Source organism: Scophthalmus maximus, chromosome 11 (assembly GCF_022379125.1).
Source record: "Scophthalmus maximus strain ysfricsl-2021 chromosome 11, ASM2237912v1, whole genome shotgun sequence".
Classification (NCBI taxonomy): domain Eukaryota; kingdom Metazoa; phylum Chordata; class Actinopteri; order Pleuronectiformes; family Scophthalmidae; genus Scophthalmus; species Scophthalmus maximus.
The window spans coordinates 22,394,300-22,660,000 of record NC_061525.1 but is presented as its reverse complement, the minus strand read 5'-3'; the positions used below and the strand labels follow the sequence as shown (position 1 = coordinate 22,660,000).

General features: G+C 46.6%; 1 protein-coding gene across 1 annotated transcript; it reads right to left on the bottom strand.

The window, feature by feature from the left end:
- Positions 1-22,337: 22,337 nt before the first annotated feature.
- Positions 22,338-167,766, bottom strand: LOC118299765 (kin of IRRE-like protein 3). The gene is made up of 16 exons (XM_047335773.1): positions 167,691-167,766; positions 89,148-89,297; positions 83,494-83,643; positions 69,758-69,915; positions 62,368-62,518; positions 50,671-50,776; positions 43,507-43,655; positions 43,247-43,374; positions 42,670-42,796; positions 33,852-33,952; positions 30,538-30,736; positions 28,458-28,565; positions 27,490-27,573; positions 27,130-27,239; positions 25,306-25,392; positions 22,338-23,035 (listed from the first exon to the last, which is right to left on the bottom strand). Exons 1-16 carry the CDS (start codon positions 167,764-167,766, stop codon positions 22,571-22,573), a joined length of 2,349 nt encoding a protein of 782 aa, XP_047191729.1. The 3' UTR covers positions 22,338-22,570.
- Positions 167,767-265,701: the final 97,935 nt, after the last annotated feature.

Here is a 265,701-nt window from a genome sequence, read left to right as displayed (position 1 = left end):
AAAATAAACTTCTTCTGAATGACAGCAGTAACAATACAAGCAGCACAGTCATTATTTATATACATATATATATATATATATATATAAAAAACTACAGCCAAGGTTTGCCTGGCCTGTTATTTTATCGTTTATTGCCACCAGTAAAGTCCCGCCATCGGACTCGCTTTCCACAACTTCAACAACCGAAAAGCGAAAGCCTGTGCAGGTGTTTACATCTGTTGTCCCTGCCGGGCTTCAGCATTACCCTTTCACCGAAGACCATTACAGTTTAATCTTCAAGGGTATTAGACGGACAAAACAGACATAATCATCTGAATCTAAGCGTGGTAATGTACAGTGTATAATCAGCTTAATGTGCCTGACTATGCCATACAAAACGCAAACATTTCCACAAAAGCAGCTGTAGACGTATATAAACATTGAAAAATTCTCTTTAATGTTGCTAGGCAACTATTTTTTTTTTTCATACACCTGTCCTTATAACCTTTTTTATCATTGTGAAATGAATTCACAGATGCGTGCGTGTTATTTAAATAAACAGGCGAGAGGGCAGAGGTCACTCGCTCTGGCTCTCGTGGAGGATGAGAGGCTGTTTTTCTCAAAATAAATCCACTGGACACACGCCGGGAGAGTGTGAAGACGAGATCTGTGTGGGCACACGGAACGGAACCCTCAGGAAGAGGAGGAGGGAAGGGGATAAAATCACAGGGTAGTAGCTACCAGCTGGTCCGGCAGCTTTCGCCTGGATGGCGATCAGTTGTGTGAGCGCAGCAGCTCTGCCCACGTCTTCTCAACACCAGCTTCCGAGGTTCCAACAGGTTGGCATGGCAGCACCGGGCAAAAACAGAAAACTTCAAATCCCCCCTTGAAAAAAAAGCTACTCATCGTCTTCACATCACATCGGACGAGTGTTGAGAAATTTCTCAGTGGTGGGCCCGAATGCCACGTGTTCAGGGCCGGGAGGAACTTTGGATAAAAGAGTTTCCTCCTCGATGTTTCACTCTAAACGATATAAACACGATATGTGACACTTAAACTTGGTTGACTTTATTCGCTAATACTTGATTTGCCAACACTTTTGTTCAATCAAGCCTTTTTTCCGAAGAACCACGACCATGACTTTGGGGGCGATCTTTATCTCGTTTATTCGCGACATCACTGCAGACGGCTGAGGAGCCCAGAAACTATAAATGTTCCACATTCTGTCAGAATCTGTAACATGAAACATGGTGCCCTTTTCACTCGATGGCAGACGGACCCCGTCGGCCAAAAATGGCCCACGACAGCTACAGTTTCTATAACTCACAGTCACCGTGAAGATTTTTTTTCAGAAAGAAAAAGAAATAATAGAGAACAAACAAGCACATGTAAGAGGAGGCGACTCAAACAGACGCTCCAGCTTGAATTTGGGGGGAAAAGCAAATCTGATTAACCGGGTCTGAACAGATTAAAGGGGACATATTATCCAAAAATCACTTTTTCAGTGTTTGTGCACATAAAAGTGTGTATCTGTGGAGCCGTCCGACCCACAAACTGTGAAAAGAAAAAAGCACCCTGAAGTTTTTTTGTGAGCTGGCGAAACCCTACAGCCTGAATCTCTGAACCACTGGTTCAGATTTCTCTCCCACAGTGATGTCACAGTTGGACTCTTTTGGGGGTAACCTGAGAATCTCCGCCTCTCTGGTGAAGGGGGCGTGACATTTCCTACACATTTTGAAATCGGTTGACCAATCGCAACAGGCTGGGCCCAGTTGGCCAATCAGAGCAGACTGGGGTTTAGCGGGAGGGGGCGGGGCTAAAAGAAATCCAGGCGTTTTAGACGGAGGGTGAAAAGAGGAGCTGCAGGAATGGGCAGTACGAGAACACTGATGCCTTTTCTGAACATCATAGCACGTAAACCTTTTCAAACGGTAACTCAATTTAGAAGTATGAACCTGAATATGAACACAATATGTCACCTTTAAGTCCAAAACTAATGCAACCAACAAAAGTCTTTCCGAATAATTCAAAGTGAATGTCACTTCATGTGTCTCAAACATGAGAATCTCTACATATAAAGCATTTCTGTTATTGTCAAAGCTGCTTCCAACTCTTCAGTGTGGCTTCATCAGTTCACCGCGTGTGGTGCAGAATACGACACGTCGTGATACCAAACGTGCCATGACAAACTATTCGAAGGCTGTTGTTTGTGAAAACAGTGACTCATATGATGTCTTCAAGAACCGTCATCTCTGTTGTTAATGTCAAGTTAAGTGAGGGCAGTGAAAAGTGACGTTTGGAAACCCCAGTGACTGTGAGAAGAAACCCACGATCCTTGTTAAAACGAGGAGAAGTCAAGTCAACTTTGCTGTCAATTCTGCAATATGTGCCAGACATACAGAGGAATCCAAAATACGTTTCTCTCCGACCCACGGTGCAATAAGTACAAATGATAAGTAATAAATGAATTCTTAATAGTGGAAAAGTAAGGCAAAAACCAAACGGTATAGAAAACTAAAGAAATTGAAAATGTGCAATATAAAGGACATACTGTACAATATGTGCAATATACAGGAAACTAAATGAGTTGAACGTGTGCAACTTAATGTGACATTAAGTGCAGACTCAATGTAACAAATGATTAGTCATTCATAGTGCGAACCGTTTGTCAAATGTCAGGCTTTGCAGCTCAAGCAGAGAGAGAAGGAACAAGTGGAGGTTCAGTACATCAGCCGCGTTGCTGCAGCCTTTTTAAGTTGCGTTTGCCCTGCGAGGCCTGACACAACAGACGAGCCCGCCTCAATCGGCGTCCCTGTTGTGTCGAGCTCACAGGAAGTGGCGGAGCAGGGAAGCAATGGGGGCTGAGGAAAGGGCCCTGTGTTGTGCTACCCCCCCCCCCCCCCCCCCCACACACACACACACACACACACACACGCCCCCGGTGTGACGGCATATGTTAATAAAAAGCACCGCGGGACGTCCTCTGCATCCTAATCTGCTGGTGTGAAAATGAATTTGGGATGCGAGCGTGCGCGTGTCTGAGATTCCACATCTCTGTGATGCAGCATCTGCTTGGATATTGCCTCAGCGTCGCGTGTGTGTGTGTGTGTTTGTGTGTGTACGTGTACGTGCCCATTCCTGTGGCAAACGTGTGCGTGCACGGGGGGGCAGTGACAGGCACAGCACCTCGTCTACATGTCACTTCTCCCCTCATTTGAATACACCACTTGTTGGCGGTGATGCTGGTGATAATTAGCTGTTGTGCAGTGAGTAGGGCACCAGCTCCCACCGGGGCCTCGCTCTCTCTCTCTCTCTTTGTCTGCCCCGGGGTCACCGAGCGTGTGCGCACACAGTGCAGCCCCCGGGTATCACACACACACACACACACACACACACACACACACACACACACACACACACCGGCGGACTGGTGCGACACCAGACGAGCGCAGCAGCAGCACCGGTCGGTCCCAGCACCGCACGTTCCCCCCGGGGCAGCGCGCAGGTGCCATCGTGTAGGAAAACGACACGAGCAAAATGTGTTTGTTTTTTTTAAAATCTGGAAAATGTCTCCAGCAAAGCAACTTGACAACGTGTGTTCCGTAGTAAAATATCTTTCCAGAGCACAATCTGTTGTGTCGAGGAAAAGGTTAAAGCAGTGCAGGTGAGGTCACAGAGGGAGCTGCTTTTAAGGGAAAAATATTCTGTTTTTATTTGTCAAAACACTTTCTTGGCGGCACGGAGGAGATTAAAGCCAAGGAAAAGAAAAAAAGTTGTCATGGAAAAGATTTTAAAAAACAAAGAATGCTCGATTCCGCTTTTCATAAATAGACCTTTCCCTCACATCGTCCTAAACCTGCTGATACATTAAAGCTACAGGGTGTAATATTTAGAAGAACGTATTCGCAGGAATTGAATATATTGTCCATAACTATGTGTTCACACATGTACAATCACTTCCAACAGAAGAACCAATGTTTTTTTCGTCCACTCTGAATGAGTTAAGTATAGTTCCATGAGGTGGACCCGACCTCCGTGTGAGTCTCCATGTTTGCTACGTCGTGTTGACTACGGTTGTTGAACTAAATGGTCCAGAATACCTTGCGTTCGCGTTGAAACGGACTCATGGGTGCGCCTCCATGAAGTGTCCCCTGTCGGTTGCTCGGTTGTTCGCGGTTTTGCAACTTTTACCACCTGATGCCGCCAGAAAACACACTGGGGCTTTAAACCATGACACAGGACAAATATGACGCATCTGGCGATCGTTCCCAAAACTCACGACAAAGAGCTCAACCTGCGTCTGCGTGAGCTCACGTGACGGCCTGCCGCCCCTTCGACGGCCCGTCGCGCCACGTGGCTGGACCGCCGGAAAAACGCCAGCGAACGTTCAAAAATGATCCCGCTCATCCTGCTCGACGGCCCTGCATGTTCCCCTGCCCGCCGCCGAACCTCCGCAGAGGTGACACTTCAATTACGCGGCCCTCTCGTCGGAGGCACCCCCCAGGGGCTCTTTTAATTAACCTCGGAGCTCCGCTGTTGAAACACAGCGCCGGTGCCCCGCCGGCGGAAACCTGCAGATAGAGGTGGACATTATCTGCCGGTCTACATGACTCCCTGGCTTTTTAATTACAGGCACCAAAGGGAGTGAGCTCACTTTACCTCCCCCACTCAGTCCGTCCACACATGATAACATCGCTCTCACATGTTTTCAGTCCACTCGGCTAACGCCGCCGCCGCCGCCGCCATCAGAGCCGTTCGATTGCTCCTTTTCTCATGTCATTTTTGAAAACTTGAAATGAGGGGCCAGTCGAGCCCCAGACAGTATATTTTTTTTTCTGTTATCTTCACACAGATGTCTGGCAGCCCTAGAATGAACCGGCAGCGGGGACTTTTCAATTTCGGGTAGCTGTCGTCTGGGTCAGGGGAGGAGGCAAATAGATCAGTTCGCCGTTCTCCTCCACAACTGGGCTGATGCCAAAACCCCCAAAAGCGGTAATGTGTATTTCACTCTGTTCGCAGAGCGATACGTGAGAGAGGGAGCCGCCGCGCATCAACCTCACTTTTGAGTTTTTGCAACACTTCGCGGCCCGACTCTTCGCACCCGCTGGAATTGATTGACGGTTTTCATCCAATTACGCCGCTGATTATCTCTCAGGCTGCAGATGTTGCATCGCTCGTGCTGTCCGGCCTCTTTCGGACCTCTGAGACAAGAACAGGCTGCGGGAATATTTACTGTATATATTTCCAGTTCTATTTGAGTCAGACTTCTACGGAAGAGTATTAGGGCCAGGCATAAGAAGAAAAACAATAAGGGGGTAGATTTGTTTAATTTATTTAACATTTCGAGAATAAGGTCAAAAAATCGAGATTCAAGTTGAAATGTCGAGATTAAAGTTGAAATGTCGAGATTAAAGTTGAAATAGCCCTAAACGTCCGTGTTGTGGTACCAGCTCAGCTGTCACACATCCACGTTAGCTAACGTTAGCAAAGCTACGCTAGCATCGGTAACTGCACGCCTCGCAAAATTCACTAACGGTTGTTTAACGCAGTTGAACGTTATCGTGTCGCTTGCAAACACCCGTTGTCTCCGCAACGTTTCTTCCAGATTCAGCCTGTCAATAATAATATCGCAACTTTACAACTTGGTAAGCAGCTAGCGTTAGCTTAGCAAACTGGCTCGCAAAACGTCAACATCCTCTTGTTTGGTGCTGCTGAAAAGTGCTAATAAGAGTAATAATAAAAGTATAATTTCAACTTTATTCTCGACATTTTTCGACTTTATTCTCGAAATATTAAATCAATTTCAAAAATCTTCCCCCTCATTTTTCTTCTTCTCATGCCTGGCACTGACACTCTTCCGTAGCACTCAACTTTGAGACCCACGATCAAAAAACAGTTGTCCAAAATCCCGCTTCCTGCCAAATTAAGAACCGTGTCTAGAATTAAACATAATCTACTCTCACACGCCCACCCGCAGGAAGTTATGCATGTAACTCCCGTTCCTCTCCGGCATGAATCGAAAGTCCCCCTCCTGCGTCCAACTCGACCTATTGGTTTTAGTGGACGACATCACACGGGTCTCGTTGTACATTTTAACGGAGAAATATGCCAAATATTTCACAGGGAATCTTTTTAACAGGTGCTCTTTTATTCACCCCCCCCCCTTTCATTTCATGTTTGTTTTCTTACTCCACTTTCCACTGTCATTTATGCTTTTCCAATACTTCCAATACGCTTCCACCCCACAACGTATTCTTCACAGTGAGAACGAATTGATTCGCCCGCGCGTCACGGTCATATTTTACAGGTTGCATTCTTGTATAATAAAATAGTTTGACTCACGGTGTACTGATGAGAAATAAGCACGCTTTGGTCTAAACTGAGAAAATATTGCACCGTCTTTTTGCAAACAGCACTTTACGTGTGAAGGAGTCTTGCATCATCAGAGAAAGTGAAAAAGGATCAAGACAAAATTTAGTGTGCACTTTTGCCCAGGAGGAGAGCATCTCAGCTCAAGGCAAAACAATTATAATATCTAAAACTGGAATATAGAAATTAGAGGGGGAAAAAAACCTTGAATTTAGTCACTGGCTATTTCATTTTTTTTGTCTTGGCGATGTGGATTTTTCGCGTTTGGCCGCAAGCATAACATTTGTGCTTATTTGCGTCATCCGCGAGAATATGTGCCGGTGCAATTCCTTCCGCTTTGCGTTCAATTGCGTACCTAGCGTCCAACTTCCTCGATTACTTTCTGCCGCGCCCTCGCCTTCTTCACGCGGTCACGGTGCAAATATCAACCCGGTCGGGCTGCACACACACACGCACACACACACACGCACACACACACGCACATGCACACAGACAAACACACACACACACACACACACACATGGCGACAGTAGTGATCCCCCATTCCTGATGCGATGACAGGACGTCTGATGACAGGACGTCTGACGACAGTGACGGAGGGAGGATCTCAACGCTCATCGGCCGTCGCGGTCATGCGAACATGTCGAGTAGCACTGCGGCAAACACGCCAACTTGGCGCCGCCCGCGTCTTTCCATTGACTTTGTAAGTAATCTTGTCGCGCCACCAATTTGCGTCGCGTCCGGTGTGAACGCACCAGTAGCATTCATTAGAGGACGTCCTTATCATTTGCAAGAGAGAGAGAGAGAGAGCAGGTTCCAGGGCTTTCTTATGAATTTAATTTTCCCCCTGCGTGTCTGCCCTTTGTGTTTAAAAATATTGTACAATGTTGTTGTTGCCGTGCTTCTGTCTTTCAGACGCAGACGCTACTCGTCATCGTCCCGGGAGGTTTCTGGTTGACGAGCTTCCATCGTCCACCTACAGGCGCCGGCGTCTATCCTCGGGGGGGCCTCCCGGAATCCCGCGGCGCTGCAACCTGATCCATACTCAAATGTCATTGTGCCAATCGAGCCAATAAAGAGCTATTTCGAGAAAGACTGCGGCAAAAAAAAGGAGAAGAAAACAAAATCGTGCATACATTACAGCCTCCCCCGAAGCTCTCATGCAAACACGGCCTTTTTTTTTTCCTCCTTTCGCTGAGACGCTTTAAACTTTAGCTGAATCCTTTAGGCTTCGTCCGGGAAAGTGAGACGTCGGTGCGTCCAACCCGAGGACATTCGGAAAAAGAAAAGGAAAAGAAAAAAGAAAAGAAATATGGTTCCTCACTTGAGATGCAAGATGCAAGAAGGTCAGCGTGAAATGACTGATCGCCAAAGTCAAGGCAGGATGGGCCGGGCGCGGAGATATATGTCACGGCAGGAAAGGGAAAGAAAAATCAAATATGCGCTCGCCCATTTGAGGTTCAAGTACCAAGGTTGTATTATCCTGTCTAATATATATAGAATCCCTTCTTCTTTTTCTTTTCCTCAGCAGGAGCAGGCACTTCTTTTTTTGGGGGGGTAGAATTAAAGTTGAGAAGCAGCTAACAAGAGAAGGTAACCTATTGAATCTCTGTGTGTGTGTGTGTGTGTGTGTGTGCGTCTGTGTGTGCGTCTGTGTGTGTGTGTGCGTGTGTGTGTGTGCGCGTGTGCGTGTGTGCGTGTGCGTGTGTGTGTGTGTGTGCGTCTGTGTGTGTGTGTGTGCGTGTGTGTGTGTGTGTGTGTGTGCGTGTGTGTGTGTGCGCGTGTGCGTGTGTGTGTGTGCGTGTGTGTGTGTGTGTGCGTGTGTGTGTGTGTGTGTGTGTGCGTCTGTGTGTGTGTGTGTGTGTGTGCGTCTGTGTGTGTGTGTGTGTGCGTGTGTGTGTGTGCGCGTGTGCGTGTGCGTGTGTGTGTGTGTGTGTGTGTGTGTGCGTCTGTGTGTGTGTGTGTGTGCGTGTGTGTGTGTGTGTGCGTCTGTGTGTGTGTGTGTGTGTGCGTCTGTGTGTGTGTGTGTGTGTGTGCGTGTGTGTGTGTGCGCGTGTGCGTGTGTGTGTGTGCGTGCGTGTGCGTGCGTGTGTGTGTGCGTGTGCGTGTGTGCGTGTGTGTGTGTGTGTGCGTGTGTGTGTGCCACGATATTGCTCACCGTGTCAAAAGCCCCAAATTCAGTCGGGATCTTGGCCCATACAAGAGAAATGTGATCAATGCCGCCACGTTTGATCATCGGCCAATCTGCCGCGGCTGCACTTACCTCACAGCGAATACGGCGGCAATTTTTGAGTTCCGCTGGCTCTTTGCTTCACTTGTTGTTGTTTTTTTATGAAGTTTACTTGTTTGTTTCTTTCCGTGCGGGTCAAAAATAAGGAATGCAGCCCTTTGCTTCCGAGTGATATAACTCCTCCATTCTTTTCCGCCAGGGCCGCGGAACCGCCGGGCGACAAAAGCCATCGCGGCAAAGGCTTCGCACGACTTATAATAAACCCGCCAAAGCACCTCGGGAACTTCAGAAATCTGTAAGAAAGCACTGCACGCCGTTCAACCTCTGGGACCAAACTAAGGGAAATTCACATCTATACGGCGCCATACAAGAGTCGACATTATGTTTTTTAGCACGTTTGTTCTGCATCTGTAATTGTTCACCTTCCAGCAGATCCACCAGCTGTTGTGCTCGTGCGACAATGTGCTAAAGCCGCACGCAAGGCTCCGCGATTATGTAAAGGTGCACAATGGCCCCCGCGAGGATGTTTCTGTACGTTTTCCATTCCGTGTACTGTTAAACAAAACAAACTCTCTCCCAAGTTAGTGCCGGTGAAGTGCAACAGAGGGGGGGGGAGAAAAAACCTGACAAACTTATTGTACAGTTCACACATGGTGGACAAAAGATTGTGGAATTGAAATTGTAAAAACCCGTTTTTGGATTTAAGAAACAAAATGGTGGCTGTCGCCCGGTGTGTTGTCCCGAAATGGGCCGACGGTGGCGGACGGAGTGTGGCCTTCGAGATCCAATACTCACGTGCCTTTACAACATCCAACTTTTCTCTGAGGACCACGTGCCGCCGTGTGATTCGTGTTGCCTGCAGAGAGCAGACCCGGCTTTCACTCTCCGAGCGCTTGCGTGCGACTCGGCCTTCGGCTGACGTCGGCGCCGATCCCCACTCGAGTGCTACTCGCATCCCCGACGGGCAAACTTTTTCTTTGTGTGGCGCTGCTCGCAGGAAAATAATTATTAAATAATTCTCTTTTGAATATGCGCACACGCAGACTCTCACTGTATTCCCGTCTCTCTCTCTCTCGCTCTTCTCAGTCCACGTTCTCTCTCTATCCGAAAGGATTTATCACTCCGTTGCGCCCCGACTGTTCCCCACATGGGATTTATTTATTTATTTATTTATTTAGATAATTAAAAGTTTTAACATTGAGCGTAAATTAATCCCCAGAGAGAGAGAGAGAGAGAGAGACGCTTGTCTTTTTTTTTGTAAAAATAAGCAACTTGCGACGCACGGTGATGTAAACCTGACTGACGCGCGGGATAAATGATGCACTTACGCCTCCAAAGGTTAATTAAATGAGAGGACAATTACATAAGTGGCCTCCTCGAGCAGGGAAATCGCTGCCTGGGGATGAAGTCGCGTGCGGCACCTGAGCGATATTTCACTTCACTTACCTTTTCATTTCATAGACTCTCTAATTATCATCACAGGCGAGGGGGGGGGGGGGGGGGGTTGTTCTTCAATCACCAAACTCTGCGCCCTAATTACACTTGACATTTTACTACTGAGCGCCAACAAAAAAAAAAATTGCTCCATTTGTGTAAATGAGCTCAAAATGTCTTTCATTAGGCAAAATACGCTTTCCTAATATTTCCGGAGCTCATTTTGTGCAATCATGATTTCTTATCAACAGTGTTTGTGACAAGCCTGTACAACACAACTGTTTCTTGTCACATCACTGTTCATGTTATTTCCCTCAGTGCAACGTTTCACTTGCTGCTCAAGTGATGTTCAGGAAAAAAAATCACATCATTATCCCCCCCCCCCAAAAAAAAGAATGAATGCTGTCATGCCTTGTGAGCACAAGGGGGCAGTGTGGACACACAATTTCCTGAGTGACGTGTTCCCATAACTGAGCAGAGATCCTGGCTTTTGCAGAATAGAATATATGGGGAAAGTCCTGCACAACATTTGACGTCTGAGCCCAAATATGTGATATCAAATCTGCCACGATATACTGTACCCAAAAGTGTCTTAGTCGTCCGCGTTTGGCTGCAAACACTGAGGTCATCTTCAGAGGGAGAGAGAAAGAGGAAGAAGAAGATGAAGATGAAGATGAAGATGAAGATGAAAATGAAGAAGAAAAGAGAAAATAAAATAAACTTCCACAGTTTGATCACTCACTGACATTTAGCATTACGAATGTGTGGCTTCTGGGCCCTAATTAGCAACTTTCAGCTCGCATATGTGTCGCCACGGCGATTGTTTTGCAATGCGGGCAGTTTTTATTTTTTACATCTGACTGACCGAGAGACACTCGGAGGGAATGTTCAGCTCATTAGAAGAAATGACTCATTGTTTTCTCTCCTTCCCTTGACTACAGGCCTCGGTCGCGACCCCGCGGGGCCTGACCCCCCCTCCGACCACCCCCCGCGCCCCACCCTCCCTCCCTCCCTCCTTCCACGCTTGTGTGAATAACTCAATAACTCCCATTCCGTGGCACAATTAAGGCATTATTACACCCTCCGCTGGACCTCGCGCTCCGGGGTGAACCGTGGGGGCAAGAAGAAAAGGGGGGTGGGGGGGGGGGGGGGGGGGAACTGGCCTGACCTGCATTTCCATCCCCGGCCTACTGTGAAAACCTTGAGCACTCTCATCCCTGACCCATTTTTTTTTACCCTCCCCATGTGCTCCACTTGGGCACAGACACACAAACGGCCTCTCTGACACACACACACACACACACACACACACACACACACACACTCACACACACACTTTCATCCGGCGAGCAGAAAACATGGCATCGTGAGTCACGTAAGCGTCAGCAGCTGTGCAACGGGCGCCATGCCGGCGCTCGGTCGAACCAAACAGTGCAGTGGGGGGCAGGGTAAGCGTCGTTAGGGGTTGAAGGGTTGTGTGTGTGTGTCTGTGTGTGTGTGTGTGTGCGTGCGTGTGTGTGTGTGTGTGCGTGTGTGTGCGTCTCATCCGTCTCGTTGTCTCACCCGTCTCCTCTCGTGGCTCTGCGTGATGGAAGCCATCTGCCTGGATGCTGCCAGTCATCGAGCGTCGCCGTGTGACACTTTGAGCTTCGTCTGCCACCCGCCCACCTCTTCCCCCCTCGCAACACTGGATGAAACCACGCTGAGATTTCACCGCCGACCATCACCGGCTTCTTTTTTCCCCCCTCTGCCCCGTCAGCTCCAAGTTTTACTTTGTTCTATATAGTCACAACGTTGCAGCAACTTGCGTTGTCCTTGTTAATCTTCATCTTGCCGGATCGCGTTGGTGTTGGTGTGCCGGCATTGATACGTCGACATTTTCGTCGTTGTTGTTGTTGTTGTTGTTGTTTTTTCCGAGCACAAAAGTACGGTGGCCCCGAGAGCTCACGGCACTGCCACTCGAGACAAACACCGGCAAATTAAGAAAACATCTGCATCAATTTGGCGAAAACACGCGCGGCATTTAGAAAAGCGCTGCAAATAGGCCGCAACGAAACGGAGGTGTTTCCGGAGGACACTTAACAGTGACGCGCACGTCTGGACACGCTTGTTTTTCGCCGCGGATTCTGACTCACCGGCGCTGTTGAGGTTCTCCTTCCGTCAGCGGTGTTGGAAAATGAGATCATAAAAGTAAGCAGCAACAAGCGTGTCCAGACGCGTCGCATCGCTTTTAAGTGTCCCCCGGAAACACTTCTGTTTCGTTGCGGCCTATTTGCAGCGCTTTTCTAAATGCCGCGCGTGTTTTCGCCAAATTGATGCAGATGTTTTCTTAATTTGCCGGTGTTTGTCTCGAGTGGCAGCTGCGGTCTGTGTTGCAGCGCGTTTGTCTAAATGCGCTGTGTTGCTGTGTTTTTTCTTCATTCGCTTGTGTTTCGTCTATTTGCAAGTGTTTTCTCAAGTCGCAGTGCTGTGAGCGCTCGGGGCCGCCGTACAAAAGAGAGACGCCAGGAATGATCTGGCTTTGTCTTCCTACAAACAGTTTCAATGGACTCATCAGCCGGATCATCGGCCTCTTCTGTGCTCGTCGCAGACGTATCGAGTGCGAAAAAAGTTGTTTGGCGGTGAACGTTTGTCTGCTCCAAAAGGAAAAAAAAAGAAAAAAGGAACCTACTTTATACACGTAATACACTCGGGGAGTCCAGTCAATATTGGTGCAAACAGTTCCTGTCCTCGAGCTGATCAGCGGCAACAAATGCTCATCCCTCCGCTCTTCATCACTGAGGTGACTCCGGCCCCCACTCCCTCTCAGGATAACATCACTGACCGAAGTCTTGTTCTTTTTTTCTCTGTTTCGTAGAAATACTTTTTCTATTTCGGTGGATTAACCAAAATAAAAGGTTAATAGTGCCCCTTTCCTTCGCGAACCGGCAATACGCGATGTTCCATCATCATGATGTACAGGCACTGAAATTCTGTGTACGACACGCCACGTCTCATTAGCATTCGTGAGCGCTAACATTTTTCTCCGACGCTTCCAAGTCGGAGGGAAGAGTCGACGAGAGGTTCGCACTCCAAATGTCATGTCTGCGGGCTGTTCCATTTGTTTTGAACGCGCTCCAAATGAAAAGCAATTTAAGAGCTCCACGCTATTAGAATAAAATAAAAAACACCTCTCCGCTGAAGTCCACAGAAAAAAAAATAAACCTTAAGCGATGATTGTTTCAGTGCACGCGCTCGATTTTTTAAATTTTTATTTACGAGCGCCTTCCCTGCCCACCCTGCTGACGGGCGGCTTCCTGTACACTTCGGTGTCCCCGTCCCGACATGAAGTTAAAGCAGGTCGGCGTACGAAAAGGACACATCCATCGCTTCGTCACTGACAAGAACATAAACCGGGTTGACGTTTCTCTCTCCCGGGGCAAATTCGGCACAACAAGGGGCCCGATCCGGACGCTTCTCCTCCGTCAACCACACGCAGCGCGTGATGGAGAATACAAGGAAGTCAAAGGTTGTTGTTTTTTTTCTCCTTCCAAATGCGTCTAGAATGACGCACGTTGACTTTGTTTGACATTTATTTGCGCTCAAACGCCGAGGACTGCCTTCAATTATGCCCTTTGGATCGACCATTAATCAAAAAGTAAGAGCTCTCTCGCACACACAAACACACATCAGTGATATGGTGCGCTCACATTGAACGCAACGTGAATTTTTTGCGCAAAAGTGGAAGGAATTGAACGGGCAAATATTCGCGCGAATGACCCGTTTGCTTACGACCCAACTCACGCGAGCAAAGCGACGCAGGAAATTCGCATCGCGCCGGGTGTGAACGCATCATAAAATGTTGCATGTGTGCATGTTGAATTCGCAAACGCCGAGGACGGCTTTTAATTATGTCGCGGAAGGCTCATGCCCCCCCACGACCCACCCACAACCCACCCATGCTTCACCTGTTATAATACTGTGCAAATGCGGCCAGGACAATTAACAGTCCAATATGGAAAGCTAATGTTTGATCAATTCCAAACCGCCCCAACTAGTGTGTGAGTCCAGTCAACAGAGCTGGAACAAGCAGAGAGCAAACCTCAACACGGGGAAAGGTCACGCGATCAATAATTCATTTAAGATGCTCCCCGGGATTGACTCTGCCGTCGCCTTGTAATCAGGGAGGGGGAGATTTATTTTATCCTAACCAACTTTAAATCCACATTCCTACGATAAAAGGGGGGGGGGGGGGACAACATTGTGCCACCTCGGTCGATTTTCACTGCCCTCACAAGGCCATGAGATTTTTTTCTGTTTTTTTATTGTAGCCCCCAGGATCTGGCGAGTCGGGGCGGCTCTTTAATACTAATTCAACTGTGGACGGAGCGTCTACTTAAGAAAGAACGTGGTGGGAGAAAAGAAAAAAGGAAAAAGAAAATCCAAGGGTAAGGACAAAACCCCACGGATGGAATCCAGCCTTGGATGTTCTGTGTTTTTGCACGGAGGAGTCACTCGGCGGTTTGCGTTCACGTTTGCAAGTTTCTGTTGCGGAACCAGAATTCACGTCTGGTTGATCGTTGGATCGATCTGAACGCCATGGGATATGAGGTGATGTGATGTGACGTGCTCCTGTGTGAAGTCAAGAACACCCTTGTCTTGATTTATGTATTTAGTCCTCCGGTAAGAAAGAGACATACTTTTTTCCATGTTTTCAAATATCCATCATTTATTGAGCAGGACATTTCACAGGACTGTGCGTCTAATGCACAGACCTCTCAGACACCTCCCCCCTCTGATTTTAAATAATGCAGCCGCCCCGCTGAGTGAGTGTAAGGCGTCCGGAGGCGATGTCCGCTCTGAACGATACAAACCTCTCCTGGCATGAAAGATTCAGAAAGTCGCCAATCAAAGTCACGTCCAAGCGCGATGAGGGGAACTAGATATTCCAAGTCGTATTACCCTTGAAATAAAGTCGATTTTTTTCGGAGGGGAATGTCTCTCGTTGCAAATTCCATACGGGACATTTTATATTCCTAATTTACAGACGCTCCCTAGAGTCCATGTTTAAAGACAGACTAGCGTCATTGTTGTCCAGCTCTACAGTTTCGCTTCAACGTGTCATTCGACTCACTTACAAAGTCTGACAGTTCAGAGCAAAACACGGCGGCTGGTTTTGGGTCGAAAAGGGATTTTCCGTCACTTCTCATCTCGTTCAGCTTCTCTGCACCTCCGCCCACCCACGTGCTGTTAAATACCTTGCCCTTGGATCATTTTGTAGCGGCGCAAACAAACGCTACCGCATGTCTACACCGTTGCTCTCTGTTGCAATGGATTCCAGATGCAATTATCCGCCAAGGTAATTCACGCCAGAGGAATAAAAAGGACGCGGGGTCATTGAGGAGTCCTTTCTTAGGAGTAGTACCGCGCACGACTCGGGAAGAGGCGGTGCCCGTGGAGAGCCGCGTCAGCTTTCCCGGGGAGGCGGGGAATGAATGATGAGCGCTTTTCCAATTAGTTTCCCGAGGAACGAGCTTAAAAACTATACTGCGAGCAAACGTCTGCGGCCCCCGGATCTGTTTGGTAACGACTCGGATCTCCGTGATTAGTCGAATCCATCACGGATTCGCAAATGGTGTTATTTGTATAATGTTTTGCCAAAGGACATCTTTTCCTTTCTTTTCCAGGGGAAATTATGTTTGTTGGCAAATGGATTCTCAACATCAATATCGAGACGAGACGGGTTATGGCACTCGCTTTGCAGTGAGAGTCCTCCCCCGGTCGGAGCATCTAGTTTGATCTTACTTTTACCCTCTTCTGCAGACGCACGGCGTTCACAAATCAAGAGAATTGTTCCTGTTGTGGGGGCTTCAAAAAAGAAAAAGAAAGTTGATGTTTCCATACAGGCTTGCGAGTGGATTAATCCAGCTAAAGAGTAATTGCCCTTGGATTGTATTGACTGTATGCATGAGGGAATTCAAATCTGTTTTAAGTTTTCTTTAAGTCCTGCAGGATCGGAGCCAGCGCCTCCGAGGACGAGCCGAGGTGTTTATGCGAGTTCATTTAATTTGGAGTAAAGACTGCGACGGTCCTATTAATGGATTAAAGGTTCGGCATGTAAATGTAATGGTGTGAATCTGCTGACTGCCTGAGAAGTGAGTAAACAACAGCGGCTGCTCGCTCCGAACGAATACAGAAAAGAAAAAAGAAAAGTGCACGTGAGCCAGGCACAAAAAAAAAAATAAAAAAGGTCTGGTGGCTGATCTGTGCGCGACGCCGAGGCACTTAAGACACGAGTGGATCGGGCGACGCGACGCGTCTGTGTTGTGACGGCCTCTGTTCTGGTGCCGCTGCACCTGCTGCAGGCTGCGGCTGCAGATAGCAATTGTGTTGTTGATTCTACAGCCCTTCTATTCTCGTCTTCCCTATCATCCCCTTTCAGTGAACGCCTAACCCATGTGTGATGTTATCAGTGCAAATCACAAAAAGCTGTACATGGAGCCGCATTTCTGTTTCGAAGTGAAATTCAAGACTGCAGGGAAACCCCCGTCAACACGAAGCCTCTCGGTGTTGACGGTGAACGGGCCTCATGTCCCTCACAGGACCACAAGTTCTTCCGCTAATTAGATAAATAGAAAGTTCGATTATTAAACTGGTTTAATGAATTGTTGTCGTTGCCGCCATGTTTGGATATGATGAAATTGCATTATTCATTTGGGGTCAGTTCTATGTTCCCTCATTTCTATGAAATCCCCCAATCAAAATTAGGCACTAAGTTCCCTCAAGGATCCAACCATCCATCCATCGTCTACCGCTTTATCCATTTAAGGGTCGCGGGGGGCTGGAGCCAATCCCAGCTGAAATTGGGCGAGAGGCGGGGTTCACCCTGGACAGGTCGCCAGCCTATCACAGGGCCACATACAGAGACAAACAACCATTCACTCTCTCATTCACACCTACGGTCAATTCAGAGTCTCCAATGAACCTGACCCCATTCTACATGTCTCTGGACTGTGGGAGGAAGACGGAGAACCTGGAGAGAACCCACGCACACACGGGGAGAACATGCAAACTCCCTCAAGGATTTCCCCCCAAATTAGGCCCCATGTTTCTTCAGCCCCCTGGTCTTATTTTATGTTTTGGATATTTGATCTTGTATTCATTGGGTTAGGGTTAGGGACATAGGATTTTGATGGGGGGGATTTCATAGAAATGAGGGCACATAGGGTTGAGGGAACATAGGACTGACGGGAACATAGGACTGACGGAACATAGGGTTGAGGGAACATAGGACTGAGGGAACATAGGGTTGAGGGAACATAGGACTGAGGGAACATAGGGTTGAGGGAACATAGGGTTGAGGGAACATAGGACTGAGGGAACATAGGACTGAGGGAACATTGGGTTGAGGGAACATAGGACTGAGGGAACATAGGGTTGAGGGAACATAGGACTGAGGGAACATAGGACTGAGGGAACATAGGGTTGAGGGAACATAGGCCTGAAGGAACACGGGATTGAGGGAACATAAACACGCTCCCATTCATTTTAGATCATCTGCCCTCTCCTTCTTCTTCTTCTTCTCCCCCTTTAGGTGCCGTCTACTTGGGCTATTAATGATTTACCAACCACTGCATATTTTGTTGTGATATATACAAGGATTTTTAGTAAAAAAAAACAACTTAGCAGTGGATTTTGGTACAGGCTAAAACAACCCCCCAAGAGTAAAACCCTCTTGGAGAAACCAACTGACCGATACTGATTGGCTCACAGAAAGTGAACGTGGCCAGAAACATGAGCAAATGTTCATGAAGTTGTAGTAAAGTCTGCAGAAGCTCACTCGTCGGACAAAAAGTGCAAGAACCAACACAAACTCAAACATCATCATTTGTTTAATTCTCCAAATATACAGAGCAAAAGCATCATAGATTCACAGACCAGAACAGTTAAAATACGACCATTTTTTCTTCTTTTTGTTTTTTTTTTGTCTTAGATACAGAGGGCCACCGCCTGGAAAACGGCGGTTCGCCGGTTGAATTTACACGTTGTGTTTTCGTCACTATCACTGTAAGTTTATGGTTCATTATTTATACAAACTCTCCCCGAAATGACCGTGTGAGTTAAGTACTTTTTTTTCCTTTTTTTTTGTTGTTTTTTTAAAGACCTGGGTCTTGTAGTATTTGCAAACCAGTTTGCATCATTCGGAGTGCAGACGGAAATTTCGACCGAGTTACAGAAAAAAACGAGTTGACTTTCAAATTATTTTTGAGCGAAACCAAACCAAACAAGACCGGTTCCCCGGCGCGCGAGCGTGCGCTGCGGACTGAAGCAAACTCTGGGGGATTCTTTTTTTGTTGTTGTTGCAAATACTACGTGGTCCAGCCCTTACATTAGTACGCCGTTAAAAGTACTAACAAGGTTGTGATTGGTAGTTTAAAAAGAAAAAGAAGTGAGAGAAAACAGATCAGAAAGCATTTACACAGTAAAGAAAGAGAGGGGGTTGTTGTTATGCTCGACTCGGCGTCGCTCATCTCTGGCACCTATCGCACAGACAGGGAGACTCTCGTGAACCCCCCCCCCCCCCCCCCCCCCCCCCTTTTGCACACATCGTCGAGATGTTGGCGTTTCTCTTTTGTCTCTCACCGTCGAGAAGTCTTTGAAAAAACGTCCTCGTCTTCAGCGTCTCCGAAATGAGAGACTGAGCCGCCTCCTCTGCTCTGAAGAGCCTCGCTCTGTTTCATCAGGCAAGGGCAGCGACCCCCCCCCGTCCCCCCCTTTGTGTTTATTCATCTGCTGAGCCCTGGCATCTGCACAGCCAGCACCGGCCAGAGGGGGCGTCCACAGGTGAGCATGGCACTCGCCGACTCAAGCCCATTGTAGCTGCTGCCATGGAGGGGGCCGGGGGCCGGGGGCCGGGGGCCGGGGGCTGTTGGCTGGGGTGTCTGGGCAGAAGGCCGGCCTAACAAATATTTATCTGTTTGCTGTGCAGCGTGCAGAGTCTCTGGACTGGGGGCAAAAACGCACAGTGTTTGGCTCGGCGCTCCGCGGGGAGATGAGGACGAACCGGACAGCTTTGGACCGGAAGGCGCCGTTTGCTTCGTGTCTGTTTTTTCCGGGGAGAGACGTGTGGTGGAAAGTCTTCTTTCAAAGTGGGACGCTGTGCATGTAAAACGATGCGTGGCGTATGCAAACAACTGCATTTCAACGAAAAAACATTGTATCTGGTGCCGTGTAAAGTCGCAGTGGGCCGCGCCGCGATCGCCATCGACTCCTGCCGACGTCCAGGCGGCAATTTCGTCGAGCGCCACGGAAAAATAAATTTAACCAGGACAAAAAAAAAAGAAATGGCACAGGCGTGTACTCGACAGTCATCGAGGTGCCAGGAGTAATATATTGCCGGGCATCTGGACATCTCTCAGAAGGGGCTGAAGGTATAATAACCTCTTACTGCTTCTCACTTCAAAGCTGTCCACCGGCTAAGCTTTGGGCTTCTCATCTCATATATAGCCTCCCGAGTGCTCGCTGTGCAGACTCCCCCCCCCCCCCCCCCCCCCCCCGCCCCCCCTCCACCCGTGAGGGACCATATAACTCGCGCGAGCCTCTCGTGTCACTTTAGTGAGAAAACGAGCGAAGGAAACAAACAAGAGGAGAAAGGATTGTCTGCCCGTAACGGTTCCGACGCCGCGTTGGGTTTCGTTTGCCGCTGCGACGTGGTGAAATCTGACTGCGAAGCCAGGAAACGTACACACGGAGAAAGACGGCATTTGGAGATTCATATGCAGTCATTCATACAGCGTACAGTCTGCTGAGTGCCAAGCTGGATTATCAGCATTGAAACAGAGCTTCTTCTTTCTTTTTCTTCTTTTTGTCTTAAGCCGCACAATGGGGCGCCAAATCCATTTGTAAAATTAGAGTCCGAACCGCCGCCACTCAGGCGGAAAAAAACTCAATTCGCCAATTCAGACGCCTCCAACATGATCGTATGTGAAGTGCTTACGACTGCAACGACTTGCATTTTGTTAGAAAAATGCCTCGCTTGGTGTTTTTTCTTCTTTTCTCTTTTCCGCGGGTTGAGAGTCAGATTTCATCGTCTCAGGCTCTCGCCTGCTCCAGGCCCGGCCGCCGCATTCTGGGAAGAACCACCTAATTAGATCATATATAAAAATATATATATCTCATAAGCTTTTTATATTTTGTGTGTTTTGTTTCGATCAGACAAAAGTGACACCGGGCCATTGTGAGCCGCTGTTTTCATAACCGTTTTATAGCCTCCGTTGCTCTTTTTTTTCTTCCAGGAACTTGTCTTTTACCCTTCACAGAGCTGATTAAATAATGCCCCGGCTGATTCTATAAACCACGGGCGGAACCAGACCTTGAGAACTCGCAGACGTGCGGATGTTATTTTTCCGACGGCTGAAAATCAAATGTGATGTTGGTCGCGATGCAATTGTGGCTGTGAAAGAGAGGAATGATGTGTTTTGCGGTAAAGGGGGGGGGGGGGGGGGGGGGGGTTCCCGAATCGATCAGAGTCTGCTTTGAGGCAGCTTAAAGCCACAGTGTGTAATATTTAGAAGAACTTAATCACAGAAATTGAATATATTGTCCATAACTTTGTGTTCATATATGCATAAAACACCTGCAACGAAGAACCAATGTTTGCTCGTCAACTCTGAGTTAAATAATAATAATAATAAGAATAATAAATTTCATTTATATCTCTTCATTGCTAAAAGCAATTTCAAAGTGCTAATATATATATAGAAAATACAGTAACATGAGGTGGACCCGACCTCCATGTTTCTACGTCGTGTTGAATACGGTTGTTGTAACTAAACGGTTCCAGAATACGTCGCGTTCACGTTGAATTTTCAGACGCTGCCCGGAAACCGGAAATGGAATCGGCGGTGCGCCGCCATGAAGTGTCCCCCGTCGGTCGCTCGGTTGGTTTGCGGTTTGCAACTTTACCACCAGATTCCCGCCGGGAGATAACGAAAAATTACACACTGGGGCTTTGAGAAAGAAACCGTTGTCTTCTGATCACAAACTACGTCAGGCGAACATCCGACTCTCTACATCCGAGGTCTGAACGTGGCCTGACACGTGCGGCGCTCTGCCACGAAACGTGCACGATGAACGCCCCCTCTACGCAGAAGTACGCGTGTGTGTCGGCGATTCAACATAATAACAATTTCACACACAGTGCTCGCGGAAAAATAAACGGACGTGGCAAAAACGAAAGGACGTGTTCGGAAGTTCTAGCTTGCCCGTGTCCCGTTGACGACCGGCGCGGCCGCTGGTCGCTGTGCAAGTCGGGAGCTCCGGCGACGGGCACGAGGAGACGCTGAAATGTAATCACATTATTTCATTTATGCCCCCACACAAGTTATGCGGCTGAGGGTCTGGCGGCGTTGGCGGGAGCGACTCGCGCCTTCAGGGCTGGATTTTGGTGCCCGGGACACCATGGTGGGGCCACGGCACCCTCGTCGCCGTCATCATCATCATCATCATCATCAGAGGAGGAGGAGGAGGAGGAGCAGATCACTTAGCCAAAAGTTTGTGTTGACACAGTTCAAACAGAAACCCCCTCGAGGCAAAGAAGATACGGTGAGAGAAGTGTCTCATTTAGAGGCGTCGGCGAGGGGCAATCAGAGGCAGAAATGAGATGCTGGAGACGAAAAAGAAAACTGCAGTCAAATATGTACAATGATATTCTTTCATCGCAAGCGTTGTCAAGAGTAAAAATAATGACTCGGTGATTTGAAAATGAGATCTCGCCCGCCCCCCCCCCCCAACACGCCTCTCTTTATCTACTCGGCTCCGTGGCCCAGATTCAGAGAGTGTCTGTGGGCACGCGGAGAAAAGTTTTTCCCTTCCACCTACACAGGAGACGGGCTTCAACGAGCCGAGCTTAGCGGAGCGAGTGGCCGGTGGGCCGCGAGGGGAGGAGTTATCCACGCGCACGCTCATGTGTCTTGTGCTTCGAGCTCGCCGGGAGAGCGAGCAGGACGCTGGCCGCTTCAACGCTCGCGACGACAATCTCAGGTTTTCTCAAAAGGCAAACAAAATTGTGGGGGGGGGGGGACGACGACACAGACTGATTGTCACACAAAAAGCCTCGTACTCCTGCCCTCCGATCTGATGTCCAATCCCGCTGTCGGTATCCAATAGCGTCGACTGTTCGGATTCTTCCGAGCTCGAGTTGTCTCTCGTGTTGGCAAATAACCTCTCTGTGGCACAAGTATGATTATGTGTTAAATTAAAAAGGAAAAAAAAGGAGGAGGAGGTCGATGAGTTGAGCATGAAAAAAAATAAGGCTTCTTGATCCACTTTTTTTTGGGGGGGGGGGGGGGGGGGGGGGACTTTGCGAAGTCTGAAACAAGTCTCGCGGTGTGTTGTCCGTCTCCGGGCACCCGGAGGACACACACACACACACACACACACACACACACACACACACACGGTAACACAGTTGCTCTCCGAGCCCCGGCGGGAGCTCATTGCGTCACAGTCTTACAATCCCGGCTCCTCGCTGCGACCGCAACCCGCATCCAAGCGCTCCTCCCTGCGCCGCCCTGGTGGTCAGACGTGGGTCTGCATGCGCTTCTGCAGGGGCCGCGTGAGGTCCGAGTTCTGCGAGGACGACTGCGAGTAGTGGGAGGAGGACGAGGCCGACGCCTTGCTGTCCTTGTCGAACTGCACGTAGCCGTCGGGCTTGCTGTAGCTGCTGACGCTGCTGTCGCACTGCGTGTCGATGAAGGAGCTGGAGTCGCTGAGCGAGCCGCGCTGGAACTCGCGCTCGCACAGCTCGATGGAGCTGCTGCCCATGCCCAGCACGAAGCGCTGGCTGTAGTCGTACAGGCGGTTGGGGCCCGCGCCCAGGGTGGAGTAGATGTTGGTGAAGGACATGCCCGTCGGCACCCGCTGCTTGCCCAGCGTGGCCGCGCCGGCGGGGTTCCTCGCCGCCTCGGCCGACTGGTTGCCCGCCGTGGTGGGCGTGTGGTGCTCCTTGAAGGTGTTGACGCTGTAGTAGCCGTTAGTCGGGTCCTGTTTCGAAAAAGACACAAGAAAGACAGATTCATAATCATGTTGAGTTTGTTAAGTTTGGCCCCAACTCATTGATGCCAAATTCACGTCTAGTCGCATCTTTGCACGTAATCTACGCGAATTGCGCGAATAATTTGCATCGCACCATTATTATAAATCCTCGCGTCGCTCTATGAAATGACAAGGTGGAATATTAGTGTCCCCCGTTGTCCTGCTCACCGAGGTCAAGCGGGCAGTAATTACCGCTCAAAACTGATGAGCAGAGAAGGAAACAGGCTGCGGCGCTGAACGAGTGGGAAACGCTCAGTGCTCGGATTTAGTCGGCGCCCACGCGAATCTTAAAAAAAAAAAAATCCTGTTCCCTGCTCATTAAGTGGGCCGCCGTGATTCACACTTTTGGCAATCCGGCATGTCACTGCGAAGTTCACTCACTCACACACGCACACACACAAGCCGGCTTTTAATTGGACCTCGACGGAATCGCGGCGTCTTTAGTTTTTTAACGTGACGCGCCGGGGACGTCTTTCTCGGCGGGGCCGCGAGCGCGCCACTTGTTTGCGGAGGCTGCCTTGGCACCGGGGATGTTGCTAAGGGTGCAGCCAGGGCACGTGTGTGTGTGTGTGTGTGTGTGTGTTTGTGGGGGGGGGGGGGTTTCCCCCCTGCGAATGGATGTGAATGTCAAACCACAGTGAGCACGGTGGCACATCCCCAAAAGAAGAATGCTGATAATGAGGAAATGAGAGCGAGAGAGAAGCTGAGAGCATCCTCGTTACGCTCGTCATTATCAGACGGCGTCTGGCCTTCGTGTGTTTTCGCAGTACCCCCCCACCACCACCACCACCACCCCCGCCCCCCCGTCCTCCTCTGCTCCCGCCTCAAGCACACTGTCATTAGCTGGAATCAAAGAGCCCCGAAGGGGGGATGCAAGGGTGCTGCTGGTAACCAGGCAAACAGGAAAACAGAAAGCAACACTCCGGGGGGGGGGGGGGGGGGGGGGGCACTGCCGACGTCGTGTTTGGGACGAGAGGACGGAAATGAACGGGGCAGAACTTGCGCGTGGGGGGTCAGAATTGTGACACGCGCATTATGGATCAAAATATAGAAATGTGATGTGTGAGAATTAATGGAGAGGGAGATGAGAGCGTTTGAGTTCACCGGTACACGGGGACGGTAAACACTTTCCCGACGTATTTGAATAAGTCGAACAACAACAACCTACATATAAATATTGTTGTTTTTTTTCTTCCTGTTGCGTAAGGACACAATATGGCGATAAATGGAAAACCGTTGTGGTGTGTGTTTTACAAAAAATAGCGTGCAATACATTTTTTTCATCGGGGTGTTTTATCGACGCATCTAAATGGAAAAAAAACCACCTGCAAAATCTTTTAGAGGTAACTTTGCCATTGTGTCAACAGCACAATGAAGCACCCGGTCACTTTACAAACGTAAAGACAAGTTAACCCCAGAGGGAAGTGACACGAGGAAGGTCCCGCAAGCCGGCCGAATCACAGCGATTACACCGAATCCCGCCAAAACCTTTACGGACGTTCCGACGGGTCGGGTGGTCAATGTGATGCGTCCGGTTTTTGGTTTGTTCCGAGTCCATCTTGGGTTTGAACGGAGGAATTCACTTCAAAGTTTGCATTACCTCGAGTATGTAATTAAAAAAAGATTTGAGACGCACACGATTTACAAACAAGAAGAAAGAAAGTCAGTCAGTCTCGTCATCATGGCAATGTGCTGCACAGACTGGATGGAGGTCGGTGAGTTTATTCCAAATCGTCGGGGGCCGGTTGGGAAAAACGAGAGAGCTCGAATCAGCACATCTCATAAATCTCCACCACTTGGCCGCCAGGTTCCTACGCACGCTCTTCAAAATAGTCCAACCCCCCCCCCGTCTGTACGGGCGCGAGCGGCGACTTAAGTAACTCACGGAACGGCTTCGGGGGGGCCGAGCCGCCTCGGATTTTCTTGGACCGCTGTTGATGGGAGACTAATTAATTCGATCAGACCTCTAATCAGGAGTCATTTCGCCCGCGGACTCGTACGTAGACGGGAAAAAAGAAAAGCCCTGTGTGGCAAGGGGGAAAGGGATTAATGTGTTTCAGCTATTTTTGGTCCCAGAGTTGAAGATTAGCCTCTGCCCCCAAAGGCGTTCTTCTTCTTTCCCCCCGCCACCTTTTTGACTCTCGTTCTCTCTCCCCGCGGTTTTCACGCCTCCGCGTCGGCGTCGGCGTCGCGCTCGCGTCCGTTGCCGTGAGTCTCACCTTAATGTGCTGATATTCCTTCTCCTCCTCCTGCAGGACCTCCAGCTGCTTCAGCACCGACTCCTGCTGGAACTCCCCTCGCTCCACCTGCACAGAGACCAGGCGGAGTGTACTGAGGGTCTGCGGCGTTTTCCTCTTGCGCCAACGATTCAAAGATGTCCCTCTCATCACTTGTTCCCCTTCTCCCCGCGTCAGGCAGATACGCCCTCACCTTCGTTCGCAGGGGCCCGGCGGCGGGGGGGGGACATTAACAATGCAATCCGAATCACACATCTTTTATTTATCGTTTACAAAATGTAGATTTGCAAGGTAGCCGCGGCTGCAGCTTGGCCTCCCTGCACGCGCGTCGAGTACGGAGCGCATTGAGTGTTTCTGATCAAACTACAAATAGCCCAGCCCTGGAGCAAACTGCACGGAAAAAACTAAACACCGGTACAGCTCCCCCCCAAAAAAACAGGAAACGGGTCTTTGTGTGTGTCTAAAAAGGCATTTAGATATATAAGTATGTACACCCACTGTCGGATTTGCCCAGCACACAGAATCAGAATCACCATAGTTACGATGCCTTGTGGTCTGTAACCGGCATCGCCTTGATTAATATAGCCCCCGTGTGCTTTGACTGCAGCACATATACAATTCTTTTACCTCCGTTAGTCATGAAATTATGTATACCACAGGCAAACAGCGAAGCGAATAATAAAGTGCATTCATTATATTACTGTCAGCTTTAAGAAGCGAAGGCAAAACATACTACGTCAAACTGGATTTACTGCCTTTTTATGTCGGTTTGTATCGTCTGCGCCAAACTGGTCAACGTGCAGTTTCACGTCCACGTCGGCGCCAAGGCTCGCGTGACACGTGTAGTCACGTGGAAGAACTTTGACAAAAAAGGGTTCAGTCCAATTTTGTCGATGGAGGATAAGTTATGTTACACAAAAAACTGGCTTGACAGGTTTTGGAAGATTTGGAGAAAAAAAGTATAACTTCTTATTGATAGATGGACTGATGTGATTGTTTAGGTGGCAATTTATTTTGTTTTATTTTTATCCTTTATATTTATTTAAAAATAAATATATAAAGGATAAAAATGTTTTAAAAATAATTTTAAAAAAAATATATATATATATGTATGAATATATATATATATATGTATATGAATGACATGTTATGTTATGTTTATTTATTATTGTATAGATAGATAGATAGATTTCTTTGTTGTCATTCAAAACTTTGTACCTGTCTGGTATAAAAAAGAAAATGTTTGTATAACTCTCTCTCTCTCTCTCTCTCTCTCTCTCTCTATATATATATATATATATATATGTAAATGAAGGTTCAATATGTATATGGAAGTACCCATGTGCAATATAAATGTAAATAATCTTTGTATTTCATTGCATTTATATGTAAATAGATGTCATACATTTACATTTATAATTTTATATAGTAACAAATTGAGTTCAATTTGGATGCACAATGTTTCTGTGTTACGTTTGTGGTTTGTATGTGCTATGTTTGACATAAAACAATAAATATGTGTTTGGAAAAAAAATAAAGCAATTTTGCCTTTTCTTTAGCGCATGAATGCTTGAGGTGTCCAAACTTGTTTTTTCGTTCTGTGACGTCATCGGTGACCTTTGACCACCGAAATCTAATCATGTCATCCTTGAAAAATTTCAAATTTGAAAGAAATCCCTTGGTTTCTGAGATTATTGCGTCGGCAAAGAGTGGCATGGACGGACGCAGATGCAACCTGAGGGAGGAGGAGGAGGAGGAGGAGGCAAGATTTGTGGAAAGTAGAATTCAAGGGACACTCACACTCACCATCAGCTGTTTCATGGAGGTGTGCTCTTCGCTCTCGCGCGCCGCGTTGTGGTCCTTGTGGACGATCTCCACCCGGATGTCGTTCTTCGCCGACACCGCTCCTTTCAGATCTGGGCGGAGGGAAACGGGAGAAAAAAACAGACGACACGCACGCACGCGCCTCAATAAGCTGGATAAACACCGCTCTGTATCGGTTGACATTATAATTTCCCCCCGGTGCAGTTTGCAGCAGCGTCACAGAAATTTAGCAAAAGATCCCTGGGATTCTCTCTCTCTCTCCCCGATACCCCCCCCCCCCCCCCCCCCAATACAAAGCATTATTAATCATATGTCTCCTGCCAACACAAGATTATATCTTACTTTCTGTCTTAATTTTGCTTGCAAGTTCTCTCTGGTGAGCACAGATGGAGACGGGCAGTGAGGGCATAACCAGGTGCGCTTCCTCTGTAGTATACAGACAACAGACATGCTGAAGGGAACCAGTAGCACAGTCGTTTGGGCTTCTCGGAGAGAGGCGGGGGACCGCCCCTGACCGGAGTCACTCAGGTACACATGGTGGGTGGAACAGGGTGCACGTGTGTAGGACGTAGCCTCAAAAGCGAATGCGAAGCCAGACTGAGATTGCATGAAATGAAAAGCCCCTTGTCGCAATCTCTGCAGCACAAAAAAGATGTCCATCTCAACAAGAAGGGGTTTTTTTCTTCTTCTTATCTCGTGTTGAGTTTGACATTGTGCTCCAGCAATTTATCTCGGGACGGATATTTGTTGGACCAGCTGTCAGTGTCTATTTTGTCTTTTTTGTATAGATGCCCCACATTGAAAGTATATGGCTTTGATATCGATATCGATATTCCCAATACCAATACATCGGCCGGTATATATATATATATATATTTATGTATTTTATGTATATTCAAATCTGTCAATGATTCCTAAGACGTCGTTATCAAACCTTTATGACAAAGATATGTACTTGAGGCTTGATATTGTAGTTTAACCATGAACTTTATCATAAATAACTATAAATTGAAAAAAAAAATTACAATTACAACCAAATGAATAGAAGTTGAGTTAAGAAAATCAACATTTATTTGACCTAAAATGCACATTTAAAGGCTCATATCTGTCACATGTCGGCTGTAATTTAACCAATTGGAAGTATGCGGAGAACCGAGATTTCCAAATGTGTTTTAACGTGAAAATTAATATCTGCGGAGGACTCGATGGACATGTTTCGGTGTTGCTCCGGGGACCGTACTGTACTTTTGGCACACATGCTTCTTTCCCAGTGGGCCTGTGACAAAGGGGGGGAAGAAGGGAAAACGTACTTCTCTGGGAGCGGGTGCAACAGAACGCGCCGACGGTGCCCATGAGGACGATGAGGGCCACGAACGCTCCCACGGCGATGCCGATGATCACCGCCACGGGGAGGGATTCTGCAGGGGTGGGGGGGGGAGCACAAAGAGACATGTCCTTATTATAGTTAACACGCCACAGGCAACTGGAAACATGAATTGATTTTAATAGAGGGTAAACACAACAGACACACAACCGTCATATTGCAGAGGCCACCTCTTCTCTTTCACTCTCTTCCATCTCTCCGACGAAAATAAAAAGGAAGGGAGAAGCGCTAGACTTTATCCCCGTGAGTTAATTTGACATCGTCCCTTCAGGCACAGGGCCATTGTTGTAAAATACACAGTCATAATGCCACAGGGAAGGAAAAAAAAAGCCCCCACAAATGTTTTGTACTGTATGTCCACATAACCGGAATAACGAGCAAATTCAATTTCACAAAAACTAATTACCAAACCTTTTGCTGTCTGTGCAGGATAAACAGCCACCCCCCCCCCCCCCCATATCATCTCATTATCCTACTGTCTAATAACTTTTAATTTACACTCATTTAGGGCGAAATGGAAGCATTTCACCGAGGGGCTTTTATTATCGTTGAGCGGGAGCGCACGGGCGCGCGCACTCACACGAGCCTAATTATGTTTGTGCGTGTTTGGTTTTTTTTTGGTTTTTTTCCCGGCGATGGATGTTGTGGCGCACTTTGCGAGAAACCAGGAGCAGGTTGAAAAAAGCCTTTTGCGGGGCGCACGTCGAATACTGCACATGCTGCTTCCACGTTGAAAGTCCTCATTAAAAAGCGCGTCGTAACGAGGACCCGAGTTCCACCGGCCCACATTTGTGCCCTTCTGGCATTTCAAACAAACGCTAAAAAAGTGAGCGCTCTTCCCACGCCATTAAAAGTCTATTTAATGTCTCCATTGATCAATGTCACTTTCACATAAGCAGCTTATAATTCATCTTTTGCCATAAGTGGGTAGAAAACAGCCTTGTTTTTTTCCCCCCCCGACAGTAAAAGGGGAAAATGTCAACAGATTAAAAAAGGCTAAATACATGTGTTTGTTAGTTAGTAAGTCAGTAGGCGGCGCGCTGTGTTTCATGTTCACAGACCGTGTGTGTGAGTGGTCAGCAGTTGCGCTGCACTTTACGTTAGCCCCTGGGAAACTAATTTGTAGGGGGAATTTATCGGCGGCGTCATCACTTTTACATGTACATCAAACGCTCTCAGAATTTAGGCCAGGCGGTGGAGCTCTATGTATTAACATGCAGCAGTTTGCAAACTGGTAAATTGCCTTTTTTGGACCAAGTTATTTCTGATAGATGGAAAAAAAAAAAATGGTTCAAATGATGTTCATGTGTTCAAGCGAAAATATATTTTATATTAAAATCAGGGTGGTGTAGTGGTTAGCACTTTCCTCTCACAGCAAGAAGTTCTGGGTTCAAACCAACCAGGGCCTTTCTGTGTGGAGTGCATGTTCTCCCCGTGTATGCGTGGGTTCTCTCCGGGTTCTCCGTCTTCCTCCCACAGTCCAGAGACATGCAGAATGGGGTTAGGTTCATTGGAGACTCTAGATTGACCGTAGGTGTGAATGTGAGAGTTAATGGTTGTTTGTCTCTGTATGTGGCCCTGTGATAGGCTGGAGACCTGTCCAGGGTGAACCCCGCCTCTCGCCCAATGTCAGCTGGGATTGGCTCCAGCCCCCCCGCGACCCTTAAATGGATAAAGCAGTAGATGATTGATGGATGGACTAAAATCTATGTGTTCATTGATTTTACTCGCTTAACATTAAATACATTAAATTTTTTGGTTCATCAATGTTATTTGCGTCACGGACCAATTAGTGATAAATCCCAACCTGCATACTTGACATACGCACAAAGTACCCTCGAATACACAGACCAACGCAGGCACGACTACACGAATGCACGCAACAACCACCACACAGCTGTGTCACTATCCACCACCATCTGTCACTGTCAAGAGAACCACTGTCACGTGATTTTGGAAGAGGAAGAGGAGGAGGAAGGTGGAACCTGCCGAACCTTGGCTCCCACCTTGTTCCTTAAGGCGTATGATCTCGGTGTCCGAGCCGAAGCTGTTCCAGGCCGTGCAGTTGTAGATGGTCTGGAAGTCCGCCGGCACGATGTTGCTCATGGTCAGCGTGGAGATGACGCCTTCCTCCGTCGTGACCGTTTCCACCGTGTAGCGGCCGGACGTCCCGGACTCCAGCACGGTTTCTTTCCACGACCAGGCCTGAGAAGAGACAGAAGGCAATAAAAAGGTGGTATTAATGGTGCTGTTTTTTCTTTTGACCGATACAGGTGCAGCAGAGGGACAATTTGAAAAGTGGGCCCCTGTTTTGTTCTTGTTTCTTATGTTCTACCACAAAGTGCCCAAGACCATGCATGCAAATGCCTGAACACAGAGGAGATTGGTTGTGAGAGGCAGAGTTGATCCTATAAAGAGATTGAACTCATGACAATGTCGGTTTCTTAGTTGGCCCACCAATTTGGTCCAGACTAAAATATAAAAAAAAAATTACTGGATCACTTATCGGGAGATTTGAGTAAAAACAAAAATGGCCCCCAGAAAACAAAGCCTATACTCACTTCGGTTTCTTCTGGTCTAAATTTGTTCAAATTACTTCATGATCAAACTATAATCATAAGCCTCATTAGTTTATGCCGTGAGCATGTTAGCATGTTGACGTTAGCATGTAGCTCAAAGCAATGCTGTGCCTATGAGCTGCATCACAGAGCTGCTAGCATAGCTGTAGATTCTTAGTCATGCACAAGTTTGGTAAGAAACACGGAATAGCCTTGTATTTGTACAATGAAACCTCACTTGCCAAGTTCTTATGCGTGAGTTCTTGTATGTCAGAGGCTAATAAGTTATCCAACAACTGCCACATGTCCTGGCAGTGACTCAACAAGTGGCCTCCATGTATTCAGGTGTTAAAGTTAAAATTAAGCCATCACACACCGGTCCTCTTGCAAGTGTTTAATGCAATGTTGCTAGTATATGATTTCACCCGTATCTCTTCTATATGTCCTCAGATGTTTTGTGCACAATACGAGGCTTCTTCATGCGACATTTGCACATATTCATGGAGATACAAGATGACCTTGAACATACAAAATGGCTATTTTTCATTCTGTTAAGAGGGGATGTGATAAATGCATGGATATTATCTTGTTGTCTGTTGTGGAGTGATTCTGATGTAATCCACAACAGAATCACTCCACAACAGACAAGAGTTCCAAAGTGTTTTAACCAATCCGGTTAAAACGCTTTGGAACTCTTGTGTTATGGATAAAACAGTTTTTTGTTAAACGCCCGTTTCCTGCTGCTGCTGCTGCTGCTTTGTTCAGTAAGCTGCCAGCTGACGGAAATATCTCCAGCATCTGTACACTGAACTAATGCCTGATGGGTAATTGCGAACTGTATGTACTCAGAGCAACCTTCTATACAGCCGTGCCGGCTGTGAACTAAAGATATTAGATATTAATATTACTTTGAATACGCTAAATGAAGAAACAAAACAGATTGCACTTTCATAACAATAAGAAGACTTTTTTTCAGAGGCAGAACTATTTGAAGAAGCCGTTATCTTGCTGTACAACGTGATGACAGTTGCACACATCCCTTGTGCAAAAACTCCCGTCACGCAACGTATCCATTTAATTTATTTCAAATTAATTAACACTTGGTGTCTCTTTGATAGACAGGAGCAAAGAACACAACATCCTGAATGAAAGTCTTCTGAAATAATATTGTAATAAGATGTCCAAAACCCAACGAGGCTTGAAAATTCACACTACAAGGAAAAAGGGGGGGGTTGATGGATGTGATGGAATAAGGCGAAGATGTGTTGAGAGAAACATAGGGTATATACTGTATATATATTTTTGCTTTGTTGGAGTTTATTTATGCAGCGGTATAATTAAAACACGTCATTTAGCGGCTGCTTTTGTTCGAGGTGTCTTAGTGTAGACTGCATTCATATTGGATGACTATGGAAAGATTGTTTTTACAAGAAATAAGGACAAAATTAATCAAACTGGAGACAGATGGAGAAAGTTGAAATGATAACATATCAACATCAACTTCCAGCTTATGCCATAATGAACAGGTGGATAGATAGAGAAGTGAAAATGCAGTGTTGCAGCTTTATAGGTTAAATATCATGCAAACAAACAAAAAAATCACTTTTTCAGTGTTTGTGCTCATGAATGTATTTAGCTGTGAAGCCTGCTGGTCCACAAACTGTGAACAAAGACCACCCTGTCGTTTTTTTGTGAGCTGGCTAAACCCTCCAGCCTGAAGCTCTGAACTTCTGCTTCAGATTTCTCTGCCACTGTAATGTCACAGTTGAACTCTTTTGGGGGTAACCCCGCCTGCTTGACCAATCACTACAGACTGGGCCAGCTGGCCAATCAGAGCAGACCTGGGGGTTTATCGGGAGGAGGTGGGGCTAAAATAAATCAAGGCGTTTTAGACAGAGGGTGAAAAGAGGAGCTGCAGGAAGAGGCAGTGTGAGAACACCGATGCCTTCTCTGATTATTAGAGCATGTAAAGCTTTTCAAGTGGTTCACCCAAATTAAAAGTATGTACCCTGAATATGAGCATAATATGTCACCTTTAAAAATATTTTGTGATATTAGAGTCTTAGGATAGAAGATGTTTAGTGGTTTTTGGATATAGAAGTGAAACTAACTTGACTTGACATAGCCACATGTTATGATTAGTGGTTTCACAAGTCTCCTCCACAGGGCGTACCTCTCGAAACCCCCCACCCCCCGATATTAATTATGATGCTAGTTAATTCCGGACATCGATATAGTAAAAACACACATCAGATGACAAAGTATGGCAATTAACCACATGCATATGCAAACACATACACAACCTCTGCGCACACACACATACACACACACAAATTAGTAATAAGCGCAAAGTGAGCTCAGAGAATAGGTTGTTTATATGAGGTCCATAAATCTTAATGGGATCAGCGCTAACGGAGCATAAGTGCGGATTAAACGAGAAACCGAGGGTTCGTGCCCGAACGTGTTCGTGTGAAAACAAACGATGGGGATGATGCTACAAAAAATTTCACTTCAGCCGCCTTTTGTTTGCACGTGGGCACGTGTAGCGAACATCAAGCGAGTTCAGTCGGGGGAATTATAATTCAGAGACGGGTAGGGAACAGAGCAGTCGTTACACTGTATCATTTTTAATGTTCAGGTGCCAGAAAGACGTAAAAAAATACCTATTCATGATGGTAGTTTCGAGCGGAATCTTCCAGGAGAATCAGGCTCGAGTTCAGACGAAGATGAGGAAATAAATTGAGTCGTTCGGATGCACTTACGATGCGGTCCGGAGGAGGTGTGCTCCGGATGAAGCATTTGATTTGTCCCTTTTCTCCGTGCAGAGCCTGTTGAGTCTGTGTGCTGGAGATGGTGGGAGGCCCTGGAAAAGAAAAAAGAAGGAAAGAAGTCATCAGAAAAATCATAGAAACAGAAGCATGAATAATGACTTCATCTTTCAGTCTCAAGTCCTTATGAGCCATTCCGCTCGATGGAGATCTCGCGGCGCGTTACGTTTTTCGACCGCTCGTCCCGGGCAGTAACACCTGATGATGTGCTCAGGAATTTGGGTCTGGGTCTCCTGGGGCAAATTGTATTGGTTGTGAACGTGCCTCGTCCCATCGGCACGGTCTAGCCAAGGACACGCCAGGACTGGATGAAGGGCGCCCGAGACCTCATTCTGGGATCAGGCAATTGTTCATTTATGGCCGGTTTGATTTCTCCCACGGAGATAAACGTCGGCGGCGAGCGCCGCGGCAGTTCTTTGCGGTGTAATCAGCGCTACACAGATGGAAAGAGAAAAAAAAAAATGCCATTGTGGTGGAGATAACACCTTTGTTGTAGCGTTTCACCTCAATCAATTGGCTCGCGGCAGTTTTGACCCCTGAACCGAAAAGAACTGAAAAAAAATAACCCCCAACAGAACCCAAAAAGGAACATCAGTACCTTTCATTCCATATCATACAGTTTCTTGTTCATTGTTCATATTGTAAGTATGAATAAACCTTTTACGGCACCTCCCTGAGGACGGTCCTGATTAATGTCTTTATCAGCGTTGACCAACTGTGTGATCAGGGGCCGGTTCAAATTAACAAGCAGTTGCAGGTATGGACGTTTAAAACCTCAGTGAGGCAACAAGATCTCATCTGACAAGGGCAGCTCGGCCTAAGCGACTGGTCCGCTCGCCATCTGGTCCGGGGGCCTGTTCGCACCAGGTGACAGCACTAATATGAAGACAAGATGTCACACGCGTTGACCCAATTCTGTCTTTTGAAGTGCAATTTTTTTCCCCTCTCGGTCCCGGAGAATTCACCGGGAGGGAAAATTACATAAAAATATGCGACGTGTACAGAGGATTTTATATTTCAACAGGCTGCCAGAGTTACAAGAATATAAACACTATGACCCAAGCATTTTTTTTGTATAATTCTATATGCTGTCAGTAATTTACCAAGCACAGCAAAGGCAGCAGGTAATCTTGGTGATAATTTAAAACAAAATGAGACTCCACGCGAGCAGCATTTTATAACTTTTCTGTTTCATTCACTATGCATTTAGTGATTATGCATTTTATGCCTGGCTGCAGACTAACTAGCTTCTACTTTTTTTTTTTTTTACACAACATTTCTCTCTTGCTTTCGATCGACTGCTCCCACCATCACGCTGAGATTTCAGATTTGGACGTGTTCACAAGACGCGGGCCCTCAAACCAAATCAATCATGTCTACAAAAATAAAGAAAAGCCTGTGGATTTCAATCAGCAGCATTGAGTCTGTTCACAATACAGGAGCACCGCAATGATTTTGTTAATCTTTGGGGAAATTTTTCTTTTGAGCCCTTTAGACATATTTTGATATAATACAGAAAACGGTCTCCAGTTTGACTAATTGATGGAGTTGGTCGATATGCTCTTGTCTGACCAAATTCTCATAGGTTGGACAATCACCAGTGTTACATTCATAAGGAAAAATGCGTTTCATCACGAGCGTTCCAGGACAAATCCACTATCTTCAGAGACAGGAAATGAGAAACCACAACTTCCAGCGTGTCCAATATCACTGGAGAGTGCTGGGTGGGACCTGTTTACTGAACATTCCCTGAACGTTAGCGCCCAACTAATTGTCAAAATAAGTTGTCCACAACTTCAACATTTTAAGGATTTGAGAGTGAACATATGTGAGAATTAGCATGTTTAGCATATACGTTTTTTTGAAATGTCTTTTCAATGTTCATTTGGGCTAACAAGGCTACTGGGTAGAGTGCCCTTAGTGCACTGTGGTCGATTTAGCTAATCGAGCATTGACCAATCAATGTTGAAGAGTATGTACAACATCGGCCGACCAATATTTTCCCCGGTTGGCTAAAGCCCTACTAAACACGGACATAATCTCTACACGCTCCACTCTCCAACCCGCCTTAATTTACTCAAATTCGAAAGCCGGGTTTGCGCGCTCACACAGAAACAGCGGCCAAGGTTTTGCCATCTTATCTTTTATTTACTCGGGAAAAAAAAGGCCTTTTGAAAAAAAAGCTGTTGAAATCAAACGTGGGGCGCGTCTCTTGTGATGGTTAAGGTTAAGAGCGCGGATTCGGAGGGGGCGTCGAGCGGAGCGGCGTCTTGATTAGTGCAGACAACTCGCATCCCTGCCAACTTCCCTCAAACTCCCGCTCTCTGCCATCTCTCTCTGACGATACATAATTGCAGTTTATTACCTGTCTCTTATTAAAATGAATTAGCATTTTAATGAGGCTTTTGCCAGATGGTCTTCTCGGTGTGCTACTGGAGGAGAATGCTGCTGCTGCAGAACGAATGCAGCGGCAGACGATTTCGGACATAAAACGATTGACAGCCGCTCTCCTTGTTTCGCTGGGTTTGCCAACATGGAGTTAACAGTATCAGTGCGGCGTGTACAGTGTGTATTGTGTGTGCTAGAGTTCTCATGAGGACACATGTATGATGCGGACGTGTTTAATCATGTGATCAGGAGATGAGATGTAAGTATGTGGTTTACACGACCTCCCACTGTCGTCGTACAACATGATCACTTGCGCGCAGGCGGCTAAAAGGCTGGCGATAGTGGCTGGGGAGGATCTATTTTATGGATCACGGCTGCAAATGAGGAATATAATTAAATAGCTTTATCTCACTGGTGCAGCCTGGGTTGAAAGTGTGTGTGTGTGTGTGTGTGTGTGTGTGTGTGTGGTGGGGGGGGGGGGGGCAGGGGAGGTGGGCGGCGTTACAACATCGATGTTAGCAGCAGGGGAGGTAATCAAAATGTTGGGGTGCAATGTTTTGCTCATTCATTTTGAGGAGGTGGTACCTCTGGAGTGGACATTGCAGGCTGATTACACAATATCAGTGTGGGTGTCGAAAAGGCCAGGGCTTTACGTTCCCCACTCTAAACCGAGGCATCCGCTTTGAACTGAAGCTCGACATCACCTCGACTATACCAAAAACAAGCTACAGGGCAACTGGAACAGAAGAAACATGTCGAGTATTGTCACGGGCGGCCACATGTTCCTCCGTGAGGAATCCGTGGTGCCGGGGCCCTGTCGATATACTCCACTGACTTAGTGGTGAAATGTTTGGAATGGAAAATTGATGCAGTTGAATCAGGAAGACGGAGAGACCGTGGGTGTCTTAAAGCTACAGTGTGTAATATTTAGAATAAACTTATTCACAGAAGTTGAACACATTGTCCATAACTATGTGTTCACATAGGTATAATCACCTGCGACAAAGAACCAGTGTTTTTTTCGTCAACTCTGAATGAGAATTATAGTTACATGAGGTGGACCAGACCTCAGTGTGAGTCGCCATGTGTGCTACGTCGTGTCGAATACCTTTTTATGCACAAAACGATCCAGAATACATGAATTTTCAGAGCTGCCGGAAACCGGAAATGCAATCAGCGGTGCGCCACCATGAAGTGTCCCATGTCGGTTGCTCAGTTGGTTGCGTTTTTACCACCAGATGCCGTCAGAAAATAATAAAAAAATTCCACACTGGGGCTTTGTAAGCGTTAGTATTTATTACAGGGGCCCAATGTATTGAGGAGATTTCTGTTTCGTTACACAGATCAACATGTGGTCAGTGCATGGTGTCCCCAAATAACCCGCCTACCTCCGCTCCCTGTGGTTATTTTAGCTCTCTCAGAATAATGTCGTCAAAAAAAACAGAGAACGAGAGTGGCCGTCTCCATAGAAACGCTCTGTCTTTTGTCTCATTACATTAAGGACAAAGGGCAACCAACTTCGCATCTAGACTAAACATTCTAAGTGTAACGACAATGTTGACAATTTTGTTAACTTATATATAAACCAAATTAAGTTGTTGATATTTGTTTGGATGTAAATACTTTGCCACATACTAGTTTAAATGTCTAAAATGGAAAAATAACACCGTAAACAAACACGATCTACATAACAGTATTGCTTCCATGGACATTTTGGATAGTAAATTTTTATATCGCAGTGTTAATGTGCTTACACATAAGAGAAACGAGTAATTTGACACAATTTAGTTAATGCTTCTTGTTTCTCAGTACATTGCTAGTCTATATACTGTGTTACTGCGAGACCGGTGGAAGAATCATTATGGCTTGTGTTGGGCTAATCTTACTGCCGTTTTATTTCAGATACTATATCACCTTTAACAGTGATAGTGTGGACGAGGGGCTGCTCTCGCGAATCATTTTATCCTCATCCCTAACTGGCCAACGGAGGTACGGCCATTATGTTTTAACTCCCGTAGAAACACACACTTTTACTACCCTGGAAACCTCACCTCATTTGTCTGCCTGGGTTCAATCCAGATTTCTCTCAACCTTGTTTTTTTTTTTCTCCTCCATGGAGCGTGATCCATACAGTTTTCACATTTTACAGTTATAATAACACAGCTAGAGGCGGCACGCCAGAAACACAAATCATCTCGTTCTTTATAGTCACACTTTGGAGCTTCATCCAAATGTGTAACTTTTGGATGAAAACATGATTTCAATTGGGATTCCACATTTCATGATATATTAAGAACTTACTCGTGGTTTTCAGTGTTTAGCGGCCAATATGGGGTCATCCCTTTGTTCCCTCATCCCTATGTTCCCTCATCCTATGTTCCCTCATCCCTATGTTCCCTCAACCTTATGTTCCCTCAACCCTATGTTCCCTCAACCCTATGTTCTCTCAACCCTATGTTCCCTCAACCCTATGTTCCCTCAGCCCTATGTTCCCTCAACCCTATGTTCCCTCAACCTTATGTTCCCTCAACCCTATGTTCTCTCATCCCTATGTTCCCTCAACCTTATGTTCCCTCAACCCTATGTTCCCTCAACCCTATGTTCCCTCAACCCTATGTTCTCTCATCCCTATGTTCCCTCAACCCTATGTTCCCTCAACCTTATGTTCCCTCAACCTTATGTTCCCTCAACCCTATGTTCCCTCAACCCTATGTTCCCTCAACCCTATGTTCCCTCAACCTTATGTTCCCTCAACCCTATGTTCCCTCAACCCTATGTTCCCTCATCCCTATGTTCCCTCATTTCTATCAAATTTCCCCCGCATCACAATGATGCCCTATGTTAGGGTCAGGGTGTGGGAACATATGGTTGAGGGAACATAGACACGCTCCCACCAATTCATGAGGCAAGACACAAATTTAAGGTTCAAGTTCACAGGTCGATTCTGGCTTTAACATATCAGTGCTGTGGGTTTTTAATTATTTTTAAATTCAAAAAGATCCAAATTGGCATGAAAACCAGTGAATGTGTTCGATTGGAAACTGGCTTCTTTTGTGCTGGCTATTTTTCTCTAGACAGCATTTCACTGATCAATCATCCCCTTCATGGTCATGGTAGCTGTTGCTCTAAAAGCTTCAACTTAAACTTCTTAATGAACCATTCTGGTTGAAAAAACTTCACTGCACATCTAGTGTTTTTGAAAATAGTGAGGAGATATATTATATATATTAAAGGTGTTTTTTTTTGTTTTTTTACACAAACTTGGCACTAGAGAGATAGTGCCAAGTTCCCACATAATGGGAAAAAGCCAGAGAGTCTTTGCAAATCACATCTTACGATCTTTTTTACTGGTCGGATGAAAATGTGCTGCACCTTAAAAGCAGTTTTCTCCCTCATTAATTTGCACTTTTCGTTCTTTGTACAATGTCTTTGCCGGCTTAAAGACGGCTTGGATACTAATTACCTACTTACATAAAGGCTGCCTCAAAAGAAAAAGAAATAAATAAATAAAATTAAAAAATCCACAACATCCCAGTCGCACATTCTCTCGTCCCAGGCTGCTCAAGTACTGAATGTGTCATAATACACAAAGCCACACACTCTAAAGACACACACTCACACACACTCACAAGCATATATGGATGTACAGATCCACTCACACACATGGATATATAATAATTAATATGCATTGCATGAATGTATGGTCCTTGAGCGTATACAAGCTAAATCCTTTCGAGCATGTCAGATAACTTCTCTCAATTCCAACTCCTGCCGGACTGTGGGGAAGAAGAAAAAAAAACCGCATACATTCCGTATGCTATATAAATAATCACACGCATGGACGTGCAGCCACTTGAAGGATATGACGCGTACCGTACGAAATGCTGAAGAGCTTTGCATTCTGGAAATGTTTGACTAAAGCACTCGCAGAGCAATATGTATCCATTAGTGACTTAAACACAAACCGTCTCCCCCTGCTAGCTGTTTGATTATAATTAAATTAACCCCCCCCCCCCCGGGGGAAAAGCGAGAATTCTCGTGTGGGAGACGCTGGGAGTCAGTGACACACAACGGCGGAGAGGGGAGAGACAAGAGGAATGACAAATTATAAACACGTGTAATTTTAAATGATGGCGCTGAGGAGTCGGGGGGGAATAACTGCAGGGGAAGACAAACAGCGAGGAAACATTTGAATGTGGGGCAGACACCATCGCATCACGAATACTATACTACATATAAGTGTAGTAGTCAGGACCACCTAAACCGAGACCAAGACCGGAGTGTACCGAGACCGAGTCAAGACCAAGACTTTCAGAGTTCCAGACCAAGACTTTCAGAGATCTAGACCGAGTCAAGACCAAGACTTTCAGAGATCTAGACCGAGTCAAGACCAAGACTTTCAGAGATCTAGACCGAGTCAAGACCAAGACTTTCAGAGATCTAGACCGAGTCAAGACCAAGACTTTCAGAGATCTAGACCGAGTCAAGACCAAGACTTTCAGAGATCTAGACCGAGTCAAGACCAAGACTTTCAGAGATCTAGACCGAGTCAAGACCAAGACGTTGAGAAGTTGAGACCGAGTCAAGACCAAGACTTTGAGAAGTTGAGACCGAGTCAAGACCAAGACCTTTAAAAAGTGGTCTCGAGACTGGACTGGTACTACAACACTATCAAATATGCACAGCATTGCCTGAAATGTCACTGTATCGTGGTCGTCCTCCCGAAAAAAAGCACACTCATCCGTGATGCTACAGTCAGTCATTTCTAGAATCAGTTGAGCCCTGCTGACGTTGGTCTGTGGGCCGGTGAAGAGAGCTTTACATTCATCTGCAGACGAGACAGTGGCGTAGGACAGTGCACGGAGCTCGGGAGAGAGCCGCCGCCGCCGCCGCCGCCGCCGCCGCCGACACTTCAACCGCAGTGTTTGCACTTTCACAAGTCTGCCAATCTGATTCGCCTCAAAGCCCCGAGTATACGAAATGACTCAGGACCCGTGTGGTTTGGGGAACATAAAGGAGATGAATTTCAATTATTCAGAGGGGTAAAGAAGAAAAAAAGAAAGGAGGCTCTTGAATGTCAAGTAAAAATTCTGGCAGGGAAGCGCTGAGAGGAAGAATACAAACAAATAAATACACTACAAGTCATCCGGAACCTTGCCTTTGGAGTGAAGTCCGCGGAGACTAAATAAACATGCCATTTCAGCCTTTGTTGTATGTTTCCCCGACGCTATAATCTTTATTAAAACAATCCGTCTTCATTCTCCCGTGACACCGTTTCTCGACAACAACACAATCTCCATAGTAACGCGGGGCAGACAACGAGACGCATCAGAGTAAACTGGTATTATGTATTCCGTTTGCACATTAAGGGCCGCAAGAGACGGGACGCCGGTGTAGTTTGCTCCACGCAGGACGGGAGGAGGGCGGAATTAGCCGCGATTTTCGCCTTGGCCCTTCTTTAAAACGGAACATTCTGAGCTGAGATGGAGGCGGCTGATTGCGGTTGTCTGATCTTGTGCCGGAAGGAAACGCCGGCGTCCCATTCTCTCCGACATTCAAAGCTAATGTGTGGGCAAAGAAAAATCTTTACACAAGCTTTATTCTTCTCATCATCAGCATCATCATCATCATCCCCAAATCAGCATCAGTGTCGCTTTACAGGCAGAGCTCTTCTTGTTGGCTTTTCCAAAATTGTACAATGGACAACACTGTCAGCGTCTTATCGCAAGCATCATCTGTAAATCCCCTCCTCTGCTTTGGCCCATGTTGCGTTCAGACGGACACGAGCGGGAGGGAGAGACGTGCAAATCCCCCTACAGCTGAGAACCGCCGCCACGCCAGAGCAATGCCCCCCCCCCCCCCCCCCGGAATATCAAGCGCCGATAATGAAGTCATTTGTTTGAGAGTTGCCAGGTCTCCCACCGAGGCCGGTATTCATTAGTCACACAGTAGCCTTCAGAAAGAGAAAAAGGCAGCTTCCCTCCGCTACTCGCGCGGAATACAATTAGCATTGAGGTACACTCGCCTGTTCACGGAAATGTGGCGGCCGTATCTTTGAAAAGAAGCCTTTATTCATTGCTTTTTCCGCGACGATGACTGTTGATGAAACGGCTTTTAAAGTCGAAAATTAATTTTCAGGAGCACACATCCTCGTGTGTGTGTGTGTGTGTGTGAGGGACGAGAGGAATCAAGCAGCGTGTTCTCGTTTTACAGTTTTACAGAACGAGGCCTTTTGTGAACCCCAGAGGAAGCAGCACACCGACCCCCTTGCTGCCGTCGACCCCCCACCCCGGACCCTGGACAGTCACACTTCACATTGCGCATGCATTTGACAACTTTTTGGGAAAGTCATGCCGCAGCTTACCGTTGACGGTGAGCGAGACCTCCTTCTCCCCGGCTCCCACGCGCGGCACCACGGCGCGGCAGACGTATTTGCCGGCGTCCTCCTGCCTCACGGACTTCAGCGTGAGGAGATTCTCGTTGCTCAGGACCTGCGGCAGAGCGAGTGCGACAGGCCGTCAGGTTTTTTTCGACGGCCAAAATGCGAAGGCACATTTTTTCCGATGGCGGGGAGAGGCCGCACGGGGAAAGGAAATTAAGGCGGCACACATGGACCATTTAATACCTTAAAGGGCAGCTCCGCTCAATTATTAAAATCCAATTCGGGGGTTCTGAGCTCAGCGGAGTCTGGAGAGGCTGCCGGCTTCGGACTTTTATGTTGACAAAAGGGGGAACGAGTCTGAATTTGTGGATCAAACCGGCAGGTCGCCGAGGAGGCCGGGACCGCGATGGCTTGGAAATCTTAAGTGCACACGTGGCTTTGAGTGCCTTCATATGCTTTAGGCGTATGGAATCGTAGAAAAGTCTCAAAAGAGGAAGGGTTTTTTTTTTAATCCATCGCACGTTACAGTACACGTGATCGCTAATCAGTGCAAACTCACCACGCCGGAGCCCCTCTTCATCCACACGATGGTGAGGGAGGGGTTCCCCGTCCACGCACAGTTGAACACGGCGTCCGAGCCGAGGTCCACTTGCAGAGACTGAGGCTCCGCGGCCATGCGGGGGCCGACTGTCGAGAAAAAGACGAACACGCCGTTAGACCGCCTCCGGTCCCGGAGCCCGGGCCGAAGCATCGGCCTATTTTGAAACTCAGCCGTCGGGGAAAAGAAACGGAAATGTCCCTAAGCCGGGAGCCACTCACAGTAGACGTCGACGTTGCGGCTGACGTTGGTGCTGCCCAGGGAGTTGGTGACCTCGCAGGAGACGGGCTCCGTGAAGAAGGAGTGGTCCACGATGACCTCGTACGTGTCTCCGGAGACCTCCTTGATGACGCCTCCTCCCTTGGCCCACCTGGTGAGGATCAGAGAAAATGTGGGGGAGGGGATTAAGACAGGTTTTCACACCTCCGTGTGTCAATAACTTCCTTTTGTGTGAATAAATCCACATTCTGGCCTTGTTTGTGTTCCTGTGGCAGCCTTCCACGCTGCGACAAGCTCCCCGGAGCAGACGGGCACGTTTCCTCATTGCGCCCCGGCAAAGAGTGCCGGCGACGGGGGAAAACAAATCACGGGATGGCAAACGGGGCAGGAGCTCCTGCACCTTTTGTCCTTTTTTTTTGGACACGCACACTGTGTGTCGCGCGCACAACAGCTGATGTTCATGGATTGACACGGGATCGCATGAGGAACATCTGTTTTGTGTTTTCCTGAGTGACAGCTCTCCGTGACGGGGGGGGGGGGGGGGGGGGACACAGACAGACAGGATGGCCCTGCTGCAGTTTCCTCCACAGACAGGTGGCCGAGTCGAGCCGTCGAGTCTCTTTGGGAAAAACTTAGACGGTGCAAATGACAAACAGTGACAACTGGGGGAAACCGGTGGGCCAACGTCTCGCTTTTTATATTTATATCCCTGCCAGGGCTGCTGAGAGCAGTTTTATTTTGATTTCTTTTTGTAACCACGGGATAGGGGAACTCATTTGTTTGCCGCGACTAAGCCGGCCCCACGCTACACTGACGGAGCGCTATCATCTAAATGAGAACAGATTACCTCGTTCAATCAGTAAGTGGAGTGAAGCAGAATTCTAATTGGGCGTTGTGGGAATATTCGGTGGGGACATCGCCCCCCCCGCCCCCCGAGCAGTAGATCTTCTCCGAGTTGTGGTCTTGTGTGGCACACGGACACGGCTGAGAGCTCTGCAACACACGCTTCTAAAATAATAAATCTTTTAATCTGTACAGATGTTTTTTTTATGATCCGATCCAGCTGCGAGATAACACAGTGCACACGTCTACAAGGTCGCAGAATGACCTCAAGATATTAGCACGAGGCTCACAAGGTCAAGCGGCTGCGGCACACTGACGGATTAAAGACACGAAAACCGTTGTGTGTAATGATGATGACTGTTGATGTTCACAGTCTCTGAATATGAATATGATTATGAAATCCACTGCTGTCTATATACGACGGCGGCGGTATTAATTGCACCGGTGACGGCCGCAGCGATCACGGCGAGGACAATGATGGCGCCGATTAGTACGACGGCGGCGACAACAGCGGTAAGGATGATGAGGATGAGAATGATGACGACGACGACGACGACGGAGAAGATGATGACGGAGGCGATAATGATGACGGGGATGATATGTAATGAGACTGCTTGCGAGTTGTCAAAAGTTTAATCTTGGTCTCGGACACAGCATTTGAAATATAAAAAACATTTAAATGACATCTACAATCTACATTTCAGACACAAACACGTATGAGGATGACAATGATAGCGACGATATGGATTATGACAATTGCGAGAAGTATCAATATTAGCTGTAGTGAGAAATGTTTTGCCTCGCACATTTTCCGAAACCTTTCCTTCCAGCCGCCGCCGGCGTGAACGCGTCCGACTCGGACCAATCTGCTGCGTCCGTCATACGTGAACGGCAAAGCCCGGAAAAATGTTTGGGAATTTGGGTCGGGGACATTTTTTTCCGGAGTTCGTCTGAAAACAGCTTATGCCGCTTATAGAGCTGCAGAAGTTGATTTAGTAATCGATTGGTAAGTTAATCGCCAACTGTTTTTATTAATCGATTCAAGTCGTTTTTATGGGGAAAAAAGTCCAAATTCTCTGATTCCAGCTTCTTCAATGTGAATATCTTCTGGTTTCTCTGCTCCTCTGTGACAGTGAGCTGAATATCTTTGGTGTGTGGACGAATCAAAACATCATCTTGCTGGTTTTGGGGAAACACGATCGACATCTTTCACAATTTCATGCCATTTCAAGGACCAAACAACCGATCGATTCGTCGAGAAAATAATCGACAGATGAATCGGTTGTGAAAATCGTCGATTCCTCTGTCGATTATTGCATTATTGCAGCCCTAGTCACTTGTGCGATACACTTTTCCAGCTCATACACTGTCGGGGTATAACGGGGCCCATGCAGCACAGATGTTCGGGGCAGCCGGCTGCTCCCTCCCTCCCTCCCTCCCTCCCTCTGCCAGGTCTGGGAGCCTCTGACGGCGTTAGCGGGAGCACAGACAGAACGCCACCCCCCCGGGGGGGGGGGGGGGGGGGGGGGGGGGGGGGGGGGGGGGGGGGCACGCCGGCTCTGTTGGTGTTGCTGGGCCTCGTCCAAGACTCCGTGTCTAAACATAGCCGCCCCGGCCCGGGGAAAACACAAACACCTGCATTCCCTTCTGGGAGGTTTAAAGCGGGGGCCCGGCGTAAAAAAAGGCTTACTCGATAGCTGACTCACTTTACACCGCCGTATCCTGTTCGGTGATTCGCCTCGCACAAAGGGCTGTGAATCCCCGCACGCTCCATACTCACTCACACACACACACACACACACACACACACACAGTGAGTGCATGGTGTGCAAACTAACAGCGTTATGTGGATAAACAGGTCGGCAGTTAATGGAAGCAGGGGATGAAGAGGACGCGGCAGAGGGAGGAGAGTTTTGTATTTGCGGAATGTGATTAAGGGCAATAAAAGAGCAACAATTAAATTAGACAAGTATCGGTGCCATCAGCAACGAGGCCCGCGGTGAATCAGGGCCCCGCAGTTATTATCAGCATGGTTAAGCACAGCACAGTGTGCGGCCCCGCTCTCCCCGACGTGCACGCACGCCGGGAAGTGATGACGGCTGGATGCTCGGAATATGAAATAAATACATGGAGGCTTCTGCTGTACTCGCACACAGCGGGGTTTAAATAACGGCATGGTTGGGTTTTTTTTGGTTTTTTTGAAATCTGCCAAATGATTGAGTGTCTCTGAAAAAAAACCAACTCCAAAAGACCGTTGACTATTGTCATGTGGACAATCGGTTTTAACCCTGTAGGGTTGGGATTAGCTCCAGTTGGGGATATCTAAAACAAAAGTCTTGAATAAGTATGATAAATATATTCAGGGGTTATGGTTTTTTCGGACTTATTTGATATCCCATGCATTTTTCCTGAGTTTCCAGGTATATGCTGAATTTTTCTCAACTTCTCAGTTGTGCCTGTGGAATTGCTGAAGCAGAAGACTTCCGGTGTTGGACCCTGAGCACTTATACACTTGTTTAACACTATAAGGTAACGGTGCTTTGTGTCACATATTCTATTCTTGTCACGGCTGCAGCTCACGCTGGCATAATGAATGAGAGTTAGGGAATAATAGAATATGTGCCCACAAAAAGAGCCAGTGGTTTTAAGCAAAAATGTCAAAAACACAAAACAGTTCATTAAGATATATAAGGGAATAATTCTCACAGGGATGAAGGTGTTTGATTAGCATTGTTCGTTTATGGTTTATTTATTAGGGCCCGAGCTCCACTGACAAAGTCAGAGCGAGGATTTATTGTAATTGAGTGAATTATTTAGATTGTTATTTATATTTCTTTTAGAGTTTATTTTCTTTGAATCCCTGAATAATTGATATGACCGAGGAAGCCTGTTAGCTGACTAACAATGACTGACGGAGAAGAGGCGGGATCTTGGGACAAAAACTCAAACATAATAATAAATAAAGAATTGGTTATTCATGAATCGCTATACTATCAATTTTGTGCACGGTTATTGTTTTTTGTGCTACCTTTTCTGTTTTTCTTTAACATTAACATTTTTAAATCAATCAATCATCTACGATGGCAAAGAATTGGGGTGTGGAAACGGTAGTGTCAGTCAAAGGCAAAAAAAACCAACTAATTACAGTAGCAGTATTAATATGCGTGTGTGTGTGTGTGTCGTCATGGAAAGAAATTGGATCCTGGCGACACCGACTCTGGTGGGAACCACGACGACAGCATCATCACAACCGTGCGAGATGTCGTCACAAATCTTCACAGGTCTGCGATCAGAGAGAAGGACGAGTTTAATCCAAATGAGCGCCGAGCTTGTCATGAAGTAGAGGTGGTTTACCATCAGTCCCCCCCAAAGTTGAAACACATGTGTGTTCAACATCTCCTCGTGTTTGTTTTTCTATTCACCGTGGAAATTCACAATGTATCTGTGTGTTTGTGCTGTGCATTTTCCATTGCACTTCAAACGCTGGGGGACGACTGGGACTGTTGGCGGCGGCGCCGTACAGAGGGAGGAGGGGGCTGGTTGTCGGATCATGTGCAGACGAGGGACCTGATTTGCTTTGTTTATTATTCCAACTCTCTTCTCTCCGGTGGGTTTTCTTGTTTGGATCTCAGGGAAAAAAACCAAAACCCTCTGTGTCTTCATCAGACGGCGGTTGATGGACTGCGGTTGTACAGGCTAGTTAAGCCCCTCCTACCGTTATGAACAGTAATGAATGTGTTCCGACCCGCTCGTCCTCATCTCTCGAGCGAGCGGACCGCAGCGCATCGGCCGTTACTCTTACTTCATTCACACTTTCAGCTGCCTCGTCGAGTCCTCTCCAATCCGCCCCCCCCCTTGAACCGACAAAGGTTCATGCGTCTGTAGAGACGCATCTTCCTTTCCACTTCCATGTTTTAAATTTAGATTTATCGAACCATTGTGGCAATCAAGAAAGGGCTGTAGACAGCTCGAGAAACGCACCGCGCGCCTTCGCTATCTCGGACCGGGCATCTGGAGCGGCCATACTCCGCATCGGAAGATGGCAAAGTGGCGGCGTGCACGTTGGGGAACGGATGGCTCTCTCGGGGACGGGGGAAAAGAGGCCATCCGTCTGAGAGCTTCTCTGTCCTTGTGCCGTATCTGATCCGGCGGAAGACAAGAGTGTATTAGTACTGAATAATAGCCCCTATACTGCTTGACCAGCTTCCTGCTCTTCTTGCTCTCCCTCTGTGATATTGCTCTCTGGGGGGGGGGGATCTGTGGGTGCATGCGGGGAGTGGGCCTCTCCCCGGCCGAAGCCTCTCAGGCGGCCATTATGGGGCCCAAAGACCCCCCCCCCCCCCCCCCCCCCCCCCCCCCCCCCCCGTCTACCGTGCCCTGAACTCCGGTGGGGCGTGAGAGTCCCGGCGCGCTTGTGCAAAATCGCAGATAAATGTAAATGGTGAAAGAAGAATAACCTTGGGAGATTCACAAGTTATGAGGGATTGACAGAAAAAAGCCAGACGGTGGAGCGACGTCTACCTCAGCTTCAACCGCCAAGCTTCTTTCTTTTCATACTCTGAAGGAAAAGTCTCCACCCCCCCACCACCACCACCCCGGGGGGGGGGGGGGGTCCTGATTCTTGCATTGATCCGAACTTATAGCAATGGAGGTGAAATCCCACCGCGCGCCCAATATATAAACGTCCTGTCTCCACCGTGAACCTACACAATCAAATAAAAACCTTGTTTTCCGACAATATCTCTGCCCTCCCTCCCTCCCTCCCTCCCTCCCTCTTCCTTTTCTTTTTTTTTCAAAAGGGCAGAATCCATCATAAAAACAAAAAAAAAACCCGGCAACATCTCTATTTTGCCACCTGTGAGTGTGTTGTACGTCCATTTTATTTCCCAGTCCCATTACGAGATTCAGAGGCGGCCAATTCCCCCCTTTTGCTATCGATTTGATTCAATTCATTTTATTCTTTTTTGCCGGGTTTTTAAAAAAGGAAAGACTATCTCTTGACAAAAATCGATGGCAGCATCACTCTTCTCCTGGAAGGCCAACGCGAGATTTTCATGAGAATGAGTAATGTCCACTTTCTCGTTTCCTTTTGCAATTACAGATTTAGTCGGAGGAAATACTAACTAAGTGCAACTGAGGATGTGCCTATCAATTAAGGTTTGTGCAGGGGGATATATGTATTAATATGCGTTTGGTTAGTTTGCCGCCATTATTTTTTTTTTGCTCAAACTTGATTTAATACATGGCAATTTATATGTTATTCATAGCAGTATTTTCAGTGCATATGCTGGTTGGTTTATAATGGAAAAATAAAATGAATCTGCGTTCCGTGTTATCCATTTTCTTGAACAAAATTGAATACTTTGTCTCTTGATTTATCTGAACGCCAAAATGGAATTATAATATCACCGGCTAATGTCTAATGCTGATGTTTAGAGGCAGTGGACGAAGTAGAAAGCACCTTCTTGGCAGCAAAGTGAAAAGTTAGTAGCGGTGTTGATGCCGGAGTGGTTTGGTTTACGTTTGACTTCAAAGCAGGAAACGGCAGGTAGTCACTGCCCGTCAAAATCCAGCAGTCACATCTTTAATTTGATGTCTTTGTCGATTAAAAATAATCCAGTGTTTTTTCAGATTTGAACCTCCAGCGTGGCAGCAGGACTGTTGGATAATATAAAAGGGTTTGAACTATGACGGAGCAAAGGTGCTCTCTTTGTACAATGCTTTCAGAGAGTACTCACATCCCTCAAGACATTTGAGGGACTGTCTCTCTACTGTACAACCGTGGAACACAACCCAATCTCGAAAAAAAAGCTGTAGCTTTGACAGCTTCATCAGATGTTACGCACTTTACATTTCCACCTTCTCTTTCTGCACGCTGATGGACGTTTAATGTTCAAGGGAGACGATACGCAGCAAAGCATCACATTGCTTTTTCGCTGCAACCCACTGGAACGTGAGCACGCGTTCCCAGATGAGTATCATTGTTGTTGTTTTGTTTTTTTATTTTTTCCGAGGTGCAGTTTCATTAAAATTTTCAGCATGACAGTGCTGCGTTGTTTTTTCTCCTCGCCGTTTCAGAGTGCGGCCAGATTGAAGTGTGTGATGGCATGATAACAATAGATAGACAGATAGATAGATGTTGGTCTCTGGCAATGATTAATACAATCAGTAATGGAGTGTTAAATTTGACTTCATGTGAATATTCATCGGCGACCAGCAAAAGTTTAAAGTTAGCGGCAACTCTTTTCAACGTTGCAGGACCTTTCATGTTCAGGAGTTGTGCGTGCGCTTATATAAAAGACGTGTTGTTTCCATGATCTCACCTGTACAGTGTGACGGGAGGGTTGGCCTTTGCGGAGCAGTGGAATCTCACGAGGTTGCCCTCCAGAACAGGCTGAGGCTCCACGGACAGATTGACAAGTGGGAGATCTAAAAAAAGACAAAGACAACCAATTACAGAACTGGCAGCCTCCTCAAACCTTCTGTAGTGAACCGTAAAGCTGAGACAAACAATAGGTTGTTGACATTTCCTGTGGCTGGAAAAAGGCTCGAAACGAAAGAAACAGGAAGATATATCACAAATTTTGTTGAGGAGACGAAACAGACACCTTATTAATAGCTTATAGCAAACACGCAACCTCAAAAGAAAATAGCCAAACTTACATGCAAAATAAATTCTCATTCTAGTTCGAGGGACCTACTTTTTTTTTTCTCATGATCCCAAAAAAAGATTTGCAACCTTCATGTAGCTTTTCACACTACAGAGAATATGCTCCACTTAAAAGAGTCACCATAAAAACAGATTATCCCACAAAAACACATCAGAACAGTTGCAAAGTTGTCACAGTTTGCGGCAACGTTTTTCTCTCCAACGACAGGCGATCACTCCTGAACAATTTGATGCCCCTATTTTTAATCTCGCCGCCGCCGCCACCCACCCAGGGGTCTGGGCCAACACCATCGAACGGCATGCGGTGTATCTCGCAGGTGTGGCGGAGAACATTGAGCTATTTTTATTTCCATATCTTCATTAGCGACGTTATAAGGAGCGAATCAAAGGGAAAACTTGACTTGATAATGAGTTGCACTAAAAGGCAATTTGCAAAACAGTGAACGGTCCACGGTGCGATCCGGTGCAATTAAAACAATGAGCAACCTCTGTGATGTAGCACAATTAAAACGCTCCTTAGAATAACAAGCGTTCGGATTATGTAAATCTAATAGACAACTTAATTCATCCCTAATTGACAAAGGTGGGATTCTTTTTGAAGATACGAGTTCATTTCCATATCAATCCTGTCCCATGCGAAACAAACAGCTATTTACCCCACAGACTCAGAATGAGTTTTCTCGAGTAGGTGAAGCCTTTTTGTCGGAGACACCGGAGATATTAGCCTGAGCGATTTAAACTCGCAGCATTGAAGATCAGAACCTGGAGAATCAGTTGTTCTATGGAATAACTGTGAAGGAATGTGAGGTTTTGGAGTTAACAGGACCCAAATTGCAGACTGCACACAAAGAGATTGGTAAGTTTAATAAAGACGGCAGGCTCACAGTCTTCAGTAGGCAGGTTGGTGAGGTAGCAAACAAACGGAAAGTCCAAATCTCCAAATGAGCAAAAGAACAAAGTAGAGACAGGAGGATTAACCAGGAAGTACGACGAAAGTATCAAGATTGACTAGGTAAATTGGATGGAAGCAACGCTGAACTTAGCAGAAGACTAGGATCCACCCCTTTGTCCCAATCTGGGCCAAACTCTTATGGGTTCTTTCTTGGCCCATGTCCCATCCTTCCACTGAGTTTTGTGGAAAACCATTAGGGTAGTTTTTGCATAATCCTGCAGACTAACTAACTGACAATCAAATGGACAGGCGCGAAAACATAACTTCTTGGCAGGGGAACACAGACAAATTGACAAAGGAGACTGAGGAGCACAGAGACTAAAAAACACAAGGGAGGTATAGAACAATTGGGCATCAGGTGAAAAGCATTGGGGCAAAGACACACGAGGTAAATCATTTCAAAGTAGAACAGGAATTGATAAACTGAAAAACAAAATCCAAATTTTCTTACGCATGTGTTGTGGGCTCATTTTAACTTTGTACTTATTGTGCTAAAATGCATTTCTTACATCCTCTAGGAAACATGGAATACATCTGTACTGCAGAGTGTGACTCAGGTTTGTCCATCCATACATGGTCTTGCAGCCAAGCAGAACAATGAAATCAGCATGAAATAATACTGGAAATAACAAACAGACATATCACATTACACCTGCCAAATGTCAAATGCAGTTGCATGCCACAATCTCCGCGGGGCATCTGAGGTGCCACTTTGACAGAGGTTTGTTGTGCCAGTGGCGTACTGGGGAAGGCATCATGGATTGTAAACCTGTCACGGGGAGGGGGGGCACCACGTCTATCCACCTTGTGTTCCATAATACCAATCTGCTAACCTGGGGGGGGGGGCACGGAGACCTGCACAGAACTGAAGAGGCACACAAACAGCGCTGAATAACACCACTGTGTATAGTTATGGAGAGATATTCTGTGGGGGAGAAGGGTGTGTGTGTGTGTGTGTGGTGGTGGTGGTGGTGGGGGGTGGGGGTGGGGTGGGGGGGTGGGGGGTACGAAGTGTAGGAAAAGTGCCTTTACCCTGTAGCTGTGCAGATGCTCTACAGTGGCTCAGCTGCCACAAAACCCCAGAGATGTGGGGGGAGAAGGGGGAAGGTGGTGGTGGTGGGGGGGGGGGGGGGGGGGGGTTCCAGGTGCCATATTCCTGCCTTCTCACACACACACACACACACACACGCACAAACCATATTCCCAATCAGCGGACTCGTTCCCCTCCAGGATGGTTGCCACCCCCCCCCCCCCCGCCCATCCCCCTCCTCAGCCCCACCAACCACTCTACCACCTTCGAATCCAGCTCGCTCCACCTGTGCCAGTTCTCCCCGGGCCGGGGAAGACAGAAAACAACAACACTGTGGGATCCTGGAAGACGGAGGGCCGCGGTGAGCCAGCAAGTCTCCAGATTCTGAGCCGCCAACTCTCTCTGTGTGTGTGTGTGTGTGTGTTTGTGTGTGTGTGTGTGTGTGTGTGTGTGTGTGTTTGCATTTGTAAGTTGGGGTATGTGTGTGCATATGAAAGGGCATGTGGGTGGGTGTCATGATAAAACAACAGAGCTTTCTTACGCCTTGAGCGGCAGTGTTAGCTGCCCAGTAGGTGGCTTTTTTTTTTTTAGCATCACAAGCGGTTAATTGCGTGAACAAAAAATGGCGGGCAGAAAAGGAGAACCTCAGGGGGCAAAATGACAGATGCGGCAGCGGCGGAAGCTGAAGAGCAAAAAGAGAGCGAGAGAGAGAGAGGCGGACATAAAAAAAAGAGCAAAGTGAGATCTGGGAGCGGCGGCGTCTCGCGCTAATAGGCACAGTAATGTAACCTCACAAGCCTCTTCCACTGAAGGCGTTTCCTTTACTGTACTTTTTCAATCAAGGCCTCGCTGCCAAGAGACTTGCAGCAACACCAGCGCTCATAACTGTCAATCTGGCCCACTAATTAAAAGTCTTTTAAATGATTGAGACGTTAAAAAACGGACCCTCCCTGAGCGAGAGGTGGGGTCGTGAAAACTTTACATCCACTTCTAAGTCAGGAGGGGCGACGCGTCGGGCCAGCGCCGTCTCCCCGACGAGCCAAACTCAAAAGACAGCCACGACTGTCAAACGTCTGTCAGCGCGGGGGGGGGGGGGGGGGGGGGGGGGGGGGCCCGGGGGGGGCGTGAAAGCTGGGACTGTCGCCGCCCCGAACCTTTGACCTTCCAGATATGACAGACGTCCACTTAATAAAGAAGTCCATTTGCCGCACTGATGTTTAAATGCATGAGCTCTTCGAGGCGCCGCGCGACCGCACATCAATATGCAAGACCGTTAATTCCACAGATTCGTCAAGAGAGTAGTAGCGAGGGAGCGTGAGGGGGGGGGGGGGGGTAGATGGATGGATATGGAAAAGGGAGGGGGGATAGTAAGACTGATCGTTGCTCCAGTGAAAAACAACAGGATGAATGGGTTGGGGGGAGCGGCTGTGTTATATTTGGCCGACAGCTTTTGATCGGTTAGTTCAAAGTCGAGACCAGATGGTGTTTTTTGGAACAATCCTCCTACTTCCACTTTGTTTTCCAGGAGATAGTGCCAACATAAATTGTTTTGTTCCCCCCCCCCTTCCTTTTCTTAAAGCTCAACTTCCAATCGTTCCGGGTCACCGTAGACAGCTGTTCTCCAGTGGGGGGCCCGGCCTCAAACTCCAGGAGTGTCGGCTACACCTCGCTCGTGGCTTCTAGCCTCGGCGGTATGGGGAAACTGTCACACGGCTGGCGGAGTGGGAGAACAGACCGACTGACGACCTGTGGTTCGACGTATTGATCATGAGATGTATGAAGAATTTAGTCAGTCTAATGAAGGCAGCTGCTCCGCTATTCTTGTAGCAGCCTTTAGAAATAAAGTGAGCCCCCCCCCCCCCCTTTCGGCACACCTGCACGGGTCTGAACGTGTTCACGAGCAGATGCAATCACAAGACAGTTAGTCAAAGCTTAGAAGTTGAGAACATCAGACGCATTGCCACGGCACTGGGAAGTGTGATATTTTAGAAACCGCGTCTTAGCACATAAGATCACGAGATAATTCCGCGCTGCGGCATCATTAAAGATTAATCCGATGTAGAAGAATGAGCGTTGCCCCCCCCCCCTTATCCTTGCGCTCGCTCCCTCTCACTTTTCAAATTTCGCCTCTCCGTTGAATTTGCCATTATCTGCTTGATTAAGCAGGGAGAGCATGTAGCTGAGCCAGCTACCCCAAAAAACAAATCATCCCCAATTGCACATCTGCATGTTCTTTATTAATTAGTCCCAACAAATGGCGTTCGTTTCCCCCCCACATGGCTCAGCTTGTTTGCAATGCAAACACGGAAAAAAATAAAAACCTCGGCTTTGGTTTTCCCCCTGTGCATTCGTTCCCCACTGTGTGTTTTGAAAGCATCTTTTCTATGTGGGGCGACGCTCTGCAGATATAAAGCTGGACTCGAGAATATTTGAGGAATATATTTAAGTCCTCCTCACTTCCAAAAAGTGTTTTTCTTCTGTCTGTCGTCCAAAATGTCTGACATTGACTATAGGGACTTGTATCTGAGCACATGTTGTCACTATAGAGGTGTTTTCACTTTCCTCTTCTGGAGGAGGAGATTTCTGTGTCACTTCTATTCAATTTCAAATTCAAACAAATCCTGTTCAAGCTAGATTTGATCAAAAATACAGAAAACCAATTGCTGTCGAATATACAAATGTGAGGCAAAGAAACCGGAAACCTCCAGTGAAGCAGAGGCAGCGCGTCCACGAGAGGACGACAGGTGAGTCAGCAGAATGTTAGCATTAGCAGTTAGCATCCACGAGAGGACGGCAGGTGTGTCAGCAGACCGTTAGCATTAGCAGTTAGCATCCCCGAGAGGACGGCAGGTGTGTCAGCCTACAGTTAGCGTTGGCATTAGCAGTTAGCGTCCACGAGAGGACGGCAGATGTGTCGGCAGACAGTTAGCATTAGCATTAGCAGTTGGTGAAAGTTTTATGACTGAATCTCTCTGATGTTGCCGGCTACCCATCTTGTCGCGCACATTCTTCCACCGGTCAACCGAGCGCGAGCAGCTGTGGTGGGCGGGGCCTGTGTTATTTTGCATATCATGAATATTCATAGTCTCAGAATTCCTCAATGAGGGAGAGAGAGTGGACGGTTTCCAGCCCCATTTCAGAGTTGTTGTTTTTTACTTTTTGGGGGGTAAACAATGTTAATACTTTAAAACGTGACTGGAGGGGATCTTTAAGTTCTGCATTGAGTGGGATTCGGGCGAGACGTGGCGCCGCAGCATCAGAATCATATTTCACTGCAGTGGTTTCATGTCGGAGGGGAGGAGAGGGGAGGGGGAGTTTAGTGATTAAAGTCCAAATGGTGTAATGCAAGTTAAGTCATGCTGCTGGAGAAAGCAGCGTCGGGGAGTATCCACCCCTCTGCTATCAAATAATTACAGCCGGCTAATGGCCTGGTATGGACAACTGAAGTCAGCAAGTCTCTCCGGGGTTCTGAATCACCTCTGACGGCTGTAAACTCCTTTCAGTCTGGCAACATCACTGCTACATAATGTATTTGGATGCTAATTTGTCTAACCCTCGGTCAGATAGCGGCGCGTGAACTTCTGTGGGAGTGAAAACGCTGAGGCGGATGTAAATCTTTGCGCATTAAAAGCGATGATAAAAAGGGAAAAATGGTGTTGTGAAATGCATTGGTTTTGAGGCCGGCATAAGCTGTAAGTGCAACGTGCAGCCGGCTTGTCTTTAGATTACTCTCATTTGGAATCGCCGGTGAGGACGGGGCGGAGAGAGAGACAGGAAAAAAGGCACCTCGGCTTAGAAGCGAGTGGAATACGAAATGTTGAGAAAGGCCAAAGAGACTGAGAGGAATTTAATTACTTTTGTTGCTATTAATATTATCTCACGACCACAGTCAATTAGATATCGCAGGGCGAGGAAATAAATGAGACTTTTAATTCTTAATATTGGGGTCTTACGCTCGCGAAATATAGCCAATACCAGCATTTATTAAGAGAGTGCAAATTGCTCACTGGACAAATATGCACAGTCGTCTGAGGACATCCGTCAGTTTCAACTCAGAGCTATATCGCAGTGCCAATGGAAGATTTAAAAAAGCTTATTAACCCTGAATTAAATAGCTGTAAACTTATAATTTCCTATTTCTGATTAGTAAAAAGAGAAATGACGCTTGCCTGAACAAGACTTTTACGCTTTGAAGTTTAATTTTTTCGGCACGGTAAATTGAAAGTTGCACTTTTACACAAAAAAAATTCATAATCCTCGACCAGAAGTGGGGGTCAAGATTTACGCACAGATCAAATTAACTCTTGTGCGAGTGAACTATAATCTAAGATATATATAATGTAAGATCTTGGAAGGACAGTGGAGTGCCGCCTCGCTTCAGTGACCCGCCGTGTGAGGCCCCCTCACCGGGGCCCCACTTAGACTAACAGCAACCGTTCAGCGGACACCACAGACAATCCCCTCCATCTTTGTTATGGGCATCGTCGCAGGCATCACTTACAAAGCTCACGAGAGACACAATGTGAAGAGGAGCACAAAGACGGGATATGTCATTTGAACTGAACAACTGGCAACCAGTTGTGACACAAAGGTTTTCTTCATTTCTTTCCATGAAACAGATACTGCATTTCTTTTAGTCCCCTAGTGAATAAATTTAAGCCAGTTTCCAAAAATTGGACTACACAACAAATTATTTTGGTTGGTTATCTCTTTAAAAGGTGATAACGAGTTTGATGATTCTATCATATGCAGATGGAAATGAATTATATTTACCCTTCATGCAGGGTATTATTTTCACCTGTGTGTGTGTGTGTGTGTGTGTGTGTGTGTGTGTGTGTGCAAAATTACTCAAAAACACACTCAGTTGGAAGATTACTTGTGAAGGTATGTCCAGATGATTAACTTTTGGAGATGATCGGTCATGGGGTTGTGCTCGTACATTGCAGTAGTTTATCCTGCCGCTGCCGATTCTGACTGACCGTCAATCAATTCATCAATTATGAATTAACATAATGATGAAATACATTAATATTATATTCATTATCAATTCACGTGATCACTGGTGTTTTGAGTAAATAGAGCCGACGCACAGAGGAAGTCGCATGCACAGGTCTGGACAATCACAGAATGCACGACATGTCGTCGTTATGCGACACTGAATCTTTCCAGCTCCTTTGACAAAAAAGAAAAAGTGGGGGGGGGGGGGGGGGTGTACTTATCGGTATGAATTATGACTGAACTACAGCACAACATCGTTCAAGCGTGTAAGCCTGAAAAAGTAGCTCATTGTCTGGCAACATTTACATGTCTGAGTGATGAATGTGTGAACACGAATGTCATTATAAGTTCATGTTTACCACCAGAAGTAGCACACGGGAGTGGCCTGTTCTAAACTGATTGATGATGTCCAGTATATGCAGAACATATCGTATATTAGAGCTGGCCTGGCTCCTAGCGTTATATATATATATATATATATATATATATATATATATATATATATATCATTATATATATATATATCATTTTTTCCAACAATTATGAAGCGGTATTGTTAGCTCCTGACGTGTGAAGGGTTCTCTCGCTTACACAAGAGCGAGGACATCCGAGCACAGTTGTGATGGGAGAGACGGTCGAGTGTTACATTTATTTCGCGAGCTGACAGGGGAGCGCCCGAAGGAACCGCTGCACTGATGGGTCGGATGATGGCTTCCACCTCCTCTGAGAAAGTTGTCGAGTGGGCAGGAGAAGGAGAGGTCTCTGTTTCCTGTGCAGCAAAGAGGCAGTTCATTCTCTCCTGTCTCACCTTTTTTTTCTTTTTTCAACCGCTTGACAGTGTTAAATGTTATCTTCCATCTGCGTCCACTATTGAATTATTATTGGACATTTTTATTGGAGTATGAAAGCCTCAAACCTCTTTGAGGTGTGCGCTGAGAAATAGCTATGACAGTCCATTTTTTTTCTCTGGATGGCACTGCTGACTTTTATTATGAACCCCAACTTAAGTAAAATATAAGAATTGAGAGTTCCACGAAAACTGTGAGGGTTTGCAGCAGCAACAAATGGCACCATTGAATCATCGTTGCGCCTGTTGTATGGATTCATCAGCATATCTGATGGTGGGGAAAATTTTGAGGAAGATAAACCGTGTCTTTGCTTGATTTATGCATCTTTCATAAAGTTCCTCTCATCCGTTTCCCCATGTCGTGAGCTGTTCTATGCACAAGTCTGCACCTTCGAGTCTGTCAAAGGTGTGTCTGTCTGTGATGTGCCTCGTCCAGACAGCTCCTCCTCGCTCGCCGTGTTCCAAATACATGCTCGGAATCCTTCTGCAAATCCTTCAGAGTGCACACATCAGACAAAGTCTCATCCATTTTTGGGGGTTTTAATTCTCTCCAAAACCTGCAAGGTGCATGAAATGTGGCCGATGACAACTCAGTCAGAAATTTATAACGTGACCACATCATAAGACCTTTTTTTTAAAATATGCCGGTACAAACGCCATTTGAAATCTAAATGCCACAATATGACGTAAAGAACGGAAGCCGGACACAAGCCTTTTGTTTTGTATCCCTCTGAATAGCTAATCAAAGTGTTACACATACCCGGAAGCTCAAAGATATTTTTCTTGTGCTGCGTTCCCACTGGACGCCATGCGAATTTTGCCGTTGCTTATTTGCTCGCAAGCAGACATTTGGTCATTGGCGCGAATGTTTGCCCGTTCAATTCCTTCCTTCGACAGGAGTGCAGACAGGAGTGCCGATGACAAAGCTACACAAAGCGGTTTCTACATCCGGTCCCGATGCACACAGCAACCCAGCAACAGGACGTCTGACGTCAGTGACGGAGGGAGGATCTCAATGCCTATTGGCTATCGCGTCAACGCATCACGCAGATTTTTTGAATCGGATTTTGCGTCTAGTTTGCGTCTTTGCATTGACTTAGTACGTACTCGCACGAATAATTCCCCATCGCATCCAGTGCTAACGCACCATTAGGCATTTGACGAAAATTCCCTGGTGAAACTAACAGAATTGTCGACTCTGGTGTGGTTCGGCCTGCGTGGCCTTCGTTCAATTCACACGTGCACCTTTTTTGTTTTGCAGCATTCTTGGAGGATCCATCCCCTGAATTATGACACACCTCTAGTCTGCGTCCCATCAATATTCACCACAGCGGTTTCTACCGCACACAGACCTCTGTGGACGAGCATGAACCGCACAGACCAGAAACCCCCATCCAGACCTGTGAGTCTGGTCCTTCAAGAGAGAGGGTCAAGTGTCACCTGCAGCTATTCCTCCTTGAAATTGCTCCATCATTTATTCATTCAACACCTGCTTTTATTGTTACAGGAAGTGTGGGTGCAACCCTCCAGTCACCTCCTCTTTGTAACACGTGGCGCGTTCACATCTCATTCACAAACTCCACAATGTTCAATTTTCACAATGTTATTGCTGTGAATGGAATTTCCTCAACGCAACAAGGTATGGTGGCAAAAATAGAAATACATTTGTGCATAATCACTGGATTTTCTTTGTTAACAATTGTTTACAAAGTACGAATCATGAAACATCACTACAATCTGAACACACCATACGCATATGAGCATATTATCGGCTGATATTGGCCTTTCACAGACACATCGGTATCAGTGCTTATGTTTACTGATATGAAATATTTTATTGTACAGAATAAACAATGCAGAGATAAATAACATGTTTAATTTTCTTAAATCAACTTCTATATATTTGGTTGTATTTGTGTTTTCTTTTATTTATAATTATGTATGATGAAGTTTTATGGTCAAACTAAAATATCAAGCCGCAATTACATTTCTTCGTCATCATGGTTTGATAACAACATCTTAGGAAATATATATTTCGGCCAATGTATCGTATCGTAAATCTTGTACTCCCAAAAATCCATATGGGTCGGACTCTAGTTAACATCTGCGCCACGGATTATACATTTTTTAAAATGTTTTTTTGTTCATTTTAAAGCATGCAGTGTTTGAAATTCTATTGAGGAGCCAAGAACCGTAGAATCAAATTAGACGGCATTGAAATTAAGCAAATTGATACCCATGCACAAACGGGTCAAAGTTCAATTACAGCGTGATTCATTCCAGCAGCAACTTTTAATTTGGAAGTGGATCTATACTCGCGGAAAATCTGGGCGGCTCTGCTGAACTGTGCTGAGCGCCGTACAGTACCTGTCAAGTCTGCTGCCGCCGTGGTGGGGGAGCGAGGATGGAGGCAGAGAAACCAGAGGCTAAGCCTTGTGGGAGACAATTTGAATCTCGACAATTTGAATGTCGACAATTAGTCTCCGCTGTCGCCCGGTTTGATCTTGCGCGGCGGAACAAAAAAAGAAGAAGATGTTTTCAGGAGCTTTAATTGCGCAAAAGAGCACATTTTGGATTGCTAATTAGAAAAACATCTGCTGCACTCATTTTTCCCCGGGTTAAGTCGTTCATTCAGAAGGAAAAGGGACGGCGAGCGTTCATCACAGACACGTCATTTATACACGGTGACAAATCAGTTTACACGTGGGCAAAGGGCTGCAAACGCTAACAACTGTTAATCATTTCTCCTCCCGCCCGTTCCGTGCCGTGCCCGCTCTTGCCACGCTCGCCTCTCGTGGTGAACATAATGAAAAGAATGGGGCCGTCAGTCATAATGGCTCTCTAAATAGCCTTTTCTGCTTTATTAGTCATACTTAATGGTGTTGAAGGAGCCGCGAGTGGTGCAAAAAAAGAAAAATCCCTTTGTACGGAAAACCCTTCCCCCATGTCACTTTGAATGCCTCTCGATCGAAAATAGATTCCCCGACGATTGAGGCCGAGTGTGTTTTACACGCCGGGCTTACTTTGTCTGCACGAGAGGGAGAATCGCCCCGATGCTCTCGTCAGAAAGATTGATGGCGCGGGCGAGGAAATAAAAAAAAAAGGAAAGAAAGAGGCGGAGACGTTGTGCAAAGTGACGCATCGGACAGGTACAGCGGGACCAAAAGAGGCAGTCCCCGTTCATTTTAGATGGACATCTTTGATATTTCATTATAACGGACAGGGGGGAAAAAAAATCCATCCGCCCACCTACGATGGTGCAAGAGCAAAATGGAAACCAATTTTAAATATCCACCCGAGCCTAAAATGAATCCTATGTTTGGAGCGTTTGTCATCCGTGGCTTGTCGTTGACAGTTTCACGCCTCCTCGTCTGAGAAATACCTCAGACGTTGAGTAATGTCATGTCACGCACGGAAGAATCCCCCTGTCCCCCTCCCGCTGTTCCTACCGTACTGATCATTTGGGGAGTTTCCAAAAACCAACAACAACTCTTCACAAAGGGAGATAAGTGGGTTTGCTTACGCTGGATGTCGATGGTGACGCTGGTCTCCTTGCCGTTGGGAACCGCCTTGTTGGAGGCCTTGCAGGTGATCTGCTGACCCGTCTCGATGTTGGAGGGCGACAGGTAGAGCGTGCTCACGGTGCTCTCTCTCCTGCCGTCGCGCAGCAACGTCTGCAAAGGAAGCAAAAAAAAAGGGATTTGAGTAGCGTTTATCGAAGCGCCAGCGCAGGCGGGTTCACCAAGTACGGATCCGTTGGCTGCGGCAGAGCGAAGTAGATTCCTTCAACAGATTCTTCTACTGTTTTGACTGTGGGTGGTAAAACCGACCCATTTTGTGCCAAGACATTGTTTCTCCAGTAGCTGGAACAATCGGTTGACGAGATGATGAGCTGTGGTGCAAAACCGCAGCACATTCATGAACACACATCCTGTCCCTTTGGGGAACCAGAGGCGGATCCTTCGGAGCCGTCCAACCTGAGTGCAAAATAAGAAATAAAGAAAAAGTAGAAATGTGTTTTCTCTGAGCCCTCCTTTGTGTGTCTGGAGAGCCGCGCGCTAGTGCATGGCTTGTCATCTTCCACAAAGGAAATCAATCTTCTTTTTCGGGGCGCTCATCCTCCGAGCCCCGACAACTGTGGAAGCCATCTGGAATCGGTTGGTAGCGCTCGCTCTCCCTCGACAACGCTCGGGGGAGGGCTCCGCGAGTCCACGTTAACCAGCGCGGGACAGAACAAAGTCACCGACTAGAACAAATTGCGGGGGCAGCGGGGGCAACGGGTTGGTCAGCCGGCAACCGCAGAGTCAAGACACACATCCCCGCCTCACTGTTGCCCTGCGCGTTTGAAGAAAAGACGACCACGTTGTCGTGAAGGAAATCAAACATTGTCTGAATATTTGTACATGAAAACACAACATGTTGACCAAAAGGGAGCTCGCCGCGGGGGGTTGCTTTACCGCTCGGGCCACCTGTAGACTCGCCTCGCGAGCGCACGGGTTGCTTCAAGGAGATTTTCCTTTTCATCGGAGTCTTAATGGCACGGAATACGGCAAGAGAAAAACAACTCAATGCCGCCGCGCCTCAAGGTTTAGCTGCGCACAACAATTTTTTTTTGGGTCTCCGAGCCCATTCTTCTCCTCCGAGTGTTGTTCTGCTTTTTCTAATTCATAATAAGGTCTCGGAGAAAGAAAAAAGTTAGGTGAACGTCGGAAGATGTCGTGACGAAACAAACTCTGCCGAGTACATGCTGCTCGCAAGGCATTTCAAACCAATCTTCATCCCGAACCCGTTAATCATCATCTCGAGTCAAAACTGTGGCTCATTGTCGTCGTGTAAACCACTGGTTATTACCTCGTCGTCGTCGCTCTCACCTTAATGCGAGGGTTTTCCATCGAACACAACTCTAACATCTAACTACGCAGCCTTCATTTGTTACCATATAAGCCACATATATACCACATTCTGAAAAAGAAATCACAAAGAAAATACCAGTTAACGTGTCAGTGACTGGCCGTTAGTGAGGATTTTGTCCGTGTGTGAAGTGAAGAACCCTTGTGATGGAATTCATAGCTGCGTGCGTGAGCCACTTCCAAAAGCCGAACACATTAGCTGTCAGTGCACAGGATATGTCAATGTAATATCCTTTCTGACACAGTCAGGATTGTTTCCCTCGTCGCTCTGGACCTGTCTGAAGTCATTAATCTTAGAAAAGGAGCGTGGGGCGGTTTAGCCGCCTGCTGCATTGAATTCAACACCACGCCACATTACAAACTGATAAATTTTCATATCGCTGCCCGGGGGCCATGCGAGGAATACGTTTAACCAATACCAAGGAGAGGAATGACAAAAGTAACAAGATTGGGATGGAAAAGTGGGAGTGGGACTGGGGGGGGGGGTGCTTTTTTCCCCCCATGTATATTTAAAGATGCATTATATGATTTCTGACCTCCGGAGGGGGTAAAAAAGCAAAGAGCCCCCCCCCCCTCATTCCGCTCATACCCAGCTGATTAATGTGTCCGCTGTGGGAAACTTTTCTTAATTTTTTTTTTTTTAAAGAATGTCAAAAAACGCAGCAGGTGTTTTCCCGCGAAAGCTCTAGTTTTGAAATTGATAATCTTCTTTCTCACAGAAGCGCCGCAAACAACCGAGCTCCCTTTAATGCCGCCACTGCCAGTGACTGTTAGTGGGAGCGCGGCGGGTGGCTTGACAAAGGAAACACATAGAACCCTCTGTACTGTAGTACTGTGTACTTAGTACACATCTGCACCAAACACGCGCAGATCAAACTTAATGTGCTTCCGGCCATGCAGATTATTTGTAAGCCCTAAAGCGGCGCTGTCTACTTTGTCTGCACTCGTGCTTGTACGAGATACTGACAAATTCAGCCCGACTGTGCAATTTGAACGTCCTCCGCGTTTGTGTTTCTGTGTCTGGTTTAACTAAATGCAAGACAGATGTTTTGCACGATTTGATATATATATATATATATATATATATTATTTTTTTCTATAGTGATCATGAACTCCACGAGGAGTAAAACTTCTGTTTTTTAGTAGACTGTACATGCTTAACGTACCACACTGTAGAGATGTCCGTGCCGCGTATACAGTGTGCGAGAGTCTTCCCCCCCACGGAACTGAAAGCTGAAGTTTCGTTTCCCATCGTGTCAGTGATTTACACTCGATCGTTTTTTCGAAGCCACGACCTTCAGTAAGTTTGGAGACTCGGGTTGTGGGATTAACTGGTCCGCAGCTGTGTTATTCCAGCGCATCAGCTACCAGCAGGCTGTTTAATCAAATGTGTCAACATGCAGATACTGTACGACTCGGCATCGGGCGGATTCCGAATAATAAAGGCCTCGGATCGGGATCGGGGCCCAAAAACAAAAAGTATTTTGGCGGCGGCGAGCGATAACTATACCAGTCGATGTTACTCATCATTTCTGTCAGTTCAGTGATCGTTTTCCTTGTAAAGTGGAGGGGAGGGCAGCTTGTTCTTGGCTTGAGCTGATGTCCCTGTCAAATAAAATAAAGATATAAGCTGGCTACGGACGAGTGTCCTAGTCAAGCCGCACTCGAGCTTCAATCAGGTATCTTGCATGCAATATTACACATGCATGCGAGGCTGCATGTAGAAACTATCTTCATAACGTCGTTAGATAATCACTTAAACTGTCTCCTCTTCCCAAACGTTGAGAGGCAGCAGTGCGCAGGTGAACGAGTAAATTACACCGATTGATCATCTCTGTGCAACAGCGGCAGTAAGTCCGAGAGGCAATGTTGTTATTAAGTATCATGTGATTAAAAGCCCCGGTGCTGATCGGCGATATTTCCCATACGCCAACGATGCGGTCTTGGGAGTTACCGCGGGTAAACGGCGGGCGAGCAATCTCCCGCGAGCTCTCGTGTCCCGTCAACAACCGCACAGGTCGTTTGTCGCCAGACCTAAGGAAGGTCTCAGGAAATAGCACTCGTACTGTACAACAGCTTCATCACCATGGTCATGATCATAAATATGGAAATGCAGCTTATTTTTGGCGGCTGCTGATGTAAATGTGACTTTAATTTGACACGTATATAGTCTTATTTTGACGTTTCACTGTCTAATTTGGTCAGTACCTGAGTGTATGGGGGACTTGGGCATCACTCATCCTTTATGAGTATTTCACTCGGCCCCCCCAAGTCATTTAAAATGGTCAGAAATTAAAATGACCCACCGGGACCTGACTGACGTGCAGGAAGAGGCTTGATTTGGTCAGTAATTCATAATTTAGAGGGACGGCGCTGAAATGTTATCAAGTAAGCAAAAGCTCATTATCTATACACCATTATATTCTGATAAGCCATCCAGCACGCCTTTGTCGTGATATCAAAATGTAACTCAGGGTCTTACTCAATTAGTCACGGTTTAATTCTGGACCACCGATAGCTTCTTCACCGAAAACAGTTAATTGCTTTAAACGTTGTTGTACATTATTGTATATTTATGACCGGATGAGAATAAACCCTTTTCATCTTTACACTTTCATTTCACTCGACTCACCTCGAAAGAATATTATAAAGCAGTTAATTAAAAAACAAATCTATATTTCAGATCACACTTTCGATTTCGAGGCGGAATAAATGAGGTAAATTAACCCGCAAAACATCTTTTGAGATCTTGTTAAAACTGGATTAACAAACTCATTAGTTACCTTATTTGTGCTGTAATTACATAATTAATTTTTTTTTGACTTAATATGTGAACCTAAGAAAATTTACCTTGTATGAAACGGCTACATGATTTTTCACTAAAGTGTTTTTCTTTCTTTTTCTTTTTCTTTTTCTTTAACATTGTTTTCCTCAAACCTCTGAACACTAAAATAACTCCCCGGTCTCCTGCTCACCTCTCAGCTCGCCATCAGAGTTTTGATAAAATAATAAAAACACGTTGCACCTCGGGGAGGAGTGATTTTCTGGCATGCAATATGTTCTTCCAAACTTTTGTTGTACCGTTCCAGTGCAAACGTATCGTACAGCATGTCTATGTTCCCTCAACCCTGTGTTCCCTCAACCCTGTGGTCCCTCAACCCTGTGGTCCCTCAACCCTAAGTTTCTTCAACACTATGTTCCCTCAACCCTATGTTCCCTCATCCCTATGTTCCCTCAACCCTATGTTCCCTCATCCCTATGTTCCCTCAACCCTATGTTCCCTCATCCCTATGTTCTCTCAACCCTATGTTCTCTCAGTCCTATGTTCCCTCAACCCTATGTTCTCTCAACACTATGTTCTCTCAACACTATGTTCCCTCAACCCTAAGTTTCTTCAACCCTGTGTTCCCTCAACTCTATGATCCCTCAACCCTATGTTCCCTCAACACTATGATCTCTCAACCCTATGTTCCCTCAACACTATGATCCCTCAACACTATGTTCCCTCAACCCTATGATCCCTCAGCTCTATGTTCTCTCAACTCTATGTTCCCTCAACCCTATGTTCCCTAGGACTGACCCCCATGTGAGCACACCTCCACACCACCGCTCAGACCAGGAGGCTGCGTGTCACAAACAAGTGCTTTGCTGTTTCGCCACCGGAGCAGATGAGATTTGAACGTTCAAGGTGAGAGAGAGAATATTATTCGTGGATGTCACAGTCCGACTGGATTATTATTATTTTTGAACTTTTCACCTTATAATGACGACTTTCTGCCTCTTAATTATTTCTTTCCATGATCTACTTGTGTTTATGAAAGCTGCCCTCACCAATGACCGGCAATGCGTCAGCTCAGCAATGCTCCGATATAATAAACCTACCCACACACATTATTACTAAGTGATCGCTTTAATCGCGCTCTCTTCTCTTTCAACCACTGGTCCAGGAAATAGTTTTTTCCGCGAGGTCAGGGAAGATGAGATGAGGTGGGGGTTTTTTCGGAGGCCGTAGTGGGAAATTATCTTTGGGTCAGAGATGTCATTAGATTAAAAAAACACCATCAGTGAAAGTCATTTTCTGCGAATCCACCCACCACATCTGCTCACATTAGTCCTCTTGCACATGCGGAATATATACGAAGACCATCAGAGCAGATGATTATGCTTACGAAATCCCCCCCCCCCAAAAAAAAGAAAATTCATCTTCTTTTAATCGAACCCATTGCTTTTTAATGGTAAGGCTATAGAGATACGAGGGAAGAGGGACACACTTGGGCATGTGCAGCATCCATCATCCACCATGCACAGAATGTCCTCACATCTGCCGCCGCTGTATACGAGAGGAAGTGGAGGCAGGAAGCGCGCGCTCCCGCCCACCATTAGTAAGCGGCACCTTCCAGCAATCGCTTTATTCAAAATCGGGCACCCCGGTCCAATCAATGGCGTTTATCTGCTCTTTGAGAAAAAAAGAAGCCGATAATGGGACGAGGCAGCGCGGGGAGCGAGGGGAGAGCGGAGGAGGGGGGTGTTATTGCGCTAAAATGCCTCGTCTATTTATGTCCTTTGTTTAAATGGAAATAGAACATGACAGCGTTGATTGCATGATTAACCTTGAGGGTTAATGTCAATCAAGCGTCTGCGGGCGGCGGTGTGTGTGTGGTGACCGGGACGCTGCGTCGGTGTAAACTGTGACAAACTGTGTGCCCTGGCATCAACGTAATATAGGTTATTGAGAATCATATGCCCCGCTCCAGACCCGGCATTAATCAACATTCGTCTCAGGCGGACAACTCTGAGTGCAGGTGGGAATGTATTCAAGGTGCATAAGGAGGAATTCGTTAACTGTAGGGCTGCAACTGACGATTATGTTCATCATCGATTAATCTGTCAATTATTTTCTTGATTAATCAATGAGTTGTTTTGGTTCATAAAATGTCATAAACTGGTGAAAAATGTTGATCTTGTTTCCCCAAACCCCAAGATGATGTTTTGTTTTTTGTCCACATACCGAAGATATTCAGTTTACTGTCACACGGGAGCAAATATACCAGAAAATATTCACATTTAAGAAGCTGAAATTAGAGAAATTTTAACCTTTTAAAAAAGATCAAAATTACTTGAACGATTAATCGACTATCAAAATAGTTTAATTAATTTAAACTATTAATTTATCAGTCGATTACTAATCGATTAGCTGTTGCAGCTCTAGTTAACTTCACATTTGTAGATGGTCTGGGACACGTGTGGCCATTTTGTTTTAGCAGCATGAAAATATGAAAAATATGTTTCCCATACACTGATTTAATCACAATATCAACATTTACATCCACATACTGGTTTTTCCCATTTCTTACCATTTCAAATGAGCCAGTTCCTCCTTGCCCCACACTCTCTTTCGCACATGCACGCCCTCATAACGTACAGCATTTGGTCTTTGCAAAGAGCAATGATGTTCCTGCTCATTTGCATAACATACAGTGCGGGTGAGGTGAGGTCCACGTCTGACCACATCACCCACGATGAGCATGGTCGTGCCACGTATGAGCGGGGCCACACGGTGCACCGCCGTGAAAAACATTCGGGCAGATTCCAGGACAAGAAAGTGACATAGTCGATTTTCTGATACTTTAGGATGAGATAAAAAATGTCACTGACAGTCCCGTGATCTCACCATCTGCTTGCCTGAGCTGTATTGTAGACTGAGAAAAACCCAGCCATCTTTTTTGCAATCACAAACACAAGCTGGATTTTCAAGGGATTTCATTTTTTCAAAGAAGCCCGTCTGGATGCCGGAGCATAAACACCCACCAATGACTCAGCATCTCACTCTGGAACATCTCACTTTTTGTACCTGTAAGTACCTGCTTTCATTCTCTACCCCAGTCGAAGAAGAACTTCTCTTTTGGGGGGGGGTGACAGCACAGCCATGCAAATTCGCCCTTTCACCCCTGTTCCCCCCCAGCCGGTCTACCACCCGGCAGGTATGTGACACGCTATGCCTACCTTGGAATACATGGCCCCGTTGAGGACCTCTCCATTGCGGATCCAGATGATGGAGGCCGCCGGCTTGGCGTTGTCGGCGTGGCAGGTGAGGTTGAGCGGGTCGCCGGCCCTCAGGCTCACCACTGGCCCGCCGCCGATGACCGGGTCCTCCGGGGGAACTGTTGATGCAGACAAGGGGAGGAGTTTCAGCCACATGACAAACATATGATAATGAACTGGAATTTTGTGCATCAGCAAATCAATAAGGGCCGTGTAAGTCACTTGTAATCTGTACTAATGGAAATGTAATTGAGTTTTTGAATCGATACGTAGCATGTTTTGTTAATGAATGTGGAGTAAGGGGCACTTATTGTTTGTCTGTATGCATCCACAAATGTGATGCTGGGAATATGTCCGCACGGATTGCTCAGACTGACTCCGAACCTTCACCATACAGTTAAGTCCCAGAGACAAAATATGAGTTCGTCATAGGCAAAATAATGTTTCTTTTGGAAAATTAAAAAGCCACGTTTTTTGGTTACTTGTTCAGGGAAAGGGAAGGATTTCACAGGGAGAAATCGATTTTAATAGATTCACTTATAGTCACAGCTGTTCCTTTTAAGATTTTCTCGGGACAGAAGGTGCAGCAAAGTATTCCTGAGGCATCCATTGTGGAAGGCGTCCATCTTATTCGTGTCACGCGTTAGTCACCCGCCAGGATTCCGAGCCACACCTCAGCAACGTAAGAACAGTAACGGCAAAGCAAAGAGCAGAACAGCAAAGATGCCAGTCGACAGTCGCCAAATTCACGTGGACGCCAATGAGCACTGAGATTCTCGAGACGTCACGCATCCAAAAGGGAACGGAATTTTGGTTCTCTCGCGTCGCTTGTGGAAAACCATGAGTAGATGTGTTGTGTTTTGACTCAGAACAAAACGGCAGCGACGTCTAAATAACAATCAACTCCGCCGTGAGTCGAGGCAGTGGTGATTTCACCCTCATACATCATCCATACATCCATCGAGCCGTTAACTTTAGCGCTCAACCCCCCGAGGGGTGTGTGTACTGTGCACCGCATGTGTGTACGCACACACACATAAATATATAAACTCCTTCCAAATTAAGAATCACAACAATGCTATATACTGTATGTGCCTCGTGTATGTCACTGATCAAAGTCCTTCTCCTGCTTTGCCCGCGAGGCTGAGACGTTTTTTATTTTATTTATTTATATATTTATTCTTAATAACTGAAACGGCAGTGAATTATTGATTGACCTGAGTGCTCATTACAATGCAGATCTGGGGCAAGACGGAATCAAAGGGCTGCAGGCAGCTGCCACATTCCCCCGGCAAAAGCATCATAATTGGAGGGGAAGGTTGTTATGTGTAAGATTTATGCTGTCAGGCAGCCGCCGCCCGAGATGGATGAGAAGAAAGGAAAATTTAATTTGGGACACCGTCTTGTACGTTTAATGACAGTGAGTATGAAAGGGGCTGTTTTTTATGGCAGACAAAAAAAAAATCAGAGAGCTCATGTACAGTACGTCGCTCAGAAGGAGGTTACCCATTCATTTATTTATCCATTCCGTTTCAGCTTTAAGTCGCGCTAAATCTATTTTTAACATTATCAAGCGAAAGTCGTACTGTGATTATTTCTTTTTCTATATAATATTTTATTGTCTGTGACAGTGTCCGTGCATTTCCGCCAAGGGATTCACATGAAATATCAATATCAATTAAGTGCTATTAAAGCCCTATTGTGTGTATCAGTGCTGTATTGTAATTAGAGCTGCAACAGTTAATCTATTACTAAACCAATCGCCAACAATTTTGATAACCGATTAATCAGTTCAAGTAGTTTTTATGAAAAAAAAAGAGTCAAAATTCTCTGATTTCAGCTTCTTAAATATCAATATTTTCTGTCTTCTTTGCTCCTCTGTGACAGTAAACTGAATATCTTTGGTGTGCGGACAAAAAACATACATCATCTCGGAGTTTCAAGGGAAAAATTATCGTAATTTTTCACCAGTTTATAACATTTTAGGGATTTAATCAAGAAATCAAGAAAATAATCGACAGATTGATCAGTTATGAAAATAAGCGTTAGTTGCAGCCCCTAATTTTATGAATCAAGTATTTCACAGCGTGCGTATTGCAACCAGTGAGACCGAAGCCGCCACATCACATCCAATGTGCTTGTTACTGTTGTGAGAACAAACCAAGATCAATCGTCAAAATGCTTCCCAGAGGAAACATGGTTTTTGTCCCTTTTTTTGTCAGTAGGTCAGTGTGTTATTACGATTTACAGATGGTAATGGCTTCCCAGTGAGTGCTTAGATGAAGAGCTCCAGCTGACAAGTCTGCACATCTTCCAACTCCTTAGCAAATACCTAAATCCTGTTACTGGTATGGAAACGTTTGGCCCCTGTGCAGCATGGAGTCAGATCGCATGTCTTCACCGACCTCTTGATTATTTTTGTTTGGTTGCTCTTTAAGTTGTAAGTACTGTAGTTGCTAAGGGAATGCTGCATTAATCCCTCCCCCCTACTTGATGTTGCCACGGTAACCGCCCTCAGCCAGACCTGATATACCAGTGTAGATTTAGTCCTTTTGCACAGATGGCCCCAGTAATCTTTCTGTACCACAACGCAGAGCGACATTGGTCATCCGCGGAAACATCGCACTCCCGTTTCCTTGTCACGGACGAACTCGTGTCGCTCTTCAAGTGCTGTGGGGGTGGCATTTAAAAAAACAACAAAAAAATGTTTTGCTGTTGTGACTAATGCTTGTCATTACGTAAAACTGTTGACTGAAAAGAAAAAAAAGATGGCAAAAAGTCTTTGTTTGTGCAAATTGTGAGACAACATTAAGCGTCATTAGCACACACGCATGAGTACGGAGTGAATCAGACCGGTGTGCGGGGGAAACAACAAAGTCCGCGCACTCTTGACTAGACCAGACTAATCGCCCTGATCAACCGGACGCAGTCATCCCTTGTGATGTCAAAGACAATTCTCTCCCCCGCACTCTCAGTGGCCTTCCTGTTGTTTGAAAATGTGGCGTTAATTCTGGCTGGCACCCTCCTTTCATCTGGTCGTCATTAATATGCAGACGGGCTGTTGGGAGAGGCAGAGAGGGAAGCTCGGGTCAACACAACAGCGAGTGTGCGCTTATCTAGGCAAGTGGGAAGCGGATACTTTGTGAGAACGCGGCCACCTCCTGATCCTGCGTCGGCGACTGGACACAAGGTCAGGAGGATCGCATGAGGTCTGTTTGTTTTGTTCTCATGCTGGAGTTTCTACGTGGTGAGACAGGGAGCAAACGCCTTGCTGTCGTAGAACTGTGCCCGGTGCACGGCGCGAGGTCATCTTATCTTTGGCAGGCCGGGTCACCGTCTCCGGATTATATCCGTTAAACGACGTCATGATTCCGAGAGTTAAATACACCACGCTGACCGGTGGGTAGGGAGGGTTTGTGGGGACATCATGCGTTCATGCGAACCAGAAAATCCAATATTATAACATTGAGGTCCCTGTGATTTCTCAATAATATCGAGCTCCTGCTTAAGACATCTACGCGGTCTCCTCTTCTTTCATCTCACCTATGAGCCGGGACTCTCGAGAAAACTCTCCCATTTGTCATTAAAGGCAAAAGTTTTTTGAAGATAGCTCTGTGGCAGTTATTTGCATAGATCCGGCGTTGACAGAAGCATAAATTAAATATAAGGCACCCATAAAAAAAGGATGCCTGACAGTGTATGCGAATGATAGGACTCACTCACCGCACATCCGAGAGCGGTGATTTCCCTATTGTTGGATACAAGTTGCTCAAAAGTGCCCAGAAAATAAGAGATCAGAGGCCTTTTTGCTCGCTGTCGAAGGAAACACTCTTCCTTCACACATATGAATATAATGCAGGGTCAGAAGGCAACACGACTTGTGATCATAACCTTGCAGGATGTTTCAGTATAGTTACAGTGTGACCTTTAATGGTCTCAGTTGTCTGCTATTATTCAGCCGCATGTTTCTCATACAGTGCGAGGGGAGTTTATGATTCCGTGCATATGTGGAGCTACATCGGCGCGAGAGGAGGTCACGGGCGGACCAAGACGGTGCACTGCTACACTTTTCAGGTCATGTTCCCCTGGAGGGCTGCCTGCCAAGCAGAACGCTGTGGGTGAATGGTGAACAGACAAGGGGGAAGGAGGACATGCCTGGCTGCCCCCGTCCTGCCTCCCTCCACATTGCCGCGTCTTTCTGTCCTTCATTGTGTTTGAGGTCTTACTGTGTGTGTGTGTGTGTGTGTGTGTGTGTGTGCGTGACGAAGTTGCCAATGTGGAAACAGTTTGTGTGGACTGAATCGGTGTTCTGTGCGACTATAGCGCTCACTGTGTCCTGGACTGGATTGTGAGGAAGACAACGGGTCCAGTGGACCCTGCCTTCCCAATTCGAAGATCTTGACTTTTGCAGATGACCTTGCAATTATTTCCCTCAGAACATAACTTTGCCAAACAGACAGACTTGAACATCAGTGACTCCAAAACCCAAATGAAAGTTTTGTATTAACTCCAGATCCACTCAACACCAGGAATATGGTTCGCTCTTATGTCAAAGAGTTTTCCTAAACTTGGAGGACTTGTCAGCAAATACGACGCGGCACAAAATGACATCAGAGCAACCCACGGGAAGGCTATCTGACGTGTTTGCTAGACTGGAGCCAATCAGGAAGTCCAAGCAGTGCAGCTTTATGTTGCATTCACCCCAAACGTGAAGCGTATTTTAACGCTGCGATCATCATTCGCGCGATGCAAAAAAGGGAAAAATTCTGTTCCCTTTTGGATGCGTGACTTCGGGAGAAACTCAATGCTAATTGGCGCTCCAGGAATCGAATCACAATTTGTACGTAAATCTCACCCCAATGTGAATGTGAACTTCAATGTAGAAACAGTGCTGAGGTGTGGCTTGGAATGCTGGCGAGTGACAAACACGTGACACGAATAAGATGGATGCCTTCCACAATGGATGCCTCAGGAATACTTTGCTTCGCTTCTTCTTCTGGCCTGAGAAGAAGTGCAACGATGCTGCCAAATTCCAGTGGCCCGAGATCCAGTCCCAAAGGTTACGCTTTAAATAGACTCCATCGGGGGAAAGGGGAAGGAAAGTCAACTCCAAAACAACTGGCAAAGTGTGACAGCTGACTTAAAGGAGATGGATTTTAACACGGAGGCAAGGCACATTAGGACAGATCTCCTCTTTGAGGCTGATCGCCGCCAAGTCGTATCTCTTACCAGGGACGAAGAGAATTAAAGAAGTTAAGAAAGCACCATTAAAGGAGCAAGGGATAAACACATGAATGAATACAAATGAGTATATATATATATATATATATTTCAATAGATAATAGGTTCTTTCTCTTCATCCAAGATCTTCTTCTGATCCTGCCTTATGACTGCCAGGTCCGACAGTTACTCAGTAGGCCGAGCCTTGAACTTGAATCAGCCATCATCATTACTGGGCTGTTTGCTAACTCGGCAGTCCCTAATGGTTTTAAATTAGCTCTTTACTGCAGCCATTCGATGAACTTGGCATAAGTAGTGCGGTCAGTGGTACAGATTGATCGCTCCTCTTTAATTACAGGGCTGACTCACAGCACACCCTGCTCAGCTCACTACGCTTTTTTTTCTTTTTTCTCTCGGATAATAATGTAGTCCCCTTTCAACACTTTCAATCCAAATTTGCATTCTACTGTGCATGCAGGGGCGTAACACTGTTGGCATGCATATGCACAGACACCAATACTGATTACAGGTAATATGCAAGTCAAGGGATCTGGTCACAGATCATTCACAAAGGAGTTAGTAGTATTAACGCATGTCTGTATTAATCAAACATGTATAGTATAGGGTTTCACCTGAAATCTTACAAATAGATGCATGATATTCATTTGACCCTGGGCTTTCTTACTGTAATAATAAGAAATAATAATTGGTATTTTTGGGGGGCTAGGGATAGGCAGAGCAGAAGAGATGGGTTACAAGGTGCGACTGAAAGGTGAGGGACTCGGAGTCGCGGATCTCTTGGGGCGGAGGGACTTCCACAGCCTGGGAGCTGCCCTGGAGAAGGCTCTGTCCCCAAAATGGCAGAGGTTGGACCTGAGGGACCGTGGGGGTCGGTAGGGGGGAGAGGAAGTCAGTGAGATATGGAGGAGCAAGATGGTGGCGGGCCTTGAAGGTGAGGACCAGGATTTTGAAGGTGATTAGGTGCAATGGGAGACGGATGGCTTCCGTAACCGGATCACTGGTGACCCCCAGACTGGGGTGATTGGGTACCAGGATTTGGTGGGTGAGGGCACATGGGTTCTTCTCTCAGACCCATCTTGGACACCTCAATCATAAAAAGACAGTGATGTCAGGAAAGCCAGGACTTCAATTAGATCATCTATTTATTTTTTTACCGCATAATCAAATGTATCCATAACTGAGACTGAGGCGTATTGATGTGTAATTAACTCGACAGTGCATGGCAATAAGCCCGTCACCCTTAAGAGAGCCCTGAATAAACCCAGAGGGTCATAAACTTGCTTTTTAGAATTCTACAAACGTAAAGTTCCCCCCCAAAAACATAAATTCACAGAATGCGAGAGGCAGATGATGACATTCGGTGGAATTGGCTGAGATGTTCGCTGCCGTCTGGCAACAACCAGTGTTGCTGCTGGTGATCCTGCTGGGTTTTCCAGGTCAAACCAATATTTGGCTGGGAGGAGGGGGGGGACCCTCTCCAAAGCAGCAGGCACTGAAATCTTGAGAGCACCCGCCACCCCCCAGCTTTCCAAGGAGCATGAGCACTGGAGAAAAAGCAATTTGGAGGCAAATGAATGAGAGAGGGCCTCCTCACAAGGATGCCGGAGGGGAAGGCTGGCGATGTGCGGCTGCTGTAGTGCTGTGCTCCGGTGGACGTGTCCCGAACAACAATGAGCTTTCCCGACTCGCCTGTCTATTTCAGAGGGAATTCTTGCTCGGGCCCTGCCTGTCACCCCGACTGCGACAGCTTGCGGAGTTTGCGATAGATGGATCAGGGGAGAAAAAAATAAATGAGGGAATACAAAAAAGGGAGAGGAGAGGAATACCCAGCACAGGTGAATGTACGAGAGAGACACGCATGGCTCACTAGCCCAAAATCACTGGGCCTCTTCAAGTGCTGTCACCGTACATCTGTTTGAAGAGGCAGAGGATCCTCAGCAACGGCTGCACACGTGTGCACATGCACAGACACAAGGAAGTGGAGGAGTTCAAAAAAAAAAGTGAGAAATCGTTTGACTCCCACAAACAGGATAGCAGATGGCGTTCACAAATAGTATGGCAGACTGTACAAAAGTTATACACACAAAAGAAAAAAGATTTAAAAAAACATAGCATCAGGGGATTTTTAAGCGTGCACTGCCACATGGTGAAGAATAAACCGTGGGTGTCAAATATGGGACGCAACAAACGGGGGAGATAAGGGGAAGAAAGTGAATGTTAAGTAATAGAATAAGAGACTAAGATAGGCTTTGCGGTATACGGAAACGGTTCTCTCTCGTTTGGTAGCTTTGGCGCAACGATCTATCAAATGAGCAGCGTGAAATAAATTGAAAGGGAAGGAGGGATGAAGATTCGATGAGGAGCGGGGAGATGTGCAGCGCCTGCTCCGTCACAGCGCATCCATGTGCAGCCCCCAGAAAGCTGCTTTCCGCAGATTGGGAGGGTGCTGACATCGCTGCTCACCACCCAGGGCTGAGCTGTGCTATGCATCTAGCGTACATGTGTGTGTGTGTGTATGAAGAAAGAAATTTGATATTCGGGCTCCTACAGCCAGTTAAAAATAAATATAAAATGCTTATTCAAGGTTCTTCCGATTAATAGCCCTTCCAGACTAATCAAATCTCCTGTTCATCTTTCAAGCCAACCAAGGTCTTTCCTTTTTTGATGACCAGCTATTCTTCTCTGACCATGCCGTGTCCGTCTTCCAGTCGTACCACTTTGCACTACATAACATAAAAAACCCAAACCGTACCTGACTCAGAACAAGCTCTTGGTAAAGGCCGGTTATCTCTTCTTTCCTCGACTACTGACGTGCCTCCCTTCGTGAAACCCTTGCCGATAGCCCACCATGCGACGTGATATCTGGACCTTAAAGGACGCATGTCCCTCCCCTAGCTCATCTTCCTCCACCGGCTACCAATGGCCTGACAATACAAGTAACTAATGCCTACAAGTGTGAATTCAAGGTCTGCGTCTTCCCCTGGCCATTGCGTTCCTCCAAAGAATGGCGTCTTGTATCCCCGCACACAAGGCAACCCTGACCCTCATGGTGGAAGATGTCCGAATACGCTGTTCTTCCAAGAACTTCTTGAAGACGCAGCTCTTTGCGAGAGCACCTAACTCTCCTATCGCCTCCTCATACCTTCCTTCGCATTGCCTAACTGGCACTTAATGCTCAACGCACTTTACCTGATCTCCTACGCTTCGTCCTATTGAGAACAATTTAGCACTTCAAGATCTCTCCCGACTGCACCGAAGATTCAGTTTTGTTCGTCAGTTTTTGTAAGTAACTTTGGATGAAAGCGTCTGGCACAATGAATGAATGTGAATGTAAATGGTTTTTAGATTTTTTTTCTTTGTCTTATGGCGTCAAACATTTTTTTCATGCAGCAATTTGCAGTTAGCTGAAGACAAAAGCCCTCTACTGTGTATAGTTGGAATTTTAAATCAGCTCGGTATACCTGTGCACACACTCGGTAACAGATGTATTTGGATTATTTCTCCTCCTTCTGTTCGAATGCTACAGGAGGGGGGGGGAGCATCCTCCATTAAGTCTGTCTTCCATAATCACACACCTGTTCACAGCTTCTCTGATATCACTGATGCAGTTATCATTCCATCTCATGTTTCCGTCAAAATGGCAGAAAAGGCGAGTGCAACATAATTGCCACAGTCAAGTTTTCTTCCCGACGTCTGCAGTTAAGGACACATTATCCATTCCCTACGCTTTGACTCGGATGCTCGGCCAGACTGAAATTAACTTTTGTAAGAGACAAATTGGTTATGTTCTGTACACCGGAGGCCTCCTGAACTCGTAACTGGCCGGATTTTATTAAGAAGGATACTGGCTGGATATGGCTAAGTTCTATGCTCCCTCAGCCCTATGTTTCATCACCCTTACATAGGGCCTAATTTTGATTCAGGGGAAATTTCATAGAAATGAGGGAACATAGGAGTGAGGCAATGACCCCAAGTTCTATTATGTCAAAATTATATCAAAAGGAAACTCAACACTGTTGAGGAATTTTCGTCTATCTCCCCGAAAAACTGTTAAGATGAGTCTTCTCAGGCACCAGGCAAGGTCGTCTCATCTATGGCAAGCCTAAACAATCATTGAGCAGCAGAAGTCTCATTCAAGGTGTCATAGTCGCGGCGAGATGACGACATTACTCAAAGTTAAATACGCGACAGAGACCGGGGATGGGCAGACTATCTTGGGACGGCGAACAGTGTGAACCTGTTGATCTGTGTAGCGAACCGGAAGTCTCCTCAATATTGAGCTCTTATAATAAATACTTACATACATCCACGGTTTCCGTCTTCCTGATTCAGCATCCACTCCGTCAATTATTCCAGTTCAGACACCACTCCTTCAACAGCAAACTACATGTACAGTAAAGTTGTACCTCTGACACTGCATGCCCCAGTAACAACAATAGCTCATGTAAACAGACAAACACAACACAGACAAAAAGTTTCGTCTTTGCTAAGTTTTTCTGTCCCTCTTTCTTTTCCAAGGAACAACAACAACAGCCAAACCGCATTCATTGTTTCATAGTCAGGGCAACAGTTGCAAACTGCGTCTCTTATTACAGAGCTGTCATTAGTCAGCAGTTCCCACTCGCTGTGAACACTATCACTGGCGAAATTAGCAGTAAAAACAGCTCACGCACCAACGCCACGGACGGTGGGTTTTGACGAAAATACACATCCACCGACTGCGCGGCGCCGTTTCTTCACTATATCCACATGAAAACCTCTAATTCCTCACGAGATTCTTTCCTTTTCTCTTTTACCCTGCTCTCAAAGTTCAATCCCATTACTGAGAAAGAAAAAAAAAGATTTGCAGTACGATCCTTGAGAAATAATGAATTCAGATTTAGCCACAGAAATGGCTGATTCAGCTTTGGCAATTGGAGGCGACATTAACAAAAGATACCCTTGGGGCTTTTGTGTACATGAATATTGTTGCTGGAGCACGCGGGTCCAAAACATTAACAATGCAGGAGAGGGAGAAAAAAAACAAATATCTTGCACACAACGATGATTCATTCGAATGGCACACCGTTCCAAAAATGTTTGTCAGAGGACCAGCATCATACGCTATTTATGAGTGGCTGGCATTTTTGAAAGATCTCGCTGAGGGTTTTTTGGGAAGTTTTCGTCCGCCTGCAACAACTGTACGTACAACTTATTTTAATAATGGACGCAACGGGATATTTGTTCAACTATGATGGGGTAAAATAGTAGCAAAGAAAATACCCGGGAAAGCCCGGAAACTACTGTTACGAGCTCACAGAAAACACGTTTCAGTAAAGGGAAATAGTGTCAAACTTTGCAAGCTCCATTTATTTGCCTTAAAATAAGATTAGCTTTAGCATTTCCCAACTTCTGCCGGAGCAGTTTGACCCTCACGACCCCGAGCAGAGGAGTGAACAGGTAAACATATGTAAAAAAAAAAAAAAAAAAATCATAAAGTAAACCCAGCTAAATGCCCGTGCATGCTCTTGTAGTTCCGTCCCCTCCTTTGCAGTCTTGAAGTTAAGAAACAATGTAAAAAAAAAAAACTATAATACCCAAATCCTTTGGGCCTCAAATTAAACCGACAAAGGTCAGTTAGTGTGAGGAAAAAAGCTGCGTACATTACCTGAGGGGGAGCAGCAGTTCAGCTGCGATTCATAAAAAATGAGAATGAGCGCAACTGCGAGAAATCATGTCGAACACTTTGCTATCTTTGGCATTTCATCTTTGGTAAATAACTCATCGGCAAATACAAAAAAAAAGAATTCAATTAAGTGTATATCCTGTCAACGCAGTAAACTAAGAAAATGTAGCCGTCAAAGAAATCCGTGCCTTAGCTAGAGATAATGAAAGAAAAAAAACATCAGAGACAGTAACGGATCTGTCGAAGTCACAGCGATGATTCCCAAAAAAAAGGACCCACATTTATTTATAATATTGTCACACATGTTGTTCAGTGGAAGAAGGAAAAATTTAACGCCATCCTGGTGGACTTTGACATGTTTCTTTTTCTTCTTCTTCTTCCCAAAGACCTTTATGGACCAACAGCGACCTTCCTCTCCCTTTGTTCTCGTGGTCCCACACCTAAGGTAGAAAGATTGGAGCAAAGGTCTGGAGCAGCGCCAACTCGCTGCAAAGGGGATATAATTAGCCTCAGGGGTATTTTTTCTCTCTCCTCTTTTGGACCTGAAACCCTGCATTTTCTCCTCTTCATGACTAATTCACGAGACCTTGATTCTCCTTTGGCATCTGGGGGTGAGCCCGCGAGCCGTGTAAACGCTCCGACCGATGAGGTCCACTGTCAGTTTTGTTGTCGGAGCTTGTTAATGAAGGAATCCCATTATCCTCACTACATGTTGACGCCGCCGTTGCTTCGCCCCCTCGTCATCGCACCGCAACTTTTGCTCTACTTTTTCCTGGCTTGCTTATGAAATGTTTTTGTTTTTTTCTAAACTGGCGGTTCAGTCCGGGTCACCGCCGCTGAATCTTCGGATCGCGTGACCTTCCAAGGACAAACTCAGCGAAGTCCTTCGGAGAGTGAAAAGCGAGAAAATGGAATCACATGCAGTTTTGTTCTTTTTTCATTCTCCGGCAGTGAAAAAAAGGTTTTGTCTCAGTGTTATGGGGAAGAAAGAGAAAAAAAGAAGGTGTGTTATGTGATTCCCGAGCCCATCTGAGTCAAGTCCCTCTGATATGGCACATGGAGGAGTTTGGGGCCGATATTGAAGATGGAGGGGAGAGTTTTAGATTTATTCTGCTGTCAGCTCGGAGGAGGGAGGGGGTGTGTGTGTGTGTGTGTGTGTGTGTGTGTGTATGTGTGTATGTGTGAGTGTGTGTGAGTGTGTGTGTGTGGGGCCGTAGCTGTGTTCCGAGTCGATAGACACTCTGTCACCGCTGGCAAGTAACTGACAGCCTCGGAGTTTGCCGTGACACGGGCCTTGCATATATTTCCTTCCGTTACCTCACGTGTGTGCGTGCGTCAGGCCTGGATTTCCACCTGGAAGTGTGCGTTCTGGAAGTCGGCTCACTCAGGCTTTATTGGTGCGGAATGATAAAGTCTCTCACACTGCTGCCAAAAAGGTAATAAAGGCTTCCTCATCTCTGATTACTTGTTTTAATACAGCGGGGCCGACTATACTGAATAACCCGCTGTACAGTGTGTCGCTTGCAGTCCTAAGTCAAGCATCGGCAAATTGTTTTCCTTTGCTTTTTTTAGCCCTCTGTTGAAGTGTACCTAATTATTCAATCCTATCCATTTGCAGGAGAGGGCTTGGGAGCCAGAGAAAAGTAATGCCGCAATTTGCCTTTCCCCCCTCCCTCTCACCCTCTCTCTCTCTTTTTTCTCCTGCCGCCTTCTCCCCCTACAAATCGTTACTTTCACTTTTCATTAGGCCGAATCAATACGGCGGATCAGTCGCTCGTGGCGAGGATACTGCGTGGCAGACACCCCTCTTTCTCCCTCTCACAATCCCCCCCCCCCCCCCCCCCCCCCCCCCCGCCTCATTCCTTCTCCCTTATTCTACTTTTACTTTGTCATTGACTCCACCGAATCTGCTGGTGAGGAAGGTCTGCGTCAGGCAGCAGGAGACGGGAAGCGGCAGGAAACTTGATGGGCCCTGGGAACGGGATGCCTTTTGCACTCTTGTTAGCCAATAGGGCAGAAATGGCATCTCTGAATGATGAAACCAATAAAGTTTAATTAAGAGTCTGTAACCTCCCAAGCTCAGTGTTATAATGGAAATGGAGGCTGCAAATGTTAGGGTGTGTAGAATAAAAAAATACATATTGACACTGGCGGCCAAATGGAAAACATTTGAATACAAAATACCTCTTCCGATATGTGGTGATTCGCTATGGATATATGGATGCAGATATCAATGACGTTGGAAAATCTCAGCGCGGATTGGCTTTCGTGACATCGCGTCACACTTGAGTTCAAGTATTTCAACTCAAGCGGGTGAAGCGAATGTCGCCTGGCATTGGCCAAATTGACTTTGTGTGTAATTTCATTGGGTCTGAACCTACAACAAGAAAAAAATATAGTGTACAAGGACGCAAACTGCACATTTGTGAAAGCGCCAATTGTTGCACCACTTTTTTCCTCGAGCCCCTCGAACGTCTTCTGTCAAGTGCCTCGTTGTCATGTTCTCCCTTGGAACACCTGGTGCCACATGTGCTCAGTTTGTTCCAATGATAGATCAGATATGACACAGATATGAGACCAATGAGACAGGTTCTGTGATGTTGATGTGATTTTGTTGTTGTGCACCTTAAACCCTCTGAAGAGCTTCAAACGTAAAATGAAAGATCTAAAAAACTAAAGGATGGATGAGAAGCCGGTGGCGCCACTCAAGCCTTTTCCAGGTGTTGTTCAGTGAGAGTGTGTGTGTGTGTGTGTGTGTGTGTGTGTGTGTGTGTGTTTATTTTGGACTCACCCAGCACGGTGAGGCGGGCAGGACGGGACCTCATGGCAGCCTGGACGGCCTGGCACTCAAACACAGCGTCGTCCATCAGCTCGACGCGCTGGATTCGCAGGTGATGCTCTCCTGAACCGTGGTCGCCAATCACTGTGTAGCGAGGGTAGCCTGCAGGGCAAAAACATATTTGCTAATTTTCAATCCCCCTCATCAAAGCAAAATCAAAAAAGGCAAAAAGCATACAACAACGACACCAAACAAAAAGACACAAGCATATTTTTCATCCAAACATGTTTTGATTGATTCGCCAGGCGGATTGGGACGGTGTCAGCAGTATTGCGGGAATTGTCCCACACCGTTGTGGTTAAGAAGGAGCTGAGCCGTAAGGCAAAGCTTTCGGTTCACCGTTCAATCTACGTTCCGACCCTCACCTTTGGTCATGAGCTCTGGGTAGCGACCCGAAAGAACAAGATCGCGAATACAAGCAGCTGAAAATTAGCTTCTTCCGTAGGGTGGCTGGGAGTCGGGACATTCGGAGGGAGCTTGGAGTAGAGCTGCTGCTCCTTTGCCTGGAAAAGGGGGCAGTTGAGGTGGTTCGGGCATCTTGTCAGGACGCCACCTGGGCGCTTCCTTTGGAGGTTTACCGGGCACGTCCAACTGGGAGGAGACCTAAAGGTAGACCCAGAACTTGCTGGAGGGACTGCATATCCCATCTTGTCAGGACGCCTCCTGGGCGCCTTCCTTTGGAGCTTTATCGGGCACGTCCAACTGGGAGGAGACCTAAAGGTAGACCCAGAACTTGCTGGAGGGACTACATATCCCATCTGGCCTGGGAACGCCTCGGGATCCCCATAGCTGAGCTGGGAAGCGTGGTCAGGGCAAGGGATGTCCGGAACACCCTGCCTCCGCGACCCCAATCCCCGGATAAGCGAAAGAAGATGGATGGATTGAAAAAAAATGTCTCCATATTTACAGTGTAGAATATTGGCACAAGCGTATTGAGTTTACTAACGCCACATAATCCTATACTCCACATAGCTGGTCGGTGAGCAATAGATTTCTTTATGGCTGAATGTAACTTTTGATTGTTCATTTGTTCATTCGCTCACAATGTATTTTCATACATGTTTGTTGTTGTTTTGGTTTTTTTTATAGGACTCCGGCCAATGATAATGAGCTGCTGTGGAGGTTTGCTGCATTCGGGGAGAATGATGTTTTACTGCAACTGTAAAACGGGAACAGCTCGGGTTCGAGTCGTTTCAGCAATCGCTCCGTGAAATGATTTACAGTTTAATAATGCAAGAAAGCATTGCGGTATCCAAGAGACCTGGGCATTTTACACAAGTCAAGCGAGATGTTTTTTAAAAAAAGACCCCCCTTAACTATCATCAAAATATGCATTGCGAGTGTGCTGTGGAGTGCATCTCTCCACCGGGGCGAATAAGCAGGAAGGAGAATGGTGCTTGACTGGAACGCTTTATGAGGTATTTCTCGTGCTTTCTGAATTGCTCGTCTCAGATGATCCCTTTTTATATGTTTCTCTCACTCCGTCTTTGTAATTATTGGGCATACAGTGAGTGGAATGAAATGAGAATGTGTCGGGGGGAGTGGAAAAGAATTGCTCTCCAAAATACGGTACGAATTTCCCCGACAATAATTGCTTCTTCCCCCTCCCCAGTGGTCTTTAAGTAATGGATCAATGATGAAACCAGTTGATAGGATTGGAGAATTTAACAAGGCCAGACTCTCTCTAACTTTTTTTTGCTTTGTAGAAAATAAAACTTGGACTTTAGACTCACTTTACACTTGTCATTTCCATTCCAAGGTACCCATCCGGCCACCGCGACGATGCCAACAAACGTTGGAGTGTAAAATATTGATTTCTCAGTAACAGCTAGCCAATGACTCATGTTCGCTTCAGAGATCCCCCCCCCAAAACACTCCAGTCTTCCACTGGAAAGGTTTTACAGGCCGGTTAGATGTTTAAGTGCTAAAAAGGGGAACATAACAAACTGGGCAGCCTTAAAGCGCCTTTCAAAGTCCTTGAATATGTCTACCGCAAAAATGATAAAAAGAAGAAAATACATTGTATGCTCAAAGAAAGTCCAATTACACACTGTTGCTTCATTGAATCCAGTCACCTTTAACTGAGCGTGAAGTGGGCTCATTTTACGCTGGTGGGGTGAGTTACAGCCGATTAAGGCACTCTCTGCTTTTCATCCACCTACGTGTGGGTCCACGCGGCGGGAGGACAGAGGACAGACGAACAACTGAACGTAATTATTGCGACTGAGGAGGAGACAAATTGAGGAAGGCTTAATAAGTGGTACGCTAACTAGCAGGCACCCACGGGGGGGGGGGGGGGGTTACAAAACGACCGCCTCCTTTCTTTGGATGTATCCTCAATACTATGAATTGCACACTTAAGCTACAGTAAAAGCAAAGGCTTCAGTAGAGCAGGTTGTAAACGTATAACGGGGGTTAATAGCGAGCCGGTCGCAACTAAAAGCCCTCCATTATTAATATTAATAACCACTGACTCCCAAAAAAAAGAGCTTTCTGTGTTTTTATGTCCAGAATATAGTGCCTTTAAAAAAAAGAGAGAAAGCGCCATTATGCGCACAAGGTCACCCGGAGAACCATTCCGCTTCAATTTTATGTTCATTGATGAGATTCAAAGCAATAATGCCACCGCGGATCACAAGGGGTAATGATCATTGCACATTCTGAGTGATGTGACCTTGATTTGACTCCTCCTAGTGAGTCTTACCCCCCCCCCGTTCCCCAAAAGAACCAGAATTTAATTCACATGCAGTTTTAATTTTTTCACTCCTCTTAATTGTAGCAAAGGAGAAACCATGCAGATTTCCCGTTACACAAACAGATGATGTGGTCAATTACCTCATCTGCTGCCTGCGGCAGATCTGAGAATAATTTTTGCTGTAGGAGGACGTGGCTCCGTTCCAGTTTCACTCTCCGTGTTGTTATTCGCCGGATTCCAAAGAAAGGAAGTCGTCTGACGGTAAATGATGAGAATGTTATAATCTCATTTCCAAGCGACGTAAACACACCGTAATGTGTTTAGGTGGGGGTTGTTTTTTTTTGTGCCACCTTCATCATGCACTTTGTCAATGTGATTGAAATGGTACGCCGGCAAAACACGTGAAGACTGATCACTTCTTCAACATGTTTACACATAAAGGGGCCATTGATCAAAACCCTCAGCAAATCCAAAAGAAAGCCACAATGTGTTAGCCAAAGCAAACAATGTAAAATAGGCCCATTAAGGTTTAATGAATCCATCACAGCGGGGGAATGGATTTGTCTTGAGGCTGGATCAATGGCGTGTGTGCGCGTGCGTGCCGACACTTGCGGCGTGGCCTGTAGTGATTTATGGGATTCACCTCCAACGCGCTTCACGCACAGTGCAACCACCAGGGGATGGGAACAGGTTAGCCGCAGCCGTGAACAGGTGAGCGCCGCTCAGATCTGCTCCCATGAGAGGAAAGACTGACACGCACGGTTGTCACATTCTCTCCTTCGAGAGCTCGTTAACCTGCGGCCCATGGCGTAATGCGTATACAAAACACTCCCCCCCCCTCCAGTTAAGTCCGGGATAATTCACTTAGGTCTATTGTCACCGTCACCGCCATGCATATTCAGGACACTGATTGGGCATGTTTCCCGAGCCTCTGTGGTGGCGGTGGCGACTCTGCCTTTTCTCTAATTGGAGTGTGGCAAACGCCCACGACGCACAAAAAGGGCACGAATAGGGGGGGAAAAAAAATCCCAGGGACAGATAGGAATCATATGGCTTTTGTGTCGCCATTCCTCGCGCCGAATGGCGACAAGTGTTCCCTCTGGGTTTTTAATCACCGCTCCCCGTGAATGGAAACCAGGGGTCCCGGCGGAGCTTTGCGTCGGCAGCTTTCCCTACGAATCTGTCTATGAATAGCCGAGCAGAACCTATATTATTGAAAACGCTCGGCGCCTGCGACAATTTGATTCGTTGCACTTTTTATGTCTACAGCTGCTCTACTTTTTTCCCCCGCTCTCATTGTGTACATCAGATGTAGTATCGTCACTCTTCTTTTTCTTTTTACTACCGCGTGCGTCGCTCTCTTTATGCACAGGGAGGAGTGATAAAAAAAAAAAAAGGATACCAGCTGTGGAGCACTTTATTTTTGACAAAAGTGTCATCCCGCCTCAAAAAGGAGGCACTCGCAAGCTTCTGTCCGTATTATGCTGTCGATGTTCGAGACCCGTCTCCTTGTGGGTTTTATAAACATTTTTAGGAGAGAAAGATCACATGGCTATAATATATCTTGGGCCTGGTTGTGGAGAAGTGCACCGTCAGGCCTACACAGCCTTCTTTTTTATCGCTATTAAATGAATCACACATGTGTTATTAAAGGTTGATCTACTAGAGTTTCCGTAAGCCCCCCCCCCTCTCATTTTTCTCTCTGGATCCTTTTCTCCGACTCGGCCCATCGTCGAGGTGAGATTTCATCTTCATCGTCTTGTCTCCGTAAGTTAATAAAATAAACTCTACATCTGCAGCTTCACTCTGACCCCAAATAAAAATTGTGCCCTCTCGCCTCCATTCTCTGTCTCTCTGTCTCCCCTCCCAGTCTGCCTCCTCTTCCCTTCCGAAGGAGCCTCGGAGACGGCGGGACCATTGTTTACTGCAGCCCCCTCAGCCTCCCCTGGGCCAGATAAGGACTTGAAAGGGGGGGGGGGGATGCTTCGCTGGGGCTCCGTCAGCCGCCGAGGTTTAATTACGGACCCACATCAGTGACAGGCGAGAGTTTGGTAAAGGTCAGAGGAGTGCAGAAGATCCTCAATCTCTTGTGGAATACATATTTAATCACTCCCTGATCATCAGAGAATTGTGTGTTTAAAAGAAAGATGAAATGGCTGCGGTTGGATCTCGGGGCGTTGTGTCTTGCAATCACACAACAGCCTCGAAAATAAACGTAGTGGTGCGTCCCCGTTGTGCAGATTCAAATAGACCTCTGTCTTTGGACGCATTTTAACGGTCATTTCAATAAGTGATGTGGGCATCTGTTGCCTTTTTTATGGATTTTCTCGTTGAGCTCAGGGCTTCAAAATTTTTTTAAAAAAAAAGGTTGTAAATGTTAATGCAGGGCGGAGCGACGTGTTTCCTCAAGGTCATGAATATACGTAAGGCCTCGATCGGTGGAGCGGGCGGGGCTGCTGAACGGCAGTGGCAGTGGTCACTTTTTACTCCAGATTAAACAACTAAAGCAATCACACACGAGGTGCGTCGTAATTAGAGGGAGAGCCGGCTGTACTCTTCAAACAGCCATTCAGCAGCCTGGAGCGCCGGAGAAAGGCCACTGCCACTACTGGCTCAACATCGCACTCCGCCAGAAGCCAGTATAAGGGACTTGGTGTGCAACAGACACAAGGACAAGACACTTGTAATGTAATACTTTTATTGCATACAGTACCATTGCGAGGCCCCTTTCATCCATCTGTCTGTGGACTGATGTATATTTGGCAAAGTGGCAGATGGTGACGCGAGCAGGCTTTCGACGGCGGAAAAAGGCAGCCGTTTTCAATGCGACAGCTAATGTGCATTGCCGTGGTGTAATTGATGGGGGGAAAGTGAGGATGACAAGAGGAATGCAGGGCGACGCTTCTCTTACCGGCGAGGTCCCTGCCAACTCCCAGCGCTAGGCCGTCTTTGATCCACAGGACGACGCCGTGGTAACCGGGGATGGTGCACGGCAACGTCACCGGCTGGCCCGCCACCACCACCAGGTCCTGTGGCTGCTGGGAAAACACGGCCTCCGCCCCTTTGGGAAACAAATCGAGAAGAGGGAAGGGTTAGGTCCAACTTATTCCAATAATTGTTATAATCGGGAGAACAGGGTCAAAGTTGAGAATAAGTGAGGTTCTACGAATACACAAACTGCCCCATTTCCACCAATTTCACTCAGGCGTCTTGTCAACGTCGCGCTGAAAGAGAAATCCTAACGGGTGATAGCAAATGTGTGGGATATTCTTAGACTGTGTTCACGATACAGGAGCGAGATACTGTACGCGCATCAGAGAGGTGCCGGGTGCAGCGGCACAGGGACCGGGGGGGGAGACAGCCGCCACGACTCAGCTTTTGGTTCATTTAATGGCGGATGTCACGGTACAGATGGGGGCACACACACACACACACACACACACACACACACACGAACACACACACACACACACCGCGGCAGATAACACCAGCTTGTCTGCCAACACCGCTCGAGTGGCATACATTAACTCCAGTTCACACCCGTGTATTCCGACCGAGCGGCCGCTATTAGCCGCGCTCCCCTCTCTCCCTCCCACCCCCCCCACCCCGTGTGCTCAGGGAGAAAGTGGCGTTGCAGTGAACTCCATTAGAGGCGGAGGGTGTGTTAATGGGGGAGGGTGGGTGGGCGGGGTGGGGGTCAGTTTTGTGGATCAGAGTGGAGGGGCACAGAGTGGTTCTGATGTGTGTGGTTAGAAACACTGGCAGGCTGCCTGTCAACTAAGGCCTATGCGCGCACAAACACACTTGCATGCATTCATACACAAATTCCAGCAAAGGTTTTTTTAAAGCTACAGTATGTAATATTTAGGAACTTAGAACTTATTCACAGAAATTGTATATGTTGTCCATGACTACGTGTTCACGTATGTATAATCACCTGCAACAAAGAACCGATGTTTTTTCGTCAACTCTGAATGAGTTAAATGTAGTTCCATGAGGTGGACCCGACCTCTCGCGTGAGTCTCCATGTTCGCCATGTCGTGTTGAATACTGTTGTTGAACTAAACGGTCCGGAATTAGTCGCGTTCGCGTTGAAATGTAATCAGCGGTGCGCCGTCATAAAGTAAAAAAATTAAGCTTTAAGTCTAGTTTTGTTCGCGGGCAGTTCTTTTTCAATCCAAATTTCTACGTTCACGTCTATCACCATCTTAAACAGTAACATCCTTATTACGGGCAAAAACACACACAATACAAAAAAAAACAGGTGCAGTATTATATATCTCATAATGCCGAATCTGCCTCAAGCGATCATTTTCCAGGCTAATCGTATAAACTAATAAGAATAATAACATGCAGCGAAATCACCATAAGCAGAGCAAAACAACAGCGGCGAGACAATGAGAGCGCATTTTTATTTCGCATCTTTGCATCAAATTGCGGTTCCCTGTATACGCCTATGGTTTCATATCCGTAAAGGAAATCACTTATACCTTATTGCAGACGAGGAAGTTGATTAGCTCTGTTGAACGATTTCAAACTGCATCAGAAGAAAGACGGGAGGACACTGAATTTGATTTTGTTAAAAAAATATCATCTTATCAGTTTTTCAGGCCTAAAACTTAAATTCCATGTGATGGATCGCCGGTTAAAGTGGAAAAACAATACGTTTTCATATTGATTCATATCCCCGCACTGTGACGCGTACGCACACAGAGGTACACAATCCTGTATACGTGCACTGCCTCATTTGAATATACATCTACTACAGCAACACCGGGGGCAACTTCAAAGCGTGTACCGTAAAACGGCTTCTTTTGTAAAAGGTGCATGTATGTTGCGGCGGATGCTGGATGAGGTGAGAGATTTCATCTTCCCCCGTATATGTGTTGCCCTTCAAACGCCAGACAGCTTTGTTGCAGCCCTGCCTGCGTTTTATTTTTTTCCTCCCCCACGCGAGGAGCTTATCACAGCCGTGTACTCTCTGCTACCCACAGTCGGCACAAACAAGATGAAGCACGCCAAGGCGGGATCTCCTGGCTTGTTTCTGGGGGGTGGGGGGGACACCACTGCAAAACGACGGAGGAATTTTGTATCACGACGTATATTCATCGAACGGTTGTGGTTGCAATTGGATTTTTTTTTTTTAAATTGGAAGGATTTCACGTGCCCGGCGGCCTGTGGCCCGGGGGATATGGAGAGGGTCGTCCACTGACCAGGGGGTTGAGAGTGACCAATGTAACCACAGCGGGTCAGACGGTTGATGGAAAAGGCAGTAGCGTGTAAAGGTAAAAAGACAAAGACGATGTCACGAAAAAAGGACACGCATGGCTCATTTCAACATTTTGCCATGAACATTGACTAGCTAGCTAGCCGTCGGACAAGCCTACGGTTTAGTCAGCTAACGTTTGCTAGCTTAGTTCATGTCCACAGCTAGATTCCGCTCAGTGTCAGTCAAGGCATCCTCAGCTAACATTGGCAAACTAACCGTTGGCTAAGAAAATATATAAGGACAGCTAGATTCCACACAGTACTACACCAGGGGGGAAAATCTAATTCTGCTTAGGGCCCCATACAGGCAGGTTCTTGGGCAAAACGGTTAACGCCTAAATTGCACCCAATGGCAGCGCTGGCTGTGTATGAACGATGGATGTATATGGAAGCGCTTTACGTGCGATTGCGACTAGTGATGTAAAGTGCTTCGGGTGGTCGATTAGACCATAAGCGGCGAATACAGTCCATTTTAAAAAAAACACCTGTCGCCGCGGTGCGTTTATAAAAACAGCAACGCAGTGGCTACACTTTTATCCTCAAATGCTCGGGGGCTACCTGCAGCAACAGCTGGACGTGCTTAACTGGCTGCTGCAGCCATCTGGAGTGAGTGTAGCGTTGATCTGAAATAAAGTTTTGAAAAACTCTCACAGAGAGACACCGACACCAACCAGTAACGACAGATCCCCTTTGACCAGCTGGCTGGTTGGGTTCTTTTTCATTGGGTCTCATCTTTTCACAGGATAAGTTTATTCAGTCGTGCTTCAGGTTGTTTGTGTGTGTGTGTGTGTGTGTGTGTGTGTGTGTCTTTGTGTTTTTATGGGCCGCTTTCTCTGACCTTCGCAACACCCATAGACGGCACAGGCAACAAGTTGCAGAGAGCGCGTGCGAGTTAAAGTTCATTTGTCAATCGCTTTTTCACCGACACGGGGTTGTATAGAGCTGTACGGGGTCATGAAAGAAATTGTCAAATTAGCTCATAAAATACAAGACAAAACCATACAGGAAAGCAATAGAGTCTAGTAAAGTGCAAAAGACCTGGTACACACAAATTACACACATTAATATTTAGGTGCTGCAGCCTCGGATGCACCCGCACAAGTCTTTAGGTGCGGATGCGTGGGATTCATAATAGATTGGAATTGCTGGGCCTGCGAGAGCGAGCGGATGAGTGAGGGCCGATTAGATCGGTGGGGTATCGGGGCTTGTTTGTGGAAGGGACGTAGGAGGTGTGGCCAGTGGTATGGCCGGCGGCGGAACCCGTTTGTATTTAACCTTTAGCTGACGCCAGGTCGCACTTTCTTTACCTTGAGCCGTTAAAAAAAGCGTGACCTCCTTCACTCAAGGTGAAAGCCTGGCTAAGTCTCCACGAGACACAGCGGCATAGAGGAATGGAGGTGACGCGTTTGAGAGGGCCCGGGTGCTCACATCAAGGTGGCTCTGCACCGAGATTAATCTCCGTCACATCTGCCAGATTTATCCTTTCGCTGGGCATCACTGCGTTGGCACACACAGAAAACGTGCCCCTCCCTGCCTAATCGTAGCTCGTCGCATATTCTCCGCCAGGCACGACATTCAACGGTGTGTGTGTGCAGACAAACCCGCCCGGTTCCCCTTTTAACTTATTCATGAAAAAAAAATATTTTCATAACTGAAATGCCCAATTAAGATTCAAGCACATCATTTTTGCAGACTTTATCTCTGACGGTAATAGGAGGGGAGGGGGAGAAGCTGGAGATCCACTTTAACAAACGCTTTATTAAGCATCCTAATGGGTTTTTACTCAAGAGCTCAGTTCGAAATAAATAAATTAATAAGGATAAAAAAAAAAACAGACGTCAATTTTTACTGTAAGACAAATGAGCTTTGACTTCAGGGGGTTATAGGTTCTGTGAAAGTTTTGGGCGACGCAGATCGGAGACAAGGCACCTTTAGTCTATCAGACAACAGAGAGTCCCCTGGGATTTCTCACTAAGCCTCAGCCAAACCTGAGCTATTAAAATAGAACTTTAAATAAAAAAAAGGTTATCTACTTAGTCTGTTTTCATAAACTGTCTGAAAAGATAAGTAATAGAAGGGGAAAAAGAAATGTTTTACTTCGGATTTGCTAAATCGAGCAACGTGCTTTTTGCTCAAATCTTTCAGAAGAGCTTATCCGACTAATATCTCACAGCCACCGTTTTCCTACAAGACACTGTGCAGACTTTGACAATGCATTTGTTTCACAATGGTGGTTGAGCTGTTAGATGGAGGAGATGGTTATCTGTCGGCCCCATTGCGATACGGAAAACAATGGCATGCCGACAACGGCCACAGTGGAGAGAACATCCTAGAAGATTGGAAGGAATTCTTCCAACGCTCAGTACAGTATCACGATAGAACCTGTCACACAACAAGCGCCTCACGTTGCTGTTGAGCGCGACCCCTCCTTTACGCCCCCTTTTGCTTGTTTCCACAGAACCAATCCCGCTGCCATATCGCTGCCCGCAGAGCCAGGGGGTTCCAGAATCAAAAGCTGCCACATATAACACAGCCCACCGTGCCAGGACTCCCTCGTCCAAACACTTCCATTTGGCAGCTCTGTACCTACACTATACCTGCACTACCTGCATAAAAAAAGGCAAACAACAACGAACCGGCATTCTGTGTTCGTACCTTTTACACATAACGACGAGGTGGAATAAAGGCACGCCTACATAGGCCCGTCACGATAATTACGTTTTCGACTTATCGTATGATAAATGAATATGAACCCAATAATTTGTATGGACCTCAATAGCAGCCGCTGTGTCGACATGCGTGTTTTTGACGTAAGAATAAATGTCAACAACGGTTCAGCAAAATCTCGCTGCTTCTGTCCTCTTATCTGTTCTCGTTGTATGGTTTGGTGGATAAAATGTCCGAAAATATGTATTTCTTAGTGTTTTCCTAGAGGCACCATGTCTTCAAATTGCTCGTTTTGTCTGAGGCCTAAACGCATGTGTAAAGTGTAAACTCTGGAAAGCATTTCTCAGATGATTCAGTATCAAGAATTTGAAGATAATATTGTTTATCGCAATTATTTCTGGGACTATATATCGTGCAATAAAAAGTTAGTTATCGCGACGGGCCTAGATGTACAGTACATGCCCCCTTAATGGGTAAATGTCTGGCTGTGCAGACTTTGCATTAGCATTGTCATAAATTATAGTTCCTCTATATATTCTGGATTGTAAAAATGCCCATACATTAATTTATCCTTGATATTGTCTATATGTTACCTCTTACTGATCATTCCTGACTGTGGTGTAAGGACAGCATTCTTTTTAGAAACCCGAGTCGTTCGGACAGAATCTGCCTTGAGGGTCCCTTAAAAAAAAAAAATTCGCACGAGGCCGTGAGCTCCTTTCAGAAAAAGGGAAGGAACCGCAACGGGCGACGAGGCCTCGAATATTTGCCAAAGTATTTGTTGTTGCACATAACAAAGGAATTCACGCACCGGGAATTCAAACTTCTCCGCCAAGGTTCAACACAAAATTGGGATCATGGGAATGATGCTCTCTCTCTCTCTCTCTCTCTTTCTCTCGGGAGCAGCCGGGCCTTTGTTCCACGGATGACCTCATTAGTATAACAAAAAATGGAATACCCCGGACGCAGCCGGCGAACGTTACAACAGAAGTTACCAATAATGCATTTTTCATAAAGCTCCATCAAGCCCATTAGAGAGGGGTGCATGTATTACAATCAATCAGTCTTCCTCGTGCGGACGTTCAAAATCCTGACTGATAATGTGCGTTGCTATGTTATGACTAGATTCATGCAGGATGTGATTGGAGGCCAAAGATCTCCGATAAGGACCAGCCAGTTGTTTCAAATGGTGTGGGGGGGGGAGCAGGTAGTTAGAAGCCCGACACGTACGGAGCCATATTCATAATGTGGACTGGCACTCGGCATCGCCGCCTAATGTTGTCATTCCACTTCAGATAATTTGTTTACCATCGGACGGATTGGCGGCGTCTCCCTCCACACACACACACACACACACACAACACTCCAGCTCTATCCCCCCCCCCCCCTCAGCGCTGTAACTGCCCACCAATTTCATCGCTCCTTTGCCAAACAGAGCCCTGGAAATTACATGCCGACGGACAGACAGACAGTCACACGCCGTCCGCCGGCCCCCACTTCAGAGGAGTGATCAGCATTCTCATCCGGGCAGCATTCGGCCACACACACACACTCGGCCACCGAAAAAAGGCTTAGCCCGGGATCATTATCAAAAACTATTAACCCCCCTATCCTGGCTGTTTTATACCAGCAATTCAGAAGCAGAGCGGGGGGGTTCTTTCGTAATATGGAGGAGTCGGGGAGCCTGTCGTCTTTAGTGGCCACGGTTTTTAGTTTTTAGGGCTTTGCTGCTTGTACTTTTGTTAGTGACAAGGAAGAGTGCAAAACCAACAATTATTATTATTTTTTAATTTGCGTCTAATGCTCTGGTAGCGCTGCCACAGGTGACATTCAGGACCAAGACCGGCCCCACTTTCTCCACGGTGTCGTGTAGTTTTTATTTAAAATATGTTTCAACAAATGCATAGAGGTTCAATAATATTACACTAAGTTAGCAAAAAAGTATTCCACTTCCCTCCTCTCCCCCCCCTTGGAAAAAACGGGCTATATGGGAGCCAAACCAACTCTTACGTGGGAGGGGAGAACCCCCCTCAGAGGGTACCACCCATCTGGTCTGTTGCCATGCAGAGGCTGCGGTGTCAGTGAACTCTAAGAGAAGATGAACTAAGAGGACAATTGTCAAAAAATTGCGGCCCACCGGGCATTCTCCCGATTCTCCCGATTCTCCCGATCCCCCACCCGCCGGCCCTGGTGACTGGTGTTAGGACACTTTTGATAAAAGAGCGCATCTAGATACTAAATCGAGTTATTCTCACCCATCCTATAGCGCGACGACTATACCGGGGCATGAGTCATATATGAAATAAATATCCTCCGCTCACCCTGCAGGGGCCCCCCACCCGCGCCATTTGTTTTACAAGACGAGCATGTTCTCAGCACACGACTAGACTTTTCTCTCCTTTCCACAGGGAGTCTTTAGTTGCCTTAGTTCAACATTAAAATCAAATCTTCTGAAATATGGATCGCCCCCTGTTCTCCACCAGACCTCCTGCTCCTTTGACGCCCCGTACTTAGTGCTTAATCAACGGACACCTATTAGTCACAAGTCCATATAACTCCAGCATGAGTCAGTCCTGTCATTTTCATCCCACCGTCGGTCTAATGTCCACGATTTGTGCGCTTTTTTTTATCTGCAGCATAATCATTAAATGCCCCGTTGTCAGTGAAGTATGCTGCCGTGAGAATCATCCATCCATCTGGAGCGTAAAGTACCAAGCTCCAGGAGAGAGTGAACCACGCCTGTGGTTACGGGAAGCTAGTTCCAGATTGGTGATGAAAGAAAGAAAAAAACCATCCGTCTTATAATTCAATTCCTGCAAGTTTAGAACGAAGGGGGTCGCCACATCATTTGCTAATAATTCTGATGAGCTGTGACTGATTTACTGCGTTTTAACAGGGGCGATTGGGACCTTATTAAACAATAACCTAGAGTGATGGATGGCAAATAGAGGCAGTGCACTGTTTAAATACAACACCTGTATCTTAAAACTCAATTCATCCCGACAGAGATTTCCAAGAGGCCAAGTGAACAAAGTTGAATGACGAGGCCTCGAATATTCGCCGTAGCATTTCGTGGCGTTGGCCCCTGGTATGCAGACGCTGGGATTTTAAAACTTCAACCAAGGTTTAACGCAAATTGTTCCACAGGAGCAGCTACGTAGGCTCTTGCTAAACGGGCTACTTCGTCCTACACATCCAGAAATCTGTGCCCAGTTCTGTCCATCTGTCCTTGGACTTCGTCGACCGCCACTCGTCTGATTGGCTTAAAGCTTGGCACGTGTGCACTGTGAAATGTTTTGGATGTGCGGATGTCAAGACCCCGACCCATATGCCTGGTTGTTCCTGTTTTTTCCATCAAGACCATGCACTATTCTCTGCATGGGAAATTCGTGAAACGCAAAGTTAAAGAAAGTAAAAAAAACAAAAAACAATCCTGGATTGGACCCTTTGTCTGGATCTTCGTCAATATTTAATATGTTCTGTTTGACATGTTCCATCCTTCCGCCAAGTTTTCGTGCAGATCTGTAGTTTTTATTTATTCTGCTCAGGACAAATCAAACTAAACGGACAGAGGCAAGAACATAACCTCCGTGGAAGATTAAGAAGATAATGAAAAATACGAACAACCAGAAAAAAGTATCCCTCAGATGCCGCAGGAATTCATAATATAATATAATTACCATCATAAAGCCCATTAGACGTGGGCATATACTGTACACAATTAATCCGCCTCACACATCCGGAATGTCCAAAGTCTTTTCCTCCTGCCTGTCCACGTCTGAGACGAACACGCCGCGCCAACAGTATCTGTGACGTGACGGCTACCATTGTGAGTAAAACAAAAAAATAGGTGTCTGCGAGAATGCAAATTCACGAGGCGGGGGGGGGGGGGGGATCCACATCAGCGCCGCCGGAAAAAGACGTCCTCTCTCTCTCTATCACACACACACGCCGCGCATTAGCGGAGCATGACAGTTGCGCCGAGGCATAATCAAGACGGATCACCTCCGATGATGACTGCTAAAAAAGAAATTACGAATGGCAACAGCGGGGGGGGGGGGGTTGGGCGAGGGGGGGGGGGGGGGGGGGGCTGGCAGGCACTCGCTTCATCATCGGCTGTAGACGGCGAGAAGGGGCGAGATTTCATGGACATCAGAAAGTGGGGTATCCGAGGAGCAGGAGGGGTTTTCATTAAAGTTCTCCAGGCTTTTGAAAACCCCTCTCTTCCAAAATATCCAGAGCAAGACAAACAAACAAACCTGTTGTTCATTTTTATCTTCGCCCTCTAATGGATGGAGGAGCTTCGACGAAGTGTGAAGGTCCTCCGAGGTCGCCGGCCTCCAAGTGAGACCAAGTAGGGTGGAAAAGGAACCGTAAAAAACCCCAAGCATGGTTGCCGTGACGCGCGCGCTTTGTTCCGTCAACACAAGACCCCGTCTGACCACTGATTGTAATTACCGTTACAAAGCGGCGGACGAGCTCCTGTGGGCCGGTTTCCCAGGCAACCGCAGTTCGAAAGAGAACGGTTCCAAAAAATGTTCTCGTTAGCGTGACTGCGACCACGCGCCACGTGACCCCCTCTTCCCCCGGCTGGTATTGATTAAAAAAGAAAAGAAAAGATGGAAATGGAGCGACTCACTTTTTACAGGCCGGACTACTTTCCTTCTCAGCGTCTATACACTTTTTGCATAATTTGAAGCCGGGGACATAAAAGAGATGCAAATGAGTGAGAGGGATATGGAGATGGGAGGGAGGAGTTCGGGAGTTCAGATGATTGGGGGGGGGGGGGGGGGGGGCTGATTGAAGAGGAAGGGGTCCCTTCTGTTTCTCCACTCAGCCTTTTCCTTCGTCACCTTTGTACCCACTCCATCCATCGCACTCCATCGCCTCCTCGCCGCCTGTCACAGGTGTATTTCGTATGAATGTTTGTCTTTTTTCAGAGCCCAGGGCGCAAACCACTCGCCGAAATGGGTGACAATTTGCACAAAAAAAAAGGGGGGGGGGGGCTTGTTTGCGCGAGGTTTGCAAAGGGACCTTGAAGGGGTTTTTGTTCAAAGTGAGCCAAACAGTGGGATTGATCGCGTTCATTAAGGAATGATGAGCATTTGAAGAGGACTCAGGTGGCCGACTTGATCGATGGCGGCGCAGAGAGGTGCCTTTAGTCCAATGGGGGGGGGGGGGGGGTGGGCGATATCATACATTCTGAAGAGGAGAGAGAGTCCCATTTTTCTATTACGTGACACGTCAGCGGCACGGAGAGCCACATTCAGCTGCCTCTCTTTGTGCTGCCATAACTCACATTTTGTGGGTCTGACAAGATAAAAGTGTACCTTGACTTTTCGAGACTCGGAGCTTCTTCTTTTGTGTGTGTGTCTGTGTCTTTGTGTGAGATTAGATCGAGATATATATCGCGGCCCCTCGGACAATAAAGCTGAAAGGGGGGGGGGGGGGGGGGGGGGGGGGTGTTTACGTCTGGACGGTTTGGCGAGAGGTGTTCATGTGTTCGCGTAAAGGTTTTCGCGGGTCAAACGGAGTTCGGACTTATTCATGGTTAATGGGAACATCGTGGCGCGCGCTGGCCTCGTTTCAACAACTTTATTTTTAACAAACACATCTCCTTGTTTTACAGCAGACAACCCCGCACAGGAAGAGATCCTTCATAAATAAGCCATTCTCTCCGAGACGAGGCTCTCACAGCGACGGCACATCCGAGTTGTTTACCGCTTGTCAGGGCGCCGGTGAAATGCACATCATGTCTGTCAAGGTTCCTGTTGCAAGGGCCGCCGGTACGTGTATATATATATTTACAGTAAGCTGCGGAATAGAGGCGTCCCCAATTTCTGTTTGTCCACGAGGACAGATGTCCAGCCACACGAGAGACATCGTGGCCCGTTAAGACTCGTGGCGTCGCTGACAGGCTGCGCCGAAAAGGAAACGGCGTAGCCTGTGATGTGTTCGAGAGAGGGAACGCGGGCCTCGGCAGAGTCACCGTAAGGCGCTCCGAGTTTTTTGTATAGCCATGGCTACAGCAGACGGATGGATAGATGGAGAGATGGATGTTGTCACCGAGCAGAAATCCAAATGGTCCTCTGGAAATGCGGCCTCATTAAAAGAGACGCTCTCACTGAGCTTTCTCCGGCACATTCAACACCCTGCAGACGGAGACATCCATTTTCCCTCTCATCGTCTTCAACTATTTGCTTCCCCCTCGGAGACGAGGGGAGGGGGGGCGGCACGTCGTCCTCATTCTTCTTCTCCCGGCTGCTGTGACATTGAAAGAGACCCTTCCCCCCCCCCCCCCCCCCGCCAATCAAAACATTTGTCTTTTTCCTTTCAGCCGGGGCGCCTCGGTGCCCGGCTGGGAGAACGAGAGGCGACACCGGAGGGAGAGAAGTATTTGTCCCAATCAGGCGCCCCGTCTCCGCGCCGCCGCCGGGTGCGCAAGTGTTCCATCTCGACAGGCCACTGATGAATCCGCCACTTAGCCTTGATTTTCGGAAGAGCGGGCTCAGCCGCGGCTCAAAAAATGCCAGGTTAAATCACAGCGGCGGCGGCTCAGCCTCGGCCAAAGCATCCCGCGCCCTTTTTCCGATGGATGCCCGTAAACGTTGCCGTAATGATCCAATGCCTTTTTTTTTGCGACGGTTTGTCGAGTGCAGCGGTAATTACAATCTCGCGTTGCACACTATGGGAGTTTTGGACCCTTCCGCTCGCCCGTTACGACGGCGCGTCGTTCCGTTTGTGAGTTTGTCCTCAAAGTGGCAATCACCATCACAGGTTCGTCTGATGCCTCCTTAACTTGGGGTTTCTGTGAGAGATGTTGCGTCCAGACGGGGGGTAAGTGTGCTGCTCCTTTTCACTGCGGAGAGTGAGTCACATATGCTGCCAGATTAAATATATATAGAAAGAAAGAGTTGGTGGGGAAAAGAAGTGCCAGGACGCACGACGGGTAAAGTGAGATACAGCTCGAGTAAAGGCTGCGGATGTTTTGTCATTTTCAAAGACAGCTGTTTCAAAGCGACGCTGTATCTCAACGTCCATATTTTCTTTTCCCCTTGCATCCGTGCCGCCCTCACTTTATTCAGATGGGGTTTTTTGTTTTTCTAAATAAGTTAATAACAGTTGTAGTCCATGTCGTGTTTGATTTTCTGACAGTCACCACTTTCTTTCAACAACAGGTCTTTCATATCGCGCGCCATGAATTTTGTGGCTGTTTGTCCTCAGACCAACACCTCGGATGCGGTCGGTAACTGGGCCGACAACTCCCGTTAAGTGATTTTGCTCGCAGAGAGCAACCCTGACCCCTGACCCCTGACCCCTGACCCCTGACCCCTGACCCTAACACCAACATACGCATACATCAGCCACATGGCAAAGTCAGGACGTCCTTCCACAACCGCCTCCGCTGTTCCATTAACGGTATTTACCCCCTAACCTCTGTCATGGTTAGCAGGTTGTCACGTGGTGACGGGGGACGTCCAGAAAAATAAGCTTTTTTTGGGAAAGTGGGGAAAGATGTGTGTGTGTGTGTATGTGTCGAGAGGGAGAGAGATGAGAGGCCTGTTCCTGTTCGGCGCAGTACCTGTCAAGACGCCGCGGGGGTTTATTACAAGACGAGGGAGGAGGGGAGGGCTTCATTATCAAGGTGTGCAGGACACCGCTGACACCGGATAAGAGGAACTCCATCACGCCGCGCCTTGCACCAAGAGGACGCGCTTTCAACGGATTCCGTTACAGTTGTCGGAAGCCGCCGCGATGCTCGACTTCACAAAAAGCCATTACCTTTTCAAGTGCACGCTCTCTATCCTTTAAGTGCATAGAAGACAATAGGCGCGCGCTCCCTACCCTGTAATTTCATTCGGATTAACGACTCCCCTTTCCCTGAATTACGTCCTTAAATGGCCATGAAATACATTATTTCCAGAAACGGCGTCTTTATAATGGTGGGGGGAAAAAAGGGGGTGGGGGGGCTTTGCAATGGGAACTCAGCTTTTGATGAGATTGGGTTTAAAGTGGAGAAGACCAGAGTTCTGTAGCTCGGCAGCGTGTCCTCGAGCGTCCTCCATCAGTCCGCGCCGGTCTCCGGCAATACATCACCCGACAACCGGACGGGACCGGGCGACGTCTCTTCCCCCGGACTTGGCTTTCGCCCCTCGCACACACACACAATCCCCCCCCCCCCCTTGAATATCTCTCAATCAGCACTTCATTTGCATTTCAAAGTAGCACTTTACCGCCGTGACAAGGACATAAAATCGCATCTGCCTTCAGATAAATAAATGGGGAATTGAAAATTGGTGTGGAGGGAAAAAAAAAAAAAAGATATAAAAGCCGAGAGCCGGCAGGAAAAAAAAAACCCGAAGCTTGTCGTATTTTATGTCATTTACAGTACATTAGCAAATGCCATAAAAAAGTGCACAGCTGCGCGAAGACGCGGCAGTCGAAGGATTTAGGAGACTTACGGCAGTGATATAAATGGGGAGGGTAATGATGGAAAAAAGAGGTTTGCCAGAAAGTGTTGCGGGCAAAAAGCCTAAGAACTAATTGAAAATGCTCCCTTTTATTTTTATTTTTTTTACCTGTAGCATTTTTCTCTTTGGAATCACGTCTCATTCTAAACAGATCCGCGTATTCAAAGAGCCGTTTAGCGAACGACAGAAGTAAATACACCTTCACCGAGAGAAGGAAGTGGTTTCACTGGACCAGTCGCCCCCCAATATATGAGGGGCCACGCAGAGCATCTGGTAGAATTGTGGGGTCTCGGCATGGGCCCCTGCTAACAAAGGAATCAGAGTATTTTTTTGGAGATTTTAAATGGCAAGGTATATTGCAATGAGACATGGACGTGTTTCATTGGATTGTCCCTTCACCCGTCACCCTTTGACCCAACAAGATGGTTGCTGGAGATAAGATTCAGTACATTGCTAATCAAGAGCATTTAATTTCGAGCACAAAAAAAGCGCGTTTGCTCCAAACCTTGTTGGGGGGGTCTCCAGGGCCTCGGGGCCCCAAGGAGCAACCGAAGAGCGACCAGAGTCGAGCGTACAACATGTCCAATTCAAATGAGCTTGCGTCTTCCCAAGGGCGCCCGTTAACCGGCCGGTTGGTGATTCAGCGGATCACAGGAGCGGCTTGACGCCGAGGCTCAGGTAACCTCTCGTCTCGGCCGCTCGTGGCCGGGGGCCATCCCCCCGGTTACTAGACTGCGAAGTCGCTCTCCTTCTCCTTTTTATAAGACTACTCCCATGCACACCTCTTGAACTTTCTCCTTGTTCTTTTGGCCGACAGCGTCGCCCGGGGCCATAATTCAGCTCCCAAGTAGTGGAGGAGAGCTTCGGCTCTCCGACAACTCCTCCCGACTCCGCCTCTAAATTGTCCACACCCAACGATGCCTCCCATCGATCCGCTTTCCCATTTCGCCTAATCCGACATCGGCTTTGCTCTCTGACGGCTTTATAATTTTTCTTTCTCGTTTGGGTTAAAGAAACGCTTTGAGAAACAGCGGTTGCCACTTTTGGTTTTGATGAAAGGAAACGATCGACAGAGGGCGCCCTCACTGCCACGGAGAGTTGGGGCCACACTGTGAGAGAGAGAAAACAATGGAGACTTTGGGAATAAAGTTGTACATTTATGAGAATAGAGTCATATTATTATGAGAATATGGTCGAAATATTTCTCAAATAAAGTTGAAATATTTTGAGAGTTAAGTCGAAATTTCTCAAATAAAGTTGTAAAATTTTCTAGTAAAATCATGACTTAATTCTCATAAAATTACAATTTTATTCTCCAAGTCTCACTCTTATTTACATTTTCCTCAATGTGGCTCTAAAACAACCCTCGTACCCTCACAACTTTTGCCTCCTTCGCACTTTTAGACCCAGTGGGGCGTCAATTTGACTAATGACTCCGACAGGGGTTTTCACAAGAGGCCCTGCCACCGTGACGAGATTGACGGAGGCAGCCGAGCTGTTCCAGAGTGAAGGTCAGACATCACTCTTTCCCTTATAATATAATCATTGTAATCCAAGAGTCCACTAACTTGCCTCCCACCGGCGCAGCGAGCGTTGACGGAGAGTGCGACTGAATACGTCATTTCACAAAGTCAGGTCGATGCCTGTGCTCCGCAATTTGTCTCCGCCGCGAGCAAAAGGCGAGAACGAGCGCTCAATGGGAGTACAGCGTGAAAACCAGATCCTTGCCATCGACTCTCTCAAGAGACTACGGCGACACACCTCGTCATATCAAACAATCTTCCATTTAAACCCGTCGGCGATCCCCCGGGCTCGCTCCTCGCCACCCCTCCACTCACTGGGTTGCGGAGGCATATCCTTAAAAGCCCTTTAAGCGCCGATGAGGTGGGTTCTTAACCAATTAAGAGGGCCCCCCCCCGCCCCCACCCACCCCCCACGTTCTGTACACTTAACATGCTCTTCTGCACTCGACTTCCGCCTGGTCCGAAACTGCCTCGGCGACTTCCAGCCCCTCGGGGTAAGTTATACCGTTGGCTGTTACCCTTTGACTGCCGCCGCCGCCGCCTCCGTGTTGTCGGAGAGTTTTGTCCCACGAGCAAAAAAGTTTGGGCGTGGACTCGAACCCCGCCCGCACAGGGGACCGGGGGGGGGGGGGGGGGGGGGGGGGGGGCTTTTAACGGAGATAATGTTGTGTAACTGAAGGTTAGGTCATGCGGGAGATCAGAGCCGCTGACAGTCTGACCTTTAAGTAAGGTGAGTCCTCGCCGTGTGACTTCTCCTCCCGTTGCCTCGCCGAAAAATCCTCTCTCCGCGGAGATGCCCTGCGCAGGCCGCCTCGCCAAGAAAGCCCCCGGAGGCTTGAACTCTTATGCATGCAATCATTTTCTAAAGTATGACCCCCCCGCCCCCCCTAATACACCAATGCTTTAAAATGTCAGCCTCATTCAGCACTGGATTCTCCAATCCTGACATTTTCCTGGGCAAATCGGGGGGCGTTTTCTCGGAGTTATGGCTGCTGAAATAAAAATGGAAACTACACCGATGCCTGAAAAGTATCTAACTGTGCCTGCCGCTCAAAAAACAGAGGCGGAGAATTGGAGTTGGCACGCGGAGGTGAGGCAACCGCTCAGCGAGGCAGGGTTTTTGTTTCCAATCAGCCGGAAGCGAGCCGGACGGCTGGATGTGACGGGACGGCCTTTTGGGGCGATGAACATCAGATTCGGTTATGCTTACCGCAGGCAGTGCGTGTGTGTGTGTGTGTGTGTGTGTGTGTGTGTGTGTGTGTTTGTGTGTGTTTGTCCGGGGGGGGGTCAGCGCTATATACCCGTCGAGAGCGATTGAAGAGCGGAGCGATGACTCGCCGGCAGTTTTAGCCGCCGACAAGATGACAACTCTCTCTCCTGCTTCTGGCTGCCGAGGAGCAATTAACGTGTCACAACCTGAAGCCCTCCGTCCGACTCCTCGCGTCTCACTTTGTTACATTCAGCTTCTCTCGCTCTCCCGCTCGACCCTTCCTTTTCACTGTCTCGTGTCTTCTTTTTTTTTTATTATATATATATATTTATATATATTCTACCCACTGCTGCCACGTGTGCGCCGCACAGATGAGTGGATAACGAGAGTTTGACAAGTCGGCCGTCTTAACTGTTCCCAATGCAATTAAACGGAGAAAGATCCCTAGTTACAGATTATGGCGGCTGGCTGACGAGCATGCAGTTGTCCAAAACCATTTATGTAAAGGGCAATTTCTCTTTTTCTCCTCTTGGATTCTACAAAAAGGCTTGAGTGTTTTTTTCCCCCGACAGGAAATTCTTGAGTGCTTCGCGTGTAAGTGGTGATTCTGCCCTGAAATGAGCCGACATTAACACATATCCCTTGTACAGACACCATTATTGCCACTTTATTCCTTTCATACCCACGTTTAACCTTGGCGGGAGTAGTGCTGAATATGAATAATAGTTCTTTTGCGGGGTTCTAACCTGCGCAGCCGGTTGTTACCCCTGCGTTAGAAATACCTTCAAATGTATTACCGGGACAGAGCTGTTTGCATAATGCCTCCCCATTAATTTGCAGGGGCAATTTCTTTTTTTCTTTACATGAATAATCATCGCCGGTATATCCCCTGAATCTCTGAAAGGCATAATGAAGTCGTCACGCAGCGACGAGGGATGAGAGGCCGCTGGAGAACTTGAGAAAAGTTCTAAAAGAAGAGCATTATTTATAGGCGCCGACCTGCAGCCACGTTCCACTTCGACTGGGAACAACCTCTGGTGTCTTTAGAGAACATTGGCGCCCGTGAGAATATCCGTTCTCTGGGCCGTGGGGGGCCACGCGGTGCTGCGGCGGTGCGGCGGTGCGGCCACAGCGTGGTTTCGTCTCCTGCCGCCCGCCGTCTGAGCGATGTACGGTGGCCCCGGAGGTGCAAATGGCAAAACACACCAGCAGCTGATCGAAAAGGACACAACGCCGAAACAGAAAACGCTCTCATATTAGTATTTCCAATTCAAAATTGTATTTCCTGTTGTAAAAGTCGGTCGGTGCGCACGTCCAGTCAGTTTGCTGTTTATTTTTTTTGATTTGCTGTTTATTCTTTTTTGATTTGCGTTTTTTTTTTTTTTTTGATTCCCCATTTGGCTTTTTGATCTACTGTTTGATTTCTTGATTTGACGTTTTGTATTTTGATCTTCCATTTTGTCTTACTGATTTGACGCTGGGTTTTGTGATTCAAAGTTTTCCATTTGGATTTTGCCTTTCTGTTTTTTGATCCGCCGTTTAGTTTTCAGTTTTGCCGTCGTGCTTTCCTACGTGTCCTTGTGACTCGCCCTCCAGGGCCACCGTAGCGATGTGCATAATGACGCACCAAAATGTCGCCATCACAGAGCCAGTTGCGGATCTCGTCACTCGTTTCATTTCTTTAAGATAATCTATTATATATAGAGCGTGTATACAGACATGTGTGCACATATCTGAACGTGGTTTGTTCATGCGCCAGCCACAGACACATAAACAACACGAAGGGTGACAAGGGGAAGAACGTTGCGCGCGTGGATCGGATCGACGCGGGCCGTCCGGGGGGGAAGTTGTCGCGCGGCACAGCGAGGACAGATATCGCGCCGCCGCTTCGCTAATGGCTGTTTGTATTCACAGCCGGCTCCGAGAGAGATGTGACACGGTTTATTTGCATTTTTTTCATCTATCAAACGTCGGCGTTGAGGCCCCCTCCGGAAAATGTTGATGGAATGGCCCTCTTGCCCACAGTATATCTGCCAGCTGCCTCATCCGCGGGCGGCATGCATCAAAACTACCCCGACGCGATGTGATGATGTGACTCTTCATCTTGCCAGCTTTTGGAATCACACAGATATAAACAGTATTATGTCCTCTCTCTCCATCTCTCTCTCCATCTCTCTATTCGCCCTCCGTCCCTCTCTCCTTCTCCGAGCCCAGGGCGTATAATTTGTCATCTGGAGAAACTGTTTCCCCTCTTCTCTCTCTCTCTCTCTCTCTCTCTCTCTCGCGACGGAGCATATTTTTCGTGATCTACAGGATCAAGAGGTTTTCAATGAAAAACGGCTCCATATCATCCGCTGACCCTGGCTCCGCGCTGTAAGAGTCCTAACGAGCCTTCAGCAAAACGCGCTGGGGTTTTTTTTCTCCTTCTCCTCGTCTGTGCCAATTGAGCTGTGACCCCGGCTGAGGCCCTCGCAAAAGAATCAAAGACGTCTCGAGTCTACTCATTATTTACGTGTGACAGGCGAGCGGAGAGAGCAAAGAAGAAGATTAAAGTGAGCCAAATGAAATGGAGCGAAGACGAGTCGGAAACACACTGCCGATTTTATCATATGGTTACTTTGCACGAGCTGAAGGTCGCTGCTGCTAATTAAACATCATTTATTCATTTTTTTAAAGGCTGTTTATCACGCTATCATATATTTACCGAGGATCGGACCAGAACCTTCACCAAGGCGTCCTCAATCACCGCCCGGGTTGTGTGCATGACCAAAACCTTTAATATCTCTCAAAGAGTCACTTTGTCTGGACTGTGTGTGTGTGTGTGTGTCACATTGCTGAAGAGCATCCAGAAGGTCGGCCCCCCGCTCCCCGACACGCCTCTCGTATTCATGACGCCGCGTCGAGGACGGTCATGAGTCGGTGACATGAGACATGTCGCGAATCACAAAACTCACAAACACTTTAGAAGATACCGAAACCTAACTAATGACAACGATATTCTCCAATTCAGACGGGTCGAAGAGCGGGAGGAAGAAAGAAAACTAAAAATTGAAACGCGCACTGGCTCCGTGGTCGGGTGTGTGTCCGCCAGAAGAAAGGAGCTGACATGGAGATTCTTTCAAAGCTCTGTCGCTCCAGCATATGTTGGCACGGACAAACTTACATGCCAGACACAATTTAGCCATTAGAGAAGGGGAAGCGTTCAGCTGTCAAGGCGACGCGTCCTGGAGGAAGAGACGGAACGGGCCTTTGGGAACGCAGGGCGAGGGAGCGGGAGACGAGCTTGCCCCCCCCCCCCCCCGAAGTGGAGAGGGCTTAATTAGGGAGCTCCGGCATTTTCATCAAGGCGGCCATTACCAGTCGGCTTCGTTTTGCTGGCGTTCGTGCAACCGTGGCGTCCAGTGGACCCCGAACAATATGCGGCGGGGGCAAATTCCTTTCTTCGCTATAATTAATAGGAAGTCTCCGATCGGCCCCCGACCCCCTCGCGGGTGAAGGAGAATACAACGCTGTGGATCCTTCCAACACACCGCTTCCTGCACGGGGCCCATCTGTCGTTCTCTTCGACCCTTAATGCGTTTGGTTGCTCCGCGCACGAGGGCGAGGGGATTCTGAACCAAATCGGGAAAAAAGGACTCTTAGATTGGCGTTACACGGGAGAGGGGGGGGGGATCCCATACATCAACCCCCCCCCCCTCCCAGCGTGCGTGCGTGCGTGTGCGTTCATTTCCAGGAAAACGACTCGGGCCTTGTGCCATAATGAACGCCTGATTTTTCTTTTCGTCTCCACCTCGTAAGCAAATGAACGCGGGAGAGGGAAGCGGGCGCCGCGATGTCGTAACTTCATTACGGACGCATTTCATATATACGGAATACGTTCATTTTCTCGAAATTGATTCGCCAGGCTCCCCTAATCGTAAACAAAACACATTGTGTCCTGTTTCGGGAAAATAATAATCCCCCCCCTACCAAATGCACAGGGGGCTGGGAGAAGTGGCGGACAATGGGATTGTGCTTAGTGTCAGTTTAAGCCTGAGCCCCTGACTCACTCTCTGCCAGCCTGCTTCGCCGTTCCTTTCCAGCCAACTGATCTCTGAAGGCGTTTGTTAGCCTCTGCATGCGGGGGGACCCGCACGAGTCCGACCCATCCCGCGAAGGGGGATTGGAAGAGGTGGGTGAAAAGGAAGAAGAAGAAAGAAAAAAGGAGTGAGCCAGAGCGAGTGAGAGATAAACCCGTGTCTGATCTGAAGTGACAATTTGCCTTGGCGTTCTGCCAGGAGAACGCCGCGTCGATGAAAGAGTGCATAAATAACGGATGCGGAGAAGACGTCAGCCGGCCACAGAAGAGTGGAAGAGACGGGGGGGGGGGGGGGGGCTCTGCCTCTGGCTAGATTCCCTCGCCCATTACAGAGTCTGGATCCGACTTCACATGCCATGTGTGCATCCCACACACACACACACACACACACAAGGTTCAACCGAGCACCTCCTGACCCGTCGTGGCAAGAGGACGGCACCGAGCGGACGTGGCTTCATCTGACACGTGGTGGATGGTTTACAGTAAGTGTGAAAACTTGTTCCCCGTGGAACCGTCACGCTCTCGCCCCCCTTCCCAGAGGCTAAAGAAGCGATAAATCAAAATTAAGACAGAAGAGTCATTTAGTTTTTTCTCCCCCCATGCATCCGTTTCTCGGGCAACTTTGAATGAAAGCAACTGGCCGAGTGGGACGGAGACGGATGAAATGAAAGTATTGGGTGTGCGGCGCAGAGATTGGTTTGCTTGAATCTCTACTTTCCCCTCGCCGTTCAACTCCCCGTAGTCCCTCCTGCGCTCCATCTACAGAGCTAATGCTTTTAACCTTGTGACCCCACCACCCCCGCGAGGTCCATCCAAACACCCCATTTTCTACCAATGCTTGCTCCCCAGCGAAGGTCACCGTGAAGCGGGAAGTCCATCCTGGCATTCATTACCGGAGGTGAAAAGGCGCGGGGGGGGGGGGGGGGGACACTCTGGATATAAGTGTCTCTGTCTAAAATGGCTAAAAGAATAAAAAAACTAACAAATGTGGCACACGAGCGTATAGGCAATTTAAAGGGGTGGAGGGTGATCTGACCTCGCGGGTCCGGGATCGAGGGGGCGGGGGGGGGGACTGCACACTCACGGGGAAACAACATGGAGTCTTAGAAGTCACTGTAAAAGCCCTGGACTCTTTCACCCTCGACGCCTTTACGTCACCCGACATAACGCTGGGTTGTGTCCGAAACCTTCGTGTCGCTTTGCTCGCGCGAGTTTGGGCGCTGGCCAACATTTGGTCACTCGTGGCGAATATGACGGTGACGGAGGGAGGATCTCAACGCTCAACGGCTGTCGCGTCACGCGGAAAACTGTGGTGGCCGACGCAACTTTCGCGTCTTCGTGCTTATTGGCGTGGCGCTACCGGCGTCGCATTCCATGCGTCTCGTTCCTTGCGTCTCGTTCAGGTTTTTGCATTGACTCTGCATTGACGCGCCGCGTCCGGTGTGAACGCACCGTTACAATAAAGCTTAATGAGGTCGTTTCCAGCCGCTGGACCCAATGTTGCCCACTCCTCAGTAAGGAAAGTAGCTATTGGCTGTCCTAAAAGTCGCTAAATGACGGCATCGCCTGAGTTGCGTAAGTGGCCATGTTCTTGTGATTGCAATGGACGCTGTAGGAGAGAGGAGTAACGTCGTGGGGGGGGGGGGGGGGGGGTAAAAAAAACACCCTAAATATGTTAAGAACTACAAATGAACTTTCTTCTGTCGATTCTTGTCCCTTTTTTTTGAAAAAGAGGGGGTCTGAATGCTCGCTAAATCTAGCGACAAAGTCGCCAAGTTGGCGACACTGGCTGGACCACGTGCCAGGCAAACCGCCACATCCCCACGAGTTCATTCACTGTACAGCCGGCACAGGTTTTGTTCTTTAGGCCGGGGCCCCCGACACAGTGAGACTCATGAAGTGGGAGGGGCGAGAACTGAAAATTGCAGTGTCGGAAGAAAAAGAAAAGCAGGCCACTTTGCAGCACTGTCAACAGCGTTGTCCTAATTATGCAGCCACCCAAACAGAGGCCTCTCTAATCCGCGGGCACACTGGCCCGTCAGATTTCCTGCGAAGATCAAGAACACACACGCACACACATATTCCATGCAGCAAAGATGGTCTTCCTCTCTTCTCTCCCTTTTTCTTCTTTTTGCACACTCACCTCACGCCCGAAGCCGGCGTTACTTTACAAGCGGCCGAGGGGGGAATTTACACGAGCGTGATGAGATCGAACACGAGCGCACAGTGGCCTAGATTCACTCGGCGTCAGTTGGCGGGAGGGCAGAGAGGCGGCCGCTGTGACCGAGGGGAGACGGAGAGCGTTAGGCTTCCGTCTCGGGGCCCCTCCAGCGGATTGGTGCTTACTCTAATTCAAGTTATTAAAGCCAACAGCTGCGCCAGCCACGGGGAGCTTCCTGTGCGTGCACTCCACATGTTCGGGGTGTGAGCGGCGGCCAAAATGTGCGGCCGCGACACGGGCGCCCAGCGTCCACGTCGATGGCGGAACATCGCGCGCGACGGGAGGACATTCCCGAGTGTGCTCGGGTCGCTCGCCGACCGAGGCAGGCCCCCGCGGCCTCCTCCGTCCGCGCTTTTTCGCTGGTAATTAGACACATTCCCATGTGTTCCACGCCGGCGCTAAACGTCATCATACACCTCGTACATCCTCCGCCTCCGGGCCTGGGTAACACATTCTAACGAGTTCTATCTCCGGCATCTACAACAATACCGTCCACAGTACAATTCACACCTTCACACACACACACACACACACACACACACACAGGACATGCCTCCTCTCACCTGGGTGAAGCTGACAAGCCTACGTACCGTACCAGGTGCCTCAACACAAGTTTGCGCCTATGGTGTCACGGATGCAGCGTACATTGTAGTTATGTTAAACAGCATCCAGTGAACAGGAGGGGTGAGAAAAAAAAACAAATTAAGTCACAGATATTCATGAACTGCAGGGAGCCTCTAGTCCGAAGTCATATTTTTGTTTTTGGGCCCCGTCATAACGTCTTGTTTCTGTAAGCGCCAAAGAACTCGTGACGGCTTCGGAGAGGCGAGACTCCGGGGGGGAAATGGACAGGCTGTTGACAGTGCAGATGCTTTCCCCTTTGGGTAACAGAGGGCTTGGACGGGCCTTTGAGATGCTGGAGATACACCGGGAGGAGGAGGAGGAGGAGGAGGGCAGGCGACATCCTCCCGGCTGCTCAGGGCGGCAGCTCCCTGCATAGAGGTGCGTTTTTCCGGGCCAAGCCTGGCAGCAGGTTTGCACCGCGGACCCCCAAAACACACAAGAGCCGCGGCATACCACGGGAGAAAAGGAAAGCGGCCCGGCGCCATCGTCCAGATGGAATAGGAGGAGACGCCCTGCGAGGGGGGGCCCGCTATGAAAGGTGCAGAATGATTTCCCCCCCCCCGAAATAAAAAGCGCCCATCTAAGCAGTCTACATTCCCTCTGCATCTCCTTTCTCCTTCTCTTTGTCACGTTCACACAGAAAAACTCAGACTAAGCACAAGACGCCTGAATTACTTTTATTTTACCTCTTACCCAGCTTCATTTTTTTCATCATCTTCCCTTTTTTGCCAGATGCAATTTGTCTTGGACCCTCTCTCTCTCTCTCTCTCTCTCTCTCTCTCTCTCTCTCTCTCTCTCTCTCTCTCTCTCTCTCTCTCTCTCTCTCTCTCTCTCTCTCTCTCTCTCTCTCTCTCTCTCTCTCGCTTTGTGAGTATCTGGGGGGGGGGGGCCCATCGGAGCGACTCCCGCGGTCGCGCGGGTCTGCGGAGCTGGCGTGTGGAGAAGGATTAATGTGACAAGAGTCTCCCCAAACACGCCACGGAGCCATCATCTTTAGCCCTGGCAGCGAGACGCGCGCACAAAAGGGGGGTTAGCGGGATGAGCTAACTGGCGGGGGCTGCTATCTGTCCCGCGAAAAACCCCCACCACCGGAAAACATTGGCTTTGTATGCTAATGAAACTCCACAGATAAGCAACGGCACGCGGGGGGGTGCAAGGCATTAAATCATTTCCTCTGCCGGCATTAAAGAATAATAATAATGGAGAACGCCGAGACGTCCCGGCGTTATTGATGTGTCTTTTATGACGTGTCGCCGCCGAAGAGAGTGTGACACTAATGTCTTGCCCCGTGGCAGGAAGAGAGGGAGCGCTGCGAGACGGCAGTCGCTGTGCATTTATTTGCAGAAGAAGAGAGAAAGGGAAAGAAAGAAAGAATGGCGTGTCAAAACACATATAAAGTAATCACGTCAAAATCCAATTTGGCCCCTGTGTGAGACGGGGAAGTGGCACATCAACAATACACCCAGCATTTACACACGACTCGGGGTTATCACTTCACTGTTCTTTTCCCACTATCGATGTCTTTGCAAGTGATTTTTGAAAACTAGGGGGGGGGGGGGGCTGATGGCTCGGAAGCTTCTGTTATTGCAGCAGTTTCTCTTCGGTGCAACCCCCCACCCCCCGGTTGTGGCGGTTCGTCACGGAGACTCGTGCCCCCCCCCGGGTTGCCACCGTGGCGACAGCTGCCCGGGCTCAGATGGATTTCGTAAAAACCACCACTTGCACCGTTGGCAACGCTCTTTGCGTCCGTATGCCTCGGGGGGGGGGGCAACGCTCAGCTGGCCATGCGGAGTGGGTCAGGGGGACATGGGCCCTCTCTGGCCCCAAGGCTTGACTGGCTGTTGAGGGATTTGCTGTTGCTTTTGTGTGTGTCGCGCGCGGCGGCGGCGACAGTAACGGCGGAGAGAGAAAATCAGCAACCTCGGACGTGAGCAATGGAACAACAGGTGGCGGCACTGGCGGAGAGTTGCGTCTCGACAGACCAGGGAAAATATTCCCAACCGTGAAAAAAAGAAAATGTCCTTTTTCCTTTTTTTTTCCATTCAAGAACAGTTTTTCGTTTTCATTTGAATATATATTTATGTATAAATATAAATACATTTTTGAGATTGGGCTGATTGAAGTGGTTATCATTGCAGGCGTCCTTGCCGCCGCAGAAAGATGTTTGAAGACGTGTCACTTTTGAAAATGACGGAGAAAGAGAGAGACAGAGCTAGAGAGAAAAAAACTGCCCGTTCGCCGATTAAACGCAAACTCACTGATCAAATTAGCTCATTAAAATGAACCACACGCGTTTTGGAGGAGGGAGGCTGCAGCGCTTGTACATCACAGCGGCGCCTTGCGACCGGAGCAGAATGTGTGTGTGTGTGTGTGTGTAAACACGTCCTTGATCTATTCTCGCTCTCTGTATGTGTCTCTCCAAAGTCTCCGGCGGTGCGTTCTGACACCGAGGTCATCAAAACAGCCCGAGAGTATTGATTCCATTACATTTTCTTATCTGGTTTTTCTTCTCTCCCTCCACCCTCTGTGTATTTTGTACAACAACCTAAACTCCTGGCGCTCCACCTGTATGACCCCCCCATCCCAGGGCCCGCAGATCTCTCCACATGCCGTGCGGCTCCATCAAACGTCTTTGTGTGTTGGTTTTGGTGAGGGGTGGGGGGGGGTGGAGCTAATGGAAGTAGCGTCTTCCCGGGGGCGACCGCTCGGCACGGGGAGGGTAGAGAGAGCGTCGTTAAAAGCATACGAGCTCGACCTTTTGGCGATGAGCGCGAGCATGTCCCTTTTTCTACCCTCCAAACACACACACACACACACACACACACACACACACACACACACACACACACACACACACACACACACACACACACACACTCCGGGGGCACGGTCACATCTGCAGCCATGATGAGAGCTGTTTGGATTCTCCAAGTGCACAGGAAAGGAGCTTCGACGCTTCCTTTTCCTATCTCCTTTAGCGTTGGGTACACTGGAGCTTCCCTTTGCGGAAAGGAAAGGAGAAATAAGCCCCCCCCCCCCCCGCGATTCATTGCCGCAGCGATATTCAACGTGACGCGCCGTCGCGCGGACGTAAACGATTCAATCGGAAGTAGAAGAAGAAGAAGTAGAGAAGGAATATGACCCAGAACAGACGCACGTCATCATGTCAGTAACTGTTACATATGAATGTAGCTGTCGCAGAAAGACGTAGTTCAGTGAAAGTCCAGTCGGATTCTCTGAGTAACCGCTGTCGGCTTTTCCCAAGTCCCATCGGTCCTCCTTCACACCTTCCCTTGACCTCATGACGTCAAGGAACAGTAGACAGGAAGGACGACCCGAATCCGCCCTCTGTCAACGCGGTTGTCGTTGAGGCGGTCGGGTCAAAAAGTCCCTGATAGGTTGGGGGTTCCTCAGACACTGAGGCCACTGGTTCACTTCCTTGATATAACACCGTTGCGCTAATGGCGGGGCCAAGTGGGTGGACAGTAACACCATATGAAAATAATAGTGTTTGCCCATCCAGCGGCTTGTTGATTTGCTGCCTGATGGATTTTTAATATTCACCGCCGCGGGTCGTTCCGGACGGGTCGGACCGCGGACATATGGACGTGTCTGGACGTTTGGAGAGCTGCGCTGCCCGAGGTGGCAGAGGTTGAGGGGGGCGGGGGGGACAGAACAAATTAATGACGGTCTGTGGCAAAGTCTACTCCGGTCGGTCCGAGGAGAAGGGGAGACGTATGGTTTTCGTCGCCTAAAAGGTTCGTCCTAATTAACGGGAGAGAGACGGCGTCCCGGGCGGAGAGGCAATAATCGGGTTTGAGGAGGACGAGCAGGGACACGGTGACCCGCGACGAGGGAGAGAGCGATGAGCAAACGGAGAGCGGGACGAGGAGGAGGAGGCGACGCGGACTTGTTTAACCGGCGGAGCCGATCAAAGTGCCCCTTCCCCGAGGCCCCCGGGCGGCGATCGGCGACCTTGGGTGGCTCATCGACGTCCGAGCACCTTCCACCGCGGATCCATAGTCTTCAAAACGCCTTTTTTTTTCATCTATTTCGTGTGCAGCACAGAACATCCTTTCTCTGAAAAGAACAACCACAGTTCAACAATATTGAACAAACGGCAGCCCGGGACACCTCGACCTCAATCCCCCGGTATTAGCCGAGCTTTGAAAAGGCAGATCCTACAAGTCCCACAATGCAACCTGGTACTGTTGTTTCATTAGAACTGCTGGTTTGTAATGTCTCAAGCCCAACTGACGAAGACCCCGACGACCTCATCGTTACTAGGAGACACCGGAGAGCTCCACAAAGAGCCACGACAGACGTAATGCGGATGTTTTTCCTTTACTTTAGTCGCTTTGGCGGACGGAGCTTTTAACCAACGAACACATGAATGAATGAAAACGAGCACTGGGAGTGAAGTCGCCTGGCCGACGGGAAGGTTCATCATCGTCTCCTTCTCTTCAACGGCAGGATGCCAGCGGAACTATATTTTGAGAGCAAAGACGTCAATTTGGTCTCTGTGTTTAGGTTTCTCAAATAGTATAATATGAAATCAAATAACATTACATTTTTTCTAATAAAATCACAACTTTATTCTCGGAAAAAATTACGAAGTCTCACTTTAATTTTTTCCCCCTTGCATGTAGATATATAGATAGATGGATAAATAATTCATCAAAATGCTTAAAAACATGAAATTTCATGGCTTCGCCAAGCGAGAAGAAGTGAACTCTGTTGCCCATTTGGTGGGAGGTTTTGGCAAATTCCATTCTTTCCATGGAGAGCATGTCCACCCCCCGCGTCCGCGCGGAGGTCAGGCCACCCTCCGCCTCGGAGTAAAGCCTCGGTGGGCGAGTGCGAAGCTCCCGCTCCCATAGCAACCACCTCTTTCTCACCTCCCGCCGAGTGGAACGAACCTCCGTGAACCTCGGCATCGACGCATCTGCATTAACCCATCGTCTCTCCTCTGTCATCGGTAATTGGATTTGGCGTTCCAAGCGTTTGAAACATTACTACATGCGTCTTCTCGCCGACGGAGGTTATCTCACCAAACTGTCTAAGTGTGTCTCTTTCTGTCATATCAAGTGGACATATACGTTTCTCTCGTATACCCTCGGAGATTCTCTCACAGATTACACAATACACTCACAGTCTCGCGAGTGCCATTCATGTGTAGGTATAGGCCTCTAATTTGACACCTGCCTCATCATTTACAATTAGGCATTATGGGATGTAATTGGCCATCTGCCTCTGCCATCTTGTGTTTCCTGGAGCGGGGCCCGTGTTTGTCTCCTGCCTCGTTCAGAGAGAGAGCGAACACACACAGCCGGAGATGCCGCCGCTCCGAACGTGACCCTTGGGTTCTTCTTCATCCCGGCGACGGGCGTCGCGGCGAAGCATCTGGAATTCATCATTCAATCGATTTTTAATTTATATGACCAACAAGAGGCATAACTTGTGTTTATTTTTTCATTATTTGGAGGGGAAACTTCATAAGAGGGAGAAATAAACGGAGCTACAATTGGAGCATGAGCGTTTTAGCGGTTGGTCCGGGCGTTCATATTTGCTGACATGCACCGATATGAAAACTTTTATTTCAGAGAATAAACAATGCCGATTCACATATGTTCGCTTGTTACTTTAAACAAATGTTTATTATCTTAAATTTAGTTCTATATATTTGGTTGTTTTCTTTCGGTGATAGAGTTTCTGGTTAAAGGTCATTTTTTCGCCATAAAGATTTGACAACAACATCTCAGTTATCATGTAGCCTCCGAGACCTTTTACTCCCTAATGTATCGGTATCGGCATCGGTCGGGCTCCGACTATCATCCTATTTATACATGGCTGAGGTCTAGGCTGTAAGAGCGGTGAAAAGGATTTTAGCTTATTCATAAGTCGGGCAACTTTGGAGTAATCCATCTGATCGATGCTTTCTCATAAAAAAAAAGGCGTCGGGGGGGCAAACGCCCGGAGAGCCGCCATTTTGAAATGATCCCTCATAATTGAACCCCCTTGTACCTCAACATGAGGAGGCGGGGATGATATACATCAGTGTGTAACCAAAAAGGAAAACAGAACGCAGCCTGTGATGGATCGATTTGAAAGCAACCGACGCATATCGCCTGCGTCCGCACGCCCGCCCTCACGCCCCCGACGGCCGACGTCAAAGCCCCCTTTGGCAGGCGCCGTAATTGCTCTGTTCTTCCCGTCAGTCACGGTTAACCCTCCCTCCCTCTCTCTCTCTCAACACGGAGTCGCACCCCACTTTTAGCTCCACCTGTGTGCCCCGTCCCCCGTCGCTCGCGCTCCACGCCATGACAGGCATCGCATTTTTTTCCGACGACAGGTGAGGAAAGTCTTGAGTGACGGGCGGCTTTCAATCCTCCGTCCCCGCCTCCGTCACTCGCTCCTGCCTGCACGGCCACTGTGGGGAACACGCGTTTCAACTTGAGCCAACGTGAGTTGTGTCTCTCCCAGAACCCCCCAGTGGTCGAGGTCTGGAACCCCCCCGACGAGGTGCCGAGCAATAAGTCAATGACCTGAATGCTTGTTGAAATGATGAAAAGATCCTTTTCCAGCCAGTTGTTTCTTCCCTCCCTTTACTTTTCGTTGCTTCCGGCACTTTGTTTTCCTGCCGTTTCAACAGTGCCACTGAAATCACTTCACTTCCTCTCCGGAGTTATTTTAAGCGCCCCACCCTCATCAAAAACACGGGGCCACGGTACCTGTGGGATTTCAATGTGTTTGCCCGACGGCGCCGCTGTGCAAACAATAGCTCAGTCGCTCCGAAATGCGGATTCATTGCTTTGTGCTGAAGTCCCATTTCCCTGGTTTATTCTTTTATATATTTCCCGAATAGAGATATTAGATTTGTCAACCGGTATTTTTATCATTTTGTACTCGAATCAGCAGGTCACCAAACTCCAATACAACGAATGATCCATCAAATAACACAGCCACACTATCACGTCTTTAAAAGAAAACGAAGGACAAAAAAAGGGCCCCATGTGGTGGAGCATAAATCAATACTTCACAAGTGCTGACTCTCAGGCTGCCAGGTGCCACAGGAACGTGTGAATTTTTTATTTACACTTTATTCAGATTTCATTCATGAGATTCCCCAACAGCGCCGGCCCGGCCACACGTCTTCATTTATTAACGTGCCCTGTTCTCCACGCCGTGATGGGTTAATTAGCATAGCTCACGGAGCTAGTGTGTGTGAGTCTGTGTGTGAGTGTGTGTGAGTGTGTGTGTGTGTGTGTGTGTGTGCGTAGGGGGGGAACGCACACACATTCCTACGAGATGTGTGTTTTTTTATTTTTTTCATTTCAAGAGCCGCTAATAACATTTCTTATTTCATATTTTGGGGCCTCCAGAGAGGAACTAGTCTCACTGTGGCCATGCTCAAATGATCCGTGGGGGTACTGGCCATTAAAAAATCCAGCAAGAAACGCCCCGCAAGGGAACCTTGACCCTCAAAGAACCAGCCTTGCATATACGACGGCGGCTCCTTTTTAAAAATCAGCTTGGCCGTGCTATAACTCTGCATTGCACTAGTTTTATTCAATACAATTTTAATTTTTTTTCTGCAGCTTTCCAACCTCGGACTTCTGAGCGAGAAAGGAATATAGATTTGGAATAAAATGTTCTACTCCGCGTTCGCTATTGATGCCGCATTTCTGATATAGGTCTTATGTAATATGTGTTATTGCAGGGCAGCATAAAAAACAACAACAACAAAGGAGGATTTATCGTCGTTGAAAAAAAAGAAGAGCTAAACGCATAAAAACTTTGAACTTTTCCTCGGACGGCTTGTTTACCGTCGAGCGAAGTCGATTTTTTTTTTTCCGGGGGCTTTGGATGCTAAAGGGTAAACACGGGGGCCCCAGAAGAACACGCCACGCTGCGTTTCACTTTTCCTCGGCTGCATCTGATCAATTCCTGTGTTGACATCGATCAGCTGGGGAGAGGAGGGGGGGGAATCAAAGAGAATAGTTTTGCGCGCGGTGAGAAATAAGAGCGTGTTCGAAATGGGTGAAGAGAGCGCCTGAAGTACCTGCAAGATTGTTTTGTCTGATATTTTCAAGTATGACAGCAGGTTCTCAGATTTCTTTTTTGGCCTCCATCAAACTCTACAGAAGAGCTCCATGTGCTGAGATTAAGTTTGAGGAAGCTGTACGGGCTCATTTCATTAGTTCTGCCAGAACACGGTCTGGATTTCTTCGAACGGGAAGTGATTACTCGCTGGTCCAATCACAACCGATTATCTGACAATGGGTGGGCTTTATACCAAGACGCGGAGAGAAGCGACGAGCTATGGTTGAGGTTGTGTTCTTGGGCCACAACCAGTTAAGAGATCGAAACCTGATTGGTTGCACACTCTTATCTTCGTTGTTCTTAATGTGGTCGGTAACCGGGGTAACTGGCGCATTATCGCCACCTTCTGCTCCGGAGTATTCCCTTTGTCCTCTGACAATGGCAGATATTCAAATGTGGCGGAAAATCAAAGGATCAGCGGTAGATGTAGTGATATTTTTATTGTAGTGGTTTTGACAGGTTCCGAAAGAAGTTGTCGTTTGATGTTAGAGTACAACGACAACTATCCCTAACCGAATTAAATGCTGCATTCAAATGCTCTAAAAGCGTTAAATCAAAGAAAATATCCGAGACGTCACGTCGTTGCACGCCATCTTTTGAATTCCAGGAGACGTGACAACATGGACCATGGCTCATGGCTTGATTCGTCGCTCTCACTTGGGCGTAGGTCTGTCCAATTGCGTTCCGGTGGCATTTTGGTCTGCGTCCGTTGGCAACGCCTCTTGGAAATCGAAAAAATTAACCGAGAGGTCCCAGAAGTAAAGCTTCATAAAGGAGGTTATGAATCCGACCGCTAGCAGAAGCTGGTGAAGCTGGAGTGGTCTGCTTCTCTATTCTAGCCTCCGTCTACATCTCTTTTCTTTCGCACTCGTTTCCCACGCACACACAGATGATGTATCCGCGGCGGGATTGCTTTATATACTCTTGCCACGGAGGTGGGAGGTGCGAGTCGGCTGGTTGCTGTGTCGCCGTGACTAAATATGACGGATGCGTTTAGGCAGCGGAGTGCCGGACCTGCCACACGGCATCAGGCTCACACGCCAGTCAGAGAGCGGACCGCCGGGTATATTCCCAGGCACGCGGACATAACAAGGGTTTGTCCACAGGGAGGATGCAGATGGATGTCGGACCCCCAAACCTGAGAGAGAGAGCTGATGCAACAGACATCTCCCTGGATATTAGAGATTCATTCGTTGATGTGGAAGATCTCGCCGAGCGCCGTGTGAATTTCAATAGCAGAGTTCAGATGACTTACTGGCATGAGCCCACGTCACACGATCAAAGACAATCTCATTATTCCTCCAGCATTTCTTTTTTCTTATCAAATTCCAGATTAATCATTAATTCATCTCAAGGAGGGTCACGCTCACACGCGGTTTGGGGGGAACTGACAGACTTGACAGGTATCCTAACGTTTCTCATCCGCCCGCCGCTCAGCTCGTCTGGAAACCAATCGGTGAACTACATGGCACCCAATTGACGATGAAGAGAGGAAAAAAAGAGATCTCTGACCCGATGACGGCTCCCTCTTGAGAAATTCAGCGCGTTTGATCGATTATGGAATGGCATTATGGGAAGTTGTGGAGAGAACCTTTTCTTCTCTCAGAGGCTCATGGTCAAACGAGCCCCACTCCGCTCCATAAAAGCGCTGACTCGGACACATGCTCGGAATTTTGTGCTTATTATCCAACGGCAATTACGGCGAATACCCCTGGTAGCAACTTCCACTCAGGCCCCCCCAAAAATACCACGACACGACTTTGGGAGTAACCTTGGGAAAGTGGGGCTTTGATTAGCATAAAATTAACGGGCAGATTCATTTCATAATACGCACATGTGGGCCATATTAAACTGAGCGGAGGGAAACCTTTGCTCCGGACCATGAGGAATACTTAGTTGATACGATTACCCGAGGCTTAATGACCACACTGTTGGAATGAATCCTCGGGCAATAATACACGTCCGGTTAGGACGAGTAAGGGAAAAATACACTCTGGGGGTCTTAGCATATGTATATGCACACGCACACACACAAATATAAATATATATAACGGAGGGGCGATGCATATACCCTCCATACACGGGCAATGTTTCAGGTTCTTGTTATCATAAGATACGATATATAACTCTCTTGTCTTATACACACAGTTAAAAGACAACTACAAAAAAAGCAGCTGTTTGATAGGAAAAATGGAATGAAGTGTCTTTTTTTAAAAACCATAAATAACAATATGCATAATAAGAATTTAGTCGTCTTATGGCCTGTGGGAAGAAGCTGTTGCACACTCTGCTTTTTTCTTTCAGCCAACTTTTTTTACTGTAATAATTACATTTAATAATGATGTCATCATGTTGTCATTATGAAAATGTTTTAAAGGTGCTATAGAAATACAGTGTATTATTATTATGAGTAGTAGTATCAGTCCTAGTAGTAGTATTGGTGGTGGTAGTATTGGTAGTTGTAGTGGTGTAGTATTGGTAGTAGCAGTAGTAGTAGTAGTAGTGGTGGTGGTAGTAGTATTGGTAGTAGTAGTGGCTGTGGTAGTATTGGTAGAAGCAGTTGTTGTAGTAGTGGTGGTGGAAGTATTGGTAGTAGCAGTAGTAGCAGTAGTAGTAGTAGTGGTGGTGGTGGTAGTATTGGTAGTAGAAGTGGTAGTGGTAGTATTGTTGAAGTAGTGGTGGTGCTAGTATTGATAGTAGCAGTAGTATAGTAGTGGTGGTGGTGGTAGTAGTATTGGTCGTAGTAGTATTGGTGGTGGTGGTAGTATTGGTAGTAGCCGTTGTAGTAGTGGTAGTAGTGGTATTAGTATTAATTGCAGTAGTAGTAATAGTAGTGGTGGTGGTAGTATTGGTGGCAGCAGGCAGTAGAATTATCAGTATATTGCTGTTTTCTCTGAAGGATAGTGGACATAGGCCCGGGGGTCCAGGCAGCTGCTGTCAACACGACTGTGATCACAGCAGAGGTCAGCATTCCTCGGACCCTTCGGCTACAGAGCAGGTCCCTTCGTTTATTACCACGAGCGGAGAAGGTCCGTCTCCGCTTCGCTCTCGCTTACATTCACATTCCAGTCTGCAAACACAGTACATGTACAATAATGCAATCATATCATGCTCTATATCCATGATCTGTGCAGGGGCAACACAGCATGAGTGGCCCCTCTCCGCTATTTCTCGCATTCAGGCAACAGCGACACCGTCCACTGTGAAACAAACGAGCGAACTTTTGTCGTGAACAAAAGCAACATCGCTGAATGTGCGAATGTGACAGTGTGTGTGTGTGTCACGAGCCCGCCCACACCTCTACCAACCCCGGAGTCACACGGGCGATGGGTCGCCATGGCAATCGAGGCCTTTTTTCTCAGATGAAAGCTGTCCGCCGATGAGATGCCGACGTCACTCAGGTCGGACAGGCAGCCTGGCAGCAAACGCATCTACCCACTAATTTGTCAGCCGTCGGCTTTAGAATCCACACATTTCCCCCCCCCCCCCCTCACCACTACACGTTCAAGAGATCCTAATGAGAGTGCACATGCTCAGCTTCGAAAACCAAAAGTGGTTTTGACTTCATACCTTAAGCTATGTAGAGGCTGAATATAACACTTGAATGTTGTGGTGCAGGTGTGACATTTCCCAGGCAAGGGCATACAGTATTCACACACACACACACACACGCACACACACACACACACACACACACACACACACACACACACACACACACACACACACACACACACACACACACACACACACACACACACACACACACACACACACACACACACACACACACACACACACACACACACACCTATCACAAGCCTCTGCTCATGGGCAAGAGGCTAAAAATAATCTAGGGGGATGTTGCAGTGAATCTGTTTCACAGTAATAAAAAAGGAAAAGAAAAATAAACCTCTCCCGAGCCGCAGTCTTTAACCGCTTCGTAATTGGCCACAGGACCTTCTCACCTACATACTTCACTGGGGTGTTTTGACGGTCGCGAGAGTCCAAATACAAGCCGGCGGGGCCTCGCAAGTTGATTTTCTCTCTCTCTCTATTCATTCTGAGTCACATTCTGTTCTAAAAAAACAAAACAAAAACTGCGTGACACAGTTTAAGAAAATAGGTATGGTGCCATCAGGCCAATTGGGCAATAACTTAAAGCCACAGTGAGTAATATTTAGAAGAACTTATTCACAGAAATTGAACAGATTGTCCGTAACCATGTGTTCATATATGTATAATCATGATGTTTTTTCATCAACTCTGAATGAGTTAAATATAGTTCCATGAGGTGGACCCGACCTCCGTGTGAGTCGCCATGTTTGCTACATCGCGTTGAATACGGTTGTTCCGGAATTTTCAGACGCTGCCTGAAACTGGGAAATGGAACCAGAAGGTGCGCCACCGTAAAGTGTCCCCTGTCGGTCGCTCAGTTGGTTTGCGGTTTTGCAACTTCACCACCAGACGCCGCCCGGAAAATTACACACTGGGGCTTTAATGTCTCGTCTCGTGGCTGCTTCTCAGAACGACGATGAAAAGCCTCTCTGCCGGTGACGTAGCGTCTCAAACTGTGCTATAGTTTCTTAAATGAGATGGGATCAGGAGAGGCATCTTATCGATCGTGCTGGCAAGAGGAGCTCACGGGAGGCAAAAGGCAGATTTGAGGAGGTGGTGAGTCACAGGAAAGCAGAATATCTGCCTCTTCTATCAAACCGGATCACTCAACATGTGTCTGCGCACATCTCGTCTGTCGCATGTTTGGTTTTTTTGGTGTCGTTCTAGATCCGAGCATCAATGCAAAGTGTTCCGCGCTCCTCATCAAATGCATTGTGCGGTTTACATTTCCTGGCTTTCAAAGGGGGGCAACATTATTAACGCTTTAAACTTCAATTAGATGTTTCACTGACGGCGTATCATTGTCATGTCGTGATGTGAAGAAGAAGAACAACATAACGCCGACTGAACTTTAAAGCGTTGTCATCTTTCACCGCTCTCCCATTGCGTCATCCTTCGCCGTTTCGCTGCTCAGCCCCCGAGACGGAGCGGGGGCGTATTTTTCCCCATTCCGACCGGCACTCGGGCCTTTTTTTTTGGTCCGTCATTGACACACTCCGGCGCTGCTTGTGTGCAGGGAGCACAATGGACGACAATCCTGCCTGAAGGTGCGGCTCTCCGACCCTCCGGCTGTGTTGTGCCTCCCCGAGCAATATGGCCCCGGGTGGCAGGAGAATTAAAAACAAGGCCCCTGTCAATTTTTCTTTCCCATTATTAGAGGCATCAGGTGCAGCCATCCTCGGCTGCTCTCCTCCACCTCCACCACCATCGGAGCCTTTTAACCCTAATTGACAGTCTTAAGTCCTGAATCCTGGTGCTGCCGTGGAGACGGACAGACGGGGGGGTGGGGGGAGACGGAGGGAGATCAAATAAAGCAACACTGCTTAGAGACAGTAAGAACAGCGCCCATCACAACAACCTGTGACGCAGATACAAAATTCTAGCATGAATTCAAGCTCAGTTTGTACAGCTGCTGAAGGAAATACAGCACCTTTAACCGGACAGGGTTGAATAGTTTTTTAAAGAAATGTTCTTTCACCACTTTCAGCACAGAGATTTAATTGGGACAATGGACCTTTTTCCTCTCATTGTCTCCTTCGACTCCAGAGAAGTAAGTGTCCGCTGGAACGCGGCTGCGCGTTCACCGCCGAACAAGTCGCCTCATAAGCTGCGTAACCATCCCTACACCGCTCCCCGCCGCTAAACGCTAAACTGAGTGAGCCGTGCTAATCGGTGGAGAGAGGCGACCAAAGCTACTGCTAATCCATTCTGGAATTACGGGGTGGGGGGGGGAACAAATTAAGAAACTTCAACTCATCAGCTGAGCTTTAATTCGCCGCCCCCCTTTTCCTGGAGTAATCCCCGAACTTAGCCTCTCCAGTTAATTATACCCAGGCCCATGGATGAGAGGCCCTCCATTGTGTTTCCGCTGTTGTTGCTGTTGTGCCGTGTTGAGTTTGCGAGGTGCGTGTGCGTGCGCGCCGCTCACCACGATGGGGGGGGGGGGGGTCCGACTCAGAAAAAAAGGCAGACTGGGAAACATCGATACAACAGCGGCAGTCCTCCAGCGAGAATCGCCCTAATGCAAAATATTCTTCAGTTGGTGAGATAACTACAAGGCTTTGACAATTCCAATGATTTATTTATTCAAGGGGTTCGGCCGGTAAGGGGGGGGGGAGGGGGGGGGGGGGGGGGGGGGGGGGGGGGGGGGGGTGAGGGGGCGCGTGTGTGAGTGTGTGTGTGTGTTTGAATACACTTTTCAATTTGCAGCGCACGGCACGGAAAGTAAAGTACATAAAAACCTAAACACCTTCGATCAAAAAAGTATGCAGCAATCTCTCATTTCCTTTCTCTGCGCGGGTTTATGGGAATTTTGTTTTAATGCCTCCCAGTGCCCTTATCCGTACGTGAGGGGAGGGGCTGTGATGAGGGGAGGCAAAGTCAGAGAATATCACAAAGTGCCGCTTTCAAGGAAAAGTCACCTGCTCTCGTGCAAACTAAGTGATTTACAGGCGTTTGGCATTTTCGCCCTCATATATATATATATATATATATATATATATATATATATATATATATATATATATATACACAAACATATGATGCTGGCCTTTAGCGTGCAGCGACCAAAGAGGCGTACAAATGGGATCAGGCTGATAGGTCTCATTTGAATGTGAGTATTAAAATGATGCAGCTTATCGATTCTGTCACTGGATGTTTGTGCATTTCCATACGTTTGTACTCCGTCCAGCACCTCAACGAACTAAGAATAACATCTGCGCTGCTGTTTTGCAACCATTCCCTGTGAGTGTGCTGCACAAAACGTGGAGATGGACGCCATCTGCGCACGACAAACGGCGCAGCTACTGTAGACGCAGAATTGCGTCCTGATTGAAAACGACGTCTGCAATATCCTGTTGATGCAAACATGGTGGGCCCACGACGCCGATGTGTCCTCGCGGTGACCAATGTCTCGCTGAGGGCCATCCAGTACGCTTGACGCAGGGGTGTCCTTGTTGTGGACGACCGAACGTAGCATGTCGCGCATCGGTCCTGCCTTTTTTTTGGTAGAGAGCGGTTACAAAAGCAATGTATCTGCACTTTGATTCGTGTTGTGCTGTGAACCACATATCGGAAATGAACGACTTCCGCTGAAACTGCCCATCGGGCCACATCAACTCGTCTTTCTGCAAACTGAAAATACTAACATAGTTGGTCAATGGTAATGATCTATCTATCTATTTGCATGTTGCATCGCACCCATTCTGAGGATGAAAAATGTCATGAACGCGATGGCGACGGAGCGGATTGGACAAGACTCCGTTTGCTCAAACGGTGATTGGACAGCCGGACCTCCTAATGAGGACGTCTTCGCAGACCGACAATGCACCGTAGCGCAACAAGAAAGAATATCAATCCGTCTTGTCAAAAGAGGCACAATCGCAAAAACGGATTCAGCCGAGAGCGGCGTGTTTTCAATCTACAAAGGTTTGTTTTTTTGTCAGACACCAGATACTTTGTGGCCACCGGCACCTCTCAGAGAGGATCTCAACGGCCCTCGGAGCAGCGCGGATGGGTTTCACTTCTGAACTCTGCCGTCACTCGGGCGATAAGCCGCCCCACGAGAGCGGCTTTTGTAAATTTCAAATATGGATGAGTGGCGGCGGAGGATCCAACAGGCAGCGGTGGACGGAGGGTAAGTAGCCGCGGGAAAAAAAGGCCCTGTGCTTTAAAACCACTTCACGCGCCTCGCTCATATGGAGACATGTGCTGCTGATTGTCGTAATCAGTCGAAAGAGGGGGGGGGGGGGGGGGGGGGGGGGGGGCTTTACGTGGAAGCTGTGCAATAACTGTTTTCCGATTCGCTTTTGTTTTGGCGCTCCGCTCGCTCAAGTGGCTCGGCCGTTTTGCAATTACCGCCTCAATAATTAACCCCCAGATTGTGGAGTGGACTATGTACCAGACAGTACGGATGCCCTCGTCGCCCCCTTCCCACCCACGAGCACATTGATTTCGCGGGGACACGGGAGGTTGGCGCGGGGGGGGGGGGATCCGCCATCAGGCTATTGACAAACAACGTGACGGAGGACACGGCGCTTGTGGCATGTTCTGTCACCGAGCGCTACACACTGGTGCCAACAACCCCCGCCCTCCTATAGGGCCTTGTTAAGAACAGATGTCCAGATTACCAATAGCTAAAAGCACAGAGGAGCTTCATTAGCAGCGGAGTTTGATGCTTGCCGAACATCAGATGTGACATCGGGCCTTGGACCAGAAGAAGAAAAAATGACCAAAAAATGAAAAATGCATTTCTGTGTTTGGAGAAAAAAAAAAAAAAACAAGTTTGCGGACGCGTGCGGACGCGTGCGGTAACCGCGAGAAGGACATCGCCCTTTTGTCGGAGTCAATTGGAAACCGCCTTTTTGCACAAAGCCACGACAACAAAAAGAAGCGAAAAACAAAAAAGCCTTGATCCTTTTTTTCTTTTACAGTTCTTAATTAGGTTTTCTTTCCCAACACATGAAACATAAGCTTTTGTTCCGGTCGGCTCGCCATTTTTTCGGCGGCGCCATCGTGCTCATTGTGCGCCGCAGCTCTCAAGGTAAAAATAATATCGAACTGCATAGAAAATAAAAATAAAAAAACCCCCAGAGCATTTCAACGTGATGGGATTGTCACAACACTTGAACCCTAACTCTCTCACACACACTCACACACACACACACACTCACACGCGCTCGCTCGCCTCTCCTCACTAGATTCCATCTTTTTTTCGCTCAAAGGCTCAAATCTGATGCCAGATCGGATCTCATCAGCGGGGGGAAGGCGAGAAACACAGCAGGCGCACTTCTGCCAGCAGCCACGGTATGGGAAAAAAAATAATAATCTGTCTTTAATACCTGAACCTAATTAGCTCTGAAATCTGAGGTTAATTAAACAGAAAAAAAGAGGAGGTTAAATCATGCGGCTGGGATTTAAGTGGCGACACGCCGGATTAAAAAAAAACCCGCCCCCGTCTTTCTCTGAATCGCTCATCCTTTGCGATCCACAAAAGTCCTCCTCCTCCACCTCCTCTCCCCTCATCCTCGTGTCTTTACAAGACAGATTTGTACGGCGGCCGACGCTCCGGTTCTCTTCATGTTGCGGCCGAATGACACGGGAGAAAATCGGAGAATGTCACAATGCACCGTACGGCGCGCCGTTCACGGGGAAAAAGGTCAAAGGTCGAAGCCTTGTGATTTTAGTTCATCGTATACAGCCACCAGTGTACCTGTGGCCGCCTCTCTCCTAATGGACGCTGCCGCGGCGATCGGGAGCCGCTGTACCTGTCACACGCTTCACAACTAAAAGGCTAACAGTGAAAGAGAGAGAGCAAATTACCAGCGGGTTCCTCACGTGTATATAGATATGGGGGGGGGGGGGGGATCAGAGTGCTCTAATGAACGCCTAATTGACATATCAAGTAACGGTCATCACAAGGCGCCCCCCCCCCCCCCCCCGAGTGAGCACAATGGAACGCTTTTTGTCTCACCGTAATCGGCTTTGACCGGGAAAATATAACGCCGTCAGCAAAAAAGCTCTAAGAGGTAATGGATTTTTTTTTTTTTTTTTTAAACATCATTTGGAAGCCAGATATTAACAGGGAGTTGAATTGGAACGGACTCTTGTGATTCGAGTGCAATGCTGCCGGGTGGATCTGTTCTGTCAAAAAGGGAAAATTGTACAGAAGAGTATTAGGGCCAGCCATAAGAAGAAGAAGAAGAAATGAGGGGGAAGAGTTCAGTTTTTTTTACATTTCAAGAATAAAGTTGAAATGTCAAGAATAAAGTTGAAATACTATATCGAGAATGAAGTCAAAATGTCGAGAATAAAGTTGAAATACTATGTCGAGAATAAAGTCAAAATGTCGAATACAAAGTCAAAACGTCGAATATAAAGTCAAAATGTCGGCAGTAAAGATGAAATACTAATTCAAGAATAAAGTCGAACTTTGTGACCCGGAAGCACTTTTCAGCAGCAACCAAAAAACCGGATGTTGATGTTTTGCGAGCCAGATTGCTAAGCTAACGCTAGCTGCTAACCAAGTTGTAAAGTTGCAATATTATCAATGACAGGCTGAATCTGGAAGAAAGGATGTGGTGACAACGGGTGTTTGCAACATGAACGTAAACGTGCGTCCCGACACAAACAACCGTACGCGAATTTTGAGAGGCGCGCAGTTAGCGAAGCTCAGCGTAGCTTTGCTAACGTTGGTTAACGTGGATGTGTGGCAGCTGAACTGGTACCACAACACGGCCGTTAAGGGCTATTTCAACTTTAATCTCGACATTTCGACTTAATTGTCGAAATGTTAAATAAATTTTAAAAAATCTTCCTAATGGTTAATAAAAAAGGAAACTCTTCCCCCGCATTTTTTTTCGTTGCTCCTGTCAACATTTCTCTTTTTTTGGGGGTCATTATTTTGTTTATTCATGTTGCAGGGCGCTCTCAAAAACAAAACCCCTCGCTCCCACTCGCGCATTCTCATCATACCCCCACCTCCTCCTCCTCCTCCTCCCTGGAGGGTTTTTCAGCACCAGAACAGCTGGTGGTACACACTTATTCCAGACGACATCAAAAAGACAGAAGAAGAAAAGAACCCCCCCCCCCCCCCCCCAACCTTCACGACATTCTTCGTGGGAATGAGAAATAACTGGACGATCTAAACTGGAGGATAAATATTTCACCGAAGCGGATGACGCCTTACAGAATAAGAAGCCTGTCACATCATTTTTTTCCACTGCCTCCCTGCAAATGAACTTCTCGTGGGTGGACAGAAGAAGCACACTGGCCATTCAGTCCTTTTTTCTATTTTTTTTTTTTTAATAAACACAGCTGACATGATGATAGCTCATCGCTCTCACTTGAAAGCCCACAAGTCTTTATTTGCAGCCACCTGTGTTTGGCGCACAGGTTCCTGTGCACTCAGGCTTTTCAGAGCCGCTTATATCCCCCCCCCCCCCCACGGGGCTCGCTAATGGCGCTCGCTTCTTAGGGGAAAGAGCTCTCGATGAAAGGCCCCGCTGTATCTTGACCGTATCGATAATGCCTCTCACCCGCAGCAGCGCGCGGCTGTGAACAACCTCGAAAAAATAAAAAAAACAAACAAGAAGCAATCCTTTCCTTCCACTAATGGGCCCCGTCACACCTGTTGCCATGCAGAGTTCGTCCACACGGCAACCCCCCCCCCCGAGTCAAAGGGGAAATAGGCACAACTCTTTCATCGGATATGTGCTGAGGCTATAAGGGGGTTTTATGGACTGTGATGCCAAGAATGCCCCGGCAGAGAAGTCTGTACGGACGCGGCGCTATAATTGCTCAAATTCCAGCGGAGGTACGGAGGCTCCTCCGTTTAACCGCCCGAGCTCCGTCGTTGTTAGGGCGGAGAGCTCGGCACATCTCGGTGCCTCCGTGCAGACTCCACGTGGCGATTGGGTACAAACGTGTAACTCCGTTGAACCTCTCTCCGTCCAGTTCATTTCCTCCTCTTCTACAGGACGAGGAAATAAAATGGCCCGAGGCGGGCTCATTCGTATCTGCTGCCCCTGTTCCCTGTCTTGGCTGTCCAGCCTGTGAGCCACCGAGTCACATGGAACCAGGTGTCAAGAGGAGTAATGGCCCAGATCAATTCCCGTCTTGCGGACTGTGCACATCGCTTGTCATTTCCATCTCCAGAATGAATATCAGGAACATGGAAGAAGTCAAATAACTTCACTTGATGTTATAAGATTGGAATTGAATGATCATTTCTCACAGCGGGTTGCCTTAGAGATAGGTCTGAAGACCATTCACCTTTTTTCAGGTGTTGTCATCATCTCTGCCGCCGCCGAGCGGTGTCCAAACCGCACTGCGGACTGACTGGCGTGCGCAGCGAGACCCTGAGCCTTCGCAGGAGATTACCAGAGGCAATCATCAGAATGTCGGCTCCTCCAGGAATCGGCTATGAAAATGAATGGATTACATGAAAGCAATTCCAGAGCCCAATATCAGCGGCCGTCCCGGAGCCAAGAAAAGGCAGATTCTGATCTGGCTGTGTCCTCCGGGCCTCCTCCACCTCCACCTCCCTCTCCGGGGCATGAACCACCTTTCGCTTCTATACCACGGAACCGTCAGGGTCACAAGTTCACGTGGATGTTCGCCGCGTCTCCTGCTACACACCTAATGTTTTGTTGTTGTTGTTCTTTTTAAAATATCTGCGAATCTCGCAAACAGCCACTTCGCAACGCACACATACATAATGTAGCCTACTGTACATGTGCGAATGAAAAAAAAAACTCAAAATCATAAATTGTAATCTGAGCAAGTGCCTCTCGAAGAACTGTCTTGGGGAGAAGAAATTCCACGCAGCGTTTCCTTTCCCTCGCCGCGACGACGCGGGTCTGCAGTCTGTCACTCTCTGCCCGTGGCGAGACCCCGTCTCCGGGGAGAGAAGGCAACAGGCAGCTAATCAGCTCCATCTGACTTCTTCGTCGCAAACACACACCCGCAACCACGCGGCGCAGACAGATAAAAGGGATTAGGGTCTAACAGGCCAGCAGACAAAAGGACAGAGGAAGGACATGCTGGTGTGAGTGTGTTAGTGAATTACAGCTGTCTCTCTCTCTCTCTCTCTCTCTCTATCCGTCTATCTGTGAATGCCAGATTCCGTCCGTCCGTCTCTCTTACCTTACGCACACACACACACACACACACACTCCCATCTCTCCCCCATGCTCATCACGCGGCTCTTCCCTCCTCCTCTTCCTCCCCTGCCCGGGATCACTCCTCTGTGATTAACATGTCGGGCAAATATGAAATTTCCTATCGACTCGGGGAGAGGTTATTCCCGACGTCAACGTCTAATTCCACCCTCGGGCCAATGCACGTGCAACGTCTCTGCAACAAGTGAATGCAGCAGCGGCAGCCCAATTCACATGCACATGGGGGGGGAATAAATGGCCGTCTGTCACTCATCATCATGTCCTTAGATACTTCCTGTTACAAATGCTCTGCAGAGGGACAGGAGGGGTCTCCGACAGACGGGGGGGGGGGGCTCCTTGCCGTGATCACAGGACGTTTACGAAACATTGCTTAGCCCGCGTGTTCCCGATGAGCCCTTCCCCCCTTCCCCCCGCTGCTTAGCATGCGTTTGATACAGGCACGGCGAATTATCATACGTCCGCTAACTCGTCGATCAAAGTGCTAACAGCCCGACTCACACTGTTTACCCCCAACCCCCCCCCCCCCCCCCCCCCCCCCCCCCCCCCCCCCCCCCCCCCCCCCCCCCCCCCCCCCCCCCCCTCATCTTTGGGTGTAAACAAGAGCATGCTCTTTGTGCCATCTGCGGCAAGATCGCTTTGGGACCAAGGTTAAAGAAGAAAAAGAACAAATAAAAACACGTGCTATCTTGTGGTAGTATAAATTGGACAACGAAAACACACCTGACAATCCGCGAAAATGTCAAAAGATAGAAGAGAATACTGAGCACCAGTGGTAACCACGAATGAATCCCACTATTTTGGAGATAAGTCTGTGCCCTTTATTAATTTACAACAGCTGTTAATGTCGCTCGTATGTGTCCGTGTGAAAATATGAAGCGAAATGACATGAAAAATAAACTAGAATGGCATTCAATATAGGGCACATGTCTCCAGCCAGGCCCAACAGTCCACTTGGATTCAATCAAGCTGCAACCAGTTTGCACACATTCATAGATATAAGTTGCTTAGATATGCCTGATTTTTTTTCCCCCTCAAGACCCGTGCATTATTTCCTTGGAAATTCATGAAACCCAAATGGGTTCTTTTTTGCAGAACAGCTGACCAACCAACCAACCAACCAACCGCCTGTCCGACCAACAAGCCAACCAACCAACAAGCCAACCAACCGACAAAACAGCCGACAAACCAACCAACCAGTCCACAAACCAACCAACCAACCAGTCAAAAAACCAACCAACCATCCAACGAAACAAAAACATAACCTCGTCGGTGGAGTATTTTTTATTTATTTAACTGGAAACAAAAAACACGGATAAACCTTTGACAAGTTAAGCGAGGGGTAAAAAACCTCTGCACCTGTCAACCGTGCACCTGCTGCCAACTTGGGTGAGATCGGCATTAGCCTGACATTAGCCCCGGCCCCGGCGCCCTGATCCCTGGGCAGAGGGCAAACACCTATTGGACGCCTCGCAGGGAGCAGCTGCAGGAGTGACGCCGGCTGCCGGTGAAGGGAAAGAGGGAAAGTGGGGGAAAAGCCGCGAGGTTTAAAAAGAACCCATCGACTCTCTCTCTCCCCTCACCCCCCTTCCCATCCCGCAGTCTCTCTCCGCCCACTTCCCTCTGGACTCATGCATGAAAAAAATGGTGTGTGTCTGCGCTTAATGCGCACGCACACACACACACACACACACGCACACACACACACACACGAGTTGAACTCTGACAACCAGTGGGCTAAACCTAGCATTTACCTCAGCAGCTGGGTCCACCACCAGCTACAATTACGACCATTAGCATGCTTAATTAACAGATTCGCTGGCAGCTCATACAGACTGAGCATGTCCCCCCACCACCACCCCCCCCCCCCCTCTCTCTGCCTTAAACCACAAGAGATCCAACTCCCACACCGCTGCCTCATAAGGTGGGTAATTTGTGGGGAAGGCTGGAAGAGAAGCATTGTGCTGCTCAGCCTCCGAGGAGACAGATAATGATATAACATCTTTTATTAACCACCTTTTTTTTTTTTTTTTTTTTAACTTCTACCCGTCTGCCGCAGCGGTGCCTCCCGGCGTGTTTTTTTTCGCGCATTGGCCAGAAAGCGGCGAACGTTGTCAACAAAAGCTGCGTGCACACAGACACGAAAGCCGCGCTCCTTCCTCATCGTGGCTCACTGGGCGAGAGGAGACTGGCGGCGGTACAGCCGGCTCTGGCACGTGTCCGGGAAGAAAACACTCCAACGCTGCCCAGAGTGGCGCCGATGAAAGGGGCCCCGCTCTCGCCACAGAAGCTCGACCCGGCCTCGCGTTTTGAAGGAAGTGGTGGGTGTTGAGGGAACCGAAGTGGGAGAGCGGGACCCCGCTGGACTGTACATGCGCATGTTGAGTCTGTGGTAAGAAAACACTTTGCTGTTCCGTCACCCCACACACTCACCACGTCCTCGTTTCGCGGCGGCGCACTTGTAAAACTAAACTAAACTATTTGAGTGCTCTGCGGAGTGACAGGGAGCCTAATCAGCGCACAACAAGAGTTTTCTAATCTCAGCCCTTTGACCACTTGTCACAACATCTCCCCACTCCTGCCTGACTTTGAGTTGGAACTTTTAAAGCACAGCGTTTGTGCACGGGTGAAATTATAGTGCCAAACCCCCTACGATAAAAAAAAACCCCTGCGTATTGATGGAAGCACTTATGGGCACAGGTAAGAAAATACCACGCAGAAGTGGAATATGAAACAGCTGGAAGCAGGAGAGAAACAGTCCCCTCAGAGCCAATCGAGCCGTACAAAAATTGCACCCACTCATAGATATTAGTCCCTAAAATTTGCCAACAAAATGCATTGTCCCCTGGGGAGTCGAATAGGCAGTTTTGGGAAATGCGTTCAGTAGTTTTTGCATAACCCTGACAATCAAACCACCAAACAAACAAGCGGAAGAAACAGGTTCCGACCGGACAATCTTTAGTGAGGTACTTGGGGACGAGGATACAACAACAACAGCAACGCCACAGTGACACTGGAGTAACGGAATAAAATCTAATTAGATGTGGGCACTGGCGAACGCTCCCCCGGAGACTCCCGACTGCGGCTCTGTAAAAAAATGAAAGAAACGTATCACAGTGCTTCAGCTTATTAAGATGTCATCTGCGCGAGCTCTTCAGGTTCAGGGTAAATAACCCCCATGGCATATACTGAACCCTTCTGCGGGCACGTCGATCCACCCCGTCACCCCGCTATCTGCAGTCGATGGCTCTTTAGTGGCTGTCACTGGGCTGCCGAGAGCGCTTCATAAACATCTTGTGCTTTTTCACCTAATTAGGCTGGAGGGATTTCATTAAAAACGCGGTCGAGGAGGGGGAGGGGGGGGGGGGGGGGCGAGGGGCAGCTTCCTACCCGTATCGGCTGAGCTGAGGAACCTACTGTTACAAATATCTGACATTGTCCCCACGCTCTATCTTCCTTCCCTGTTTCGCAGTTCTCACACTTAACAATGTTACTTTCTTTTATGTATTTTTTCAAATCTTTTTTTGGGGGGGATTAAAGGTCTTTGGAGGCCAAGTTGCAAAAAATCATACCTTTCTAAAAAAGGATTCCAATCTTTGCTAGTTTTTGCATCATCCCGCTGACAAACCAACCAACTGACAAACCAACCAACCAATCACAAAAACCGACAAACCAACCAACTGACAAACTAACCAACAGACAAACCAACCAACAGACAAACCAACCAACCAACCAACAAACCAACCAACAGGCCAACAAACCAACAAACCAACCAACAAACCAACCAACTGACAAACCAACCAACGGACAAACTAACCAACAGACAAACCAACAAACCGACAAACCAACCAACAAACCAACCAACTGACAAACCAACCAACGGACAAACAAACCAACAGACAAACCAACCAACCAATCACAAAAAACGACAAACCAACCAACAAACAAACCAACAAACCGACAAACCAACCAACAGGCCAACAAACCAACAAACCAACCAACCAATCACAAAAAACGACAAACCAACCAACAAACAAACCAACAAACCGACAAACCAACCAACAAACAAACCAACCAACAAACCAACAAACCAACCAACAAACCAACCAACCAAACAACAAACCAACCAACGAACAAACTAACCAACAGACAAACCAACCAACCAATCAGCGACCTATCGATTCCTTCTCCTATATTGGCTGTGCTGAGGAACCTACTGCTATAAATCTGGCATCATCCCAACGCTCTATCTTCTCACCGTCTTTCACAGTTCTCTAACTTAACAATGTCACTTTCCTTTATGTATTTATTCCTGTCCTATATTTTTGTCGAAGGTCTTTTGAGGCCAAAGTGCTGAAACCTCATTCCCTTCTAACAAAAAGTCTTCCAATCTCCGCTCGACTAACTCTGGAACCAAATGTTGTTGTTTTGTTGTTTTCCTCAGAGCGACGGACACCAGACACAGAGGTGCCATTAACTGAAATTAACCGGCTTCACCGAACACACTGTGTTCATCAGCATTCTGCATAAAAAAAAATAATGACAGACTTCATGTTCATAATTCATTTTATATCCTGAGCACTTCCACTAAATACAACCAGAAAAAAAAAGTTACTATCCAATTAGATTCCTGGCAGAGGAAAATGCTGCAGTTAGAACATTTGTTGATTTCTAGTATCTGGTTTCTGCCAACTATTCCAAACACACACACACACACACACACAAATACAGAAACACACGTATTCATCAGCACGCATCACACCACAATCCGTGTAGACGTGTGTGTGTGTGTGTGTGTGTGTGTGTGTGAGAGACATCTCCATAACCGGGACCAGCTGACCTGAGACTTGCGGAGCACGGTGACTCCGGGGAGAAGGATAATAGAATTTCTCCAGCCGCCTTGCTGTTAATTACAACAGACCTTGGCTCGGAGTAAATATTTATTCAGAGGGCACAGCAATCTGCATGCATATTGTACACAGCCGCGCCACTGGCCCCGGCCGGAGTAATGCTCCGTATGTCGCGGGTAAACAACGGGAGGAAATATCAGAAAAAAGAAATGACAAGCGATAAAAGCTGCACACAGAAAGATGTGCGGGCAAAACAGTGATTACTCTGCTTTCAATTATCACCAAAGGCGAGCATGCTAAAAAATGGAGGCGCTGGCACGTACGTAAGCTGCTATATGTATATTTATCAAATTTGACGCTGCAGTCGTGACAAGCCCTGATCTTTGAGCAACGTTTTCTTCCGTCACAGTCGGTATTATCCTCGAGTCAATTAGCTGGAAGGTTGAGGAATTTTTTGGGGGGCTGAGGATGTTTGGGGTTGTTGACGGGGTCAGACCGCATGCAGTCCACTTGCAACGGTAGAGCTTTACAATACATGGTTCGTAAATGAGTCTGCAACCAAAAGGTTGGTACATAGTTTGCTGAACTATGTACAGTGCACAAAAATAAAATAAAATACATATTTATATATATATACATATATTTATGCAACAAGAGGTTTATGTATATATGGTTTTGACATTGATTGTTGCAGATATATAACTAAAATGAGCTGCGGCATCTGCAGTTACATATTCAATTATACTTTATTTTGGTTTGGGGTTTTTTCACCAATGCCAAAATATGTACATTTTGCATTTCCAGTAAGAATTTGGATTTGGAAAATGCTTGTTTGCAAATGATGTACTTTATTAACTATACACGTTCACACTGCAAACGCACTGTTGAGATGCAAAGATTTTCTTTGAACGCGGGAGGAGGATGACTCAGGATCCATACTTTGGCCAGTTAGCTGGCAGAACCATACCGAAGAGTTGTCGGGGTGCAATGTCGAGGAGGGACGAGAGGATCCGACCCCGGACTGAGGCGACGTGAGGCGTGAGTCAGTGACACGAACCGGCTCGTGTCTGTAAATTATCAGACCGACCTGAAACGCACATGAATATGACCTTAACCTCCGTGCAGCTTCTTCCCACTCGTGAACCTTCTCACACACACACACACACACGCACGCACGCGCACACACACACACACACACACACGCACACACACACACACGCACGCACACACACACACACACACACACACACACACGCACGCACACACGCACACACACACACACACACACACACACACACACACACACACACACGCACACACGCACACACACACACACACACACACACACACACACACACGCACGCACGCACGCACGCACACACACACACACACACGCACACACGCACACACGCACACACGCACACACACACTGCTCTTTGCTCTGTGGGCCAGGCAACAGCTGTGTTTGGTGCAAGTGGACGAGCAGCTAATGAACCAGACAGAACGCTCGACAATTCACATCTGCTGACACTCTCCAGCTGCTGCCAGCAGGCCGGCCTCGCTCGGCAAGCCCCCCCCCCCCGCCCCAGACCAAGACCAAGACCTAACGCCAGGGCAAACACCTGGGAAAGACACACACCACAGACATAGAGTACAGTGCACACTTTCTAGCATATAACTGTGCATAGACACCGGTCACCCACACACACACACACATATTCCTGAAAACCCCTTTGCATGGATGATCTCTCTCTCCGCCGCAACTCGGAAGAGTAAAAAACAGCTTGATTTCAGAGCAACTGAGGACGCGGGCGTTTTTTGAATGCGGAGGCAGGAGGAGCGAACGGAATCCAGCTTGACCGCATTTAACATTGAAGAAAAAATGAATTTGCAAAAGAGCAACAAATAAAGCAAAGGGAACGCTCCGCGGCCTTCCGTCGCATGAATTGATTCATATACGTTTTTCCGTCGCATGCGGCGGTCACCTCCTTATACCTCGGGACGCGACGGCAACCTGCAAGAAAACATGCTGTTGTACCGCCGCGTGCTACAGTGTGTGTGTGTGTGTGTGTGTGTGTGTGTGTGTTCACCACTTCACCCCGTCTGCGTCACCATGTGGAAGACATTTTATTTATAGCCAAGTCTGAAGGGGGGAAGATGCCTCGCTGTCATCGCGGCAGACAGGTCAGTGGATCCTCTGCCTCTCCAGAAGGCCTCATTACAGCCATCTCACAGGACAAAATGGCCAGAGCCCCTGATGTCTATATACAGTACATGAATATATATTTTATTTTTTATTCAGAGATAGAGAGGTGGCTCCCTCCTCTCGGCCGAGCAACAGGTTCCCTCTGCCCTATTGTGCCGTGGAAATTCACGTATGACTCGACCGCAGTCCACTCTGCTATGCTTGAAGAAGAAAGAATAAAATAAATATATATATACATATAGGATATGCTGATCATAGAACAATACTCAATCTAAGTCACACCGAGACACAATGCAAAAATGTATCGCTGCGGCGCCCGGAACGGCGCGATGACGCCGAAGATGAAAGCGTTTCTCCCGGGTTCTCCTCGGCGCTCTCCACTCGACACGTGCATAGTGTGCAGCGGCTCGCGCACAGGAAAGGTCCCTCGCGTCTCGCCGTCTCTTCGCACCTCCTCTCCCCCGCCCACTGTCTCCGGATGTTTTTTTCCTCGGGGATCTTGTGGTGGAGGGCTGCACCTTGGCCTCACAGCGAGAAGGTTCTGGGTTCGAGTCCCGGTTCGAACCAACCAGGGCCTTTCTGTGTGGAGTTTGCATGTTCTCCCCGTGTGTGTGTGGGTTCTCTCCAGGTTCTCCGTCTTCCTCCCACAGTCCAGAGACATGCAGAATGGGGTCAGGTTCATTGGAGACTCTGAATTGACCGTAGGTGTGAATGTGAGAGTGAATGGTTGTTGGTCTCTGTATGTGGCCCTGTGATAGGCTGGAGACCTGTCCAGGGTGAACCCCGCCTCTCGCCCAATGTCAGCTGGGATTGGCTCCAGCCCCCCCGCGACCCTTAAATGGATAAAGCGGTAGACGATGGATGGATCTTGTGGGGGAGGGGGAGAAAGAGGAAAAAAAACCTGCCTCGTCTTCTCTCATTGCACTTGATAACAATTTTTGTCGAGCCTCCTCCTCTGGCAGCCCCGGCGAGGAGCCGGTCCCATCAGCAGCAGCTGCGGCTAATTAGCCGCTATCGCTCGCCGTTTCTTTTGGCTCGCCCCTCCGCACGCTTCCCCTCAGCCCGGTCGCTCCTAAGCATGAATCATCGGATTGTGGAGATAAACGAGGGCGCTGGCGAGTGAGTGAACGGGAGACGGGCGGAGGGAGAGATGAGATGAGAATCGGGGAAGTTTTTCGGGAAGGACAGGCGTTGGGAACGCAGAAGCGCTGGCGTCTCACAGTTCACCTACACGGCCCTGGCGTCGGCCATGAAGCGAGATGTCCACGTTGCAACCACTATCCAATATGTTTTTCGACCGCGGTTTACTCCTGCAGCTTGTAGCGCCAACAGCATGTGACCTTTGCCTTGCCTTCTAAAGAAAAGTGTTTCTACTTTGGTATGATACGAGATCTCTGTTTACTTCAAGGTACAGATGTGTGGGGGAGAAAGAAAAGAAAGGACACAGAAAATAATTGTTTTGTCGCTCACCAACTAATGCCTTGAGCGCCCACAATGAACGTCCTCTATCCCCTGTGTTGCCACATAAATTACCAGGACAACATTGGCGATAACAGCAAAACCGAAAACTCCAAAGGACCTCGGACATAATATGCTGCGCGGCGCCGAGCTGCTGATAGTTGCTGACCGTACGAGAGAAAACGCGACTGAACTCCTGTGATAGAAAGGGGTGGGAATAAAAGATAGAGAGAGAGAGGGGGGGGGGGCTGTGACGAAAAACACGAGGCAATCACCGGGGAACAGAAAGTCTAGTCAAGGACAAGCGGCGAGCGATAACGCACGGGACAATCTTTTATCCCCCCTCCTGATTAATTCCAGGTCCTGCGCGGTCCTCGGATACAGCGTCATCAGCAAACCTCTATATGTTAATGGAAGTTTGAACCAGGGGGTTTGCAGGAACGGGGGGTGCAGAGATTAACCCGCCGGTTCGTCGGAAAAAGGGCCGGTGTTTGTTCCTTCTTCCATCCGTCGATCTGCCGCAGATATTGCATCGACCGCGCAACTCGGACCTGGAGAAGAGGAACGACGACGTGTGCGATTTGTGCATTGGCGCTCTCGGCGTCTCCCCCTTCACGCGACAAAGGGGAGCGGAGCAGAACTCCGAGCGACCGGAGCTCATTCCACCAGGTCACCGACTGGGGCCGTCGCGCGTCCACGCTCGGCGGACTCCGTTCGATTAAGGCGCCGGAATAAATCCTACTTTGGCGGAAGATTTGCTTCGCGGCCACCAAACAATAGTGATTTGCGAAGGGGGGGGGGGCAAAATAAAATGGGGGGGGGGGGGGGGGGGGGGGTGGCACGTGTTAATCACACTGTCGCTGGGCCCTTAAGCAAATAGAAGAGTGCAGCTGAAGCCAGAGGAGATAAATAACATTTACGGGGCGAAGTCAGATTTAGATGGCATCATCCAGTACTGTGCCTGGCACCAGGTCTGCCACAGCAATTACTCATGTGTCTGAAAATAGTCAGCCTCTGCCCCCGTGACTCTGTGACTTATATGATAACACTTTGTAATTTTTTTGTAGTTTTTTAATCACACTTTACCCAAAACTTTTAGGCAGGGTTGAACTTTTTTCTTTTTCAGTTTTTTTTAAATCAGATCTTTACTCTTATCCAGGAGAGTCGCCAGCAATAACTCGACGGGAGAGAGATGGCCGAGCGATGATTATTTGATTTATTTATTTTCTTTGGATGGGGGAGGGAGGGAATAAATTGTTACTTAGGTTTTTTTGGAAACTCGCTCAGAAGCGCACTAAGGCCGCGGCGCCCTCCGCCAGCGAGGAGCTCTGGCAGTGGGCCCAACAGAACCTACGGCGACGGCCTCCCCATCAACCGGGTCGTCTGGTCGTTCATAGACGGGCCGTGACACGGGACAGAGTTCTGATTTTGCATCGTGCTTCTCCACAACCTTAATGAAAGAGGGCGGCAGAAGATGGAGACCTTGACTAGACGTTAATCTATTGTATTCTCTGTCGTTTCTTTGTGTAATGTTTGACGGGGGGAATGCGACAGTTCTGCAGCATTTACTAAGGGGAGCGCTCAAATCCTTTTTTTCTGCCAAACTGACACGAACACAACAGTTACTGATCAATCTCAAGGTTTTTTTTTAAGGGAAAAAATACATCCTGCCGTCCTTTAAGTCTCATACCTGCACGCCTCCGTTAAAATTAAAGAGCCGTTCTACCTCAGAGTTTGAAAATATCCCTGCAGTGTGGAGCTGCAACTAACGATTATTTTCATCGGCGATTAATCCGTCCAGTGTTTTCCCGGTTAATCCATCAGTTGTTTTTGTCCGCAAAATGTCATAAAGTGGTGAAAGATGTCCATCGTGTTTCCCCAACACCACCACGACGATGTTTTGTTTTGTCCACACGCCAAAGATCTTCAGTTCACTGTCGCAGAGGAGCAAAGAAACCAGAAGATATTCACATTTAAGAAGCTGAAATCAGAGAATTGTGACTTTTTATTTTTAAAAAAAAACTACTTTAACCGATTAATCGATTATCAAAATAGTTGTCGATTAATTCAGCGGTGGATTACTAATCGATTACCGGTTGCAGTCTGACTGACAATCCCAAGTGCTATTTGTCAGTAGATAAATCACAGATTGAATCAGTAATGGCAGCACAAAAGGATGCAAACTGCAAAATAATTGTGTGTTTATTTTCCGTGAGCTGCGGCTGTCGAACGTACACGGACCAAAAAGCTGAATCTGACGGGAGAACGGGAGGGAGCATATCAAGGGTGCTTTTGTCATTCGGATGGGGACGAGTTGTCTTCTGTTGAGCGACACGCGATGAAATAATAATGAGGGTTGAATTATCAGTCCGCCGACTACCTCAAGATCATTACTTTCTAACTTGGCGTGCATCTCCGACGGCATTCAAAAGTATTGATTTTGTTTCGTCCCGCTCTACAAACATCTGTCATTCCTTTTCTCTCCATCCTCTCCCACTCAGGTCTATGGGACGGGGCCCATTGACGCGTCCAAATCCCGGACGCCCCCTCGTGAATGACAAACTGCCCCTTCGATGGAAATTCTTCATAAATCACAGAAACGATGGCGTGCAGCCCGCCCCCCCCCCCCATACGCCACACTTGACAGGTAAGAGACGGATCGTGGACGCCGCAGGGGGGTAAGCGCCAAATGACGCACCCCATTAGGTGTATGGAGCCAGAGTTATTCAAATCAATAACTCTAGTCTTGTAAAAAGAAAAAAAGAATCCGCCTCCCTCCCTTGGGGGCCGGACTTGTCAGATAATGACACCTCTATTTGTTTACCATGTCACTTTCTAATCACCCCCCCCCCCCCCCCCCCCCCCCGCTTCCATAAATCTGCCGTAGGTGACGGAAGGTGTCTGAAGCCGCCGTCTGTGAAATCAGTGTCAGATGCTGGAAACCGGCAGAAGATTAATCAACAGCACGAGAAAAAAGTACCAAAAATGTTCTGGGTTTGACCCCCTAGTGATTGGTATTCGCCACATTTTAAATGTCCCATTTTTTTTTATTAATATGACTTAATGTTCTTTATATAATCTTTGGGTTTTTGATTGGCAGGAATCACCACGCAGTTTTCAACATCTCCTGACATTTTATTGACTAAAGTGACCAAAGTTCTGAAGAAAAAATTATAATAATAATAGTATTTTTTTCTTTTTATAACTTTTAGCCCGACTGCGTGAATAGGACAAGCCTGAAATGCGTTCCGTAATTTTTGAATGTCTGCAGCTGATAGAAATAAATGCCGTAGAGAGACTTGACACCGAGGTCAAGAACGCGAATTGAAGCTCAACGTGTCAGAACGTGATCAGTCGCCGACGGCGTCAATCCGGTCGTCTCGATTAAAAAAATGCCGGCAGGAGCCTCGTTGTTTTTAAATCAACCCCATCGCATGATGAATGGCCCCAATCGATGACATTTACACTAACGAATGTGTCCTTACATTTGGAGGGGGGGGGGGGGGGGGGGGGGGGGGGCAGGGCACAGGAAGCCATCCCGCTGGGGTCGGAGATATCTTGTGAGGAAGCGGAAGCTGAAGTGAAAAGATAAAGTAATAGCTCCACACTGTGTGCGTTAGATCCTCCGGGCCTGTTGCACCGCATCCGGACAAAAGGCGAAGCTAATCGCAGAGGACTGCCGTGTGTGTGTGTGTGTGTGTGTGTGTGTGTGTGTGTGTGTGTGTGGATCCACCGCAGGGCAGCCGGGCTCACGCCGAGTGTGATGTTTGCGCGTTGCAAATGTGTGCGTGCCACTTTCCGTCATGAGCTGCAGAGCGGGGGGGGGGGGGGGTCATAGCCCCGACATCACCAAGGCTCATACCTCAAACTCTCGGCTCACGCGGCTGGAAGTGTGCTCGCGTGTGTTTTAGCCTCGTACGGCTGGGAGACTATAACCGCCGCGTCGTGAGCCAAAGCATGAAAGACACTTTTGCCCCCCCCCCGTTTTGCTACGACTCACAACCTTCGTCATCCCCGACGACGGAAGCGAACTACTCCGCACATGTCCGACTTTTAATACGACGATATATGTCCACCGTAAGTTGACCAGACTCGTGCCTGAGCACGCCGGCGTCCGGTTCATCACGCGCTGTATTCCAATGGTTCCGTTTCTGTTTAATTCTTAATTTAAAAACAAAACAAAAAAAAGATATTCGGAAGCAATCATCCCCCCCCCCCCCCCTCTCATCTCACTTTGTGCATGTGTTCCATTCCGTGAAACTTTGTTGCGAAACGATGGGAGAGCTGAGGCCGAGGATTTGATTCACTCCAGGCAAATTTAGTGCGGCAAAAAAAAAGAAAGAGAAGAAAAGCTAAAGAAGCTGGTCACATTTATATATATATATATATATATATACCTAACATACCTACACAGGATAAGGTTGGTAAGACGAAGCACTTATCCTGTGATATCGCCGACTCCCCTGGTGAAGGATAGAGACAAAAGAGCTTCCAAGCATCTCCGGTGAGTGAACGATGAGGGCGCTTGTGTTTCTTTGGACCGACACCCGTGTCAGAAGAATGGGATCGGGGGGGGGGGGGGGGAGTAGTCATTTGCCAACTTTGACACCGCGGGGAGGCGTTGTCAAACACGAGTGAGAATATTGAATGAAGGATGGGAAGAAGAGAGACAGAGAGAGAGAGAGAAAGTGAGGAGGGGAAAAAGACAAAAGCGCTGGCCTCCTGCCCCCCCCCCCCCCCCCCCCCCCCCCCCCCCCCCCCCCCCCCCCCCCCCCCCCCCCCCCCCCCCCCCCCCCCCCCCCCCTCCTGTACCTGGGCAAAGAGGAAACGTACCAGAGGTTGTGAATAACAAATTAATTACAAATGGGAGCAAGATAGCGATGGATGAGGGGGGCCCCAGCGGACAGGGTCCAGTGGAAGACGGGAGAAGAAAGAAGAAAAAAAAAAAAGCCAATCACGGCGCAGTGAGCTGTGAGCCCCATCCATTATGTGGGGACTGACAAGTTACCAGCAGTCAGAGCGGGAGCTGCACTTAATAAATCAAAGCTGACAACTCCTCCCTGGCCCTATCTAAAGTACAGCTTTCCAACTTCCCCCCTTTCCCCGGCTTCCATTAAGCCTGCACCTTCTCGCCAACGCCGGCTCCCACCGCCGCAGGGCACTGGATCTGTCATTCCCCATCGGCTGTTTCCCCCCCCCCCCCCCCCAAAAACAAAACCCCACGTACCCTTCAGTACGACCGGACTGAACGACGGCAGTGACGGTCGGGCGGTGACAAGTCTGGGAGTGTTGTCGAGTCCAGTGACCTGCACCAATGGTGCGTTCGCACTGGACGCAAAATTATTCGCCAGTGGATTCCACACGGAGTCAACGCAGGGACGGGACAATTCGCGTCAACGACGTCGGCCGCCCGAGTTGAAATATTTGAACCCGAGCGGGAATTTCTCGTGACGCTTGAAGCGCGATCGCCAATGAGCGTCGAGACCCTCCCTCCGTCACCGTCGCCAGACGTCCCGGGCCTTGTATCTGGAATCGACTGTGTGTGCAGCCCGACCGTTCACGTTTTCCTGCGTGTGTGCGTGTGTGCGTGTGTGTGTGTGCGTGTGTGTGTGTGCGTCTTTGTTCAGGTGAGGTTCGTCGGAGAAGGTGGAAGGAATGAGCAAATTTGCGCCGCGACGTGTGACGACTTCTTTAGAGAATCGGTCACGTGGTGTTTGAAAGCTCTTCTCTTATTACCCGGGGGAAGAATACAAGATTTCTACGATGTAAAAAAAAAGTGGAACAGTAAATGCTATTCAACAGTTACGATGGTGATTAATTAGCAGTTTCGTTTCTGATTGAAAAGTTCACAGGAACTACTGTAACAGAAGATTCCCTGGTGATAATTACGTGTAATTACATCCTAGACATGATGTCATTGTCTTCGCACAAGCCCCCAAACTGCCACCTGCCGTTATCCCCCTAAGGGTTCAATGTATGTAATTAAGATAGCAAGGTTTAGGAAAAGTGCTCTTGGGGGGGGGGGGGGGGGGGGGGGGGATCGACGAAGGGCTCGGGCGTCGTCATTTAACGATGCACTTCAGCGCCATTTGTTTCTTAATGAAGGAAGCGCTCCAGAAAAGAAAAAAATCTAATTAAAAGAAGTTTGTGCTACCAACGGTAACACATTAAGCCCGCCCCCCCCCCCCAAAAAAAAAACTTTCAAAGGGTGGTCAATTAGAACCGGCCGGTGAAGAAGAAGAAGAAGAAAATGTCTTCTCAGCGAGAAAGTCTCCTGCTTGTACTAAGTGGGAACACACGCAGACACACACACACACACACACACACACACACGCGCACACGCACACGCACACACACACACACACACACACACACACAGACAGACAGACAGACAGACACACACACACACGCACACAGACAAAAGAGAAAAACAATTACTCGTGCAGATAGGAGACTTCGTTGGGATCAATTCTAATCGAATGTCTAGAAGTTGAAAATCAGCTTTGCCCCCCCCCCCCTCCCCGTTCTTAACTTCATGTTCCCCGATAACACCGTTGTGTTGTCGCTACAGTCTTGGTTCCGAAAGAAAAGAGAGAGGGAAAAAAAGAAAAAGAAAGGTGCAGCGAAGGTGGAAGTAACTCTCAGAAACATGGAACTTACACAACAAGAAGAAGAAGAAGAAGAAGAAGAAAAAAACGGACTGAAACTTGAAGTGAAAAGCCGGAGCGGAGACACTTGACCTTGAACAGCCACGGCACACCGACCCGGCAAATCACACTTGGTGTCACAGGTCTGAAGGTGAAGGGCGTAAGCTCACTCAGCAGATGGATGCCAGACATTTAAAAAAGGCTCTCTGCCACGAAACCTATTAACAATTCAACACGATTAAATTCAAAAATTTGCGCCGACGCGAGCGTGAAAACAGTTTCCTGAAATGTAGCGTTCCAGGATCCTTTGTTCAGTTTGCCGTTGGAAGGCACCTGCGTTCAAGGTCTAGTTGGTTTCAGACCGTCGGCGTCGCGCGCCGCTCCCGCATTGGCTGCGGCGGCCGGCGCGAGGGGCACAAGCAAACGCATTGTTTTCACCCCTGAGCTTTTAGAGACTCTCTCTCTCCCCCTCCCTCTCCCCCCAGCCTCGTGCTGATGCACGCCGTGTGAACTGTACACACCTGCAGTTTCCAGATAAAGAGGAAAAGAGATTTCAGCGATTTAGCGAACACAACGGGCCCGCCGAGCGATAAGGCCGGGGCGAGAAAAAAAAAGAAAAAGTGCACCGTACTCCCTGTCGGAGCAGAACCCTGGCGGCACGGTACGAGCGGCGTTCGTAATCTGGGGCTCTTGTTTGATTTTGATAATTAAAAATGCGAAACCCAAAAGAGCGATGGTAAAGAGACGGGGGGGGGGGGGCACATGTCCTTCGCTTTTGAAGAGTTCATTTGGGAGAAAAATATCTCAGCACATGGCACGCGACCGGTGAAGCAAACAAATGGACGCGGACGTGGTCAAGGACGCGGACGGAACACGAGCTCTCTATCTCGCACGCACAGTTCAATTTGCGGGATCCGGTTAGAGAGCGCGAGGACCGGAATTAACCTTGTGAGTCGGCTGGTCCTCTTCACGGTCGGCGGCCATATAACACACAATTTACACAGACCCCCCCCCCCCCCCCCCCCCCCCCCCCCGCCGCCAACCCCCTCTCTATAGCAGTGCCGGAACATAAACAATTAATCCAGACACATCACAAACTAATGCGTTCATTAATCATACGACTATGATCCCGTGCAAGTCATGAAGGCTTTTTCTTTTCTTTTGGCCCCCGACATTTTCGGTTTGTATCTGGTCGGAAGCTCGGAAGTTTCTCCCCCACCAGATTATTCTCTCACAGCTGTGTCTCTGAGCAGATTGGTGCTCCAATTTAGCCGTGACCTCGCTGGCACCGGACTCTGCAGCGTGCGACGACATGCCTTACCAGAGCATTTTAACCCATTTCTGGGGGTTTAGTTTTAAGCCTAATACGATATGATGATGATGATGATGGGGGGGTAAAAAAAAATAAAAGTATGCATTTGGAAATAATTGTGGGTCTTAATGGATTACAAATTCAACCATCTAAATGTCCTGTTGAGATGTACACTCGTGATACTACTGCAGAGGTGTCCGGGGCTCCGTACCAAAAATCGAACCCAGGTGTCCCTCGCTGATCCAAAAAGCAAAAACACAAGATTTCTCCCCTTGAAGGACAAAGTTCTTACACCCCCACCATAATGGGAAGCTTTTAGTTTGTTGTTTCGGGTTGTATACAAGTGACAACTTGCACAGAAGCAATCACTTCCTGTCGCGGTGCTCCAACAGCACCAGTTTAATATCTCCACTGCTCATCACCCATAACCATGTACTCTGCTGCTGGACTCTCGCGGCACCACTTTCTATGCATTTGCTCTTGAGGAAGAAAGTAAAAAAAAGAACTTTTCGAGGGTAAGGGACCTTTCCCGTACCTTTCCCCATGCGAGACGAGTTGTCACTCCACTACATACGACATTAGCTTCTTCCCTGGTACAGGTAATTGGTGTGCCTATCCCTCAGCCCAGAAGGCACGGGGTTAGGGGGCTCAAAGGGGGGATGCGGCGGCAACGGAGGCAACGGTTCACCAGCAGCAGGTATGCCTTCACATAGCCCTTTCTGATGAGGTCCCATGAGTCCCCGTGCATCTGCCGCTTCAGATAAGCATACTTCAGATGCCACTGGGAGAGGTGGGGGGGGGGGGGGTAGAAAAGATGGATCTTCTCCTCAACGAGTGAAATGAAGAGTGAACTTCTCCCCAAAGTAATACATTGAAATCCACAGGCAAGCCCGGTCCAATGTTAAGCCCGTAGGAAAAGCGCATGATGTTGTGGCCATTTGAGATTATTCCGCTTCCTCCCTCAGAATTAGGGGGTTAAGTTCCGGTTTAACTCCCAGCAACATCCCCGAGCAAAAAACTCTGCGGCGAATAAAATTAGAGAGAGGGGGAAGAAAAAGTGATGGGGAATTTTTGATAAACTCTGCTCAGCCAACGAACCGTGACTGCGCTGTGTAATTCCCAGGCGCTAAACTAGGCTGCGGCGCGTGTGCGGCGCCGTTGCGGAGCTGAACTGAATCCAGCAAAGTAAGAATACGTCTCACGGCGCGACAGACAGGCGGCTGCCGCGATTGGACTAGTTGGACGCGCCGCCTGCTTCCTCCCTGACGTCGCTTGCGTTTGATGTTGCAAGGCCAACACATCCAAAAATAATGATTGGCGCGCGCGGCCTTAAACTCGCGCATTGCGCAAGACAGGAAGAGACACAGCTGAGGAACATCGGCGACAATAACAGCATTAGCTTCAGCATTGGGAACACAAGCACAGTGATATTGGCCTTGGCTTAGTGTTTGACTCCTACCAGGCGCTTTTTTGTACTTATTTTCTTTTGAAGCCCGCAGCCTGCGAGCGTCAAAGCCAGTTACAGGTGTATGACACGGTATCGTTCAACGCACAGTGTCAGGGACAAAGATAACGCCGCCGTGACACGTTGACCCCTTGCTGACAATTAGCAGAGCTCGTCTTCCAGTACAACTGCTACAGCTATGCATGTGGTCTTCAGTAAAGATGAGCTGTTTAAACATTCAAACCACTCATTTGTCTGAGAAAATAAACTGAACTGCTTTTAACAAGTTGAGTATAATTGAACCTGTTATTTTAATCTCTTGCCTGGAACTGTTCACAAACCAATTTAATCCTTCAAGTTTTGGAGTATTCATGTGAGAGGATACTCATACAGTACATGTACATGTGTATATGGCCAAGTTTGTGTGCACATACGACTCTTGGCAAACGTGATTCTGCACTGACAGTATGGATCTCGGATCCAGATATGGATGAACAGCTGCGGCATGAATTACCTCCCCTCCCTTTCTGTCTTACCGAAGCTATTTTTCACAGCTACACTATGTTCAATGTCAAAAACATGACCTGAGAAAAGTAAAATAAAAGTAAATAAAGAATATATTTGCCAGTCAATAGCAATTTGCCAATTATGCAGCATACTTACTCATTGTTGTTCTATCTGCTGGTCCTTGTATGAAAGAAAAAACTTTTTTTCTCGCCACAATTCTGTTCTGGAATAAATCTTTCCCTTGCACACGTATAAACTAATCCTTGACCTGCAGGAAAAGACTGCACCAAATATGACATGAATTAGCATGAATTATGGAACATGGTGAATTTGAATCATTTAGCAAGACAAACTGAGAAAAGGTCAGCGTCCCCATCCCTCCAGGTCCCGTTCCCCTCCGTGTGACTTTGCCACTGTTCCCGAGCAAATGTCTGACTTAATTAAAAAACACGGCCGAGGCGTCTCGCCCGTGAACACCTGTACGATTGTAAATCCAGTCGAATTCGCGGTGGCACGGGCGAGAGCAAGGGCAGCGAAGGCGGCGGAGGAGAGGGTTTGTGTGTACGTGTAGGTGGAGGGGGTGTTCTTGGGGAGACCATTTTCCATTCTTCGACCACCATCTCTGGGCTGCAACATCCTTGACCCGCCTGTCACCAATCCATCACGATCAGGTGAGTGACGGCCCCGGCGCATCTCTTAACCTTCTTTTAATCAACCTGTCTCTCCGCATCACCTTAAACATAAGAGGCGGCTGACGGGCGGGGGGGTGGGCGGGACAGGGGGCATTTGTCTTTGCGTTACGGGCGGACGGCCTCTCCTTGAGAAGCCCACCAGATTCATCAGTATGATGAAGTGGTGTGTGTGTGTGTGTGTGTGTGTGTGTGTGTGTGTGTGTTCCCCCTTAAAGGAAGCCTTGGAAAAGGGAAGGAGAGTGAGAGAAGCAGAGGCAGGAAGGAGAGCGACAGAGAGAAAGACAACTAAAACGAGGGCGACTCAAATGTAAACTCAGCCTCTGCTTCTTGGCACTGATTGCATCAGGGATCATCTCGCGCATTGTTGTTGTCTTAAGCAGTAATCATCAGTGATGATTTTAAAAAAAAAAAAGAAAAGAAAAAGAAATAGACAACTCCAACATAATTTTTAATACATGGAGTCTGTTGGCAGGACTACAATCCTGCAAGTGGCTCTGCGAGGCTTAGACACAGCTGTGCTTTGATCTAAATGCTAATGTCAGCGATGGGCATCGTGCTCACAATGATAATGCTAACATGCCGGGGCGTTAAGTAAGTAATGTTTATCGTGATCGCCCTCCGAGTATGGAGAGTTAGGATGCCAACAGCATTCTGATCAGCATTAAACCACCACACGTACGCCCTGTACCTGCACCAGCTGTAGAGGCAATGCAACAAATGGTTTTTGAGACATTTCACAACTTAAAAAATCCACAAATTAAAGCCGCATAATGACACTGGAGGAAAACTCTCAGGGTAGCACCGAACTTGATAGAGTACATCGTCTGGGGAGCCATGCATTTCTCTGTACAACATTTTTGTGCCGTCTGCTGTTGTGGAGCTATTTCGCCGGATGAGGGGAAAACTTTAACCCGCTCGCGGAGCTAGATGGAAAAGTCACGGGGTGCAGCAAATTGATTCTCTGGGGACCGCGAGTGTCTGCTCCCAAGTTCACGGCAATCAATCCAGAAGTTGTCCAGACATTTCACTACTTCACCAAAGTGGTGGGCAGACAGAAAGACCAACCGGGGGCAACGCCGCCATTGAGGCCAACAACAAGCAAGGCAACACAGATGAAACAACAACCCTTAGTTGAGATGCGAGTTTCTAAACCAATCTATCAGTCTCTCGCCACAAGTTCAGCATGTGGAATACCAGAATGAATGGTCCCGGCGATTTTAACCCATCCACCCTGCTCCTTCCACACCTCTCGACGGACCTCAGCCGAACAGGCTCGAAATCTTATCTGTAAGATTTCAGACGGCAACAGGCTTGTTCCCGCTTGCAGTTCCCCACCTACCCGTCATCTCCAATCAACTCCGGCGCCACTTCTGTTTTGTTTTGTTTTTTGCTCCTGCCAACCCAGAATCTTTATGACTCACCACCGAGCTTCATCATCTCCTTTGCTTCACATCAAGGGTACACACACTGTTATTCATGCCAAATAACTCCCATACCCGACTATAAACACTAGCAAAAATATCCTGAACCCAGCCCACCCACTCAAGAGAAGCCCAGCCATGAGCATCTGCTCCCTGGTCCCGACAGAATACTGGGCTCCTTTCACAGGTTGAAGGTCATTGCTCCGCCAAACAGGCTTTGTTGTCGCCAGGGAGAATCACTTCCCTTGATCCATAGGGTGTGTTTTAATCCTGCAAAGAGCCGGTTTCCTGCTGTAAAATACTTTTGGTGACACTATTGACTCATTAGGAGAGAGGGAAAAAGAACTCAATCAACTGTTTGTTTTTTATGATTGTTCAATCTTTCTTGACAAAAAAGGTCATTCAGGAGTTGTTGAAAATGTGAATTACAGACTTTGGCTTTCTGAGCTCTTCTCTGCTTGTAGCCTGAATTCTCGCAAACTACAGCAAAGACAAATATAACAAGCTTTTTTCTTCTCATCACAACACCGTGCCTACTCCCTGCACACAAAAGACAAAGTTACAGACATGCTTCGTACCTCAATTCACCTCACATACCCAAGGGACCGAGGGGGAGGCTGAGAAATCATCAAAAACAATATTTCATACGGCGGATATGCCGCCGCGGTCTCATTCACCTTTGACTGTGATAATCTAAGTAGCGGCTAATTGATTACCTGCTGGATTCTAGCAAGGACTGAAAAGGTCAAGGTATGGCACAATGCAAAGGACAAACATCACAGGCGGCGAGGAAAGGTCACCAACCCCCCTTTTGCCTCTTTTGAAGAAAGGATGCGGAGTGGATGCGCTAACAGGAATCCCAGGGGAGCCCACAGTGCGAGCAATTTTGGGGCCGACAGCAGCCTTGTCTAAATATAAGCACCCAAGCTGTGCGGGCTGGCACACGGTGAAGATCCCAGTCTTGAGACAATGTGAGAAAATCCAGGTCAGCTTCGCTGTAAGCAATATGCTGCTCCTGACAGCCATTAACACTATGTTTAAATATGTTTATGCGAAAAAAATATACTGAATAACACCTCAACGCAGATCTGTCCTGTAGCAACACCTTTTTCATTTATATGAAATAATTGATGTATGAAAACACCCTTTGAGCTGATCCAGCGTACTTATTATTTTGATGGTCAGCCTGTTCTCTGTGGCAAGTGAATTCCATTTACAATGAAATTTTCATTGAAATGCAGGATTATTATGTTAAAAGTGTATTTTGACACATGGTGAATTGACAGACAGGGTTTAAGGCCGAATCCTTGTCACTCTTACAATACATGTCGAGTTATTTGACCCACACATATTCTATAATAACCTAACCAATGCAATGAGGTCACGTGTGACACATTTCTCTGTCTTTGCAGTGGTACATATTTTCTTGGTGACAAATAAATCTCTGCAACACAGAATATGAAATCTGTTGAAACGATAATGTCCATGTGATGGCCACATGTTGCTCGAACACTCACCTGACTAGTTTGCTGCCCACATGGTTTGTCTTCAATCATTTTCTCATCTCCTTACTTTGCCACGCACAGTTTACTTTCAGTCCACACTCAATCAACTAACATCACACCTTATTTCTTTGCAATATTTCTTTGTCTTTGTCGGTCATATTAATCCTTTGTTACCATGTGAGCATGGTGGAGGTCTCTTCCTGGTTCGGCAAAGGGGGCGTGGCCGAGGGGCTGAGGAAAACTTCATAAGATGGAACCAGGTGACTGGGCTAAACCATGTGTTGCCATATCAGGGGGGGGGCGGGTCACTTATTTGTAGTTGGCATCCATTTTGTCTTCCTCCTTGTGTATTATTTGGTTTGGCCAAGCCAGTATATATGTTTCCTCGTGTTGTGGGAGCTTAGTATAGTTATATATATTTTTAGCTTTTAACGTTTTGGTTTATATTGGGTTTTTTTTTATAACTCCTGTTTCATCCTTGCCTCACTGCTTGGTCCCCAACAGTTCCTACTGTAACACATTCAAAACCCACATGTCGACAAATCCTCCGTCGCCATGTTTGCGTGCACACACACACACACACACACACACACATTCTGCGTGCAAAATCCATCCTCACAACACGCGGCCAACGTCACTTCATCCACAAGACGCCGCACGCCGAGATTGTCTGTTTACATGAATCGGAAGAACACTTCCATTTATTTGTCTCGACGCTGCTTTTTTTTGCCGATGTCTGACAGCAACACTTCACTTCCCACGTTGGCCTTTTTTATTTCTCTCCCTCTCTCTCTCTCTCCTGTTTCTTTTATCCAACACTACCGAAAAAGCGGCAAAGTGAAAGAAACGGGAGCCCCGGCCCAGACGTCGCATTGTTAACACACATGGAACGAAACAAGACTAACGCACACGTCAAGGGCAAAGGAAAAAAAAAACATGTAATAATTGAAACCCCCCCCCCCCAATCCTCTCTCAGCCAGGACCATGTGTTGAAAGAGCCTGACGATCACATCACATTGCTTTCACTTTTCCTTTTTCTTCGCAGTCCGTTTCCGCTCTAGCGCCGGGCAGCCCCCGTCGGCACACAGGCATTAGGCAGTCTTTCATGTGAGCTGTGTTCCCCCCCCCCCGAGTGCCCGAGCTCTGTTCCAGGTACAAAGGGGAGATGGTGTTCTGCAGTCTTTTGATCCACCGATGGGACCCCGTAAGATAAAGGGAGCTCGGGAGTCAAACTACGCCCCGAATACGGGGTTTATGAGCCGGCAGTTAACCGGCGAGGCCCCCTCGGGACCCCTGCGTCCGACTTGTCAGCTTGACACACTTCACGCTGCCACTTGCACTTCTCGCCAGGGTTTTTTTCTTCTGTCCCCCTCCCTATATACTGGGGGCCTCCAGAGGGTTATTTCTTTCCCCCCTCTTAGACAGAAGCAGCAGGAGGTGTTCGGGGAGAGGATTCAGGGGCGTGTGTTGCAGGTTTCAACGGGATACAAATCCTGGGCCAAGGCATCGTTGTGACCCCCCCCCCCCCACTGCCCCCGGCCCCCCCCCCCCCCCCACTGCCCCCGGCCCCCGGAGCTGCAGCCAAAAATCCCGAGCGCGTTTTCTGACACGCAAGCACACACGTGGCGTCCCAAAAAAAAAGATAAAAAGAAACAAATATCAGGAGTTACGGCTAAATTAGCTCGGCTGACTGTAGCATAATCTGACACCTTCTGCCAGACTTGCAACTCTTGGCCCTTTTTTTTTTTTTTTTTTTTTTTTTATTGTTTGCTTCATGGGTTTATGAAGGTATTTGAGGAGGGCTCCGGGAGCTGCATACACTGCATTTGCTGACACTTGTATATTTTACAAAGTGTCAGGGCTGCAGATCGAGGTATGAGAAGGTGGAGGGGGGGGGGGTTGGGGCGCCAGTGTTATAACCATGACACATAATATGAGTCTTAAGACTAATGCACTGTAAAAAAAAAATTCAAAAAACTCCACCGCAGCGCTGCGCTTGTTTATGTGACGCGAGTTACTCGTTATTTAGGAGTTAACGCCAGAAAACCTGTGACACCCCGTGATGATCATTCACTGCCACGACTCATCAATCAGATTCGAGGTGTTGGGGGAGACGGGGGGGGGGGAGAGGGGGGCTGCTTGATTGATACTGTGTGTCAACGCGCCGCGAACAGCTATTCGATTCACATGGTGACTGAGAGCCTTCCGGGAAGTTCGTCAATATGTTGCTTGCCAAGCTTGTAATTAGCCCGGCGGGGTCGTTTGTGCCGGGGTGCAAGGAGGTAACGCTGCGAGTCAACTGCCAACTTCGACGCGGACGCCGCTTTTGAAGGAGTGATAGTTTGCCAAAAGTGTCACCGTGTATTAAAAAAACATCGTCGTATTCCAACGGCGCGTTCTACTTGGGAACGCGAACCACTCCGTCCGCGGAGGAAGTTCTTAACAACAATGCTGGATCTTTGTTCTTTGAGACGTGGAGACATTGTGCGGCAAGTTGCTCACCAATCCTTCCGCGACCCCCGCAATCGGCTCAACCTATCACGAGGACAGAATTCGTAAACTGTTGCGGCACAGGAACCCTCGGAGGTCACCGACGATACCTGCGTGCTGTTCAAGAATACAAAGGCCGTCAGACACCGGGGAGTTTTTGGTGCAGCTAAAAATCGAAAGTCTCGCTGGGAGGTGCGTCTAACCAATGCGACAAAAATAAAATATGAAAAGTTCTTTTTGCGTGGGTTCTGAAAGGACGTGTCTTCAGCTGATGCCGTTGAACCTCATGAATGGACGAGGAGGGAAGCGGGAGGAACGGAGATCGTGTTCACGGGATGAAACATGCAGATTCATGTGCGTGCGCAACAGAGCGCAACTCCATCCCGAACAGCAAGAGAGGGGCGGGGGGGGGGGGATGGCGTGTAATTATTTCTTCAATGGCCGAACCATGTGTTTATCAGAATGTTAATGTATGCATAATAACAGGCTCCGCGACGCCTTTCGAGAATGTCAAGGCTGTCGCCCCCCGTCGATCAAACCTCAAAAGTAGAACGCCGGATAAGTATGTGCCGATGTCTCGCTAAATGACAGGCAGAGACCCCCCCACACCCCACCCTCTCGGGGGAGATTATTGCATCAGGGAGAAGAGTGATCAAGTGGTCATTTGTGCTCCGGCACCCGAATCAAACTGAGGGTACAAAGATGACACAGGATATGAAGACACAAGCGCAGACGGAGCGTAGACGCAAGAAACTCTGCAGAGCTTTTCACCTTGTGAATAACCCTCTTGTAGGCAATATTGATTAGCTAAGAGTCCTCTTCAAACCCCCCCACACCCACCCGCTGTTCACCTTTACGAGGAAGAAAAAGGGACCAAAGAAAATTGTGGGTTGAATTTTTCATAAACCCTGCGAGCGACGTCTCGAGACGGAAAAGAAACGCCTGGAGTCTTGAAACCTTTTGATTCTTTCTTCCGCAGCACGTAGGTGTGGAACGTTGGCGTACCTGCGGCAAACTTTGCAAGATTTTTACATGCAAATCGCCCTCGTCCGTGATATCGCATGCAACGTGACCTTTTTCCGCTCTGGAAATGGCTTTCTGCAGCACACGGCTTCGGACCAGAATATCACCTAAATTGCGAGAAAGACGAAGCCGTCCATTGTACGCTATGTGAATAAAAGGGAACTAATCATAACTATAGCTGTCTGTCCACCCGCCCCCAGCGCCCCCTCTCTCCCCCGGTGGCTCGTGGACAGACAGTTATCATCGGCGCGGCAGCAGCACTTATCCGCTTTGCCTTATTAGAGAGGAATAAGACCTGATTATCATCATCGACGGAACAGATTTTCTTCAGATTAGGGTTCAGAGACGGCTCCTCTAAGGTTGCGGCTACACGTCGGATGAGGTAGACGGGGGACACCATGTGCGTCCGGCTTCCCCCCCCCCGGGTGGATCTCTCTATCTCTCTGTGTCTGTCTGCAGAAAAACCCCACGGACTTATGACAAGATTGTAGCCCCCGCCCCCCCCTTCCGGTCCACATGTTGCGTGTAGGATTACGACCAAGGTGCGAAGATGATCTGTTCCCAATGGACGTGTGAGGACTTCAGACATACAGGCTGCAGTGTCAGAGATGCACACACACACACACACACACACACACACAGTGTTCACGCCGTAGAAACACGTGGACGACGCATGTGAGAGTCCGCATGGCGGATTCCTCTGTTCTGGGGCTGGAGCGATGTGGCCCATGAATAACATCGGGATATATTTCTGTTATATCGCAATACGCGATATATATCGCCACATTTTTCAATGTCCTCTTAAGCAATAAACAATTCAACCCTTTTGATGCAGACAATCACACCAGCATGACGATTCCAGTCGTCCGTGCAACCCATTTCTGTATTAAAACGTTCTTTAATCTGAATTATATTCATTAACGGTTTCTACAGGGCACAATGGGGAGTGGGTGAGCTTTGATTTTGGGTCCGTGCTGCCGCTCTGCTTGTTAAACGCAGAAAGACGCCGGAGGTGGCGGCGAAAAGTGGAGCATGATGGATGGGATTCCTGGTCTGTGCTATTCAGTGATACACACACACACACACACACACACACACACACACACACACATCTCGAACCATATGTCTGTGGGAGTTATGATATGTAAAAAAACAACAACAACAACATTGCAATGAAAGCAAAACAGCCGCCAACTGCCGGAGAAATAAGAGCAACGCTGTCAGTCAGGCTGAATCTAAAACAAAAAAAGTCTTGGTATAAGCTCGAAAAATTAGGGGAGCCGTTAAAATGCATCTAGTCGTAATAGTTGGTGGAAAATTGCATTATGCATCGGACACGTAAGAGGAGCCCTGAAGATCATTTTCCACACAGATGGACAGTGTGAGATTCAGGAGCTTCTTTTTCTTTATTCCCAGTGTATAATCAGCAAAATATCCAAGTCGGATCAGTACGCATCAGTCAACAGTTCATTGAATCAAAAACAAGCAGACCCCCCCGGTACCCCCCCCCCCCACCCAGTTTTAATAACAGCGTTCGGTGGAGGCGAGAGAGACGCCCGAAACGCTACACGTCGTCTTGCACGGCCTTGATCGCGGCGACCTTCAAACAGTTTTTAAGAAAAGAAGAACACACACACACACACACACACACACACACACCCACACACACACGCGTGCACGATTTCTAATCACCAGGGCCAATCTGAGGGGGAAAACAATCACCCAGTTAATTGAGAGCAGTTTAGTAGATGAGTGTATCAAACACACACACACACACACACACACACACACACACGGAGGAAGAGAGCTTACAGGGGGACGTCTTAGTTATTTACCAAGTCATTTCTCTTATCACTTAGGCTTTGTAAACAGCCAGTGGGGAGGTAATGCAATCTGCGGCGTGGCGCCGCTCGCTCACGTCTCAGATTGGTGGAGAGAGAAAAAGAGAGAGAGAGAGAGAGAGAGAGAGAGAGAGAGAGAGAGAGAGAGAGAGAGAGAGTCTCCCAGTCCATCATTCATGACAAAGTGGCTACCACATGAGGTGACATAGAGAATAAAGCCTGTTTATATGTTAGGGCTGGGCGATATGGCCTATTAATGATATCGCAATATATCTTTGTTATATCGCGATACACGACATATATATTGCGATATATATTTTTAAAAAAGTCCCCTCTAAAGCGGTTCATAAATGCACAACTTAACACTTTTGTTGCGTACAATCACACCAGCGTGATGATTCTAGTCGTCCCTGAAACCCCTTTGTCTGTATTAAGACATTATTTCATCTGAATTACGTCGATTAATTGTTTCTATTGGGACAAATTCAAACTTCAACGCAAGTCGTACGCCGGCCCCTTTACAGCATTTTTTACAGGAGAATTTGTAGCAGCGGTGTTCGCGATCCAGTCATTTAATACATCTCATGTGCAACAAACTGCGATACCGCCTCACCCCTAATATATATATTACAGTCGTTTTTCTACTGCTATTTCTGACAGTTGTTGGAGTTTTCATTTTCATTTTCACGTTATGATCCCGATGCTCTGTCTGTGCATATGTTCGGCGTCGCCCCCTCCGACACGGAGACATTCCCCGTCAGGGGCCTCATCCGGTCGCTGAACTCGTGTGATATTATCCCTATTTATAATTATTAATATTGAATCGTAACTAATTTCCAATTGGCGATCGGGAGGAAGGCTCACACACGACCCTGCCGTCCGTTCTACAGCTCGTCAATCGAGATCTTCAGACGGGGAAATGAGTCAATCATCCTATATATGCATATAAAGAGTTAATAAGGCCTGAGGTGACGAGGTGGCGCAGGGTCGATTTACTGCCTTTTCTGAGGTGAAACTCTCTTTTTTTGCTGTGTGGTATATTTCATGGCCCCCTGTGAGAACATCTCGGGAAAAGGATGGCGACGAACATTTAAGCAGCCATTACAATCTACTGGTTAGATGAGTTGTTCCATTATGTTATACCCTCCCCCCACCGAACCACAGCCACCACACACCCCCTATATTCCACCACACACACACACACACACACACACACACACACACACACACACACTGTGCGCTCTGGGGATAATGCCTCCCTTCTTCCACACAACACAAAGATAAGCACGCTATCTCACGCCAGTATCTGTCAAGTGCCATTAGTTTTGCCCGGCGATTCCATTTTGCTCCGCGGATCCATACTCTCTGCCTGGTAATGATGGAAGTCGCTGGAATGGATGGCCCCGCGGGCGGCTTGTGGATAATCTGCGCTGAAGAATGGGTCGTCGGGTGATGCCGCCACTACTTCAAAACGCGCTCGCCTCTGCAACGCGGCGCGGCTCCGGGTAAACAGGAAGTCGATTTATTCAAACGGGTGCGTTCGGTGCCACTCCTGCGTCGCAGAGCGCAGATTAGAAAACACTTGGACACGACGAGTTTTCACTCGGATGAAAATGTGATAAAGGGCAGCTTTCGCCTGAGCCGCAGTCATAACAGGGGCTGATAATGAGTCCTATTTATGGTCAATAAACACGCTGATCCACAGTGTGCTCATCGACTATAAATAAGGCTCGTCGTTATTATTTTTTCTCTTTGTTTGGTCTTTTTTTTATTTTTTAAGTGGGAATAAACATGTATTTATGTTTCAATATAAAATTTGTGCGATTAACTTTTGTAAGCAAACAGTTTAATTGGACACCTTTGTTCGTTTTGCCCGTCTAAGATGAATGCGCATCAGGTAGATAAAGAACGGCCAACATGGTGAACCTCATCTAAAAAAAGATAAGTACTTTTTCTTTTTAACTACTCGCAGCACAAATGTACTTTACTTACTGACTTTGCAAGGGTTTTAAAAGTCCGTTTATTTTCATATCATAAACAACAGACATGCCGTCGGCTCGCTCCACTCAGGAAGTGTGTACGTCGACGTGACAACGAAGACTCCAACCGTACATTGCACACAGGTACGTGTTTTCCTGCATAAGTCGACAAAAGAATCTGTATTAAAAATGTTCAAAGCGAGTGCTTAGTAGAGGAACTCCATCACACTGTTGGATGGGCAGAATCGGCTTTTCCATGTAGCATCCCCCTGTGTGCCATCAGAACCTTTGGGGGGGGGGGGGGGCTGCATGCCTGCACCCGTCTAATCCAGCTGGCGCTAAATGGAAAGAGGCTCAATCTCGCGTGAAGATATGATCTCCTGCATCTGCCGGGCGAGCTGAGCGCAGCACGTTTGTCATACACACATGGCGCCCCACATTGGAACCCCCCCCCCCCCCCACAACATATCCGCTTCACTTATTGCCATGGCAATTTACACTAAGTACTCTTTAACTCGCAGGGAAGATTTGGTGTCGACACAGTAAAGACTCTTAAGTCCAGGCTCTTTTTTTTTTCTTGCTTCCTCATCCACCGAGTAAAGCCATGAACGTATCCCGGTCACACAACCCCCCCCCACACACACACACACACACACACACACACACACACACAAAAAATAACACAGACTGTTAACTCTTGTTGTGTCTTTGCAGATAATTAATGCAGATGCAAAGACTGTGAACACTTCAGCTGCATATATACATATACATATACATATATATATATATATATATATATATATATATATATATATACACATACATATATATATGTATGTATATATATATATATACTTGCATATATACAGTACACATGCAAACATTACTGAAGCCCACGGTAAATCCGTAATAATGAAGTTCACTCGAGCAATTCTCAATATGGAACTGTCAGGGGAAATATCTGCTTTTTCCACAACGTCTCTATCCATCGTGCAGAGTTCAAAATCGGAGAGATGTGTGGTCATTCTTTTAAAGAGCTATAGAGCTTTTAGAAAAAATAATACAAAAAAATCAATGCCAGCTCTCGCTGCATTTCGAGGTGTAATCCGCTCCGGGTTGTCGGGGTGCATTACACGAGGAGCAGCAGACGTTGCAGATGGTATATCTTCGGTGAACTTGGAGACAGATTTCTAACTGGGGGGGGGAAGAAGTACAGCAGATGATGAAGAGTGGAGCTAACGCGCCGGGACAAACTGACAAAAGACACTAAGTAACTTGGGTTTGTCGAGAGAGAGAGAGTTGCGAATGCTATATTCCAAAAGGGAGGACGGGAGACGCTGTTGACTGGCAGCATTTTAGATTCATGATGAAGTAATAGACTGCAAGTCGACGAGACAAATACTGTTTCGAGGTATAGTGTGTGTGTGTGTGTGTGTGTGTGTCTTGTCAGTGCTTAATAAGAACGCCTTCACCAGCCATAGAGAGGCTTATGATATAATAGTCCTTATTCAGATTTTGTGAAACGAAATTCGATGACTAATCGGACTTCTAACCCGCCATCAATTGAATTTAAAATCTTAAATGAAAATATCACTTTAAAAGGCGGGCGGCGGAATAGGTATGTATTGACTCCTTTGTTAAATTTTCAATATACGAGCAATGAGACGGGGGTAAGGAGTTCTGTCGCATGGTAATAAATCTCTTGAAACGACAAAAGGACCTTGAAGCTCCTCTCCTTTGACACTCGCTGGAGAGAAAGCCGCGGATGCATCGAGGGACCGAGGGAGACGGCACGTACATAAACAAACGTGACTGTATACTCTCCAGTGTAATCCCATTTAAGTTCGACGCTCAATGAAACCAGAGGTATTTGCCAGGACCGTTTGCGCTTCCACCACCTCATGAAGAAGACGTGGAGAATATAAGCTCCCCCCTCAATGGGGATGGCGAGTGCCTTTTGTTTCGGCAAGGACGAGGAGTCACCCGTCTCATGCAGGTTGGCAGGCGGAGCTGAACAAACAAGGCCCGCGAATCGAAGTACACAACTGTTTATCAAATGAAATATTACAGTATAGATCCCGAAGGATGGAGAAGAAGTTGCAGACTCGGGGGGGGTGAGAAGAAGTTTACATCTCTTTTTGACCGTGACATCAGGACGGAACTAAAAGCGGCCACAATGTATCTATGTAAACTCCATCACCTTTTTATTTTTCTATTATTTTCTCAAGGGGAACACAAGGCCACTGAAAGCACATGCTATTGAACACAAGTGTGATTAATTTTTTCAAAGCCGTTACAAGATGATGATCCGCAAATTGGAAGTCAAGTCCAAACGGCCCAAATCGCCGGAATACAACCATCTCCAAAAACTAGAGGAACAAGAAAAGAATGGCCAACAACCCTTCAACAACACAGATCTAGTGTGTTCATGGCGTGATTGACAAAGGTCGCTTCTCCGCTTCTGAAAACGTGGGCAACACAAGCGGCGTCAGAGGAGCTCATTTCCCCCCTGTTCTTCAATGTTCCCTTGGAGGAAGATATATTGAGGGCGGTGGAGGAAATCATTCCCCTCGCCGTGGCATGTATATGCCCACAAAGACCTTCACACGGCCCCGGGGGGGGGGGGGGGGGGGGATAACGCTTACAGAACGCTGCAGTCAGCCTATAATTTTGCATGAGCAAAATTATAGGCTGGAACAGATAGCAGCGGAGGCATTAAGAAAAAATCTGGTTGACTCCATTGTTTTGCTCACCAACATTTTCTGAAGAAGAGAGAAAGGAATGAAATAAAAATAAAGGGTTGCTGACCCCTCTGGCAGTCACGGCAATCACTGGATTCCAGGGCAATAATGGGTTGGCTCCCGCGGCGGTACTATGCTGGGTCTGCAGCCAAGTGGATTCATCAGGAAAAAGTCAAGGTGCATTCCATTCATCAAGATAAATCATCCCATCAGAGTCAACGGTGAAGCAATTGGTGTTTCGGGTGCCTCAAATTGCCCTTTTAGCCACAAGGCCAGGACCCCTTTGTTTCCAACAGTGCACAGACAACACGTTCGCTTCGGTGAAATATTGTTCGTTGTTGAAAAGCGCAGATGATGTAGTGGCAACACAAAGTCCTACACCGTCTCCTTGGTAGCGAGATGTGCGTGCTTGAATCGCACCGTCCAGCCACAGCGAGCTTTCCGTCAAAGTATCTCATTGTCGTTTTCCACTAGATAGACGCTGAAGGCCGAAACTGACCTCCTGCGGTTCATGAATCGGTGCTGATACGGCCGCATTAAAAATGACCAGGGGCCATCAACGTGACGGAGCGGTGATGTGGGGTATAAAAAAACGGGGGATGTTACTAGGGAGAAAGAAGGGGTCCATGGGACCTTGTACCTCCCGATGCCCAATAATGTGGGCTCGCTATAGGTGGATTAACGGAGGGTCCTAAGCTGAGTGCCGCAGATTGTCGGGATTTAGGGATTTGGAAGGAAAAAGGATTGACGGTGGTGCGTGTAGATCGGGGTGGATATTGAGAGCAGATGGCTGTGATTTGGGCACGATTATCCTGCCGGCATTGTCACTGATCTCCATCATCCCGTTTCATTTTCTCAGGAAGTGCAGCTCATCTGCGGCGAATCCAACTGCCCCAATCCAGGGCGACGGACTCCGCTAATGGGGGGAGGATTAAAGGTACCACTGCCCCCCACCCCCCCCGTCTCCTCACCGCCTCTGTTCCTCTCCTGACCCCGGCGAGGACCAATCTTTGGTCCCAAAAAACCCCGTCATCGTTAATGCCAACGTTATGAAAGAGTCTGATGCGCAGAAGCGTCTGTTAGATAAGCGAGACGGAGTCGACTGCGTCTGTGCGGTTTTTGTTTATACCTCTGAACATCACTTTTTTTCGAAATAGCTCTAATAGAAAAGCCTTGTCACGAGCGTGTAGAGATAGATACTGTTACGGCGGGTGCGATCAAAGCAAATCACAAAGTTAGATCACAGTCATTCTGAACGAGGGGCTGGAGAGGCTGCTTCAGAGAAGGTCTGCCAAGGGGACATGGGCCAAAAATGACTTGCCAAAGACGGGGGGGGGGGGAGAATTAATTTGAAGCTATATAGCAAGTAGCGAGCATTGAAAGGCAAACAATATTAATCTCAGACATGAGCATATGTCAGGTTGTTCCTTGGCACCGCCGGAGTCCATTAACAGCCAGTTTTCTATCAAGTGCGACGATCAAGTCCAAAGCCCTGCGGTCGCGGCGGGGTCAACCAATCTTTCTCGCACGACACATTTAAAACAAGGTTAATCCCGGCGCCGTCGCTCGCCTTATATAGAGGGCACGCGCTAATCTGAAAAAGCGCTCCGTTAAAAGCCTTCTCTTAGCGCAGGTCCGCTCGGGAAGCTTTACGGCAAGACACACAAGCGGCCACTTGGAAAGACACGCCGACGCACACACACACACACACACCTGTGTCTACATAGTTAACTTTTCAGCCTTGGGGGATAGAAAAAGAACACAATGGCAATGGTTCACACTTCCTCCCTTCTCATCACTGCAGCTTCAGATTGAATGGTTACGGCACTTTGAATTAAAATCAATTTAACTAGTTTTTTTCTGTTTTGTATTTTGTTTCAATTGGGAGGAATATTTATTAATTCAATCAGCCAAGAAACATCCTCCAATTTTTATATACCACTGGCAGGTTCATTAATAGATGTACGTAAGAAATATCATTATATGTTATGCATATGATTATGCAAGTGCAAGGTCTGATAAGACATTTTAAAACTCCAAAAAAACCAAACGTCGCCATGCCGCTCTGTCGGCGCGACACCCACACTCCCACTTTCGACGTCGGCCCGGTCCTGCGACAGGACGGGGGGGGGGGGGGGGGGGGGGGGGGGGGCCTCATGTGAAAAGGGCTGCTGGCAAAATTTACACCAGCATGAGGTGTAAGTGAGACTCCCGCCATACCACGAAGCATCAGCCTCCCACATCCAATTTGATATCCGCGCCTCGTCCGAGTGAAGGGAGCTGTCACCGGTGTGTGTGTGTGTGTGTGTGTGTGTGCTGATATACGAGGCCCAGGGTCATTGACAAACACAGGAGCTCTAAATTTGGAGTCGGTGGCACCTTCACACAGAGTGTGGGGCCACTGCACGGCACCGGGGGCCTGCGGCGCCGCCACCTCCTGTATTATCGCCGCCATTCCGCTTTAGACGAACAATAGCGAACGCGTGGGTTTTTCAAGTAGGAGTTTGTTGCCAAGTAACCAATTGCCTCCAGTTGTCTTGCGACATGCTTTTGTCTTTATGTTTTTTTTTCTTTCCTTCTTTTTTCTATTGCCTCCTTTCAGCCTTAAAACAAAAAGTTTGCACAGTTGTGTGACTCCAATGTCACTTGGGCGTCTTCGTAGCTGCCGCGCAGACTATCTCTAATGCTTCTCCGCCGACTTTTTCAATGTCAGCACGTCCGGTAAACAACATGATTCATAATACGAATCGAATCGAAGCGAATATGAATAAGAACGTTCAGCAAAAGATTCAAAAAAAATAATTTCTCTTTTGTTCACTAGATTTATTACAGGGGGCCTCATATGCATATTAAATCCATAATATCATATCGTTTCCAATGAGAAACTTTAGGAACTATATACCTGTCTGCATGAGTCATAAGGGAGGGGGGGGGGGGGGCAGACCCTCGCAGGACGCATCCGCTAGGTGCAACACACCGTTTACACATGCTAATGAGACGTTTTATGCAAGGGCTCGACTTTTCTCCCTCGCCGCGGGCCCCCCCCCCCAAACCCCAAAGTATGATGCGATGTGGCACGAAGGGACACTGATATTAAAGCTACAGGGTGTGTGTGGGTTTTTTGGGGTGTTTTTTTTGTCAGTTGTTGTTCTCAAACTCGGGAAGGCACACTGGCTCGGCGCTCTGCAGGAATGGAAGCGTCATGCTAATGAGAGCTCTTGCCCTGTGAAGAATACATTTACCGTCGGGGGGAAAAAAACATTTTGGCTTCCGCCTTGGGAGCTAATTGAGTGCCCTGACAACGCAGTGCTTGGCTGGTTTCGCGCACACACAGAAGGTGGAAAATTCAATTTCGCAGCAGGTTCAGAGCACTCTGCGAGGGGAGAAAGGGAAGGGGGGGGGGGGGGGGCATTAAAAGAGTCTGAGGCCCAGTGGCTCCTGTGTCTGGCTCAGTGGGCATATTCTTTCCATTACACCCTTGTGTTCTATTGTTTTATTGACCAACTGACGGTGAGACTGAATGTGTAAGTACGCAGTGCTGTGCCCCCGTCCGAGGGATTTAGGACGACATGTTAGCATTTCTACATCAACATATGCAAATGCAGAATTGCGGAAAGTCATTTTACTACCTGTGTTAGGATTAAAATACGATAGGGCCCCCCGAGTGATGATCATACGTGACTTTAGACCTTTTGTAATGTTAGAATGGAGGCGACATGATACTACACAGGAGGAGTTTCCACCTTTGCTGGTTTTGCCCCAGTCAAAGATTGGTGTCGTTTTCTGCTGGTACTATTTTACTGTGATCCGTCTGTTCACCCAAACCAACAACTATTGGCGACACTGGTGTTTTTCGTGGCAAACTCCAGTTGGCAAATTCCACTCTATAACTCAATAACTTTGTTGTTTTTTTTATTCCTCGTACTGCTGTCATATTATTTGTGTTGTGGTTCACACGCCGGCATCTACTGGCCACAAGTGGCCCCTTCAGACCTTATGCACCGAAGGCCGCACGTGGCCCTGAACCTCTCGTCGGGGAAATGTCCCACACGACGCCGCTCCAGACGTTTGTCCAGAACGTTTCGCACAATCTCCCGCTGCGCTCGTCACGTGTGCGAAACGGCAGACGCCCGGAATAAGTCCGGACGCATCGCGGATTTCGTGTCTAACGAAAATCAGCTTTGGTGTTTGGCGTGAACAGACTAAATCGATCGTTTGATCGTTCTACCTGTTCCCTAGACGTCTTTTCTCTTTTGTCAAAACTATGTTCCAATGAACAATATGTCGTTTGCCTGTGTCCACAAAATAGCTACAGTTTATCCGTGTATTTAAGTAACAACCAACGTGCCCAGTGCTCAATTAAAGCCTGAGTTAATGCTCGACACTTTGCGGCGCTTCCTAATTAATCCTCTATATGTAAAAAAAATAAAAAATAAAAAAAAGAGAGCGCGAGGCTCAGCGGTAAGACAGGTTACACTGATGCACATTATCTGCCTAATTAGAGTAATCAGGGTTTTGTCGCGTAGACCGAGGTGATTCCCAAATGAAAAACAAACTCACGCAGACAAACACATAGGCGGACAGCAGCGGTGGAGGTAAAGGCGAATAATTACGACTCTAACTTTCTGTTGCTAAGTTGCTAAGTTGCTAAGTGTGTGTGTGTGTGTGTGTGTGTGTCTACTGCATGAGCACCCTATGAGGGCGTCTCAGTTTGTATTGCAAGTGGCAGCGGGACCCAGCTGGTGCCCCTGGATCAGCCCCCTGACACAGTCGCGGCGCCGGGGTCGGTCCCAGTCGTGGAGGATTGCTCTCTGTGCCCGTCTTGCTGATGCGGCTCAGACACGAGGGCAGAAGAAGCCAGAGAGGGAGACATTTACACCGAACACACACACTCGCTGAAATATCCAAAGTGACACCGCGGAGGCCACACCGCGCCGTCACTTTAGGCGTGTTTTCTTTCGTCATTATTATTATTTGTCGGGCGGCAGCGCGCGCTAGATCGCCCCATCGGTGCGGCAGGACTGATCTCGACAAATGAAAGATTCAGTCGACGCGGTGAAGAAAAGAAGATGCTGTTGAGAAAGGGAGGGGGGGGGGGGGGGGGACTTTGAAGACGGGGTGACAACACACTCGGGGCGGCCGCCCGCAGATTCCTCATCGCCGTCAACGTAGATGTGCCCCTTGATCAGAGTCGCACACACCGCCCCCGTTGTTTGCACCATGTGTAAGGGTGGGGGGTGGGGGGGGTTGTACTTCCTGCAGAGCGTCTCAGCAGAAATCCATTTGTTTCAAAAAGAAATACATTCAGCCGAATCACGTTGCTTTCTGACCACTTTTAAAATCGCGAACGGCTACTGAACATATTAGCATATTAACACGTTGTTTGCCGCCGCGGTAATTATTCCGGAAGCAAAGCGCAAAGTTGAATATTTACATCGCAAATGAATGTTCCTCACCCGCCACTATAGAAAGCGGCGGAATGAGCTCAGCGGCGTCGCAAGCGCGGCCGCTGTACCTGGCCTCTCTCGCTAAGTGACTCTCGAGCGGGCGGTGGGAGGTCGAAGACGAGGTGGTCCGCCGTTTTTCCACGACTAGTGGTACCACGCACCTGGATTCACTGAGGGGCACGGCTGGAAAAGGGATTCTCCATCTTCCCAGCTAATTTGCACTTTATGCCAAAAGTTTTTTGTGTGTGTGTGTGTGTGCAGCCTTCGGTACTGTTAATGATGCTGCCATTCTGCTATATAAGTCGGCGGCGCAGCAGACGGAGACATATATATATATATATATATATATATATATATATATATATTGAGAGAGAGAGAGAGAGAGAGACAGAGGCCAAGTAAGGGAATCTTGTAGCAACCGGGTGTCTCCGGAATAAAGACCGTTGAGCTCTTCTTTTCGGTCTGGATGATTTCAGGGCCGCGTGGCGCCTGCTTTTCTTTCCGTTCAAAAGGGGTCTTTGGCATTTCTGCGACGTATACAGCGGTGAACGTTCAACAAACAGAGTATAAAGTATAGTATTCCTGTATGCACCGTGGTCCCCCCCTCGAGACACGGCACTCCCTGCCATCAGTCATCCATTTGCTTCACTGACACACGAGGCATATGTCGGAGTTGTCCTGTCATGTTTCGTTTGGTGACGATTCCTTAAGACGCCCCTGACCTGCTTTGTGTCGCCCCGGGGGGGGGGGGGGGGAGGGGGGGGTGAAGCTGCGATGGGTTGTGGGGTGATGGGGACGGGGCCGCTGCACCGCGTCCTCGGCTTCGTCGGGGGGTCTCCGGGGGTCAGGTATGAGAGTAAGTGCACATGTGACACGGCAGCCATGTTAATCCTCGCATGTTGCTATATTTACTTGATTCGCTTTCCCCCGGCGCGGGCTCCGGTTCGGTCTCCGCGGCTCTCAGCTCCGGCCGCGTGACTTAATCAGTCTGACAGACTCGGGGCGCCGGGGGAAAGTCTCTCTCTCTCTCTCTCTCTCTCTCCGCAGTCCCCTTTCTCCTCAGGTCTGCGCTGCCCGTGACAAACCCGTTCTGGCACCTTCCGGAGAACACAGCGCTCTCCGCTGGACGGCCCCCTCTGCGGTGTCTTCACACACACACACACACACACACACACACACACACACGTGCGTACGCACCACGACTAAGCACACAAGCAGCAGGGCACCTGCCACACGCAACGCATGCACAGATGCACACAGGTACAAGACTATGCAGAAGACATACATACGCAGAGAATGTATAGCAGAAAGCAGCAGGATGATACAAAATGGCCCCCAGGCCGACGGCTCACACCCGTCTCCCTCGGATCCTCCTCCTCGTTTTCACTTCAAGTTATTGTTAACGGGTGACATTCTCCATTATAGATTTCACAGGAGTTCTCGTGGTTTTCCGACCTCCAGAGTCCCTTTGTGTCTCTCAGTCCATGAAAGGCAGCGGGATGGTACCCTGTGCGTCCGTGGTGCCGGCGCTGGCCTCGGCGCGTGTCCAGCGTGGTTTCTGTGCTGAGGAAGTGGGCTTCAAGCGAAAACGTCGGCCTGTGGCGAAGGAACGGCTCCCTGCAGGGCTGCGACGCTTCCACGATTTTCAATCATGCAGCACAGCATCATTGCTTTTGGCATTTAAAAAAAGAATTAAAAAAAAAAAAAATGATATTCTGGAAATTGCCAAATGACAGTCTCCCTGCCTCGCACTCGGAAAATTGTTTACCACATTAATGAAATCACTTCACAATTGGTAACAAACAAATGATAATTCATCCTTTAAAAAATAAATATAATTCAAAGATACATTTTGTTAATGTTACTAACTCACTTGTTTGTCACGAAGTAGTTTCATTCAGTTGGCAAACAGTTAGGCCCGTCACGACAACTACTTTTTGTTGCAGAGGCATATTGTCCCAGAAATGATCACGACAAACAATGTTATCGGCGTTTTAAGACCATTTTTTTGATACTGAATCGCACGAGCTTGCAGTATTGTAATGTATTGGTCCTACAGGATTTGTGTTTTGCTGCCGAGGGAAGTGATATATCCAAAGTTTACACTTGGCGTTTAGGCCTCAGACAAACGAGCAGTTTGAAGACGTGGTGCCTTCAAAATAAATACTCAGAAATCCATACTTCCTCAATATTTTATAGACCAAACCAGCAATTGACAATTGTTGACATTCTTTTTTTTATGTCGACAAACACGCATGTAGACACGCTGGCTTTTACTGAGGTCAATGAAAATGATTGGTTTCATATTCATGCATCGTAACGATAAGTCGATTACGCAATTGTCGTGGCGGGCCTACAAACAATGGTCAGTTAGGATATTTACTTATATATAATATTAGTGCTGCAATGTGCGTGGATTCAGGACAACTGCATCTCACGTAACCGGCCAATCCAACATTGTATTGGTGACTGGAAACACAAAAGGCAAAAGCAGGCACAGAAATTCCCTGAGGATTTTCACAGATTAGAAGAAGAAAGAAAGTGCGAGGTCTCTTCTCGACGGTGAGACTCCGTATACGGATGGCACCTGACAATAACCCCCTCCTGACACACACCGTGTCATACCTCCTCCCATCTCTCATCATTCTCGTCCACATGACGGAGCACTTGAACAATATTGTGGTTGAGCTTTCCTCCGGCCTGCCTGGCGGAATTGATGGAGCAGGGCTCCTGCACAGAGCAGAACAATCAACAAGACCTTCTTTTTTTTTCTGGAAGGCAAAACAAGGAGAAATAAAGGAGAAGAGAAACGGAGGGGGAATATTTGATTTTTTTTTAGGAGTCAGATAAGGGACATGTGTTTGGTTTGCTTTAGGGATTCTCTCATTGTTCTCAACAGAGACGCTGATTAGCACCAAACGTTTCCTATCTCTCAAGTGACAATTTGCCCATTCAATGCCTGTGTGTGATATGCAGCGCCTGACGTTCTTTCATCCAATCTCTTTGCACTCATTTCGCCCCCCCCCTTTATAATTTCTTGGCTGATAGTTCTCACTTTATTTCCATTAAGCTGTGTTTGTTCAAGGCGATCTGTTTTCTGTAATTTATTAGAGCCGTCAGCTTAAATGATGTGGCATGCCGACACGGCCCGGCAAACAGTCGCAAAAACACCCTCTCCCCTCCTTCCTCCTCGCCTTTTATGGAAAGCTACCCCAGTTTTCTTGTTCTTTTTTTACAGGGAGTATAAGAGGGAGACCTTGCAATTAAGGCGGCGACACCGGGGCCCCCTGGCGGCCATGTTCGGGGACCAGATGTCCTGTCGGAGAGATGCCGGCCCCCTTCACCTCCGGGGAGCTCCGGGTTGAAATCTGGTTCACGTCTCAGTGGGGGGGAACACCGCGGCTCCCGATCCATCATTAATTCAGGGATAACTGATTCTGGAAGTATTAGGGGCCTTCTTTCTTTTTTATTCATCCCCACATTACGGTCAGCAGTGAAAATAGAACTTTCTCATTCATTCGTTTCTTCATTCACTCCCCGTTCTGTTCTGTTCCCTCCATGCTAATGGTCCCGGACCCTCGATGTTCCCCAACGGCCTCGACGCACGTCGTGGATCAGCGTCATTATTTTTCGCAGTTGGATCCTCCCTTGTGCCTCTTGGCACAAAGAGAGTGCCACGAAATACGAGACGTATTTCAAAAGCCGTCAACCGTGTCTCTGAGACTCATTCTGTGTCGTAAGACCTGTCGTAGACCTAACTAACTAGTTGGGTGCCCATCATGCCAGCTGTTATAGGGTTAGTCCACGTCACCAGCTCCTTCCACGTCTCGTTTCTTCGCTGCGGCAATGTCAGCCAAAGTGTCCGTTCAACCCCTTTTCGCACACGTATACCGGCATAGAAACCTCACCCTACCGCGCCGTATTGGCGGTGTTATCGCAGAGCGATTCAGACACTCGGACGCAGACGTATGAACCGGGTTTGACCCTTGGCTGGAAGAAAAAGACCGAGCAGGAGATTTTTCAGGAGGCAAATAGTCAGCCTCGGCCTGCTAAATGGGAGTCAAGCCTCTTTTGTCTTTGTTTGACAAATGCCCGGCTATCAGCGCCGTATGACGTACCTGTCACTTCCCCCTGGCAGGAGGCCTTCTCGAGGAAAGCCGATCACAAAGAGACCCCCACAATCTCTTCTTTTTTCCATTCCCCGAGCCCTGGATGCTGCTTTTCTCTCTCATGTTGTCCTGTTCTTCTTCTTTTTTTTCCCGTACAAGGTGGCGGCAGGGTTCTTTTTTCCTTTTTTCCCTTTTTCTTTCGAGATGAAAGACACTTGTTTGGCAGCCTTCAAAGAGTCGCGGCACTCTGAAAGTCACTTGTATTGCGGAGTTGTTCACTCGCCATTTTATATCCAATATGGAGGTGATGATCAAAAGAATCAGAGCGGAGGGAGACGCTAAAAAAGATGTCTTGTGCTTTGGAGCAAACAACGACGACAGCGGCACCAATTCCCAGACTCTCTTCTCAATGATTGTCCTTGAGCTAATGCCAGAGAACAGATATATCAGTATTTCTTTGTTTGAAAAGTGCATTTTGTATCGATTTACCTCAATGGTTTCAAGACCTGCTCTACCAACTCACAGCTGGCATTTTTTTTGGTCCTGTATTCATCCAATAAATTATACATTTAACTGATCAATTAAAACACAATTCATGGCGAAACAAAAATTGAGGAGGAATATTTAGAAGAACTTATTAACAGAATTAGAATATATTACCCATGATTGTGTGATCATATATGTATAGTCACCTGCAACAAAAACTGCTTTAAACCTCCGTGTATGTTTGCTACTTCATGCTGAATACGGTGGCCCAAAACGGACAAAACACTCCGGCATACGCATTTAATTTTCAGCGCTGCCGTAAACCCGAAGAAGAGTCAGCGCTTGCATGTCTTCAGTTTGTCTGTGTCTTTTGACAGTGCAGGCTAACTAGTTTGAGAAGCCAGAGTTCGCAAAATGTAGGATATATACTTATTATTTATAAGAAAAGAAGGTAGGGGAGGCAGAGCGAATGAAAACGACGCAACACTTGACGGAGATGTAGAACACCAAATTGTAGCAAGTAGTTCGGCCTCTTTCGGCTAGCGCTCGGGAAGGGACGGGCGGGATTGGGGTACTCAGTTGGTTGCTGTTGTAACTTCACCACTAGATGCCGCCAAAGATCACACACTGTAGCTTTAAGCGCTAAGCAGAGATCTCGCAGATGAAAGCTGGCAGTCGCCTCCGAGCGCATTAACTCTCCACTCAATGTGGAGCACACCCGTGTGGAGAGGGCTCTCAGGGCTGCGGCAGATCCAACATGAATTTATGAGATGGATGTTTCCAAATGAGGCCGTGTCGGCGTTTGTGCAGCTGGGGCCCGAGCAAACGGCGTCTTTTTCTCTTTTTTTTTTTAAATGAAAGCCTCGTTAATAATTCACGCTCGTGACCTGGGGAAAGTCTAGGGGGCCTTGCACCGGAGGTGATGAGGGGGGGATTGGTGACACCTCTGAATATCCCACTGTGTGCCGCCTGCCGCACCATCCTCTTTAGATGCCCTTCTGCATTTTTAATGCCCCCGCTGTGCGGCTGTCGTGCGGTTTTGGGGGACGGAGGCATTAACTGTTCCCATCAAGATCACAGTGAAACTTAAGCTAAGAGTCACAGTGGGTTAGTTAAATATATATATATATATATATATATATATATATATATAAATAATAAAAATTTAAATCTCTTAGCTGACTCTACTACCCTGTTGAAAACAAACAGCGGATTCCTTTGAAAAAAAAAAAAGAGCCACCGAGTGGTAGTTTGAACCGGAGCTGTTTAGAGGGAGATAGGCAAACAATGTGAAGTAATAAAATTAGCATACGACGAAAGCGGGAAATAATCACATTTGTGCTTGTTCTCGCGCGCGTGCACGGGCACAAACGCTCCACTCAAGACAACAAATACACTGGCATTAGGATTAGGGCTGCAAGACGCAGATATCTCTTAATTTGTGACAAAATTGCTCTTCCTTTTGATACTTCTTTCAATTCCCCCCCTTTGTTGTTCTTTATCCCCCCACACTTCTTTTTCCGAAGCACACGATAATTCTGTTTAGGTCGGAAGGCATTGTGTTGTCATTACCATCGGCTCTCAGCTATTAAATAGCATTGCCTTTCAGCACGGGACAAAATCCTCTCGTCGTCCCGGGGGGGGTGATAGCAGGGATCTTTACATAAATGCTGCTATGCGTTTTCTAAAATGACTCCATGAAACCCTACAGATGTAGTGTATATATATATATATATATATATATATATATATGTATATATTGTCTTGTTATTTCTCGCTCTAGTTTTTCGGAGTGCGTCAGTAGTGACCACTTCTCTCCATCGCTGTCCCCAATAAAACAGATTTTACACGAGGCGTGATCAAAAAGACATTTCATACATCACGCCGAAACGGCTATCAGGGAGACGGCGCACCTCGGCGATTAACGCCGCTGCCGTTGTACCCCCCCCCGAGAGGCCTCGTGGGTTATTGCAGATGAAATGGGAACCTAAATTGCAGTGAATCCAAGCGCCGAGCCTCTCTCAACCAGATGTACATGCTGATGATGACGCCGCGGGGTAAACCAGGGTGGCCGGCAATTTATGGCCCATTTCTCTAGCAACTATCCACCGGTCCGACTTCCTGCTCCTAAGAAGAAGATGAGTTGACCACGGCGGACAGGCAGGCCCATGTCCCGCCTCACGTCAGTTCTTCACAGGGCGCTGTCCACTCATCCGTCATTACACGGGGGGGGGGGGGGGTTCTCTCTGGTAACATTATCGCTTTAGATAAGGTTTCAATGAACTGTGCATGGCTTTTAGGGGCTCTCTCTCATGCCACTCTAATCCAATCTCTGATGTGGAGTCTGTTCATCATCGTGCACCGCAGGCATGTCCCTGCGCTCTCCGTTGCGCGGGAAAGTAATGGACGCCCTTGCCCTTGGCTCACCCAAGGCCTCTTCGGCTCGCTCTTCAAATGTTTGTCTTCAGGTTGTCTCGAATGGGGAGGGGGGGGTGGTGTCCGCGGCGTGGTATTTTTGATTTGATTAAATCAGGTTTCAAAAAGGTTGGAGACGGCGCGAGGCTAAACGGGGGTTTTGCCCTGGCCTGCGCGGCATTATGAGCAAATCCTCTGCCATTTTTTTCTTCTGCAATTGGGCACTGGCCAAAAGGAAAAGTGGTAAAAGTGAAATGACTCCTGTGCGCCGTTTTGTGATTTGCTCCTATGTGCACCGGGGGGATTGAGCAATGACCACAGTGAATTCCCCCAGGACGCCGTCCAGATTGAAACCCACTGCCAGCAGATTTGAAAGGGCAGCAAATCATTTAAACTCCCCATTGTGCATTAGCATTTTTTTTTTTTTTTAATGCCACGGCTTGGCCTCCACCATATTGAACTGCACTTGATGAAACAAAATTTAAAAAAAATAAAAAATAAGCAGAGCGAGTGCGGCAAAGAGAGCTGTTCAAACTGTAAAATCGGCAAAGTGAATATTGGAGAGGCCACTAAAAGAATATTAATTACACTTCAACTCACGTTTGTGTACTCGATCAGTTTTCTGACATCCGTTTGAGGAGCGCGGCTGATGAACTTATGATCGTGGAAGAGGTGCCATGTGGCAGAGGCCCAGAGTCGTGAAATATACCTGGGGACCGACTTCAGCTGATCCGGCCGGTGGTCACACCACATTATTACTGCTTATATAAAAAAATAGGCCATGTATTAAAGAGGGGAGGAGCGACTCCCAGCAGTCCCATATTAAAGGAACCGTCCGAAGCACCGGGGTTTCTCATCTGTTATTGTGCTTTGGAAATGAAAGTGAGGGTATGGAGTGTGTGTGTGTGTGTGTGTGTGTGTGTTTGTGTGTGTGTGTCTTTCATTGGACGTCTTTCTGTATGACGGTTCTTCTCCCAGATGAAGTTTCGCCTCGTAAACAACGCGGGGCCACGGGGCCTCTCGCCGAGTTAGTCTGGAGACCAATCATTTTCTATCGACATGCAAACCAGGCGCCCTGTGTCAAACGCTTTCCCGCATCTCCCTCAACAAACGTACGAATGGGAAAAAATAAAAAGAAGTTGGCGCGGCGCCAAACACGAGTAGCGCTGAGAGAGTTTTTTGTTGCGGGGAGGGGGGTTCTGGCTCCTGTCCCAATTGCTTTAATTGTCTTAGTTGGACAGGCAGGTGGCTGAAAGCCTCATTTGGCATCTGGTGGGAAAAAAAAAATGTATGGGAGGGTCGGGGTGGGTGGGTGGGTGGAGGGTTGTGGCATTAGACCTTTTCTTTTTTTTTCATTCACAAAGCTGCACGTCCCTCCCTTGGCAGATCTCGAAAAAAGTTTGGGCTCGGATCAAGAGCCAGTTCGCGGCGCTATTATGCGCTTGATGTGCTTTGCTGAATAAAACATCTTTTGGTATCAGGGCCAAATCAAATGGCCTTTCAAAAAAAGCCGCGCCTCTCACCGCCGGCGTCTGGTACCACGGAGAGATTGAGCGGCCCGGAGACCGGACCAGTCGGGATGCCCATGTTTATTCATGCAGGCAGGTTAGGGTTAGGGCTTTGACGTGGGGGTTATGGCCCTGGTTTGGACGAGGACGTGGTTACTTAGGGTCTGCAAGGCTGCAGCTGGACCCTTCTCTCGTGCCACGCGTTTTCGTTGCTCGTTTGATTGTAGATCTACCAAACTGCGTCCGGAGGTATTTCGGTCTGTGGCCCCCTCGTAATCCAAAATGAACCAAAAGTGTTCCGGAGCCATTCATATTTTCGCAAAACGCCATGCTTGCATTTACTACAACGGACAAAAAACACACACAAACAAGTACAAGGGGGCTAATGCCAGAGGCTCATCACGTTACTGTACCACACTGTGGTGTTTTTACAACCGTTCCCAAGAGTGGACTTTATTATACCGGAATCCAGACACAAACAACCAGCCCTCAAGGTTTCGCTTGCAAATGAATGCCATCCATTGCCGCTGTCGTTTTTTCCAGACATCCGGCTGTAATGGCGTGGCGGAGACGCATCCACATTCATCCACAGGTGAGGAGGAGCCCTGGATTCTGCTTGTACAAGTTAAAAAGGGCTGATTTGCATTTATATTGCCGTTCAAGGGGCTTAGAGCCATAATGGTCCCGACACAGTAGCAAATGCACAGACGCAACACATACAGAATGCATGTGAGGTGTGCGGCGATAAAAAATCAACAATATTGGGACAGGGAGAAGCAAGGGGGGGGGGGGTCGTCCAGGTGTAATATTGAGCCGTGCCAGAAACTTCTCGCCAAACACGGGGAAGTCGTTATCAGATCAGCAGCCCAATTCCTCAAGTGCCTCCTCCGCCGGAGCACCACATACATCTTCTCCGGGCTCTTTGCTAACGCAGCCTTTCACGGCCACGTCGATGCATCGGCCGCCTGGTTTACTCACAAATGTTACGAGCAATGGTCGGGGGAGGGGGGGGGCCACGTCGCGACATGACATCGGTTGCAACTATTGCACCGCGCGGGCGAAGGCTGGCGTTGCGATTTACTCCAGCTTATATCTGCGGATCTGCACAAATGGCGTCATCCTAAAGAATAAAGAAAAAAAGAGATTCGGGCCAGGGCAAGTCAATTTAAACATGATGGTTGTTGTTACATACAAATGAGTTTCTCTGCGTCGGTCACGCGTACATTATTGAACACGCATGAGCCTCCGAGGAGATGCAACAACACGATCGAGTGGCAGTACGTGTTCAAAAGGATGCTCCTAATCATCTATAAGCAATAACTCTGATCATGTGAAAGGCATCAATGTAACCGTAACACTTAGAGCTGCGTTGACCCAGACGTAAAAGTTTAATTATGAATATGAACCTCATCTTAAATCGACCTCATCGTAATATTAAAAGCTGCAATGTGTAACTTTCTTCACATGCAAAACAACAATGAGATATCAAGTATTACGTTATGCGTTAAAAATTGCAATTGACTAAATACTTCTGTGAATGGTAATTTATGTATATAATCATAGTTTGCCCCATTAGCGCTGACAAGCTAATTGGTATGAGCTGACAAACCTGATGGAGACTTTTCATGAGCAAAGCATATGGACATCATTTCCAACTGCCTTACTGTAGATGTGCAGGTTTATCTGCCACACACATGATATCATAGCAATACATTTGTTGCCAGCACGACGACATTTAGGTTTATTTGAAACCTTACCCGGGGCTAAACATGATTTTACTTCACTGACTGTAACACAGGATGTCATTTTGAAGTTGAATAGAAGATGCTTAAGTAACTTGTACAACGGATAATTCATTTCGCCAGCCAACTGTTTACGCGATTTTACACTTTCTTTGTGTTTTCCCTTTGCCCAAGCTCAGTGGCGTCACCCTGTTCACAGTGAACACTGTAATTTCCCGTGCACTGTAATTCTAAAAACCCACAACTAACAACAACAGAACAGTGTGTATTTATATATATATATAATCCGTCCTTTCGCTGCGGCACAACTCCGGGGACGGGCAACAAACTGTGTCAAAATGCAAAGTCAGTCATCCCTGTGGTGAGAGTTTTCATTCAGATATTAAAAAAAACAAGGGGGTGTGAGGGGAAGTCAAGGCTGAATGTGAGACACAACCAACCTTTTTAAGTTAAACATGTTCTCAGTATGACTGTCTCGACAACAAAAAGGCTTATTAATGCCTCGCGCACTCGCAAAAGTGGGGTTTTGACGAGAAAGAGGGAACAAACTTCCTTCTTGTTAGCGACGTCGTCTGAACTCCACCTCGTAGCGGCACCTGTGTTGTACGAGCGCCGACAGCGCCGCGGCGGCGTGTCAAAAAGAATTCTGTCACTCAAACCTTCGGCAAAGGCGGCGACAAGATTAGCGTCAAGGGGAGAAGAAAAAAAAAGACACCGTCGGGTTCAAAAAGCACCAGCATTTTTTCTTCTTCCCTTTCATCCCCAGCTGTGGCGACGCTTTGTCCTCTCCGAGGGAAAAAATAACACGGTATCATCAACGACTACTCTACTTAAAACACCCCCACAACTGGGCGCGCTCGGCCCTGTGGGGCCGCCCTCCGTTGCTTTAGCGGGAAAACATGGCCTGTTGTTTCCTGTGCATTAAACTGCAATTTAGGAGCAATTAATCCGTCCTTTAATCTGTCACCAGATAAAATCCCAGCTGGGCTTAGCGAGGGGCTTCCACATACAAGTACGCCCATACGTTGTTTTGTTTTTAATAGCACTCTTGCTTTTTAAATGTACTTTTTTTTTTTGGGACCGACCACCTACGACCGTCTCTCGTGTGGTTCTGAGTGAAGACGTGCGGCCTTCGCAGGTGACCCAGTGATCACAGACAGCATCTGGTTGAATAACTCAACACCGCCGGCCCCCCAGCAGGCATGTAATCCGGGATAATGCCCTTTTGCCGAGTGCTCCAATCTGGATAAATTCATCCCCCGAGGAATGACATCCAGCGGCGGAGTCCTCAGAGGGGTGAGAGGAGATGGGGGGGGGCTTGTGGGTGGTGTGCGATTGGTCGGTGCTTAAGAAAATTTGTTGGGGCTGAGGGAGAGGGTCTTCTAGATGGATAATGAAGCCCCCCCCCGCCCGACAGTAAACAGCTTGATTTTGTTGACTTGACTGCATGAGGAGGAAGCAGATCATTGGCTGGGTTTTTCCAAGAAAGACTCTAAACTAATCGCGCTTCCTTTCCCTGGCTGACCTGAATCCTCAAAGACTCGCAATGAGGCTTTCATCCAGGCTGCAGTCCACAGGGTAAAGTAGCGTTCAACATTTTCTTTTTTTTTTTGTACCAGCAGAAACATTTCCAAAGGTTGAGTTCTTAACACGGACATGCCACATCCCTATCTCTTTAATTGCCGATTGATTGATGTACTTATTCATCAAATATTCATACAGTCACCAACCAAACTCTTGTTTTTTTGACACGGCGCCATCCGAACACAAGTCTTAGCCAAAAACTGATTTTTTTTTTTTTCTTTCTGGAAAGTAGGATCTCTCTTTAATTCCGCGAGCACTGACAAACATTGGGACTTACAAGTTCCAGCTGTCCAGCGGGCAGGCAGCCTCTCAGATTATTTATTCATATGTTTACTTATTACCATGAATATCCAACAGGGCACTGGGCTCAGAGGGATTACAGTGGGCTTAATCTATCGTGGCACAGAAATGAGCAGGGGTCACGGCGGCCGAGGTGACTTAAGCTGGCTCGCCTTGATGGGACATGCAGCACAAACAAGAAAACAAGCGGCGTGCCACTGCCCCCCCCCCCCCCCCCCTGCGCGCCGTCACGAAGTGGTGACATCATCCGTCAGTCCCTGGGTTCGCTTGGTGGCAACGATCTGGACGAGGTTGCAGCGTTGCTCAGGCCCGGCGGTCGCGCTCGCTGACTGGGAAAGTCAAACGAACAGGTCAATATGACAAATGCGCATTAATTGTCCTGCTACTGTACCAGACGTCCGTCAGAATGCGGACAGTTATTAGTCATGCTACAAAAAATATGACTGCTGGAACCAACGACGCTCGTGACAACGTGCGGGGGGGGGGGGGAGTGCATTGGTTTAGCATCCTGATTGGATGGGGATAGAGGTGGGCGGTATCTGGAATATATTTGATGTATGGTACATGAGATGTACGGTATAACTTTGTGAAGCCGTCGACAAAGGACTTGCTTCGGCATTTCTCTTCTCTCACACTCTCGCTCATCGTCACACGCTTTTTTGGTTATATCGCGATACAAGCTATATATCGTTATATCGCAATACATGATATAACGATATATATTGTGTATCAGGATATACCTTAAAATATTGCGATATTATTCATAGGCCATATTGCCCAGCCATAAATAGGGATAAATCAATATATTACCTCGTGTGGTCCTAGTCCATAAATAAGACATATGGGTGTTACTTACAAATAACTAATCATATAATAATGAGGCTGAACATTGGCATTTGTGTCGTGCAATGTGATGGGCTGTATTTCTTCCCCTCTCTCTCCTTTTTTTCCCCCCTCCTCATTTTGGAGAAGTGAGAATGATTTTTCTCAAATCCAAGCATGACATGGAGAGACATTTAATTATAAGTTGGGTTGGGAAATAATGTATCAAAAGCCCCGCCGTCCATGAAAAAAGAGCGGATTTGGAGTCGTCAGACAGCAGTTGATAGACAGCAGTGAATGAGGCAGGGGATGTTTGGGGAGGGGGGTGGTGGTGGGGTGGGGGGGTGCTAAGACGAGCTTTCCAGGACTAAGGAAAAGCTTCGTCTGGCCGGGATGGTGAAATCGGGAGTTGTGACGCGAGATAGATGAGCGGCTGGGGGGGGGGTCGATGGGGGCGATGAAGGCGAATGGGGGCAGGAGATTTTTTTAAGAAGATTGGGGATTTCATTCTCTGTGCAGCGGCACTGCCCCCAGTGGGCAAACCTCGAGCCGAGGACACAGGCCCGACCCAGACGACGACTGTGAGCCAACCAGAACCCTTTCAGCCCTCGCAGTTTGCATATTCATTTCACAGAGTGTCACTCAGACAGAGAGCAGACAGGCAGAGAGAAGGAGACACGGTAGAAAGAGAATCCACACACGCCGCGTTGACAGTGTCTGCCACTTTGGGTGTTTGAGACCTTTTCTATAAGCTGCCCCCTTTTCTTCCACTGGAACAGCAGGCGCTGGCGTAGTTCACCGCCCTTATCCCAAACAGAGGCCGGCGTTTTCAATCACACCGCATCTCGCGGCAACAGACGAAGAAAACACAGAAGGAGAGAGAGGGGACGGGGAGCGAGCGAGAGAGAGAGAGGGAGGGAGGGAGGGAGGGAGGGAGGGAGAGAGAGATGGTTACTCAGAGAGGGTAGGGAAAGGAAAAAGGTGTCGCCGCCAGGCGAGGACTGGAACCGAGAGGCCGCGAGCCAAACGCGAGCGCCTGTCGGACAACTGTGCGTCGACCGGGCCGGTGGTGGGGGGGGACCCTGGACCTGGACAAGTTTGGCCCGAGGTGAAAATGTTTCCCTCCTGAGCGGTTGCCGTGTCGCCCGTCACCGTCGGGGAGAGGTGACAGCGGGAGGGAACCGGGTGCCCTAGACGCACCGACTCTCTCCCTCATGCTCGTTCTCTCGCGTTGCTCACACTCTCTTCCTTCCTTTCTACACTTTCTCGCCCTCTCTCGCGGGATGGCTGCGTCTAAGTATATAACTGCTACGCCCGCCCCCCCCCCGTTCATAAAAATGAGATTGTTTTCCGCGGCGTACTGCTGACACCGGCTCGCCACATACAACAGTGCCGTAATTTGTTGGACAACAGCGAGCGATCCCTCTCCTCCTCCCCGGAGGCTCGCCTGAGGGAAGGTATGGGTTGTTATCCCCTGTTTACCTGGCGGAGGAAGCAGTATTTCACTCGATGGTAATGACGCCCCCCCCCCCCCCCCCCCCCCCGGTGTGAAGGAAAAACTGTTGTTGGTTGTTGGAGCTGCAGAAAGAGGAATGCCAGATGCACCACACAGCGAGACGTGGAGCCAGAGAGATGGAAGCCAGGGTCTGATCACGTCCTCCTGCATCACAACCAGCACGCTAATGTGGCCCGTATTGACCAAAGCCGTGACCTCTACAGCGAAAGCGTCCACCGGCCCAAAGCTCCCGTCCACTCTCCGGGGGTCAACGGGGCAAAGAAAGACACGCGGGACATCACTAAGATATTGAGAGAGCTGCGCCTCCTTCCAAAAAGTGCTGGGGGGGGGGGAATAAGAGGACTTCATCACTCCAGCCCGTCGCAAATTGTTTTTCTGTCCTGATATTTCCCCACTCTTCTCTGTGTCGCTTTCCACGAAGAGAAACGAGTCGGCAGAAGCGTTTAATCAGGGTAAATTGTTGCCATTTGATGAGCGGCGGCGTTGTTGTTTTTGTCTTTCGGTTTTTGTGATAGGCGATAAATCAAAACGTGTGGTAAACGTGTGGAAATTCAAATTTCCCCTGAGAAAATGATCCTGTTTACTGATGCCGACGTTGAGCTGTCAATCCCACACACGCACACGCACACGCACGGCGTGTCAACAAACTGAGATCTCTGACTGGGGGCTTTAGCCTTTTTCTTCTGTGGCGTTTCTCAACAAAAGGTTACAACTCCCTCGGGGGAAACTATACTCTCACACACACACACACACACACACGCACGCACGCACGCACGCACACACACACACACACACGCACGCACGCACGCACGCACACACACACACGCACACACACACACGCATGCACACACACACACACACACACGCACGCACGCACACACACACACACACACACACAAGCACACACAAGCACACACAAGCACACACACACACACACACCCGCAGAGATGCACAGATATTCACTCAGTCACTGGCCTCCTGAGAACGTGCAGTCCAGGACGGGGTCAAACTTTGAGGCGGCGGCCCTGTCGTTGACCCCCCCCGACCCTGCCGGGCGTGACGAACACCCGCTGTCGGAATCCAGCCCCCGTGTGCTCGTCCGTGTGTGTGTGTGTGTGTGTGTGTGTGTGTGTGTGTGTGTGTGTGCGTGTGTGTGTGTATATGTATCACACAGAAAACCGCAGAGGTATAGAGTCCTCCTGGCCACACTTTACTCACTCCCATTGTTTCCCAAAGAAGACAACCACCTGGTGGCAAGCGGGGGACACAACTAATCCATCCTCATTCTGTCCACAAATAGGCTGTCGAGGAATGAAAAAAAAAAAAAATAAAGAACGGCAGAAGATGCCTCGAGATGCCAGACCCCATCCGCAATTTCACCGATCCAACTTTTTTTCCTCTCTCTCTCTCTCTATTTTCTTTTCAAACCAGACCCCCCCCCCCCACACACACACACACACACACACACACACCCCCTCCCCCGATCTGTCAGTTCAAAACAATGTGACTCCGGAGTGAACGCTTCACTGAACCGGACTAGGAGGGATGGAGGGCTTTGTTTGTGTGTGTGTGTGTGTGTGTGTGTGTGTGTGTGTGTGTGTGTGTGACAGGAATATTAAAGCCCACAAAGGAAGTATTTAACTTGTCTGCTCCGAAAAGCAGTGACGGACCACAGGACGGAGGGAAAGTGCAGGGTCTGGGACTGATCTGCAGCTGCTGCGGCTGCTGCTGCTGTTAAGCCCCCCCAGGACGGCCACGGCACCTCATTTTGCCATCAGACGTTCACGGCAGAGTGCCGCGTATCACGCGCACAGACATCGCAGCGAGAGGTGATGGAGACAGAGACACACTTGCCTCCCCTTCCTGCAAATCGCAAGCACGCACGCACGCACGCGGGATGTGACGACCGCAACGTGGACGGTCAAACTCACCCTGTCCGGAGATCCACAGGAGCAGGAGGACCCAGGGGACCATGACTGCAGGGGGGGGGGGGGGGGGGGGAGTGGAGGAGAGGGACGAAAAAAACCTTCAAAAAACCAGCGTGGCGAGAGTGGAAACTGGAAGTTGGCGGGCGCCAACACACGGGATGAGACAGTGCTCCTCTGTAGTAGTGCTGCTGATGGGGTCGTCACGGATGCTACGGTCCCTCAGTGCTGCTGGTTCTGTCTCCAGGTCCCCTTCCTCTTCCTCTTCCTCTCTCGTCTTCACTCTCTTGTGTCACTCTTCGGCCGAGTTGCCGGCGGTCGGCTGCGCCTCGCACGCGCTCTCTTGTTGACGTGAGCCCTGTGGACTCTGTGCGCCTCTTCCTCTTCCTCCTCCGCCAACGCCGCCGCTCACTCTGACTCCGAGCGTGCACCGGCTCACTCTCTCTGTCTCGCTCGCGCGGTTCCTCGCCGCTCCATCCATGCTCAGTCTCCTCAGCCCCTCACTTGCCCCCCCCCCTCCTCTCTCTCTCTCTCTCTCTCTCTCTCTCTCTCTCTCTCTCTCTCTCTCTCTCTCTCTCTCTCTCTCTCTCTCTCTCTCTCTCTCTCTCTCTCTCTCTCTCTCTCTCTCTCTCTCTCTCTCTCTCTCTCTCTCTCTCTCTCTCTCTCTCTCTCTCTCGCTCAACCACTCACACAGCAGACACAGGCTCCTTCACTAGACTCCTCCCTCCCTCCCTCCCTCTCTCTCTCCCTCCCTCCGTCTCTCTGCCTCTCTGTCTGGTTGGCCGTGGCTGTGAGTGTGTGGCTCGGCGGCTCCTCGCTCTGGGAACCCGAAAAGGCTTCCATGGGAGAAACGCGAGAGGATGCAGCTCCAATTAGAATGTGAATGGGAGTGACTTGGCCTCTATAGCTACAAATAACACAGGACATTCACAAAAACAAAAAAACTAAAAGTGCAGCCCCCCCCCCCCCCCCCCCCCCCCTCCCATTCATCCCCCCCGAGACCCTTTGCCCCTTTTTGTTTTTCAAGATTCCACGGAATTCTGCAATCCGTCGGCCGCCTTCCTTGACAGAACGGATAAAGGGCCCATCAGTATTCAAAGGCCCAAGTCGTGGTATTCATTAGTTTTTCAATTTTTATCGGCGGGTAAATTAGATTTCGTAGTCACTCACTCAAGGAGCCGTGATGCAAGACGCCATAAAGGGCCCGAACGCGCCGCATGCTTACTAACAAGTTTCCCAGCTTTTGCCTGTTAAATCGTAGCATTTTCCTTTTCTGTTATGTTCCGAGTCCACATATAAAAAGTCCGCTGTAAAACTACACACAAATTAGTTTTGGCACGGCTATGGGCAAAGCAATATCAGTTTTTGGATCCTCCACTTTGGTCCAACTGGAGTATCAAATACCACTCAACGGCATATAACAATTCTCCACCTACTTTGGTGAACCCCTGACATAATTTTTAGAGAGTTGTTTTTTAGAACTATTGAAATGATTGTCATGGCGATCAGAGGATAAAGCCTATACCGGCTACTTAATCTCACAGCACCAGCAAGTCCATCCATCCATCGTCTACCGCTTCATCCGTTTAAGGGTCACGGGGGGGCCGGAGCCCATCTCAGCTAACATTGGGCGGTTTTTTTCGTGATCCCTACATTTTTCATCTGCCACATTCCAAAATGTAAATTTATATAAAAACAACTCAATTCATATAGCGAAAACATACCAGAAAAAATAATTTGTTTGGGCTTCCGGTGGATTTCCCTTGAATTTTTCTGGTTGCAAAGTCAATGCAGAGACGGGGGTGAAGTGACTGGCGCGAATGACGCAGCGCAAATAACACATCATTCGCTTCGGTCGCTACAGTTGCAATATTTGAACTGGAGCGAAATATTTGCGTGATGCGTTGTCGCGAAAGAGGCCAATTAGCGTCGAGATCTGGCCGGCGTCGGGCGAGTGATCCTGCGGCCAAACTTGTGTAACGCAAATATTTGCTTGAGGTTTGGTGTGAAAACAGAATTATATCTCACTGCGGTGTTGCTGAGACAAAGACAGGTCACGAACAAAAGTACATTTTCTCCTGATTTAAGTAGGTCCAGTATTTTCTCGGCTGACATGGGGCAAACTACTCTGTCGTAATCTGTGCTCGCGTCCGGTCAACCCAGAATGGACTCGGCTTCTCCTGAAGGGGGGAAAACAGAGGTGAAGCCCAGGCGACACAGATACAAGTCCACTATCTCCTATCTGAAATAGCAGCGAATGACATTTGAAACAAAGAACGGGACAAAGAACAGCGTAAAACAATCTGAAACTGATAAATGAATGAGGGGTAAAAGGTCAACACGACAACAGACAGCGTTTTTGATTAAGTCCCTTCCAGCCATATTATGATCTGGATGATTTCCCTAAGATAACAAGTCTAGAATACAGCAAATGAAGTAATCATATCATACGTCACATCTTTCTTATAAATAATAGATTGACATGAGAGTCTGGACAACAGGGACATAACTCTATATTAATAACAACATGCCCAGTACCTTCAGATCAGAGCTCTGATAATGACAGTATACGCGAGGCACCAGGGCTCCGGTCTACTTCATATCAGTTTAATCCAGCCCTCTGACCCGCTAATCTAATCAGAGGGGCCAGCGGATGACAGGTGGTCTTTTCATCAGCAAAACACAAAAACAACAAGCCCTCCGCGGCCGAACCGCGGGATGAACAGATCTGCATTCCGCCTAAGAGGGGCAAAGAATAACAATGGAGGCTTATGCGTTTGAAGGGTGAGCAATGAGGGTAAACCGGGTAAACACATTTTTCTAGGTCTAATACCCACAATCCTTTGCATGGATTACTTTTTCCTTTTTCTATTTTTTTTTAACATCTGAAATATTTGGACACATCTGAGGATGATGAACTGAGCAGGTGACGTCCTTGTTACATGAGTTCTGATTCCCTGATTCCTACGATAAAGAGTTTAAATCAGGCTCATTTGGTGATAGATTTTTTAAAGAAAGACCTATCGGAAATGTATTCAATGTTAAAGGTGACATATTATGCTCGTATTCAGGTTCATACTTTTAATCGGGGTGAACCACTTGAAAAGGTTTACACGCTCTAATGTTCAGGAAAGGCATCAGTGTTGTCCAACTGCCCATTCCTGCAGCTCCCCTTTTCACCCTCCGTCTAAAACGCCTGGATTTATTTTAGCCCCGCCCCCTCCTGATAAACTCAGGTCTGCTCTGATTGGCCAGCTGGCCCAGTCTGTTGTAAATGCATCGACCGCTTTCAAAATGTGAAGGAAATGTCGCGCCGCGCCTTCACCAGAGAAGTGGAGATTCTCAGATTGCAGGCGGGGTCACCCCAGAAAGAGTCCATCTGTGACATCACAAGTCGAAAGGAATCCGAACCAGTTGTTCAGAGCTCCAGGCTGTAGGGTTTACCTAGCATACAAAAAATACGACAGGTTGATTTTCATCACTGAAAAAGTGATGTTTTTAAACAATACCACCCAAAAGTGAAAAGGCTTCTTTTTTTTTTTGCATTTTGCATTTTGAAGCTGCATCGTGCTTCGCATTCGTATGTTCACAACTGTCGGCACAAACCCTCACTGTTTTTACAGCTTTTGCTGTTTAACAGCGTAACAATAACGGTTGCAGAAAGACAAATGTACAAATTCCTAAGCCATTCTAAAAGAAATGAAACATAAAAATCAAGAACTAAGATTCAAAAAATACAACACGTTTTATATTATATTTCCCCGACAGGGGCAGAGGGGAAACATTAGCAGCAGTTGTGAGGTCTGGTAGAAGAACTCGTACCCTTTAAAAGCCACAGTGCACCCACTGGTGGCATAATCTTAAATGACTTGGGAGACAGGGAACTCGTCTTCCTCGTCTCTCAGCGCTTAAGAGCCTCTTTACACCTGACATAGGCCATAATCCACAGTCAAAAGGACGCGCTCGGAAGAGAAAGTGAAAGTGAGCTGAAACAAAATGAAGATATAACACTTGTCGGTCAGTGCTATTAACGGCAGACCATCTCTACAATATAGTGACATATTATAAAAGTTAGAGGGACATTCTGTACTGAACTAATAATTGATTTATCTTTATACTCCCTTCATATTTCATATGCATTTGCAGGGATATCGGTATTGCGCATGGCATGGCTGTCTTTTAGCATTGGGCTTTGCGTATATTGTGGCTTGCTTCAACCAGAATTCAAACAGCATATGTGTTAAAAACAAATGAATAATTAATCAAATGTGGACAGTGTTGGATTTCAGTTGGTTTTTGCTGATCTCATTTGGCTTGATGAGAAGTAACACGCCCGACTCCTTACCACATACCGCAGCTGACATTCATGAACAAATTTGAAATGAGCTGCAAACAAATATTCACCGTCAAATCAAATAACCGATCAGACCACAGTTCAAAAAATATTTGAGTACTGGAGTTGTGTAACATCGTTGGACTCCATATGAAAAGTTACAAAAAAAATTATAATCAAAATAGATGCAGCAGAACCAGAGATACTGTCTTTTCATATGGCGTGCATTTGTATTTCTTGTCAAACTTGTTTTCAGACGCAACCAATGCAGACTCGAGGCAATTTATCAGGTTCCCTTCAGCGCCCACTCTGTGACCATTTTTGACTTTCACCAAGCAGTCGCGCTCCCCGAGACCTGTAAACACACTTCGATGTATAAAATTGGTGATCGCCTTTCAGGGGTTTAATGACCACCTCCATAATACAAGCCTGTCTCCTTCTATAGAAGGAAACTACACAAGCAAATGTGGGGGTTTTTTTGGGGACATGTAATTGGAGGTTAGGTCGAGGCAACGATAGCATTTGGGGTACGGTTTGGGATGGATCATGGTTTTGGTGAAAGGTGAATAAACACTTTGTGACCGAAGTTGACGCCAACTCTCGTCTATTTGAAACCAGATCGTGATCTTTGCCCTGAGCTTAACCGCAAGCACCGAGTTCGTGAACACAACCATAAAATAACTTTCACAGCGTTGCAGTCAGAGCAAGTGGACATTCCACTGAAAGAAACGTGTCTGTGAACATTTTATTGATACGTATCAACATATTTCGCCGAACTAAATCGCAAATCAAGAGCACGCGCCGTCATTACATTTAATGTGGCCACATTTTTGGTTTGCGACTAAGCGTTTATTCGCCGCTGCGGTTAATTCGTGTAGAAATGTGATTTTCTAGGAGACAACATGCAAATCCACAAATAAATATCAAGGGAAGTCATTGTGTAAAAATAAAATAAGAGGCTGCCTCAATGCTGTTTGCACAGGATGCAATATAAAGCTCTTTGCAAATATCCATCCAATTACACCCGTACATCCAAATATCCATCCTCCTACTTCAGTTTTCTTTCACAGGGTTTAATGTGGCACAAAGCCTCAACTTTATGAACATGCATCTGAAAGCATTCAAAACCAGGCCTTATCATTTAATGTAATGTAATGCTTGGCGCTAGTGTAGGTCGTAACACCGGGATAATGGACTGTGTTTTTATTTAATGTTAGTCTGACTTTAAAGACACTTTTTTTTTTTTTTTTATCCGGGGAAAGCCAGTGGGTTTTCTTTTCAAGTGAGAAACGGCAATGAATCTTATTTATCCGCTGCTTTTTTTCTGGAGCGCTGCATTTCAAAGCTCGAGGAGCACATCTCGCACTACACAGCGAAAACAGGCAGCCCCTGACTAATTTAATTAATTTGGTTGACTTACAAAGTGACCTTTGAAACCTGAGGGCTTAAAAATTACCAGACCATATTGGGGAGCAATTCAGAACTAAGAGCAGGGAAGAAAATCCAATTTGGAAGACATGAGTAACTCTTCATGGCACTGATTCATTCTTCTTTTTGTAATTATTATTGTTGATGGATAATGCACTACATGGCGTGAAGGGGGGGGGAAAAAAAACTGTAGTTAATTAACACATAAATTGTGAATTTTGAAAAAAGAGGAAGAGTTGGAGATGTTTGCTGTTTGCCTTTTCTCCGTTCAATCCCACCCATGAGATCTTCCTCCTCGCCGTCGCCGCACCACATGAAAAGCACATTCTCTCGATCTCGCACTCAAAAAGTGACACATTAAGATGACGGACAGACACTCTGCTCTTGAGCTAAATAGAAAGTGACGTATGTGTTTATTCCTCTTGGGCCCCCGCGCATCCGCTGTCGAGACACGGAAAGGTCTGAAACGCCGCCGTCTGCGTGTGTGTGTGTGTGTGTGTGTGTGTGCGTGTGTGTGTTGCCATCAATTTGTATTTTGAAATTAGCAAATCAGCCAGTTGTCTTTTCAAGGACGGACGCCCGCTCAATCTTTGTCAGTCAAATGATTCCCCGGGGACGCCTCCGTCTCTGGGAACCTGAAGCCTCAGATTCTCATTCTAATCAAGTCTGCAAAGTGGCACGGCATGGGAACTTGAATGAAATGGAATCAAACACAGTGCGGCGACGTTTTTGGAAGGAAGCCGGACGGATGACGACATCTCGCTTTCTTTACAGCACCTTTCTTTTCTTCTAAGACAAAGGGCACTTGTTGGGAGAAACAGGCGGCTGATGGCATACTGCTCATGACGAGCATTAAATAGATATATTAAAATGGGTTGTAATCTTGTGTTTATACGTTTTTCTAATCCGTCTGTCTGTCTGTTTCTATGTTTATGAACTTTTACGAAACTTGGTGGACATATGGGATTCATGGTGCGTTCACAACAGGGGGCTGGTCGCTGGCACTTTCCTGCTAATCTCTGCAATTCGCATGAATGACGCAAAATTTGCGTCCAGTTGCGTCATTGCATTGACTTCGTACGCAATCTACTCGCACAAATAATTTGCGTTGCGTGCGGTGTGAACGTACCATTACATTTTCACGTGGACCAGCAAAAAAGGAAGCAGTTCCGGGAATATATAAATTTGTTATTTACATTTTTCTTTTTTTTACATTTTCAACAATTTCGCGATCTGGATGGGGGGAAAAAAGAAAAAAAAAAATTAGTAGCTAAATATCTTAGAGCTCTACTGAGTGCACTTGTAGTGTTTATTATATAATCACCGTAGTTCATATCTCAGTCAGATTTTTCGCAGCTGATGCCAGTTTAAAAAAAAAAATACATTAACGGAGAAAAAAGGAAAAACTATGGATGAATTAATAGCAACATTATACGACTGCCTACAGTCAAGACCACGACCTCGGGGATCACGTTTTGCTGCTTTGGTGCTTTTCGAAAGCTTCGTCCTTAGTGATGTCTCACCTACGTGCAAGATCACTCGCCCTCCTTGGGAACCAAAGTAGATGCTGACGTTGCTAACGCTGAACTTGGGACGTAATTATGCTTTGAAATGAAGTGAAGTACGACCTGGTCCTGGGTGCAGACCTCCTGAACCCAAGAATCGCACTAGGTAACAGTTGGCAAGCCTTGTTCACGTCTTGCAAACATTTCCTGTTGTCCGTGCGAACTGAGACAACGTTGTTTTGGAACTAAATCTAGAGCCCGCCTAAGCTCGGAGCTCAGCTCTGACTCAGTCGAGCAGCTGGGTCATTTGACTCGCGCTCATTTGAATTTTGTCTTCATTGCACCATGGAAATGAGGGTTATTTCTTTTCTCCTTTTTTTTTTTTTTACACGGTATGCAAAATAGCGGTATAGATTTGTTTACCGTGCTCATATGGAGATAGGTGAAGAGCAAAGGTCAGCAAGTGTGCACCTTTAAAAAAAAGAAAAAAAGAAAAGGGCTCGCCAGGGATCACGGGTCTTTGCATAAGTCAAGCACGGATTCCCTTCTTGACCGGGAATTTGGTGGGCATGTTGGTTTTTTTCATCTGACATATCGACAATTAGGGCGTCTTCATCGCATGGGGAGCGTGCCAATGTTCCCACAGCCCTATGTTCCTATGTTTTTTCACGGATAATTAGGCCCCATGTCCCCACATTTGTAAGATTTTTTTTCAAAATTAGGCCCTATGTTCCCACAGTTCCCGCATTTCTAAGATTTGTTCCAAAGTTAGGCCTAGCCCTATTCTGTATTCCCACATTTAAATTTTTCATGAATTTGCATCAGATTTTATCCCCTTTCTCCCAATCTGGTAGCCAATTACACCCAACCTATTATCCAGTAGCCCTAACCCTACCCTAATTTTGAAAATGTCCTAGAAATGTGGGACCATTGGGCTGTGGGAACATAAGGCTGACCCCATTGCATGCGCCATACCTCACCTGTGTCTGTGCGGTAAATAAAAGCGATATGTTGCACTGTGGATTCGCCCTCAGGAAAGAAGAGGACTCTCCATATGTCCACAGAAGTGAAGTGAATACATAAGCTAAGGATAAAAAGAAGAAAAAAACAGCCAATTAACACAATGTATGTATTTTATTGCAATCATATTACCAAGACCAGTGTGACTTTACGAAACGTGGTCATTGAGTGATGAATTTCTACAAAGGAAAACAAAATATTGAATAATTTATAATCGTATCGACTGTAAAGCCTTTACATTTCATTTCAAATCATTCCTGAAAGATCGCACTCACGCTTAGTTATTTATTTATGTCGCAAATATACACGCACAGAGCTTAAGGCTAGATCTGCGAGCGAAAGCATCCGGGCAGAGGTTACAGTATGTTAGGTCACTTCTTTAGCATAAGACATCAAAAACACATAGTGCTGGTGTTGTGCAGAAAAAGGACATATGCACAAAATTATGCCGATTCAGCCCGTTATTAATAATATTTGGTTGTAAGTGTTTTTCGCCAGTGGTCATTAATTGAAAATTCAGACTCGGTGCGTCCCATTTGCCCACAGCCAAGCCCTTCCCCCCCCCCCATCATAAACAAATTACTCTTGAGAAAACGCGAGGCCACCGTAAGAAAATGATTTGCTGGGAGCGTTTACATTTGAATGTATTTCAAACTGCAATAATATGAAACTGCAAACTGGTCTTCAGATGTGTGCCAGAGTGAGATTCTCAGCAACCACAGCTGTTTCCTCACCCAAACTGTATCATTCAACCATTCACAGGGGGGGGGGGGGGGGGGGGGGGTTCTGTGAGGGTACATGAAACAATGTGGTTCGATACGAAAAAAAATTTCAGTGGTGTTAAAAATGTAACCGGGTCACGTGACCAGATAGACCACGAGACTGACGGACTGTTGCATTGTGGGTTGTGGTCAGCGTGGATGCAGAGAATGAGGAGCACATGCTAATTGTGTCTTGGTTCAGTTGTTTCGTTTAGAATGTCAAATGACTTTGCATGGACAATATGATGCTTTTAAGTGTTTTTCATTGGATTTCGGTTATTTTCTGTTGCGCTCATGTGTCTTGTCACATTTAATTGTACTACTGACAGTCAGAATGTGAAGTATTTCATCAGCCGCACAGACGGACGCATGCACTTTTCTAATTCAACACGACTGCTCTGGATTTTTCTCATACAGCGATTGAAGCTTAAGGTAGCAATAGCTCGAGCAGCATCAGATGTCTGGGAATGTAGTGATGTTTCGGTGCCAAAGTTCGCTCTGCTACAACAAGAAAGAACAAATGTTCACCGAGGAGGAAACGCACAATCCTTATTAATCCATCTTCTCCAACGCCGCACCGATGATCACTGTGGTTCTGGTGAAATATTGATTCAAAAGCAATTTTTGGCACCGACATGCAAACAGCTGTTTGCTTGAAAAGTGTCACATTTAGTTAAAATGGTGTCATCTCTTTTTTTATTTGATTATGCTGCTACTCGCCAAGTATATGTGTTGTAAAAGTTAACTGCTCTTACTATTTGGATTGAGCCTTTTTTTTTCTCGACGCTCTGAAAGATTAATCATATTTTCAAAGTAAAAGCGTGCTCTCCAGCTTGAAGGCTGCCAAAGGTCTCTCTGGCAGCTGTGGAGAATCCTGTTAGACGGTGTTTTGTGTTACACCTTAACCTATTTTTCCAGCAAATCTATCTTTTGTCTGAAGAGCTTCCCTTTATGAAGCTTTTGCTGCCAAGGAGGTTTAGTGTATAAATATAAAGCATGAGGGAAAAGGGCAATCTGCTGCTATCTTTGGACGTGCACACCTTTTATATTCTCTTACGAAACCACACGACTGGTATTTCCAATATACGGCCGCGTTAGTGTTACCGCTAAGTTCCCCTCGTTTTTACTCCACAAAAAGTGCTGAATTCTACCGGTGAGAGCACATTCTGATGTTTAAATTGACATGGTGCACTCGCGGCCTCAAGAAGGTGAACGTGACTACTCTCACGAGAAAATTGTGGATCGCGGCAGCGCACCGCATTAAGAGAGTGTATGCAAGCGCGGTGATAACGCTCACAGAGAAGAATGAATAGAATGCAGAGAGTAGCCTGCAGCCCGACTTCCTCGACCAGTCGCAATAAAGCACGCTTACGCTAATACGATGCTCGACTGCTGCTATAAAATATGCAGGAGTTCAGAAAAAAAGGCAACATTGAAATTGCTGGTCTCGCGCCAGGTACTTTGGGAGGGCAGATGGACTAGGAAGGCAGATGGATTAAACAGCAAGCAGTAGACGTATATTTCTGCTCATGCATTAGTGAAAATGTAATTGTTATATGTGATGCTTGGATACTGGTGTAATAGTCACGTAAGGGGGGGGGGACCTGTGAGGTTTTCAAGTGTTTTTGCTAACCCTAACATGTTAATAATTAGCATAATTGCATCCCACTTATAGTTAATTGCTTGTCAATGGATGTGGTGAGTAGTATTTATGTAATTAAAACAACACATTGTAAGGTATGATAATACGATTGTGTTGTAAGTCTGCGTTGCCTCAGTAGATTTGACATTAAGTTTTTATGAGTTTTTTCTTTCTCTCCTTTGCAAAATCCTCTGGGACATTAATGGGTTCTGTTTTTTCACCGAGCGAGAGCGTTATGTGGGTCAGACTGTGTTGTTTTTTTTCCTGCGACAAAGCCCCGAACACTGGCTGTTGTTGTGCCGCACGTCTTGATGAATGGCCCCAGATTGTCACACTGACCCGCAGATGAAAGGTGCTGCGGCAGCGTCAGAACAGAACAGAACGGAACACTACGATCCAAACAGAACCACTTAAACTTCTCCCGCTGCTGTGACGCTGTCCTCGGATAAAATACAGTAAAACTGTCAAGGCATTACAGTATATATATATATATATATATGTATGCAGGATTACTGCAGAATCAATCTGTGACACAGACGGTGAAAGGCTTCTTACAACAGTTTTTCTCTCCCTCGTTTTTTCTTTTCTCGAGTGAGCCTTTAGGAGAGAAAAATAAATACATTTCTATGCCCACATTTCAAGTGCTGATGACTTCTTCAAAAAGATGACTCTACTGTCAAAACACAAAAGGGGGGGGGGGGGCACTTTAGCGCTGAGTGACACTTCAATTAGCCTCTTGTCCTCCACCACTAATAATCAGATTGTGAGCCATGTAAAGGACAAGGCGGGCCATTAAAGTATCCTCAAAACCCCACCAGATTTACTGTAGGCTGTAGATTTCGCTCGTATCCGCTGACAGCCATAGTGCTGCTATCCCATCTGCTCCTCCCCCGAGAACTACCCCCCCCCCCCCAACCCGAGATGAAATAAAAGCTATCATGCTGTAATTGCTGAGGAAAAAGAAAAATTCGCATTCGCCAGTGTCAGACACACTTTATGTGCCCTCTTAATTTCATTCAGCTCTTTCTGCCGTTGCCAGGCCCTAATCATCCACCCCGTTTCGGAAACGTCGCTGCGGACGCGGATAACCAAATCACGTGGGCGCGGCGTTATGAAAGTGTAATCGGACGACGGGGGATTTGACGAAATTATCGGGGCAATTTGCGTGTCGCAGGGGGAGGAGGAGGAAAAATAGGAAAAACTCCACAATTAGCTTGTCAGCTACACATGCCGTCGCACGTCGTCCTGATGTCAAAGCGAGACCATATCTTCTGTTGAGGTGAATGCTTTATCAAAACCACTGCAATTGCTTTAAAGTTAAAGCTGCGTGTTTGGTGTACTGCATAGACGTCAATTGGCCTGTTTTGCTCCGGTAGAACTTTTTTCAAACGTGTATGTAAATTTTTTTCTCCATTCCAGGCTTGAAAAAAAGTGAGTCACACTGGGAACAGTCAACAGGAGAGTTCATATCCAGTAGAAAGCAAGAACAGAATCAAACGCAAGTCCCCACTAACAACAATGCCCACTCGCGCAGACACAATCTGTGGGCCCACATCAGCAAGTCCCAATTAGGGCTCAGTTCCTGCAAGCTGCTCCTGTGAACACTTTCCATTGGACCAAGAAAAGCTTTTTCTCTATATAAATCAACATTATTTTACAGTTAAGAAAATAGTTATTCTGGTAAAGTCACTTTAAAATAAAAGTGTAAACGTCACGGTTAATGCTCAGACCTCTGGAGCAAAGGAAGAGTAATTTTGGGGTCATCCCTATGTTCCCTCAACCTTATATTCCCTCAGCCCTATGTTCCCTCAAAGATTTCGCCCAAAATTTGGCCCTATGTTCCCTCATTTCGATTAAATTTCCCCCACATCAAAATAAGGCTCTACTTTTGATGGAGGGGAAATTTCATAGAAATGAGGGAACATTGGGCTGAGGGAACATTGGGCTGAGGGAACATTGGGCTGAGGGAACATTGGGATGAGGGAACATAGGGTTGAGGGAACATAGGGATGAGGGAACATAGGGTTGAGGGAACACAGGGCTGAGGGAACATAGGGATGAGGGAACATTGGGCTGAGGGAACATTGGGCTGAGGGAACATAGGGATGAGGGAACATAGGGTTGAGGGAACATAGGGCTGAGGGAACATAGGGTTGAGGGAACACAGGGCTGAGGGAAAACAGGGCTGAGGGAACATAGGGTTGAGGGAACACAGGGTTGAGGGAACATTGGGTTGAGGGAACATTGGGTTGAGGGAACATAGGGTTGAGGGAACATAGGGTTGAGGGAACATTGGGTTGAGGGAACATTGGGTTGAGGGAACATTGGGTTGAGGGAACATAGGGTTGAGGGAACATTGGGTTGAGGGAACATAGGGATGAGGAAACACAGGGCTGAGGAAACATAGGGTTGAAGAAACACAGGGCTGAGGAAACATAGGGTTGAGGGAACATTGGGTTGAGGGAACATTGGGTTGAGGGAACATAGGGCTGAGGGAACATAGGGATGAGGGAACATAGGGCTGAGGGAACACAGAGCTGAGGACACACTCCCGTAATTTTAACTGACAGAAGTTGTGTGTGATTCCCTCATCCTCATTTGTGACGCGCGTTGCAGACGGGTTGAGTTCTGAAGCCACGTTTGACGATGGCCTCCAAGTCATAATTTTTCTTCCAACGCTTTTGTGAATCCACTGTTCGCACGTCCGCCCACGAGAACAGGCGGACGCCCTGTTACAAATGCCAGCGCGAGGACTCAATTCCTCGGCAGCAACTCACTGCTACGCGAGTATCCGTTAGATCCTCTAAACGGACGACGTGTTGTTTCCAAATATACATTGCAATTGGTTTGTTTTTCCCGTGACGGAGAAAATCTCCCTGGTGCATTTTTACCGCTTCAGGTTCTTTTGCTGGTCGACTCGCTGGCTGCTGGGAGGTTGTGTTATGCCTAAACACTTGGTAATTAGCGTGCGTGTGTGCAATTATTCCTTCCCTATCAGGCTTGATTTGTGATGTGGCTGGACCATCAAGGAAGCAGCGGGGAGTCTGTTACAATAAACCTCTATTTAGTAAACTGAGGCAAACATGTTTCATCTTCCCATCGGGAAGTCCAAAAAAATAATAATGTGGTGCCCAGTGTCTCTATATATATATGTCGAACTGAATATGCAGTTGTTCCCGAGCCAATTGCTTCAAATTGAGAAAGTTCTGTTTTATCTATTTGTGAAATAGTCCGTTCCATCACCGACTCCTGACAGACGCTCCCCTATGTATAGCGGTCGCTGCGTAGACTCTTTTGCTTTGCTGTGAGCGATTCAATGATAACATCTTCTATCTCCGCCATTGTTCATCACGAAAGTGCTGGAACGCCACCCACAATTGAGGTTGTTCTTAAAAAAAAACCCAAAAGACATCTTTGTGATTACAGAACTGATTGGTGGAAAAAATGGAAAATGTTTTCCTTTTCCCGTTTTGTTCAAGTTACCCATCAGGACTTCTGAAGCTCCTCAGAGGATTTGGTGTCGCGTCGACATCCTCGTTTACGGCGAATCGCTGTATATCCATCTGATTTGGCGAGAGCTCGTAAAAAAAAGAGAGAGAAGAAGATCCGTTTCCTTCTTCCGCGTGTCTGGGAGTCAGATGAGGATGTTCCAGTACGACTCCTGATTCATTCATCAGTGCGACGCGTCAGTGAAGAACCCAACGCGATGCCGTACAGACGCGTCTTAATTTCTCACGAGTTCTCTCAAAGTTTTGAGACCCATCAATGCCTTGCACCTAAAGTTATGCAGCATAATAATAACTGGGGGGGGAAAAAAAGAAAGAAAGGAAACGGATTTACATTTAAATCGAAAAATCGCTATCTTTCTAATAATGATGTGCTCTAATCCACCTTCTACCATCACCCAAGGAGGTGAGCATTTTTTTTTAAATATTACATGCATCCAATCCAAAGCTCCCCATTCGCCGCGTGTCTCTCCCGGGACCTGAAACCCCTCGTTCTTGGTCGGTTTCTTTTCCTTCTTTGAAGATGGGGGGGGGGTAATGAGGAGGAACGGAATTGGGTAGGTGTGGCGCGGAGTTCACGCAATCTCTTTTAAGGTTGCCCCCCCCCCCTACACATCGCGAGACACAGTGACTTTAATACCTCCTTTTATCTGTTGCGCGTGCAAGCGGCGAGAGGGAGGAGCTGCAAATGTCAAGTCTTTACGCTCAGGCGGTGTTCGCACCGGCGTCTTTAGGCAGTGATTTAATTTCGTCTGGATGGATGCGCGCGCTAACGGAGGAAGTCTTCTCCGGCGTTGGCTTGATGGTGAACACATTTAAAAAATATTGTTGATTCCAGCCAAGCGTGATATATTACAAGCATACATAGCGAGCAAAAGTTTCGAGTCCAACACTGCGATGAGACCGAGAGACTGGTCTTATTTTTAGAAATGTATATGTTAGCCAATTTATGTGTAGTGTGTGATCCATACGTGTCCTTTTTATTTAAGTAGAACAGACTTTTCAGAACAGATTGACGGTGGACACACTAATTAAATCCTCTGCACTTCAAGTGGTTTCGCTGCTACGATCCGACACGATGTCAGTTCACGGACTCGTCTACTTGCGTCACTGTCTCATTTGATCATATCCACAGTATAAACATGTTTTTTCGAGTGGTGCAGGAAGAAAAAGACATTTCCAGAGCACTCGCTTGCTGTGTCCCATTTTTTTTTGACTTGCTCTCTTTCAGTATGAGAACTTGTAACGTAGTTGTTAATGCATTTTTACAAGAGGCCAAAGTCAAGCACACCAGAAAAGGGAAAATATGTTAAAGTCTTATTCTTTTTATTTTTTGGTTTGTTTACTGCATTGTCAAGTCAAGATATGTATTTTCATGAAGTGCCATTATTTCAGATATGGGCCGCCAGATCTCAGAATTTATCTTCCGTCTCTGAGTTTGTCATGTTTGTTCGCGGCCGCTCGCGCTGTTATTTCGTTAACGGGAAACTGTGACGACAAATGTTCGTGGAGAGTAGCCTCGCCGCTGCCCTTGTATATATAACATACCTTTGTGAAAAAATTAGCTTCAGTGATTTGAAGAAGAGGAAGACTGAGGTAATGAATCCAGATATTACATAAGTAAAAGTGTGAAGAGTAAAACGCTACTTTACGAATTTCAACACTCGATACAACCCGTCACCTTGATTTCAATTTCCGATACTTGTATTAGCATAATTTTATATATTTTAAAGAGGACCTTTTGACTAAAACTATGAAGGATAAACATGACTACAATGTGACTACAACTAATAAGCTCTTTCATCTGAAGACTAAAACTAAGATTAAAAATAAGATAGGAAAATTAACAGGTTTGCCAAAAGGCATGCGGGAACAGATTCCTTCCAGAAAACCTGAGAAGGACAACAACAAAAATGTACATAGAAAACAGATTAATTAATAAATGGATGAATTTGTAGATGGCGAGAAAAATTACAAAAAAAACATCTTCTCACTGGCTTGATTGATGCAGCATTTGAAAGTTGAAATGTCCTTTATTGTCTTCTGTGATATATACTGTGAAGCTTGTCAGAAGATGTGACGCCACCATCTGCCACCCTTTTTCATACGGAATGAGCAAACAATACCCGGAGACTTGACAAGTTAATTAACCAGCGGTGCACTGTTCAGTATATAGACTTATTTATGTCATCCATCTCGGAGAAAACACGCCATGTACCACCTACCGCAACGGCTCCTCAATCATTATCTCGCTCCATCACAAAATATGATTGTCAAACTGCAAACAGGAGAGAGACCTCACCGACCCGCAACCTACTAATATACAGTAACGCCACCCACATTGTATTAGCATTTCAGTCATGGGCAAAAACCACACACTTGGCCTCAACAGCTCGCCCCCGACAAGCACCGGCTCAAAATCGATCGCAGAGTTCAATGTCCTCGATTTGAAGATCTGCGCGCTGTTGCTTCCAACTCAAACTGTATGCCATTAATTATCTTACACAGCATAACGGATGACTTCTGGAGTCATGCGCTGAACATGACCTCCGAACATGCGCACGAGTGTCAAAGAAACAACACTGACGAGACGTGATGAGCACGATCGGCAGGCAGCGATTCAAATTCTTGCTGCCACCGTTGAACACATGCACGCAGCTGTTGCTGTTGGAAGAGACCAAGGAAGTAAAAAAATAAAGGAACCTTCTTGACCTGCCGGGAAAAAAAAAAACGCAAAGCAGGACCCGACACGGAGTTACCCGCCATTTCACAAGGTGTAGCATCTTCACCCACTCGTGCCCCGAGAGGATCGACCACGCATCCCGATATAAACAGACTCCGCTGAGCAAAAGCAATTCGTTCAAGTTACAGCATCGTCTCTTAATAATTCTGACCCCTGAACTTCACAGGCGTTCGCTCTCAAGTTGAGACAAAAAAAACGAGAAGAAATCATCCACTGTACATGCACATAACAACAGATGACGATGTATTTCTTTTTCACTGATATGACATTATATCGAGACAAAAACATTGTTGGTAATTGACAAAAAATAAAAAAAAAGTTTTCTCTTGGATGAAATGGCTTAGCTGTGAACATGACATACATATTAATTAACATCTTTGTCAACCATTTACTAATATTAGTTAATATCTTGATTAACATGTAAACCCATGTTAACAAGATACATTTGTAACTTAACGTAACAACTGTTCCTTAATGCTTTGTACTGTGCTAACTAACTGTTAGTTAATGCTTATTACTGCATTAACTAATGTTATTAGAACCTTTATAAACTATTAAATAATGTATAAATCAATACCTTAGTTAACATGAACAGCATTTATAAAATGATTCACTACACACATTAGTTAACTGTTAATTAACTGTTTGTCAATGCTTATTACTGCAATTAACTACTGTTAATTAATGTACCCTTATTGTAAAGTGTTACCAATGATCATGATATGTTTGGCATAGAATGTGCATATGGATATCGTACTGGACGTTCTGAAATGAAGTAACCAGCATGGAAATGCGGTTGATCGTGTAATTAGCTGTGTTTTGATTTGGTTGTTCGGACCTTTTTCAAATGTAACAGGACTGTTTTTGTTGAAGAATCATTGATCCGTGGATTACTGAGAGATTTGATAGGTCCATTTTTAAGGCCGTACGGCACAAGTACGAACTCAAACAGTATGGACTGTGAAGCGCGGGGCCGTCGGAGCGGCAAGAGTTTACCTTCCGCCGCCACTCTGGAAATTCAAGTGAAACAATGATCGTGAGCTCAAAGTGCTGACTCTCAGCAGGTGTTCACATTGATTCTGGGTGAGGAGAGTAAATAGCTTAGCTTTTTTCCCCTTGCTTGACCTTGAACATGTCTATAGAAAGGGGCAGCGATTGTCACATGGTTCGTCGAAGGTGAATGTAAACACCCTCAAATCAAACCTGAACGGCAGCAGAGTTGCCTGCTGTTTACTGCTTTTTACAGAAACGGTGTTGTTGCCGCGACGAGCCCAATGCCTGTGGTAATCCGTCATCATAATGTCCAGTGAACAGCTACATGGTTATGGCTGCGATAAAAAAAAAAGGGGGATGACCTTGCTGGTCTTAATTAAATTCTGAAAGTTTTGCTTTTTTAAAACATGCATGAGTCCTTTCTTACGGCCAGTTTGCTTAACCACTTAGCTCCTGGAGTGTTTTTTTTCTTCTTTTTCTTTACTGTTGACTTCACAACGCGACATGAAAATAGCATCAGTGTCACATGTGTGCATGTAAACAATACATATTTTAAGTAGAGTAGTGCAACATGCAGGGCCGCAGCCCACCAGAGACGTTGTTTCCTCTTCCAAAATTAATATTGAGCCGCATCACACCTAAACGCTCATTCCGCAGGAAAAGCTATAGTCGTGTTGATGTGAGTCTGTGTTTCATCATAGTCCATATCACTGTCACTGTAAACAAAGGAGAACAGGGGGGGGGGGGCACCCGGGCTCCGGCGGAACATGCACTCCTAGCGCTGCGTGTTCCACATAAATCAAAAGAAATCAATGCCAGATTGAGGATTGCGGTCTCTGTTGTGCAAATGAAGCCTGGCTCCTGAATAAGATAATAAATCCCTGCCACATTATTTCAGCTTTTGATAAATGGAGCAACACGGTAGATGGGGGGGGGGGGAGGGTATCTGACTGCGAGCACCTCTAATAAAACATGACAAAGGCCTTTGATACACCAGCACCAACACTTCCAAATGATATAGATCACAGATTAAGCACTTTGACGTGCCACTGTCCAGTAAGTGTTTGTGTTGATTATTCCTAATTATCAATTTCAGAACTTTATCACTGCTGCTAACTCATTGCATATATTTTACAGGTTGTACTCCAGCTCATAATTTGCCTCTTCCCGGGTTCGATGGAAGAGACTGTTCCTGTCATGTTTTTTGACGTTGCTATGCATTGGCCCGTCGTGGGCAGCCATGGTTTCAGACAGGGGCAAGGCCCAGGAGTATATCAAAAGCCAAGCAGGTTTTAGCCTCAGACAGATGTGAGGATCAGTGTCAGATGTGAGCTGTGCCAAAGGGGCTGGATTGGTGCAGAGGGGAGGAAATGACTTGACCCTCCTGGCCCCGGTGTGACGCTTTACCGCCGACCCCCCCCAGGACAAGAGATGACAGGAATGCAGAGAAGGGGGAAGAACTCCACATCTATAGTGCGAGCCACCACCAACCGGCCCCGCATCACCTTCGGTTCCATCTGCATCTGCTTCATCTAACACCACCGCTGCGCCGCGGCCAGAGGAGAGGAATGAATCACAACCTTATTCCGGTTTTTCATTTGCAAGATCAAGACTTTCGCAGACGCGAAATTTCACACCCGATATGAGGCGGGAGGCCTTTAACAACACATTTCCACCGTGACATTGTGCATATATTAACAATTTGGAGGGCTTGTGTGTGTATGCATGTGTGAAAGCCTTCTTTCTTTTGATTATGATTTGAATTTCAGAAGACATTTCAAAAGACACAAGGCTATATATATATATATATATATATATATATATATATATATATATATATATATATATATATGTTTTTTAACATGAACAAACAATTTAAAGTATGTCATGTGGTATCCAATCATTTTATCTCCTGTTTAAGTAAAAATTGTGTGTACATTCATAAAAGAAATTTAAGTAAGAGTAACTATATTACCAAACTATAAAGGTTGGTAAAATTAACCATAATCGCGAGTCCTTTGTGTAGTGCACAAAGCGTCTAATTTGTAGCGTCCCTGTTGGTTCGTTTCAATTGACAAATCCAGTTTACATGATCCGAGAACCAACCGAGTGAGACGGAACCATAGTCTGTATATAAAAATGGACGTAGGCTCCGGGTATGTAAAGAGAAGCCAATGCGTAACTGACTAAAATCTGTATTCTCTTGAAGGACCAGTAGAGGGCGACTCCAGTGGTTGCAAAAAATACGTTTGTATAGAAGTCTAGGAGAAAATGACTCGTACTTCGCACTTGATTCATAACGTGAGTAAACATTTCCCTGAGGAATTTATGGTCTCAAACGCTAGTTGCACGACTTATAATACAGCATGATGTTCATTTTGTAAATTATGGTCCATTTAGACTAAGATAGATGATAAAGCACAGATACTGTGTGACTGACAGTTGCACGTGTAGTAGGACGTACAGTGGACGAGTTCTAAGACAGGCTCCACCCCTTGCTCCTCCAAATACGGTTATTTCTGGTTTCCAAAAAACCCAGATGGCGCTCGCCAAAATGCCAAACTCGAGGATTCAAATCGGCAGTTCACGAACCCTGTGGGAGACGTTACGGTGGGTTGCGACTTGCGACTGAACGAGTACATAATGTGTCACACAGAGGGCGTCGGCCCAGAAGGCGGTCCTTTGACGTCTTCCCGTTCAAAATTCAAAAAGATTGTGGCCATATGCATCCCAGACCACCTGCGAATTTGATCGATCAGACCAGTTAACGTGTCCTCAGCGCAGACGTCCACTCAGAGCTTGGGGTCGGATCCCCCAAGACGAATATCAATGGAAGCAGATGTCAGATCTAACACATTGTCCGCGGGGCTGAATTAGTATGCAACGGTTAACGCTGCCGAATTTTGTTGTTCCATCACAGCCCCCCCTCCTCCGCCGTTAGCAGCAGTCGCTCACCCGCCGCTGTCAAACCACTGGAAGCTGACAAGAGAGGAGCTGCCATGTTTATTTCATTTGTAACCTTTCATCTCAGCCGTCCCCACCCAACTATTCTTCACAGAAATGTTTGCCTCGGAGGGATTACTGTTGAAAAGTCTCCCGTTCCCGCTGTCTCTCTCACTTTCGATTCGGGGGCACTTAGCATTCAGGAGGAGCTCGTTGTACCTGGCACAGATATTGACAAGTGCTGTTGTAGTTCTAACAGAGCCATGATTTGCATCCACGTGGGAGGACATCGTGCACAGAACACACACACAAACACACACATATATATATATATATACATAAGGTCCATACAGGGTTTGTTCAGATTACTTTAAAATAGTTGTATTCAGTAACATAATCCATTGGATCACAAACATAATGTAATCTAGTCTGAATACTTTGGGATTACTTCAAAATCAAACATTGATAATATTGCACTTTATACGAAGAGATATGGACGCAATCACACAATTTTCCGCAAATGAATCTTTAAAGCTGTTCAAATGCATTTAGCATGTTCAGCATTTACTAAACAATCAAAAAAGTATTGTCATTATCTATAAAACATTAACAAAACTAGCAACCTGAGGGGAATAATGTACAGTTGAGTAATGTTATTTATATATTTTACTAAACGTGATTTTAAAAGTCCCATATTCTAAAAACATAATCAAAATGTAATGAAATAATCTTGAGACCTTGACAATGTCACTGTAATCTAATTATACATTTTTTCAAATGTAATCTGGTCTGATTAGAGTTACTTAGATTTTTGTAATCTGATTATGTAATCCAGATTACATGTAATCCGTTACTACCCAACCATGGGACCATACCAGCCATAGGCTTCTTCAAAGACGTCTTCCCATATCCACATCTTATGAATTCTAACGATTGATTTCCTGCCCCCCCCCCCCCTCGCCTTGCTCGACATCCTGCCCCCAAATGTTCTTCCACCACGAGAGCTGCCGCCCGTCTCCCCTTCGCCTGTCTCCTCCTTCCACCCGGCTCCGAACGGGCCCCAAATAGAGAGTGACAACTCTTCCTGTTCCCCTACAAAATTTATGATTAATGTTTCATTAATCATGGATTTCTTTAAAAAAAACAAAAAACTTCTGCTCCCTTGGGGCTTTTTCGTTTCTATACTAAAATAAATTAATAAATAAGCAAACCCCTGTGCGCACAGAGCAACAGAGAGACATTGCTGCTCCCCCCCCAATGCCATCCTTTCTTATCGCTCAAATAACGGTCATTGTTTATGGCACCAGCTGCACTCAGAGGTGCTTTCAGGGGGAGACTATAAAGTGAGCTAGTGTTTTAGCGAGTTTTATGTGTTGTCTAAATGTTGTATCTTGTCTTGTCAAGGACTGGAAGGTGTGTGTGTGTGTGGGGGGGGGGGGGGGTTTACACCTTGAATACTCATATTTTATTAGAACTATTTAGACAAATATTTTATATATTGCATAAAGTCAAAAGATGGGGACGTGTTAGACTAAACAGACTATACGGCACATCAATCTCGAACGAACCATTATCGTGGGCTCGGTGCACCGGTGCTTTGTTATCTTATCGCGGGGCAGGCGTGGCAGAAGCTTTCCTGAATAACAGAGAAGGAGAGCCCACCCTCACACACGGAGGCAGATAAATATAAAGCATATATTACAAAGAACGACATTGCTTGTTTTAAATTGAAGGCTTTGCAGTATATGCAGTATTTGCTACATTGGCAAGTTGGTTTGAAACTTGTCTTCAGTCTCGACTCCTCTGAACTTGCGGCCAGGACTGGAAGTGAAGCACGAAGACTCATCTCAAACACGAGATGAGTCTTGGTAAACAAGCAAGTCCTGGCATTTTATCCAACAATCCATCTAAAACAGATGAATCTAAGCTGTACAATATCGGAGGCATTCGAAGACTCCGGGTGCGGTCGAACGGTCAATAACCATAAATCTTGAAGTGACCCAGAAGTATTTGATCGGCAGCCATTATAAGCTGTTCGGATTCTGTAAATGCGGCTTCAATGCTTCCTCTCCTATCTCCTTTAGCGGACCGTACACTGGACTTTCTTAAGCAAAAGGAAAGGAGAAACAGACGCCCCCGCGATTCATTGCGGCAGCGATATTTAACGTGACGCGCCGTGCCCCAACGTAAATGATTTAATCCGAATTAGAAGTAGAAGAGTACGAATACGACCCAGAAGAGAAGCACGGCATCATGTCACTTACTGTTACATATGAAGCATTTACATCTGATGTCACACGGTGGTAAAACCAACTGAAACATGCTGATGGAGCCGCTGCCTTTTTTGTGGTTCCTCCTCGGAAATCTGTAGTTTCACAACGGAAGACGTGCGTTTGTAACACCGGCCGTCGCACAATGACGTAGTTTAGAGCGAGTGGAGTCGGATTCTCTGAGCAGGGCTGTCGGCTTTTCCTAAGTCCTATGAATCCTCCTTTGCACCTTTCGTTGGCCTCATGGCCTTTTCCATTGAGGTCAAGGAATAGTAGATGGGAAAAGACGACAGGAAGGACGATCCCAATCCACCCTGTGTTCCGGGAGTGTTTACGTTCACGCGACTGCAGAGAAGTCACGTTCGTGGACCCCCCCCCCCCCGTGCACCTGGGCAAACTGTCTCGTCTGAGTAACATATTCATCCGCAGTCGAAGAGGCCGGGCCATAAAGTGATGATCAAGTATATACCGGCTCAACTATTTGAAGCCAATGACCTGTGGCCTGATCTTGAGAATTATTGGCCCTGCTGGAGGTTGCCAGCTCCGTAATTAACTGTGCAGAACAGAGTGACTTTAAAGGTTAGACTCAAAATGTATCCACTGAAATTTGATTGATGTATCACTCCGTCATCGAGAAAGTTCTTGCAGTTTCAAGTCCTACAGGAAGGGGGGGAAAAGAGGTAATAAAAACCATGCTCCGTCTGCTTATTAGTGCAAACCTACTGTATGTCTCCGCATGTTGCAACAGACTGTCAATGGCAAATGGTGACTTAGATTTTTTTCTAATCCGTCACTAGACTTTGCACATTATTTGATGTTAGATTATAAAATTACAACGCGGCTTTTCAGCGGTGCAAACAATGAAACATAATTAATTTTCTGATTCCTCTACAGGAGGAATATAACAGCAGGAAACGAACATATACACCTCACAAAGTAACTCACACTGAGGAAAATGAACATTAATGCAGAAGGTAGAGAGATCGCCTTGTTTCCACTCATTTATTTCTCGCATCGTTTTTTTTTGGTACAGATCAATGCAATTTGCCAAGGGGTGGGGGGTGGGGGGGGGTTGATCTTATTACAATTTGAAGCTATCGATCAACGCCAGCCTTATCTGCAGCGGCGCATCTGTTTTTTCTTCCCCTTCTACTTAGCAGCTCTCGTTTCTGTCGAGCGATCACAAGGCCTGTAATGAGAAAAATCCCATATTAGTTACTGCAGGGAGATTGGGGGATATGTGCTGGCCCCTGCAATAAAGGGAGCCACAAGGTGGAGAGAGGGATTCTGCACACGCAACACCGCCACCGACATTGACTCCTCGGGACTGGTGACTACAGAGAGATGAATGCACAAATTGGCTGATTGTTGAGGTGGTAATCTTTTTCTTTTTTTTCAGGGGAGTATTGATCAGTATTGATCCCATACCTCCAGCGCCATCTTGGTTTTTAAAAAAAACATAATAAACCATATTTTGAGGAGCAGGGCGGGGGGGCCTGAATGAGAGCTAAAGGACACGCTCACCTACACCTGAAACCTGCACCCATTGGAGGGTACTAGCTGTCAATCACACGGTGTCCACGACCCCATTGCATAACATTACTTCTCGTCAATTTTTACTCAAAACGGGGCCATAACTTACAAAATGAACATCAATGCGGTATTGAAGATGACATGAAATTAGCGTTATGAGACTATAAAAACCTCAGGAAAATATTTGGTGACATTATGAATCAAGGGAGTGATTTTCTCAAAGACTTCTAGAAACTTACTTCTTTTTGCAACAGTTAAGTCGCCCTCTGCTGGTGATTCCAGAGAAAACAGCCTTCAAGCACAGACTATGCAGCTGACGCAAGAGAACAGATATCTTTTCAAAAGAAAAACATGTCACTGCACACTCAGTTTAAAGCCCCAGTGTTTCATTTTTAAAAATTTTCTGACGGCATCTAGTTTTAAAGTTGCAAACGGGACACTTTATGGTGGCGTACCGCTGATTCCATTTCTGGAAACATGAAGACTCACGGAGGTCGGGTCCACCTCATGTTACTATATTTAAGGCGACGAAAAAACATTGGTGATTATACATATATGAACACATAGTTATGGACAATATATAAAATTTCTGTGAATAAGTTCTTCTAAATATTACACCCTGAAGCTTTAAGGGACACAATGCAACCCAAGCAGGAGGGATGACCATTTTTTGTCACTATTTTGTTGTGTTCTTAGAAGTGAGAGTGCTTTTCCAAGCCAGTGCGTGTGTGCTTACTGGATGTAGTGACTCTCTGACACGATTAAAAGAAAGCATCACCAGAATACAGGACACAGAAAATCTAAATATCAAAATTCTCTAAACAGAATAAATAAAAGCAGAGCAGCAGAGTTTGCGTGTAACATTTCTCAGAAAATCGACATATTTACCCCGGAGAGCCCATTAGGGGCTGTGAAGCATCGTTAATGTCTGAAAGCAGATGTCTTACAATGGCAGAGAGTCTCTTAGTTCGCTCGCTGTGCCGGGATATGAGAGAGTGTGGCACGAACAAAGAATCTCTGTTTAGCTAATATGGTCTTCGGCAGCTGTTAACTGGAGTTTTAATAATGGTCCGCACGACGAGCATCCTGCAAAAGTATCACGGTTAATGGACCCCGACTGCATCCAGAAGCAGTTTTCTTCAGTTAAATCAATGAAAGCTGAAAGGGTGCGTCATCACACCGAAAACTCATCTTCCCCGCACAAACGACTGAATGAATGTCAAACATGTTTTGTTTTTTTTCTTTTACATTTATTTCCCCTCTTTTTCAGAAGAACACATCTGCTTCTCTTCCGTTCTTGACTTCCGCGCTGCTGTGTCGGCGGTTCACAGAGAAGGCAATAAAGCCTGTTGGTTGCGCTGATTATCTGAATGATAAGCATAAAGAATATTAACAGATACTTCTTTCTGTTTTGGGGGGTTATCAAATAATGAAATGTCACACAGACGTGATCTTCTGAATAACTGCGGCAGCGTCAATGCTGCAAGAGTGCAGAAGTTGAAATGGCAGCATGTGGCGCCAACAATGAAACTCACTAGGCCTCTTTGAATGGTTTGGATGATGCTACAATATAAATGTCTTTGAAACCAACCATTTCATTGTATTTCCAGCAATAGAAGTTATGTCGTAATATTATTTTACATTTTTTCTCTGTGACTGGCATTTAATTATATTTCTGTCTCAATATTTTTCCTTCTCTATTTCTGTGCTCTCACGTCCACACATCTCAATTTCTTCTGTCGCTCCGATAATTGGATAAAAGAAAAGGCAGTGCAGTGTCACCGTGTGACAATCTGATGACGGCGACCACATTATTTCAGACGTTGAGTTGAAATATTAACGCTCAGCGTCCGGTTTTGGTCCATACGCCTGTAATCAGAAGTGCAAGTGTGACAACAGCATTCACAGTTCAAAAACAAGGAGGACATAAAAATATATATATGTATATTGAGGAGCTATCAGCAGCAATTCTTGTAAGAAGACATAGAAAAAGTGCAAAATTGATTCAAATGCTGAAGTTAGATGCTGTAGATTGGTGCAAATTCGGCGCAGCAGTGTATGAAATTGGTGCAAATTGAATTTTGTGCAGCCAACAATGGGATGATAGGCCGGGTTTACTAAGAGAAGCATGAAATTGCATTAATTTGCAGAGGTATGCGAACAATAGTTAATGAGCATTGCTAGATATGATAACCATCTATCTCCCTGCTGTATCGTCTTTGTCTGATTTGATATTTTAAAAAAATAAACCACTTGGAGACAAGTCAAATGAAATGATAGTGGATAGTTTAAAAGGGAAAGAAATCTAAAAACAGGAAAAACATCATGAAAGACTTTATATTCTGTGGAAAATGTGGGTCTTTGGAAAAATTTGAAATCCAAGATTTTACAATTTTATTGAAATGAAGAGTAAAACAATGTCAAACTAAACGTCTGTTACCGTATTTCTATTGGTTAAATTCAGTTATATATTTGTTTGTCATAGGCAGGTTAGTGAATGGTTTATTTAGTGTAAGTAAATGAATCATTCATATTCTTTGGCTCACATTCGGTATTAGAGACCAATTTGTTCAATCGGTCATTGAAACACCCAATGATGGAATCTCCTATTTTGAAGAATGCCATTCACCTCTTCAGAATGGTTTCAGAGATATTCAACCTCTGCAAAGGAGCAGGGAAATTGGTTGTGTTCCTTTTTTTTTTTTTCTTCTTTGCCACGAGGACTTGATTTTAATCTGTAATTATTATATGGCCATTGTGTGCCATAGTACAATAATACTAATAGCAAATTAACATGACTAAGGGCTTTTCTCAGTGGAAACGAACTTGGGATTGCCTGGCATTTCTCTGCCTCAACCGTACCCAAGCTCCACACAACTCAAGTCTGGGCTTTGGCCCAAACATGCAGCAGTTCTAAATGAATGTCCACGGTGCACTTATACAGGTTTCCCCCCTCATGAATTTACCTGTATTTGGCTCTATTCATTACAGCCACAGTTATTATTATTGCCCCATTCTCCGCCTTTGACGCTTGGAGGCAGACTCCACTTTAGGGGAATGGCACTCGTGCATTATAACTCAAGAGTTTCAGTTAGCAAAAGTCAATATTTACTTGGGGTATATTGGCTTTGCTTTGCAATTCATTTAAGAAAAAAAACTCTGACTGGATCTTGGTTTAAAAGAATGGTTGACAAGGATTTGTGTTCGGTCAGGTAAAAAGAACTTGGCTAAAGAGTCCAAAGTAGTTTCTGGCTACTTCCAAATTCCAGATCCTTCCCCCATAAGAGCTCAACCATTTTTCTACAGCTTCTCCTAAAATAGAAGAATATTTATATATATATATATATTTATAATATAAAATATTTCCATCAACAAATTGATCATTATGTATGACAAACCAAACTGGGAAATGTGGTCATGATCTGGTGCATGCAGCTGAATCGCACATTTAAGAGCAATTATCCTCTCAACTATGACAATGCTCAGAATGAACTATTGTTCTTATGATTCATCCTGCATTCTCTTTCTCATTCCAACGTAAACACATTGTAAACACGGATGCACATATTCTGGACAGGGATGATAGATGGTTTGAAAGAGGAGTGAAGGAAGCCATCTATGTTAAAATAGAGAATCCATCCCTCAACAGAGGAGGTGGAGGCCCGAGACACCGTCCTTCTCACACTTCCGATGCTTCATCGTTTCATCTCTTCCCAGGAGACTTAAAAACGAGTCAACGTCTTTTCAACCACAACACCTGTGTGAACAAATGTGACTCCAGCAACTCTTGTTAAAACAGTTTCAACGTCAGTCGTTCAAACACACCCCGCAGAGCTTAAATACCTGGGATTCACCACAACTTGGAACTGCAGAATCCTCTCGGATGAAGGTGAAACTACAACCAAGTCCGGTTGCTCCTGCTTCAACGCCCTCGTGGATAACTATGACCTGCAAGAACGAGAATCTCAGTCAAGATGGCCGCCATGCTACAACCAAATAAATAGCAAAACCAACTAACCCCAAATAACCCCCCCACTATATGGCAGCGTATGGTTTAGCCCGTTCCAGCTTTCTAAGTGTCCTCAGGCCTTGGCCACGCCCCCCCACGTTTTTTTATACCAGAACCAGGAAGAGACCTCCACCATACTCATGGTAACTCAAGAGACAAAGAAACAAAGGATTGATACAACACACTGAGACTAATATATATTTAAAAAAATGTGAAGTGTAATGTTAAATTAATGTGAGTGTGGTTGACTGCAAACGAAGTTAACCTGCGTGGCAAACTAAGAAGATGAGAGTTCAACTATGTCGGCAGCAAACCAGTCAGGTGAGCGTTTGAGCGACATGCGGCCATGACAGCAACACACCTATGTAATCCCATGGATATTGATGTTGCAAATATCTACATTTAGCTAGCCACCAAAAATCCTCATGTATATTTTGCCAATATCTTTGGCATAAGAAGTTACTTAATTGTACCAGGATGTATATGTAGCCTATATGTTGATCACTTTTTTGAATAATAATCAACATTGACCCTAAGGCATTATGTTTATCGTCAGTGTTGATACCGACAGATATCTGATTACATTCTGTCTATTAAGAGCAGATGGTCAGATACACGTCAACCATCTGCGTTGTTTGAAGTTGTCAAGTCTTTTTTTTCTTCTAGTTCCAACAGGTTGAAATTTAATTAATTTTCACCCACCAGTTGAAAATGTTCTTTATATGATTCACTGGCCCCGTAATTAACATCTTCTATACGTTTTCCGGAATTACTGACTGCAAATCATTTCCTTCTCCATTTTAATTAAGCGGGCCCTAAAGAGAGTGTGGCGAAGTGAGGGAAGGGAAAAGAGAGAGAAAGAGTGAAAGAGATCAGATCTTAAGTAACTGGCAGCTGCTTTGACGGAAAAATTAGATTAATTTTTCTACCGAGAGCAATCACTGTGATTTGAACTGATTGGCTCGAGGACGGTTTTCTGAGGAAACATCAGTTGGCTTCAAAAGTACTTTGTGTTGTGCAATAAGATGTGCGGCGCGCATATTTTACCCGGTGCCAGTCAAACAGAGGCTTTTCCTTGTACAGCGTCTGTCATGTTTCTGGGATTTTCCATTTTGAACCCAGCCAGCGTTATTATTTTTCTCTCTTGAGTCGCCCCCACATCTTTAATTTGTCTGAGTGATTAAAACGGTTCTGGTGTTCCTGCCTGTGAACGGCCGTGCTCGGACGTTGGCAGGACCAATGTTATTCTTATTTTACCGAGTGGTGTCCGGGTCAGGAGACATTAATCACGGCTCTAAATCATCGGTCATAAACCGTGCAGTATCTCACATTAATACAAATTGAAAAATGATCACCCTCTCATTGTTTACGAGGGGTCATGGTTTCTCGTGTAATGTTTGAACACGCAGGTTGTACCCTATACATATTTCACAGCAGTCGATGTGCGTCAATGAAAATGGTCTGATGAAGTTGGCTATAAGCTAACATTTCCTAATTGTGTTATCTGACGTTGGGTGCCGTTCCAATACTCGCGTCGTTATTCAGTTTAAAGTATGTTTTCCCTTTTTTTGTGTGTTTCACCAAATGTGCTCAAAACCATATCCTCTGTTTGTGGAGCTTGTGGTCTAAAACAGACATTCCACAAAGTATTGAGGGATTGAAAGATCTAGCTGTTGTAAAATGAGTGTTGCGTGCGTTTTGCTGTGCATGAACCATTGGACATGTAAACATATTTTTGAAAAACATGGAGTGAAAAGTGCAATTAAGAGCCAACTGTCTCGAAAAATCATTGTTGAGCACGGCCACAGAACAATGTACTGTAACAAACAAGGGGATAAATAGATAAGTAAAAGCTACTGTCTGCTGCTGACGTGTGGAATTCAATAATCCACCAAGGTCATAATTTTAACGAGTGCACTGTCAAACAATAATAGGTTCTTGATGAACTTCGAATAATGGGGTATTGATTGAAAACCAGGGCGGCGAGTTAAATTAGAAGTTGTGACATGAGAGATTAAATGCCAATTGGCACAGTATACCGCTCATTAGAAAGAAAATTTTAACAAGGGAAACAAAAAAGCGAGAAACAAACTCATAAATTGCCATAACAAAATCATTAACACACACTGACAACCCGAGATTTGCCTTTCATCACCGTTCTGCACTAACAACCTTTTTTTTTTTTTTTTGCTGCGTTGTTACCAATCAATAATTAGCTGCGAGATGTGTATCCCGTGTATCAGAGGCCCCCACTGAGAATCCTTTCATCCGCCGTGTATCGAATGATTACGCTCAAAATTAATTGTACACAGATAACAGCCATAGATTAAAATGGCCACAGAACAACAGAGTGGGCTCATTTGCATGAATATTAGTTTTCATTTCTATATTTAATTATTCATTCTTTAGTCGTTTTTTGTCATGTGTGGTTAGCTCCACTTTCAAGGCTGCGTTTTGGCGACGAAGAGATACATTTATTTATTTTCACACAGTGGTTGGAACATGCTTGGTGCTATTTAATGCAACGGCAATAAGCCAGATTTGAAACGAGCGTTGCGTATGATGGACACGATTTACAGGAACATATGGATTTGATTGCAAAGTGGATTATGTGACGATACTTAAAATCGGATTATGTGATTACAATATAACACATGCGCCCGCGGTTTGTCCCAGTTTGTCATCCAACGGTAAGATAAAATGTAGGCAGATTGTGAAGTCAGGTTTATGAAATATTAAAAGCATTGAGACAAATTAGTCTTAGTTAATAATGACTGCTGCAATTTCACAGTACTACAACGGCCTGCAGATGATAACATGGTAAAGAATGTAACCTGTATCCAAGTGTTAACTCAGATTCACTACGAAATGTAAATGTTTCACCCTTGGATTATGCCCCACCCCTCCAAGAAATTTCATGGCAATCATACCAGTGTTTGTTTTCAGACATGAGCTCTGGAAAATGTGCGCAAAATTGCTTCCGGGCCTTTTCCAGAGTTTCCCGTTGACCTACGACAGACGCACCAGGAGATTTTCCGTTTGCAACAGCGACAAAATTTCCGTAACATTCTGTAACTGTAACGCAGGGCATGCAGGAGGCCGGTCATGACGATAATTTCGCTGTGGAGGTTTTTCTTTTCCTGGTGTATTCTCACACGGGCTCAATCAGACATTTTCCCCGATATTTTACGAGAGGGTTTGCAGGAAAAGCTTCGTACAATGTCCGACACATCATAGTGTGAAGATTCGCGTTCTCACGCACAGGCCCCCTCCGGAAAGTTCAGGAAAATATCCGGAAATTATCCATCCATTATCTATATTGCTTTATTCTATTAAGGGTCGCCGGGGGGGCTGTAGCCAGTCCCAGCTGACAAAGGGCGGGAAGCACGGGAACACCATGGACAAGTCGGGGAAAATTGTCAAGTAAACTCGGAATGATTTTGTGGTTTGTTTTCTCCACGTATGACGACCGCAATCTAGAGCTACTAATGACCTTACACAAAACTGAAATTGCTGTTTGTATCCATGTCAACCATCTCTGGTCATCCCGTCTGTCTGCCCTCGTTTCCTGTTAAAATGATTTTACTAAAGGCAAAATTAAAAAAAAAAAAAATGTTGTGCTTGCATACATATTTATGAATGTATATATTGAACAGGCCTTCTCTCTCTCTCTCTCTCTGTGCAATTTGTTGACTCATTTATTTTTAATAGACCACGATCATAATAAGTAGTCTTGTTCTACTTGTACTGGGGTTTGATTTGCATCTATTCTGCCGGCCCTTTGTCTCCGTCTCCCTCCAAAGACCCGAGTGAAGGGGGGTTCCTTCACTGACGATCAAAGGGTTAAGACTTGCACTCGGGACTGTGAAGAATTATTAATAAGGGGTTTATAAGTATTCGTCACCGAGCGCACAGCTGTGAGGAGATTCATTTTTCATTCATCCGGAGAGAAAAACTCGCAGCCCCTGCAGCCTAAATACCTAAATACAAGGGCATCGTTCCTATTTGGGTCACACAGGCCATTGCTCACCAAACTTCCAAATTAGTTTTTTCTTGGGGAATAAAGGCACACCGGATTTGTGTCACAGTGACCCCTGCATTAAAAAAAAAAAAAATGGCTCCAGTGATCTGAGGAGGAGGGGAAAGGACACAAAGAGCGAGAGAGAAACAATATTCTACCGTATCGATCTCCTTGAATACTATAGTCGGTGTATTGATATTCCCTGTGGTGGAGCATATGGGGCCGGCTAAATTTTGGGAAAATGAAAGCAGAAATGCCGTAGTGGGGAAGCTTGTACACACACTGGTATTGAGCAAGTGTGTGTGTGTGTGTGTGTGTGTGTGTGTGTGTGTGTGTGTGTGTGTGTGTGTGTGTGTGTGTGTGTGTGTAACCACAACGGCCTGTGCACATCTGTATTCTGATTCATGTGCCTCCAGCACGCGCGCTCAAGTGCGAAGAGATGGCGAAGATGGCGCGCCTTGAAAACCAAATTAATTAGACGACACGTATCGAGGATGCGTGCAAGGTGGCGGAGGAAAACTTTAAATGGATTTTCAAGAGGCCATGAATGGGAAAGTAAGTAAAAAAAAAAAAAAGATTAAAGCAATTCCACTTAGACGTGTTGAAATTAAGCAAAAGCGACCACATCGCGACATATTGTGCAATATTGATTTTTTTTCTTTTGTCTTGCTCGGCCTAGAGCTGTTTGTGACTTCGCTTTCTCGCTCAAATGCTTAATATTCGTGACTCAAACACCCGAGTTAGAGTGTTGTCCTACTCTTAACCATATGGATTAAGTTTAGCTGCTTGAAGGAGAAGCAGGGAAACATGCTTTTTTCACAGAGACGCTGAGGTTTAGATGAGAAGATAGACACGACTCTCGTATCTGTACGGTGGATGTGAACCTTCACATAGCTCACAGGCTGGAATCAAGAAAGATTCCCCGCGCACGAGCCTTTGTAACGTGGCAATTCGTTTTGTGTTACTATTATGTTTTTACACTACAGATTAAACAAACATTTGAAAAAGCTTTACAGTTGCTGCCGGTGTTGTTTCGTCTTATCCTTCTTCTGTTTTCCCCTCGAACCAGATGCCGGCGCTAGCTTCATGTTTATGGGACAGATGTGACATCCATCTACACGTGTAACTTTCAGCAGGAATGCAAATGATTCCAAAATTCTAGAGTGTTGACAATTCATTTTAACTATCACTTAACCAGGGCGGCAGCAGTTGGTGTTTATGGATTGTTTTTTTCAAAGGCAAAAAAACCAGATATTTTTTTGTTGTTGTTGCTGTTGTTTAGGTGGGAGGACGTGTTAGGCTGTCGCGCTCCCTGATTTAAAATAATTGACATTGGAAAAGTTGCGATGAAGTCATCAGGTCAGCCGCCGCGTTTCTCCCGCAGCAACACCTTGTGAAACTTGTGAAGTGGCTGGTTTATTCAAAGTCTTCTCTCAAAATCCAATGTGAAAACTACACACACAACAACAAGATTAGCAAATATAAATGATAGCATGCTCGGCGCGTGGAAACATCGTCTTTGCCAAAGTAAAAAACACCACAGACGACTAAAGTCCGTTAAGATGAGAATCAACGTCACCGGAGCACAGGCGTCCTTTCTGTTGTAGAAACGACAAATGCAACACACACACATGATCAATTTCAACATTTTAACATTATGAACGAGGACATCCCTATGTAACCTCAGCTCTATGTTCCCTCAACCCTTTGTTCCCTGATTTCTGTGAAATTTCCCACCCATCAAAGGGCTGAGGGAACATAGGACTGAGGGGACATAGGACTGAGGGAACATAGGACTGAGGGGACATAGGACTGAGGGAACATAGGACTGAGGGGACATAGGACTGATGGAACATAGGACTGAGGGGACATAGGACTGAGGGGACATAGGACTTAGGGAACATAGGACTGAGGGGACATAGGACTGAGGGAACATATGACTGAGGGGACATAGGACTGAGGGGACATAGGACTGATGGAACATAGGACTGAGGGGACATAGGACTGAGGGGACATAGGACTTAGGGAACATAGGACTGAGGGGACATAGGACTGAGGGAACATATGACTGAGGGGACATAGGACTGAGGGGACATAGGACTGAGGGAACATAGGACTGAGGGAACATAGGGCTGAGGGAACATAGAGAAGCTTCCTTATGAACATAACGTCTAGCAACAGTTACACCTTGTCCTTGGCGTCACTTTGATTTAGCACAATAACGCAGACATTTCTGCTGCAGACAAAACAATTTCCTTTCCTTTTTTTTATTGGAATTCCAATGTCAGTCTTCCGTGTTTTGATATTAATACCTATTTTCACAGAAGGCAAAGCCAGACTGCACCCTGTTAACATCTCACCTAGCCGTTTTTTTTACAATTATTCAGCCAGTTTCACCCTCTCTCTCTCTCTCTCTCTCTCTCTCTCTCTCTCTCTCTCTCTCTCTCTCTCTCTGTTCCTCCTTTGGTGTCAGTGACGGGGTCCGTTACATGAGAAGACTGCCAGCGTCGGTCAGTGCCAACTTCTCCCAGCTCTGGGGATGTGGCGAGCAGGCCTTTATCTCCAGGAAACAGATGCGTGCGATCACCTCCTCGGGGGGGGGGGGGGGGGGGGCTGGTGTGGGCAGGGAGGGCGAGCGACGGGAGGAGGAGTCATCCAAATAAAATAAAATCCATGCGCACACACGGCCTGGAAACTCATGATTGAATAAAGCTTGTGTTCCCCGGTCTAGGGGATGGTGACAATGTATGATTTGTGTATTAATTAAAATACCTCACTGTATCCCCAGGGGCAACGACGCTGGTGGTATCGCACCGCCTCTTGCCGTTCCCCGTCTGAGCTTTCATGCCTTCCTTGGCAACAATGACCGTCAGCAGCGCTGACCTGTGTGACGTATTCGCGGGAGAGAAAACTGGTTCTTTGTTTCAGAAACCCCTGTCTTTCATTTGTGCCCAGCCATTCGTCTACCTGATAAAACGGCTCTCCACCTCAGAAACTGATAGAAATGTATTCTCTGCCCCAGGTCAGGTCTGTTTCTTCTGTTCCCCCCTCCCCCCCCCCCAAAAAAAAAACAACTGATAAAGCTGCAGTGCATGCACCAGCTACCAACAGGGTGGCCAAAGGTAACGATTACTTTACAGAAATATCCTCGGATGTCTTTTAAAAAAAGTCTGTTTCTGTTAGATTACGGCAGTCATCACATAATAAGCCCTGTACGGATCCTCTCTGCGCCGACCCGAAACCTGCTGGGGAGGAATGGATGATTCCTGTGCTGCCCAGCAATTGTTGATTGCTATGCGACGCACATTCGCAAGCACTGTGCTTTATCCAGCAGTCCGCTTAATCATGACTTGAGGCTTTTACTACCTGTTTTTCATCCCCCTGTTGCCATCTGGCAGCGGTGGCTCTGCTTACAGCATCAATTTCGCCCCCGGTTAAATGTCTTAAACAGTACTGAAAGACTTGTCTGGTGTGTGGTTCTCATGCAAAGCGCCGCCTCAGTTGGCTGTTTTTTCCCTGAGCCAGAAAGGTAATGAATGTGTCAAACACATCTGTTAATCTCTGGAAATGACAGTGTGCAGGGGAAGTTCTATTAAGCGACCCACTAAAACCGCCTCATCATTGTCTTTCAGTGGCATCGCAGAAATATGGACACAATTAAGCCGCAACCTCCGGAATGTGGCGTCCTCCAATGGGGGGTAATGGAAGAGTAATGTGCTCAAAATTAAGTTAATAACATTTCTGCAGGAACTATTCCAGTGGGGCGCAGACACTGATTAATAACCCATTCATTTTTATGAGTATATTCTCCATGAATTATTATTGTAATTTGGGGAGACTGGGATAGAGGTCTGCCCCTGTCACACAGGGCGGCCATTTCAGATTGAGACTCCTGACGGGGGACGAAACGCCGATCACCTGAGGAGCTGTCAGCCGAAAGGGCAGGCGGAAAAGAGAACATGGCACAATGCAGGTTCCAAATAAAGATACATAAAGTCATTAAAATAATAAGAAGAAGAGGAAGAAAAGGAGGTAAAATGCCATTTTCTTTACTTAAGTTTGGTCCGAATCATTTCAAAATTGCCACTATCTTCACTACCGTCATCATCACAGTGCATTTTCATGTTTACAATAATGTTTATTGTAATGAATACAATAATCGGAGCATTAAAGCATCAGCAACCGAGAGTTGGAGTAGAATTATACTCTGGCTACGTATTGCACATGCAATAACACCCCCAAAAAACTACAGTTTGAATTTTTGGGAAGTATAATGTTTCACTTTTTTACCGACAGTCACACGAGATGTTTCATACCACTTGTATGTCTGTAGAGTAAATATGAAGCTACAGTTAGCAGTAGCAGGTTAGCGTAGCTTAAAGCAGTGTAGCTTAGCACAGAGACTGGAAACTGCTAACCAACCAAAGGCCAAGCACCATGATATGTTTTTTTTGTTTTTTTATGTTGAAAAAACTTTGGTTTTGTTTACAGGTGAAACAACCAAGAGCCTTTTGGACACAACCTGGTTTTCTGTTTTCAGGCTTTTTTGCTTGTGTTCAGTCGAAAGAGTAACGAGATTCAAATGTATGCCCGTCTGTCCCCGGACAGTGACTTGCCTCACCAGGACTCTGGAATAATTGGCCGGGCTTCAACTTTCGGGGCAGTTCGGAAAAAAAACTCTACAAAAGTCTCCCACCTGCGAGACAAAAGCCAAGAAAAAAAAAAAAACTTTCAACGCCAGCGCACGAGGAGCCTCCCCTCCAGCGGACCGTAGATTTGAATCCTTAGTTTTCGTTGCCCATTTTCCTTTTTGTGCTCAAGTTAACCTGAAAAGATTTGTGCATTATAATAAAGACAAACAAAGTTAAGATTATTAAAAAGATTTATTTCATAACACATTTTTCACGGATACACTTAAAGTGCAATAACTAACTGTGCAATAGTTATATTTTTTTAATATTTCATGTGCAACTATTGCTACTGCTCTGCATATAGTATTTATATACCTTTTGTTTTTTTAGTTTAATGTTGTTTTTTTGTTAAATTTTTTACATATAAACCCTTTTTTGTAAATTTCTTATATATTCTTCTGTCCACTTTGCTGCTGTAATGCCCGAACTTCCCCATTGTCGGACTAATAAAGGTATATCTTATATTATCTTATCTCTTATCTTATAAAATAAAAATCTAATATATAAATTAAATTCTTAACATTTATTAGAATCAAAACTTGAATTGATGTCCCTTGTTTGGACATACTAACAGCCCTGTTAATATAAACCCTCTGATATGAGTTCCATTGCTGATATAATCAATCTGAGTAATGTAGTTACAGTCATTTTATTTCATAACCGCACTCTCAGATTCATATTATTTGAGTATAGCAATATTCATCCATTCTTTTGATAGATCATGCACACTTTTTTTTTTTTTAACTCTTACGCTGACATTTCTCAAGACTTCTTATTATTGTTTGGGTTTATGGACTAGTCGGACCTTATGTGTATTATTCAAACGAGGTATAGTTTCATATAAACACCATTTGGTTTTTCAATGTAACCATCAAGTACGATGCGTTTCCTCATAGTGGGGATTCTGCGATTAGTAGCTTGACTAAATTTAGCAGTTATATCATACTTTACATTTGTCTACATTCCTGTAATGTGTAACAGGAAGCTGCGATGAATTTCTCTTTTAACCCAATTCTCTTTTTCCCCTCGCCCCTCTTACAAAAGTTAAATAATGTGGGCTGCGTGACAGTTCGCCTTGTTAACACAGGCCTCCTAACATTTTCTGTAGCTGTAAAACCAAAACTCTTGGCAATCATTCCTCCCCTGATTCCCCCCTCTGCAAAACACAGCGTTCCACATAATTAGCAGCGAAAAAGCAATTTACACACGCTGCAATGGAAGTCTTCACATTTTTTGCGAGACTTGCCCGTTGAAATCCTCCCAAACGCACACAAACACAACAATCCTCCGACATTCCAGGAAAAATGCTTTGTGATCGCTGCTCCAAAATAAAGAGAGGGATTGGCTTCAATGTAACCGTGTTATGCTCCGCGTAACAGTCAAAGAGAAAGATGTTTTATTTATTTGTGTGCGGGAAAATAAACTTCGAATTGATGCTCTCGCTTATTTTAATTGCTTATTTTAATGTGAAGCTTGGAGGAAGTCCTCGTGAGTTTGCACAAATGATAGATGGCTCACAAATACTGCTGCAGACGGATGAATATATCAAAGCTGCCAAAACATGTCAGTGGAAGTTAATATCTTGCGTTCTGACTTGTTTCCTTGACTTTTTGGCATGAACCTAAATATTTTGCAGAAATCCTATTTAGATTTAGAAAATCAAACGTGACTAATGCAAATGTTCAGATGGTTAAAAAACATTTGTGCAATATATATATATATATTTCTTTAAGTATAATGTAAATCATCCCTGGTGCGAATTTTGTCTTTAAATTAGCTTTTTTTTTCTTAATTGGAGCCAAATATACTCATCAAAGCGGCTTCCAGATTGTTATCGGCACTGCAGGTGTGGGAAAACTCAGGCAGATGACAATTATGAAAATGAAATGTTGAAGAAAATATGTAATCGGATGGGCAGTATGTGTCTCAAGCAGTTGTGGTCACTGGCGAAGTACGTGGGTTTTCTTCTCAAGTGAAGATTTTAAAAAGCCATACACCTTAAAGAGACATTTTTGAAAACTTGTGCCTTTCTTTCGCAGGTCGTTCAGCGATTGAACGCGGCGAACAAAGCCCAAAAGAAAAAGAAAAAGTAACACTGCCACGGCCCCTCTGATAGATGATACAGAGGGAGAACAACCACCTCTCCAGTCCTGCTGATTCAGGATTCAGGGAATGTGCGCCATCCCTGACATTTATTCTCAGTAGGGTCTCTGACTAATAGGTAGGACTTCAGTGCCAGTGCTACAAAGACCGGCTTTTCTTTCGTATAAGGCTGTCAAGTATCCTTGTGTGTGTGTGTGTGTAATGATGATCGTATAGACTTGTTCCCATTGGATGACTAAATAACTCCATATAGCAAAAAACTTTAAAATACACAGTGCCGGCGCTGAGAGGCTTTCAGACACATTTAAAAGATTTGACACAGGATATCTGGGTGTGCCTATAGACGCTTTTATGATTCCTCTGTGAGCGTAAAACTTTCTCCCCAAAAATAACGAGTCGCACATCAGTGTGTGTATGTGTGTGTGTGTGTGTGTGTGTGTGTGTGTGTATGTGTGTGTGTGTGTGTGTGTGTGTGTGTGTGTGTGTGTGTGTGTGTGTGTGTGTGTGTGTGTGTGTGTGTGTGTGTGTGTGTGTGTGTGTGTGTGTGTGTGTGTGTGTGTGTGTGTGTGTGTGTGTGACCGCAGCTGCATGGTGAATCACAACAGTGATAACTGGACATTTAAATGACCTTGCAGTCTTTTTGTGTGGGTTTTAAATGAAAAATAATATAAATATGTTAGTTGGAGAGAGCAAGATACGAAATGAAAATTACCACTGTGTACTGTAACTACCCGTTAATTTCGAGGGGGATATTTTTCTTCATTAAACGCACCAACGTGCTGCTTGTTCCAATGTTTTGGACGATCTTTCTCCCCCCCCCTTTATTTGCGTTTCTAATTAAGGTTTTAAATCCATTTTCGATTCGTCCTTAATTCATGAATCTGATTTATAAAAGTTTGTATTGAATTTCTTTATAATAATAATAATAATAATAATCAGTCGCTGTAATCTCAAATTAAAATCTGCTGAATGTCAGGTTCTATTTATCTTGGCACGGGGGGGGCAAAATAAAAATGTCCTTTTCACTTCAGTTTTCTTCAGGAATTGTCAATATTTCATCGGAGCGAAGCATCTCTGTCAGTGCCCACATTGGTTTTGTCTGTCCAAAAGAAAAACACAAAAAACCCCACCACGCTGTTCTATTTCAGTGTCTCTGCGTGCACGCTGTAATGAGTGCGAGAGGTTCTTCACAGAGATACCATCTCTGCCAAGAGGTGCTGACACGCTGGAAATAGAGAATTGCTACTGTAAGGGCACATTAATATGGACACTTGAATTACTATGTTGGTGTGTGGCTCCGGCAATTACCGGGCAAATTAGCATGAGAACAGAAATAGCTCCAATGTGCCCTGCTGGGGTGCGGAGTTAAGAATAGTTTGTGCCCAAACCCTCCAGTTTTTTTTACATTTCATTTTTTCCCACTTCAGAGAGAGAGAAAAGCTGCACATTCCCCTCCTAATGACAAAGAAACAACGGCTTCTCCGTGAGTTCAAACTGCCCCCTCTCCCCCACGCGCAGCATTGTCTCCCCTGAACAGAATTTTATTTTTCCCACCGGCTCGGCGTGAAGGAAGTACAGTATGCTAATAGCGGCGCATATAGTATCCCGTTTTTTTTGTTGTTGTTGTATGTACCGTGCATCTCATTAGCATAGAGTTATTCAGACAGCGAAGGGACCACGAGCCTTTGCATGGAAGACTGTAATTAATAAGTTCTCGCGGCGCGACGGGAAAAGAAAAACGCCCGAGGACGGAACGGAACGTCGCTGTGATTAAACGCCGGGCGCCGTATGTCCAGAGTCTCGTGACCTATCATCATTTTTATGAACACTCTCCTCTCACGACACTGGGGGGGGGGGTCAGGCCAACTTACTAACTACTGCATGTATCCGTTAATACAGTACATTATTCCTCTAGTCATACTCATTTTTAGGGTGCCACTTTTTCGTGTCAGATCTTCCACCTTGAGCATCAGCCGATACCGATCAGATACTAATCTGATACAATCTTTATTTATAAATTTATAATGCATTGTTCAGGATGCACTTAGCTCAACATAGCCATCGAAAACCTCATGCTCAACTGTCAGACAAATAATGAACTCCCCTAGAGGAAGACACACACACATAGCCAGCGACATGACTGAGCTATGGAATACTGCCGTTTTATTTCCCACAGAAATGTTTTTTTATGGTCAGCACCATTCAAACGCCAAACTGAACTGTAAACTGTTAATCAAATAATAATAAATTAACATGAAAATATGATGGCGGAATGTTGTTCAAGGCTTAGTAGATTTACATAAATAGGCATTCGCACGATTCGACCCAACTGTTCTATTATATGTCAATTTGAACAATTGATAGGTGTGTGTGTGTGTGTGTGTGTGTGTGTGTGTGTGTGTGTGTGTGTGTGTGTGTGTGTGTGTGTGTGTGTGTGTGTGTGCGTGTGGAGAAACAACAGGCTTCCACAATAATCTGTGTGCTCCGATCAGAGCGAAGAAGAGGAGGAAGGAGGAGGAGAAGGGGGATGCTTACCCACTGCGGGGCGATCGGCCCCCACCGTGTCAGCGAGCGATGAGATGTATAAGAGTGGGGCTAGTCTATTAAAAACCCATAGAAATTCATTTTCATACAGTCAGACAGGGAAGCCAGGGAGGCTAAGGAGAGCGAGGACCTGCGTGCCCAGAGGCCCTCGGGCGGGTGGTGGCGGGGAGAGATGAGTGTGAGTCAGTGGAGGGAAAAACCATTGGCTGGCAGTACAAAGAGGAGAGACTGGGAAGGCGAGAGGAGAGGGCGAAGAGCCGGGTGGACGAGCAAAGGGAGATGCACAAAAGGAATGGAGAAAGGAAAGCGGGTAGAGGACGAGAGAGTTGAGGGAGAAGGAAACGTCTGCGTGAACTCATTTTAACACCGCACATTTTCACACATTCATCATTTTATAGAGCCGCTGTTATAACCAGGCTTAGTTAGCATTTACTTTACCACCAGGCTATGTACACTCACAAAGTTGCACGAGGGGAAATCTTTTTTTTTTCACTAGTCCATTTCAGAACATATTTGTATTCTTACAAATATTGGCAATATTTGTTATTTCTTTGTTAACCAACCCTTTGATTTTCCGGGGTTGACGCAATCAGAAAGCCACTATAGAAATCATCATCCCCATAACGCAATTTCTTTAAGGGACATTTTCAACGGGAAAAAAACAAACAACAGTTGTAGTAGTGAAAAATGACGGTTTACTCGGGAACAGACGGGCGCACATTCTATTAATAAATCATCAGGTCATGAATAAGTAATTATTTCTGAAAACAGAGTATTGACCCCTTCGCTGATTAAGTAACGCACGAACCAGTGGCGACTTGCCCATCGCTTGGTTATCGGTCACTCTCTCTGTACCCTCACGCGAAGTGACACACCGTTTACTGAGGAGTTACTCATTACTTTATAATTATCGGACCATTTACCCTTCACGCGCCCCCTGAAGTAGACCGATCGCACGGAGAAATTACTGAGTAGTGACTCATCACTTCATGATATCACAAGTTTAACCGGAGATAGCCAAGTATTTCAATCAAAAAATATGCACACCACATAACCTGTTATTGTGGAACGTGTATCGCTGCCGTGCCAGAAAAAAACTGATCAGTATCATGTTACGTCAAACCGTTTAAGGTAAAGGATAAAATCCTACTGTAATACTCTGTATCATAATAATTTGTGTGTAGAAAATCAGTTTGTGTTTTGTGTAATTGCATTAATTACAGAACTACAAGTTTATGTATCCTGTATATTTTGGTTTGCATATTCGTTTGGAAGCCTGATTTGTCATGGATGAACTCGTGATTTAACTCGGCGATTAACAATTTTACTTAAGGATCCACAAACAACACTGTAGGTAATTGTAAGAGTACTACAACATTCCCATGTCTTATTTTCCTCAGTAGCCTGCTCACATTTCCGTGTGCCGCACTGTAAAGGTGTTACCGACTCGGCTTTAAGGCTTTCTCTCTCCTTTGCCTGCGGTGAACGAGTTGCCATCCGCTTTTGGAGTCTCTATATCGGACAAAGACACAAACAACCAGCCAACCCCCGTCCACACGCGCGCACACACACACACACAAACACACAAACACAAGCTCATACAATCAATAGTTGAGCTACAAAAATGATGAACCCTGGGGAGGAGGCTCATAGAATTTGGCTCTGGACTTGAGTGCATTATATTGCACTGGGAACAATCTAGTCATAGGTCCAACCGTACTCGGAGAGAAAGTCAATGTAATAGCTCCCTTATCTACCTAATAAGAATTCAAGGAGGTTGCCTTTCCCTCTTTTTTATATTTAAATTTTTTCCCCCCTTACTTAATGTGACTCTCCCCTGAGCTACCCTCCCCGCGTACACAGCAATGATAGCCAAAAAGGTTTACAAGCACTTTGCAAGAGAGGAGACGTTTTATAGTTTGTGGATACTGTTTTTTCGCCATTGATTTTACCTCTCAGATTACTCCCCGCGGAAGATGATGTTATAAATCCAAGTATGCTTTAATAATGTACACCTCAAGGTGCCCCCGCAGCATAAACCCAAAGAGCTGGAGGACCGGGAGCACAGCGTCGTTACAACTCACCGTTGTCGCCCCGCACTTAAATTCTGATCTGTTGACTGTAAAACGTAGGAAGGACATACTTTTTTATTCTTATTTTTTCCTTTTTTTGCAAGCCAGATGTTTTATTCAACATGCCCCCGGCTCGTCCCACAGCATAAGCAATGTTTATTGGAGAGTGACCGGCATGTATGAGAGAAAAGGGCAATCTGCCCGATGTGTAAGTCAAAAAAATTCGCCCACATACCCATGGGCATGCAAAACGGGTTGAATATCGATAGGATGGCGAGGTATAAAGGGAATGTAAGCACTGTTAATAATTCATGTAGGCGCACTCCATTAACTATGCCACAGTACGGGCCTGAGGGCCATTTTAGAGTGGGATGAAGGAGAGAGGTTAGCTCACTCCCACGATGAGCTAAGTGCTGCAATCCCATAAATCTCTCGGGTTGAAATATACCTGTAATTATTAGAATTGAGGGGGGGGGGGGGGGGGGGGGGGGATATGTTTAGGAAATAATGGGGCATATTTTTACTCTAAATGTGGCAGGATCAAAATACTTTAGCATTTTTATCGCCAATTAAATTAATGAGGATGTTAAAGGACGAGTTTTCATCCTTTTTTGAAACGGGTGCTTAACTGTTGCTTCGCTTGTCTCAGTCTTGGAACATCGTGTTGCCAGGGTGTCAAACACGAGGTCATGGCCTTATATATCCCTGCAAAAAGAATAGGCATATGAGCTTATTAATATTTGGGTGTTCACAATTTTTTCATCTGTTGTCATCTACAGCACAACTGTATACCTTTCTCACTCTCTTCCCTAGCCTGTAAACCTTCGTATTACTTGTCAGTCAGCCTAATTGACTGGGGCTGCCCCCACATCCAGCCGGCCGTATCGATCCATGCCGCCTGCTTCCACCCTAATCATTTAGGAATTCAAATTCCCAGGCAGAAGGTAAGCACGCCGCGTTTCTCAGAATGTCTCCGAGGGTTTTAGTGATATGGGGACCCTCAAGGGCCTGGCTGGACAGCTCCTCAGCCGGTAGGGAAGTGTTGCGTTAGCTTCGGAAACACCACAGGCCCCAGAGTGAATGTCGAGAAAATAGCCGGCAGAGACCTCTGGCTCTCCCAAGCTGGAACTCATTGCCCCCCCCCCCCGTGCCCTTGGCTGGATGAGTCCTAACGGAACAAGGCTTGTCTCTCGCCGACCTCGACGAGTACTCTATTTCCACATCTACTGGCCCAGATGATGGCTTTTTCCACATCAATGGGCCCAGTCACAAATATAGCAATCCAAAAGGTAGAAGCGGCGGCGGCGGCAGCAGCAGCAGTGGTAGAAGGTGGAGTGAAGAGGAAGAGAGATGCAAGTACAGTGCAGTACGAGTATCACCGAAGAGGAGTGAGTCACCCACCCAGGGAGGTCTCTCCATCTGGTCAGTCGGCTGAGTTTTCAGACCATTACATTTCATCTTGTCCTATAGTGTAAATGTCTAAGCCATCTTCACATTGTGCAGTTCAGCAAACCTTTTTTTTTCTTCCTTTTTCTATTAATCTTACGGGGGAAGAGAATAGGGGACTTGTTGCAATGGATGCGTTCTCGTAATGATTTCTGTGACCCTGCTGAGGCAGGGAAAGGTATGTCACTGGAAATGGTGTCCCTCCTTTTTCCTTCCAGTTCTGAGATGAACAATTGTCTTGGCTATACGGCAAAGACCAGCTCCACTTTACACCCACGTTTATCCAGACTCATATATGAGAATTTAATTCAAATATGTTAAAGGTAACATAATGTGTTCATATTCAGGTTCATACTTTTAATTTGGGGTGACCGCTTGAAAAGGTTTACATGCTCTAATGCTCAGAAAAGGCATCAGTGTTCTCATACTACCCAATCCTGCAGCTCCTCTTTTCACCCTCCGTCTAAAACGCCTGGATTCCTTTTAGCCCCGCCCCCTCCTCCCGATAAACCCCCCAGTCAGCTCTGATTGGCCAGCTGGGCCCAGTCTGTTGTAAATTGGTCAACCGATTTTAAAACGTGTAGGAAATGTCACGCCCCTTCAAAAGAGAAGTGGAGATTCTCAGATTGCAGGCGGGGTTACCCCCAAGTAGTCCAACTGTGACATCACAGTGGGAGAGAAATCTGAACCAGTGGTTCAGAGCCAGGCTGTAGGGTTTAGCCAGACCACAAAAAAACGACAGGGTGGTCTTTTTCACAGTTTGTGGGACGACAGGTTCCTCAGATACACACATATATGTTACCTGTCAGCAAATGACAAACGTGTGGGATATAGGTATTTGGTCAGGCGTATTTAATAGTTACCTTATCTACTTATATTTTATACGTATTCTATATTTTATATTTTCAAAACACTACCCTTCTTGAACTTACACCATGTGAACTCCATGTGCGAGTCCCTTTAGGGGTATACCTGGCAGGGAGCTGGAGGAGATCTTTGGACGAAACTCATTGAAGCTGCTGTGACCCACCCTAAGATGATTTTTTGAATTCTTTTTTTTTTTTTTTTGATGGAGAAAATGTCAACCTGAACCCCCTCGAAGAAATCGGGGACATCTGTCAAAGTCTGGGGCTATTAATTTCATGGCGTTCCACATCTCAACTAGTCTTATAAATCCATCTGACACCGAGGAAACAAAGACTCATTATGGTCTGCACTGTAGTTATTTTAAGTGTATAGTAATTAATTTGATAAGCATCATTCTGGATAAGCATTAAATTAATTGGCTCGGAATAAAGGCAAAAAGGGAAAGGGGAGAAAAATTAAAATGAAATAAATATTGAAACAGGTTGATACTCATTGTCAAAGTGAGTTTGCCCATGAAACAAATTATCTGTGAAATGCTGCTTTCATGTTTTGACCCATTGGTGTATGTACCAAAAACCTGCAACATCATCATTGACAGACAGTTTAATATGTCGTATATTATCAGACAATTTCCCTGATGAAATTAATTGAGCGTATCTCTCTATTTATCTACTTGTCTCCTTATGTTATACTCTTATGTTACAATATACATAAAAATACACTGATATGAACATTTAGTAAATTAACAAACAATTGACAGGGATTGTATGCTGTGTTCACACACCGACAGGACGATCATTTTTGTTACTCACGCAAATTTCCTTTCACGAAACTCGAGTTAGTGAAGCGAATGACACGGATTTTGCAACTTTGCGTTATTCGAGTCGCTCCGCGCGAATAAAAACTAATTTTGCCTTATATGACTTTGTATGTACATACAACATACATACCATAATGTATATCTTGAGCATTTTGGTTTGACAGGCCCAGTGTTTTGTGGGGAATGTAATGCAATGGCAAATTTGTCACTATTTTTAAATTAATATTACCTCAATATCTGTGTCTGACATTTGAAGTAATAGGTAACCAGGTTAGAGGACAAAACACCGGTTTAGATTTGGGACAAATCATCAGTTTGATGTTTGAAGCTAATTTTGGTCCAATATGCAATTCAACCAGGTGTGATTGGGAAAACCCGGTTCCTCCTCTGCACATTCACTGAGCACTGACTTTTAGTGAAGACCTATGGGGTACAGTAATTAAATATATTCACCAATTTCTGAGCTAGCAGTTCGTATTAAAAGTTCAATATGTGTTAAAAATATATATATATATATGTTTTTTTTCCTGATTAGGTGAAATGTGGTGGAATAACAAGACATACAAACCTATTGTATAAACCACTTCATGTCTGAACACGGTACATACAGTATGTAGCCTGAGGCAAAGTCACTGGACCAAAACTTAGTGTGGGGCAGCCCACACACACACACACACACGTTTTCAGTGCATGCAATCTGCCGCACTCTCAAGTCTTTCTGGCGGAACAGCTTTCTATGCATACAAACATTGATGTATGGAAATACTGGTATGGAGCAGCTGAACCAAAACCCATGTCTGGTGTGGGAATGCTAACAAAGAGCTAGAGGGCATACGGAGAAAACATTTTGTTGAGTTGGAGCAAAGTTTTCTAGAGATGGGTTATCCGGAAAAAATGATCCTCTGCCGTCTGCATGAGAGCAACATCTTCTGTTGTCGTGATGAAGAAAAAAATGGGGGAATTAATTCAGTTGAAGGCATTCATTAGCAACCTCTACACAGCTACACCCCAAACTACACTTAATTCATTTACCCTCTTTGTAATTGTTCAGTGCGGAAAAATGGAAAAGCTCTCATTAATTAGTGAGCACACTGTAATGTAGACACACTTTTATAAAGTCAACAGCCTGCAATTATTTAACAGTGTGAAGTCTCATTATGGTTCTTCAATGTCATGGTAAGTTCCTCTCCGATTTTGATGGAATCACCTCTGCTCTCGTTGACGATGCTTCACATCCTGCCCAGTTTGTCTCCTCCCCCCCCTGTGGTGATACCTGCCCCACCGTCGTGTGTTGCACCTCCTTCTCATTACATCCTGCCCTTGAGTGTATTTAGTCCTCGAGCCCCTTCTCAAAACGGACCCACTCCCACTCCATCACCGAGCGTAACTCTTGTCACACCGGCAGCGGAATGAAGCATCCTCCTTTGAAGGTGTAGGGTAGAAATTCGCCCTTCGGGGGTTGCGCCTCCTTCCTGAACTTTTCGTAGCCATGGTTTCCCCCAAATAAACCGACTCCCTCTCTTTTTAAACTTTTCATTGGAAGGCATTTCTTTTTCGTCAACATGTTTCCTAAATCTGCTGTTTGTGAGCTTCTTGTTGTTTGTTTTCTTGCGAGAAGTCTCCCTAAATATGCGAGACTTCACAATCAGATGAACACGTCCACCATTTTCCCAGACTAGAGAGGGGCTTCTTTTAAAAAAAATCTTAAATTAGATGTAGCGTTTGACGTGGCTGTTTGACGAGACCAATTATCTATGCTGGTTTGAGCTGGGTTTTTTTGCTTTTATAACCCACTTCCACTCCCCACAAATTGGTTTGGGGATGTTACCGGATGTGGCGGAGCCTTCTCGTTAGTGGAAGTGGGTATGGAAGTAAAAGAAAGGGCCTTTGTCTCCTCTTCCGTCTGTGCCAGGTCATCTGTCAAGTGTTTTTAAACCACAATGTCCTTGCATAAGTTTTCAATAGTGCTTTTGACTACTGCCTGATTTTTAGATTTTTCTTCTTACCTATGACAACTCATGGTCGGTCTTGTTCTGACTGACCTCTTTTGTTTTTGACCAGAGCCTTTTTGCGTAATGAAACTTTTGAATTCCGTGTCGCGCATTCGTGGTGTATCGAGTCAGTCGGTCCAGTTGGACCTCAAATCCACGAGATGGAGCGACGCCAAGCTGCAACTTATTTCTACATCAGTGAGCATCTTCATTACGAGCACGACACGGGACAACTGGTTCAGATCACGGTCACGTCCGACTGAAAACAGCCGTTCTTCTTCATTTGATGTTCCTCAAAGTCTGCTGATGATAAACTAAGCCTTGAAACAAAAGAACCCCCCCCCACGACTGATAGATTGGATTGTTTCTGTTTGGCCACGGCACAGTCTCCCAGAAAAGTTGCGATAGATCAGATAAATTCTGGTCCAGTCTTCCAAGAGGAAATTAATTTTTTAAAAGCATGTGATTGACGTGGCATTTATTAAAGAGCAGTAGTAGATATTGGCAAGATATTGACGGTTCGCAGCACAAGGTCGTGTACGGCCTACGTGTTGGGATGAGAGACGCTTCAAAGGGACAGGACGGTGTGTAACAGGAAGAGTGAGATGAAGAGCTGAGGATCCTTCCCCCACTTCAGAGAGCAATAAGCTCCCAGTTTTCTGTTGTTGTCATTTTGTTTCCTTCGGGGACGAAACGTGACATGAATGGATTGAATCATCCTGCCAAATGCAGAGACGGGACTCTATAGGAAGGGAAAGAAGGAGATGGATCACCTGATGAGGAAGGGGGGGGGGGGGGGGAGTGTTTGACTAGGCGCTGTTTTCTCTGGCTCGGAACACTAATATTTTTCTTATGTTTTACATTAATCCCCGTTTGGCAGTCACCTTTTGTGGAGCGAGCGCATTTGCGAGCGTCTCCAAAAACAGCACTGGCACAACTCGCATCAATACTCTCCAAGGTTTTTTTTTTCATATTGAGAGGCATGAATGTAACAGTGAAAAGTGAGAGCGAGGGGGGGAATCAAAGCCAAGGAAGCAGGGAGAAAAAAAAAGAAAGACCTTCAACGAAAAATAAATCCAAAACCAACACAATGAGAGGCTTGGCAACAGCGGCCGGGTTTCTTTTTTTCTTGCAGGCTGCACAGACAACAGATTCGCAAACAACACTCTGGTCTGGAATAGTGTCGTCGCCCCCCCCCCCTGATTGATTCCCTCCACCCCGAGCACAGACTGATAAGTTTTCTGGGGTTGGCTATCTGCGAAGAAACGAAATCAGCCGAGGTGAAGGGGAAAAACAATGTTGGGACCCCGATGCACGGCGGCCAACGCTTTGACCGGTAACATTTGCTCAGGGGTCAGTCACCTTGGAGAGGCAATCTGAGGAAAACAGCCGTGCTGACTGTACTGTAAAGTAACTGATCTCACCTCGGGGCTCACTTGTTTTTCCTTTCTCCGGGTTCCCCCCGATAAGTCGCCGCCGACAGATCTTCTTTTTTCGCCTGTGTTGTAGTAATGCCTCTTTTGGAGAGTCACCGTCGTGGCGCGCAGCCTGATTTCTGCTGGCAATTTATCACTTGGCTGTTTATTCGGCCCAACAAAGAAATACATTATATTCCCCGGTATAAGGATTTGCCTCACAAACAAAACAAAACAAGTATTTTCATTTACGCGTTGTTATTTTCATATTCTAAATTGAATTCCCTCAGTGTTGACTGTGAGTCAGCCTGCCATGTATATGACTTCATCACAGAAAAAAAAACACAGAATCTATTGCCTGCTTTATATATCCAGCTCCGCCTGCGTGCATGTGAAATTCCCCCCTAGGTTATTTCACATGCGGCCCTGACCGCCGGGAATCCGACTGTTTTGAGGCTATTTGTGGAACGGAGTGGGCAGGTTCCGTGGCTCAATAATCCATCCGCGGCAAACATTCATCATCGCCGCTTATGAAGCAGCTCACGTCTGTCGAAACCGAATCAAGAGCCGACGAATGTGCCATTTAGGAACAGGATGTATCTTTTGAGGAGAGCCGAAAAAGACCTTTAGGTTCTTCCTCCTAACACGGAGAGCGACCTCAGCTCTCGCGGCAGCGGCAGCAGCAGTGACAAGGGAACACGAGGATGGCCTCGGATATCACACACAAGCCAAAAAATGTCCCACAAACAAATTCTCACAATTAGGAAGACGGAGGATGTTGGAAGGGGACGTAAGGTGTTCTTGAGGGCTCATTACAAAGCGGGGGTGACAAGGCAAGGTGACGGGTTATACGAGTGGAGAAAGGCATGGCAGGGGTGGTGGGTGGGTGTACGGACCGGGGGCACCCACTGTGATTTATTCAGAGGCTCATTAGCTGAGACAGGCCAGGGGCACGGGGGGAACAAGGAGTTCACCCTCAACACACAAGTGCCAAAGTGGCACTTGTCATCCGGGTAACGCTGACCCCCTTTACTCAGACAGAACCAGAACTGGCTGGGCGATGTGTGAGAGGTGTCACCTCTCTCTTTCTCGGCCTAGAACACATACACAAACTCACACACTGTTGCTCTCCAATTCTCCTCTCAATCATTATTTCTCTCCCTGGCCTGTGTGGGTCGACTGGCATTCGCTCGGCGGAGCGCTGTGATCTTCCTATGTAAACACAACACAGGAAGAACTCGCGCTCGCATGCGGCAGCGCAGCACAGCCGCCACCAGGTCTCCTATGCACCGCATGGAGGACAGCGCAGAGTGCGAATGAATGACCTTTTACCAAAGAAGGGCACCGAGGCACTGGCTCCAAGTGTGGGAGTCATTAAAAAAAGTGGAATCGCTGCCACGTGGGGTTTTATTCCCCCGCGAAACCGAGTGAATACCGCGTGGCCACGGCCAGGTGTTTTTTCGCAGAACCTTATGATGTGTCAAAAGGGAAGTTGACCTTTTGTATATGAAATGTCGTCCCTGTAATCATTTCATCCAATTAGACGAGTTGTCATTATTAACGCTCCGATCCTGACCTTGACCCCCACAAACCTCCGGCCAACCAAATGGAGATCAGTGCATCCTTTAGTTCACGTGAACTTTTGTGTTATTTTCCTCGAGGCCTTTTTGAATCATCGCTTTGACGAAAAAACATGGGATGGATGGACGGACAGAGAGACGTATGGAGGGATGGGAACTGGAGAACATAACGCCCTTGGTCACGGCTATGGCAGGAGCAGAGGCCGTAAAAGAAAGGGGGGGGGGTGAAAAAAGAAGGGCCCTTTGTGGTAGTTGTTGGCAGAAGAAGAGCCGCCGTTTAGGAGACTGGTTGAGAGACGTCGCTTGGAACCCTTTGTCCCGGGATTCATGTGTGAGTGATCACCGCATCCACAGTGACACACTGTGTACCTGAACAATAGCATTGGCCGGGCGGCTAAAAGGGAGGCAATTACGACGGGGCTGGGTTGTCTCTCTGATGGGAGGCGAGCCAATTAAGCTGACAGAGCTGAGAGCGCTGTGTGTGGTGAGGAAACTGGCAGGGTGTGCTAGCCTTGGGAACTACACACAACCAATGTGCAGGGGAGGGGAGGTGGGTGGGTGGTGGGGGGCTGCGCTCACTTTAGCCCACTCACAATCCCTGCTGGGGTGTGAAGTGACATCACACAGCTCCAAAACAGGACTCTCTTTTGGAGCTGGGGGTAAAAAAAATGATTCAAGAGTTGTGAGATTTTTTTGCCTCGCCCTCGTCAGCTGTCTCTCACTCCGATCCAAGACCGGCCACGAGCCCCCCGTTAATTAGTTGGAAACGAGAGTCCTGTAAAACAAAAGCACCTTGTCTCTTCCCTCTCATCTCGCCGGCATAGTTATATACGAGATGTTTCCAGGCACGTCTCTCACCGTCAGATCTATTATTCATCAGTTTTTTCTTCTTCTTCTTCTTCTTCTTCTACTTCTTTGCTAATGACCTGATAAGAATCCAGTGAAATAGAAATGTACTCATTAGAGTCCTGTCAATTGAAAATAGATCACACCTTAAAGAGGCGGCGAAGGCGGCAAACGAGCAGGAGAGGAAGCGAGAGTGATGTTGGGCAAAGGGAGATTGGAGTGACGGAAGGAGAGAGTGGTTGTGTTTGTTTAGTGAGGAGAGAGAGAGGTGCTGGCCAAGACAGAATTACTAGTCGTTTAGGCACCGGTCATAAAACATGAAGCTGGAATTAAAAAAGCACAGCTTTGGAGATTACTGTTTGGTTTCTGCCATGCATCCTTTAATTAATTAGAGCCCCCAAAAGCAGGAATAAGGGATTAACAATGATGCACACATGCTTGGCCAGGCTTCTCCTTCTTCTCCATCTTAGCTCTCTAAAAGCGACTAATCCCTGACGTCAGAATTTCCCCGGATCGGTCCAAATCAACCCCTTTGACTCACGAATGATTCATTTTTTTTCTTCCAAGGGGTTTGTCAACAGGAGACATCCGATCAATCCCAAACGCCCACTCGACACTTCTGTTCCGACATACCTCAAACTTTCAGTTTCGCCAATTGCATAATGTAGAAAGTCTGCAAAGATGAATTGAGAGAGCTGGACTTGCAAGTTTGCGGCTCAAGGTCAGTCAAACTTGCCGACTGGTCAACTCAAATTATTGACAAGCAAGTTGCTCCCTCTGACATCAGATCTCTCCGCTCCGGCTTGGAAGGATAAATGAGAATGCGAGGTCAGATTTCTTCTTATGTAACCATGTAAAGCGAAGGGAATGAGTTTCCATATCTTCTCACATGGATTTTCTTTCCTCTTCTAATATTTTTTCTTCTTCGGGTTTTTGGGATTTAACGAGCAGATGCCTAGAAAGCTGGTTCACCGTGTCCCAAAAAAAAAAAAAAAGAATGAGTTGGCTTCCCAGGAGCTGAATAGCCATTTAGGCGAGCGTCGGCCTTACCTCCACTCGGGTAACGCGTCTGCACACTCTACGGCAAAAAGCAAGATTGATGGCTATAATGGGAGAAAGTTCAGGACAGAATTGCAGTTTGTCCCTAATCAAGGCTGTCCATCATACAGTGGTGCCAGCAGGAAGACTGAAAATGCTTTTACTCAGTCGCCGGGTAGATCAGCCTCCGACCAGCTGCTAGATGACGCCACTGGAGCACAGGCATTTGTTTTCTCCAGGTTGACGCTTCAAATGGTCGCCATTAGCCAAAGTAGCATGCGGTAGCATGGGCGAGGAAGATATGGATTTTGCGGTCTCACGATGAAGCCGTCTCTGGCTTACTTGTCATTGCTGTCACTAAAGAATTATGGATTGAGTGCTGGCCTTTTTTCTTTTTTTTTACAGTGACAGTGCCCGTTGGGTTAAATAGGGTAAGCAAATATACAGTGTGTTAAGACATGCAGTCAAGCCTATGAAGCTCTTTTGTTGGGGGGTTAATCCTGTGTGAAATAGAACCGCTATTAAAGCAGAAAGGTTTACTGAGCGTGCACGAGCATGCCGTTGTGTGCTCTGCACCACGTTCATATACCGATCTGAAAAACCCGCTCAGTGAATCCACGGTCTTCCGAGTGTTGGCGGCCAGACAACTCCACTGAAACAGCTGAGAGTTGAGTGCTTTACTAAAGAGCCGCCACATATAACTCTTCTCATTTCACTGCCAAGTGATTTTTTTCCTGGGGATTCAAACTGACGATGTTCTACTTCTGGTCACAGAACCCACTAAATCTATATTTGTTTGCCATAACTATTTGGCCAGCCTCCTTGTGTAAAAGCTTCTTTTACTCTTACTTCGCCGCCACTGGCTAATCTTCACGATGTAAACGTGTACCGAGCAAGAGCTCAGAGCAAGTCAGGCTTCCAAACCGCCAAACCTTTGTATCCAACACAAAGCCTGCCCTGTCACCCACGATCGCCTGCCATGAAGAGATTGAGAGACGATGAACCGAGAGCTGCATAATCCAGGATTTAAAAAAAAAAAAAATGAACTACTGACCAATAAAAAGGCATCAGGCCAAGTCTTAAAGACAGTATTTATTAGTTGTCCATCTTAATCATAATTTCAATATGTCCCCATCTCAAATGAGAAAGTATGATAAATTGAAAAGGAATATGTAGAGATAATGGAACCATGTCTTCACATGTTTGAGGAAAAATGAAAGATGTGTCAATTGATTGATATTTCCATTTGGAGGCGAATTGGGAGGTTTTGGAAGGTCAGATAAGCTGCTGGTGAGCGCTCGGATTTTGAGGAACAGTGACACGCAACAGTGCAGGCGCAGCGAATCCTTTTATATCTGACGAAGGAAAAACATTCCATTTACACCTGGCATTCAAATGTATGTAGAGCACTTGACGACATGAAAGTACGGGTGTACAGGGTGGCTTGCGATTGGCCAAACCACCTCCGGAGGTGGACGGGGGACGCGTTGCGACCACATTGAGCGAGTGTTAATGCAATCGCGTTGCCAATCCACATGGGACAACAATGTGAGTCGTGTGCAAATGTTTCCAAACCAGTGAGGTAATAAGCTGAGCAGTTAGCAGCCATTTGTCATCGAACACACAAAGCAGTCCTCATCTAGGGATTGTTTGATTGAGTTGTCAAACCTGAAGCCACCAGCTACTACGACTGTTGACGATTCAACCATGATAGAGGTCGTACGGATTATAAATTAAATCATCTGAAAACAATGAACCCGTCACGCTTGTTCCACCTGCTTACTGTTCCCACTAATTCAACCAGTTGACCGGATAACAGCTTAACCAGGTAAAGAGTCCATTCTCTCCACTTTTACGGTGCGAATGCGAGACTGTCCTTGGTCGTTTGTTCAAGCGGCTCATTACAACCTATGTGGTCGTTTGAAAGACAGAAGACCTTTAGAGATTGTTACGTAGACGTACCGTAGACCTGGTTAGTCCGTCAAGTTTTATTTAGTATTTCAATGGATTTCCTTATATTCTGTATTAGGTAATCGCGCTGATTCTCGGTAACGTCACCCTAACCCTTACTTTAACAAGCTCATCAACCATGCGTTGCTAAATCATAAATACCCTCACAAATGCACGTACAGTTTGACATATTTCGCCTCATGAGATGAAGCACTTGTTGGTGAATGCAAGTAAAATGAGATCCAACAGAAAAAGGAAGAATTGCTTAATCATCCTGAATTTGTTTTAGAGGTAATTTGAGCAATTTTATCATATTGCTGGGAAAGTTTCCAACATGAAGTGTATTTCAGTTTGGTTATTCAAAAGGCTTTTGGGTTCATTTCCCTCTCATTCTTTTCTCTATCTTTTTTATTCTGTTATTTGGAAGAAGTCTGCGGTGTGGGTGATCAATAAGTCTCCCGATAGGACCTTTGTCTCCATGGATCTGGCCCCTGGTCTGTGCTCTCCGAGCCCAGTCAACCCAAGCCCCATTGTAATCGCACGGCACCGCGGGCCGGACGGATTTCTCACAGAGCAAGCCGCAGTAAAATCAAAGCACTTACTCAAACAACCCCACCATTCAACCAAAGTGTCATCCACTACAAGGCCCTGATAGTGCTGCGCTTTCAGAGCGGTGAGAGAACAAGCATAAAAGTTCTTCAGAGAGTGGAACACAAAAATAAAAGAAGAAGTTTCAGTTCTCCATCACCATTTTTTCTCAAAGTTACGGCGACACACTTTGCCCTCACACTTGTGAGCATGTAATGTGCTGGATCGGGGGCCACACGTTGGTAATATTTCCCTCAACTGCAGCCGGGCTGAACAAGATTAAATTGAAAGCTAATAAGACATGATTCACTGTGCAGGCTCTCGCATTTCCACCTATTCATTGTCAAGTCAATTTGGCGTCGGCGAGACAATTTCTGTCTCGCATCCATCAACGCCTCGTAGCGATCCCAGGCAGCCATCGGGGGGACGGTTCTAATTCGCCACTCTAATTGAAAGATAATGGTCAGCTTTCAATATGCCAATGGAATTTATGTGCACACTATAATCACGGTGATGTAGTGGTCAGCACTTTCGCCTCACAGCAAGAAGGTTCTGGGTTTGAGTCCCGGTTCAACCAGGGCCTTTCTGTGTGGAGTTTGCATGTTCTCCCCATGTATGCGTGGGTTCTCTCCGGGTTCTCCAGCTTCCTCCCACAGTCCAGAGACATGCAGAATGGAGTCAGGTTCATTGGAGACTCTGAATTGACCGTAGGTGTGAATGTGAGAGTGAATGGTTGTCCGTCTCTGTGTGTGGCCCTGTGATAGGCTGGCGACCTGTCGAGGGTGAACCCCGCCTCTCGCCCAATGTCAGCTGGGATTGGCTCCAGCCCCCCCGCGACCCTTAAATGGATAAAGCGGTAGACGATGGATGGATGGATGGACCTTAATCACGAGATAACTTCTTTGATGCAGCGGGAGACATTAACGGGGCAACCTCGCCGTCTGCATGCAGCCTATTTAGAATAATTAGTTTGCTCTGATCAACGACGATGGACATTCGTGTCGAGAACAAAAACATGGCTGGCAGGAAATGAGGCCAAACATGTTTGATAAAGGGCAGGCGTTATTCAAATAAGTAAAGTCCCCGGACGAACCATCAGTCTGTCGCCGTCCATCGCAGCTATACCAAAGCCAGTCAGGAGCGGAGCGGGGGGGGGGGGGGGGGGGGAAGTCTTTTCCATCGGGACGAGCCTTCAGCGCCAATTTCTTCGCTCCTCTTCTGACGAAGAAGCACTAATTGGGAGCTGCTGTCGTTGTTGCTCCTCGCTGACGTCACACCTGAGGGACGCCCCAGCTGTGGTACGGCCACAAGAGAGCGGCTTTGCCTCGGAGCGGGGCGAGTTGGATCCTCGCCTCCGAGAAATCCCGCCGCCTCCCGCCGAGTTAAGTTCTGCCAAGTCCAACGTAGAGAACTTTGTTTCCGACTATGTTCTCTAAACTTTAAATCAAGTTATGCAGCCGCCCGCCCCCCACATTTTTGCCCCGCTTGACTAAGCTGCCAATCATCATGACTGTGGTATTTAACACAAAATAAGAAGACTAAAAAAAACAGAGTTGTTAACTACAGGATTCTTTATCCCACAGAACTATGCAGTTGGAATTAATAACCTGCCTGCCAGAAAAGAAAGAGGTTTATGTCACCTCCATAGTTTTTTGTACTTCAGTCTTGCAATGCACTTTACATCATTTTCACGATGACCAGGAGAGGTGAACGCTGGCCCGCGGCTGCCTCTCGGATTTCTACCGTGTCGCACGAACTTTGTCCGAGAGCAGAAAAATCGTCGGGAAATGTCACCCGTCGCACGGCGCCGTGTCTCGGTGTAGGAGTTTTTCGATTTATCTTTTTGGGACAATGGCTGTACGCTATTTCAGGAATTGTCACGGACATCGGGGCCTCACCTCCGGCAGCAGCCGAGCGATCACGCCTTTTCTCCAGGCAGCGTTTTTTTTTCTTCTTTCTTCTCTCTTCTTGTTTCTTTGATAACTCTGTCAGTCATTCACCCAGCACCAGGTAAGACGTCCGTCCGGAAAAAAACGCTTTCTCCTCTCCGGTGTCAAATGAATCAGTCAAATTCCATACTGGTCCGGGGAAAAAAAAGGAAATGCAACACATTATTATTGTTGCACCGGCAGCACGTAGACAGACCATGATGTTTTAAATGCTTGCTATTTTGACTTATGATATTTTTGAGAAACTATTACCGTGGAGGAGTTATTTCCAGCATGAGTCTGCGAACGGCTGATAAACACACCAAAACCCAATTAATAAACTTGTACCCCGTCAATGACGTGCGTCACTTTTGATTTTTACTCCTACAATGACATGGGGACAATTTTCAACTCGATGAGAACATCACAGAAGCTGTCTTCATCTTAGTTTGAAGCTTTTTGTGAGTCTTTTGTGGCAATGTACAATGAAACTTTTTTGGGGGATTTGAGAATTAAATTTTCAAGTTCTTGGTTGATTTATTACATGTCATTTTTATTTGAAAGGAGAAATAAAAACAAAGTTAGAGAATTGTGCAAGTTTAGAGATGTCAACCGCTTATAGAGGAGGGAGCCATTCAGAAAGCCGCATTATGATGTAATCCTTAGTGCTGGTGATCCAAGGACCCCGATGGTCACTCCCTCCGAAATTAGCTGCTGGAATAAATCTTGCACACATTAATGAACAGTCTTATCTCGAGCCTCGCAGATCAAGATTAATGAGTTGTAATAATCATGCGTACCTGTGAAGTGACATTCACTTCAAGGCTATTTAATCAAGCCTCATCCTTCTCCGTTCTTTGTGAGACTCATAATTGGGACACAGATTGTCCGGGATTGTTCCTCATGAAATACATAATGTCTCTTATAAAATGAATCGTATTTAAGCTAATAATGGTACGCCAGTAAATATTAATGTGATTTGCATTAATCCCCATTAAATTACCGAGTTAATGATAAGCGGTTTTTATATCAGACAAAATGATCACCCATTAAATCCACTGGTCATTGTGTATTGTATTTGGTTAATGTGAAACATTGTCACGCTCTTATCATGAATCACTTTCCCCAAACTTTCATAGGAATACATGGGTTGTATAAAGAAAAATCAAATCTCGAAACTTCCTTAAAATGTGCTGCGCAACGGCTTTTGAACGTCACAGGGGCACAAATGGAAGGCAATTAACAGGCAGCAATATGATTTCCACTAATGCTTTATATATTAGTGTGTGTGTGTGTCTGTGTGGCTCTATATATGTAGATCAACTGCCATCCTAATTAAACTGAAACTGAAATGTGAAGCACGGTGTGTCTCAGGGGCTGCTGCCTGATCGAGGGCTGTAAGTTATAATTCAATAACACGTCATCTGCAGGAGCAAATCAAAGACGAGGGTTTCCAAAAAAGAATTGGTTCTATAAGCAAATGCATGGGAGCTCATTAGATTATTTAATTGCGCAGATTTATTTGAACAATCGGGAAAAAAAAATACCAGTGCTCGTCCTTATACTGTGGCGACTGTGTATTTTTTACTCTAAGTTACTTGGGAAATATCTATGAAACTGTACAGCCTTCGCTATTGCCAGACGTCGCACTCAATCATCCAGGCTTAGCTGCATTTCCACAGCGAAGGTTGGGAAAAAAAACTTGTCAATTGTTTGTTGTAAGGTGCAGCCAAGAGTGGATGAGAGAACCACTGATCTTTTCCACTTGGCATTGAGAAATTATGATTACGCTCTTTTGGTGGTTTCTTGTTGTTGTTGGTTTGCAGGATTTTACTGTCGATAAAGTTGCTCATTGCAACATGAGACATAGATGTGGGAGGATGACACTTGACAGATTAAGTGACAGATTAAAACATAAATGGGTTTCAGTGGATCGGAGGACTTGTGGCTGTGGTAACCACAAAGGAGCTGAGCTTGTGTGAAATATAAGAGAAGAGAATGTAGAAGATGTAGAATAAACTTTATTTTGAACATTTTAAAAAGTAATAATCATTAACATATATTTTAAAAGAAAAAAAACTACTACAAAAACAAAAATAAGAAAGAAAAAGGAATAGGCATTATGTTTTTCTAGTAGTACCCACTGTTCCATACTAATACAAATCTCCAATACATCAATTACAGAAACCAACCCTCCACCACTGTGTCCATCCTAAGACTAAACCACTATATTTCTCCTTTATACATAATTGCACTAACCCAAGAATTGTGGAAAGAGTAAAACAAAAATGAAAAAAAACTAACAACACCATCACGTTGCTTTGCATTCCTCCTCTCTATACCTCGCGGAAAATTATTGTTTTATACATTTGTTTGAATTGTATGATATTTTTACTTTGTATGATTTCTTCATCAAAACCACCCCACATATTATGCACATGCTTTTAAGAGTTGTGCGAACATAATGTTGATTCAAATTTGACTTGCCCCTTAAATTATAATCCCTAAAATGGGTTTACCCACACTCATTAGTTTGGTATTTTGAAACACAAAGGACACAATCTGAAAGACACAACCACAACATGTGTAAGCTTTGTTCAGTTTCAGTATTTAAGGTCAAATCTGTATTGCCCGTGATGGATTGGATGAATTTGACTTAGAAACTTAATGAATTGGATCAAGTGCAAACTAAAACGTAATGATCACAATTGGTGATGTTTAGAGCCGCAAACCAAACGTGGAATCTGAGAATCTGTAACACATATTGGTGTGAAGCAGAGTGCGCGGGTGGTAAAGTATATGTGACGTGGGGGGAAATGTTGGAATTCTTCACGTTTGAGTGGATCACTCAAACGTCAGCGTGCTTCAGTGAGTATGGGGCAACACGAACCTGTGGAGGGCTGTTGGTCTCCACCCACACCTCCTTCACCGGGCAGAGATTCAGAGTTAGTGTTTTTGCAAACTGACATCCAATTGTAGGACCTACTACTTCGATATTCCTCTGGTTGAGCCGTGTGGCTACTTGTGTGCAGGTACTTATACCATATAGCCATCAGGACAATCGCTTGTTTTTGAGGATGAGAATAGCGGCGGATTTTAATACCAACAAAACACAGAAAGTTGTCATTTTGCAATTAGAACTTGGCAAAGGCATTTTTTTATTTCACTTTCAGTAGAGACAATAATCTTTTTTTCATTGACGTAGTGCAAGACTAGAAAAACATTTTGGGGAGGAGGCAGTATTAGTATTTAAGTCACATGTTTACTTACAAGCTATAGATCTGCTTAGTGGTAAAGCCCCTCGAGTAATTATTCGTGGCACTCTGAGTTTAGACAGCTGGCGCACTAGATTGCCCCATCCCATAAAGTTTCCCGTGCTATATACACGTGTTGGCCAATTATTTTGAGAAATTCAATTCACTTCACGTCAGGCCATTGTTTAAAAGCTTTACGTTTGAACATATAATGAGGAAAAAGATGGACGCATTCGAGGATAGACAATTAAACACTGCATAACAACCAATGACTGATGAGGTAGAAGACGTCGAAAAAGCAATAAGAGTGCTTAGGGCACGGCCTAGACGAATGGCGGCCAACGAATGTTTCCAAATAGAGAACGGCATATGTTAACACACATTAACCCCCTTTACACACTCATATATTTTTAAGCACACACTGCATTGTATTGTCAGGAAATTCATTTGGATCCGTTCCAAGGTAATTAGTTTATTTGGAGGACCCATTCAGAGAGGAGTTTCTGAATGGGTCCTCCTCTGAACAGTTTGGGGTCGCCTATGAATATCTGGTTGGCTTGACAGCAGCTTTCACTTCAATGAAGTTTTATGAAAACCACGCGCACACCTGAGAGGCCACCTGCACGTACACTATTAAAAAAGGAATCTCTTCTTTGGCTTTTTTTTTTTTATCCCGCTGTGGCATTGGCATTTATTTTGATGTCTTATCTCATGCAAAGATAGTAGTCGATGTATTTTTTTCTCCCTCCATGAACTGGTCCAGATTGATCTTGTTATCTTCCCTCCCAGCACAATAACTTATCTATCTAATGTAACTGTGTTTTTGTAGAATTTTTCGTGTTTAAAAGTGATTATTGGACAACACCCTAACTCAGACTTACGCGTCTCAAACACGTAAGTCTTCACTCGTGACGTGACTGTAGTTGCGTCACTCTTCAGGTCATCTGAGTTATGAAGTTTTGTTGGATGGTGGAGTGTTAGGATTATGGTCCAATCCCGTTGCGAGCTGTTTCTGGTTCCACTTCCTGGTTTCCCGCTGTGTGTGTCCTCATCTGGTTCCTGATGTCTGGCCGTGTGGCTTCCAGATTCTACAGCTGCTGTAGTATTCTGTCACCGAGATTTTGCCAGATCGTTGTTCACCTTTGCGGTTGCTTTTGCGAAAACCTCTTGTATGCTGAAGATTTGTCATCTTGCCTGTGCGCCTGAATATTTACCTCTGTGTTTTTGCCTGTGCTTTGGATCGCACACCTGCCACGCTCAAATGTTTGGAATCTCTGAACTTGGCCTGGACTCCGGGAACATGACTGCACATTGGCTTTTTCCAAGGTATATTGAGTTTTCGGTGTGAGTTAAATTTGAAGTCAATTGGACCAGCCTTACAATTTTTCATGCTGATTATAGCGCCACCCTCCTTGAATGGTTTATTCCAGCATCCTTAGTTACTGCGCCATTTTGTTTTTTGTCTCTACCTTATCCCAGCTCTTGGCAAAATTGAGAAAAGGCATAACATGGGAGGTATTGATGAATAGGCCAAGCTCACATTGATCAATCAATACGGCACTTCAGATTTTGGTTAGTTCTTGCCCCCAGAGAGTGTGTACCATACCAATTTTGTCCTCCAGGTTTTGTGGTATACACATTTATTGGTATTTGTGGCCCCCCCTTTGGGTCTGGGCATCAAATGCACTGGTTGGCCAGTTCCCATGGAAATCCTGAATTTATCTACCGAGGTTTATGGGCAATCGGCCAAGTGGTTCTCAAAGTAGTGGCCATTAATTGCAAAGCCCAGCAATTGCATATCAGAATTTTTTTCGAAGGCAGGGTTGTCCAACCAAACTAGGTCCCTGGTATTGATTGTACCTGCTTATGCAACAGCCCACATGAGTCAGATCCTCATCTATTGAGGCGGTGGAGAGAATGCAGCTTTTTCTAAACAGGAGCTCGGAGCATTTAAGATGTGTTCCACTCCGGTTTCCCGTCTCTGTGTACTGTGGGAGTTTAATCTCATTCCAACTGACATATCCCCAGGCACGTTTTTATTTTTTAAATTTTTTTGACAACAACTAAAATCGGTAACAAAAAATTGGGACAGATTGAAGATTTTTTTATTTCATTTCTTCGTTCAAGAGCACTGGGATATGTTTGCGCATCTATCTCTTCCCTTCCTGTCTGTCAGTCTCTCTCAGACCATTTTTACAGAGATTATTTTATCTTATTTGCCGGGACTCTGGCCGTGCTGGCCATGGTGGCTGAGGGGCTTTTATGGACTAATCCGCCACAAAGCCAGTAATAACCTGTCAGTTCATCCCCAGCCAACCCTCCTACCCCACGTCCAAGTCCCGCTAACCAGCCACGGTGATACCAGAATGCGGAAGAAAGAAGTGTGAGTGTGTGTGTGTGTGTGTGTGTGTTGGGGTGTTAATGGCAGGCTTGAGGCACAGGGGCCACACAAATGGACAGATATCTTTCTTGACAATCAACCATGACGGCAGGGAGCAGCTCTTCAAACGAGGATTCTCTCTGATATACGTTTTTCCTCCCGGTTGGTGAGATGGTAAGAAACTCACGGGAGGGAGAGGAGGCTGGCAACGCCGCAGCGTTGTAGCTCTGTCTCTCTCGAAAAAAAAACAGGGGAAGTGACACGGGACCACGAATCTAATCACCATTAACATGTTTAAAGAAAAGGTGGAACAGAAATACAAGTAGAGAAAGGGAAAAAAAAACCTTGGCTTTAATGTATTTCATGATTACTTTTACACTTCATCAAATGCAGCCAGTTCCTCTGATCACGACAACAAAACTACTTTCATATCATGAATAATAAACCAGCACCGTGTCTGAGGGGTTTGAGATTTTACTGTATTTTATTTCTGCGATAACAATTTCAGCTGACAAAAATAATACTGTTTTTGATGAGCAATATTTTAACCATCAACAAAGACGCCGCACAGATGAGACTTTGTCTTTGATCCCCCCCCCCCCAAAATGACAGATTAGATATTAATCCGCGTTGCTTTATGAAAACGTCATTCATACGTCCGTCCAACGTGAATTGCCAGAGAACGTCTGAAAAGAAGGAATATGAACCGTTGGGGAAAAGTCAAATATACGGTACGCCGCTAATAGTTCAGCGGATTAGCGTGAGGATTAGCATCTGCCGCACGTTCCCTGTATGTAATTTTTTTTTTTTTTTTTAACGGGGCTTAACCGTCAGGATTACATTTTCTGTTGAAACCTCGCTCTCTGCGAGGGGGGGGGGAAACAAAACAAATCAATAAAGCTTGTTTGCCTCAATGGCAGCCGGCTACAGTGCGCGCGCGCTTTCATCTCATGCCCCTTTGCCTTGTGCTGCTGCCATACCTTCCCCCTTGTTGGTTATTTTTAACCTCCCTTCCCTTCCCGTGGTCTCATTTGGGCCAGATGGAGTCTGCCCCGGAGCATGTGTTCGGGGGGCAAGGCAGCACTCCTGGTTAGCCTCTCTCTCTCTCACTCACTAGTGGAATGAGGCCTGTCAGAAGGCATCAGGGTGACTCATCTCAGGAGGATGTGCGAACACATCATTGCCCCAGACTTTTCCTGCGCGGGGGTTGATCGTCCATGAACAATGCAGCTCCAGTCACAAGCTCACACTTGGCCAATTCATCATCTAACCTTCGACGCGAGGCCGGGGAGGAAAAAAAAAAATGGAGCGAGCGCTCGCGCGGCAGAGAGAGAGAAAATAAGTTTTAATTCATGAATAGAGAAATGTTTGGTTTGTGTTTGCCCCCGCGGGGGGATTGACAGCAGCACTCAATTTGCACTGAGTCATTTTCTATTTGTTGCAGCCACACGGCGTGACCTTTACCTCTCTCGTCTCACACGCCAATCAGCCGCCACATGGAAACTAGTTACCTGTCTCAATGTTGTGGCTGACTGAAGTGTATTTCGTTTTTCAACGTACCCATGGGAGTTTTTTATTTTTTATTTTTTAAAGCATCCTCTCCTTTAGCAAGGGCCCTTGTGTTTTTCTTAGTCGGCGCTATGCTTCATATGGCCTTGTGTGGGTTTGGGCTGGGGGCCACCTGTGGCGAATGTCAACGCCATGATTCCAGGTTACCTCCTCTCCGGCCCATTGTGCTGACGGGATTGTGTGATTGTGATTTGTGCGGCTTGGCACTGGTGCACCGAAGCCAGGGTGGAACCCTGTCAGAGGAGACGCACAAAACCACACACACTGCAGGAGCTTTGACGCGTTTAAAAATCCGGTTGAGTCAAAAACTGAAGTAGCTCCACTAAATCTTCACCTGCTCAACCTTTCAGACTTTTATACACAATGAATTACCTGCCAATCCTTTGTTTTTGTCTTGCATAACACATCAATTTGAGCCTTGAAAGAAAGAATTATAAAAAAGAACATCCTTGTTTATTCACCGTGCAATTTCTGAAAAAAAAAAAAAAAAGACATTCAAAAATTATGAAGTGTCCAAAAGAGGATAAAAATGCTGAGCAAAATAAATTCTGATTCTAGCAGATCTTCTCGATTCTTACGGAGTTCTCCAACTTTATGGACCATGAAAGCTTCTCTCTGCCCTCGGACACAACCCACAGGAGTGCACCAAATGGCAGGTACAGTAAACGCGCCCTTTGTCTTCGTGTTAACAATAATAATAATGTGGTTTAGGTGATGTGACGACCAATAAGTCGACGTCACCCATTTGTTTGTGACCTGCCAGTGCCATCTTGGTTTTTGGAAAACCAGAAGTAACCATATTTGGAGAAGCGGGGGGTTGGGGGGCTACACATAGCTACACATATGCTACATAGATGAGATGTCCCATTGGACAGTACTAGCTGTCAATCACGCGATATCCACGCATACCGTGCTTTATCATCTATTTTGCTCTAACTAGGACCCACTTTTACAAAGTGAACTTCATGCTGTATTGAAAAAGATTTCGAACTATAGATTGAAACATAAACTCCTCAGGAAAATGTTTACCGACGTTATGAATCATGCCTTTTCTCATAAACTAGAAGCAAACTTCTCTTTGACACGAGTGGAGTCGCCCTCTGCTGGTCATATGAGAGAATACAGGCACCTCAGGCTATGACTGGACTTTCCTGACGCGGTGACTATACTGTATGTCCAATTTAATATACAGTCTGTGGTTTGGGCACAAAAACTAGTACTAGTGAGTAAATTCTTTCTTAAATTTAGAGGACCTTGTTGTTGTTGTCTTTTACAGGAGAATAGTCTCTTTTTTTTGGAACGGAAATGAAAACACAATGCACAACAAAACAGAGCAAATATCACCTTTTGCTTATAGCTCAGTTAAAGTTGTGTGTGTGTGTGTGTCTGATGCTATTCCTCAGAGAATTGCTTGTACATGTGTTGTTGGGATTAGTCTTTTTTTATAACATGCATTTGTTGTTTCTGCCCCCAGAACACAGAGAACAACAAAAAAAAGAGGATATGAGGCTATTTGATATTATTCCTGTGTATGTGTCTTTTGGGAACAATAAAATATGTTGAGACAATTGTCATGCTGCGCCTTTAAAGTGAATACGTACAAAGACGTTGTTTAGGCCAATTTATCAGCTAATGCTGAAACATTGTTATCATGTAGCAGTTGTTAAAAATCTAGAAAACAAGCATGTGTTAGTTATCTATCAGGAATCGGTTGTTCATAGAAGCCGAAGACAAAATTATTAGCGAAACAATGTTTTCCAGCTGTGATCCAAAGAAAAACCCACAACAGTGTGGGTTTTTAAATGTGGTTTCTCTGTTTGCACCGTTATTCAGAGAGGAAAATTCATATCATTCCCCAGATGAAACAACTACTGCTTTGAGGAATCACACTACAGTACACACACACACACACACCATGCCTCGGAGACATGTTCATGTAATGGAGTGATTATTCCAAAATAATCAGCAGTAAGGCTTGAATACGAAATCCACCGCCTTGAGCCACGAAGCAAAGAATCTGCATTGAAATGCCCCAAAATAATAATAATTACAGGACAATGCGTTTACAGATAAACACATTTGATTAATGGATGATGTCCATGGAGGTCCACGGGCGTGTAACAGACAAGACGCAACAAGCAGTGGTGCGACGGTACAGTACGTGTCCTGTACTCCAGCAACGTAAAACTCTGCGGAACGTGAATTTCATTTCATTTATAAACTGCGTTAACCTTTTTTCTTTTTTTTTGTCCAAAGATGCATTTCTGAAAGATAGTGGATATGAATTTCTTTTCCTTTTTTTTCTGATTCAATTTTTTACAAGTCTATTACCTTTTCAGTTTATTATTCTTACGGCACCGGTCGTATTGATCGGTCCTTAAAGTTACATCGTGCGGAATCTCAGTTGAGTTTCGAAAACACACAAGCGGTGAGCCGGAGGAAAATCGGTGGCGTGTGTGTGTGTGTGTGTGTGTGATACTGTACTACAGTCAGGTACAGTAGCACACTTACTCACATTTATTCACATAGAAAGATAGATAAATAGATAGATAGGAAGATAAAAATAACTATGTTCATAAACAGAAAATGTCTTTGGGGCGGCGAATGAAGCGAGGTGGTGAGTAATGTGGAGATATCAGTCAACAACCTGTGAAACATTGAAATATGAAAAATACAGGAACAAGTGTAGCAGCGGTTGGTTGGTGTATTTCAGTTTCATGTGTGTGTATTAAATCTCTCTCCTTCAGGGAAAAAAACTGTGTGTGAGTGTCACAAAGCATTTTTTTTCCTTTTAACCCCGCAGCATCGTGCGCTACTTGACGTGTGTCTTCACTCGCCAAGGAAGTGATTTATAAAGCCGGCCTGATGGAGAACCATCCGGCGCCCGGCTCCGCGCGGTCCGTCTCTCTCTCATTAGGGCCATGATTGGCTCGGACGTCCCCGGAGATAGTCGCATTAGGGGGGCCGGCACATCGACGGTGCCCCCGTCTCGGAGATGACAGACGGTGGCTGGGAGTTCGTGATCTCACCGTTGATCTCCGGCAATCTAATGAATGAAATCACCGTCACTCAGTCTCCCCCAGGGTCCGTCCCTCGCGGCGAGCAGACTCCGTCCGCCTGCTGTGCCCCCGAGCTGAGGGGACCGGGGGGGGGGGAAGGAGAGCGGGCAGAGGGATCTTGTGTTTATTTGAGAAGTCGGTAAGAAAGACAGACGGGCAGCAAGAGAAAGAGAAAGCGTTCTTTTTTCTCTTGAGGGCAGGATGGAGAGACAAGCTCGCTCCTTCTTCGTTCACAGCTCACTCTGGCGTAAAAACCCTTCGGTCCAGACACTCTCACGTCCACATTAAAGAAATAAAGGACCTGCCGTTAAGGAGGTTTTTCAATCCACACGTGACTCCAGTTGCCCGATCTCGTCGAACATCCTCTGTGTTCTTTTGACAAGTGGCGGGCTGCGCGCGGATGTGTGCCGAAGCGTGCGCTGTAATTGGAAAGTCTGTACTCCGCATAGCACCTATTAGTGCCCGCGATGGAGACTGGCCGAGTGGGGGGGGCGTGGTGCGTGCTCGGCGCCTCCCCGCTGACCCACATCCAAAAGGTTAGTTATTGACTCTAATATGCCTCCATTATCCCTCTCATTAACCTCGCCGCGGCCCGCCGGGACTGCGAGGATGTGACCGCGGGCTTGGACAGAGGGGGGGGCACAAAGCTACAAAAGAAGGGGATTGCTGTCACCGGACGGACAGTGGCACAAGGGAAGGGGGAGGGGGGGGGACTCGGGGAGCATGGCCGAGGCCGCCTGCCGTTGATCTATGTGGATTAGGAGAGGGCCCTTGTCTGTGGGGGCATCTTCCTCCGCTGACAGATTATTAGAGGCTTTGCTGGGATTTGGGGGCTTGAAAAGACTCCCAGCACAATAACTTTGTATGGCAGAGATATATCTAATAAGATACCAATAAGCTCAGCGCGAGAGAGAAAGGAGGAAGAGAGGGAAAGAAAAGGTTTTTTTTTTTGGTGGGGGGAAAGCTTCCGGCAATGAGAGGCAATCTCATTTCTTTCTCTCCCCCCCCCCCCCCCCCCCCCCCCCTTTTTTTCAAATATTTTGTTATTCCATCATTCCCTACACTGCGATTCCCCCTGTAATTCTGGAATTGCACAACAGGGATCTAACAGAGCAGATTGACTCATTGTACATGCGTGGGGCTTTGAAGCGGCGCGGAGCTTTTGCCCACTGTATGAGGTTTTATCTGACCTCGGGTTTCTCTCGCCGGGGCCCGACGGGGGGGGGGGCGAAAACCCGTCACGGCGTCCAAACTGCACCCACACCGCATCCAATCCTCAATCTGCACCCTGCGCACACAGTGTCGGGGCCAAAACGCGGCAGAAGGAGATGAGAATTCTGTGCCAGGCATGACTTAGTGTGTAATTAAGGCCCTGGCTCGTGGAATGGTAAATCAACTTGCTTTATTTCCCAAAGGAGGTTGCGGGGAGAAGTATAAGGATGGAAGTAAGGCGAACCAAGGTGCTTTTTCTTTTCAGGCTACGTGCTCTCCATTTTTTTTTTTTAGGAAACACAGGAAACATTCCCGTCCGCCGGTCGTCGGGAAAGTTCGGTGGCAGGAGTTACTTGAAACTATCGATGCCACAACGGCGCTCGATTGAGGGACCAAGGAGCGGAATCAAAAACGCCGTGGTCCAAACATAGACGCCCTGTGGAAAATGCTGTTTTTCCCCCTGATATATATATATCTAGATATATATGTATATCTAGATATATAGATATATATAAAATCTCTTCACTTCTTCCTCCTTTCGCTCTTCACCCCTCTCTCTCTCATTTTTTTTCCCTCATCAGACTCCAGCCTCCGCTGATGATGCCCTGAAGGAGAGCCTGTGTGGGTTTGCATACCAAGCAGTCCAAAGGCAGCAAAAAAAAAAAAAAAAAAGCAGGCGGCCAAACGAAAGTCGAGAGGGGGCATCAAACACGCTGCTGCTGAATATGCAGATATAAATGACCTGTTCAGTAATCACGAACAGCCACACAGCGGCTTTTTTCTCTTCCTGCGGGCTGTTTTCACACAGCCGGGGCCACAGCCCCATTAGTCCCACAAATACGTCTTTTCAAATCAGCGGTGGGTTTTCGGAGGCTTTTCTCTGCACACACACACACACACACACACACACACAAGCGCGCGGCGTTAAAACTCAGACTTTGCGTTCCTTAAGAGAGAGAGAGAGCTTTGATTCCTGCACGGGCTAGAAGCTAGAGTTGGTTTCTTCAAAGGTTCACCGACTCTGATTTGCAGATTATATTATTATTATTCTGCCTATGTGCTCCAGTTCGGGTGCCTAAAGCATTTAGCGTGCTAGGTTTTGATGAATTGCCCGGTTGTTCGGTCAGCAATGAGGTTGGGGAAAAGAATAACATGCGTTTGCCCTATGATAATGGTGCTTTTTTTTTGTGCATAATGAAAGCAACATTTCTTCAGATGATGTGGGATGAGGATGGACTGAAAAATGTATTTACAGTTTTAATGATTGTAACGGTGCGTTCTATTTTCATAATCGATTAGTTGTTTGGTCCATGAAATGGGGTCAGCTCTATGTTCCCACAGCCGTATGTTCCCACATTTCTAGGACATTTTCAAAATTAGGGTTAGGTTAGGGTAAGGGCTAGGGCTACTGGATAAGGTGTAGGTTGGGTGTAATTAGCTACCAAATTGGGAGAAAGGGGGATAAAATCTGATAAGAAATTTATGAAAAAGGAAATGTGGGAACTTAGGGCCTCATTTTGAAAAAAATCTTAGAAATGTGGGAACATAGGGCTGTGGGAACATAGGCACGCTCCCCATGAAATGACGTAAAATGGTGGAAAATGTTGATCGTGTTTCCACAAGCCCCGACATGATGTTTTGTTTTGTCCACACACCAAAGATACTGCTTGAACGAATTAATCGATTATTAAAATAGTTGCAGATTAATTTTTGTAATCCATTAATCAATTAACTGCTGCAGCTCCCGTGCGTTCACACCAGACGCGTGGCGAACCTTCGCCTCGCTTTGCTCGCACGAGTTTGGTCGCTGGAACATTTGCGCCATCATTAGCCCGTTCTTCCTTTCACTTTCTCCGACAAAACTCCTCGAGCGGACACACGGACACACGCACGTAAACACGAACTGTTGAGGGAAAAACAGGCACATAAACAAAGCGGTTGTGGTAACCGGGGCTAACTAGCTAGCTAGCCAGCTAGCGTCCAACTTCCTGGCTCACTTCCTGCCCAGCCCCTCGTCTTCTTCACCCGGTCACGATGACGGTAGTGATCCTCCATTCATGACACGATGCAACGAGGAGAAGACAGTGACGGAGAGGGGGTCTCAACGCTAATTGGCGATCGCCTCAATGCGTCACGCGAATTTTCCGCTCGAGTTCAAATATTTCAACGTGAGCGACTGCCGCGAATTCCGTGTAGCGTCATTTGCTTCGCGCGACTCAATGACGCAAAATTAGGCTCAAATTTTTTTCCCGTGTTTTTGCATTGACTTTGTATGTTTTCTACTCGCGTGAATATTTTCGTGTCGCGTCCGGTGTGAACGCACCACGAGAATGCCGCCCAAATTTTTTTATTATCACTACTTTTCCTTTTGTCGCACCAAACCTGTTTCTTTATCGTGATTGACGTGCACGGAAAGAGAAGTGTCTGTGGACCGCAGGGCGTTTCAGCTAACAGCCGATCCGACTGTGGCCCCGCACTAAAATAGCTATGGCGCTATTGTCCCTGGGGCCTCGGCGCGCACAGCGTTTGAGCAGATCTTAGCTCACTGAGGAGAGGAATCAGTTTTGAAAGCGCCTTTTGCTTTTTTTTATTCTGTCAACATTACATTCTTTTTATTTCTCCCATCTGTCTTCTTTTATTCATCTATTTTCTTGCACTCCGTGAGGTTTCCCTATCACTTTGCATGTCTACGCTGCCGACTTCTTCAGATACGAGCCCTCCGTGTACCGCTGATATAATTTTTTTTTTAAAAAGAGTACAAATATCAGGACCCAAGCTTCTGGAAAAAAAAGAAGAAAACTTGGTACAAATTTATCGCAGCACATTTTTGAATTTTTTGCACTTTTCCTTTTTTAACGCTGATGCATTTGATACCGGCAAGCTGTGAAATCAGCGATGATATTATCTGTGGGTGATGATGAGTCACAGAGTGTAAAAAATTCACGATGTGGAATATGCACAATTTATCAAGTACGCTTAACACTTAGCAATTTTTTTTCTTCTTCTTCTTCCCTTTGCTGCTGTCGTCTGCCGGGGGCATACAGGGCCAGTGTATTTAAAAAAAAAAAAATTGCGTAGATAATTGATGTGTCAATGAGAGAGGGGGGTTGGGGAACCTCCGTCACGGATGCTTCTTCATTGGCCTCTGCTGTCTGTGCACTTTCAAACCAGCAGTCTTGGAGCTCGGTCCGAGACGAGCGCGCCCCCCCCCCCCCCCGCTCCGCTCCTTTCACGCGGATAATAGGCGATTTGCTCGTTTCGAGGCGAAAAAAGAAAAGACGGGAGCTCCACCTGTGGTGGTGGAGGGGGGGGGGGGGGTCACAGCTCTAATGTTCCCTCTCGAGCCAAGTGGAAAAACTCCGTCCTTCTAGCTTGACCTCAAGACGACTCTCCAAACGCCCCGTTCTTGGTGGACGACTCTGTCAGCGTCGCCGCACGCTCTGGCTTTCATCCGCCCCCCATGCGGCCGACGCTCCGCTCGCCAGCGCCGACAGTCGGGCCCCGCGCACTACAGAGAGACCCGAGCGCCGTGCTCCCTCCTCCCCGGGCGGGCAGTTATGACACTGATAGATTCTTTGCTTTCGCTCACTCCTCGTGTCTCCTCTCTCTCCCTGTTTTTTTTTCCGTCGCTGTATTTAAAAACCCAGCGTTCTGTTTACTGTAGGATTACTGCTTTTGTATGTTTCAAAATTTGACAGCTGCTTCATTCAGCTCCCCAGTGTGGAGGCTGCACGATAAGGCCGATACGGGTTTCTAATCTTTTCCCTGCCTAAATCCTTTCCAAATCTTCTATTTCTCGCTCTCTCTCTCTCTCTCCCCTCCCCATCGTTCCTCGCTGCAAGATTAATGCCCCTTTCCACCACCACTCGTTGCTTTTCGGCGCATCGGTCCTGCCGGAAAACACTCGACGGCAGGACTGCTAATGAAGGGAGCTGCTCCTTTGACAGCTGTTGCGTCTGACGCAAAGGTTTCCCGCGCAAAAGGCCGCGAATCAAACGCCCTCCACAGCCCGGCCTCCGCGTACGTGGGCGTGCGTGAAGCGCGTGTTGACAGCATGCTGGAAATAATTGGGGGCGACTGGTGAATATCACTCGCGGCGGCAAAGTTTGATCTCGTCGGGGAAACGGTTTTCACGGAGGATTCTTTTTCTGTTTTGAGAGGACATGTTTCATTGAGACATGGCCAAGGAGTTAAAATTGTGCCGACAAAAAGAAATATAATTCGTAATGGTCTTTTTTTTCTCTTCCCCTGCTTGGGGCCCCTCCGAAAACAAAATGGCTGCCCATTCACAGATTGAGGCAGCTGATTAATTCGGTGCAGAACCCCGCAGCTCGCCCTGTTGGGATTCCTCTGAGGGCCCTCAACGCCGCGCGCACAATCTCCCTGACTAGAACTTCTACTTCTAGGCAAAGCTTCAGGGAAACCGATGGATTAATATTGGTGCAGTGCCGGCGTTCAGCAACTACAAAAACCCAATCGCAACTTTTACGAAGTGTATGACTAACGTCTGGTCGTGCATTAGCCGCTGTGCCGGCTTCGCTCTTGGAAGCCTTATTTTCAAGTGTGAGCAGCCGGCATCCAAATTACACATAAATCAAAGCAACAGAAGTGACGGTTATCGCTGAAATTCATCGCCGATGGCGAACACATTTCCCCTTTGTGTCTGCAGATCATAAAAAAAGTATGAATACAAAAAAAAAAAAAATGACTGCTTTAGATTGATTTATTGCAGGCCACGTCCACCCCCGCATACACTGAAAAGGGAATTTAATAGAAGCGTCACATTGTTACGTAACTGTTGGAATAATGGGTGTACCTCTTCCGTCGCACACCTCTTGGTGCTTTTGCGCGCCGGCTCGAGGAGTCAAACCTCCCAACGTGCAGCTACACGCCGCCCCTTTGTGCGTTCCGTCAACACGCGCTGGAGGACCTGTTGGGAATATGTGGCTTCAAAAAAGAAACCCATTCACAAAAAGAGAGCTAATAGGCGTTGACGCGATGCCTTTTTAACGAGTGTCTGACATCCCCGGCGCAAGTGTCACTCGGGTGATTCACAAGCCCGACCAAAGGCGAACGCTCCTTTTGATGTGAAATGAAGAAATCTGCGGACATCAGAGGGGAAAGCTGTGTGCTCCCCATCCGAGGGTTGTGAGGACAAGAGCTCTCTCTCTCTCTCTCTTTTGTGGTCTTTGTTAAAAAATAAGAAAGGAAAAAAGGCAGCGCTGCATATTTTAATGTAAAAATAACGCTTTGTAAGAATATCAGGATGGGGGGTTTTTGTCCACCAAACATATTTCTCATTTAATGAGCAAGTTTGCGCATATGCAAATATACGCATTGCTTACCGTCAGTCAAATGTGGAGGGTTTTTTTTAGTGACTAAACGCTGGCTGCTTCAAAACGGTCACGAGAAGAGTGATGGGCTTTTCTTTCTTTTTTTTAACGTTCACTCAGTGCTAGAAATGAATTTAGATTGATGTACTGTCACACTGGGGGCCGTGGACACTTTAAAATCACAACCACAATATCTGTGCCTGTCTCTGTAAACCAAGTGGAAACACTGAATGTATCATGAAAGGGAGGCAGAAATGAATATGGTAGAAAGTGTTGATAAAGAAAGATTATTTTTGGAGGGGGGGGGCTTCTGTAGAAACCACAGATGATGGGCTCAGGCTGAAATTGCAGTGGCCGTGGAAACCACGCTGTTGGTCAATACCTTCACAGCCAATTGGAAGCGTTGTAGCATTTTATACACGTAAAACGTGGCACAAAAGTGGACCAGTAAATCTTCTGGGTGTACACACGCGAACCACACACGACGGACTTTTGGACAACAGATGCGTGTTTTTGTCGCTGCGGTGATATCCTCAAACCGCCGCGTCCGTCCCGAGCAGATCTCCTCGCATCGTTCGCCTTGCGGTCGCAAGGTCAGTGCGGAGTGGAGGCGCTTTCCGTAGCGGGTATGCTGAGAATTAAAGTGTGGTGTTTTTTTGTTTTTTTTTACACAATATCTATTTCCTCGCAATTTCATTTGATATATACTTTTGAAGAACGCGTCTAATCAGCGGAAGTAATACGAGCCACGCTGCGACGTCGGCGCCAACCGCCTTTGTTGTTATTTTCGTCACTCCTTAATCTCTCGAAATATATGCTTGTGGAATACAACCGTGCCATTTGTGCTATGTTACTTATTGCTCAAAGTGAATATGGAGAACTTTGCTCATTTTGCCATGGTCAGCTGGGAAATAAGACCAACAAAAAACCCTCCCACAACCCTAATAATGTGTTGGTATGATGCATGCGGCACGTTGACTCAAAGGTTCTGGACAAATCTCGTTATGAGCGCGCGTTCAGATAAAGAACAGATTGCATTAAAAGTTTCCCGCCTGCCTACAGGTCTTGTATATTAAAAATATGCAGACCTTGGAGAATCAACAGAAGCATGTGATTGTAAATGTCTTTTCATGGCGACAATGGTAATGACCTACCCACATGCCTTCTCAAATGTTCCCATTCTCTCAAACTGAACCATTGTAAGTAGTAGGGCTGCAACTAACCATTATTTTCATTATCGATCAATCTGTCGATTAATTTCTCGATGATTCGATTAGTTGTTTGGTCCATGAAATGTCTTAAAATGGTGAAAAATGTTGATCGTGTTTCCCAAACCTCAGCACAATGGGTTTTTTTGTCCACACCAAAGATATTCAATGTACTGTCACAGAGGAGCAAAGAAACCAGAGAATTTTGACTTATTTTTTCATAAAAACTACTTGAAACGATTAATCGATTATCAAAAGAGTTTTTTAGTTTTTTTAGATTACGTCATTGTTCCCTTGTGTCGAAAATTAATTACAATAAATGTTATTAAAAGTGGTGGCACTATCACTTAACATCAAAGATCTTAACTTGTGTTCATTTCTAATCATTTGTTCACGTACCTTTTTTGCGGCGCCCGAATTGGCAACAGCTAATTAAAAGTTGTTGTTTTAATCACGTCATCACTTTTGTCATGAGTGTATAGGGCGGTCCAACAGCATCAATAGCCCGCACTAATTAAAATCTTTATAGAGAGGACGAGACATAAGCTGTTTCTGTTTCATGTTCGCGTTCAAAAACCAGACGCTCAAAACTCAACCGCAAACAGATGCAGTTACGACGTCAGAGCTGCTGTTAACCTGTGGGGAGGAACAACTGAAAGAACTCTATCCATAAAACGCTTTTTTCTAGTCTTATCGACTCAAAGAGCTTTTAACAGGACGAGTCAAGCTCATGAACTTAGACCTGTCCATCCATTGTAATGGGACTTAGTAGATTCATTTTCAGGTACCTTCTTCTCTCGACTACTGAGGAGATGAAGGATCATGTTGAGCTATACTGTATGTGTTGGACAGGTCTTGAGCTTGTGTCGATTGTTGTTATGCCGTGGGTATGATGGTTCTGTTTGTAAGCTTGTGTTTCTGCCGTACGTTTGCTTTACTGCGAGTATGAATGTTATGGATGTGTGCAATCCATCTCATGTCACATTCTTACGAAATAATAGAGACCGCCCAGGAAGAGCAGCTACTGTTTAAGACGGACAGAAGCTAATTGGGATCTTAATAAAAACTAAACACGCCGACTGGGGGGAAGCGGGGGATAGAACCACCGACATTTCGCTTTGGCGGACCGCCGCTCTCCACCTCCCGAGCCTTCAACGAAACTCAGTAATGCGGTAATCCCAACGTTCACACTGACACATTGTGTGACATTGTAAAACTATTTCAGTCCCCGCCCGCACAGACACATCTCAGTGCCGAGCGTCCGTCAAAACCAAATCCCTTCGTGCTCCCTGGAGAACAGCCGACGTGGGAGCTACACTGCTATCACAGCAGGAAAATAAATAAAAAATCCCCCCCCCAAAAAAAAGATAAAAATCCACTTTTTGGTAATTACAACAACTTTCACCAAGTAAATTTGCAACTCTGCACGCAACCTAGCAACTCGTGCGGTTCATATTTCCGATATGTTTCGCGCTGTTGTTGTTCTGCAGAGGCGCTGCGATGCGGCGCGCGAGTAGCGCATCTCAGTCTCCACCGTCCCCCCATGTTGTCCGCTGCTGTATCCCCTCTCAAACTTCCCCACGAACCGCCGAGATTCATCACGTGAAGAAAAGCCCCACCGTCATGGACGCTGGATCAGTCGGTGACAGAGCAATTTGAATGCAATTATTAAGAGAGAGAAGAAGAAGAAGAAAAGTCTCCTCGCCGCAGTGGCACCTTTTCATTATTTGTCAAAGACAAAGTTAGATTTTTGTGCTGACTGCACATTTCCACTTCTCCCCTTGTGCGCGGTGTGCTCGCTCGCTCGCTCTCTCTCTCTCTCTTCCGTTTCACCTACTCCATCTCCTCTCCACACTCCATCACTTTTACCGCCTGCCAATCTCGCCTCCCTCACCACCGCCACCTTCATCGCCCGCCCGCCCGCTCACCCCCCCC

Coding starts and splice junctions, on each gene's coding strand:
- LOC118299765 (XM_047335773.1), bottom strand. CDS start 167,766: ATGGCGGCGATAATACAGGAGGTGGCGGCGCCGCAGGCCCCCGGTGCC. Junction 33,953..42,669: donor GGTCTCGCTCACCGTCAACG/GTAAGCTGCGGC, acceptor TTTCTTTTCCAG/GGCCTCCCACCATCTCCAGC. Junction 25,393..27,129: donor CCTCCATGAAACAGCTGATG/GTGAGTGTGAGT, acceptor GTCTCTGTGCAG/GTGGAGCGAGGGGAGTTCCA.